We start from the raw sequence: 288,358 nt of genomic DNA, 5'->3' as shown, positions 1-288,358 counted from the left end.
AATTTTCACCAAGATAGTGGCTAATAGATTAAAGGTCATCTTACCTGACTATATAAAGCCAGATCAAACTGGCTTTATATATAAGAGAAATATTGTTGATAATATAAGACGGCTTTTAAATATTATTTCTCAGTGTAAAACTAACCGACAAGAGGCCCTGCTTCTTTCACTAGATGCCACCAAGGCATTTGACAGCGTAAAGGTCCCATATTTGAAAATGGTAATAAATAATATGGGGTTTGGCGCTAAATTTCAGAATTCAATCCATGCCTTATATAACAACCCTTCGGCCAAACTACTGATTAATGGTTATTCCTCAGAATCAATCTCACTACAGAGGGGGACAAGGCAGGGCTGCCCTCTGTCCCCGCTCTTCTTTGCTCTAGCTATTGAGCCCTTGGTGGAGGCTCATCCACTCAAATTCTTCAATTAATGGCATAACCATAGAACATACTGCCCACAAAATAACAGTCAGTTAGGCACTCGGAGAAGACTCTCGGGGACGTATTAGATGAGCCCCACTCTGAACGTGGCAGCCCCTTTGCTGCCAGGGAGCATGAGGGTCAAGAGGGAACAGGGCACCGTGCTGAGGATAAGGGGAATGCGCCCTCAGAAGGGACCTCTTCTTCAGTTGGTGAGCAGGTATCCTTTCGTGCCAAGGAACCATCCCTGGGCAGGGAGAGAGGGGGAGTCTTGGTAGTCGGTGATTCGATCCTTATGCAAGTAGTCAGCTGGGTGGCAAATCCGCGTACTGACCGTATGGTGACTTGCCTGCCTGATGCAAAGATAGCAGACATTACACGTGTTGTAGTTAGGCTGATAGTGCTGGGGAGGAGCCAGTGGTCATGGTGCATGTTGGCACCAACGATGTGGGGAAATGCAGTTGTGAGGTCCTGGAGGAGAAATTTAGGCTGCTAGGCAGGAGACTTAAGGCCAGGACCTCTAAGGTAGCCTTCTTAGAAGTGCTACCTGTTCCATGTGCACGGCAGGAGAGACAGGCACAAATTAGAAGTCTCAATGTGTGGATGAGATGATGGTCTAGGGAGGAAGGGTTTAAATTTGTTAGGCACTGGGATGCTTTCTGGAACAAGTGGGAGCTGTACAAAAGAGACAGTCTCCACTTGTCCCCAGATGAAACCAAGCTGCAGGTGCTTAAAATCAAAAAGGTGGCAGAGCAGTTTTTAAACTAAATCTTGGGGGAAAGCTGACAGGAGATGAAATGTCTCTGGTTCAGGAGGACTCATCTCAAAGAGATAAAGGGTTAGCTGTTACTTTTCTACCAGGTAATGGATCAGAGTTGTCCACTGAGATGGTGACAAACAGTATGGAGTGTCTGCCAAAGTCTTGAGGCAGCAGGAGGAAGGTTGTGAGCCTAACTTGCCTGGGAAATTATAGATGTTGTATACAAATGCTAGAAGTGTTCGAAGTAAAATTGGTGTGTTGGAATGTTTAGTGTTGGGGGAAAACAGACACATTGTGGGAATTTCACAAACTTGGTGGAATGAGGAGAATCAGTGGGACACGGTGATTCCTGGATATAAGTTATATCGGAAGGATAGGGAGGGAAGAGTTGGAGGTGAGATGGCTCTGTATGTCAGAGTGGGTATACAATCTAGTAAGACTGACGTCAAAGAATTAGATTCCCTTCTCAAAATTGAGAGCCCAAAAGGAAATTTAACTATGGGAGTTATCACTCACCAAATCAAAAGATAGAGGATGATTATAATATGATGGAAGGATTAAAGATAGCAGCTAAACATAAAAAATGTGGCGTAATAGGTGATTTTAACTACCCGCAGATTGATTGGGTCAATATGTGTTCCGGTTGAGAGAAAGAGATTGATTTTCCAGATGCTCTCAATGACTGTGCTATGGAACAAATGGTCACAGAACCTACTAGGGGTGGGGCGTTCCTGGATTTGGTTCTAAGTAATGCCCAAGACTTTGTGAGAGATGTAAAAGTGATCGCACCGCTTGGGAGCAGTGACCATAACGTTATTGATTTCACCATTTGTATAAATAGGGAGTTGCCCCAAAAGACCAGCACAACCATGTTTAATTTTAAAAGGGATAAATTCTCTGAGATGACGAGGCATGTGAAGCGGAAACTGAAAGGAAAGGTAAAAACCCTTGGGGAAGCTTGGAGGCTATTTAAAACTACAATCCTAGAAGCTCAGATAAAATATATACCACAAGTTAGGAAAGGCAAAAACAGGTATAAGAAAAGGCCTGCATGGTTAACAAACAAAGCTGTAAAAGGTAAGAAGGACTCCTTTAAGCGGTGGAAAGCTAATCCAAGTGAGATTAATAAAAGGGAACACAGGCTGTGGCAAATCAAATGCAAGACTGTGATCAGGCAGGTAAAAAGGGACTATGAGAAGCATATTGCAAAAACATAAAGACCAACAATAAAAATTTCTTCAAATATATTAGAAGCAGGAAACCAGCCAGGGAGGCAGTGGGGCCCTTGGATGACCAAGGGATCAAAGGATTACTGAAGGAGGATAGGGAAATGGCTGAGAAGCTGAATGCATTTTTTGCCTCCGTCTTCACTGTGGAAGAAAAGAAATTTTGCCTGCTCCAGAACCACTAATTTTGGAAAGGGGTGTTGAAAGACCTGAGTCAGATTCAGGTGACAAGAGAGGAAGCCCTACAACTGATTGACGAATTAAAAACTAATAAGTCACCAGGTCAGGATGGCATACATCCAAGAGTTCTGAAAGAAATCAAAGTTGAACTTGTGTATCTCCTGACAAAAATATGTAATCTTTCATTGAAATCTGCCTCCGTTCCTGAGGACTGGAAAGTAGCAAATGTCACCCCCATCTTTAAAAAGGGTTCCAGAGGAGATATGGGAAATTACAGGCCAGTCAGTCTGACATCGATACCAGGAAAGTTGGTAGAAAGCATTATCAAGGACAGTATGAGTAGGCACATTGATGAACACAAGTCATTGAGGAATACTCAGCATGGGTTCTGTAAGGGAAGATCTTGCCTCACTAACCTGTTAAAGTTCTTTGAGGGGGTTAACAAACATGTGGACAAAGGGGACCCAATAGATGTTGTTTACCTTGACTTCCAGAAAGTTTTTGATAATCAAAGGTTCCTTAGTAAGCTCAAGAGTCATGGAGTAAAAGGACAGGTCCTCTTGAGGATCAAAAACTGGCTAATTAATAGGAACCAGAAAGTGAGTATAAATGAGCAGTCTTAACAGTGGAGGACGGTAAGCAGTGGGGTGCCACAGGGCTCAGTATTGGGTCCCATGCTCTTTAACTTGTTCATTAATGATCTGGAGTTGGGAGTAAGCAGTGAAGTGGCCAAGTTTGCAGATGACACTAAATTTTTCAGGGTGGTGAGAACCAGAGAGGATTGTGAGGAACTCCGAAGGGATCAGTTGAGGCTGGGTGTGTGGGTGTCAATGTGGCAGATGAGGTTCAATGTGGCCAAGTGCAAAGTAATGCACATTGGGGCCAAGAATCCCAACTACAAATACAAGTTGATGGGTTGTGAACTGGGAGAGACTGACCAAGAGAGAGATCTTGGGATCGTGGTAGATAACTCACTGAAAATGTCTAGACAGTGTGTGATTGCAATAAAAAAGGCCAACGTCATGCTGGGAATTATTAGGAAGGGAACTGAAAACAAATCAGCCAGTATCATAATGCCCCGGTATAAATCGATGGTGCGGTCTTATTTGGAATACTGTGTACAATTCTGGTCACCACACCTCAAAAAGGATATTATAGCATTTGAAAAAGTCCAGAAAAGGGCAACTAGAATGATTAAAGATTTGGAACACTTTCCCTATGAAGAAAGGTTAAAACGCTTGGGGCTCTTTAGCTTGGAGAAACGTCGACTGCGGGGTGACATGATAGAGGTTTACAATGCATGGGATGGAGAAAGTAGAGAAAGAAGTACTTTTCTCCCTTTCTCACAATACAGGAACTCGTAGGCATTCAATGAAATTGCTGAGCAGTCAGGTTAGAATGGATAAAATGAAGTACTTCTTCATCCAAAGGGTGATTAACATGTGGAATTCACTGCCACAGGTGGTGGTGGCGGCTACAAGCATAGTCAGCTTCAAGAGGGGTTTGGATAAAAATATGGAGCAGAGGTCCATCAGTGGCTATTAGCCACAGTATGTATGTGTGTATATATATATATATGTGTGTGTGTGTGTGTGTGTGTATACACACACACACACACACATATATTGGCCACTATGTGACACAGAGTGTTGGACTGGATGGGCCATTGGCCTGATCCAACATGGCTTCTCTTATGTTCTTATGTTCTTAGTTCTACAAACTGACGACATTGTATTTGCTTAACCGACCCTTTAGAGTCCTTAACACAGACACAGGCAGTTTTGCAACAATTCAGCACTATTTCGGGATTATCCTTCAGCCAAGCTAAGGTGGACATTTACCCGATAAACCTACCAAAATCACAAGTAGATATAGTCTTTTCCCTTTTATTGGATATCCAAAAGATGGAAATACTTAGGTGTAAGCATTCCTGCAGCTTTTACACAACTACTAAGTGAAAAATTTTTAACCCTGCAAAAGGAAATCAGGAACTCTATAAAACAATGGAATGCCATGACATTAACTTGGATGGATAGATTAAAACTTATTAAACACTTTATCCTCCCGAAATATCTCCTACCTGTTTCGAACCTTACCAGTTGAAATCCCTAGAAAATATATAGACACATGGCAAATAGAACTTACTCAGTTTTTATGAGCCAAAAAGCATCCCTGTATCAATCAAAGAATCCTTATCAAATCAACTCATCATGGGGGCTTAGGGGTGCCCAATCTTCTTCACTATTATTAGGCAGCTAACCTAGCTTCCCTTTTAAGAGCTCTTATTTCACCTTTGCTCCCATGGGTTCAGCTGGAGCAACAACGTATCACACCATTTAATTTGTTTGATTTCATATGGAATCATCAGAAGGCTAACAGTAACGAAAATAGAATTAGATGTTCTTACATGCATACAGCCTTTAAGATTTGGAACAAACATAGGAAACCTCTTGTTCCAAATCTATCCACTCTCTCATCATATATGAATCAGGAATGGCCCCCTAAGGATACTGCAGAGATTTTGACTATTTGTTATATGGCTGGCCTGACCCATGTAATAGATATTTTTGAAAAAGGGAAACTATTGGAAAAGGGCAAATTAGAAACCAGGATTGGGTATAAACTGTCATGGCTTCACTATTTCCAAAGTATAAGTTTTTTTTCAACTCCCCAAATACAGCAAGCCATACTCAGACCTTTAACAGACTTTGAAAAGTCTGAATTGCCATTTAAAGATTCTAAGCTTATTTCTAGATTATGCAATGTTTTAATTAACACAAAGCAGAAACCTCCATTGAAATACCAACTTCAATGGCAAGCCAACTGCAACAGAAACCTTACTACCATAGATTGGAAAGACATCTGGTCATTCCCATCCTATACCTCCAAAATCCTTCCTATTAGACTACAGTCTTACAAATTGATTATGAGATGGTACTTACCCTCAAATGTGCTCCACCACATTAATAGAGAGATAAGCTCAACCTGTTTAAAACAATGTGGAGAAAAGCGTGACTATTTTCATTCTTGGTGGTCATGCAATGTCATACAAACTTACTGGAAACAAATAGCCTATCACATCTCTATTATTACAAATACACACTTGTCTTTGCAGCCTGAAGTTTTCATTCTGAGGAAATGGAGGGATCCTGCAAGAGACAAAGTCAACTCAGAAAGAATACACATATTAGTTTCAGCAGCACGTACCACATTAGCTGCACATTGGATACATAAATTTCTACCAATGATTCTGGAATGGCAGCAACGCCTTTGGGAATATTTTGTTATGTCAGAGATCTCTGTGCAATCACAAACCGCTATAACAGAAAATTATGAAAAAAAATTCATTGCTGTTTAGTACCCTTTAATAAGCTACCTGACTGACCAAGACATTCTTCCTAGTAGAATAATTTACAGCAAGATGCTATATTCTTAATTTTAAGAGTTGATATTAACAACTTTTGAGATTGGTAACTTTAAAATACCCACTGAACTGTACTTATGGTTTTTCTTTTCCTTATACATAACTGTTTTTCTGATTGAATATTTTACCTGTAACTGTTTTGGAAAATCTAAAGCAAAATAAAGGAAAATTTTCTTTAAAAAAAAAAGAAGAAGAAGAGCTTCCAGGTCAGACAGTGGTATTTCCACACATCTCCTAAATTGCTACCTAGCCACAGTGGTTAACTGGCTAAAAGCGAACAAATTGAAACTAAACCCTGAAAAGACAAAAGTAATGCTGGTTGGGAAAGAGGAGGTCTTGAAGGACATTGTGCTCCCCACTTTTGATGGAGTTCAGCTGACCCTTGCAGACTCAGTGAAAAGCCTTCGGGTCATACTGGATCCAGCTTTATTACTAGAGAAACCAATTAATGAAGCTGCAAAAAAAGGGGGGGGGGTTTCTGCCAACTCAGCCTAGCCTGAAGATGATGAAGATGATGGCTGATCTTGCCACCTGGATCCATGCCACAGTAATGTCGAGAGTATTATAATGTGTTGTATAATCAACCCAGAAACAACTAGTCCAGAGTGCCACAGCTCTGCTATTAACTGGACCTGGACAGAGCATGAATATTACTCCCATTCTGTAGATGCTCCATTGGCTGTCCATCTGTTACTGGGCTCAGTTTAAAGTACTGGCTATCACCTACAAAGCTTTTCATGGCCTTGGCACCTCTTCTTTACCTCTCTCCCTATATTCTACTACATCAACTGTGCTCAAGTCAGCAGGGGCTTCTGCAAGTGTCAGCCTGCAAATGGGCAGAATGAACAATGGTTCATACATGTGCTTTCTCTATTGCAGTTCCCGCCTGTGGAAAAATTTGCCCAAAGAAGTCAGGAAAGCTCCCACTCTCTTGGCTTTCAGCAAACTGCAAAACTGAACTATTAAAGAGGGCTTCTCTGCACAGGTAATAAGGTTGCACTGTTCAAAATAGTTTTACAAACTTGCTTAAATAAATTCTTAGGGACTGCGATCTATATAGCAGTGTATTGCTAATTGTAAGTAGGATCCTATTTATGCAACTTCTGTACTGCTTAATGTGTCATGTAAATACTTACGCTACTCTTCAGTTCTTTCTGGTGGTTCCAGACTTCTAAAATCCTAATGTACTAGTTACTGAATGTCCCATTTTTGTACTGACTCCATTGTACTGACTTGCCTTGAGTCCCCATGAGAAAGGCAGGCAGTCAATTAAATAAACATTGAATGGTGTCATCTATGTTTCTAGAATGTTTAATATTTAACATCCAATAGTATTTGGACTGCAAGAAGATCAAATCAGTCAGTCCTAAGGGAAATCAACCCAGACTGTTCCCTGGAAGGTCAGATGCTGAAGCTGAAGCTCAGATACTTTGGCCACCAAATGAGAAGGGAGCACTCATTGGAGAAGATCCTGATTCTGGGAAAGACAAAAGGCAAAAGAAGAAGGGGACGGCAAATGATGAGATGACTGGACAGCGTTACTGATATAACAAACACAAATTTGAGCAGACTTCAGAGGATGGTAGAAGACAGGAGGGCCTGGCGTGACTTTGTCCATGGACACAGTCGGACTTGACTGTGCAACTGAACAACAAAAGTATTTGAAAGTTAATGGGTTTTTTAAAAAACTGACTGCATTGGCAAATAGTTATTAGTTCACATTGGCAAATATTAGTTATTAGTGCACATTAATATTTGATAGCTAACAGCTAAGCTATATTTATTTATGAATGTATTTCCTTCATTTATATCCCACCTTTCTCTGTAGGAGGGACTCAAAGCAGCTTACATTGCTCTTCTCCATTTTATCTTCACAATTTCTGTGAGGCGGATGAGGCTGGTTGAGCTGACCCAAGGTCACCTAGCAAGCTTCTATGTCATATTGGGGTCTGATCCTGAGTCTTGCAGCTCCTAGTATAGTACTCAAAGCACAGCATTATCCTGTTGTTTAATATATAATGCTGTTATTGTTACCAGAAATGCTGGCTGTCTTTCCTTTAGATGGAATAATTAGCAAGAGGGAGACTTAGATAGAGCTATTTTTGGAGCAGGATTCTCACACCAATAATATGAAGCTTCAGTATCAGATTTAAACTGTTTACTAGAAAAGTATGCAAAAAATACAATCACACGCACAAGCAGTACAATCAAGAGACTAGGAAAATAGTGGTGAGGAATAGCGATTTTTAGGGATTGTTGATAAGGGCAATATTTACCTGTCTCGATGTGCAGAAGTCCATATAGAGAAAAATGGAGATAGGGACATGCACGACCAGTGTGACATGTCCAAGAGATCAAATTACAGAGAGTAATGGGGGTACAGACTGTATGTGGTGCCTACAGAATGCACACTGTGGTTGGGTTTGCTCTCAGTTTATATAGAATTTGGATGGGTGGAGACCCTCCCAGAGCTATGATGACTCTTAATGATCATTGATGGGTCTTTCCCATCAGTTCAAGATTCCCAGTTCAAGACAAAAGGTGGGAATTACCCTTAATGTTTGTCAGGAAAGGCCATGATGGGCTTAATAGAATTAAAGTTGGAAGGGACCTCCAGGGTCATCTAGTCCAACCCCCTCACAAATACCTCCCCCTAAATTCACAGGATCTTCATTGCTGTCAGATGGTCGTCCAGCCTCTGTTAAAAAACCTCCAAGGAAGGAGAGTTAGGTATTAATTTGGTTTCAATTCTCTGAGGAGGAGTCAGGAATGAAACACAAGATTTGTGCAATATGGCCTGCATTAGCATAAAGGTAAGACAAAAGATGCTGAGTTGGAACATTCATAAATAAATATAGAAAAGATTATCCATTAGTTGCTAGCCAGAGATTTAGACACAGGAGATACCTTCTTGCTGAGGGGGTGGGGGGATGCAGGAGTTTGCCTGAAGGGTGTCTGTGTTGTAACCTTATGCATTCAGAACAAGCCTATACATGTCCCCTGGCCTTTGCAGAGAGTGTCTTCACTTGGCCTGTTTCTGACAAGGAAGTTCCAGTTCAAGTCAGGAGAATGGGGACCCAACTGCTTTAAGATAGGCAGCACTTCCTGGCTACATTATATAAAATAATATGAAGACATCAAAACAAAGTGATCAAGAGATGCCCACACGAGATGTCCATAAGTTTTAAAGCATTAATTTTTAAAGTTTAAAATGTCGCTTTAAAATGCAATGTTTAAAATTTGCTTCAAAATTTGTGCATGCATGTAGGGGATGGGCAATTCAGCATATTGTTGCTATCCTTGCTGCATGGTCTTCTAACCACTAGAGGGTATCTCTAATTCAATACAGTCTAATCTGGTTAAACCCCATATCCTAACTATTTTTTGTGAATTTACCAGCTGTTTCATATTAGTGCAAGAGCACTGTATAACTTGAAAGTGCAATTGCCCTCAGGTGCCATTCGTCCTGAGGCTAATGAACGAAGTGTGAAGTAGTTTACGTTTCTTGAAGCAAGCAGTTGTTTTTAGCTTGCCTACTTATAAGCACAGCGGGTGAGCATCAATTTTCAGTGCTACTGGAAGCTTGACGCAGCTGTTTCAAGTTACATTTCATGCACTGGTAATTATCTGTTTTGTTTGTTCCAGAAATGGCTGCATTCCTTTCACTCCTTTGAATCAGTTTTTTCTTCCTTTGAATCAATGAGCCCCACCCCCATTTTACTTTCATTGCATACAAAAATGTTACTGTTCTGGGTGGGGATGGGGTCGGGGGGAAAACTGCCTAGTGAAAATATGAAGGAATAGATTGCAAAACAACTTCTGATACTTGAGACACTTAGACACCCAACAGTGCCTTGCTTTATACATGTGTGATGATAATTTCAACTCAGGAACCATCACCATATGGACTCAGGCTGTTACAGTTACAGAGTGACCTCAGAGCTTGTTTTGTATTTGTGCGAGCCTTTTGAAATCCTAAGAATTATAACTTCTGTTTTTTTTATGTTTCATGATTCAGTGGCCAAGGCGGTGAGCCTTAAATGATCAAACAATGCCCTAGATATTTCCCCCCCAGTATGGTTTCAAGGTCAGCTTCATGGTTTGAATGGACTAATGATATTGAAAATTGCAAAGCCAGGTGCCCCCAACATTGTGCCTATAGGTGCCATGGTACCCATTGATACCTTTCCTAATACCCATCAAGTGTTTTCAGAAAGTAGACAAGGCCAGATGGGTTTTTGCCTAGCAAGGCTTCTGATTGGCTCCTGGAAATTTGATTGGCATGCATATTTTTTAAAATGTTCCTTCAGCAGCAGCTGCCACCACGGAACTAAGATCTTCACTGACTTGAAGGTAAGCTGTGGCAGCCATATTAAAACTGGCTCTGTCACCCATGGCAGCCATTTTGTGATGGCCATTTTGTGACTGAGCTCAGTACCCTGTGTCAGAACCTCAAAGGTGTCCACAGTCTTAAAATGGTTGCAGACTCCTGCACTTCACTATCAACATCACTGTACCCAGTTGACTAAAAAAGGAATAAACCCATAAGAGAAGACTGATTTTAGATGCCAAACTTTCTAAGTCTGGTTCCCGAAAATGAAATTTCTTACAAAGAATAAATAAATAACAATATACAAATGGGTAAAACTTCATCAAATAAGCTTCTGTAATAAGCTGATCATGTCAAAGTTCTGACTGACCTTTGGAACTGTGGCAGATACAATCTCTTCTAGATTCCCTCTTGTATCTCCTTCTTTGATCCTTGATTCATTGAGGGGCTTGGGATAATAAAGCAGACTGACAGACAGATGGAAGAAAACTCACAATTAATACAACAATGGTTATCTTCCTGTCTGCTCTGTGTCTGTGATGGTGGCAAAATGCTTGTACTTAGGGCTTTTTCCTCTGGGGAAACATGGTGGAATGGAGTTCTGAAATTTCTTTGTGGAAACAAAATTCTCAAAACATTTGTAAAAGTTCATGAGGGGCACACATGTGTTTCTCCTTCATTTCCCTCTTGAGAGTTCTGACACTTCTTTTTCCAGAAAAAAAGCCCTGCTTGTACTTTTTTGACAACAAAGCCATCCAGGTGAGCTATTCTAAATGTTGAAGAGGGCTTTATACTGATGTAAATTCAGAAATTACAAGGCTGTTGCTTGTATGAGTTATGTCTTCAAACCACTAGTTTATTAGTTCAGTCTTAGAATAACCTGCTACATCCATACTTGAACCTTGCCCATCCTGTCTGGTTACATTGCGCTGAGGAAAGCTGCCTGGCTGGGTCCAGGGAGAAGAGAATGCTTCACTAAAGGAGACATCAGTGCTGATTCCCTTGAAAGAAATGGACATGAAATCCTTCATGAAGAAGCTATCCTTGGATCCAAAAAAATCTGAATAACTATTGCCCAACAGCAAATCTGGGGGTTTTTTTAGGACAAGGTGCTCAAGCAGAGGGTCATGCAGCTCCAGGGCCTGCTGGGTGAGACAGAAAGGTTTATTTCAGTCCACATTCCAGCCTGCTTTTAGGACAGAACTGGTTGTTCAGATTAACAGTTGTCACCTGAGGAATCTAAAGGAGCACAAGCTTGTTAGCTCTCTTGGAACTATTAGTAATATTTTATTTCACTGACCACAGTACCCTTCTGGATCGATTGTTTGAGAAGGGCATTGGTGGCACTCCATGTCAGTGGTTCTTATCCTACAAGTCTGAATGGTGGTACTGGAGAAAGTGGTACTGGGAAACAGATTCTATGTGCCATAGAATACCATTGAATTCTGTTATTCCCATACTGTTCAGCATATACTTTTTTATTTTCTTCATTTAAGAAACAATTTTTATAGTTATTCATTCAGTTTCAATATAATATTCTATCACAAACCAGTGTATATATAAAAAAGCCATTGAAATTGGGTTCCATTTAACAGCCTGACAACTGAAAAAGAATAGAATTGAAACGCCTTGAATTATCTAGAAGGGGCGTCTGTATGAAGGCTGTAAAGATTTCCTTGTCCCTCCTTTGGACAAGATTTTTGCACATGAATTGACTGCGTTATGGGCCTTAATTTTTTGGAGGGTTGTAAGAGAAAAAGGTTGATCCTGTGATTATATACACTGGCTTGTGATAGAATGTTATGTTGAAACTGAATGTATTAACTCTATAACCATAAAAAATTGTTTCTTAGTGGTTTTCTATATCAGTCCAATTGGGGATTGGCAACCCTACCAAGGAGGGACAAAGAGTTCATACCCGGCCCCAAAAGGCGACCAGCCGAAGCCTGCTCTGCATACAGGGCAGGAGGGTGGGTCAAGCATGCAAGTAGAAAGAGGAAGGGCAGGGGGCGGATTTGGGCTTAAATTCTTGCTAGCTCCACCCCTCTGCCATGATGTTAGATATCACATGTCTTCTGCCTCTTCCTCCTTCCAGGAAGGCACAGCGACCACTGCCCACTACCTCTGCGCAGGCTCCATGGTCAGAAAGGGGCCAGATTAGTGTCAAGGATTCAGTGCCACCCCACTTCCTCTCACACAAATAATGGCTTCACTTCAATATTTTATGGAATTGTTTAATTATCTTATATGTTGTAAGCTGTTCTGAGCCCACTTGCAGGGTAGGGCAGTATATAAATCTCTAAAATAAAAATTATTTCTTGGTTATGTAAAGGACTAAAATTCTACTGTTTCTGAGCTCCCAGATTTAAAAAATCAGAACATCAGAACATTATCTTAGTACTTTTATAACAGTTGTTCTTCATCGCCTCCTGCTCAAAACTCCATCAAGAGCTGAAATTGAGACAATTGTTTGTTTGTTCATTCCTTCTTGTGTTGGTCCCACTCATACATCATATATGCAGATTTCACAAGCAAAGCTTCAGAACCAAGACAACCCTTCTGTGACACGAGGGAAAATATGTCCTTGTCCAATGAAATTGTATTTGAGATACAGCACTTAATGGAACTACTCTGCTTTGAGTGATTTTGAGGTGATACTATTTCTATATAGTATCAGGCAGGGGTCGTTTTGTAGAAAAATAGGTGGTGGAGCTCATTATAGGCTTCCCAATCCCCAGGTCCCAGAGGGGGATTCCCTGTTTTTACAGGCTTCTCCGCACCCCCATCTATTATTCCCTATGGAGAATGATTCCCATAGGGAATAATAGGGAATTGATCCGTGGGTATTGGGGGCTCTGGGGGGGCTGTTTTTTGAGGTAGAGGCACCAGATTTTCAGTATAGCATCTAGTGCCTCTCCCCAAAATCCCCCCCAAGTTTCGAAACGATTGGACCAGGGGGTTCAATTTTATGAGCCCCAAAAGAAGGTACCCCTATCCATTATTTCCTATGGAAGGAGGGCATTTAAAAAGGTGTGCTGTCCCTTTAAATGTGATGGCCAGAACTCCCTTGGAGTTCAATTATGCTTATCACACTCTTGTTCCTGGTTCCACCCCAATGTATCCTGGCTCCACCCCCGAAGTCTCCTGGCTCCACCCCCAAAGTCCCCAGATATTTCTTGAATTGGACTTGGCAACCCTAGCTCATTAGCATAACTCATTACCATATCCCCCCATCACCAAAAGCAACCCAACGCAAGAAAGGAGAACCCCGCCGAGCAAGGCCTGCTTGGGCTGGCTAGAGATCCATCCAGCCCAAGCAGGCCTCGCTCACCTGGGGCTCTTTTTGGCCACCCCCTCCCCCAGTCAAAAGGCCAGCAAGCCACCCGCTGCCCAAAATCACATAAGTGGAGAAAGGGTGGTGCAGGTTTCTTCAGGGGTTAATGAGGGCTGCTAGGGGCATGGCAAAGCTCCTGGTGGCTGGCTGGCTGCCAGCTTTCCTAATCCAGGGATTGTTATGCAGCTGCACCAACTATTCAATGGACAAGATAGGGAGGGAGGAAGAGGGGGAACCATCAGAAAAGTTCAGCAGCTGTGCTTCTGTGAGCTCCTGCTGAATCTAAGACCTGGTACCAGGGCTTTTTTGTAGAAAAAGCTTAGCAGGAACTCATTTGCATATTAAGCCACACCCCCTGGCACCAAGCCAGCCAGAACTGCATTCCTGTGTTTTCCTGCTCAAAAAAAGCCCTGAAAATGGCCCATTCATTTCCAATCCACATTGGACTATTGTGGCAGACTTAATCCCTTTTGGACAAAGGACAGTCTGGTTTGTACCAGACCACCTATTTGTCATAAAAGTTCTGAGCCGTTACCAAGTGCTTGATGGTGGTGGGACTATATTTTATAAGACTCTGGTTGGTAACAGTAGCTTTTGACATTAAAGATAGAACTTTGCCTGGAATTTGCTTAAAGTAGCTTGTCACTCTTAGAAAGGAAGCTGGCTTAGGCCCAACTCCATATACCATCAATATCTGGACATTGGGGATTTTCCTGGTCTTCAGTTTCAAGCCTTCAGTGGAAAATGAGTTCACAGGAAATTGGGTAGGGGTTAATGATCCCTTCAACTTCTTGTTACTGCACAGAACTCTGCACATACTCTGAGGACCCTGCTAGAGCCTAAGTAACATATGTTTAGTTTAGTTAGTTCAACTGTATTGGTTTTATTTGAACATCTCTGTGCTTTTGTGGCAGTGTGCATTTCCATGTTTTGTATTTCTATCCCTTTCCCTACCATCTTTTTTTCTGTCTTTTATAATAAACCTTGGTTAGATACTTCTTTTTTTGGCTTCACTTAGTTCAATTTATTTCTCTGGGATATTTCTTTTAATCTCTTCCCCATGTAACGAACTGGACAGGTACTATTCAGTTGATTATAGGGTTTCTACACTGTCATTTTGTTATTGTCTAGATGTCAGTCTAGATGTTGTCAGAAGGTACTGAGTGGTGGCATTTGGTTACCAGGGTGCTTTAATAATAATAATAATACTTTTTATTTGTATCCCGCCCTCCCCGCACAAGCAGGCTCAGGGCGGCTCACAACATATAAATGTAATACAATACAATAAAATCATACATAGCAATAAAATCATCTTAAATCAATATACAGTTACATTAAAATTAACATTAAGGTGCTAAATAGATCTTCTTAAGTTCATTGGAAAGAAAAGAAAACATACACAGCGACATTATCTTAGCTCGGTATGGGCGGAGGCTATTTTGAAGAGGTGTGTCTTACAGGCCCTGCGAAATTGGTCTAAGCCTCGCAGGGCCCGTACCTCCTCCGGGAGTTGATTCCACAATAGTGGGGCCGCAATGGAGAAGGCCCGATCTCAGGTGGTCTTTAATCTGGCCTCCCTTGGCCCAGGGATATTCAGCTGGTGCTTACCAGCTAACCTCAGTGCTCTCTGGGGCTCATACAGGGAGAGACGGTCCCTCAGGTAGGCAGGCCCTCGGCCATATAGGGCTTTAAAGGTCATGACCAGCACCTTGTAACGAACTCGGTAGACCACTGGCAGCCAGGAACCCTTTGTTTAAGGGAGTTTCCCAACCTTCCTACTGTAATAGACGTTATAGAACTATACACCACTGGTATTCTCCTCCTTCCTAAACTCCTCTCCAGGTTCCATCCCCTAAATCTCCTGGAATTTTTCCAACTCAGAGATGGCAACCCTCATTTCAGTTCTTTGCATTTCATTTAGTGCATTTGCAAAGCAATTTAGCATTAAAAGGGTATTAGATACAGAGAAGATAAAACATGAACTTTCTTTATATTAACTCAGTTGATATGAATTCTCGTCAGTGAAGAAACGGAAAATATGTCACATTTGAAGTCAAATGTCATGGTTTTGTTGATAGATTCCTGAATATTAAAACTGAGGAAAGTAGATGGACCTGAAGACAAAAACTGTGAATCAGAGGCAAAGGCCATGCATGTGCATGTGTATGGACACTACAAAACTCTCTGAAATAAAGTTGCTAGGAGTTTCAAAAGGTTACATTTTTCATTAGTTTTTAGGGGAACAAACCATGACAGTTAAATTCAAAACTGCCTAAAGTTGATAAGGTTAATGCACTGAAGGAGGACAATTCACATGTTGGACTGGATCTTAACTTCTGGTAAAGTTGGAGCAAATGTTCCCTACTTCCAAAATCCTACTACAGTCCTCTGTGGTTCCTTGTTTAAGGAACCCTGAGGAGCAGTTTCAGAACAAAGTGTAGATCTGCAAGAGGAGGAGGAGGGAATTGCTGACTCCCAGCCCCACCAATGGAAGTTATATTGGTGGAAAGGCAACCTTAGAGCCAAATCATTATCTAGAGTTGCCAGGTCCAACTCAAGAAATATCTGGGGACTTTGTGGGTGGAGCCAGGTGACTTTGTGGGTGGAGCCAGGAGCAAGGGTGTGACAAGCACAATTGGCGTTCTAGGAATCACATGCCTTTTAAATGTCTTCCCTCCATTTGGAAATAATAAAGGATGAGGCATCTTCTTTTGGGGCTCATAGAATTCGACACCCTGGGGAGTTTTTCTGAGGAGAGGCACCAGATGCTATGCTGAAAATTTGGGCTCACTACCTCAAAAAACAGGACCCCCAGAACCTCAGATACCGCCAGATCAATTCTCCATTATACTCTATGGGAATCCGTCCCCATGGGGTATAATGGACTGCCCAGCAGACATTTCCCTCCCCTCCACATTCTGCTAATCCTGAAGTAGGGGAAGGGCTTCCAAACGGGTGGATCGCCTGCCCCCAACTGGGGATTGCCAACCCTATTTATCGATACTTAAAAACAATACCTTGAGCTTCAGCTGATAAAAGACAAGGCAGAAACTATGCTACACTAGCTTGTGAGAAAATAATAATAATAATAATAATAATAATAATAATAATAATAATAATAATAATAATTTATTTATACCCCACCCTCCCCGCCAAGTAGTCATCAAGTATTTTTTGCAAAATAAAATTTAGTTAGTTTATTTATTTATTTTATTTTATTTTTATTTTGCCATATCTTGCGAACAGGCTCAGATTGGAGTACAACAAGTATTACAGACATGTTCAGAATTTCAGTATACATACAAACAGTGTTTCCTGAAAATAGATTTTAAACTGAGATAAATTATACCATAATAAAAGAACACATCCAATAGATTAATTAGTAGTCTGCAGCACAGAAGGATTCAAAGAGATAAGAGAGAACTTCTGCACAGAAACAAATGCTTCAGCATACTGTGCACACACCAACATTCAACATGTTTGATCTTCTGTCATCATATATATAAACCCCAAGATCTGTTGTAAATCCTATCACTTTAATCCCTGAAATTGCCTCTTAGTACTCACTTGAACCATGACGATCCTCACATAACCATCTCTCATTTAGCATTCTCCTGTGCTAAATCAGCCATTTCCCTGCTCACTAATTTAAACGAAAACTTATTTAATTCATTTGTAGCGTTGGAATTATTAACTATTACTATTGTTAAGTCGGACTTGACTGTGCGACTGAACAACAACAACAACAAATTATTGCTATTGATGATGATGATGATGCTATCATAATGCAAAGTGTGAGAAGATAAACTCCTACTCCAAGGTGCCAGCAATCTAAAATTTGACACAGCAGGCAACACAGGCAGGGGATATAAATGTATGTGTTAAGAACAAAAGAAGAACATACATTAATTTCAGTTGTACATGATAAGTCCAACAAGAAATATCTGGGACTTTGGGGGTGGAGCCATGAGCATTGTTGTAACAAGCATGTCTGAACTCCAAAGGGAGTTTTGGCCATCACATTTAAAGGGACTGCACACCTTTTAAATGCTTTCCCTCCCTTTGGAAGTAATGGATATAGGGAAACCTTCCTTTGGGGCTCATAGAATTGGATCCCCAGTCCAATTTTTGTGAAACTTGGGGGATGTTTTGAGGAGAGGCACCAGATGCTATGCTGAAAATCTGGTGCCTCTACCTCAAAAAATTTGGGTTCTCTGCCTCAAAAAACAGCCCCTCCCAAGAGCCTCAGATATCTACAGATAGATTCTCCATTATACCCTATGGGAACTGGTCTCCATAAGGAATAATGGAGTGCCCAGCAGACATTTCCCTCTTCCTCACCCTGCTTTCTGCTAACCTTGAAGGGGAGGAGAGAGCCTCCAAACCAGGGGATCCCCTGCCCCCAAATGGGGATTGGCAACCCTAGTACATAACTAGGTTTTGTTAAATTATGGGGAATAAATATCTGTGCCAAATACTTAATGGAAAACATTAATTTCAGAAAGAGATTTGAAAGAAATTAGAGAGAATCTATTATACAGGTATTTAAGGTTGCAGTTCCCGATTGGGAAATACCTGGAAATTATGAGGAGGATGGGGTTTGACCAGAGACAGGACTTATGGCCACCCACACATTTTCTTTTGAACATTGTTGATGTTATATTTGAACACAACTACTTCAGATTTAAATCAGATTTTTTTCTTCAAACCAGTGGAGTGGCCATGGGTTCTCCAGCAGCTCCATCCATAACAAATCTTTTTATGGAACAATTTGAAATAAAAATTTTTTATAATCCAGATGTAAATCCGTTCTTCAGACACATGGTGGCGTACTTTAGATATATTGATGACATCTTTTGCCTTGTAAGTGATGCTTCCATTGTTTCTTCTTTTGTTGTGTGGTGCAATTCCCTTCACCCTACTATCAAGTTCTCACACCAATACAGTAATGTCGTCTTAATTCTTTAAATACAACAGTGTATGTTAAAAATAATAATCAGTTCGGAGTTAGGGTATTTCGGAAACAGACTGACAAGAATGCATTATTACTTTATCGTTCCTTTTATCCTTGTCACATTAAGAAAAACCTACCTTTCAGCAAGTTTTTATGGATTAAAAGGAATTCCACATCATCTCTGGATTTTCATAAAGATAGTGTTACTTTGACTAATGTCTTTTTGTCACGTAGATACCCTAGGGAGGTTATTTCTGATGCTAAAGCTAGAGCGGCTTCTGTTTCCAGAAAATCTTTATTTGAGAAAAAGTCCCAATGTGATAAGTTTATTTGTTCTTTGACTTTTTCTCCAGGAGGAAAGCTAGTTGTACAGTCTCTCCAGAGGCATTGACACATTATTCAATCTGCTCTGGGAGATGTGCAGTTTCCCACAATTGGCTGGAAGAGGGGTTGCAATTTACAGGACACCTTAATCCATTCAGATCTTGATGCAGGGTGGGTTAGTGAAATGCACCTTCCCAAAGGTCACTTTAAATGCAGCAAATCGTGCATAGTGTGTAACTACACCATCCAAGCCAATATGGTGACCATTAATAAATTTACCTGGAAATTAAAATATTTCTCCAATTGTGAGACATCTTTAATAATTTACTATGTACAATGCTCTTGTTCTCCACCTTTGACATATATAGGGTCATCTATGTGACTGTTTAAGGTGCGCTTTTTGAAACACCTATCTTGGGTAAAATAGAAAGTTTTGGAAGCTCCTATTGTAAATCATATGACTGCTTTTAACCATGATCCTAAAGATTTGAGATTTACAAATCCATTTACAAATTGCAGTTTTCCAATCCATATGATGTCAAAGAGGTACATAAAATCCTTTTACAAAAGAAATCCTTTTTTATACATAAATTTGGGACCATTATTCTTCATGGTCTAAATGCTTCCAATCTTTCTCCATATCTTTAAAATGTGAATCCCCTTTAAGAACTAGCCAGCAGCCCAGCTGGAAAGATTTATTCTCGGGCTGTGGCTTTTCCCACAAGTGAGAACCAATAGTGCCTGCCTTGAGTAAACTTATCAGCAACATTGCTATTATAGAGTACAGAACACTGGGTAAGCCATGTCAATTTAGTTTTGATTTTTGTGTGTATACTTTAAATATATGAGGCTTTGTTGGACTGTTGGTAATAAATGTCTTTATTTAATTCCAGATTAATTGCTCTCAGTTTATGGTGTTGGCCACTCATAGAGAACTGTTGCCTAATGAAATTGACCTAAGCATATTATGAATTGAGCTGTGGGTGAGGTATTTTTTTTGTAAATGGTTGCGGTTGTGACTTTTGCGGAGTCTGTTATATCAGTTGTATATTTGTATTATTTTTATATTTAGTTCCAGAAAACTACCTTCTTTTTTGTCAGGCGAAGAATTGCATTTGAAACATGAACATTACCAGAATTGTGTCACATTCACATGTTCTTCTGGATGAGAAAATTCTGGCACCTTCCTATAATTTTCATGTATTAAGTGGTTTTCCTGAGCAGGAGGACTATACATGGAATTATTGTAGATTGATATATGTGTTCATATTATCAGTGTATGCTTTCTTCAATGTATGAGTGTTAAGTGATTTTTCTAGACATTATTAATAATAAACAATGCACAATCAGTACTTCATGTGAGTAATGTGTAATCAGTACTTCTTATGAGTAACAGTGATTTAATGCTGGTAATTTTTCACTTGTAACACGGTTTTCTCCCAGTCCCCAACTGGGGATTGACAACCCTAGTACATAACTGGGTTTTGTTAAATTATGGGGAATAAATATCTGTGCCAAAATGGAAACCATTAATTTTAAAAAGAGATTTGAAAGAATGAGAGAGAAATGGAAACCATTAATTTTAAAAAGAGATCTGAAAGAATGAGAAAGAACCCATTATACAGGTATTTAAAGTTGCAATTCCAGATTGGGAAATACCTGGAAATTATGAGCAGGGTGGAGCTTGGGGAGGGAAGGGACTTCAATTATATATATAGTGCCATAGAGTCCACCTCCCAAAGCAACCATTTTCTCCAGTTGAGCTGTTCGCTGTTGGAGATTAGTTGTTATTCCAGGAGATTGCAAGTCATCACCCAGAAGTTGGCAACCCTACTAAAGTATTCTATATGTAGTGTAATCCAATGTGATTAATAATAACAATAATAATAATAATTTTTAATTTATATTTCGCCCTCCCCGCCGAAGCAGGCTCAGGGCGGCTTACATGACATAGTACATTGTACCATGATACAACAATAAAATTCAAAGCAATTTACAATTAAAATACAATTACATAAAAACAGCATTTAAATTAATAATTTAAATTACAATATAACATAAAATGGTGCTACAATCTTAATATGCATATGAACACAGTTTTTGTAGTGATGGTGCAATGGTTCCACCTTAAAAGGCCAGTTGAAAGAGGATGGTTTTACAAGCCCGATGGAACTGATTAAGGCTCTGTAGGGCCCATACCTCCTCTCGTAGCTGGTTCCACCATTGGGGTGCTGTTACCGAGAAGGCCCGCTCCCTTGTCGCTTTTAGTTTGGCTTCCTTTGGCCCAGGGATTTTCAGCAGATTTTGTGAGCTAGATCTCAGTACTCTCTGGGGAACATATGGGGATAGACGGTCTCTAAGGTAGACAGGTCTTTGGCCATATAGGGCTTTAAAGGTAATAACCAGCATCTTGCAATGAACTCAGTACACAGCCAATAGGCAGCCAATGCAGTTCCCACAGCACAGGCTGCACATGTTCCCACCTAGGGAGTCCCATTAACAGCCTGGCTGCCGCATTCTGTATTAGCTGCAGTTTCCAAGTTCAGCACAGGGGCAGCCCCATGTAGAGGGCATTACAGTAGTCTAACCTCAAGGTGACCGTTGCATGTATCACTGTTGCCAGGTCGTCACGCTCCAGGAAGAGAGCCAGCTGCCTCGCCCGCCTAAGATGAAAAAAGACGGATTTAGCAGTGGCTGCTATCTGGGCTTCCATTGTCAGAGAAGACTCCAGTAGCACCCCCAAGCTCTTGACCCTGCGCACTGCTTCCAGTGGCGCACCATCAAAAGCTGGTAGGGGAATTTCCCCTCCCAGACCACCACGGCCCAGGCAAAGGACCTCTGTCTTCGCTGGATTTAACTTCAACCCATTCAGCCTAAGCCAGCCTGCCACGGCTTACAGCGCCAGGTCCAGATTTTTAGGGACATCGTCAGTCTGGCTGTCAATCAATAGATAGAGCTGGGTGTCATCAGCATACTGGTGACAACCCAGCCCATATCTCCGGGCAATCTGGACAAGGGGGCGCATGTAGATGTTAAATAACATTGGTGAGAGGACCGCTCCCTGAGGCACCCCACAATTAAGTAGGTGCCTCTGGGATAGTTCTCCCCCAATTGCCACCCTTTGTCCCTGAACTTCAAGGAAAGAGGAAAGCCACTGCAAGGCCAGCCCCTGAATTCCTGCGGCGGTGAGGCGGCGGGTCAGCAACTGGTGGTCGACCATATCGAACGCAGCCGATAGGTCTAACAACAGCAATACCGCCAAACCCACCTCGATCCAGATGCTGCTGGAGATCATCCATAAGGGCAACAAGCACTGTTTCTGTTCCATGGCCCGGGCGGAAGCCGGACTGGAATGGATCTAAGGTGGAAGCATCTTCCAGAAAACTCTGCAGCTGCAACGCCACTGCCCTCTCTATAATTTTGCCCAAAAAGGGCAAATTGGAGACCGGCCAGTAATGCGCCAATTCGGTCAGGTCTGATGTAGCCTTTTTCAGGAGGGGACGGACCACAGCCTCTTTAAGGGGTGTTGGAAAAAGACCCTCCGAGAGGGATCTATTTATGATGTCCCGCATAGGACATCTTAGCTCCCTCTGGCAAGCTTTAATTAGCCAGGAGGGACATGGGTCCAAATCACAGGTTGTTAGACGTACAGTAGAGAGGATTCTGTCAACTTCCTCCAAGCTGAGTGTGTCGAAGTGATCCAGGATCAAACCAGAAGACAGGCACGGAGCCTCAAGTTCACATACTGTATCTAATGTGGTGGGGAAGTCGTGGCAGAGCGACATGACCTTGTCTGCAAAAAAATTTGCAAAAGCCTCACAGCCTACCTCTAATTCCTTAACATTTGGCCTGCCTTGTGGCAGTGTTGTGAGATTCCTAATTGTCCTAAACAATTGTGCCAGGTGCAAATTTGCAGACACAATCTTAGCCGCAAAGTATATTTTCTTTGTGGCTTTGACAGCCATCTCATAGGACCTCATAAACTCTCTATAAGATGTTCTAGTCGCTTCGTCCCGAGTACACTGCCATTGCCTCTCTAACCGTCTGAGTCCTCGTTTCCGCTGGCGCAATTCCGGGTTATACCACGGGGCCAGCTTAGAGCAAGGTCGCAGAGGGCGTCGAGGTGCAATCTCATCGATGGCTCTGGAGAGTTGGCCATGCCAGGCATCAACCAGGTCATCGAGGGAATTGCCAGGGGGCGAGGGATCCCGTAGAGCCATTTGGAACCATTCCGGGTCCATCTGACTCTGCAGGCGAGCCATAATAAGCTCGCTGCCTAAATGGGTTTGGAGTGGAGTATCCACACAAGCCTTAAGGCAAAGTGGTCCAACCATGGCACCGCTTCTGCAGTTATATCATCCACCATAACCCCAGCAGCAAAGATCAAGTCTAACATGTGCCCTGCCTGGTGGGTGAGGGATGTAACAAACTGAGAGAGTCCTAGTGTCGCCGTGGATGACACTAGGTCCATCGCCTGACTAGAGGCCGGGTCATCAGCATGGACATTGAAGTCACCCAGGATCATCAGCCTTGGGTACTCCAATGCCCAGCCTGCTGCAGCCTCAATTAGGGATGGTAAGGCATTGGCTGGTGCCAAATCGCCAACCCCTCTCCAGCCTCCCACGCCAGACCAGCACATTCAATACTCTCGATCTCTGGAGCTGGGAGAGCCCTAAAGGAGTAAGCCTCTCGTATGAATAGGGCCACTCCTCCCCCCCCGCCTGCTAGTCCGCGATTGGTGAAAGACTGAGTAACCCAGGGGAGCTGTTTGTGAGAGAGCCACAGTGTCTCCCTCCCAGGTCTCAGTCACGCAAGCCAGGTCCATGTCAAGTAAAAACTCTCGGAGGACAAAGGTCTTATTGTTAATGGACCTGACATTGCATAACACCAATGATGGAGGTGAGTCATTCAACCTGGCCCCTCTACCTGTCACCCTCGGAATGGGACACAGACTGGAAGGCTGTCGAGCATAAGATTCCTTGGCAAAATGCCTGTTTAACTGCTTCAAAGGGAAAAAAATTGCAAAAATTGTAAGCTGGAAGAGGGACAGCCTAACATCGGAGGGTCCCGCAGAGCAGCTACTGTTCTCAGTGAGTGGGGCCTGGCGCAGATGTGGAGGGCTGCTGAGATGGCGGTCTGGAGTGTGGGTGTGGCTGAACAGGGCCAGGTGACGAGCAGAGCCAGACGGAGCTGAGTGGAGGTGGAGGGACCCGTTCGGCGAGTGGGTCACCGACGCGGTCGGGCACCAGGAGTGGAGCACTGACGGGGAGATTGATGGAGATGGCTGGGCTGCCTCTATTTTGGGGCTTGGGCAAGGAGAAGGACCTTGAAGCAACCGTCCTGGCGCTGACAAGCACATAGGCGGAGTGGAGGTCTATGACGAGCTGGACAAACTTACAAATATAGCTGTGGAGCCTTACTGTGTGGTGGGGGAGCACGAGGGGGGGCCTGTACCCCCCCGGGTCTGCCACGCTACACGGGGAGAATATTGGACTCAGGCTCGCTCTATATGTGTGTAGTGTACTGAGAGACGAGTCGTGGTGAAGGCATAAGTATTTAATAGCTAGCACACTACCGAACTGGTTAACACGCGGTCGGGTCCGCCAATATATACAAGCATCCCGGAACATCCCCTTTGCTGGCCAGCCCAATCCTGGCCAGTCGAACTTCCCGCCCTTGGAGCTGATTGGGGTGGCTTTCCCGCGCTGCGCAAGGCGACCCGCGGGCGGCTCGGGTTGCGCGGCGCTGTGCTGATTCCAATACTCTACACTCCTCCCCTCCTAGTTTAAACTACATAATCCTGTAGGTACGTTGGTGCCCTGCGTTCCCGGGTTGATCTCCTCGGGGTTGCTATTGGTGTGGAGCCCGACCCAGCTGCGGGTGGCTCCGTTTCTGGCGGTGGATGGTCCGGGTCGGGTAGCGGTTCTGGTACGGGTTCCGCGGCCCCGGGGACCTCGTATATGGGCTGTTCTTGAGTCGGCGGGGCCCCTTCTGGGGACTCCGTTTCCGGCAGTTCCCTGGTCCCGGCTGCCTCCGGCTCTTCGGGCAGGGTGCGGCGGCGCAGCTGATCGATGTGTCGCCGCAGTACTTGGCCCCCTGCTGTGGTCACTTCGTAGGATCGGGAGCCGGTTACTCTCAGGACCCTCCCGGCTACCCACTCCGGGCCGCTTGCGAAGTTTTTCGCGTACACCGGGTCGCCCGGAAAGAATCCCCTTACTGCCTCGCGAACCTCGGGGGACCCGCGGACCTCCGGCGCCCTGTCCGGGTGGAGCCTATCTAACCGGGTGGTCAGTTTCCTCCCCATGAGCAGCTCGGCGGGGCTGAAACCAGTTGTGGGGTTTGGGGTGATCCTGTTGTGGAACAGGAACGCGGAGAGGCGGTGGTCCCAATCCCCCTGGACAATGCGCCCTAGGGCTTCCTTGGTGGTCCGCACCATCCGCTCCGCCTGGCCGTTGGTGGCTGGATGGAAGGGAGCGGACCTTATGTGCCTTATCAGGTACCTCTCGGTGAACTCTCGGAATTCCCGGGAGGTGAAGGCCGTGCCGTTGTCCGTCACTAGGGTGTCAGGGATCCCGTGTGTGCAGAGAACCCTTCTGAGCGCCCGGACGGCTGCTGCGGTGGAGGTCGAGGTGACCGGGATCACCTCCAACCATTTTGTGTGAGCATCTACCAGTATAAAGAAGAGTTGCCCCTGATGCGGCCCCGCGAAGTCTAAATGGAGGCGGGACCACGGCCGCCCGTTTGACTCCCACCTGTGGACCGGGGCGGACGGCGGATTGGGCCTGGACTCCTGGCAGGGTTGGCACCTCCTAACCCACCCCTCTATTTCCTCGTCCATGCCTGGCCACCACACGTAACTCCGGGCCAGGGCTTTCATCCTCACGATGCCCGGGTGGGTCTCGTGGAGATCTTCCAACACCTGTCTGCGCAAGGGGGGGGGAACCACCACCCGGCTCCCCCAGAGTATGCACCCCTTGTGGGTCGATAGCTCGTCCTTCCTGGACGTGAATGGCCTGAATGCATCTTCCACCTTGCCCGCTGGCCACCCCCTTCCCACCCAGTCCCTGACCCGCGCTAGGATGCGGTCTCTGCCCGTAGCTCGAGCCACCTCTTCGGCGTGTAGTGGGCGCTCGGGGAGGGACTCTATAAGCATCACCCCGTGGGCCGGGGCGGGATCTGGGTCTGTGGCGGGCAGCGGCAGGCGGCTGAGGGCATCGGCGTGCCCCATTGCTTTCCCTGGGCGGTGGACCAACGTGTAGGTGTACGAGTTCAGGAACTGGTTCCACCGTAAAACCCTCTGTGAAAGGATTTGGGGGGTTTGCCGGTCGGGGGCTAGGAGGCCGAGGAGTGGCTTGTGGTCCGTGGCAATGGTGAAGCGCCTACCGTAGAGGTAGTCGTTGAACTTGTGGACTCCCGCCACGATCGCCAGGGCCTCTTTATCGATCTGGGCGTAGTTCCTCTCGGCTGGGGACAGAGTCCTGGAGTAATAGGCGACCGGCACTTCCCTCCCGTCCGGGAGTTGGTGCCCCAGGACCGCTCCCACCCCGTAGGGAGAGGCGTCGCAAGCCAGGATCAGGGGAAGGTTTTCATCGTAGTGATGAAGAACCGCGTTTGAGACTAAGAGGTCTTTGACCGCCTGGAACGCCGCGGCTTGGCGCTTTCCCCAGACCCATGGGGCTTGTTTATCGAGCAAACGGTGTAATGGTTCCGCCACCGCGGCTTTGTGCGGCAGGAATGAGTGGTAAAAATTCAACAATCCGAGAAAACTCTGTAGTTCTGCTTTGCATTTGGGGGCAGGGGCCTGGACAATGGCCTTGGTCTTGTCCGCGGTTGGGTGGATTCCCGCTGCGTCCACTGCGAAGCCCAGGAACTCCACTCGCGGAACACCCAACAAGCATTTTTCTTTTTTCACCTTCAGCCCCGCCGCCTGGAACCGTCTGAGGACCTCTCGCAGGCGGCGGCTGAACTCTCCTTCGGTGGGGGCGGCGATCAAAACGTCGTCGAAGAAGGGCTGGACTCCGGGGATCCCTTTAAGGAGAGAGTCCATTATGCTTTGGAAAATCCCCGGAGCCACGCTCACCCCGAACTGCAGCCGTTTAACCCTGAACGCCCCCCTGTGGGTCACGATTGTCTGTGCCTCTGCTGTCTTAGCGTCGACCGGCAGTTGCTGGTATGCCTGAGCTAAGTCCAGCTTCCCAAAAACCTTCGCCCCGGCTAGCGCTGCGAGGACATGGCTGACCACCGGGACTGGGTAGGGATTGTCCTGTAGAGCCTTGTTGATCGTGCACTTGTAATCAGCGCAGATCCTCACCTCCCCGTTGGGTTTTACGGGTGTCACTATAGGGGTCTCCCAGTCGGCGTATGTGACTGGCTCTAGGACGCCTTGGGCCGTGAGGCGGTCCAGTTCCGCCTCTATTTTCGGTTTTAGGGCGAACGGGACGCGTCTCGCCTTGAGCCTTATGGGCCGGACCGTTGGGTCGATCGGTAGGGTGATGGGCGGCCCCTTGTAGCTCCCCAGGGACCCGTCGAAGACCTCTGGGAACTCCCGGCAGACCCCGTCAAAATTGCTGGTCCGCATGTGGTCTACCCCCACTAGCTGGATTCCCAGAGGCTGGAACCAAGCCAGCCCTAGGAGTGTGGTCAGTTGGCGCTTGACCACCAGGATGTCTAGGGGTCCTCTAAAACTCCCTCGTTCCACATTCACCCGGGCCCACCCCACGATGTGTACCGGGTTTTTTTGAAAGTCCCTTAATACGAAGTCCGCTGGCCTCGTATGGAGGCGGCGGCGGGGGCATAGTCTCTTGAGGGTTTCCTCCGAAATGATCGAGATGGAGGAACCCGAGTCTACTTCCATGAGGCATGGGGCGCCCTCGATCAGGACCGACATTTTGACCTTGTCGGGGGCTGCAAGGGGCAGGTTCAGTACCTGTAGACTGGTGGAAGCCGTCGTGTAGGCATCCAAGGAGTCGTGATGCGCTGACGGTTGGCGGCGGCTGTTTTTGGCCCGGCAAGCCCGGGCGATGTGGCCCGTCTTCCCACAGCTGCGGCAGTCCAGGTGGCGGTACGGGCAGTCCCTTCGCTCGTGGGGGTCGCCGCAGCTGGCGCACCTGGAACCGGTGGTGGCGGTGGGCCTCTCCGTTGCTCGTGGCCTCGCGGGGGCCCGTGTGTCGGTTCTTTGCGGTCGTCGGAGCTGGAACGCGTCTCCCTCTGCTCGGACCTCTGGCTCTGCTTCACCCTGGTGTACTGCCTCCCCGCGTTGCTGGCCGTACGCCTTGGTGGCCCTCTCAAACGCCGTCGCCTCGTTGAAGGCTTGTTGTAGGGTGAGCTCTTCTTTTGCGAAGAGCTTCTGTTGCAGCCGTTCGTCTCGGAGGCCCCAGACGAAACGGTCCCTCAGGGCTTCGTCCCTCTTATCAAAACTGCAGTTCCCGGCGATTTGCCGAAGTGCCGCCAGGTAGACCGCCGCTGTCTCCCCCGACTTCTGGTCCCTCTTGTGGAAGAGGAATCGGCGGGCGACGATGGAGGGTTGGGGCGCAAAGTGGCCCGTGAGGAGTCTCACGATCTCCCCGTAGGATCTCTCGGTCAGCCTTTCTGGAGCGGAGAGGTTTCGTGCGATTTCGAAAGTCTCTTCCCCACAGACGCTCAGCAGGACGTCTCTCTTCCGGTCATCATCAGTGATCAAGTTCGCCCTCAGGTAGCACTCGACCCGTTCGGCGTAGGTCTCCCATCTCTCGGGGTGCTCTGGGTTGAATTCAGCAAGGTGGCCCGTCGTTACGCTAGAGTTCGCCATGGTGGCGGCGGGCTGCTCGGTCGTCGGTCTCTCGCCTTCCTCGTCTCCGGCCAGGGCTGGTTCCCCGCGGGGTGGCCTGGCCTAGCAAGATCCCATCCTCGTCGCCAGTGTAGTGTACTGAGAGACGAGTCGTGGTGAAGGCATAAGTATTTAATAGCTAGCACACTACCGAACTGGTTAACACGCGGTCGGGTCCGCCAATATATACAAGCATCCCGGAACATCCCCTTTGCTGGCCAGCCCAATCCTGGCCAGTCGAACTTCCCGCCCTTGGAGCTGATTGGGGTGGCTTTCCCGCGCTGCGCAAGGCGACCCGCGGGCGGCTCGGGTTGCGCGGCGCTGTGCTGATTCCAATACTCTACAATGTGTCACCTACATCCCGTTATTTATAAATAAATAACAGTTTTCATGCACACAATGCCCCATCTATGCCTACAGTTTCATTACAGAATTTAGATAAGCATTGGTAAGAGAGAGGTGAAAATACCAGGACAGACTCACATTTCCTCAAGAGATCCTAAAGATCTATTTCCTAAAAATCTATTCACATGAATATCAGGCTGAGATATTTTTTTTTTCATACACCATATATTTGCAGCTTTTCAAAGGTTGTGATGCAGTGTGAAGTCCAGCTCTAGACCCCGATCTGTTCACAGGAAGTAGAAATGGATCACTTTCATTTGACTGGCAGTGCTGGTGAAAGTCAGAACAGGCTGACTAAAACAACATGGTTGCCACAGTTCAAATGGTTTGTGAATGAGTCACGCCCAAATCTGTCACTTTCATCATGAGGCTCCTTCCAAGTGATCACCTTGCCTATCCTGAAAGCGAACATCCATTCTAAAGTTAGGAATGACACAGGTGGATTCTACATGCGCAAAATGAACAATGGCAAACTGCTTTTCGGCAGCTCCCCTTCAAAAACAGTTAGCATTTTAAACAAGCATAACATTGCAGCTGTTTAGAGATCATAAATAAACTGAGTTCTTGAATAAATCCCAAATAATACATTAAAAAAAATCCTGTGTTGCTAGGGTTAAACTTTGTGTTTGTGAAAAGAGCAGGGCCGGATCTTGGGGGGCAGAGGGGGGTGCTTCCCCCCGGTGCCAATGGAGGGGGGTGCCAGATTGGGTATGGAGTCCATTGTATTCTATGGGACCATGATATAGAATGACCCAAAAGGGGGCGTCATTTTTTAATTTTGCACCCCCTCAAAAAACATGTAGATCTGGTCCTGGAAAATAGACCTGTCTACAGGGGGCTGAAGATCTCATTTGTCTTTATTATGATGTGTTCAAATGAGGTCAGTTCTCTGTTGTGATCTCTCAGATTTCTGGATATGTATTAGCTACACAAAGAAATCACAAGAGGTAACATCAGGACTCTGCCATTATTTTCCTAACAGAAAAGTACAGAGACCTTGGTGTGAGCCCTTGACCTTAGCTGACAGCCTGGCGGCGCCGACAACATGCCAGCAGGGGAGTGGTGGGGGCAGACATAAAAGACAGATGGCCTAATTCATCATACACTTGAAATAAATAAAGGCTGCTCCAAGCATTACTAGAGCAGTGATGACTATACAGTCTACAAATATGGAAACCTGCCAAACCATTATAAACACAAAGGATAGGATGGTCAGTGTAAGCCTTAGTAAGAATACGCAGTACAAAAGTGTGATATACCACTACTTAAAGCAATTGCCTACTGCCTCAATGCATCTGATGTGCAGTAGCTTCATACTGGTAGAAAGATTCAGGTTTTGGTTTTTTTAACTAAACCTCAGATATGACAGTAAGAAACTGGCACAAACCATTATTTACTTGAAATATTTGTATTAGTCTTTTCTCTCAGGGTAGTGTGCATGGAGCTATCATATTTTACAATTACACCAATCATGTAAGGTAGGTTAAGGAATGCAGCTAACAATGGCAGAAATTGTGCATATACTGTTTAAGATTCCAAGAGATCCTTCAAGATATAAAAGTTAGTGAATGCTCACGCTTGGGGCAGGGGGAGGGAGGTAAAGCTGGCTAATAAGAATGATGGACATAGAAGTACCAGATGAAGTTTGGCTGGTCCAGCACACACGCAACTGGCCTAGTACAAATGCAGCCAATGGAAAATTTAGGGTTGGACCCAATGTTTGTTTTTTGTTAAGGGTGGAGACTTTCTATGATGTAAGGAGTATTCAAGTGGAGCAAAAAAATCTTGTGCTGGTGGGACATGCATCTTCCATTGGCAAAAAATTCCTTGATGTTGAGTGAAGGCTTCACTTTCAATGTAAAGGAAATCTTGAATTCAGCTGAAGGTTTTGTATGGGATATTGCACTATTTCCTTCCAAGATCTAGGCAGGCAGACAGACAGACAGATAGACAGATGATAGATAGATAGATAGATAGATAGATAGATAGATAGATAGATAGATAGATAGATAGATAGATAGATAGACAGACAGACAGATAGATACCGTTTGGTTACACATGTCATATACATATACTAGGAGTACGGCCGGTTGTGAAGAAAAATACAATGGGTTCTAGAAGGAAGTTCTGAGCGAGTGCATGCCACCCTTGCTGTCTTCCCACCCACCCAAGTGAAGGCATTGACTCTGCCCCCCTCAAGGGAAGTTGATCTCTGCCATCTAGAGAGCAGTTGTAAATCTGAGTGATCTCTAGTAATTCCCCAGGAAGAAATGGCATTGTACCTGTCTGAGGTCCTGTTTCTCCTCAAACCCCACCCTCTCCAGGCCCTACCACTTAAATCTCCAGGAATATCCTAACCTGGAGTTGGCAACCCTATCTTCTTCCCTTTATCTGCCCCCCTGACTTCAGGTTTCTATCACCTTCCCCTTCCCTGCAGCCTCTACATAGGAAAATTACAGTCTTTCTTCACAGTGGGGGGAGGGAAACCAAAACAGTTTACATCCTTATCCTCTCCTCCCCGTGCGAGATGAACAACAACCCCGTGAGGCAGGTTGGACTGAAAGTCTGTGACTGGTCAGAAATCACCCAGTCAGCTTCCACAGCCTTCACCTGGAGATTCCAAAAAAGAGCATTGTGGATAATGGAGCAGGGAATAAAGGTTACTATGAACCTCCACACAAACCAGCCTCAAAATTAATACACCTTAAATATCACTCATAACACTCAGTAAGTATATAAATTATCAAAATTTCATTGAATCAATCCAAAGGTTATAGAAGATATTAAGGAACAAGAGTCCACACCCACAGTCTTTTAAAAACAAATTAATGTCCAAGTAGTACAGATTACGGGGTGCAGACAGAAATTCAATTGGTAGAGTCTTTGAACACGGAGCACTGCTCCTAACGTATTCCAATTGAACTTCAAGAATTCTTCCACGGAGAACCATGCTCCATAAATCTTATCCTCTGTACAGCCAGGCACAGGAGATAAATGCGACACAGCAGTACTCAGTCCACGTTTTGCTGCTTCTACGAGCTTTCTAGAAGAAATTTTAACACAATTTCAGTGCTATCTCTTACAAATGTCCATTTGGTATGGTCAGTTTCTGGAATGTCCAAATGGACATTTGTAAGTGATAGCACTGAAATGGTGTTAAAAATTTCTTCTAGAAAACTCTTAGAAGTATCAGCGAAACATGGACTGAGAACTGCCGCGTCGCGTTTATCTCCTGTGCCTGGCTGTACAGAGGATGGAGCATGGTTCTCCATAGAAGAATTCTTGAAGTTCAATTGGAATACGTTAGGAGCAGTGCTCCGTGTTCGAAGACTCTACCTCTTGAATTTCTGTCTGCACCCCATAATCTATACTACTTGGACATTAATTTGTTTTTAAAAGACTGTGGGTTTGGACTCTTGTTCCTTAATATCTTCTATAACAGGGGTGGCCAACGGTAGCTCTCCAAATGTTTTTTGTCTACATCTCCCATCAGCCCCAGCCAGCATGGCCAATGGCTGGGGCTGATGGGAGTTTAAGGCAAAAAACATCTGGAGAGCTACCACTGGCCACCCCTGTTCTATAACCTTTGGATTGTTTAAATTAAATTTTGATAATTTATATAATTACTGAGTGTTATGAGTGATATTTAAGGTGTATTAATTTTGAGACTGGTTTGTGTGGAGGTTCGTGGTAACCTTTATTCCCTGCTTCACCTGGAGATTGGGAACAGTGGTTCTCCAGGAGGAAAGGCCTCCCTCAGAGGCCTGTAGTGATACCTGAGAAATTTCTCACCAACCTTGAAATGTATCACTAAAGGCCTCTGGGTGAGTGCCCCCCCCCAGCCTTGCTGACTTCCCACCCACCCAAGTGAAGGCATTGACTCCCCCCCGCCCACCCGGGAAAGGGGGCAGCCTTCTCGATTCCAGCTGCAGAACACCACTTTTCCTCTGAGTTTCCCCTGATCTTCAGAAATATAATGTAAGGGCAGGAAGTGACTTTCTGTGAGCTTTATTTCACTTGTTTCTTGATACAAGCTCATATATGCACTAATTGGAAATTGTCAAAGAATGCTTATTTCATTATTTAGCTTATCATTATAGAATACTTGTATTGAACTCATGTTTGGAAAATTTCAATACAGAACTGAAAGTGTAGATTCATGTATTTCAAATTATTGGAATGAAAGTAAAGAAACAATGTTTTATTAAAAATAATTACTGTAGTATAACTCTGCAACAAACTTCAGAGGATACTTTGTGACAGCCTCTACATCATATACCAGGAAATGTAAAAATGGCAGCTTTGAATTCTCAAGAAGTATGTATCATATTATGTGGTATGGTGGGTAGCTAAAGAGCTTAAGCTGCCATTCTAAGGGCACTTTTCTGAAAGTGAGCTCCACTGAATAGCATGGAGCTTACTTCTCAGTAGACCTACTCAGAATTGTTCACACAGATATAACTCAGTTAACTAATGAATACAAAGCCTGGGTCATAGATGCAGACTCCATGCTGTGCTCAACTGTGGTTATAATCCTGTGCAGTTGTTCTTGGGATTTACTTTTAGCAAAAAACATTATTTAAGTTTGTGTTGTGTATACAAGTACAACCAATTCTCCTTGTGATTCAGAGCAATGGGCAAATCAGTCTATTGGAATTTCCATGGTTTATAAATGAACATTGTTAGTCATGGCAAACCAGCATTAGAAGTTAAGAGCAACAGAACTGGGTTTGATTTCCCACTCCTTCACAGTGGGAGAACTGGGTTTGATTCCCCACTTCTTCACATGAAGCCTGCTGGGTGACCTTGGGCCAGTCACAATTCTCTCACTCTCTCAGCCCTCCGACATCATAAGGCGCCTGTTGTGGGGAGAGGAAGAAAAGGCAATTGTAAACCCTTTGAGACTTCTTAGGGGAGGAGCAATGCGCACGCGCTAAGACTCGGACGCCTCGTCCCCACTCTCCCTAAGAAAACAAAGATACAAGCTGTAAAACAACGTAATTAAAAGCGGGAGTCATCGAAACTGGCTGCGAGACGTCTAACATAAGGAGGAGCAGAGTGAAAAGATAAGTGGCTTAAAGATAAGCAAGCTTAAATAAGCAATAATATCAAAGAAAAGGAGGGGAGGTTGAGGAAGCTGAGATAACATGGCGGTCACTGTGAAAAGCCTCTCAGAGCAATTAGCACAGTTCCAGACTTTAATGCTTGAATCTCAAGCTAAAGTACATGCAACGTTGGCTGACTTAACAACACAGATGCAGAGCTTAGGCACAGAACTTAAGTCAGTCGCTGCCATTGCGACAGAAGCAAAGGCTCTTTCACTGCAAAATAAAGGGGAAATTGACCTTTTGAAAAAACAATCCACAGAACTTTCAGACCGAAGCAGGAGGAAGAATGTTATCTTCTTTGGCATTTCAGAAGAAGTTAAGTCTTGCGATTTAGAGCAAACACTGGTGGATTTGTTATTAGACCAGGGCATGGAGATACAACTAGAAGAAGTAGAACGTGCTCACAGACTTCAAACAAGAAGGCAGGGCGGGGCGCCCCGCCCAGTTATAATGAAACTAGCAAGAGAGAAACTGCAGCAAAGAGTCCTCAAAACACTTAAAAAAGCCAAAGACTTAACTTTTAAAGGCAGAAAAGTTTATGTGAAAGAAGACTTTTGTAAAGAAACATTACACCAAAGGTCTCAAATGAAACCCTATGCACAGAAACTTAACCAAAGCGGCATTAAATTTAGCTGGGCATATCCAGCGTCTTTAGTTATCTACCAGGAGGGAAGAAGACTTTGTGCACGGCACCCTGAAGAGGCACGGGAGCTATTAAAGACATTGGGAGCAGATGAGAGGAGCAGTGAACCAATGCCTATGGAGGAACCTCACCAACCCCAGTCACAGGAGCAGGACCCAGAAGAAGGAGCATCCACTCGATCGGAGAAAAGGATAAGACTGTCTCGAGACTGAGACATATTAAGGGAAGTATCCAAATAAAAACAAAATGGTTAAATAAGTAGTAACATAACCCGGGAGGGGGGGGAGTGCGCTTGCTCAAGGTGTAGAGAAGGGATGAGTGATCATCCTCAGTCTATGGCTCTACACAAAGGGGGGGGAGAGATGGGGAAGGGGAGGGAAGAGGTATTTGGGAATGGGAAGGGGTACAAAAGCAAACTAGGTATTCAGCCAGGGGTACAAAAGAATGGTAGTTTTCGATCTAAATATGGATAAAACATTAAGGATGCTGACACTGAATGTCAATGGCTTGGGATCAGACTTAAAGAGATACAAGCTCTCTAGATTCCTTAAACAACAGAATATAGACATAATTTGGCTCCAGGAAACTCATAAATCTAAAAGAGATAAGAGACCCTTGATTAGTGACCCAAATTGGGAAATTTTGGCAGAGGCACGAGGATCAAATAAAGCAAGGGGGGTAGCAATCCTAACTCATAAAAGGTATGATATAAGAACAATAGAGGTGATAAGAGATGCTGAAGGGAGATTTGTCATGGTTAAGTGTTTGATTGAAAATAGGTTAACATCATTGATAAATATATATGCTCCAAATACAGGACAGAAAACCTTTTTATTAAAAGTTTTAAAAAAAGCTAGTAAATTTATTGAAGGGGAGGTGATATTAGCGGGGGACTTTAATAAGGATGTTAATAAGGATAAAATAATAAATTGGAGACAATGGAACTTTATTGAAGTATATAAAGCCCTTAAACTGGTACCTGAACCCACATACTTCTCAGGGAGATATAAAACGACTTCATGTTTAGATTATGTATTAATTAATAGAACATGCAATTGGGAAATTAAAAAAGTTATTACCCACCCAATATGGATATCGGATCATGCCCCGATAAGTGTAGAATTTAAAACAACACATAAGCAAACTAAAAGAATATGGAGATACAATAATATGGTTATGGTTAAGGATAAGGATAAAAAACATATTATGGAACAAACGAAGCTATTCTTTCAAGAGAATAGAGGTACAGTGGGAACAAATATCTTATGGGATGCAGCTAAGGCGGTGATCAGAGGGCAATGTATTATGAAAGAAAAGGAGATAAAGAAAAAATGGTATGCAGACAGAGAAGGCAGGCTTCAAGAATTAGGTAAACTGCAAAAAGACCAAGCTCAGAAGTTTTGCCCCATTAGACACAAGTTAATTAGGGATTTACAGAAAAAACTAGATGATCTAGACTCTATGGCATTATGGAGGAAACAGGTCATGGTAAAAAATGAATACCAGAGAAATACTCTTAACTCAGCTAAGAGACTAGCAAATTTTCTAAAAAATAAGAAACAAAGGCAAAGTGTGACAAGTATCAGAGTGGATAAAAAGCTAACACAGAATTCAGAGGAAATAAAAGCAGCATTTGAGACTTTTTATAAAGATTTATATGGAGAAAAAGGAGTGAAAGATTTTGAAGAAGAGATAGGAGTAAGGTTGACAGATACAGAGCAGAGAGGATTAGAGGACAATATAACAAGACAAGAGATTGAAAGAGTGATAGATAGTTTAAAGGTAGGAAAATCTCCTGGACTGGATGGATTTTCAGCAGAATTTTATAAGGAAATGAGAGAAATATTAGTACCAGAATTGCAAGAAGTATTTAATAATATACTTAAAGGGGGCATAGCTCCAGACACATGGAGAAAGGCAGAAATCACAGTGATTTTAAAACCCCAAAAGGATCCTCAAGAAGTAGGATCATACAGACCAATTAGCCTATTGAATCAGGATTATAAAATCTTTGCCAAAGTAATGGCCAATAGGCTTAAAAATATTATACAAAAAGTTATAAAAGAAGATCAATATGGTTTTGTAGAAGGTAGGAACATTGCACATCCAATCCGAAACATAATAAATGTTTTGAGCCATAACAAGTCCGGGAAATTGGCGTTATTGAAGCTAGATGTCTATAAAGCCTTCGATACATTGTCACATAATTTTTTGTGGACAGTTATGGATAAATATGGGATAAGTCAATCAACAATAAGGGTATTTAAGGAGATATATAGAGAAGGTACAGCTGTAGTTAGACTTAATGGAGAACACACGGCACAATTCGCAATCCAGAGGGGAGTTAGGCAGGGATGCCCGATCTCCCCCTTTTTCTTCATAATGGCAATGGAACAGTTAGCCCAACGTCTCAGAAATTCGGGGAGAATTGAAGGATGTCATTTAGGCAAGGAAGAAATTAAGTTGAACTTGTTTGCAGACGATCTGATTATAGTCATAGTTAATCCCAAAGAAGCAGTAAAGGAGATACAGATTTGTCATGGGTGCTGGGGACCCTGCAGAGGAAGTTGAGTCTGACGAGGAAACTGTGCCCCTGCCACCTGCACCAGTGCCCCTGCCTCCTGCTGGAGAAGATCCCAGCCCCCCTGCCTCGCCCTCTCGGGTGGCTCGTGTGCGTGACCGCCTCCGGCAGGACCTCAGGGATCGGAGGAGGGCGGCACGCTCACAAGCAAGACGCTCCCTGAGCCCTGAGTTCTGAGAGGATTCTGGCCCTCCTAAGAGCAAGGATGCTTGAGTTATGACAGGATCCTGGCTGCCTCCCTGAGCCAGCAATTAGCCCAAACGGGCAACAGCCAGCAGAGGGCTATATAGCTGTGGGCTTTGGGAGGAGGCTTTGTGGAAGCAACTAGTCATCTCCCTGACATCCTAGCATCCACTCCGGCTTGACTTTGGTTCCTGACTCCCTGACTTTGGCTTTTGACTTCTGGACTCCCTGACCTCGGCTTCTGGACCCCGGACCTGCGATACTTGTACACTGATTTGGATTTGGCGCCTCAGACCCTCCTGCTTACTGGCTACAGACCTCGGACTGCCTCTGGACTTTGCCTGACCCAGCCCCAGCCGTGACAGATTGCTTCCACCCGACAACCACCCACTCCACAGGATGGATGCTGAAGCAAGTGAAACCACAGAACTACTGGCTGCGCTCCAAGCCCAGGTACAGCAGCTAACACAGGCAGTAGTGCACTTGCAGCAACAACCTGCGGCCAGTGCTCCAGCCAAGTGCCCAGTTTCCCCACCTGACAGATTTGGGGGTGCCGTGGAAGAATTTCCTGCCTTCCTAGCACAGTGTCGGCTGTACTTTGAACTGAGAGCACGGGACTTCCTCAATGACAAGACAAAGGTGTGTTTCATCATCAGTCTGTTAAAGGGGCAGGCGGCCAAATGGGCCACACCCTTGCTGGTCGCATCCTCTCCCCTACTAACTAATTACCAAGGGTTTGAGGCCCACCTGTCTGCTGCTTTCTCTAGCCCAGTCCAAGCAGCCACAGCCAACCGGAAGATCAGGGCACTGAAACAAGGCAAATCCTCGGTGGCTCAGTATGCCACCGAATTCAAGCTCCTGGCCCAAGACTTGGCGTGGAATGAGGCTGCCCAGATGGACCAGTTTACCGAGGGGTTGGCAGAGGAGGTCCTGGATGAACTGGCCAGGGTGGAGCCACCACCCACGCTTCAACAACTTATCACCCTCTGCCTCCGCATCGATGGCCGCCTGGAAAGTCGCCGCCAAGCCAAGACCAGAGGGCGCCAGCTCCCTGCGCCGTGCCACTTGGCTCCTCGCCCATCCTCAGCTCGTACCAGCGCCGAGGACGAGCCTATGCGGCTTGGAGCTGCTCGACCCTGCCTGACCCCAGAGGAAAAGGCCAGACGCCGCACACAGAATCTGTGCCTCTACTGCGGCACGGCAGGCCACTATGCCTCTGGCTGCCCTGCTAAGCATCAGATACCCGGGCCTTCACCGCCACCGCCGCCAAAAGGGCAGCCCCAGGCGTAAGTGGACCCCCCAGCCTGGGGCGACTAGCTGGGTCCTCCGAACAGCGGGCTGATACCCCGGGCCCGTTCCTGCTACCAGTCAAACTCCGTCTGCCTGACGAACGCTGGCTGTTCGTGTATGCCATGCTGGACTCGGGAGCAGCCCACTGTTTTATAGATGCCGCCTTTGTAAAACAGCACCAGATCCCGGTGCAGACAAAAGAGACTCCGTCGCTGGTGGAGGCTATTGACGGGCGCCTCCTCCGTTCTGGGCCTGTCACCCAGGAGACCTGTCCCATCACCTTCCACGTCCAGCAGCACCAAGAACAGCTGCAGTTTAATGTCGCCCGCATGCCTCGCTTCCCACTGATTCTGGGCCTTTCCTGGCTGAAGCTGCACAACCCCATCGTGGACTGGGCCCAGCAGGAACTACGTTTCCAAGACCCATGCCCCCATCTGACTCCTCCCACCACTCTGGCAGCTGGCATCCCGAGTGGTGGTCCTCAGCTCCCTCAGAAGTATGCGGATTTCGCCGATGTCTTCGAAGAGACGGGAGCGGATCAGCTTCCCCCTCACCGGCCCTATGACTGTGCCATTGACTTGGTACCTGGGGCACCACTCCCGGTGGGGCGTCTGTACCCAATGTCGGAGCCTGAGTTGGCCGCTCTGCGAGACTTCCTAGATAAGAACCTGAAACGCGGCTTCATCCGACCCTCAACCTCTTCCCTGTCTGCTCCAGTCCTCTTCGTGAAGAAGAAAAGTGGGGAGCTCCGGCTGTGCAATGATTACCGGGCCCTGAACAAGATCACCATCCGCGACCGGTACCCTCTACCACTGATCCCTGAACTCTTGGATCGCTTAAAGGGGGCCCAAATCTATACCAAGCTGGACCTCCGTGGAGCGTACAATTTGGTGCGCATACGACCTGGAGACGAATGGAAGACCGCATTTGGGACCCGGTACGGGCAGTACGAGCACCTGGTGATGCCCTTCGGATTGACCAACGCCCCCGCTGTCTTCCAGAGGTTCATGAACGACATATTCCGGGACCTGCTCGACCGCTTCGCAATCATATATCTAGATGACATCCTAATTTACTCCCGCAATCCTGCCCAGCACGCCGAGCACGTCCGCCAGGTCCTGCAGCGCCTACGAACCCATGGCCTCTACGCCAAGCTGGAGAAGTGCGACTTCGACCTGCGCTCAGTCGAGTTCCTCGGTCACATTGTTTCCCCGCAAGGGATCCTCATGGACCCGAAAAAAGTAGAAGCGGTCCTGACCTGGCAGGCTCCTCAGAATCGCAAAGACCTGCAGCGATTCCTTGGTTTTGCCAACTACTATCGGCAATTCATCCCAGCCTATGCCTCCCTGACAACACCCCTGACTCAACTACTCCACCCCAAAGAACCCTTCTGCTGGTCCCCAGAGGCCGATAACGCCTTCTCCACCCTGAAGACCCGTTTTGCCACCGGGCCACTCCTGAGATACCCTGACCCCCAGCTTCCCTTTACGGTGGAAGCTGATGCCTCCAACGTGGCCCTGGGAGCAGTGCTGTCCCAGCGCGAGGAGCCGTCTCAGCCACTCCAGCCCTGCGCCTATTACTCGCGCCAGCTCACGGCTGCGGAAAGGAACTATACCATCTGGGAGAGGGAGTTGCTCGCGATCAAGGCGGCTTTTGAGGTTTGGAGGCACTACCTCGAAGGGGCTCGCCACCCTGTTCAAGTGCTCACTGACCACCGGAACCTAGAGCACCTCCAGACCACCCGCCGTCTCAACCAGCGCCAGATCCGGTGGTCCCTATTCTTCTCTCGCTTTGACTTCCGGATCTCCTACATCCCCCATACCCAGAACCGGAAAGCAGACGCGCTGTCCCGGAAACCGGAATACGCCCCTGCTTCAACTGAGGCCACGCCCGCTGCTCCCATCCTGCCGCCCTCAGTATTTGCAGCCACCTCCACTTCACCCACACTCGTGGAGGACATTCGTGCTAGCCAGGCCAACGATCCCTGGGTCCAGCAACACCTCCAGGCACTCCAAGACGACTCAGCAGGCGAGTTCACGACTCGAGGCGGTCTCTTGCTACACCGCGAACGCCTCTATGTGCCGCCCGGGCCCTTGCGGGCAGAAGTGCTACGCCTGACTCATGACTCGTTACCCGCCGGGCACTTTGGACAGCATAAGACCACCCACTTGCTGACGCGAGAATTCTGGTGGCCACGAGTGCGCTCCGATGTTGCCCGCTATGTCAGCTCCTGTGATGTCTGTCGGCGGGCCAAAGACGTCCCGGCCAAACCCTCGGGGTTGTTACAGCCCTTGCCCACACCCTCAGAACCCTGGGACACCATCTCGATGGACTTCATTACAGAACTCCCACGATCCAAAGGTCAGACTTGCATCTTGGTGGTCGTCGACCTATTTACCAAGATGGCCCACTTCATTCCGTGTCCGAAACTTCCCACAGCTCAGGAGACAGCCCAGCTCTACCTGCAACACATCTTTCGTCTGCACGGACTCCCAGCCCACCTGATCTCAGACCGGGGCCCCCAGTTCTCCTCTCGGTTCTGGCAAGCCCTCCATTCCAGCCTGGGTACTCGAGTGCACCTGTCCTCAGCCTACCACCCACAGACTGATGGTCAGACAGAGCGCACCAATGCCACGCTAGAGCAATATCTCCGCTGTTACACCTGCTACCAGCAGGACGACTGGACCAGTCTGTTGCCGCTAGCGGAGTTTGCATACAACAACGCGGTCCACTCGTCCACCCAAATGACCCCGTTTGCTGCAACCTACGGGTACCACCCTCGGTTCTTCCCGGCGATCCTGCCACCCACGAATGTCCCCGCCGTCGAGGCCTACCTGCAAGAACTCCGCGCCAGCCAAGACTTGCTCCGGGAGCAGCTACAGCGGGCCAAGGAAGCCTATAAACTGGCTGCGGACCGGAAGAGGCAGGAAGGCCCCCCAATCCAGCCAGGGGATCAGGTGTGGCTCTCAACTCGCTACCTGCGCCGGCCTGGTCGGTCTCACAAGCTGGATGCGCGGTTCATTGGACCCTACCCCGTCACGGACCAAATAAACCCCGTCGCCTTCAGGCTCCAGTTGCCACCCCACCTCCGCATTCACCCTGTGTTCCATCGCTCCCTCCTTGTTCCAGCTGCACCCCCTGACCCAGCTCGGCCTCCTTGCCCACCGCCGCCACCACCGGTGTTGGTGGATGACGAGGAAGAATATGAGGTGCGCCAGATCCTGGACTCCCGGTACCATCGTGGAGGCCTCCAATACCTGGTGGACTGGGAGGGATATGGCCCAGAAGACCGGTCTTGGGAGCCCGAGGACAATCTTCATGCCCCGGACTTGGTGCACCGGTTCCACAACGACCACCCCGACCTTCCAGGTCCCTCGACGGAGGGGGGCCCTGGGGGGGGGGATAGTGTCATGGGTGCTGGGGACCCTGCAGAGGAAGTTGAGTCTGACGAGGAAACTGTGCCCCTGCCACCTGCACCAGTGCCCCTGCCTCCTGCTGGAGAAGATCCCAGCCCCCCTGCCTCGCCCTCTCGGGTGGCTCGTGTGCGTGACCGCCTCCGGCAGGACCTCAGGGATCGGAGGAGGGCGGCACGCTCACAAGCAAGACGCTCCCTGAGCCCTGAGTTCTGAGAGGATTCTGGCCCTCCTAAGAGCAAGGATGCTTGAGTTATGACAGGATCCTGGCTGCCTCCCTGAGCCAGCAATTAGCCCAAACGGGCAACAGCCAGCAGAGGGCTATATAGCTGTGGGCTTTGGGAGGAGGCTTTGTGGAAGCAACTAGTCATCTCCCTGACATCCTAGCATCCACTCCGGCTTGACTTTGGTTCCTGACTCCCTGACTTTGGCTTTTGACTTCTGGACTCCCTGACCTCGGCTTCTGGACCCCGGACCTGCGATACTTGTACACTGATTTGGATTTGGCGCCTCAGACCCTCCTGCTTACTGGCTACAGACCTCGGACTGCCTCTGGACTTTGCCTGACCCAGCCCCAGCCGTGACACAGATTATATTAGAGGACTTTGAATCAAACTCAGGACTAAAAATTAATATGGCAAAATCAGAAATAATGTACATTAATGTAAAAAAAGAGGAAAGGAAAGAGATTCATGAACGAACGGGGATAGGACTAGGGGTCAAGAAAATCAGATATTTAGGAATAGACTTAGTCAAAAATGTTAAAAAGTTGGTAGAAAAGAATTATAACAGAATATGGAGTACGATAGTAAAAGATATGAAGAGATGGGGCAAGAAGATGTTAAACATAACAACCAAGATTAATATAGCGAAAATGTTTTGGACTTCGAAACTACTGTACTTATTCCAAACGATACCTTTAGAAATTACAAAACAAAAACTCGATAGTTGGAACGCGAAAATAAAAGAATGGATATTCGGTAGCAAAAAAAGTAGAGTTTCAAGGCATTTCATATATGCGCATAATACAAACATGGGTTGGGGGGCCCCAGATCTGAGGAGTTATTATGAGTCATTTCAATTAAAAGCATTAATGGAAATAGGAGAGGAAAGGGAGAGGAAGTGGGTAAGAGTAGAGAATGAGGCAAATAATGGAATAGGGAATTTAGGGGTTTTCACTGGACGCAAGATCAAAGTTAACATATTAGAAACAGGACCGAGGAAAACAGCACTAATGATTTGGAGAAAATGGCAATTAAAATGGTTAAAGGGAACATCTAAACAAACCCCATTAGAGGCCTTGGATGAAAAGAATGACGATAAAGGATGGTGGAGACTACTCAGTAAAAAAGGGTATAACAAGCTACAAGATATGTTAGTTGGGCAGACACTCAAACCATTGCAAACGCTATACGATGAAATAGGTAGGAAATATTGGCTGAAAATAACAGGATTATATAACAGAATTAGGAAGACAATAGAAGACAGATTGGTGACTGAAGGAGAACCAATGGAGGAGTTGTTAAAAGGGATGATAAAAACAAAGAAAGGGACAGTAGGAAGGATATATAGGAAAATGACGACGGATAAGGAGGAGATAAAAAATTTAGTTAAAAAAAAATGGAGCTCTGAAACTAACTTAGCAGATAATGTATTTGACAGTCTCAAGAAAGGTATACATCAGCTCAAAACGCATAAATTTAGAGAACTGGAGCTAAAGTTCCTCACAAAATGGTACAGAACACCAGCAGCATTAGCCAATATGTTCCAGGGTTTGAATTCCAACTGTTGGCACTGTGGAAAGAAAAAAGGATGGTATTCCCACATGTGGTGGGAATGCTCAGAAGTTAAACCCTTTTGGGAAAAGGTAATAGAGCATATCCATAATTTTTTTGCCATAAGACCAACGATAGATCTAGATTTAATGTTCGGGAGCATACTAAATAAATACGGAATCAATAAAGAAGGGCTGGATCTATTCAAAGCAATGGTGCTAGCTGGCAAGGCTGTAATAGCCTTTGGCTGGAAGGATAAAACCAAATGGACGGAGCAAAACTGGCATAATTATTTATTTGAATACGTTCAGTCGGACATTATAGCCATGCTTAATCGTGATGAACAATGGGGGTCAAAAACAAAAAGGATAAAGGAGAAATGGTATCCATATTTAAAGTGGTCACTAGAAGGTCAACGGCGGGACATTCGGTGGAAGCTTCTTAATTTGTGCCCCTGGCTAGAAAGTTGAGCACGCAAGGGAGGGAGGGAGGGATTAGGGAAGAAAAATAGATTGATGAATGTGATAGGAAATCAAATCCTATGTACTAAAACATTCTCATCCCTACCGTCAGGGCAGGAAAGCTCGGAAGTGACAAGAATATGAAGGTGAAAGAGAAAATGGACTTAATAAGGCCTAGAAGGAGAAGACTAAAGAACGACGGTACTATTTGGAAGCAAGAAGACCTCAATATGGACTGATATAAGAACATTTAAATTAAAAGGACCGAGCAAGAATACCTTGTAAAGGGAGATAGAGATTCAGATGTATACTCTGTATGAGAAAAAGGATAAGCTCAATGTAAATGACTAAAACAATAAATATATTCATATATAAAAAAAAAAAACTTCTTAGGGTAGAGAAAAGCGAGGGGAGGGACGGTGGCTCAGATGCAGAGCATCTGCTTGGGAAGCAGAAGGTCCCAGGTTCAATCCCTGGTATCTCCACTAAAAAAGGGATCAGGCAAATAGGCGTGAAAAACCTCAGCTTGAGACCCTGGGGAGCCACTGCCAGTCTGAGTAGACAATACTGACTTTGATGGACTGAGGGTCTGATTCAGTATAAGACAGCTTCATATGTACATATGTTCATATATGAGGTATAAAAGCCAATTTTTCTTATTTTTTCCTTATATTGTTTAATTCTAATGGATATTGCTATAATTTAATGAAATTATATCTCTACTTTTGGAAAATTTATTTTTAGGCACAGTCAAAAAATACATTACTTTTCTGTAAACTAACCAAACATCACCTTTCCTTTGTGTGTGTGTATGTATGATCACAGTACAGTAAACTGTAATTTAAGAAGGTATGCATATTTAAATGATCATGTCTGTTCCTTTCAAAAGTAACTACTGCAAACTCCTGAAAACTATAAAAACCATAAGTCAAATTAACATCAACAACAGACTTGTGACCATCCTCAACTAGTTTTTATTATTATTGTTTTTTTCCCAACTCAACAGCACCTGTGTTTTCAGAGGTTTCACCACTCAGCCAGTATTAGTAGCTGTTTGAAAGATATTTGGAAAGCAGACAGAGATGTAGTATGTCCCTAATGAAGCAGTAACTCAATGGATAGTGTATTTCTGGAGGATTATCTTCAGCCTTGGACATGTTGTAAGACATGAGGCTGAAGGCCAAGTACTTTCAACCCCCTGCAAATGCAATAATCCATCAGAAATGCCTTGCCTGGCGTGTACCATTTTATTGTGGTCTGTGGAGCAAGAATAATTTTAAAGGGTGATGGGAAAACCAAGCCTGTTGCTATGCTTTATGGGGATTATCAGTATTCAGCTAGGAAGCCTGGCTTGTTCTCACATCTCTAAAGATATTGTATTTCTTAAATCAAGTTTTTTAAAAAGTCAGGCGAGACTTTTAGGAGAGGGCAATAAAACTTTTACAAGCTTTGCAATCTACAAATCATAATGATTGATACATATATGACAGAGTTGTGTTCGTTGGATGCATTTCTACCTTTCATCCCTGCTGAGGAACCGCCTTAATTAGTTCCTCTACAGTTGCTTTGGGAGCCCCACCCTATTTAAAAATACTTCCTGTATGTGTCAGTGAATGTCTTGGTAATTTCCTATGATATTACATGGTAGTTGATCTTCAGAATTATCAACTGCTAGCTCTCCCAGATATAACTTTCAATTTGAAGAAGGATATTGTTTATATGTCAAGAAACAAATCTCACACACACACACACACATATATTCACAGCTGTTGTCATCTGATTAGTATCCACTTTGTTTGGATATAATATCTGATAGGGTTGCCATTCCTCAATTTGGAGGAGAGGACCCCCTGGTTTGGAGGCCTTCCCCCTGCTTCAGAGTTAGCAGAAAGCAGTGTGTGTGTGTGTGTGTGTGTGTGTGTGTGTGATGCCACTGGGCACTCCATGATATCCTATGGAGACGGTCCCTATAGCATAGGGTATAATGGAGAATCAATCTGTGGGTATCTGGGGCTCAGAAGGGCTGGTTTTTTAGGTAGAGGCACCAGATTTTTAGCATAGCATCTGGTGCCTCTCCCCAAGTTTCAAAAAGATTGTACCAGGGAGTCCAGTTCCTTTATTATTTACAACGGAGGTCACATTTAAAAGGAGTGTGATCCTTTTAAATGTGACAGCCAGAACTCCCATTGGAGTTCAATTGTGCTGGTCACAGCCCTGCTTCTGGCTCTGCCCCCCAAAATCTCCAGATATTTCCTGACAGATCTGTCAATCCTATCTAGATATATAATTTGTATTATTGGATATAATTCTTTAGAATTAAAAAGGAAGGAAAGAAAGAAGGAAAGAAAGAAGGAAGGAAAGAAAGAAGGAAAGAAAGAAGGAAAGAAAGAAAGAGAAAGAAAGAAAGAAAGAAAGAAAGAAAGAAAGAAAGAAAGAAAGAAAGAAAGAAAGAAAGAAAGAAAGAAAGAAAGAAAGAAAGAAAGAAAGAAAGAAAGAAAGAAAGAAAGAAAGAAAGAAAGCTTCTAAACTGATTTAGAACACACTAAACCCAAAACACCTGGATAATAAGATTTTTACATTTAAAAAGCATGGCTGCTTTCAAAGCAGATGCATATAGCAACAGAAGAAGAACCATCTGTTTCAAGTTTTTCCAAGTGACTCAGAAACCGCGTACCAGCAGGCAGGTGTTTCACAGGAAAAAATAAGACATTTTTGTTTTCTTTTGATCTTTCAAATGACATGCTGAAGATGTGATCTATATGCCCACCTCTATTGCAAAGGTATTATTTAGTCTATTTTGTCACTGTGTGGCTGCAAACAGCAGCCTGTAATAGATGGGACTTTTTGTTGTTGTTTGGGTGTGTTAACCTTTCCAGAAAGAGTTTATCCCTTGTGCTCTGGAATTATGTCATGAAATACTCAACTGTTGAAATTCAGCATGAGGATTATCAGATTCATGTTTTGTTAACCTGTAGCGGTTCCAGGCTCCCGCTGGCACACTAGCAGTCCAAGGCTCTTGTTGCAAAGTTTTTGAAGCATTAGCACTTAGTCCCAGGAATGAAATAAGGAACATTTTACCATCAAGTCTGTGCTGTATGCCAGTACCTGTGAAAGAATTCTTGTGTGCATTATTTCCCACCCTCTTACCAATCTCTTTAGTGTATGCAAAAGTAATACCAGATGAATCAGCAGCAATGGAAGCAATTAAACTACAATCCCAGAAACAAATAACCTCAAAGCTTCAACAAAAGCTTGAACTGTGCACCTAGACTCCCAAACAACCCTCCTCCCTCTGATTTACATGTCCTAAAGTGAAGTTTTTAATGGTAAGCAACAATCACCTTGAACTAAGAGAATGTTATTAATATCACTTAGTGTTCTTGACTATGCTGTTGTTTGCTGATTATTTTTACTGTTTATTATTTCTGCTTTTTTATAAATGATATATTTATGTTTTCAATGGCTGTAGATTTGTAAGATATCTTGGGCACAAACTTTAGTGTAAAGAGTGGAACAGAATCTTTTAAAATAAATGAAAGAATCATTCCTCCTCTATGGTCACCAACTGATACAGAAATTTAAAATTAAATTGAAATTTAAAATGCTGATATTTTCATGCATCATAAACTTGAAACTCACATAATTAGAACTGCCTTTCTGATTTTCATGTGTTACCTCAACAGGAACAGAATGGCTAGAGAGCTTCTTAGGTGGCATGCATGAATTCAGCGTTATTAATGCTCCTTTCTGTCCCAGTCCAATATTTAGATAGTTATGGCGACTATGAAAGCTTTGGCAAACATTTCCTTGTTTGCCACAACACCCAGGAATGCTGTGTTTAACCTATGTATTTTGTAATGAAGTAATCTCTTGTCACTTATACACACAAGAATGTATCTTGTTTCTCCAATGGCCATCAAATTAAAAAAAAATAACAATGGATGTCATTTAATTGTTTAAATAGCTGGAAATGATGTGTAAAACCCATTCTCATAATTGTATGCATGTATAAATTTATGTTTTATAACCAATAATAGTATTTTATCAAAATGTAGCAGTTTTATTATAAGTAGTGTTATATATCTAATTCATACATTTGTTTATATACTTTTTAATGCAATTTCTATCCTGCCCTCCCCCATGAGCAGCCTCAGGGCGGGTTACAGCCATAAATAAAACTATAGATATAAAAACATTATAAGCCCCATTTAAATCTAATACCAGTTTAAATACTAAAACATTTAAAACATGATGGCAACCCAGATAATTTCATATGCCCAAAGTGCATACTGTGCAAGTGCCAGGGGGCAATAATTGAACAGGTGGGCCAAATTGCCATCAGGGACACAGCAATGCCATAAGGCTCAGCATAGGCAAGCTTGAGCAGGGGAGGCTGATATAATTAGACATCTGCTGCCCCAACCTAAGGCCTGGCAGAACAACTTATTTTTGCAGGCCATGCAGAATTGTAATAGATTCTGCAGGGCCCTGATCTCAAGTGGGAGCATGTTTTACCAGGCTGGGGCCAGAGCTGAAAAGGCTCTGACCCTGGTTGAGGTTAGACAGATGTATTTCTTTGGGCCAGGATACAGTTGAGTATTTATTTGGGCCAGGGATTACCAGAAGCTGATGTTCAGATGAGCGTAAAAGCTCTTTGGGGGACATATGGGGAGAGGTGGTCCTGCAGATACATCACAGTGATATTTTCTGTGATATTCCATTTCCTGTCTGTATTTTCTATTAAAATAAATTACAGGAATATGAGATAAACAAATGTAATCATGGCATAATGTTAACATGAAATTATAGTAAAAGGAGAGCCAACAATGACTATACATATTATACACACAGTGTACGTGTTGAGATACACAAGAAAACGCTGTGAATAATTCAGGACCGGATCTACATGGTTTTTTGAAGGGGGGAATTAAAAAATGACTGGAAACCATGCCCTATTCATTTTTAAACTCTCTTCCTTCCCGTTGAAATTGTGTTTTTGTTTATGGATTTCAATGGCTTCCCTGTGTAATCTAACACGGTAATTGGATGTGTTGGCCAGTATTACAGTTTTGGAATAAGATACTGTGTTCTGTTCGAGTTAGGCTATGAATAGGGCTTGGTTTCCAGTCCTGAAAAACACAAAATGCTCTACATTTTACAACAGCACTACAAATAAGATTAGAATTTCAATAGCCAATCCATTTACAAAAGAACCTCCTCAGGAAGTCTCCTCCATTAGCATGTCATAGTCTGGGAAGCTCCTACAAGATAATGACTCAGCCCTACCCCACCTTCCTGAGTAGATATAAATTACCTGTCTACCATCTTCTTCTCACTTTGACCCAGAGAGAATTCCAGTTTGCTGGATTATACCTCTGAGGATGGCAGTCACAGTTGCTGGCGAAACATCAGGTCTCACAATGCCAAGACCACAGCCATATAGCCCGGAAAATCTACAACTACTAATGAATTCTGGCCGTGAAGGCCTTCAGCAATATAATAAATTTGCAAAGACAGAGATAACTTTCCTTACTGGAAAGGTACATTTATTGGGGGAGGCTGTCAAAGGAGTTGCAAAATGTCTGCATTTAGGTAATTAAGAACAGTTTTAAAGAATCTTTTACCTGCTTTAAAGAAAAAAATCTCTTTAATTAGCTTTAAAATTTGCTCCTTACTTCCTTTGAAGCCATGCTCACAATGGCCCTTTCTGCACTAACAGTTTAATCCTCCCTTTCTCCGCATTCTGAAGTAATCTTCCAATTTATTTATTTATTTTATCAGATTTATATCCTGCCCTCCCCTGACAGGCTCAGGGTGGCTAACAACAGCAAATTAAACCACACAAAACATTAAAAACAAATTACACAATAAGATCAATCATACAGATCAATCATTAAAACCAAGATGTGTGTTTTTGATTACTCTGATGTTCTTGATTCAGTTATAATGATTAAGTTATAATTATTCAGTTCAGTTATAATGATTTAGCCTTTAGTTCTGCCTTGCCTCACAGTTTCTTACAGTTTCCACATTTGTTTTGTAGAATGCATGCCAGCTCCACCTCCACTCTGCTGTTGCCATGATGTTCTCAAAACCTGTTTTGACCCGGACCTTTCTCCAGATCTGAATCTAGGTCCTAATTATAGAACTTTCTCTCCGGGTTTTTCAAACTCCTCCCTAAAGCTATTGCCAGTGCACTGATTCTGGAAGTTGCTAGGCAACTAATTAGCCACAGAATGAATGACCTGCAGCAGTTCCTGCCAAAACGCTTTCCTTCTTCCATCCTCTTAGTGCCAACACACCCACCTCCTCAAAGGAATAACCAGCATTGTGATTGGGGTGGGGGGAGGGGGAGGATAGAAATACAGATGAAAAGAAGGACAGTCTGGAAGACAGCCATAAAAGTTTACAAAGGAAATTCAATTTCCACTTTCTTCCTTATGTTTTCTGTTAACAATGAACAGCAGTGTTCCTCTTCCTCTTTATAATCTGATCCGTGCCCGTATTGTTGGGAACCAGAGTTGGGAGGACATGAGGGACAATAAAGAGAACCATTATGCAAATACTGAATTAAAACTCCACAAAAGGTGCAAACCAAAATTTTAAAAGAAGAACAAATTATGCAGAACTAGATAATATGGATTTGTAGCAGGTGGATTCCCTCTCATGGATTGCTGCCTTGATGTGGCAAGAGGGCTTGCGCGGTTCAGTGATGCTGTGGACTATGCCATGCAGGGTCACCAAGATGGACAGGCCACAGCTAAGAACCCAGACAAAATGTGATCCCCTGGAGAAGGAAATGGCAAACCACTCCAGTATCCTTGCCAAGAAAACCCCATGGACAGTAACAAAAGGCTAAAAGATATGGTGCTGAAAGATGAGCCCCTCAGGTCAGAAGGTGCCCAATATGCTACTGGGGAAGAGTGGAGGGCAAGTCCCAGTAACCACAGAAAGAGTGAAGCAGCTGGGCCAAAGCCAAAAGGACACTCAGCTGTGGATGTGTCTGATGGTGAAAGGAAAGTCCGATGCTGCAAAGAACAATACTGCATTGGAACGTGGAATGCACGATCTATGAATCAAGGTAATCTGGATGTAGTCAAATAAGAGATGGAAAGACTGAACATCGACATCTTGGGAATCAGTGAATTAAAATGGATGGGAATGGGTGAATTTAACTCAGAGGATCACTACATCTATTATTGTGGGCAAGAGTCCCGTAGAAGAAATGGTGTGGCCTTTATAGTTAACAAAAGATTGAGGAAGGCAGTAATGGGATACAATCTCAAAAATGACAGAATGATCTCAGTTCATATCCAAGGCAAACCATTCACTATCAAAGTAATCCAAGTCTATGCCCCAACCACTAATCAGAAGAGGCTGAAGTGGACCAGTTCTATGAAGATCTACAACACCTTCTAGAATTAACATCAAAAAAAGATGTCCTCCTCATCATAGGGGACTGGAATGCCCAAGTAGGAAGTCAAAAGCTAACCAGAACAACTGACAAGTTTGGCCTTGGAGAACAAAATGAAGCCGGGCAAAGGCTAATAAAGTTTTGTCAAGAGAACAAACTGGTCATAGCAAATGCCCTCTTCCAACAACCTAAAAGGCAACTCTACACATGGACATCTCCTGATGGGCAACACAGAAATCAGATTGATTATAAAGTCTGCAGTCAAAGATGGAGAAGCTCCTTACAGTCAGCAAAAACAAGACTTGGAGCTGACTGCGGCTCAGATCATGAGCTACTAATTGCAAAATTCAGACTTAAACTGAAGAAAACTGGGGAAGCCATTAGACCATTCAGGTTTGACCTTGATCACATCCCTTATGAATATACAGTGGAAGTGAAGAATAGGTTTAAGGAACTAGAGTTGCTAGACAGAGTGCCTGAAGACCTATGGACAGGGGTTCGTGACACTGTACAGAAGGCAGCAATCAGCACCATCCCAAAGAAAAAGAAATGCAAGAAAGCAAAGTGGCTGTCTGATGAGGCTTTACAAATTGCTGAAGAAAGAAGGAAAGTAAAAGGCAAAGGTGAAAAGGAAATATTCACCCAACTGAATGCAAATTTTCAGAGAATAGGAAGGAGAGATAAGGAGGCCTTCCTGAAGGAACAATGCAAAGTAATAGAGGAAAATAATAGGATGGGAAGGACAAGAGATCTCTTCAAGAAAATTGGGAAATCAAGGGAACGTTTCATGCAAAGATGGCCATGATAAAGAACAAAAACAGTAGGGACCTAACAGAAGCAGAAGAGATCAGGAAGAGGTGGCAAGAATACACAGAAGAATTATACAAGAAGGATCTCAATGTCCTTAACAACCATGACAGTGAAATCGCTGACCATGAGCCAGACATCCTGGAGTGTGAAGTCAAATGGGCCTTAGAAAGCATTACTAACAACAAAACGAGTGGAGATGACAGTATCCCAGTTGAGCTATTCAAAGTCCTAAAAGATGATGCTGTTAAAGTGTTGACATATTATGTCAACAAATTTGGAAAATGCAACAGTGGCCACAGGATTGGAAAAGGTCAGTTTATATTCCAATCCCAAAGAAGGATAATGCCAAGGAATGTTCAAACTATCGCACCATTGCACTCATTTCACATGCCAGCAAGGTCATGTTAAAGATCCTACAAGCTAGGCTTCAGCAGTATGTAGATCAGGAACTACCAGAAGTTCAAGCTGGGTTTCAGAGAGGTAGAGGAACTCGATCAAATTGCCAACATTTGCTGGATTATGGAGAAAGCACGGGAGTATCAGAAAAACGTCTATTTCTGTTTCATTGACTACGCTAAAGCCTTTGATTGTGTGGATCACAACAAACTGTGGCAGGTCCTTAAAGAGATGGGAGTACCGGACCCCCTCACATGTCTCCTGAGAAACCTGTATAAGGGTCAAGAAGCAACTGTCAGAATGGGATATGGAACAACTGATTAGTTTAGAATAGGAAAAAGAGTTCAACTAGGATGTATATTGCTACCCTGCTTATTTAATTTATATGCAGAGTACATTATGTGGAATGCTGGCTTGGATGAAGCAGAAGCCGGAATTAAGATTGCTGGGAAAAACATCAACAACCTCAGATATGCAGATGACACCACTCTAATGGCAGAAAGTGAAGAGAATGTAAAGAACCTCTTGCTGAGGGTGAAAGAGGAGAGCACAAAAGTAGCCTTAAAACTCAACATAAAAAAAACCTAAGATCATGGCATCCGGTGCCATCACACCTTGGCAAATAGAAGGGGAAGACATGGAAGTAGTGACAGACTTCACATTTCTGGTATCCAAGATCACTGCAGATGGTGACTGTAGCCATGAAATTAAAAGATGTTTGCTCCTTGGGCAGTGGTGTAGGGAGGGGGGGCGGGTCGCCCCAGGTCTGGGGGGCCCCTTGGCAATGCCAAGGGGCCCCTCAGAAGCCGGCTGCCTGGCGTCCCCGCCGCTGCCACTCACGTTGCTACCGAGATCCTGGAGCGCCACGTTCATGCTGGCGATCATAGGCGAGGAGAGGAGCTGGGCGCCGCCGCCGCCTAGCGCCGGAGGCAGCCGGGGCCGAGGTGGGCGGCTGCCGGGGCCATGCTACGCTGCTCCAACAGGGGGGCTCTCTCCGCCCGCCTGCGAGCCCAAGGGCCTGCCCTGTGCGCCACGAGGAGGCGCCGCCAGTTGCTAGGGCGAACTGGTCCTTGCCTCCGGCGAGGCAGCCGAGGGAGCGCGCTGCTGCGCTCCACACGGCGCGCAAGGGGCCTGCGCTGCTGCCGGCCGCTGAGGTCATAGAGCGGGAGCCGGGGAGGGGGTGGCCGTGGCGCCGGTGCCTCCCGACCGCAGAGCCGGTCTCTCTGGCCCCGCCGGCGCAGCCAGCCGGTAGATCTGCCATTGCGCAAGTCTGCCGGGATTTTGGTCTGGAACCTTCATCGTTGCAGGTGTTTAAAACATATATATGGTATGTTGGCTCTTTCACACACATTGCGTGGCTCTTAAAGCCCCCCCCCATCGGCCAGCTCGGAGAACACATTTAAAGTTGAAGTTGCTTTTTTTCCACCTCCACCTCCATCACTTCCTGTTTCCAGCAGGGCTCCCTCGCAAGTGGTGGCCATCCTGCGGAAGTGACATCACCGGAAGTGACATCATATCCTGTTTCTGGCGGTGTGCACACACATAGGGGGGCCCACATAAATCTTGGGCCCCAGGCCCCCAAAGCCCTAGCTACGCCCCTGTCCTTGGGAGAACAGCTATGGCGAACCTGGGCAGTATAATAAAAAGTAGAGACATCACCCTGCCAACAAAAGTCTGTATAGTCAAAGCAGTGGTATTCCCAGTGGTAATGTATGGCTGTGAGAGCTGGACCATAAGGAAGGCCGAATGCAGAAGAATAGATGCTTTTGAGATGTCGTGCTGGAGAAGAATCTTGAGAGTCCCTTGGACTGCAAGAAGATCAAATCAGTCAGTCCTAAGGGAAATCAACCCTGACTGTTGCCTGGAAGGTCAGATGCTGAAGCTGAAGCTCAAATACTTTGGCCACCAAATGAGAAGGGAGCACTCACTGGAGAACATCCTGATGCTGGGAAAGACAGAAGGCAAAAGAAGAAGGGGACGGCAAAAGATGAAATGGCTGGACAGCGTTACTGATGTAACAAACACAAATTTGAGCAGACTTCGGAGGATAGTGGAAAACAGGAGGGCCTGGTGTGACTTTGTCCATGGGGTTGCAAAGAACAACAAAAGCAGGTGGATTAAGTGCTCAAAAAACCTGGATCAAATCTGAGTATAGAAAGGGCTAAACACAGGGTTGTATCCTACCACTGTGCACAGCTAAAGATGGTACATTCTGTTGGTGCAAGGTGATTTTGCTGATGGCAACACTCTCTCACATTGATGCAATGTGCTTTGTGTTGATGGAATGTGCCTTGCACCAATGAAAGAATTTCACGGTGTTATCCTAAGCAGAATTACTTCTTTCTAAATTAAGGGAAATCAATGGCCTTTGAAGGGATTAATTCAGTTTAGGATGGCACTGTTAACTCCCTTAAGTAAAGCAATTTAAACTAGAAAATAGCTGTATGTTAAATTGGCCCAAAATGAATTAAAAATTAATTTCAAAAATATGTCAAATTATAATTTGTTAAGCAAAGTTCTTGAATTTGCAGGCATTTTTTAAAGGGGGAGGGGGAGCAGAGGTTTGGAGTCTGTTTTATTTTCGTTTTTATTGGAAATGTTTTTATCTATTATTGTATATCTACTTGAATTACAAAAAAAGTTGGGGTGTACATGTTTTATTAAATATAAAATACCAGCAATATGTAATGGATCTCTGTCCCTGGCCCTTGTTGGCTTTAGCACTGAAAATAAGCCTAGCTATGGTCAAAAAGCCCAGTAGAATATGTAGTGTGGGAGAATCAGAAGATGGGGAAAGTGTTAAGCATTTGCTTTCTGCCTCCTAAATACTTTCCTGCAAGTGTCCTTTGTCCTCATATGACATTAACTAGGGAACATGTGTTTGAGAAATATGCTTACCAACATAGATGAAGTTATAAAATCTCAATTTCCCCCTTCTCTTTATGTGGGAGGCTTGAGTCACACTGGATTGCTGCAGGGACAGGCAGCCATAGTGATGTAGGGCCAAAAGGGGTACTGGACCAGAGAAGAGACTGGAGCTTCCTCCTGGTTTCCAGCTAAAGGTGAGGTTTGGGCCTCCAGGTATTCTGCTTCAGGCAGATGTCAGCATTCACAGTGTTAACACAGGCAGATAGCTGGAGCTGGTTATTGAAGGTAGAATGCCAGAGTTTAATAAATGGAGCCCATAATTACATGAGAGTAGTCTGGTGAGGCCAAGGACAGTTTTCCAGAAAGCAAGATACAGAAGTAGGCCAGTGTCTAAGGGCAGGGCCGGATCTAGGGGGGGGGCAGAGGGGGGTGCTTGCCCCAGGGCACCGACTGAGGGGGCCCCCCAAATTGTATTCTATGGAACCATAAGATAGAATGGCCCATAAGAGGGTATCATTTTTTAATTTTGCCCTCCCTCAAAAAACATGTCGATCCAGTCCTGTCTAAGGGAACATACTGAAGCCAAGCTGAAGAGTTCCTCCCCATACTTTTATACGCTTTGAGCCCTATAGCATGCCAGCAACAGCTGCTTCATGTCTCCTCTGGTGATGTTTCTCCTTCCTTTGCAACGGATTGCTGGTGGTGAGCTCAGAAGCATCCTGACTTCCGTCCCCTCTACACCTGCATTGACTTTGCTCTTGAGGATCTGGGGATCCTGGAGGAGACAGGGTAGCTGACTGGCTGTGAACTGTCAGCTTTGGGTGAGGGATGAAACATACACATCATATAGATTTCCAGCTGTGATTCCTCGTCTGATTGCTCAGCTGCAGCTGGCTGGTAGCTGATAGGCATGGAATCTAGCTGTTCATTATCAGAGGAGTCAGAGCTGTCTCCAGGGCCAGGCTGTTTCATGACACCAGGTCCCTCATGCCTCCAATGTGGAGATAGAAGGTTGTGCTCTTGTGCTCACTTGGGTCCTCCTCCTCTCTTGATAGCAATACTCCCTCTAAGCTGTGGAGTCTTGTGAGCAAAAATTCTACTTTGTGAGCTACTAGCATTAAAATTGTGAGCTACTGCATAAATTACCTTGCTCTGGAGCCTTTTCCTGAGCTAAGACAAAAATATGTGAGCTGGAGGCTAAAAAACTGTAAGCTAGCTCACACTGACTCAACTTAAAGGCAACACTGCTTCAGTGCTCCCTGCTTTTCCCTTCTGGCCCTCTCTTTATGCTGGCTCTGATACAGGAACAGCCCAAACACCTTCATCGCCTGAGGCTGAAAGGGTTTAAATAAGCCCTCACCAGTGTTCCCTGTAAGCTGAATTAGTGTGAGCTAGCTCACAGTTTTGTAGCCCACAGCTCACTCATTTTTGTCTTAGCTCACGAAAAATGGTCCCAGAGCAAACTAATTTTATGCAGTAGCTCACAACTTTAATGCCAGTAGCTCACAAAATAGAATTTTTGCTAACATGACTCCACAGCTTAGAGGTGTTATGTCCTGCATTCTAATCCCTATGTACAGCACAGCGCACGCTACAGAGGCGACCAGTGGAACCCCACTGGTCCCCGAATGTAGCTCGCTAATATGCTAATCAAGATCTGTGGCGGAAAGTTTAACTGACCAGGATTGGACCTGGCCTCACGGAGGGTTGTTCCGGGGCATGTATATAATCGGGACCCGGCCCACCATTCTCTCTCTTGTGATGTACCCGCTAATAAAGTATGTTGCCTTCAACACGTCTTGTCACTGAGTACATTACACTGGCCTTGGCCCGGCAAGCCCGCGCTATGTGGCCCACCTTCCCGCAGTTCCTGCAGTCCATGTTGCTATAGGGGCAGTCCCATCTCTTGTGGGGGTCGCCACAGCTAGCACACTTGCTGTTGGTTGGTCTCTCTGTGGCTCATTGCCGTGTGGGGGCTCTCGGGCCCATTCCTTGTTGGTGGCGGAGCTGGAAGGCCTCTTCGTCCTCTGGGTCGCCGAGCGCCATCTCTTCCTGGTGGACTTCTCCTCGCGGGTTGTTGTATGCTTTGATGGTTCTTTCAAACGCGGTTGCTTTGTTGAAAGCTTGTTGAAGTGTGAGTTCCTCCTTTGCGAAGAGCTTTTGCTGCAGCCTTTCGTCTCGGAGGCCCCATACGAAGTGGTCTCTCAAGGCTTCCTCCCGCTTGTCAAAACCGCAATTCCCTGCAATCTGGCGGAGAGCGGCCAGGTAGATGGCAGCCGTTTCTCCAGGCCCTTGATCTCTCTTGTGGAAGAGGAATCGGCGGGCGATGATGGAAGGCTGGGGCAAGAAATGCCCGGTGAGGAGTCTGACGATCTCCCCGTACATTCTCTTGGTGAGCTTCGCAGGGGCCAAGAGACCTCTGGCGATCTCGAAGGTGGCCTCCCCGCAGACGCTCAGGAGTACGTCCCTCATGCGGCTGTTGTCGGTAATCATGTTTGCACGTAGATAGCATTCAACCCTCTCCGTGTAGGTCTCCCACCTCTCGGAGTTGGCGGGGTCGAACTCAGCAAGATGGCCCGTCGTTACACTCGGGTTCGCCATGGTGGCGGCCGGCACTTCTGTCTCTTGCGGCTTCGTGCCTTCCTCGTCTCCAGCCAGGTCAGCGACTTCCCACTTGGGGAGTCACCTAGCTAGATCCCACCTTCGTCGCCAGTGTAATGTACTCAGTGACGAGACGTGTTGAAGGCAACATACTTTATTAGCGGGTACATCACATGAGAGAGAATGGCGGGCCGGGTCCTGATTATATACATGCCCCGGAACAACCCTCCATGAGGCCAGGTCCAATCCTGGTCAGTTAAATTTCCTGCCACAGATCTTGATTGGTGGTGCGTATTAGCAAGCTATGTTCGGGGACCAGTGGGGTTCCACTGGTCGCCTCTGTAGCATGCGCTGTGCTGTACATAGGGATTAGAATGCAGGACATAACAGAGGGAACATTGGCCCTCACTGCCTTTCCATGCTCCATCCACTATTGCTTGGGACAATCAGCCCTTGGAGGCTTTCTCCACTTCCAAAGGAAGAACATGAAGTTAGGGTTCTGAAAGGACACACCTCCCCAAACTGCTGTGAACAGATTTTCACTCAAAATTTAACTCAATTTTTTTGAGAACTTATTTCTCTTACAGCAAAAACATATTGTTTTCTGAGTTATGCTGCAGTTTGTATTTGAAAGAATCAAAGGGTTGCTGGGTCTGCATTGGAAAATACCTGGAGACTTTGGGGCTGGAGCTGGGAGAGGGTGAGGTTTGGGGAGGGGAGGGATCTCATCATGGCACAATGCCATAGAGTCCACCCTTCAAAGCAGCCATTTTCTTCAGGGGAGCTGATTTCTGCCAGCTGGAGATCAATTGTAAAAGCAGGAGATCTCCAGGCCCCACCTGGAGTCTGGCAGCCCTAAGAAATCATGACCTACAGAGATAATAGTGAAATACATAAGGAGGATGTAAGACCACACTCAGGAAAGAAAGGGAAATAATGCTTAGTTTAAATCCAATACTTGTATTGTGTTAGGTTATTGTATAATAAAAAAATCTTTGCTTTCTAGAGAAAAAGCAAAATTCACACCTTGAGAGTAAGATTCATGAAATAATAACAATATAAGATTTGTAAAACATATATACATATTACAAATATGCATATTTGCAAAACACATATGAATAAAAGATAATTCTTTGCAGTAGCACAAACATACCTATTACCCAGTTACATTAAAAACAAATTTTATACAAAATGTGGATCCATTCTCATGTACATAACTGTGGGATATTAAAATTAATTTATTCAAATTAATCCGGCAATAGGATTTGATTAGGCTTCATTTGATTTCCCTTCTTTCCAATTTTAACATGTGCTGTTATCATAATAATGTGAGGAGCATCCCATCTCATGCAGGCAGAACAGTGCTCATATAAATAATTTTTATCATCTTCCACTGTAAAGTGCTGTTCCCCCAACCAAAACTTCCTTCCAGAATTTACTGGAAGTAGATTAATACAGATATAGGGAAAAGATAGTGGCAAAAAAGAAAGCAATGGGCAATTAGTTTTGGAAAACGGTATTCGTCATTAGAAAATGTTCTTTAGTGGCTGAAACCGTATGTTAACAACATTCTTTAAAATATTTTTTAAAATAAGTTTTAAAATTTTTAATGAAGTCATATTTACAATTCCTGGAATAGTTTACTCAGTACCTTTCATTTTGTTTCAGCAGTAACTGTAGTGGTGAACATTTGCTGTTTCTGAATCGAGAATGGAGCATTAAACTAGCCACTCATGACATAAGATAGTATTTTGGGATAAAAGAATGTGTATAACTATCCAAGGTATGATCAATTGAGTACTTCAGACATATAAATTTACAGTATGTGGACCAAGGATTATGCTGTCACCAACTGTTGGTAGGGGGTAAATTGGTAATTTCCACTCACTATACATGCAAAAGGCAATATTACTTTAGTGAATATTGTTCTGAATCAAGAAGAGGCTATTATAACATGTTCCCAAGATGACTCAGCATCTCTGTTGGGCAGCTTCACATATCACATGATAATCTGGACAAATGTGGAATCTGTAGATGAATGCTTGATAGCTTGGTATCCACAAAACAGCCTTTAACACCCTTGTAAATCAAGACCTGCTCAAATCCTGATGACATGTAACCATGATTTAGGATTTAATTTCCTTCCATTTTTACTGTTTCCCAACTGCTGCTTCTTAGAAGTGCTCATTTACTTTTAATGCATGTATAGTTGCCAAAAAATCAACAGGTTCATTTTTCTGGCTGTCTGAGTGGCTTGTATCTGATAAGCATACATGCCTTTCTAGAAAAAATAGCAGGCAAACCAGTTTCTGTACAAAGGGTGATTCCAGTTACATATGTCCTAAACTCAAGTGCTCTAAACTCCAGTTATGCTCTAAACTCATGGTGTTGCCTACACAGTCACTGTATTATTCTGCTCATATCTTAATATGTACATCTATTTATTTTCTTTTTACCCAAGGGTACTGGATTTCAATTTATTGGGATCATTGTACAGGGGAGTGAAACACAAGGCAAAGTATGATACAGGTGGGTAGCTGTGTTGGGCTGAAGCAACAGATTAAAGTTAAGAGTCCACTGGCACTTTAAGACACACAAAATTTTATTCAAGGTAAGAGTTTTCATGTAAATACACACTACTTCAGAAAGGTAGTTTTTTTTTTTGTCAAGAACAGCTCAGGCATGCTTCCTGAAGAAGAGGAAAATGTTTGTCTGAAAAGGTAAATAAATTCAGTTAGAGCCAGTTACTAAAACAGGTCTGTCTGAAATGACAGAAAAATCCCTTTAGTAGCTAGTTACTATAATGAAATAAATAGGCTGCCTGAAAAGGGCCATAATTAAATGGAAGGAAACCATTCAAGCTTATAAACAGAAGCTGAACAGCAAATAAGCATCTAAAATGATGAAGCTACTTATATCTTGCGGATGTATTACATCTGCATAGCTTGCGGATGTAATTTCTGCACCTCTGGCTATTATTTTTGAGAATTCTTGGAGAACAGGAGAGGTGCTGGAAGATTGGTGGTGGGCGAATGTTGTCCCCATCTTCAAAAAGGGGAAAAAAGACGATCTGGGTAATTACCGACCCGTTAGCTTGATGTCTATACCTGGAAAAGTGTTAGAACAAATAATCAAATAGTCGGTCCATGGAACATTTAGAAAGAATGGATGTGATTACTAAGAGCCAGCATGGTTTTTTCAAGAACAAGTCATTTCAGACTAACCTGATCTCTTTTTTTGAGAAAGTGACTACTTTGCAGGATCAGGGGAATGCTGTAGAGTAGACATCCTTTATCTTGATTTCAGTAAGGCTTTTGATAACGTTCTACATACTATCCTTGTTGACAAGTTGGTAAAATGTGGTTTGGATCCTGTTACCGTTAGGTAGATTTGTAACTGGTTGACAGATCACACCTAAAGAGTGCTTGTGAATGGTTCCTCATCCTCTTGGAGAGGAGAGACAAGTGGAGTACTTTAAGGATCTGTCCTGGGACCTGTTTTGTTCAACATCTTTATCGATGATTTGGATGAAGGAATAGAGGGAATGCTTATTAAATTTGCAGATGATATTAAATTGGGAGGGGTTGCAAACACAGAAGAAGACAGAAACAGGATACAGGATGACCTTGACAGGCTGGAAAACTGGGCTAAAACCAATAAAATGAATTTTAACAGGGATAAATGTAAAGTTCTGCATTTCGGTAGGGAAAATCCAATGCATGGATATAGGATGGGGTAGACTTGTCTTAGCAGTAGTGTGTGTGAAAAGGATCTAGGGGTCTTAGTGGATCATACGCTGAACATGAGTCAACTGTGTGATGTGGTGGCTAAAAAGGCAAATGCAAGTTTGGGCTGTATCAACAGAAGTATAGTGTCCAGACCACATGATGTGATGGTATCGCTTTACTCTGCTCTGGTAAGACCTCACCTGGAGTGTTGTGTTCAGTTTTGGGCACCACATTTTAAGAAGGTTATAGACAAGCTAGAACAGGTCCAGAGGAGGGCAACGAAGATGGTGAGGGGTCTGGAGACCAAGTCCTATGAGGAAAGGTTGAAGGAGCTGGGAATGTTTAACCTGGAGAGGAGGCAGCTGAGAGGTGATATGTGAAGTACTTGAAGGGCTGTCATATAGAGGATGGTGTGGAATTGTTTTCTGTGGCCCCGGAAGGTAGGACCAGAACCAATGGGTTGAAATTAAATCAAAAGAGTTTCCGGCTCAATATTAGGAAGAACTTCCTGACCGTTAGAGTGATTCCTCAGTGAAACAGGCTTCCTCGGGAGGTGGTGGGTTCTCCTTCCTTGGAGGTTTTTAAACAGAGACTAGATGGCCATCTGACAGCAATGAAGATCCTGTGAATTTAGGGGGAGATGTTTGTGAGTTTCCTGCATTGTGCAGGGGGTTGAACTAGATGACCCTAGAGGTACCTTCCAACTCTATGATGCTATCTTCATTATGTTATATGCTAATTTGCTGTTCAGTTTCTGTCTATAAGTTTGAATGTTTTCTTCCATTTCATTGTATCTGAAGAAATGTGTGTGCACACAAAAGTTCATACCTTGAATAAAGCTTTGTTGGTCTTAAAGGTGCCACTGGACTCAAACATTGTTCTATTACAAGGGAAAGTATATTAGTCCAAGTTTTAAAAAATTTGTGAAGGGCAAAGGCTTGTTCTTAATGTTAGGTCATTTTGTCTTCAGTTGAGAGATCTCAGGTAACAAATGTGGATAAAGTTCTTTTTAAAAGCCCGATGAAGAAGAGCTACTTGCTGTTTGATTCTGCATTTTTTAGAGTTTCCAGAAAGAAGGCATTACTCTCCACTACTTCCTTCATTCCCCTGCTTTACCACCTTTGTTAATACATAGTTTTTGGAAATATGTAAATATCGTTCTGAGTTGTTTTGCATTGCTGTGATTCATTAAGAAGAAGTGACTGCTCCTAGGGTAATTTACTTAATTACACAGAGCAGATTCTGGTCCAAGAATTCCATTTATTTATACACGCAGATATGCATACTTTAAATACCTAAACAAATACATTCAGACTTTAATAAAAATGGAAATAATTTGTATGTGTACCCAGGTTAGCATTTAAGCACTGATAAAGTATGCTACTTTGTCATATAAAACAGATGATTTAGAATTAGACACTTAAATTCACAAACTTTCAGTATGACAAGCAGTAAAGATTTATATTGGTAAATAAGGAATGACGGGTACAAGTGGTTCTGCTCATATTTCAACACAGACAAGCTGAGAATAGCAGAGTTGTGAAAGCTGCCATATTTCTGCATATAGGAGGGTATGTTCTATGTAGGGAAGAAGGACCATGAGTTCGTCATATAACAAATATTTTGAAGTTGTTCATTGTCATCATAGTTAAATGTTGAAATACAAACGTATGAATTTACAGTGGACTCCTGTTGTTATGAGTAACAACAGGGTGCTACTCATTTACTTCTGTGTATTTGCTGTGTTCACTGTTAGTGGGCATGTTATGTATATTTGCTGTGTTAGTAAGCCTGAATTTTAAGCAGGCTTTTATTTCTCTCCAGGATCCTGATGTAGAGTTGCCAAGTCCAATTCAAGAAATATCTGGGGACTTTGGGGGTGGAGCCAGGAGCAAGGGTGTGACAAGTATGATTGAACTCCAAAGGGAGTTCTGCTCATCACATTTCAAGGGACCGCACACCTTTTCAATGCCTTCCCTCCATTGGAAGTAATGAAGAATAGGGGCACCTTCTTTGGGGGCTCATAGAATTGGATCTCCTGGTCCATTGAAACTTGGAGGGTATTTTGGGGGGAGGTGTAAAAGGAACTGGCTTACTTCCAAATTTGGTGCCTCTACCTCAAAAAACAGCCCAGATACCTGTGGATCAAATTTTCCATTATCTCCTATGGGAATCTGTCTCCATAGGGAATAATGGAGTGCCCAGCAGACATTCCCCCCCCCCGCTTTCTGATGACCCTGAAGCAGGGGGAGGGCCTCCAAACCCTGCCTTCACCTGGGGATTTATACAAAAAACAAACAACTTGTCTGTGATATAAATAGGCTACCAGACTTTTAAATAATTTTAAAATATATTTACATGCTTCAGACTTAATCAATGTATTTGACACAAAAGTCTACATTGACAACTATAAGATACAATTAAATTCTTATAAACAGAGCCCATAGTGATTTACTAATACAGCGAACAAGTAACTAGTTACAATAATATAATAGACGCGTTTCGTGTTCCCATTTCATCAGTATTATAATATCTTCCACTTGTGCTGTATATTACAAGGGAGTAAGCCAGTTCCTTTTACTAGAAGCATGAGCAAAGCCTTCAACTCCATTTCTGGCCAAAACACTCTCCATACATACTGGATACAAACACTGAGGCTTCATGAAGGAACCACCTTGAAATATAAATAACAAAACTCTACTACAGGTTGCTATGAACTAATACGGTGCATTTCAAGGACCTAGGAATGAAACCAAAACTTTATCTCCAAACAATTTAGCTATTACAGGGAACATGCACACTTAAAATTCACCCATTGTTGCAATATACTTTTCTATATGGAGCAAGCCACTTATATATCTGGTTCCAAACCTTCACTTCTACATACGCCATAATGCTCTTCAGTTGCAAGCTAGACTGTGCTCTAGATATCAGATCTGTAAAATGAGAGCCAATTTGGTGTAGTAGTTAAGTGTGCAAACTCTTATCTGGGAGAACTGGGTTGATTCCCCACTCCTTCATATGCACCTGCTGATGTGACCTTGGGTCAGCCAAAAGTTCTCTCAGAGCTGTTCTGTTCAATAGCAGTTCTGGGATAACTCTCACAGCCCCACCTACCTCTCAGGGTATTTATTGTGAGGAGGAGAAGGGAAAGGAGATTGTAAGCTGCTTTGAGACTTCAGGTAGTAAAGGGTGGGGTATAAATGCAATCTCTTCTTCTCTAACACTAACTCCCAAGCAGATGTTAGTTCTGCAATTACATTTTTATTTACGCAGGACAGTAAGCCATCTGTTATTTCACTTTCCTTTAAATGTGTCAGCATTAATTAGCACAGAAATCTGCCTTATACCGAGTCACAGCACTGATCAATCAGCATTGTCTACTCACTCCAACTGACAAGAGCTCTTCAGGTCAGAGGCTATTGACATCACCTACTACCTGATCCTTTTAATGATAACAGGGATGGTGCCTGGGACTTTCTGCTGTACAAAGCAGGTGTCCTACCACTGAGGCATTGTAACTGCATAAACTTGCTTTGTATTAAAACAAAGTCTGAAGATAGTTGAGACTTTAACAGTTAATTTGCGTATTGACTGAAGATGCCTTATGTGGAAAATTTCAATGGTATTTTATTTTTATTTATTTATTTACGTTGTATTTATATCCTGCCTGTTCTATACAGACTCAAGGTGGCTAACAGCATAAAATAAACAGTAAACAAAAGCAATATTAAAACAATAAAACAATCAGGTAAATGGCAATGGTGGTACTTCAGGCGGCTCATGTAATATTTTCTTTCTCATGCACCCAGATCCTAGGCAGTTAGTACTAGTGCGATGGATCCAGATGTGGTGGCAGCCCTCTCCCATTAGATGGTATTTTTTGAAGTACAGTACTCTCCCTTTAGAAGAGTGACAACCATACTCTAAGCCCTGGATGCTGGTGCAATGTGCTGTATGTATAAAGTGCTATCTTCTTGTAGCAAGCACCCTTTTTTTAGCGCTCCCATTACTGAACTGTCACTATGTATGTGTATACTATGTATGCTTGTGTCCCATCATCTAAGATGTGGGCCTCCTACCTGGGGTTTATATAGTATTTAGAAGCTGTGATTGGCTGTACAGATAGTATTCTAAGATGTACTGTGACTCTGAGGTATGTCAGGAGTCATATACAGACAAGTCATATACAGACAATGAATTCACTGGGAATGTCTATACTTAAGGAGTTTCTCCTGGTGTAATGCTATGTTTATGTCAGCAGAAGCAAGAACCAAGGGCACTTAGGATACCAACTGAGCTTCACTTCTCTACTGGCATTCCCCCAGTGCCACTCATTCCTGGCCCATTATGCTTACACACTTACAGCAGTGCATATACTAGCATGTCAGTGCTGTGTCACCATTTCTTTCAGTTCTGCCAGTGTTAGCATTAAATATGAAGAAGACTGCAGATTTATACCCCGCCCTTCTCCCTGAATCAGAGACTCAGAGTTGCTTACAATCTCCTATATCTTCTCCCCCCACAACAGACACCCTGTGAGGTGTGTGGGGCTGAGAGGGCTCTCACAGCAGCTGCCCTTTCAGGGACAACTCCTGAGATAGTTATGGCTGACCCAAGGCCATTCCAGCAGGTGCATGTGGAAGAGTGGGGATTCAAACCTGGTTCTCCCAGATAACAGTCCGCACACTTAACCACTATACCAGACTGGCTCTCCATATGTATGTGTGAATTTAAAATATTTTCTTGTCCCCTTCCTGCAGTTCTTGCATGTGGTAAAATCATTTAGACTTAACCCAAGTGGGTGAGAATTGTGTGAAATTGGAATTTTCCAGTTACTCAAAGTGGCTATTATATATTTACATTCACTGTACATATTTTTTGTACAGGTGCAAATGTGTAAATACATGATATGCAGTGCAGTTGGAGAATCACATTTCACTAAAGAACAGCCATTTAAGATCTGAGAATAAATTTAGGTCTAAAGCACATGTTGGCTTATAATACAGAAAGCACAAGGTAGGACGCTGATTCTTTATTTCAAGCCCCCTTCCTGTTTTTGGCTAGAACCTATCCACTCCCTCTTTTACCACCTTCTGGTACTACAGCTAACATTTATAAGCTAATGAATCTAAGTGCTTTAGCAGTATGCTATGTAGAGTCCTCTTCATCCCACAAACCACTGTGGATGAATTGGTTCCAGTGTGAAACTGAGAGCAATATGATTTGGAGATGGTATTATCTTGCTCAAAATAATGGTGGGATATGTTACTAGCAATTCCCTATCCCCTGGGATGTGGAACTCTGTGAGTGGAGTAGGAATAGAGATTTCCAGTACAATGCTGGCAATGCACTCTGGGGAAGATGGCTAGCTTCTTTCCCCTCCAGCTATTTACCTGAAGTTAATCTCTTTCCCTAGAAAACTTCTAGGGAACTTCAGTTTCATGAGATCTTGTAATCCTTGGCTTGGTGATATGATTGCTCAAACAAAATCATATAATATTTTTAAAAATGGTACATTTCCATTTACATAGAAACCTTTGGGAGAGGGGGAGTCATGCTAATATAAATGGATATCCTGTTTTATTGATCTGAGAGTGTTCTTCATAGTTTCCCACCTTTTCTTCAGTCCAGGTTAACACACACAATACTTAACCATGATTCAGCCTAAACATGAAAAAACTGTTATTTAAAAACAATTCCTTGTCTTGTACTTTTTCCATTGAAACCTACCTGCTGCAGTTTGCCTTGCCATCTGCTTAGTTACTTTCCCAGAGACTGGGTTTGTCCTGTTGAAGAGCACTGATTTTTTTAAATTTTGCTTTCTAACTTCTTGTTTTAGCCTTCAAAAGAGCAAATTTTGAAATTACAGTAGTTTGCTGCAGAGTCCAATAAATACTTTAGATAGCAATGCTATATATAGCACTCATGGGTTTTGTGTATGTATCTCATAGCAGCTTCAGATCTGTAGTGCTGCGACATATGCATCATAACACATTCCTTTGCAAACTTGTGTAATATAGCTGCATAGGATGTTTGAGATTGCTAACTGCTGCCACAGAAGAACCATATTAACACACACAACATTAATGGTGCCTTTTACATACACTGAAGCTTTTATTTTATTTAGAAGGGAAAAATTGTTCCAATAAAAATGAATAAATTTGTCAGTCAGTAAGACATTACCTGCAATAAACATGGAGTTCTTTACAACCATTAAGAAGATTCTGAATGTTACAAAGGTGACATTCTCAGTTAATTTGCATCGTGGACTAGGTATCTTTTTATGTTCTATTCCAGTCCTGTAAATTTTGTACGTCTCTTCACTATACATTCAAACTTCTTGAAGTATAGATAGGACATAACAACCCATATGTCTGTACAGTAAATACAAATATGCATGCTTATAGTATATAGTACTGTTTATTAAACATATATATTGATATTATACAGGATATGAAAACTTGGCAGAACTCAGCAAACAAAGCAGAGTTGTCTTCTTTATATGCTTCCTTGTATGGTTTCTGTATGTGGAAAATACTTACCTGTCACAAGTAATTCACCAATAACCATATATTGCAGAACAAATCAATATTTTTGTGGGATTTGTGCTGGGATTGCCAACAACCTGGAAGCAAAAAAATTCGTGGCAACTGACTGGCGAAGTAATATAATCTGGTAAACAACAACACATTAAACCTCTAATAAAGGGACACAGCACTCTTTCCCCAGGCACTTGTCAACCACGACTTGTGCCCGCTTGTGACTTTCCAGTGTCTCTGCATGTAGCAAAGTACACGCAAAGGCAATTATGTAGCAACGTACATGCAGGCTTCACACTTTCTTAGTTAGAAATGCTTTCCGTCGAAGAAGCGTATGGAATGAAAAGGTTCTTCAGGCATCTAGCTTCAACACCGGGCTTCAAGAGCTATGTCGTCGGCAAGGGGCACAGTGTGCGGCAGTTAAAATAGAGATGGGTATCGTAGAATACAGCAACTATCGTTAAAGACATAAAAAACCCACTTCCCGCCAAAAGGGGGAGGGGAGAACACCGCCTTCGTAGCGTGAGACCCCACGTGATCCAACCTGTGTCCAATCCGGGACGCAGTGCCAAGGATAGCCAAGTGCACGTGTGCGCTAGAGGCTGCAAATGCCAAAACTTCTACAAGGGGGAGGGGATGAGGAAGGAACGAAAACAGATCGTTGCGCCTCCTAAAGGCTACGCGGGGTATAACCCTCCCTCGAATTTCTGCCTTTCCTCTTCTGGCGGCGATTTAAAAAACAAGCAAACGGGCCAGCCTTTCCCCCCATCCCCACTAGGCAATACTGCGTAGGCTCGTTTCCTCTTAGCGTCCCGGTCTCCCGTCAACGAAATCCCCGAGGTGACTGAGGCTCCCGCGGGCTCCCGGCGCAGGAGGGGGCACCTCCTCGCCCCATTGGCTCCGCTGCGCCGGGCATCGCCATAAATGCTTCTCCCCAGGCGCTTGCTGCCCCCTCAGCGGAGGCGCCGTCCAGAAGGGCGAGTGAACGAGCGCGCGCCAGTGGCATTTGCCGCCGCCTGCTCGAGCTGCTGCGGGGCAGGCGCTCCAGTCGGGGGTCAGGCGGCCGGCCGCGCTCTTGCTCCGGGCTGATTCCGAGAGAGCCTCGGGTGCTGCCGGCTGACCCTTGCTCTGCCTTGCATGGTCCCGGCGGCTGCCATGAACCAGGCCCCAGACCCCAATGGCCCCGAGCAGCCTGACAGGGATGCCCGCAGCTCGGCCCACCTCCAGTCAGGCGGCAGCAGCGGTCCCGCCCGGGGGATGCCGGCGACACCCAGCCTGCCCCAACTCATCCAAAAGTAAGAGCCGCGAGGCGAAGTCGGGGGTGGGGGAGGGAGGAGAGGCGAGAGGCGGGGGTGAGGCTTCGCAGTCCTCTCCGGTCTGTTTCTCTTTACCCCCTCCTGTTGAACTCCTGCAGAGACAGGGAAGTGCCAGAGATTTCTGCTTGTAAAATCTTTTCCGCTTGGATTAATTCGAAACTGTGGTCTGGCTCAAGCCAGCAGAGACAAACGGGGGATCCATAGACATGTGGCTGGGCCGCTTGCACCAAATCAGAAGCGATAAGGTTGCTCACCTTTCGGACTTTCCGTTAGCTGTGACGCATGGTGGGCAGCCTGAAAAGTTAAATCTTGTTTCTAAAAATTTAGGTTGCGCTGAGTTGTTCTCTCTCTTGAATAGGAAGTTTAGTTCACCACACAAATACAAACATTATGGCGCTCCTGTACCCCCCTTTATCTATGTTTATGATGTAGAATTTGGAGTTTATTATTTTTTCCGCTTTTTAAATGTGATTGCGTAAAGACCTGACATTGACTGGCGGCAGATATGCTGGAATATATATTATTAGATATAACTGGCAATACCAAAAGAAGAACATTTACGCTGTCTTAAAGTTGCCCGTCTTTTACCAGTCAGTAAATGCACTAAAACGGTAAGGACATAATTACAAGTATAGTTACACTAACAGTTCTATGGACACTTTTATTTACCAGACATAAAAGAGGGAAGATTGATGAACATGCATCCTGTTGTTTATATTTTCAAATTAAAGAAACGTCTGAAGATTAATTGAATGAATTGTATTTATTAGGTGAAACATGAATTCCACATAATAAGCATCTGGATTTAATTAATATATATATACATATCCCATTACTCAACCTGCCAAAATTCCTGTGGCATTTAATAATATATAGTATATTATATTCCGTGCATGCTGTACTGAATGTTTTTACAGATATGTTTTTACTATCTAGTATGCTATTAAAAATTCTGGCTACTTTGGTTGCTATTCAAGAAACTTGAAAATTGTAAAATTAACAGATTGCTATGTCATTGTTTGACTTGCGGAGAGCAAAAATAGGATGAAGTAGGAAAGTTTACGGTATGGTAAAAACCATCCTTTTCCTGAGCTTTCTAAGGAAGTTTTTTTTTGTGTTCAGTTATCAAATTTTATGAGAAACAAAATCTCTGCTATGTGTTACAAAGTAATACTAGCCTGTTTGTTTAACTAGGGACTTGTAAAGCTCTCTCACAGAAACTGTTTAATCCCTTTAAGTTGGTAATATTTGGAAACAATGGATAGGTCTTTTTTGTAAAGTGTGTTTTTTGTAAATAATTTAATATTGAGATTTTAAAAGAAGTTGCCAGTGTTCAAAGACAATAAGTAGCAAGAGGTATAGTAATAGAAATCATGGAAGTAGTTTTAAGAAAATATTAATATGCTTGACATATTTTGACAGTTATGTAGTGTGGGTTTTTTAAAAAGTCTGTGAATTTTGTATTGAATTTAAAAACAACAACACCCCCATCCATTCTCATCCTAAGCCGTTGAGCTGTAGAACAAGGATAATTTTTATTTATTTTGCTTATATAGGAAGGTTTAAATATTCCTAAGAATCCTGCAAGGAATCCTTTCTTTTGATGTGTGGCCAGTACTAAATGGAAGTAAGTCCCACTGTGCCATTCTTTTATAAAGTAGTGTTCAGGCTCAAGTTGTGAAAGTAGGTAGAGCTAGGCCTTCAGAATATGTTACTGCAAATTGTATGTAGAAATTATCAATCATTTTTCAATTTTATAATCAATTTAATGGAGGCACATATTCACATTATTTGTAATTATTTTAAGTATTCTAAAATGTAGATGTAATGGTATAGTAGAAAGCAATCTATGAAAAAAGTATTTTTAGCACATGTTGAAAAAGCACATTTTAAAACGAAAATCTGCGATAATATCTGCCTTCAAAAATTTGATTTAAAAGACATAGTATATTCCAGTCTTTTTCCATCATGGCAACATGGTGTAAAATAGCGAATGTCAAACACTCCCATTTATGGCAGTGCAACATGATCGCGGTATTTGTAATGGCACTGCATATTTTAATCTCTTCTTCCATGTTGAAATAATATGCTTCAACACTAAGTATAGTAAATAGAAAGTAATAACAAGTTCCATTTTGTTGTTGAACTCATTATTTAATAAGGCGTTTGGAAAATACGGATAGATATTGATTGGAATAGAAATCATGAAAAATGTTTAAGAAATTTTAACTATGCACTAATAAATTCATACGTCCATTACAGGAAAGCACTGCAGAGAGGCAGTCTTCAGGTTATTGAGACAATTTATTGGTAGTTGTATTTCTACATGTAAAATAATTGCTAGATCACAAAAGACAGATTTTTTTTTTTGCTTGTAGGGAATTCTCTTTCTTCCCTATGATTTTGTTTTCCTGCATTTATTTGTAAATTTTTGCCACAGGAAGTGGACAGTGTTTAAAAAGGATAGTTTTGAATAAATCAATGCTCCATAAAGATTACTGAATCTAACTTTAGCAGAGATTATCATTTAATTGGTCTAGTTTCCTATTGGACTAGCAAATATTCTGTTTTATATTATTCTGGGCAGTATTAAATTTTGTCAGGCAAGTTTTGAAATCACAGGTACAGAAAGATTAAAGTTTCAGGCATGATATAATGTGCTATGGGGAGGTGTCTTTTTAGTCAGTGAAAAAAAGTTCTGTATTTAGAAGGGGGAGATCCAAATTCAGATCACAGCCGTGAATTTCACTGGATGGTTGTGAGCTTGCCAGCATCCCTGAGACTGATGTGACTGTTGCAAAGATTAATGGTGTGGGAACTACTATAGAAACCGTCAATAATAATTTTCAAACTGCACTAAGCATTTGTGAACATATATATATTTGTGAATATATATATATACTTTTAACTCTATTCTGCTTTCCCTAGTGAGTCAAACACTTTGTATGTTTTTATATTTCAGTGTATCTGATGTAAAAGATGTGCTAATGATAGTGCTTATTATATCCACTCATCCGTCATTTGAATGGGAATGCAGAAAAGCTGCTGCTGCCTGAACCTGAGATTTCTATGTGGGACATCTGATTTTCTGTAGATTGGGGAGCGGAAAAGCAGGTGAAAGTCTGGCTTGGGGAAAACCACAACTGCTTGTAGAATGACAAATGTGACTGACATATGGGTATGGTTAGGTAATGATATCGCAGATATTATGTTGAATCTGGCTGGGTGGGCGAAGCCCAAGGAGGCTTCATCCCCCAAGAAGCTGTGGTTTGGAAAGTGAAGAGGGAGATTGATAATGCTGAGGGTTAATGATCTAAACTAACATTCCATTGGTTTCCAAAGTAGAAATACTGTCGAGGGCAAATAGGCAGTTATTTGAGTTGCATCTGAAGGGATTAAATGAGATCATTACAGATGCCGCACTCCAGTGCACATTCAATTTTCAGAATGGATAGATTAAACACAGAAGGAAAAAAGAAAAATTAAGTACGGTATTACATTGTTCCTCATATTCTTATTAACATTATTTGTGTACCTAACTTTCTACTTTTCATCCACAATACATATAAATCAGTGTGCCTAAACAGTGTTACTTCAGGTACTGAAAGATTAACATTTCAGATAAGATATACCAGTGGAAATCATTAGAATTTAGGGTAGATTCAAATATAACTAGCATTTTTGTTAGATATTTTTGCCCATAGTTGTTGTTCGGAAAGTATACATAAGGAAGCGGATTATATGCAAGCAGATTATACGCAAAAATTTTATCTGATGCTCAAAACTGCTTATAGAAACAAATGTGTTAATGTTTATATCTTTTACAATGTAAGAATATAAACTTCTCCAAAAATGCAACTTTCCAATGAAATGTGAATTGTAACTTTCGAATAGAATTTTTCATGAGGTGTATTCATCATATTAATTTTTGAAGTCTTGGAGTAAGATCTTGAAACATTGGCAGAAGGACAATGCTAAATCTCAAAGCATGGGAAATCTCCTGAGAATAGAAAGAGCCTAGATAATTTATGTTTTATTGTTAGTTCCAGTCATTATCCGATTTGAGATGGCCCTGTAGAACGTGGTGATTTTTTTTTTAGGTTGTAAAAAGGAAATAACCACTGATCTCCGGATTACATGGGTTGCATTTGCTACAGTGCCTGTAGTTTTCATTATATATATTTTTCTCAGTAGAAATCTGTGAATCATATTTCAGGGCAAGACAAGATTAAGCAAGTAACTAATGGTTTGTGGACCATATAGCAATAGATCCGTCTTTCCCAAATTGACTGAGTGTAGGCTTTTCTAATTGGGAATTTAATATTGCTGTTTTCAACACTGGGGATAACTCAGAAATATTTCCTTGTGTTGAAACACTGAGATTAAAACACTGAGATTACCTTGTAAAATGAGTGCATTGATAGGATCAATTCTTCACATGATGCAAAGCAATTATGGAAGTTTCCTGTTAAGTAGGTTTAACAAGGTAGGTGAAGTGTGTGTGTGAAGTGCTGTAAGGTTGCTTCCAATATACAGTGACGCTATGAATTAAAGCCCTTCTAAATGGCCCATTGCTAACAGTCATTCTCAGGTCTTGCAAACTGAGGGCTGTGGCTTCCTTGATGGAATCAATCCATCCTCATATTAGGTCTTCCTTTTTTCCTGCGCTCTTCAACTTTGCCTTTTCTAGTGACTCTTGTCTTCTCATGAGGTGACCGAAGTACAATTACTTCAGTTTAGTCATTTTAGCTTCTATAGAGAGTTCAGGCTTGATTTTAATCTAGAACCCACTAGCATTTATTTTTGGTATCTATAAAATTCATCTCCAACACCACAGTTCAAAGGAATTAACTTGCTTCCTGTCAGCTTTCTTCAACTTTCACACTCCTACATAGTAATGGGAATTACTGTGGCATGAATTAAATTGATCTTGGTCGCCAGGGATATATCTTTATATTTAAGGTTATTTTCTAACTTCTTCATGGTTGTTCTTCCTAGTTTCAATCTCCTTCTGATTTCTTGGGTGCAAATATACCTAAATCAGTATTCAATTATGCCTTCTTTAAATTTATTATACCAAATATGTTAGGGGTTTGGGGGAAATAAATGCTTTAAACATTTGAGAATTAGAGAGATATCCTGAAATTCTTTTCACTTGTCATTTTAAGCAAATGTAATTATTTTAATTTCTTTTAAATGTTTTGAGTCTTGACAGTTTCTCTGATTAGTACCTTCATCTGATTGCAGCTAGGCATGTAATTTCTTCTACGAATTAGTTGTTTTAGTTTAATCTTTCCATTGGCCTTTGTTTCAAGATATTTGCTGTAATAATGCCATCTTTCTATTCACTTTTCATGCCCTTTTACAAACTTCATGGGGAAGCTATTTCTGAGCGAAAACAAGCCTGTTTCTTATATCCGCTTTTTGGCAGCATACTGATGCTCAGCATTACAGATGCTTTGAGTACGTTACTGGAAATGATGTTAGGCATCAAGACATGCTGCATTGTAAAAACAATAAATATGTTTGATAGGTTTGTAGTGCATTGTTTTGTTACTGCATTAATATTATTCTGTGTTGATGGAAACTATTGCTGTGTACATAATAATTCTCAGCGATGAGGTCTCTATTCTTTTCTGTGAATATATTTTTGTGGGTGGTAGCAGGGTATTAAAATGCCTTCAATGAGTAAATATATAACAGTATTGTCCCTCACACAATTATTTATTGGTATTTAATTTTAGTCCTCCTGTTTGTACATAAAAACTTAATCCTCTGTGCACTTACTTGAATAAGTTCTGCTGAGTTCACTGGACGTACTCATCACAACTAAATGTGTTTTATATTGCAAATAGGTTGGGTTTGATTCAGAGTTCGGCTCACAGAACATCCTCTTCATCCCCCTTTGTACAATTCTATTCCTAAGGCCTTGGGGGTATGGGCTTATGAATAGCATGTGGGTGAAATGAGGGTCTGCACCAGGGGTCTCCAACCTTTCTGAGCCCTCAGGCACATTGGAATTCTGACATGGTCTAGTAGGTACAGCAGCAAAATGGGTGCCACAAAATGGCTGCTGCAGGAGACAGAACCAGCCACAAAATGATTGCTACAGCTTAACCTCAGTAACACAGTATAGATCAAGGGTGTCAAAGATGTCTGGCCCACATGGGACTTAAATTCCACCCTCAGGCCCATAAATACAGGGGGGGCAGGCCCATCCTTTCAAAACCCCGTCCAACTTTATGGCCCCTCCATTGGAAGGCCCCCATTCTGTACCCTTTGCTCACCACCACTCTGAACAAGTAGTATCATTGCTGCTAATCTCTTTCATTCTTTTTAAAAATTAAACTTAAAAAAAAACAACGATACACAGCAAGTGCAGTCAGATATTCACAAAATCATAACCCTTTAAATCCCCCTTCCCCCCAGACAGAAATCTAGAATAACACATCTATACCATTATCCTAGGATCAGATTCAGACAGGCAAAGTTCAAGAAGTAGCTATAAAATAATCTGCATAAAAAGCTGCAAAATAAACTTCCTGCATAGAGAATACATACTGACAAGTTCAAAAGAGGTTCAGTTTATAGAATGCATGGAATGTGAACTAACTTCCCAAAAAAGGAGGGTAAGGGGGGAAACAAACAAAAATATACACAATAAAGACAAGCTTTTCTCTGTCCTCTTCCCTAACACTGTGCAGAGCAAAGTGGGGGGAGAGAGTCACGAGGTCTCTGTCTATCTGAGAGAGGGGCACATAAGGAAGGGGTGGGGGAGCAGAGCTGCTGTGACTGCCTAGGTGAATGGGGGTTAGCATGTGAAACTCAAAGCAGCTTACAGTACCAAAAAAACAGGGCCACCAAACCAGGTGTCCCCCACCCCCTCAAACATGGGCCCCACCAAACATGAAATCCTGGCTAGAGCCCTGTCCCCCCCCCCCCCCGCAACTTCATTCTTTTGCTTCCTTTTCAGGGCTGCTACTGCAGCCACACCAGTTGGCCTTTGGTGGTTTCTTGCTTCCTGCCTGCCTGCCTTCCCCCCCTCTCAGCTTCTTCTCAGGGGCTGCTCCTGTCTCTTTTTGGGGGGGAGGGGAGGAAAGAGAGAGAAAACAGCTTCAAGACCAACAATACCAGGTATAAGCTTTGTATACAAACACACTTCTCTTCCTCCCTTCCTTCCTTCTCGGGTTTCTTTCTTTTTAGAGGTTGCTAAAGCATTGCTAAAGTGATCAACTTCAATCCTACTTTTTGAGGGTGGCTTCCATTTTCACTCCCCCTTCACCAAAAAACCCTTTCCTGATGCATTTTGCAAAAAAGGGGAGGAGAGTTCCAATCCAGTGGACAAGGAAGTTTTCAGTGGCTTTTAGGAGGCTTTTGATGTCTGTGGATTTATTGATGCAAAAAAAATGGGGAGAAAGTGGAGGAGAGAGAGATTTCTCTGAGTTTGTTTCTTGCTCTTTGGCCATACAATTTCCCTGATCACTTTGCACCCACTGAATTCTGTGCAATTGGAATAATATTTTGGAGAGGTTGTGGTTTGGGGAAGGTTTGGTGTGCTTGTGTTGCTTGGTTGGGGAGGGGGATAGGAAGCTTTTTTCTTGGCGATTGTATGCCTACAGCAGGAAAGTGCTGATTTTCCCGGCAAAGGTAAAACCTTTGAAGTTGCAGTGGCACAAAGACAGTTTTGGAGGAGTTTGAATTGCTTTCACTTTGCAAGCTGCAAGATTTCTTTTTTGGGGATGGGGACAAGCTGGAGGAAGGAGGCTATCTTTCTCTCAGCAAGGAGCCACAATGTGGAAGGCTGAAACTTTGGAGAAGGTAGTAACTGTAGAGAGGTGCTGATGCTGGAGAAGAAAACTATTTATTATTGGAAGCATCACTTCTACAATAGTCAGAAGGGACCACCATGGTCATCCTTCCCATTCTCTCTTTCCACACACCTCTATGCAGAGGTGTTCTCTTGCTCAATATCTATAGTTTTCTTAATGTAAATCCTACAAATGGCTTTGTTTCTTCTCCAGAAATGGGCAGGGGAGGCTAAATAAACAAGCTATTCTCCCACAGTTGATGCTCATATGTGGATTTGAGGGCGATCTGGTTGTGACATCTGTCACCCCATTGATCACCAGGGTTAATTAAATGCTCATATGTGAAAAATGGAAAATTCTTAAATTGACATGTATCAAGTTTTGGTTGACTGAAAGAGAAGAAAAGCTGTTTTAAATACGCTTGTGCTACGTTTCTGTAAAAGGAAATCAGGTAGATACAGAGAAATAAAATTCTCTCCTGCTTCCTTCTCTGTATCAGTTCTTAGTTCTTGTGGTCCCTTCTTACATGGCCAGGAAAATGCTGATCACCACTTTGGAGTCAGGGAGCAATTTGGATGGGTTTTTTTTTTTTTTTGTCTTCTGGGACATAGAGCAGAGGTCACTGGGAAGGGGGGGGGAGATACTTGTGAATTTCTTGTATTGTGCAGGGAGTTGGACTAGATAACCCTGGAGGTCCCTTTTGACTCTGCTTCTGTGATTTCTTGGGGTTACTGCTGCTTCTTGTCTTATTACCAAGGCTGGTATTTTCATGCCTACTACCCCTCTGCATATCACTCCTAATCTAATCAAGCTGCTGTTATTCATCTGCTATTGCCATTAAGCATCTGAAATCACCTTTATCAAGTTTATATCTCCAGTACCTGCCGTTGCATTTTATGGTGCACATGGCTGGGCCCAACTAAGTGACATCTATATTAGATTCAGCCATTGTAACAAATGAGTTCGACATCTCTGGTGTAGACCTTATGCTGTGGTGGCAGTTGCTGCCAGAGAAATGTTTTAAAAAGTCTGTACAGCCAATCATATTTCCAATAGTTAATCTGAAGCCTTGCTGGGCAAAAGCCCTACCTGACCCCACCCACTCCCTAAAACAGGGGTGACAACGGTAGCTCTCCAGATGTTTTTTGCTTACAACTCCCATCAGCCCCAGCCTTTGGCCATGCTGGCTGGGGCTGATGGGAGTTGTAGGCAAAAAATATCTGGAGAGCTACCGTTCAATCAATCAATCAATCACCTTTTATTTATATCCCGCCCTCCCCGCCGAAGCGGGCTCAGGGTGGCTAACAACAAAATTCAATAAACATTATACAACAACATTTTAAACTACAATTAATTAAAATCTATTAAAATTTTAAAACAGTAAAATTAATATTTTGTGCTATTACCTAGATGGCGAATTTACATTAGCAGTTCTAATCAGTGAAGGCCATTTGGAACAAGATGGTCTTGCAGGCCCTGCGGAATTGTTCAAAGTCCCGCAGGGCCCACATTTCTTCTGGAGGTTGGTTCCATAACTTTGGGGCCATAACAGAGAAAGCCCGGGTACGGGTACTTTGAAGCTTTACCTCTTTTGGCCCGGGGATAGTCAGCAGGTTCTTCCCTGCTGACCTCAGTGCTCTCTGGGGTTCATGTGGGGAGAGACGGTCCCTAAGGTAGGCAGGTCCTCGGCCATATAGGGCTTTAAAGGTGACATCCAGCACTTTGTAACGAATCCGGTAAGTAACTGGTAGCCAGTGCAGTTCACGCAGCCCCAGCTGGATGTGCTCCCACTTTGGGAGCCCCAGCAGTAATCTAGCGGCCGCGTTCTGCACTAGCTGCAGCTTCTGGGTTCGGCACAGAGGCAGCCCCATGTAGAGGGCATTACAGTAATCTAATCTCGAGGTGACCGTTGCATGGATCACTGTTGCCAGGTCCCGACGCTCTAGGAAGGGAGCCAGCTGCCTCGCCCGCCTCAGGTGAAAAAAGGCTGACTTGGCAGTGGCTGCTATCTGGGCCTCCATTGATAACGAAGGCTCCAGTAGAACTCCCAGGCTCCTGACCCGGCGCGCCGCTTTTAGCGGCACCCCGTCAAAAACCGGGAGAGGTATTTCTCCTCCCAGAGCACCCCGACCCAAGCAAAGGACCTCTGTCTTCGCTGGATTCAGTTTCAGCCCACTCAGTCTTAACCAAGTTGCCACAGCCTGCAGTGCCAGGTTCAAATTCTCTGGGACGCATCCAGGCCGGCCGTCCATTAGCAAATAGAGCTGGGTGTCATCTGCATATTGGTGACACCCAAGCCCATACCTCCTGGCAATCTGGGCAAGGGGGCGCATATAGATATTAAATAGCATCGGCGATAGAACTGCTCCCTGAGGCACCCCACAGTGAAGTGTGCGTCTCTGAGAGAGCTCCCCCCCGATTGCCACCCTTTGTCCCCGATCCTCGAGGAAGGAGGCAAGCCATTGTAGGGCCAACCCCCCGACCCCGACATCGGCGAGGCAGTGGGTCAGTAGCCAGTGGTCGACTGTGTCGAACGCGGCCGACAGATCTAACAACATCAGCACCGCCACACTGCCTCGATCCAGATGCCGCTGGAGGTCATCCGCTAAGGCGACCAGCACTGTTTCCGTCCCATGGCCTGGGCGAAAGCCGGACTGGCAAGGGTCTAGGACCGTTGGCCACCCCTGCACTAAAAGTTCAGTTCTGTTAAGTTTATTGCATTGAGTCAAAGGCTGTTACAAACAAGGACCATTTATGCACTCACAGTTTACTGCTGATTTTAACTGAAGTTGAGTTGGTAGGGCTTTACTTTGAATACCTGCACTCCTCTCTTATTTCTCTCTCTGATTTTGTATTGGGAATCGCAGAATATACTGCATACAAATGAGAAAACCTGGATAGTGTCATTGTTCTGATATTTCCTGGGTGGGTTTTTTTTTTGTGTGTGTGCGTGAAGTGTAATTGCTCTTTCCTTAGTGGTCAGCTTCTCACTTGGGCTGGGTTGCCATCAATATGCAGATGACACCCAGCTCTATCTGCTAATGGACGGCCAGCCCACCTCTGCCCCGGGGAACCTGGATCGGGCTTTACAGGCTGTAGCAACGTGGCTCAGACTGAGTGGGCTGAAGCTGAACCCAGCGAAGACAGAGGTCCTTTGTGTGGGTCGCGGCACCCGAGGAGGGGAAATAGCTCTCCCAACCTTCGACGGCGCACCATTGAAATCAGCGCGCCAGGTAAAGAGTTTGGGCATTTTACTGGAGCCTTCATTATCAATGGAGGCCCAGATAGAAGCCACTGCCAAGTCAGCATTCTTCCATCTGAAGCGGGCAAGGCAGTTGGCCCCCGTCCTGGAGCGTCGCGACCTCGCAACAGTCACCATGCAACAGTCACCTCAAGATTGGACTACTGTAATGCCCTCTACTTGGGGCTACCTTTGTGCCGGACCCAGAAGTTGCAGCTGGTGCAGAACGCGTCGGCCAGGCTATTATTGGGGCTCTCGAAACGGGAGCACATACGGCCGGGGCTGTGCGGACTGCACTGGCTGCCAATTACATACCGAGTCCAGTACAAAGTGTTGGTTATTACCTTTAAAGCCTTATATGGCCGAGGACCAGCCTACCTAAGGGACCGTCTCTTCCCATATGAACCCCAGAGGGCAATGAGGTCAGTTGGAAAAAATAAAATGACTATCCCTGGGCCGAGAGAAGTCAAGCTCCAAAACACCAGAGCACGGGCCTTCTCAGCTGCGGCCCCTGCACTGTTGAACCAGCTTCCGGAGGAAGTGCGGGCCCTACGGAACCTGGACCAGTTCCGCAGGGCCTGCAAGACCGTCCTTTTTAAACAAGCGTACACTGATACTGACTGCTGAATTGCTGTGAATAAAGGAACTGCCATCTATATTACTATGGAACTATTTAAACTGGCAGAACCAGTGCCAGAATATCTTTATTGCTGCCAGATATATTTAATTTAACTTAAATTATGTATTTTAACTCTATTAACTGGTTTTTATATGTTTTATTTAATTGTTAAATTTAGAGTTTTATTATCAATGTAAATGCATAAAATGTTGTTAGCCACCCTGAGCCGCCTAGGCGGGGAGGGCGGGATACAAATAAAATCTATTATTATTATTATTATTATTGGCATGTTTTAAATAGGAGATTATTCAATCTGTATTTTGGTTAGCCATCTTGGCAGAACTTCATTGGTGCACAAGCGCCAATATTGCTTAGGTTTCCCATCTTTTAAATTTTGAGGTTTTTTACAAGCAGATTCAGTCTAGCACAAGGTTGTTCAACTCATTTGTTATGAGGGCTGAATCTCACATAAATGAGGTCTTGTTGGACTGGGCCATATAATGCCAGGTAGCAAAGATATAAACTTTATAAAGGGCACAGACAATTAAAGATTTTTTAAAACATGATTAAAACATTAGCACTTGTTGGTTTTAAAGGTGCTTTCTTTGTATCTCTCCCATGGGATCCATGGAACTGAGCAAAGGAAGCTCTGGCTCTTTCCTTCCTTCCCCAAAGGACCAGGAGGGGGAGGAGCCCCAGCCAATAGAAAGAAGAGAGGCTTGACTCAGTAGCTCTGCTGTGTGATTTAGAGAGCCTGGCAAAGCAAGCTCTTCCTCCTACCTTCCTCCCCAAAGGAGGAGCCTCAGCCAATGGAGAAAATAGAGGCTTTGATCTGTAGCTCCTGTGCGATTGAGCAAGTCTGGCAAAGCAAGCTGTGATGCAGAAGGAAGCAAGAGAAAGGGAGAAGGAAGCAGACTGCCACCAGTTGCTTGGGGGACAGATTCGCCTCCTCAGGCCACAGATTTGACACCCCTGATCTAAACTGTTTCAAGCTGGCAGTAGGAATAAGCCTACGCTAGGAGTGTGCACTCGGGTCTACACAAATTGAAAATATACCCAAAAAACACCTTTTGATATTTTTGGGTCTGTTTTGACATCCCAAATGTATCTGGGATTTTGTGGGAGAACTGAAAAAAATTCTTGGAAAAATCCCAGATATGTTTGGGAATTACTGGCAAACCCGGAACAAACAGCTGAGGGGCTGGAGTAGATTGCTCCCACCTCTCAGCTTTTTGGGCTTTTTGCTGAAGTCCCTTTTAATGAGGTGTTAAGACAGTCTGCAAAACAGCTGGGGGGCACTCTCCCCCAACTCAGTTGGGTTTCTCTTGGGCTGTTTTGAGCAAACTGCTGTAAAGAATCCTAGATGAACCTGCAGGGAGAGTTCTTCCTGCCAGTTCAGCTGCTTTGTGGGTTCTCTTGGGTTCTCTTGGTTTAAATGGGGCTGCCCAGAAGAGCCCCAGCTGAGCCTGTGGGGAGAAGTCTCCCTCAGGATCAGCCCCTGTATGAGCTTTGTGAGCTAAACTGGGTTACTCAGCAGAGCCGCAGCTGACCTTTGAGGAGGGTTCTCCACACAGAGTCAGCTGCTTTGTGTGCTGTTGGTCAGATTGATTTAAACCAGGCTGTCCAGCTGAACTGTTCTCCCTGCAGAATCAGCTTTGTGAGCTCTTTGGAGCAGTCTTGTTTAAAGGGAATGCCCCAAAAGAGCCCCAGCTGAGCTACCTCTCTGCTGCTGTTTGCAGTTTTGTTGCTGCTTTTTTTCCTCTTTAGTTATCAGTTCAGGTCAGTTAGACCCCCCCCAAAATTCAGGATTTCTGAAAAATCCCGGATCCAAATAGTTTACCAAAATCCTGAAATCCTGATTTTTTTTTAAGTCCAGCAGACTGGAACTGAAATAATGAGAAACAAAATTGCACACCCCTAGTCACAGCAAGAAGGCTGCACAGGCCAAATCCAAAATGGCTGCTTCAGCTGAACTTAACAATGAGATTGCTCTCTCTAATACGACCACAGATGATCCACTGATTGTGGCCCTCTGAAGAGAAATCTTCAAGGACACCAGAGACATTAAAGAAGTAAGGAGGGACTGCTCTCTGTAAGATCTGAGCTCACTGAACTGAAATCTCCTCAGAAGCAGGCAGCTGTACAACGAACAAATGCAGAGAGCAGGATCTCAGACCTAGGCTGCAGCAGTCAGATGACAGGCTAGGTGCAATCTGGCTGTGACTCTATTTTATCTGGTGTTATTTTTTCCAGAGAGGTTTGTCCAAACATGCCACCCTTAACCTGCCTCAATGCGTGCTCACTCCATGGTTGATTGTTCAGATTATTGTTGTGCAGTAACTGTAGGGTGAGTGGGTGGCACCCTTTTTTGTCTTTCATGCATGCATATGAGCATGTAGCTGAAGCACCTTTTTGACAGCTATGTGATCCCTCCGCCAAGTACTGTGGCTTTTCTCAGCCTCCTTTGCTGTTCTTCTCTTCATTGGAATATATGGCAGGGTGGAGTGTAAGTATCATGCAGATTTACATGAGAGTAGCCCTGTTGAGTTCAGTACATTTACTCTTGTGTCAACCATGGGATGTTGTCAAAGAGCAACTCTGAAGCTGAAAATAAAATGAGAGCCTAACTGGGTGCTATTTCCATGTCTTTCCGACCCTGAGAAACAGGAGAGAGGGGTTTTTGGGGGAACACCTCCCCCAGTGGTTCCTGATCCTGACAGAGTGTTGGGGTGCAGAAGTACACAAGCAGTGATTCAAAACCCTGAGATGAATACCCATGTATGCACACATTGCTGACTGATCAAAAAGAGAGACAGAGAGGCAAAAATGGAAGGGAAGGTTCAGATGTCCCAAATGGTTTGACTCTGCAACAAGGGAATTTAGACATCTGGAAATATGGGGTGAAAGTGCTGACATGTGGAAAGACTGGACTTTTCCCAGTGTCCAATAACTCTGATTTGAAGATGGGCCAGAATGGGGTGCCAGTGACTGGGGAATGGGAGGCAGATGTTGCTGTCTGATAATGCACTTTAAATCCAGAAGGGAAAAGGAATGACATTGGATCATCAAAAATTGCTCATCTGACTGCAGCTCTAGAAGACTTTTCTGTTTCTACATCTGATTGCATGCAACAACTTTAATCCAAGGAAAAAGCTTTAAAATCCAAACTCATAGACCTAGAAAGTAGAAACTACTGTAATGATCTTTGCCTAGTGGGAGTCAGAGAATGCCTAGAAGGGACAGTTCATATATTTCAAGCAATTGAGAGTTTCTTAAGCTTTTCACACACTTATAATTTTTGAGATGAAAGGTTTTTGTTTCAGAATTTCCTAAACACTCCAGTTTACTTTCTTGAGCTTAACTGTATCTTTCGGTTTCCAGAAAGCAGGGATACACAACCTAGTTCCCAAATTCCTTCACTAAATACGCTGCCAGTACACTTTCTTGAGTTTTCAAAAGGCAATCTCTAAATACACCATATTACAGATCACTGCATTCTTTGAACTATCTCAATTTTTAAGTGGGTAGGGAATTTCTTATCACACTAGAGAATCTATCCTTTATTTTCGCCCAAATGGGAGTCTTCACTGATCTACTGACTCCTATTGTCAAGCTTCCCAGTTATCTGCCGGTGTTAAACGGCTCTCAGTCAGGGATAAACAGAAACCCTGTCAGAGCCCATCTCTTCTAATTCAGAGATAGACTCAGGCTGATTCCACATTAGCCTTTCCCCCGGTGCTGTGTTTCCCCCGGGGCAGATGTTGGTTTCCACATATCTTGACCCAGGGCAGCAGTTTGACCCGCCTCCAAAGCGGTATCGCCCGCATTTAGGAGATCCTCAAAAAGCAAGAAGTTTATTTTTGATGTGGTTTCGGGGCTTGAAAATTATGTGCGGAACTCACGCCAATGCGCTGTCAAACTTCTTGCATCAGTAGAACACACCCACATAACTCCACGCCCATGATTCCTCCCAGTTATTTCGTCATACTTCCTTAATTTTACTCCCTTTGAAAATTATCCAATATTTTCCTGAAATAGTAATTTTTTAAAAATAAATCACATTTCGCATTACAACGCGAATAACATATAACGATGCAACGTGATTTTCTTTTACTGAATACATCCCTTGCTTCCACCCACCCCCATTCTTTATGGTATTCCACGTGATTTTGATAATGTGTTATTGCATTGTGATTACTTCCCCCCTCTGATTAAATCACTCCTGACTATTATAAATTTTTTTTCAAATAAGATTGTTACAACGCAACTAAATAAACAGCGATGTTACACAAACTACTTTAAAGATGCGCGATTGCCACCTTTATCGATCCCCCCCCCATGGCCTCAAACGGGAATGGGAATTTGATTATGTTTATAGGTTTATATTTTTGTTAGGTTGGGGAAACTTTCTCCCTTAACCCCTCAGCATAAATCTCCCCCCCCCCCCACCTTCATGCATCTATTTGTAATTTGTTATAGCTTTTAATAGAAAACTGTGTGCTTAACATTCAGCGTGTGTGGATAAAAATGGTGGATCGCCGACTCAGATTTCCTGGGGCTTAGATAACCTGCCAATGGCAGGGCGAAAGGAAAACACATGACTTTGGCAGTATTATGCCTCTGGCATTACGTTGTAATGCAAACAAAGATGATCGCGTTGTAACACGAACACGCATGCATGTTTAAAAATAAAGGGAAACATATGAGGGAGGGGAAAATTGCTATGATTGTGGGGGAGACTCTGGGAGCAGCAGTAATGTGGAAACAGAACACACAGAACAGACTGGGAATTGAATCTGGGAGAAATCCTCTAGTGCGGAATTGGGAAATCACACCCACATGGAACAACCACGGAGCAAAAGGGAGGCAAACTCCAAATGCGGAATCAGCCTCAGACTGAATTCTCCTCAGCATTCATTTCTGAAGTCTCTCTCTGCTTAACTCCAGGTTAACCAATAATTCCTTTGAGTAGCCTGTTACTTAAGGCTCTCTGGGGTGTTAACCCTTTACAGTCCATTACCTGTTTCCACAGCACTTATGATTATTTAAAGGACAGTTTGTAGCACCATGCTTGAAGAAACACACACGCCTCAATGAGAACATAACGGACTTGTTGAAGAATGACTGGGAGAGGCTTATTGTTCTGGGAATTCCACTAAGGCTCAAGGGGTTGGCAGTTTTATTGAATAAAAATCTTTGCATGGAAGTCCTTGACTTTAAATCACACACCAAAGGGAGATACATTTTTCTTTTCGTTTAATGTGATCAATTTATATTTGTATTAGGCAATATTTAATGGCCAAATGTAGACAGTCCTTCCTTTTTTTCACTCTGTCATATCAACACTCAGAGAATCTGGGGTTATCCTGTGATCTAATGTGAAGAACTACAGTATAATAATGGACCTTCTTTTAGACAAAACAGTTGTTTTCATGCTACAAGCTGATCCAGATCTGCCCTGTAAGGCCATATGCATGATAAAAGTTTACATGTTGTATCATCTCTACTCTACTCCTTAGATAGAGATTATACATTTATTTCCCACATACATAAAATTAACTGGATTTTCTTATCAGTGGCTCCCCAGTTTTTATACTAGTTGAATGTTGTATTGGGATTTGTGTGATTTCTGATTATTCCCCTGTTTAATTGATAATCTGGAAGAAGCTGATCTAAAATCTCCTCTCTGGAGGCTGAACACATCTTTTCTCTGTGAGGAAGCCTTTCAAAAGAAAATGGAGATTTAGATTAAGGATTTCTTATTTACTAATATCACACAGGAAATTATCTGGTCCATTTTTTGGGAAGCTCTCAAAGCATACATGGGAGGTTTCATTATTGGTTATGCTTCCTACAGAAAAACACCAATGTAATGAAGTAATGAATATAGTAGAAAACAAATTAAAAGATGCCACAACTGCGTATAATACCAATTCCACTGAAAATTATAGCACTATCCTGAAATTCAGATATGGAATAAACAAATTGCTCTCATTGTAAACTGAGTTTATGCTGGATTATATTAGGCAAAATTAGTGGGAATTGGGAGAAAAAGCTGGCAAATTGCTGGCTTTCTGCCGCAAGCTCCCCTTATGGAGCTCATTGTGTGCGTGGGGCACAATGATGTCATCAGAAGTGACATCATCATGCAGGGTGGCAGCGGACAGAGCAACGGGCGGTGCACAAAGTGCTGCCATGCTGCTGCTTTCCCTCTGCACTAAGCTCTTTGGAGGCTTCTAAGGAAGCCTTCGAAGAGCACAATGGTTTAGCGTCGCCTGGCTGCTTTTGGGTTGAAAGTGGCCGATCTGCTTTCAAGGCAGTCTTGGAGGAGTGCTCTGTGTGGGTAAGGGGGTGCCTGGTGGTGCCCATAGGTGGGGTAGTACCCCAGGTCGCTGCCTACCCCACTGACTCCCACGTGCCGGCCCTGGAAACAGCTGAGTGGCAAAGAGCAACCCCTGTTAAAAGTGATGGCAATCCCTTTCAATGGGATTTGTGGGGCCGCAAGCCTCCTGGTTCAGTTTGATTTGTGCCTATCCCTACTGATATCCTACTAAATTTTATCAGGTTGGTCTCACTGAGAATGATCTTGTTGGAGCCACCAGAAGCCTGGAGCTAACCACCTTCACACCCTTTGGAATTGCATTGCTCTAAAAGTGCACATTTCTGGGAAGAGGTTATATCCAGGATAAATCTCACATTAGCTGCTAATTTAGACTTCACAGTCCATAATCTAATTTTAGGATATATTCCAAATCTGTGGGCACTCTTGAAATATTACATATTTTGGATCCAGAGGGCAGCTTTAGTTGCTAAGCAAATCACTTTACAATGCTAGAAATCTCAAGTATCTCCCTTTATAGATCTCCAGGTCAATGATAAGCTTGGCTTTTGTACAAAAGAGAGAATAGCATATAACAGGTGAGAAGCTCCCAGAACCTTCACTTCCATTTGCCATGAATTCTTGTACATATTCAAGTAATGATACCTCCTCACCTTTATTCCCTGTTTAATTGAATCCATAATGTGTAGCTTACTTACTTTGCTAACCAGAACTCCTGCCCTACTTTTTTTCTTTTTTCTCTTTCCTTCTCTGATAACAGGACACATTAGGGGAGGGTGTGGGTGATACAAGACTTGTTTGCTATGGCTGGGTGGGTGCCTGTCAGCAGAACCGCTCTCAGCACCTGCCAGACCAGGCCAGCCCTCTCCACTTTGCTGTAGCAGGGGCGGGTCAGGGTCAGTAGTCCAAATTACTTGGAAGCCCAAGGAGGCTCCACCTCACCACGCCCTTGGGTGCTCTACTCCATTGCCATCCCTGCACACTCACTCTCGTGTGGGGCAACCTAAGCAGTGCTGAAGGAGGATGGATGGCCTCATCTGTCTTAGCACAGCAGCAGCTGCTTCTTGGAGAGGAGGGGTAGTGGGCTGGGTGTCCTTCCTCGGTAAAGAAAAGGGGGTGGTCATGGTGATGCCAGGGCTTGGCATGACATGTGGCTGGAAGGGATCATAGAGAGTTGGTGTGAGGCATGTGGAGAGAGGGAGGGGGCTGCTTCCTTTCCCCCCTCCTGTCTTTGAGTATCTGTTGGGGGGGGGGAGGAAGAGGAGGGAACTCTCCCCACCATTTTCAAAAGAGTCATTGTCTTTGGCTCCCTCCTGGTTTTCCCCCATCTCCAAGGTGCCTCTTATTTGGTTGAGGCAGGGAAGTTGGTTCACATGCACAGAAAAGCCCACCATACCTGGATCATCTTTGCAACAGCTGCTGCCAGGTATGCAAGGGCCCCTCTAGAGGGGGAGAGAGAAGAAGGGTTGCACTCCAACTGTTGTTCCTGCCTACACTTGATCTCCAGAGTAGGGACAAGTCTGGGCTTTTTAAACCCCCCCCCCTTAGGGTCCCCCTACTGAAAATTTCCAAGCTAGGGCCTGCTGGATGGCCAGTTTCAGAAGGTTGTGTTGTGGGATGCTCTGCCCCATGACCTTTGTTCTAGTGAGTCCTTCAAGGTTCCTATGCTCTTAAATGTCTACATGAAACTGCTGGGTAAGGCCATCTGGAGGTAAGTGCTGGGTTGTTACCAGTATGACATTTAGCTCTGTCTTGCTCTGATCCCAGGGAGTAGAAACACTGAATTGGTACATGATGGCAGTTTTGGATTGGATGCAGACTAATAAATTGATGCTTAATCTCAACCAGATGAAAGTGCTACGGATGGATGGAACAGGTGACAGACACCTGGGATTTAAGGTGTCTGTCACCTGTTTTGGATTGGGTTGCACTCCCCTAGAAGGAACAGATCCATAGCCTGGGGTGCCTCTTGGACCCAAGTCTAGTGCTTTTAAACCAGGTTGTAGCTGTAGCCAGAAGTGCCTTTTACCTGTGTGGTGGGGTATAAAATCCAGTCTCTTCCTCCTCCTTTCTCCTCCTCTGGCTTCTAGCTCGTTTCTTGCCTTCTGAGCACAGTTCAAGGTTCTGGTCTTGACCTTCCAAGCCCTGTATGGTTTGGGACAAACACACCTGAAAGACTGCCTACTCCCTTATAATCCTGCCCGACCACAATGGTTATTTTAAGAGGCCTTGCTTTAAATGGCCCTGCCTTCTGAGGTTAATCAGGTGGGAACCTGGGAGAGGGCCTTCTTGGTTACAGCACCAAAACTCTAGAACTCTCTCCCCAAGGAGAATGATCTGTCGCTTCTGTTGCTATGTTCTGCCAGTGATGATAATTTGTTAACCATCAAAACAAGCTCATGTCTTTCCTGACTATATGACTACTTAATCTGCTATTAAAGGTAAAGGTAGTCCCCTGTGCAAGCACCAGTAGTTTCTGACTCTGGTGACATTGCTTTCACAACATTTTCATGGCAGACTTTTTACGGGGTGGTTTGCCATTGCCTTCCCCAGTCATCTACACTTTTCCCCCAGCAAGCTGGGTACTCATTTTACCGATCTCAGAAAAATGGAAGGCTGAGTCATCCTGGAGCCACCTACTTTAACCCAGCTTCTGCTGGGATCGAACTCAGGTCGTGAGCAGGGAGCCCAGACTGCAGTACTGCAGGTTTATCTGCTATTACTTCAGTATAATTAGAAAAGAGCAAGAGTCCAGTAGCACCTTAAAGACTAACAAAATTTGTGGCAGGGTATGAGCTTTTGAGTCATTGCTCACTTTTTCAGTATGATGTCTGTTTGTATCTGTGTAAGTTTCTTCATAAGGTTGATAGATTTCCATTCTGTACTGCTAAATATGGTGCCTTTCATAGATCAAGATGGGTAGCCTTGTTAGTCATTGCAGCAATAGAACATAAGAGAAGCCATGTTGGATCAGGCCAATGGCCCATCCAGTCCAACACTCTGTCACACAGTGGCCAAAAAATTATACACACACACACACACACACACACACTGTGGCTAATAGCCACTGATGGACCTCTGCTCCATATTTTTATCTAACCCCTTCTTGAAGGTGGCCATGCTTGTGGCCGCCACTACCTCCTGTGGCAGTGAATTCCACATGTTAATCACCCTTTGGGTGAAGAACGACTTCCTTTTATCCGTTTTAACCTGTCTGCTCAGCAAAAGAGCAGAAAAGAGCAAGAGTCCAGTAGCACCTTAGAGACTAATAAAATTTGTCAGCGTAGGAGCTTTTGTGAGTCACTGCTCTATTCTGTGTACTATGTTAGCAACTCTGAAACAATTGTACTCCTTCAGATTGATTAGAATCCATTTTAGCAGGATGCTTACCACTTTCAAATTTTTGGAAAATCTTGGCTTTCATTTTGTTTCAAAAAGGAAATAATTCTACTTGTTGCAAGGTCACCTTGAACATACATTATTGGTACTGTTTTGAGGTTCTGATGCTTGAAGAAGAATTGCAGATTTATACCCCGCCCTTCTCTCTAAATACCAGAGACTCAGAGCGGCTTACAATATCTTCTCCCCCCCACAACAGACACCCTGTGGGATGGGTGGGGCTGAGAGGACTTTCACAGCAGCTGCCCTTTCAAGGACTACCTCTGTGATAGCTATGGCTAACCCAAGGCCATTCCAGCAGGTGCAAGTGGAGGAGCGGGGAATCAAACCCGGTTCTCCCAGATAAGAGTCCACGCACTTAACCACTACACCAGACTGGCTCTCAAACTTGCCCTTGCTGTAGCAAAGTTAAATACTCAACATGACAAATATTTGTGAATACAGATAATAAAGAATGTACATACAGATCTCTAAAAAACTTTTAAACATTTACCAAAGACTGCAGTGGATTCTGACAAGGACACTCACAGCAGCACCACTCTATGCAGAGTTAGAAAACTACAGTTCTGCTTTGGATGGCACTGCCAATTACTAAAATTTCAAGGCTCTATGACATTCCTCTTCCATCTCAATGTTGTGTAGTTTGGAGTGTGTATTTTGGACTAATGGTGATGGTAAACTGTTTCGTAATGCACAGAGTTTGTCTGATTTATTTATTCAGGTATTTATATCCTGGCTTTGCTCATGGTTCAATTTGATTAACTGTTTCTGCTTCAAAGTATTTTAACATGAGCTGCACTTGGTATACTTACTTTGCATCCTGTGAACTTTTAGATAGAGTTTTGGTTTTTAATTTGTGACAAAATAAAGACCTAGTTTTTACAACATCTCTTTTACTAGATTTTGATTAGCACATTAGCTTAACAAAATTATGAGGAAAAGTCTACCTTCCATCTCTTTCAGCCTGAACAAAGAGAAATAACTTTTTATTGACTGTATCTGAATTTAAAATCCCTTCAGCTTTTTTGTAGGAAACTGAAGCTCTTTCATAAATCAGTTAAGGTCCATTTCTGTATTTCATGTCACATGAAGGCAATGTGAAAGTAGATACCTTCAACTATATATCAAGTGCCTGAAAGAAGAAAAACTGCAGTTGTCAATGACCTTTTTAAATCAAGATTTAAATTATCCTCTAAATCAGGAAAACTTGATTCTACCAGTGAGAATTCATGAAAATCCATATTAATGATAGAAGAGTTTAGAAGATCATTTATATCTGTTTTGGGGTGTGCAGTTTACAAATTATTGTACTTGTATAGTCAGAACATATTCTTTATTAAGTTTTTATGTATTATATATAACAGTTTTTAAAGATATATCTGGCTTTATGGTATCTTTTTTGATGAAGAAAGATGTCCTAGTAAAATAAAAAAGATCAGTTACTGTCATCAGCCCAGCTTTCAAGTCGTCTTGCGCTTCATTTGTTGCAAGAGTATCTTAATCGAAGGTCATCACTCTCCTAGCAGGAATGTGATGTTACTGATGCCTGCTCTAGTGATAGACTGTTCAGTGTTGGAAGTGTCGTTTGAAGGGAAACAGAACAGATTTATCTCTAGGTTATACATAGCATCATGCCCAGTAGATTTGTCAGCATATGCTGAACACTTTTATGGGAAATTATTTTGAAAACACTTTGAGGCTTCCTAAAATTGTACAAATGAAATAACTGTAGTAATTAAATTAGAATGGTAAAGCAATTTCATTTGGAGCCAAAAGATTTGTGACTGGATGTCTGTTTGCTGTGGCTTCATAATGTCACTGTAATGACAGAAAGATAGAATTAGTTGGATTTTGTAGAATGTAGTATGTGTATATGGCAGGATGAAGTAGTCACAACATTAATCAGACTTCCATACAGGGCTGGAATCTAAGGAATTGCTTAAACACATAGATGTGTTAGTGTAGAAATTTAAAAAAAAACTTTTTTCTTTGAATAGTAGACTGACATGTCAAGTCTGAGCTGTGAAACTGGGACCCAGTGACAAATGTGAGATCTACCTGTTTTCTGTCACCATCACCTAATGGACTATTAGTGCAAACCTAAGTAGAATTCTACCCTTCGAAGCCTGTTGACTTCAGGAATAGAATGCTGACTATTTTGTATCAATACAAGGACGGTTTCTTGCAGCTCTTCACAAGCATTCATAGTAGTATCCTTCCAGCCATTCAGTCATTTCAGAAAACACACGTGCCCATAAATTCAGTTGAATTAAATGAAATGTTCTCAAAATAGGTTTAGTTTTCCACTCTTAAGACTAGAGTTTCTAAAAGTACAGTAGAATTTCCCTTATTAATAGAATCTGATTATTTGGAGACCTTGTATAATAGAATTCATTTGCTGGATCTGGCATAAATGAGACCGTGTCAGGCCAGGCCGGGTCATGTGTGTACCTATTTAAGATTATGTAGCAGAGATATAAATTTTATAATGGATACAGACAAACATGGCTAAAGATTTTTTTTTAAATTAAAACATGCTTAAAATATTAGCACTTGTTGGTTTTAAAGATGCTTTTTTTGTATTTCTCCCATGAAATCGAGGGAACTGGCCAAAGAAAGCTCTGACTCTTTCCCTCCCTCCCCAGGGGACCAGGAGGGGGGAGGAGTCTCAACCAATGGAGAAAATCAAGGTTTTGCTCTGTAGCTCCTGTGCAATTGAGCAAGCCTTGCAAAGTATGTTGAGATGCAGAAGGAAGCAAGATATAGGGAGAAGGAAGCAGATAAGAGCCAGTTCCTTGAGGGGCCTGATAGGAGCCCTCCAGGGACCTGATTCGGTTGCTGGGCTGCATGTTGGACACCCCTGTACTGTATACATTATGTATCTTCATATTACCCTGAACCCTTTAAAACATAACCTCTGTGTTTGAATGTGGTTAGCTAAATGTTCTAAATTTGAATGAACTACTGAGCTTAAATTGCATAGAAGATAGTGTTTTCCTTAATATATAAAAATAAATGCCTGCATTTGAAAACCTGAAATGAACAGTCTGGGATTCATGTGGCATGCTGAGCTGGAAACAAAAGCTTATCACTTTCCCACTCCTATCTTAGAAACACCGTAGTGTTCTTGATGCTTGGGTTAGGGTATGCAGAGGTGGAGAATTACTGCTGGTGTTGTCATCCTTTTGTGATAATGGAGAAACTATTTTGATCCAAGCTTCTTGGTTTGGTTTACAAATAAATATGTTTCTGTTTTCCACTCCCATCTACTGTGAATAATGAGATATATCACAGAATGTCAATATTTGATTAAAATGTCTCTCCATTTTAACATACATAACATTTGTATAGTTCTACATATTATTTTTCTCATATCTTTTTAATTACAAAATTGAAAAGAGATTTTCTCAGTCTAACTAATAACTAAAGTTTGAACTCTAAGCTTTGCTTCTTATGTTGCACCCTGTCTACGGCTGAGAATGTCATTCTCTGCAAACCATGTTCCCCTTGCGCTAGGCATTTTTGGCTCATTAAAAGATGCTGGTCTTACATTAGTGGAAATGCCTAATACTGGAGGAATTTGCTTTAGTGGAGGACCACCCCCTTGCAATCAAAATGGTTACAGTGCAAGCAGAAGCCTAACCTTTTAAATATCTTGTAACTTCAGAAAGTTCTACAGTTGCATGGGTTTTGAGATTGATTGACCTATAACAGCTAGCTGGAGCATTCTTCTGATGAACAGGGTATACAGATTTAACTGTGGCTACAGGAGTTATTAATAGAACGTGCTGCATTTCCTTCATATAAACATATGATGAGCACTTTGCTGAGGAAAAAAAAACTGCTGTGCCTTTCAGTATTTAGGGCCAGTTCATCACCCAGCTAAAATTAAAAAGTGAAGTCAGACAGTTCTTGTGTTCTATTTTTAATCTGCTTTAGCATATGAATGTGAGTGTGAAATCTTTCTTTAGGGTTCTATTAATTCAATTACCCACTTATTCAAAACATTCTGTTCTCGTGTTACTTCACTGTAGCATACTGAGGAGACATTAAAAAATAGTTTGCATTCAAGTACTTCTTTAGTTTTCTGGTAATATTTTTGTTGGTAGCTTCAGCATTTATGTTTAATAATGATAATCAATAATTTCAGTCAACTAGTGTTGCACTGCTTTGGGCGCCATTTTGTTTGGGAGTGAAGCAGAGTAAAATATTTTGAAGTACAAGAAGGACCTTTTAATGGATTCCCTCCAACATCAGCTTTGTTCAATACCAGCTTTGCCACAGCAGTTCTGCCCCCAGCCCTCCCAACCCCAGCTGTGGCGATGTTAAAGGCACTCCCCCATCCTGCCTGAACCCACCATTTCTGGGAGACATGCTGGGCTGATGGTAGCAAAAGTTGGGGGGGGGGGTGGTGGGAGGGATGGGAGCTGTGCCAGGCTTGGACTCTAGAGGGAGTACTCCTACTGCTGCTTGGTTACAGTGGCGCACCCTCAACACTGTTAGCAGCTCATACAGAGAAGGGCTATCTGCATATGTGCAGACAATAATTATCTGCTTGGGGGATTTACACCTTCTCTACCCCCACCTTAATTTTTAGATTTTTCTGTAAACCTGGAAGGTCTCCTAAGTTTATAGAAAAATCTTCCTTCTGTGTAAGTGGGTGCATCTGTGGATTTAAGTATCTGCAGACAGGCGCTTGCATGATTCCTTCCTTCCTAGTCCTTTCGTCTTGGCAAAACTGAGCAATCTGATTGGTTGGGACTGTGGTGCATCAACCTTTGGCCCATCAAACTATCAATCAAGAGTACTTGCATGCCATTGGTTGAGTCTGCTTCTCTCTTGTGCCTGAGTGGCTGTTGCTAGCCAGCAAAGCTGATTCTTTCAGTAAAAGTCAACCAACCTTAGTTCTGGCAGTTACTGGCTTCTCCTACTCTCCTATTGGTTGAGCTGCCTGTCTCACTGATTCACAGAGGAGAGAAGGATTGGCTGAGGGAGGGAGGAGGAAGGCTTCCCATGTTTGGTTGAGGACTCCTCTCTATCCTCCTCTGGAAAGGGGGGGAAATGGCATCCTGTGCCAACAGACTGGATACACACACACACACAGATGGAGGGAAAGTGAGACAGAGAGAGATATTGAAGTCCTGTGTTTAAGACCAACAATGTTATCACAGACAGACAGTTGGTCTGAAAGGTATCACTAAAGGCCTCTGAGGCAGAACTCAATGGGGCAATTCTTGACTATAGCTGCCAGTTCCAGATTGGTTGGAAATTCCTGGAGATTCTGTGGTGGAGTTTGAGGAGGGTGGTATAGGAGTTAAGGCTTCAGAGCAGAGTCTGCCAGACCCAGGTTCTTGCTGTGGAAGCTGACTGGGTGATTTCAGACCAGTCACAGATTTTCAGCCTAACCTGCCTCACAGGGTTATTATTCAGATTAAAGGAGGGAGAGGAGTTTTATGTAAGCTACTTTGGTCCCCCCTACACTGTAGAGAAAGACTCATTTTCCTATGTAGAGGCTGCAGAGAAGGAGAAGGCAATGGAAAGCTGAAGTCAGCATGGCAGATAAAGGGAAGGAGATAGGGTTGCCAACTCCAGGTTAGGAAATTCCTAGAGATTTAAGAGGTGGGACCTGGAGGGGGTGGGGTTTGAGGAGGGATGGGGCCTCAGACAGGTACAATAACATTTCCTTCTTGGGAACCACTGTTGCCAATCTCCAGGTGAGGTTACAACAGTTGTCCAGATGGTCCCCTTGAGGTGGGAGGGGGAGTGAATGCCTTCACTTGGATGGGTGGGACAACAGCAAGTGTGGGAGGGCACTCATGCAGAACTTCTTTCTAGAGCCTGTAGTTTTGTGGATGGATTTTAGAAGGTTTTGGATAGAATCTTAAAGTTTAGAAGGGGCTGTATGGACCATCTAGTACAATTCTTTGTTCAGTGCAGGAAGTCTGAAGTTAGAGCATCCTTGACAGATGGCTTTTGCTTGAAGATCTCCAAAGAGGAAGAGGCCCATCCCATGCTCACATAATTGGTTCTACTGTTGGACTACTCTTACTATTACATTTCAGTTGAACATCAGGAGATGTTTTCTCCTGTAATTTAACCTCATTAGACCTAGTCTTGCCTCTGGAACAGCAGAGAACAGGACTTTGCCCTCTTCCATGTGACAGCCCAGATATTTGAAGAACATGATCGTGTCTCCTCTCAGTCTTGCTGGCTCATGTTTAACTTGTGATAGCACTTGGATTAGCACTTGCATTTGGATTAGATAGCACTCGCTTCTGATTTGTACCTTTTTCACTAGTGAGGTATACATATTTACAAATGTTAATAAGAAAGGTCTGGTAAGGATCTAAGAAGCCAGGAATAACTAGCTGTGGCATAAATTGCAGAGGGCATCTATACTCCCTGACCTCGAGTCAGAGCAGAGCTATACCTGATTGTGGAGTTTGTACAGAAATATTTTAGAATGTGGTTGGTTACCTTATTAAGCACTTGTGACTATTGTAGAAGCATATAATGAGCCATAGAGCTGAATCTAATTTTCCTAGTTAGTTTACATTTAACTTAATTTGCCAGCATTTCTTGTACATAAGCAGGCTGTGGATAAGGAATGAGTTGCTCATATTTACTGGCCTCATATATATTTCACTCCCTCCTAGGAAGTTGAATGGACATATATAGGGCTGTCTTCCTTACATTCTCAGAAGAATCCTGTGACAAATGTTAGGCTGTGAGACAGCAGTTTGCACAGGTAGGGATTTCACTGGGACAAATTCCATATTGTGGGCATACACTAGTTCTTACTTTCTCCATGATGCAATGTAAATAGTCTTTTTATTGTCTCTATATGGTACCAAAAATATTGTTTGAAAAACATACATGTGTGGTCGAAATAATTGGTCTTTCCAAATACTGTGTATTTGTAGAAAGTGCTGATTTCCAGTGGGCTTTGGAACCCTTCAATGAGAAGCCATTGTGGGGTTAAGGAAAAGCTCATGTTACCAGTCTTAAATGTACATAGTGTCTTTTAAAAATAGTTATTATACAAAGAGGTCATGGAATAAAATGTTTTTAATATGCCCAACAATGCTTTTCTAAATTGAGAATAAAATGTAATGAGGCTAATAGACTATCATATTATACTGGCTAAAGTAGATTGCAGTTATGTACTGTTAAAATTCATTTGCTGACACCATTGTTAATGAACTGTGGATGTCTGCACAGCACTCAAAATAAAAAATGAGCTTTTTGGAGGTGGTCAGATTTCTAGTAAAGCGATTAAAAGGGATTTAGAGTAATTCAGTTAAGGGAGCTTGCTGGGATACCCAAATGAAATAATAATGAACTGTTTAGTAGCCACAGACATATGTTTTAAAATATCGTACTGGGTTTCAGAATAGGTTCATGTAGATAGCTGGATTAAATTACTAAAATCTTAGAAACTTGCCTTAAAACAGTTCATATTTTACTTGAATGCTGTAGGTTTTGTATACATACTAGCAGGATTAGTTTTCAGTTTAGTGGTTAAAAACATTCTTTCTACTTTTTGGTATGCTGGAGGCTCATAGCCCATTCAAATCCGTGTGTGAATTTCCACCTACTTTTCTTTCATATTCTCCTTTCTCCATGTGTTGCCCTGCTGTATTCTTCCTTCAGTTGCCTTTTTTCTGGGTTCTCTGTCCCATTCAGTATTAGAAGCATTGCTGCCAAAAGCGCAGTATAATATAGATGAGGTTCAAAGCATGTATTGAAAGTATTGGTCAGTAATTTTTAGCAGTTATTCTTTACTAAAGCTGTCATAACATACCTATCTTTCTACTGTGATATCTGAGCCTCTTAATATGTCATGTTAAGCTGTAATGTCTACAGTTTTGGCAATATTCCAAGGAAAACTTATTTTAGAAAGTGCACTGAAAATTGTTATTTTTTATTAATGAAAAAGCTGGAAGACTGAGGGCATGATCCTGCCAAAAGTAAAGTCTCATTCATTTAAGGGGAATAGATAAGTACAAGTAGGAACCTGCGAGGAGTTGTGGAAGGCATCTCACTTCTTCTCTCCTCTTTCTCTTTCCTGAAAGCCCCATAGCCTCTCCCCTTTTCCTGCTTCCTCCTCTCCTTCTAGGGCAGCAGTGGCCAGGAGTCACATTTGGCTCTTTCACACATATTGTGTGACTTTCAGAGATCAAGGAGGAACTTAATGCAGGCTTACTCTCAAGTAAGCATGCTTAGCATCAGAACCTTGTGTGAAGTGGGGAAGAGGAAATAGGCAGGCTTGCAAGCTCTTCTCCACCACAGTGGCCAACCAGGGACATAGAATGGGGAACAAGAACATAAGAGCCGAGGGAACTACTAGAAGGAGGGATGGAATTTAAGTGGGCAGTTTCATAGCTCTTATAGGAGCTGTATTTACTAACCTTGGTGTCAGGAAGAAGAAGAAGACTGCAGATTTATACCCCGCCCTTCTCTCTGAATCAAAGAGTCAGAGCGGCTTACAATCTCCTATATCTTCTCCCTGCAAACAGACACCCTGTGAGGTGGGTGGGGCTGAGAGGGTTCTTGCAGCAGCTTCCCTTTCAAGGACAACTCCTGTGGTAGCTATGGCTAACCCAAGGCCATTCCAGCAGATGCAAGTGGAGGAGTGGGGAATCAAACCCGGTTCTCCCAGATAAGAGTCCGCACATTTAATTGTTACACCAAACAAGACAAAGAGAGAGGCATAAAGATGCAAAAGGAGGTCAGTGATTTATATGGGACATGAGTGTTTCCTTCTCCCACTGGTGCTAAAAAATAATTCCCTAACCTTTCCCAGTACTGGTTTTATGGGGACTGTTATTCCCAGCTGTTGTGGTCCTGTGTACACATATGTATTTTATCTTTCTGTGCAAAGGAAGTATTAAGAGTTTTAGTAAAGATGTTTGTGCAATATTTATGTCTTGCAGTTCTCAAACATCTGATGTTTATTTTCTGTGGTTCTTATGGTAAGCAAGTTTGGCCACCCCTGTTCTAGGTGGGATACATAAACCAGGAAAGAATTGTGCAGGAGAACACAACACTATCAAGAATGCAACTCTATATAACGAATTAAACTATACCAACATCAATAACAAAATATAAAAGGATTACTGAAGAAGATAGGGAAATGACTGAGAAACTGAATGCATTTTTTTTGCCTCCGTCTTCACTGTGGAAGACGAGAAGTATTTGCCTGCTCCAGAACCACTAATTTTGGAAGGGGTGTTGAAAGACCTGAGTCAGATTCAGGTGACAAGAGAGGAGGTCCTACAACTGATAGACGAATTAAAAACTAATAAGTCACCAGGTCCGGATAGCATACATCCAATAGTTCTGAAAGAACTCAAAGGTGAACTTGTGGATCTTCTGACAAAATATGTAATCTTTGATTGAAATCTGCCTCTGTTCCTGAGGACTGGAAGGTAGCAAATGTCATCCCCATCTTTAAAAAGGGTTCCAGAGAAGATCCGGGAAATTACAGGCCAGTCAGTCTGACTTCAATACCGGGAAAGTAGGTAGAAACCATTATCAAGGACAGAATGAGTACCACATTGATGAACACGGATTATTGAGGAAGATTCAACATGGGTTCTGTAAGGAAATATCTTGCCTCACTAACCTGTTACAGTTCTTTGAGGGGGTGAACAAACATGTGGACAAAGGAGACCCAATAGATGTTGTTTACCTTGACTTCCAGAAAGCTTTTGATAAAGTTCCTCATCAAAGGCTCCTTAGAAAGCTTGAGAGTCATGCAGTAAAAGGACAGGTCCTCTTGTGGATCAAAAACTGGCTAATTAATAGGAAGCAAAGAGTGAGTATAAATGGGCAGTCTTTGCAGTGGAGGACAGTAAGCAGTGGGGTAACGCAGGGGTCAGTACTGGGCCCCATGCTCTTTAACTTGTTCATAAATGATTTGGAGTTGGGAGTGAGCAGTGAAGTGGCCAAGTTTGCAGATGACATTAAATTATTCAGAGTGGTGAGAACAAGAGAGGATTGTGAGGCACTCCAAAGGGATCTGTTGAGGCTGGGTATGACATTTCATTCTGGGGAATTGAATATAGTATGGTTTATACGACTGTCTTTTGAAGGATATTTTTATATTATTTAGGGTCTCAACTTTGATAAAGTTCCAAGCGAAACAAGCAAGGAGTTGACAGCTTGTTAGATGGGACTTTTAAGTCTCCCAAGCCTTCCCTGGATGGGACACTAAAGTTGTATGAGTGCTTGACTTTAGGACTACTCTGCAAAGAAACAGCCACATTGAGAGACTTCAGGCCAATTCTGCACTAGACTTTTAATCCCGGTTCAGCCCTGTCCCTAAACTGACATTCTACATTTGGATCATGGAATCATAGAAACCAACTCTATGCGTTTATGATTCTATGATTCTGGTATAGAAAATCAGTTTATGGACAGGGCTGAACTAGGATTAAAGGTCTAGTCTTGGCATCGGAAGAGGTTTTTCCCTAATACAAAACCTACTCTCCTTGACTGGCTCCTGAGGGTAAATTAATAGATTTATTATGGATAAATTATTAGATTCTCTGACCCAAGGTGAAACAGACCCTTATACCTCAAAATTTGTGTCTGTTTGGTTTCCATTCCTTGAATTTCTAGCTCATAAGCCAGAATTTGCATCAATCCTGGAAGCTGTCGACATTATTTACTAACTTTCTTATATATTTAAAATCTTATAGATGAAGTGTTGAAGTTGCCAGGTATTTTCTTTTATTTTTTCTGAATATTTTGATCCTATCTCAATCTCTGGTTATTTCTAATTGTATCAGACTTATATATATATATAAAATATTATTTGTGTGTGTGTGTATATATATGTATTTATGTATGTATTCATATTTCTTTCATAAATATTGGTTTATTTTAAAAAAGAAGAGGAGGTTTTTCCCTTTCCTTCTGGCATTCTGGCTTGAAGAAAATGGATTTTTTTGTCATTGTATTTCTATGAGATTTTTTGTATAAGATTCTTCTTATATTTAATTGATATATTTAATGAAATTATTTATGATTTGTTACTGATATGTGTATAGTTTAATTTGTTATAGATTGTCGCGTTTTTGATGGTGTTCCTCCAGATGAGGGCTGGAGATCTGGAATCAAAACAGATTTCCCAGCCACAGAGATCAGTTTCCCACAGGTTGCCAGCATAAGGTTAAGAGATTTCTGGAGATTTGTAGATGGAGCCTTGGAAAGGTGAGGTTTAGGGAATGAAGTGCCCTCAGCAGGCTATATAATGCCATGGAGTCTACCCTCCAAAGCTGCAATTTTCTATGAATTTCCGTTTACAGGTCCAGCCACCAAATTTTGGACATCCCAACTTTGCTAATAGAAAATGATAATGTGCTTAAAGCTATTTAATTGGAATCAGTGGCACCTAAAAAAGCTTAACTTAGTCTGGACCATTATTAATAGCATTTTTAACATTACTGAAATTGTAGTAGTTTTGCAGTGATGCTAATTTTAAACAAAGCAAAATGATCTTGCCTTTGTTAATAAATCCCTTTTAAGACTAATTGATTCAGGGAGAATCAAATGTTTTAAACTCTGTATCTCATGGATTTCAATGAGAAAGAAAGGACTTTCAAGCAACCTTGTCTCCTGTTAATACCATGACCGTCTTCCATGAAAGAAATGCTCAACCTTGGTGGGATGGATTCATGGAATTCTGTGGAATTCTTAATATTGTTTTAGGCTGTGAAACTGTTGGTTACTCATTTTAAGAGTTCAAGGGCTGACGTATGTCACTGTTAAGGTGCATGCCAGTCATAGGAAGGTTAGATCCGTAATGACACAACCTCTGCAGCCTTGCTTGAGGTAGTTACCACCTCCTTTCTTCACTCTTCTTGTCTAAGAGTACCCAAGAGGCAGCGAAGAATCTTAACAGCAATTGATCTTGCTTCCTTCTAGCAGTTGGGCAAATGGACATCTGCCTCCTACCCATTCTCCATAAAGGGAAACCATCTCCTCTCAGCTTGAAATTTGATAAGTGTGTTGCTTCCATCCAAGGAAAGAGTCAGTGGGCATTTTCGCACTGACCTTAATCGGCAGCGACGCCCCTCTTCACCGCGCAGGATCTGTGTGGATTTCGCACTAATTGCCGCGGAGCACCCGGAAGAGCCGCAAAGTCCCGCGGCTTTTGCGGCGCAAATGGAAACTGGTTTTTGGCGGTTTCCATTTGCACCGCAAAAGCCGCGGGACTCTGCGACTCTTCCGGGTGCTCCGCGGCAATTGGTGTGAAATCCGCACAGATCCTGCGCGGTGAAGAGGGGCGTCGCTGCCGATTAAGGTCAGTGCGAAAACGCCCAGTGTCTTTTGTATTACAACCAGGGCTTTTTTTGTAGCAGGAACTCCTTTGCTTATTAGGCCACACACCCCTGATAGAGCTTACAGTAGGCCCTGTAGATAGATCCAAGTGGGCAGCCGTGTTGGTCTGAAGCAATAGAACAAAGCAGTAGACAATTGGCACCTTTAAGACCAACTAAGTTTCATTCGGAATGTAAGCTTTTGTATGCTCTAAGCAGACTTCATCAGACAGAATTGGAATGGCAAGCCATCCTTAAATATAGAGAAAGTTGGAATGTAGAGTCATGGGAATGTTTTAGCAGATTAAAAGAATCACAAATTGAGGTCTGTGTTCATTAGTTAGTGTTGTTAACTGGGCTGAAACAACAGTAGAGGGTGATAAAAAGCAGATTGATGTCATAGGTGTGAAGTGCCATAAATTGGGTATCATTCTGGCTTCGTTAGTTGTGGGTTTAAATGGCAGCCATTAGTATATCTCAGGAGTTTATAACATCTTTATAGTTTGCCACTAGAAAAAAAAGAATACATTAAAATATAATGGAAGATGGGTTAGTATATGTAATAAGATAAATAGTCAATATCCCAAAAAACCAAAATATTCTGATACACTGTTCTAAAAGAGAAATACATTGGAATTCTGTGGCTATACTCAGTGAGAGTTGGTTTAGCATATGTAATGAGATAAAAAACCAGTCAGTAGGCCCTGTACTTAAGAGCCCTGTAAAGTCTTGGGGGATTGGCTACATCAGGGGTATGTGGTCTAATATGCAAAAAAAAAGCCCTGATTACAACAATCACATTCTGCACCACAGACTGAAATAAAATCGAGTTTTTCTTTTGATGAACCTGAATAGGATTGGAAAATGGGATGTGTGAGGTGTGTCCCATTAGTCAAGTTTGATGTGTGACAGCAGAATACAAACTAACTCTATATTGATGGTAGTCAACATAGCTAGATTTCTCTCATGTGTAAATTATCCCTCAGTAATAACTCAATTATATTTTTGTTGTGTCCTAGGCTTAAATGGGAGAACTGTTACTTTTGGAGGGAACTGTTACTTTTGGAGGGAAGCTGAACAAGCCAAAGCTTGTACTCCACACCAGGGTTCCAGAGAAGGCCTAAGCGTGCCCAATCAGGGGAAGGATTGAAACATAAGTAGCCAATCAACATCTAGGCTCATACTGTACCCTGATAGGCCCTTAGGGCCCTGTAAATAGCCAATCCATGTAGATAGTTAAGGACCAATCAGAAGGGGGCAAGAATTGTATAAAAGAGCGGGAAGTTTGAATAGAGCTCAGTCTGTGTGTGTGTTCCTGAAGTAAAGCTTGCTGAAATCACTCTCCGACTCTGGTCTCTTACTGCGCCAACCCCAGTACTTTACACTGGTGACGAGGATGGGATGCCAGTAAGAACCAGCAACAGAACCAGGAACACGGAAAGGTGGCTAAATCCAAGCCATCTGGGTCCACACCTCCGCTCTGCGCACACCCCAGCTCGCAAGCCGCCCAGACACGCTGCCAAGAATGGAGGCTCCAGCCAACCTCCTACAGCCCTTTAGCATCGATGGCCCCGAGCTGTGGGACTCGTGGGTCGAAGGCTTCCAGTCATACTTGACCTTCCGGAAGATTACAGAGACTACCATGCAGAGAGCTCTGCTTATCAGTACGTGTGGCACGGAGACCGTGGACTTAGCCAGGGCTCTTCTCCAACCCAGGAAGCTCTCAGAGACGCCGGTGGACGACATCATCAGCGCTCTGGAGAAGTATTTCCAGCCCCAGCCAACCAAGCTCACCTGGCACTGGGCCTTCCGACAAAGGACACAGAAGGCAGGTGAAACCACGATGGCGTTCTTGACAAGCCTGCGCCGGGTGGCAAGCCGATGCAGTTTCGCAGAACTCAACAAAGCCCTTCTCGACCAGTTTGTATGGGGCTTGAGGGACGAAAAACTAGTACAGAAACTCCTGTCCCTCTCCGAGTGCGACCTAACAAAGGCAATCGATGTGGCCACCAGCTGGGAGAAGGGCAGATCAGCAGAGCCATGGCTGACAAGACAGGCTGCGGCACACCAGATCAACCCTGAACCATCTACAGAGGACTCAGACGAGGACAAAGCTCTACAACCCGGCTATCGTTCAGCAGGAAGGAAGACCACCCATGTCCTACAGGGCATGAGACACAAGACACTACCTGCATGTGCAAGTTGCGGGGGCCAGCACGAGCGGAAGACCTGCCGATTCCGGAATGCCACCTGTCGACTCTGCAACAAGGAAGGCCACATCGCCTGCGCCTGCAGATCCAAATCCCAAGCACGCGTCCCGCAAAGATCTGCGCACTCCGAAGGCCAGCCAGACTTCGAGACCGACGCTCTCCACGCCCACCCATACCCGGTACAGTACCTACCCTCGCCAGTCAGGCCCTCCAAAATCCGGGTCAATGTAGGGATCGGGGGGGTGCCCTGCCAAATGGAGGTGGACTCTGGGTCAGCATCATCTATTATAGTGGCAGAGACATTTTTTAAAATTCCCACCAGGCTGAGGCCTCGTCTCAGGGACCCGGGGTTTACCTTAGTGGACTTCCAGAAGAATAAGGTGCCTATCTTGGGAGTGGGCCCGGTCCCAGTCCAATACAAGGGGTTCAAGGGCCAGCTACAAGTGCTAGTGGTCAAGAACCACCTTACAAACCTTTTGGGTCTCGACTGGTTCAAGCCCCTGGGAATAGAGATCAGGGGGGTCAATAAGACTGTCGGAGTGGACTTTAACAAGGTTTGCGAAGAGTTCCCGGCCGTTTTCGATGGCACCTTGGGCTGCTACACGGGTCCCCCGGTTACACTACACCTCGACCCCACAGTGCGGCCTATTAGGCTTAAAGCGCGGTGAGTTCCATTCGCGCTCAAGCCTAAAATTGAGGAGGAACTGGATAAACTGATTGCACAGGGAATACTAGAGCCTGTCACCCACGCAACCTGGGGAACTCCCATCGTGACTCCAGTCAAGCCCAGTGGGGAGGTGTGGATTTGTGCAGACTATAAGTGCACCCTCAACAAGGCTCTTCAGGCCCACGCATACCTTGTGCCCATCGTCAGCCACGTTTTAGCCACCCTAGCCGGCGCAAAATTTTTTTGCAAGTTGGACTTGGCCCAAGCTTACCAACAGCTGCCGGTGGATGAGGCCACGGCCAACGCCCAAACAATTGTGACCCACCGGGGGGCCTTTAGAGTAAAGCGGTTGCAATTTGGCGTGAGTGTGGCTCCGGGGTTGTTCCAGGAACTCATGGACTCTCTATTAAAAGGACTTCCCGGAGTCACTCCATTCTTCGATGATGTGCTGATCGCTGCAGCCTCGCCTGAAGAATTCGCTGCCCGCCTTAGAGGAGTCCTACAACGTTTTGAAACAGCCGGCCTCAAGGTCAAACGGGAGAAGTGCCTCCTGGGCGTGGGTCGGGTGGAATTCCTGGGGTTCTCCATCGATGCCCAGGGGGTCCACCCCTCCGACGCCAAGCTGCGTGCCATCAGAGATGCTCCAGCGCCCACCAACAAGCAAGAACTCCAGGCCTTCCTCGGCCTCCTAAACTTTTATCATGCTTTTCTCCCCCACAAGGCAGCGGTGGCCGAACCCCTGCACCGACTTCTAGACAAGAACCGACCCTGGGCGTGGGGCCGCCAGCACGCTAAAGCCTTCCAAGATATCAAGGGCCTCCTGATGTCCAACTCCGTCCTTGCCCATTTCGACGAGACCCTGCCCTTGGTCCTTGCATGCGACGCATCCCGTTATGGCGTGGGGGCAGTTCTGGGCCACCGACTCCCTGATGGGACCGAAGTCCCTATCGCGTACTACTCGCGGACCCTCTCGTCAGCGGAGCGGAACTACGCCCAAATCGACAAAGAAGGGTTGGCAGTTGTGGCCGGCGTCAAAAAATTTCATGATTACATCTACGGCCGGCCCTTTACCCTCTATACGGACCACAAACCCCTCTTGGGCCTCTTTGCATCGGACCGGCAGACCCCTCAGGTGTTGTCCCCACGGGTTCTCCGTTGGTCCATTTTTCTAGCCGGCTACACCTACACCCTAGTGCATCGCCCGGGCAAGGCAATGGGCCATGCTGACGCCCTGAGCCGCTTGCCCTTGCCTGACGTGGATCCCGATCCAGCCCCGGCTCATCAGATCCTACTGGTGGACATGCTTCCGGACAGGCCATTGCTCGCCCGCGACGTTGCTGCCCGCTCCGCTCGTGATCCAGTCCTCTCCTGTGTCTTTGACTGGGTGGGGAGGGGGTGGCCCAAGGGCTCGACTGGGCCGGAATTTACTCCGTTTGCAGCCCGGAAAGACGAACTATCCACCCACAAAGGCTGCCTACTATGGGGCAACAGAGTCGTCATCCCCAAACCCTTGCAAGACCAAGTGCTGAGAGCCCTGCACGAGGCACACCCGGGCATAGTCCGCATGAAGGCTCTCGCACGGAGCTATGTCTGGTGGCCCGGCCTCGATGCAGAAATTGAGGCTTGGGTTAAAAGGTGCCCGACATGCCAGGTGTCAAGGCCTGACCCCCCACGTGGCCCAGTGCAATCATGGGAATCCACCAAAACCCCCTGGTCAAGACTGCATATGGACTTTGCTGGCCCCTTCCATGGGCGGACTCTACTCATACTAGTGGATTCATACTCCAAGTGGTTGGAGGTGGTCCAGGTGCCCTCGCCATCGTCGCAGGTGACCATCACGGCTCTGAGGGCCATCTTTGCAACCCACGGGTTGCCGGAGACCATCGTCACCGACAACGGCACAGCATTCACGTCCGCAGTGTTCCAGGACTTCTTGGCCAAGAACCTCATCAGGCACATTCGCTCTGCCCCGTTTCATCCAGCCACCAACGGCCAGGCAGAGCGGATGGTGCGCACGGCAAAGGAGGCCTTGAACCGTCTGGGCCCCTCAGACTGGCCAAAAGACATGGCATGTTTCCTAATGGCCTACCGGACCACACCTACCGCCTCCACAGGTCGCAGTCCAGCAGAACTCCTCATGGGCCGCCGCATCTGCACCCTGCTGGACAAGCTGCACCCTGACCGAGCCCCAGACAGGCGACCGGCGCCGGAACACCTTAAAGCCCCCAGAGGGTTCTACCCAGGTGAGACAGTGTGGGCACGGAACTATGCCACCACTGGCCCCGCCTGGCTCCCTGGAAAGGTGGACCACGTCACCGGACCGGTCTCCTATGCAGTGACCTTGGAGGGTGGACATCTCCTGAGGCGACACATTGCCTGCCTGCCGGGGAGCCAAGGTCAGAAGCTCCAGATCCGGACAACATAAGTCCCCGAGAGCCTGACACAGAACAGGGTTCCGTAGAGCCCGCTTCTGCCCAGCAGGAGTAGACCCCCGACCGCGCAGCTGAACCCAGGTCTCCCGGGGCCGCCGTCCCAGATGTCTCCAGCTCTGCAACCGCGGAACCACCAACCGAGTCGGAATGCCCAGTCCCCTCGGAGCTCCGACGCTCGACACGAGACCGCCGCCCTCCAGCATATCTCCAGGACTATGTCACCTGATAGCTGGAACTATGGGGGGAGGGGTGTTGTGTCCTAGGCTTAAATGGGAGAACTGTTACTTTTGGAGGGAACTGTTACTTTTGGAGGGAAGCTGAACAAGCCAAAGCTTGTACTCCACACCAGGGTTCCAGAGAAGGCCTAAGCGTGCCCAATCAGGGGAAGGATTGAAACATAAGTAGCCAATCAACATCTAGGCTCATACTGTACCCTGATAGGCCCTTAGGGCCCTGTAAATAGCCAATCCATGTAGATAGTTAAGGACCAATCAGAAGGGGGCAAGAATTGTATAAAAGAGCGGGAAGTTTGAATAGAGCTCAGTCTGTGTGTGTGTTCCTGAAGTAAAGTTTGCTGAAATCACTCTCCGACTCTGGTCTCTTACTGCGCCAACCCCAGTACTTTACAATTTTCTTGCACAGTAAGTATTTAAAGCTTTGAAACTGATTTTCTCTGTTTTAATGGAACGTATTAGAACATTTCACCTTCCACAATAGCAAAAAGTACCCTATAACACTTTACTGAAACCTGTGATACGTAAAACAAAACAATTGTGCTTATTTTTTTAAAGATGGTGCTTATTTTGTCCACTTGATACATATAAACTTGTCATAATGTCTAAAAATATTTGTTTTACATTACTGACCATTTGCTTTTAAATTAGGGATTCAAAATACAAGACAGGGGAACACAATGAAAGAAGCCTTCCAAGTGCAAACACAAAAGAAACAGTCCTAAAGCATGCTACAGTCAAAATTATGCATAGAAATATATTTAATGTAAATAACATTATTATAAGCACAAACAAATAAATATTACAAATTGCAAGAGTCCCAAAGGCTAGATAACCTTTTCTGCAGGTATTGTGTTTGTAGAAGGAGCTCTATATTTAAAACAATGTCCTTGAAGTGTTGGCAAGCCAGCCTTCTATGAGAATCAAAGTTTCAGAGTTCCATATACATAAAATGAAGTCTCAGTGTCTACAACGCGATTTCCAGATGTCTAACGTGTTTCAAGGACATGGCCCTTCATCAGGTAAGTTTGTTCCAGTCCAGGACAACTCTTCAAATCAAAATCTATCACACTCATACAATCTATTTCTTGTATTTCTCCCTATTAATTTTTTTTTAAAACCAGCAACACAGCTTCACATAACTGAGCTTCAAAGTCTTGGGGAGTATACCTCTTAAATTAGGCATGTCGTGCCTTTATTAGAAAGTGAAATGGAATGTTCAAAAAATCCTGCCATTCAAATATCTATCTTTAAGGATAAGTTATTTCAAATCATAAATCTTAAAAATTTCAATTGTATGTGGCAGCAAATTTGAACCTATGGTTCAGATACCATTGGTAGTTTACAGTTAATATTATTTCTAACAGTTGGTACATTTGGAAGAGGGCAAAGATTCTTTATATCAGTAATTCCTGTTTAGCATACCATCCATTGGTTATAGATAATTTAGTTTGTACATGGGAGTGGACTGTAACGTTTGCTGAAATTTCACATTGTTATTGCATGTATAATGAATTAGTGCAACATGTTTGAGGATGCTTCTAAGAAGAACATTTTAATATCAAAATTAAACTGTGTATGTGTGGGTAATATATATATAAAATTGGAATATTAAAATATGGATGGGGTGTAATGACTCATATAGTATGTATTTATTATAGAAACTAGGCCTCATTTTGGGCAGGAGCTCACGAGAGTGGAGTTCTGGAACCTCTAAATTTTATTGTGCTCTTTCTCTCTCCCCCCCCCTCCAACCCTCCCCCTTGCTTCTGGGCTCCATTGTTCAAACATCCTGTGAGAATTTTTCTGAACTCTAAGATTTAACAAACTTTCTAGTATTCCTCCCCCCCCCCCCCGGCAAAAAAAATGGGAAAATAACCAAATCTTCATCATGCCATTGTGGTCACATAGGAGAAAGTAATTCAAAAAGCATAGTAGGAGTAAGGACAGTTATAATCCAAGAAGCATTTTAAAGTAGATGCTGAGCTGATATGATTTAGTATACCTTCTCGTGATGTCAGGGGTGTGTGGCACATGTAAACGAGTTATGCTAATAAGCTCCGGCACCTCTTTTTCTACAAAATGACCCCTGATGGAAACTTATGTGTGGTTTTCTGTGTTTATTGTATTGAGTTTATTTCAGCTATGTTTAGCTGCTTGACTTCTCTTTCATCACTTACCGTATTTTTTGGACCATAAGACGCACTCCCCCCCCAAAAAAAAGTGGGGGGGAAGTGTGTGCGTCTTATGGAGCAAAGGGGCACTAGGACATACCTTCCTCCGGGGGGGGGCGATCCTCTGCCTCCACCTCCGATCCCGGCGCTTCCCCCGCACCTGCCTGGCTGCAGCTCTGCTTCCAGCAAGTGCTGGGATCGCTCCACACTGCCCCCACCGCAAACCCAGAGCTTCGCGAGCGCTGGCTGCAGAGGGGGCAGCGTGCTTCCTTCGTGCCTGTCTGCCTGGCTCCAGCTCTGATGCTTAAAGCAAGCGCCAGGATTGCTCCCTCTGCCCTCCGATCCCGGCACTTGCTTTAAGCATCAGAGCTGGAGCCAGGCAGACAGGCACGGAGGAAGCACCCGCCCCCTCCGCAAACCCAGCGCTTCGTGAGTGCCGGCTGTGGAGGGGGCAGCGTGCTTCCTCCGTGCCTGTCTGCCTGGCTCCAGCTCTGATGCTTAAAGCAAGCGCCGGGATTGGAGGGTGGAGGGAGTGATCCTGGTGCTTGCTTTAAGCATCAAAGCTGGAGCCAGACAGACATGCACGGAGGAAGCACGCTGCCCCCTCTGCAGCTGGCACTCGCGAAACGCTGGGTTTGCGGAGGGGGCAGCGTGGAGCGATCCCAGTGCTTGCTGGAAGCAGAGCTGGAGCCAGGCAGGCGCGGGGGAAACGCCGGGATCGGAGGCGGAGGCAGCGGATCGCCCCCCAGGAGGAAGGTGTGTCCTATGGTCCGGAGCGCCTTATGGACCGAAAAATACGGTACGTTAGTAACCAGTGTCTGTCTGATCTTATGTCTCTCACTATGACTTCATTGAAATGTCAAGCAAAATGAATTGGATCCAAAGAACTAAGAGAAAAGCTCAGGAAATTCTTGTCCTCATTTCTCCCATGTTGCCTAAAAAACAAAAAGCTCAGGGAATTATTGTTCTTGTTTCCATCCTGTGTTGCCTAAAAAACTGATTCTGAACAATGTGGAATGCAGTGCGTGGAGTTGTATCTCAAGTGAGTAATAAGCTGAAATCACAAACATTTCTCTGCTCCTGCATGTACAGGATTGTAAGGGCTGTACTTGAAACACAACTTTCAAAAATTTATTTCAAAATTTTGTCATGTTACGTATTTGGAAAAAGTGAAATGCTTTTTAGGACTGTGAAGTTTCCCCCCTCAAAAGAAGGAATATTTCATGGGGTTTTCCCTTAGTGCCTCCCAAATTTCCCAATTGCAAAAGGTCCTTTAATCCCCGCTCCGTGCCTTTATATCTCTAAGTCTGGTGCCAGTGGTGTAGTATATCTCTAAGTTTGGTGCAGTTTGGTGTAGTGGTTAAGTGCGCAGACTCTTATCTGGGAGAGCCAGGTTTGATTTCCCACTCCTCCACTTGCACCTGCTGAGATGGCCTTGGGTCAGCCATAGCTTTCATAGAAGCTGTCCTTGAAAGGGCAGCTGCTGTAAAAGCACTCTCAGCTCCACCTACCTCACAGGGTGTTTGTTGTGGGGGGGGGGGGAAGGTAGAGGAGATTGTGACCACTCTGAGATTCAGAGTATAGGGCGGGATATAAATCCAAAATCATCATCATCATCATCTTCTAAAATGGATGCTGCTTAGTGACTAAGACTGAAATCCTGTATAGACTGACCTGATCATAAGCCCCATTTGATCTAGTAGGGCTTATTTCAAGCACACATGCATAAGATTGGGCTGTGTTAGTAACAAATCCTGCTTCTTTAGAAGAACCAATGTAAATCATAATTTTTAAAAATCTAAATGAGCATTTAACGATCTCTGGTTAAAACACAGTAATACCTGTTAGCATCTTGTATTCATTTTCTTAAATGTTTGTTTTCAGTCTGATCTTGGGTTGTTTATGCTAAAGCTATTGCTAGCTAAGTGAGTTGCTTGAAGCATTTTTAAAATATGCTGTTTCTAAAGAGGGTGAATGGTAAGAGAAAGTTCCATATATGAAATGAAAATGGAGGGGTATCTCTGCATACCTGGGTGTAAATATGTGTTCATGCAGTGGCAGTTACTCAGGATTAAGCACTGCTTTGAATTACTATTAGCTCCATCTGTTTTAAATTTTAAAAGGAACTCCAGACTGAGTCACATCCACATTATTTGGTTCATGACAAATATGGTTTAGTTTATTAAAGTATAGCTTAAGCCAGGTATACCTCTAGTAGCATTTGTTCAGAGTCGGGCAAGTGTGTCACTAGTAGCATTTGTTCTTGCTCAGAGTTGGGCATGTGTCATGTCTGTTTAATTCTTTTTCTGCTACTTTACCTCTTCATATTAAAAAGTGAGCATGGGGTAGGTACATGTGTGATTTCCAGACATCATAAAATGCTTACATTTAATATGTGGTTTTCGGCACTGGTGAGAGAAAATCTATCCTAACCACCAGGCTATGCTGATTTCCTTCTTTAAGCAGCCAAGGAATTTCTCATTTTCCGTTGTCCATTAAAGAACAGAGAGCTTGCCTTTCTTTTCCTCATTAAACAGGGAATTTAAAAGAAGTGAAAGAAACTGTATGTCTTATAATACCAGCAGTATGGAAAGCATAAAAAAAACATGATCTTCAACACCTTGAGGATTCTCGACTGTTTTATTTTCTGTTTGGGTTGGATCCTTTGATGCCATTCTGTTTTGGGTTGGATCCTTTGATGCCATTCTGTTTTGCTGGTTGGATCCTTTGATGCCATTCTGTTTTGCTGGTTGAATGGCACTTCCATTGCAGAGATAGAATAGGCTTTTTGCGGGGGGGGGGGTGATTTTTACTGTATGGACCTAACGTATTTGCTTCAGTGTCATCTCCCAATGGTCTCCAGTGACAGCTAGATATCCATATCTCTCTGTATCCCATGCCATCTTGTTGAGGTGCCTGGAGGCAGAAGTAGGCATCAGGAATTGCGTGCTTAGAATGGTTCAGCTAATTCTTCATAGGCCGGACCCAGAGAATTTTATTTATTTGGTTTCCAGCCCTCCTTCTCCTGCACAGCGGGGTTCAGGACAGGTAACAACTGTGGTTAAAACAATAAATAAAATATCAATTAAAATCCATGCCAATACAATTAATAATCAAACAGATGGCACATAAGATACAATTTGCAGCTCTCAAGGGAAGGATCATGCATTATGCATGTCAGTAAGTATTATAGCTGATATTGACAGAGTCAGTGACTAGAAAGGAGGAAGAGGCCAATCTAAAAGCTATTGTTGCCTCAGCTGTACTCCTGGTGGAACAACTCGGTTTTATAGGCCCCACAGAACTGAATTAGGTCCTGTAGGCCTCGATCTCATCGGGAAGAGTGTTCCACCAGACTGGGGCTAAAACTGAGAAGGCCCTAGATTGAGTTGTGGACAAATTAATTTATTTCAGGTTGGGAACCACCCAGAGATAGTTCTCCATTAAGCACAGTGCTCTTTGGGGGACATACCAGAAGAGACAGTTCTAAAGAAATGTTGGTCCCAGACCGTGTAGGGCTTTGAAGGTCAAAACTGCAATCTTGAATCTGATCTGGTATTCAACTTGGAGCCAGTGCGGTTGGCAGAGCACTGGTTATATATGGGCTAGGGTTGCCAGCCCCCAGGTCCAAGAGGGGATTCCCCCACTTTGGGGTTTTTATCCACTGCCGCCCAGTTGGCTGGTGGGGGAAACCCTATCACCAAACAGGAACATTGCTGTGTAGTGGCTCTGATGTGATGATGTTACTTCCAGATGATGTCATCACATCAGGGACATTGCATGGCAACAGTCTGGTCTTTTGGGCAAACTCTATGGTTTTGAAGGAAAAAAAATTTGGAGTTTTGCTCAGTTGCTGATGCAATTATGTCACTTCTGGGTGACATCCTTGTGTTGGGGATGCTGCATACAACATTCTGCCCACCCCCAGAATGCCCCCCAATCATGATGCTCCAGAATGCCCCCCAACCCTCTGCCGTGATGACAAGGGGACCTGGCAACCCTAATATGCACTCTAGATGGTATTCCTGTGAGGAGATATCTCATTCCACTGCATTCTGGACCAGCTGTAACTTCTGGGTCAGCCTCAAGGATAGCCCTCCATAGAGCGAGTTATAGTTAATATGGAGTGACCAGTGCATAGATCACTGTGGGTAAATCAGGGGGAGAGAGGAAGGGGATCAGTTGCTTGGCGTAGATGAAAAAAGGCAGTCTGGCAACATTTGTGACCTGAGCCTCCATTGATGGAGGCATCTAGGATCACATCCTGGCTCCCCATGCTTGACACTGGTATTAATAATACATTGTCAAGTGTCGAGAGCTGGCTCCTCAACCTCAGGTCTCCCTGATTCAGGCACAGGACCCTATGGATTCCATCATGCTCTTTAATCTTTATGTAAAGCCCTTAGGACACATCATTAGTAGTTTTGGGATTCACTGTCACCAGTTTGCTGACAATATTCAGCTATATGGGTGAGAAAAGCAGTGGCCTTTGTACTAGTACTCTGTCATGGCCTAGCCCATGCCCAGTTTCATAGTGGGAATGAAAATTGCTATGATCATTTAACTAGAAGATGTTTGCTGATTTTATCTGTTACTTATTTGCTTATTACCTCTTATTTATTGTATTTTAACCACTGCATGTTTTATTATGATGTACACTGCCCCGAGCCCTTTGGGAAAGGGCAGTCTGTAAATTTTAACAACTACCATCCTGTTGCTGCTGCTGTTTCTGCTGCAGTCCTAAACTGCTGCCTGGCTGCTGTGGTTAAATGGCTAAGAGTGAACAAGTGGAAGCTAACCCTTGGAGGAAAAAGACAGAAGTAATGCCGGCTGGGAAGGTGTAGGTCTTGAAGGACATTATGCTTCCCACTTTTGAAGGGGTTAAGGTGACCCTTTCTGATCTATTTAAAAGTCTTGGGGTTCTACTTGACCCAACATTATTGCTGGAGAAGTGAGTTTATGCAGTTGCAAAAAAGGCATTATTCCAACTCAACCTAGCTTGAAAAATGGTCCCTTACCTTGAGAAAGATTATCTCACCATCTGGATACATGCCACAGTGACATTGCGACTAGATTACTGACTCAATTGATTTTAATATTTTAAAGAAAAAAGTCTTAAATGTTTGGTTGCATTTGCAATCCAAGCATCCTTATAGTGTTTGCCCAGTATGCATTCTTCATTTCCCCAATTTTTCTGGTCCATGTGCTTCATGTGCAGCAGCAAAATCAGGGAAATAACTCTTCCCCAGTGTAGTTTTCATGTGAAAACACATCTTTGGGGGAAGGCAGAAATGCTTCTTCCCCCTGTGGCACCATTTAGAGCTCATTTGGTCTTTCCTCCACAGCTGCTGTGTAGCTGTGGGGAACACAAGCTGGGTCTGGGGGAATATGGACCACACTCTTTTAAAACCATTTTGGTCCTCAGGATTAACAAGAGAAACTTAATCCTCCAGCAAACTGCTACATGGTATTGCATAAGAAATGCAGGCTAAAGTGCTCACATCTCTGTTGGTCTCACAGCATTATTGTTCACAGTGTAGTTTATTATGTTCATTTAAAAGTTATGGTTTTCCAAAAAAAACCTAAAACCATCCAAAAAAGTTATGGTATTCCTGTCTCTGTGTGCAAAACTCTTCCCCTGCCCTCCACCGCAAGTATCCTAAAGTTTGCCCCTGTAGTATTCTTGACGTAACAGAACCTAGAACGGTTTGCTTGCATAGGCCAGTAGAAAATCACACTGATTTTATAAGTACCCCTGTCTTTATGAAAATAACTTGTGAAGGACTGGTGGATTACCTAAGGACCCTGTGCTGAACACTGCAAAATCTCATACAGAACCCAAGACTGATATCACAAAGTCAAAATACAGGAATAATTAAGGCTATTGAAGTTTTACATTGTTAATACTCTGAACAATTATTTGGTTTTGGTGGATGGCTCTCTGAAAGTTGTGCAGCTGTTAAGCAGATGGCAACACCATCAGATTAAATTTCCTTTGGAGGCAGAAGAGGGCAATTTTAGATTGGTACAACATGCCACAAGTCCCACATCTGTAATCTTTAATGAATAAATCATAATTGACATTCTCTTTTATTTGTGCAAGCACTGCAGCTGTAGGAATAATTTCTTATTCAACTTAGTTCATACCAGAATTTGTGATACCAGATGTTCCTATTGTTTTCAAGAACTGTCCGCTCAATTGATTTTAATATTTCAAAGAAAAAAGTCTTAAATGTTTGATCACATTTGCAATCCAAGCATCCTTATAGTGTTTGCCCAGTATGCATTCTTTATTCCCACTTACACCTGAGCAGACCACGATTTGGATCTTCAAAAATGTTCTGGAAAATTAAGGGTGTTGTCACACTCATATAATGTAATGTTTAGAGCAGGGGTGTCAAATTCATTTGTTATGAGAGCCAGATCTGACATGAATGAGACCTTGTCGGGCTGGGCCATGTGTGTCATAAAATGCAATGCCAGGTAGTGGAGATATAAACTTTAGAAAGAACACAGAAAAACACAATTAAAAGTTTTTTTTTAAATGTAAAACAAGCTTAAAAGATTAGCACTCTTGCAATATTTTGTTTATTCAATAGTTTCTGATAACTGACACTTCTTGCTCTGAATTATTTTATCAAAATCTGGAGACAGTGTCTGTGCTGTAGAAAACTTGAGTATGCTGTTCAGGTGTTGTTCAGGTGTGTGTCTGTAAATTTCAAACCTACTTTTGATTTATTGACTTCATTATGGAAATCTCATTGTCAATGCTTTGAGCCTAAGACCAGGAGGAAACATGAAATGGCTGGGCATTGTGAGCTTTTGTACATAAGCTGCTTCCTGTGTTGGTCAGCCAATGGAGAAAATAGAGGCTTTTCTCTGTAGCTCCTGTGTGATTCAGCAAGTCTGGCAAAGTGAGCTGTGATGCAGAAGGAAGCAAGAGAGAGAAGGAAGCAGATGACAGTGAGTTGTTCGCGGGCCTGATTGGAGCTTTCTGGGGCTTGATTTGGCCCTTTGGGTCGCATGTTTGACACTCCTAGTTTCGAGGATTCTGGGAGAACCAGGACTGAATTCCTACTCTGCCTTGAAAGCTCATTGAATGTCCTTGGGCCATTCAAACACTCAACCTAACTAACATCACAGGGTTGTGAAAATAAAATGAAGAATGGAAAGATGTAAGCTACTTTGGATCCCCATTGGGGAAAGCAACTGAAGTAACGATGTAGAAGATGGTTAAAATGATTAATGAGATTTTTTTCTGCTGTTTCAATGGGGGGAAGAGGGGAAAAGCAATCGCATAAACTTACTAGACAAACAGTTATACTTTTTGAGCTGTCTGTCACGTGTTAGATCAGGTGACTACAGACCACAATAGGCATCAAATTCTACCTACCTGAGCACTAAAGAGCTCTGTTGCTGTCTTTGTACAGACTCACAGGAAAGATATGGAGGCCATTACATCCATTTCCCAGATGTTTATGTAGCTAAAGTGAACAGAATTTTTACTAATTTCCTAAGCAGTTAGATCACTTGTTACAGAAGTCTTTAAACCAAAGGTTGCTTGCCAAATAAATGAAAAGTTGGTTTATTTACCACTGTGGAAAAAATCAAATCTGTCAAAAGTCGTGCCAGAACTTGGAGTGATTCTGTTTTATTTGGCAGAGACTTGCACCATTCCCACTTGGAGGAGAATATGAACACTGTATGGAAGGACGGTCTTCTTTTATGGCTCTGGTGGTAGGAAATTGGCTGAAGTTTTCTGTAGCCTCCACAAAGAGGCACTCTGTTCCTCCAGTTTTCCTGTCTCAGTGGTGACAGCAGATGGTTCTGACCCCTATTTCTCCCTTTTTCATTTTGAAAATACTAGCTCTTTCTAGTATTGTTAGCTACAAATGTCTCTTCTCAAATGTCATTTTCTTATATGCTGTTTCTTGGAATTTCAGTTCCATTTCTGAAATGCTACTGCTTCTACCATGTTGCGGAATTTATCTGAAGGACCATCTTCTTCTGTATGTCCCTGTGGACCAACTACAGTCATCAGACAGCCATTTGTTGTCTGTCGCGCCACTTAGGGTGGCCTGTATGGCATTGACCAGGACCCAGGCCTTTTCCATCTTTGGCTCCAGCTTTGTGGCTCCCTGAAGAAGTGAGTCTTCCTCCTTGGGGATTTTCAGGAGGTACTGCAAGGCCTGCCTGTTTGCTAGAGCTTTTGAAGGGGGTTGAATAGCAAGTTTCTTTTAAGGGATGGAGAGATTTGAGGCTTATTATTTATGTTTTTGGTATTAACTGGGGATATTTAAATGGCTATTGTAACCAACCTTGAACCAAGAAGAAGGCAGGATATAAACAGTTTAATAAATAAATAATACCCATCAGTGCCTTTTTAAAAAATCAAATTATTTTTTCCCAACCAGGGGTTTCCTCTCAAATTTGTAGAAAGATCTATCTTGTCTGTCCATGACCGTAGCCTCTGAATTTAAGTATCCACAGATTTGGCAATTAGATATATTTCAACCTGATCAATATTATAGCAAATTGTGTTTCTTTTGCAAGGCTAGTCCAGATCAATCCAGACCAGAGAAAGGAATGAGCTGGTAGGTTGTCTAAGATAGGACACAAAGGTATGGTAGGGAAAATGGGATAGAGCTTTGGTAAGAAGGCGAAGATTCCCTGACTAGGCTGCTGTGAAGAGAGACTGGCTGGCTGGCAGAATGATCCTCAACAGGGGAAGGAGAAGTTATGGGGAAATGGGTAAAAAGACATAATAAAAAAAGACTTAATAGATTAAAATTGGGCAAGGGAAATCAAATGCAAGACTGTGATCAGGCAGGTAAAAAGGGACTATGAGGAGCATATTGCAAAAAACATAAAGACCAACAATAAAAATTTCTTCAAATATATTAGAATCAGGAAACCAGCCAGGGAGGCAGTGGGGCCCTTGGATAACCAAGGGGTCAAAGGATTACTGAAGGAGGATAGGGAAATGGCTGAGAAGCTGAATGCATTTTTTTCCTCCGTCTCCACTGTGGAAGACGAGAAGTGTTTGCCTGCTCCAGAACCACTAATTTTGGAAGGGGTGTTGAAAGACCTGAGTCAGATTGAGGTGACAAGAGAGGAGGTCCTACAACTGATAGACAAATTAAAAACTAATAAGTCACCAGGTCCGGATAGCATACATCCAATAGTTCTGAAAGAACTCAAAGGTGAACTTGTGGATCTTCTGACAAAAATATGTAATCTTTGATTGAAATCTGCCTCTGTTCCTGAGGACTGGAAGGTAGCAAATGTCACCCCCATCTTTAAAAAAGGTTCCAGAGGAGATCTGGGAAATTACAGGCCAGTCAGTCTGACTTCAATACCGGGAAAGCTGGTAGAAACCATTATCAAGGACAGAATGAGTAGGCACATTGATGAACATGAGTTATTGAGGAAGACTCAGCATGGGTTCTGTAAGGGAAGATCTTGCCTCACTAACCTGTTACATTTCTTTGAGGGGGTGAACAAACATGTGGACAAAGGAGACCCAATAGATGTTGTTTACCTTTGACTTCCAGAAAGCTTTTGATAAAGTTCCTCATCAAAGGCTCTTTAGTGAGCTCGAGAGTCATGGAGTAAAAAGACAGGTCCTCTTGTGGATCAAAAACTGGCTAGTTAATAGCTCTTTAACTTAGCTAATTAATGCTCTTTAACTTGTTCATAAATGATTTGGAGTTGGGAGTGAGCAGTGAAGTGGCCAAGTTTGCAGATGACACTAAATTGTTCAGTGTGGTGAGAACCAGAGAGGATTGTGAGGCACTCCAAAGGGATCTGTTGAGGCTGGATGAGTGGGTGTCAATGTGGCAGATGAGGTTCAGTGTGGCCAAGTGCAAAGTAATGCACATTGGGGCCAAGAATCCCAGCTACAAATACAAGTTGATGAGGTGTAAACTGGCAGAGCCTGACCAAGAGAGAGATCTTGGGGTCGTGGTAGATAATTCATTGAAAGTGTTAAGACAGTGTGTGATTGCAATAAAAAAGGCCAACACCATGCTGGGAATTATTAGGAAGGGAATTGAAAACAAATCAGCCAGTATCATAATGCCCCTGTATAAATCGTGCGGTCCCATTTGAAATGCTGTGTGCAATTCTGGTCACTGCACCTCAAAACGGATATTATAGCATTGGAAAAAGTCCAGAAAAGGGCAACTAGAATGATTAAAGGTTTGGAACACTTTCCCTATGAAGAAAGGTTGAAAACTTGGGGCTCTTTAACTTGGAGAAACGCTGACTGCTGGGTGACATGATAGAGGTTTACAAGATAATGCATGGGATGGAGAAAGTGGAGAAAGAAGTACTATATATATGTGTGTGTGTGTGTGTATCTATATCTGTATGTCTGTCTATAAAATTTTTGGCCACTGTGTGACACATAGTGTTGGACTGGATGGGCCACTGGCCTGATCCAACATGGCTTCTCTTATGTCCTTATGAAATAAAATGTAAGATCATGAGCTATGTTCTGCTGGTCTTGAAGATGAGAGGTTTCATGTTGTCACAATACAGGATGGCTGGATAAGATCATCTGTGAAGTTTCAGTGGAATGGTATGCCGTTTTTATGGGTCTAGAACACCTGGGCTTCAGTGGTGAAGCCTAGCCATTGGTCAAATGTAGTAATTGTGAGCTTACTGGACTAAGGAGGTAAAAGTGGGATACTGATTAGTGTACTCAGAGCTGCACTTTGGTGAAAGTGAAAACATGAGTCACTGCTGGAACAAGGGTCAGGATCAGTGTTCCCTCTAAGCTGGATTAGTGTGAGCTAGTTCACCGTTTTTTAGCCCCTAGCTCACACATTTTTTGTCTTAGCTCAGGAAAAATGGCCCCAGAACAACCTAATTTATGCAGTAGCTCATAACTTTAATGCCAGTAGCTCACAAAGTAGAATTTTTGCTCACAAGACTTCACAGCAAAGAGGGAGCATTGGTCAGGATCCAGGCTGTGATTGACTGACAGAGCTGGCAAATGAGGAAAGGGATACCTGAATATGTATACAAGAAGACCACCTTGGGACAGATGTTAATTTTTGGTTTAAACAGGGTGATGATGCTTAGGAGATGAGCAAACAGCCTTCCCTGGCAGATAATTGGCAAATAAATTATGTTGCCTGGAGTTTCATTTGCAAATGAAATACTAATGGCTTTGTTTTTTGTTGCAAACCTAGGACACTGTATATGAGCCAAAAAATATGAGTTCAGAGGGTTTTCAAATCATCTTCCATGCTGCCTTCAAGACGTCAAAGGGCCTTTGGTGTATAATGGTATATAATGGCATGGCAATATCAATTTAATCCATTTTGACATGCTAAATTAACATAAGGAGACAATCTAGATCTAAAAATCAGGAAAAACTTTTTAAATTGAAGGCTTGAATTGACAGGGGGATTTTATATTAGACCAATTAATAGATTATGAGGATTAGTTTTTGTCATTTTCTCAGCTGAGTTCTAGATATTACTTGTCACTTTCTGTAGAATGTCAATATTTACAATTGCATTTGTTGGTATCTATATATGGCCCTGCAGCATTAAGTATCTCAGAGACCCCTTTGCTCCTGGAAATTCTAATTGAATCAAGGCAGAAAACAAAACCTACAACATTTGTTTAGAAATATTTGATGTTGATTAATATGATATCAACAGTCTAAAAAAAATCATGGAATAAGGAGCTAGATTGCCCTATTTTGCCAAAGCAGCAGGATATGGCAAAGTTGATTCCTGCTATCTCAGCTATCTGCTGATCTATTGGAGAGTAACCAGTGATCAACAAAATGGACCCTCCATGCCCTTACTCCCACTATAAAACTTGTATTACAACACTGGAAAAGTAAAAGCCCACCTCCACTGAATCAATGGATTGAAGACCTTAGAACTCTCAATATTTGAACAATATTGGTTAAAAATAGCTGGACTATATAAGGCAGTAAAAATGATTAGCGAAAATGAAGAACTCTGGATAGATGCACCAATGGAAGTAATATACAAAGAAATGACAAAGCAGAAAAAGGGTTTGGTAGGGAAAATACATAGAAAGATGATAATAAATAAGGATAAAATAACAGAATACTTACAAAGGAGATGGAGCCATGAAAGTCAAATACAATATTGGTTGAAAATAGCTGGACTCTCTCTCTCTCTCTCGGCTTGACTTTGCGAACGAAGATTTAAGAGGGGTGCAGTAGTCCACGTCTGCTGCAGGCTTGCTGGTGGCTGACAAGACCAATGCGGGACAGGCAGATCCGGCCACAGTGGCTGCAGGGAAAAGTCTGATTTGGGGTTGGTGCTGTAGCAGTGCGATTCTTCCTCAATCTCCTTTTGTCCTCAAGACCAGCTATGCGTGCGTTCTCAAAGGAAGAAACAGCCTGGTGGATGGTGTGCCTCCATGCTTTGCGATCTGAGGCTAGGTCAGACCACTGGTGATGGTTGATGCGACAGGTGCCAAGGGATTTCTTCAAGGAGTCCTTGTACCTCTTCTTTGGTGCCCCTCTATTTCGATGGCCGGTGGAAAGTTCGCCATACAGAGCAATCTTGGGAAGGCGGTGGTTTTCCATCCTAGAAATATGCCCTGCCCAGCGCAGCTGCGTCTTCAACAGCAGTGCCTCGATGCTTGTAACCTCCGCCCTCTTGAGGACTTCAGTGTTGGTCACAAAGTCACTCCAGTGGATGTTGAGGATGGTGCGAAGGCAGCGCTGATGAAAGCGCTCAAGGAGTCGCAGGTGGTGACGGTATAAAACCCACGATTCGGAGCTGTAGATGAGGGTTGTCATCACAACCGCTTTGTAAACATTGATCTTTGTGCCTTTTTTCAGATGCTTGTTGCTCCACACTCTTTTGTGCAGTCGGCCAAAGGCACGGTTTGCCTTTGCCAGCCTGTTGTCAATCTCCTTGTCGATCTTGGCATCTGAGGAGATGATGCACCCCAGGTAGCTGGACTGTCTTCAGAACTGATTCACCCACAGTGATGCAGGGAGGGTGATAATCTTCCTGGGGTGCAGGCTGGTGGAGAACTTCTGTCTTCTTCAGACTAACTTCTAGGCCGAATAGCTTGGCAGCCTCTGCAAAGCAGGACATCATATGCTGCAGAGCTGATACCGTGTGGGAGACGAGTGCAGCATCATCAGCAAACAGTAGCTCTCGGATAAGTTTTTCCATTGTCTTGGAGTGAGCCTTTAGTCGCCTCAAGTTGAACAGGCTGCCATCAGTGCGATAGCAGATGTAGACACCATCGTCATCATCTAGATCTACTGCGGCTCTTTGAAGCATCATGCTAAAGAAGATCGTAAAGAGAGTTGGCACGAGAACGCAGCCTTGCTTTACACCTGGGCCAATTGGGAAGGGCTCCGAGAGGTCATTGCAGTGTCTGACTTGGCCTCGCTGGTCTTCATGTAGCTGGATGATCATGCAGAGGAACCTTGGGGGACATCCTAAACGTTCCAAGATTTGCCACAGGCCTTTCCTGCTAATGGTATCAAAACCTTTGGTAAGGTCGACAAAAGTCACATATAGACCCTTGTTCTGTTCCCTGCATTTCTCTTGGAGCTGCCTGAGAACAAATACCATGTCGGTGGTGCTCCTGTTAACTCTGAAGCCGCACTGGCTCTCTGGGAGGAGTTCTTCTGCAATGGTTGGCACCAGTCTGTTCAGGAGTATTCTGGCAAGGATTTTGCCTGCGATGGAGAGCAGGGTTATCCCCAGGTAGTTGGAGCAGTCTGACTTTTCCCCTTTGTTCTTGTGTAGAGTGATGATGATTGCATCGCGAAAGTCCTGTGGTAGTTTGCCTTGTTCCCAGCAGGTGACAAGTACTTTGTGAAGTGTGCTATGTAGTACTGTGCCCCCATGCTTCCAGATCTCTGGTGGGATTCCATCAACTCCCGCTGCCTTGCCACTTTTCAGTTGCTTGATGGCTTTAACAGTCTCTTCTAGGGTGGGGATCTCATCCAACTCTGTTTTCACTGGTTGAAGTGGGGTGAGGTGGACTGCTGAATCTTGAACTACGCGGTTGGCACTGAAGAGAACCTGAAAATACTCCGACCACCGGTTCAGTATGGATGCCTTGTCTGTGAGGAGCACTTGGCCATCTGCACTACGCAAGGGACTCTGAGCCTGATATGATGGGCCATATACTGCCTTCAGGGCTTCGTAGAACCCTCTTAAATCACCAGTGTCTGCACACAGCTGGGTTCTCTCAGCAAGCTTGGTCCACCACTCGTTCTGAATGTCTCGAAGCTTGCGCTGGAGGTTGCTACATGCAGCGCGAAAGATTGCTTTTTTCCTGGGACAGGAGGGCTGAGCAAGATGTGCTTGATAGGCAGATCTCTTTTTCGCTAGTAATTCTTGGATCTCTTGATTGTTCTCGTCAAACCAGTCCTTGTTCTTCCTTGTGGAGAACCCGAGGACTTCTTCAGAGATCAACAGGATGGTAGTTTTTAGGTGTTCCCAGAGTGCTTCTGGAGAAGGGTCTGTGGGGCAACTGGGGTCCTCAATTCTTGACTGGAGTTTTGCCTGGAAGGCAGCTTTAACTTCGGCTGCCAACCTGAAGCTTCCTCCGAGGGATACCTCCTCTCCTGGGTGTGGGTTTAAAGTGAAGACAGAGATTGCAGCGTACAAGACGATGATCCGTATGACATTCCGCACTGGGCATTACTCGGGTGTGTAAGACATCTCGAAGGTCTCTCTGGCGCACCAGAATGTAGTCGATAAGGTGCCAGTGCTTGGACTGTGGGTGCATCCAGGTTGTCTTCAGGCTGTTCTTCTGCTGAAACATAGTGTTGGTGATGGTGAGCTGGTGCTCCGTGCAGACTATATAAGGCAGTAAAAATGATTAGCGAAAATGAAGAACTCTGGATAGATGCACCAATGGAAGTAATATACAAAGAAATGACAAAGCAGAAAAAGGGTTTGGTAGGGAAAATACACAGAAAGATGATAATAAATAAGGATAAAATAACAGAATACTTACAAAGGAGATGGAGCCATGAAAGTCAAATACCAGAGAGGATGGCGGATAAAATTGTGAAAGGAATAGAATAAATCAAAGTAACCAAATTTAAAGAACTTGAATATAAATTCCTTACAAAATGGTATAAGACACCAGCACAGCTAGCTAACATGATTCCAGGGTTTAGTCCGTTATGCTGGCACAGTAAAGTCTCTAAAGGTTGGTATGCACACATGTGGTGGGAATGTTCGGAAGTAAAGACCTTTTGGAAGGAAATTATCGAAATTATTAGAAAAGTATGCAATATAACACTAACTATAGATTTTAATCTAATGTTAAGTACAATAGGAGGCCCGATAATGGATAGGAGTATTCAAAATTTAATTAAGGCTATGATACTGGCGGGAAAGGCGGTTATAGCTTTGGGTTGGAAAGACAAAAGTAAATGGACAGTAGAAATCTGGCACAACTACTTGTTTGAATTTATACAGTCAGACATCATGGCATCAGTGGACAAAGAGACAACATGGGAAGGGAAATCTAATGAAATTAAGACCAGATGGAAGACCTACCTAGATTGGATATTGAAAGAAGGAAGAAAAGACATTCAGTGGAAGATTAAGACTTTGTGCCCATGGCTGGAGTGAAAAGACTAAGAGTAAAGGGAGGGAGGAAGGGAGAGATCGAAATGTAAATAGCTACAAATATTTGTTGTAACAGACTAAATAGAATAATAATAATAATAAAAATTTATTCCAGATAAAATTATTTATCACACTGAGGAACAAAAACTGTTCAGGGAGAATCAGCTTGGCTTTTACCCTATCCTCATCAACCTTTTGGAGTTTGTTGAGCAGGAAAATTGATTTTTTTAATGGAGTGGGGAAAAAACCCGATCTAAGCCCAGAATCAGAGGAGCAATTCTACTCCATGTTTGCAGACCACCAGTGACTTCAGTTATGCTGAGATTGTCGTGGCTTCTTGGCCTTAGATGGGGTTATTTGCCAATATTGAATTGCTGAGCAGGATTCTCTGCAGAATGCCTGGTGATAGGATTGGGATTTCCATTTCAGCCAAGCTATACAGTTCTCTTTATATCAACAATGTCCCTTTTAATGCCCAGGATATAGCTGTTTTTCCAGGGGTTTGTGGGAAAAGGTTTGTCTTCGAAGAGGTTACAGCTCTACCAGATTCCATTACAGCAAGTCCTTAATGGTTTTCGTAGAACTGAGTGTATCTGAGATAACTGTGGAAATGTGTGCAGCTGCTTTCTGAGTTACGAGTGTCTATTTTTGACATCGAAACTCTTTAATGAGCCTGGCTTTTGTCAGGTCAAGTGGTGGCAACACAGAACCTTATCACTTTTTCTTTGTTGACAGCATATCATTATCCATGATGGGGTCATAGGGGGATGAATAGATAGCTGTGGTATTTAAACACCTAAATAGTGCCATAGCTGTTGTTTTTCTATTTTTAATTTTACTCAACCATGACTTCTGTCAAGTTCCATCTAAGCCGCAGTTAAGTGGGATGGGGGATTGTTTGAAAGTATCTTTAGAAGCTTTGAAAAAAATAAAAAAGGTATATTTTAGTTACTTATTAATAGAGCATTAAAGGTGAAGACAAAACTGAGTATATAAGGTAAAATTCAGAAGAGCGCCATATGTAGAGGAATGTTTGCAAATCTGTATCTTACATATTACAGAACATGGGAAAATATATATTATTTTTGTTTTTGTAATTAATGGAATACAGGTGCTTGCTGTAGAAACATACTCGATGTAGTATGTTTCTACAGCAAGCACCTGTATTCCATTAATGAAAACAATTTACAGTATTTGTATGCAATTCTTATATTTTCCAAAAGCTGTGCATACTAAAACACTGGTACTGAAACTCTAAATTCCCATGATTAAAACTCTGTACTGTACATCAAAAATATAATTCATAATAGTTAAATTGGATAAATAACTGGTTGTGTGCTTAATTTAACTAGTGGCTTTAAACAAACTTAGTAAATGTATTCAGTGTATCAGAGTTTAATTGTTAATATTAGGGTATCTGTTGTACACTTCTGTATGTATGATCAGGCCTCAGATTCAGTGGCAGCTCACAGGAGCCAGCTCCTGAACCTTTCTGAGAGTTCCACCTTCTCCTGAGAGTTCCACCTCCTTGTCCATTGAATAGTATGTGCAGCTGCATACCAATCTTTGGATGAGCTCCACCACCTATTTTTCTACAAAACAACCCCTATGCATGATTATGAGCAGAATAAAAGCACAAGCAACAGCTAGTGCTCTGAGTCATCATAACTGTTTTATATATTTAAAACAGGGCAACAAATCAAATCAGTTTGCTGAAATGTATGAGAAAGGAAGCGTTAAGAGTTCCAAATGACTGTGTTAAATTTTGCTTGTTGAACAGAGCTGTCTACATTGGGGGCAAAAAAAGACATACCTTTCGTTATGTTAAAAAAAAAACTTTGCAAAAATGTTGGGTTTTATTCTGGGTTCATGATATAGTTCTGGTTTCAGAAAATTGGAGATACGAGGACTAGGTAGAAATGATATGTTTCTTTACTGGTCAACTTTTATTAATCTGAATCAGGCCATATATTGTTTAAGTACATTGTTTTTAGGGAGCCTATGAAAGTGGTTACAGGATTATGTCATGTGGTGTTCTGCACTTACAGAAAATGTTCTCTCATGAATGAGTGTTTGGAGTTGATTTGTGAGTGCAATGGAATTCACAGAAGAATTTTTTGCTGAAGTTTCCCTTTGCTGATGTTTCCTTTGCCAACTACAGTCCAATGTGTTCTGAAAAGCCACTTACCAGAGTTTGGAGACCCTGGGAAATGGGATGAGAGCTGAAGCACTAAAGTGGATTGGTTGAACATTGGCCTCTTTCTTCCATGAGTTATTGTGCGAAAACAGCACGAGGTACTGTTTCTACTGATTCCTCTTTTCCACCGAAGCCTCCACAAGAAATTCAACATTTCCTGATCCTCAGAAGTTTTTAGTGGGCATAAGAGGCAGCAGTGGAAAGGAGGAAATGATAAAGATATGTTCTGTGAGCTCTGCCTACCTTCATTTTCATCAGATTGAAACCTGTTTCATACTGTTCTGAAGATAGGGTTGTCAGGTCCCCTCAGTTCTTGGGGGATCCTCTGGTTTCTGGCACTCTCCCCGGCACTGGTCAACTGGCCAGTGGGGGAGAGTTACTGTCCCAGACACAATGTGCCTATGTCACCCAGAAGTGATGTAGGCACATAGGTGATGTCAGGGGGCACTGTTCTGGCTTTGGGGCAAAACTCTATGGTAGAATTGGCTTCAAATAATAGAGTTTTCCCCCAAAACCAGAGCATTGCACCCGACGTGGCTGACATGCCTACGTCACCCAAAGGAACTCCCATAGGGGATGTAGGCATGACGTCTCCCAGAGTGTCCCAGTAATTCCCCTGCCAGCTTGCCATTTGGACCTGGCAACCCTGTCTCAAGATAAGATAGCTTATTATGGGAGTTTCTTTGCCTTTCAGCATTTAAAACATTTTAAAGCATTTTATCCTCAGCTGAAAGTCTCCCTAAATTTCAAATTTACACCCTGATCCCAAGAGGTAGTTACTTGTACGTAGATCATAGCTTTAGAAAACAGTAACAGTACAATCCTAAGAACACTTCTCTGCAAGTAAGCCCCAGTCAATAGATCTGAGTAGGATTCTTAGTAGATCTCATCTATAGTTACCCTGCTTTGCATACTTATTTGAAAGTAAATTGCATTAAATTTGCAAGAATGCATAGGCATGAACTGTTTAGTTATGTTTAGGGTTGCAGGCTTAGCTATAAATCTTAAATTTGTTGAAAATAAATAAATAAATAAATAAATATATATATATATATATATATATATATATATATATATATATATATATATATATATATATATATATATATATATATATATATATATATATACATACATACACACACACACACACACACAATTAGGAATCAACTTTGATAGCTATACAGTGCCATTTCAGACAGAGTTACATTCCTCTAAACCCATTGACTGCATGATGGGATTACGTAGGCACTAATCTTTTGTGTACTAATGATATTTCCTGTAGCAAATATATAAAGTATAGAATGAAAATTAATTTGTACAACTGGGAACATGCAAGAACGTGCAGGAGACATCTAATTTTCCTCTCCCCGAATATTTCCCCTACTATTTCATTTTTTGAAATCCCCCATAGTCTCTCCCCTCTTCTGGTTTCCTTCTCTTCTTTTTGGGTTGCCAACCTCCAGGTGGGGCCTAGAAGTCTCCTAAAATCACAACAGATCTCTCAAATACATAGATCAGTACCCTTTAGGGTTGCCAGATCCAAGTTGGAAAATTCCTGGAGATTTGGGGTTGAAGCAGTGGGAAGGGCAAGGTTTGGGGAGGTAAGTGGCCTCAGCAGGGTAGAATGCCACAGAGGCCACTCCTCCACATGCACCCAGTGATCCCTGCTTCAAGTCCAGAAGATGGCAGAAGATTCCCCACTCTATCACATGGAGCTGCTGGTGTGACTTTGGGTCAGTCACAAGTTCTCTCAGAGCTGTTTCTCAAGAACAGTTTTTAAAGGAGCTCTCTCAGCCCCACCTACCTCACAGGGTTTCTGTTGCAGGGAAGGGAAGGAAAAGGAGATTGTAAACCATCTAAGACTCCGAGTGAAGGGTGGGGTATAAATCCAATCTCCTCCTCCTCCTCCACTTCCCTTCCCCCTTCTCCACCCAGTATATTTTTTTTAAAAAAAGTTTTCACATTTTCCTGCAAACCAGGGGCCTTTTAAAAGTTTGTGGAAAGACTATCTTGCCTGTTCACAGCTCCAGTCTTCAGATCTAAATATCCAGTGATTTGGCCAGTTTCACTGTTAGAATGTAAGATATTTGACCCTAAACTTCTATGTTCGTGCATCTAGAAAACCTGGACTTCACCAGTTTCCCAGAGGTGTGCACTAAGATGTTTGAAGATAAGTTTACATACTTATTTTTATCCTTTGTGTTGAAGAAATTACTGATCTAGCATTGACTTGATACATTGACCTTATACACAGTTAAAAGAAAATTACAAGCTTTTCAGAACAGTGGAAATAGGACAGTTTTACCATTTGGATTTTCATAGCTCAAAATCATTGGCCTTCCTATCAACCCATAAGCTTTGGAAGATCTCACCAAAATGTTTAGCGATACAGATTAAACAGCATATGTGAGAGCAATTAACTTCAGTTTTCCACCATGACTGAAATCTCTTAAGCATACTACGTTTTAACCCCACTCTGAAGGAGTGGTAAGGAGGATAGGGAAAGAGGATAGGGAAATGGCTGAGAAGCTGAATGCATTTTTTGCCTCCCTCTTCACTGTGGAAGATGAGAAGTGTTTGCCCGCTCCAGAACCACTAATTTTGGAAGGGGTGTTGAAAGACCTGAGTCAGATTGAGGTGACAAGAGAGGAGGTCCTACAACTGTGAACGAATTAAAAAATAATAAGTCACCAGGTCCGGGTGGCATACATCCAAGAGAACTCAAAGTTGAACTTGTGGATCTCCTGACAAAAATATGTAATTTTTTATTGAAATCTGCCTCTGTTCCTGAGTACTGGAAGGTAGCAAATGTCACCCCCATCTTTAAAAAGGGTTCCAGAGGAGATCTGGGAAATTATAGGCCAGTCAGTCTGACTTCAGTATGTAGTTGGTAGAAAGCATTATCAAGGACAGAATGAGTAGGCACATTGATGAACACAAGTTACTGAGGAAGACTCAGCATGGGTTCTATAAGGGAAGATCTTGTCTCACTAACCTGTTACATTTCTTTGAGGGGGTGAACAAGCATGTGGACAAAGGGGACCCAACAGATGATGTGTTTACCTTGACTTCCAGAAAGCTTTTGATAAAGTTTCTCATCAAAGGCTCCTTAGTAAGCTCGAGAGTCATGGAGTAAAAGGACAGGTCCTCTTGTGGATCAAAAACTGGCTAATTAATAGGAAGCAGAGAGTGAGTATAAATGGGCAGTCTTCGCAATGGAAGATGGTAAGCAGTGGGGTGCCGCAGGGCTCAGTACTGGGTCCCATGCTCTTTAATTTGTTCATTAATGATCTGGAGTTGGGAGTGAGCAGTGAAGTGGCCAAGTTTACAGATGACACTAAATTGTTCAGGGTGGTGAGAACCAGAGAGGATTGTGAGGCACTCCAAAGGGATCTGTTGAGGCTGGGTGAGTGGACGTCAATGTGGCATATGAGGTTCAGTGTCGCCAAGTGCAAAGTAATGCACATTGGAGCCAAGAATCCCAGCTACAAATACAAGTTGATGGGTTGTGAACTGGCAGAGCCTGACCAAGAGAGAGATCTTGGGGTCGTGGTAGATAACTCACTGAAAATGTCTAGACAGTGTGCGATTGCAATACAAAAGGCCAATGTCATGGTGGGAATTATTAGGAAGGGAATTGAAAACAAATCAGCCAGTATCATAATGCCCCTGTATAAATCGATGGTGCGGTCTCATTTGGAGTACTGTGTGCAATTCTGGTCACTGCACCGCAAAAAGGATATTATAGCATTGGAAAAAGTGCAGAAAAGGGCAACTGGAATGATTAAAGATTTGGAACACTTTCCCTATGAAGAAAGGTTAAAACGCTTGGGGCTCTTTAGCTTGGAGAAATGTCGACTGCGGGGTGACATGATAGAGGTTTACAAGATTATGCATGGGATTGAGATAGTAGAGAAAAGTCCTTTTCTCCCTTTCTCACATACAAGAACTCGTGGTCATTCGATGAAATTGCTGAGCAGTTGGGTTAAAACAGATAAAAGGAAGTACTTCTTCACCAAAAGGGTGATTAACATGTGGAATTCACTGCCACAGGAGGTGGTGGCGGCTACAAGCATAGGCAGCTTCAAGATGGAATTGGATAAAAATATGGAGCAGAGGTTCATCAGTGGCTGTTAGCCACAGTGTGTGTGTATACAATATATATATATATATATATATATATATATATATATATATATATATATATATATATATATATATATATATATATATATATAGGCCACTGTGTGATACAGAGTGTTGGACTGGATGGACCATTGGCCTGATCCAACATGGCTTATCTTATGTTCTTATGATTCCTAAGTACCTCATTAATATAGTGTAGTTTGTTGTGTGGAAAACTGTTGTAGGATCAAATAAGATCAATATGAATATGTTTCTTTTACCCAGTTGTATTTGGACATCAACCACCAGAGTAACAAAAGCTGTCTCCAGGGCAGGTTTAAAACCAGACAGAAATGAGTCATGCATATATATGAAATCAGGAAACCCCAAAGTTATTCCACCACCATTCTCTCTAGTAGTCGCTACTATTTTTGCTCAACTCAGGTGAATTAGGTAGGGCTTTATTTATAAGTGTGTTGGGAGAAACAATAGGGAAACTTATTTACATTACAGATAAATTTGATGGTTATTTTATATAGCCACCATTTTTTTACTTTCACAAAGTATTTGAGGGTTATGCTAAATCCTGAAGTCTAACCAAGTACATTAATGAAGTTCTGTTATATATAGTTCTTTATAATTCTATAGTTTATTGTTAAAATATTGAAATTATTATTTATTAGACAGTTAAATTAAGATACTATTCCCATTTAGATTCTGAGATCACATTATAATTTAAAGAAAACACAGGTGCAGAGAACATAAATAAGATTGTACATGTGCTACTCATTCTGTATCACGTTCTGGTTAATTATACAGTTGTAATTGAATATAGTCAAACCAGGTTCATGTTTATGGATAGCAATGAGTGATATTTCATTTGAGATTCCTTGATGAGTTTCCCATATCACCCATTTAACTGTCTTTCCCAAAAGCTGCTTGCTTCAATCTGTACCTGCCAAAAGATGCAAACTTTTGGTGGCTAAGTGACAAATTATATTAATGTTTTTATTTCATTAATGCAAGCTATGTCTTTTCTTTCCTGCTATGAAATAATGTATAATATTTTTCTTTAAACAGACATTCCTTTAGTGGATATTATTTTTAGAAGCAGTAATAGTAATGGGGATTTTACAGAAAGGGGCATCAGGTTAGTGATAAATGTCATAGGAAATGGGCATCGGATTCCAAAATGCTTTAAGCTCAAACTGGAAAGTGGAGCCCATCTGTGTGGTAATAACAAAACATCAGTATTTTGAGGATACAGTTTGTCATGAGTAAAAGGTTTTTGGGAGGATCGGGGGGGGGGGTCCCTATATCAATCATCAGGTTTTTGCTGTTTAGAATTACTGGTTCAGAAGAACTGAGAAGAAAAGGGGAATTTTGGAACACTTAAATTGTGGCAGTTTATGTTCTGTTTAGTCTGTGGTTATCCAATCTCTTATAGCATTCTGTGTTTCAGACTTCTCAAAGTATTTTATCTGTAGTTGTTACAAATCTTCAGTTTTAAAATATGTACTTTCAAAACAATTAAAATATGCAAATTAAAACTAATGATACTTATTGTAAGTACTATTCTGTTAAAATAAGGAGTTTGATCCCACAACAAATTTCTGTGGACAGAAAGAATTTCCATCTATAGCATGTGACTTCCTTGACTCCCCTTTCTTGAGTCAGCCCCAACTGCCTCTTGAGGTGTTGCTTCTGGTAGACAGGGAGCCTTCAGAAGCAGTATAAGAGGTGAGTCAGAAGTCTGCTGCAAGAGAGGGGAACTGACATAAATCCATGGTAATATTCCATGGGATCCATCCCACACTAAATCCTTATTCACATGATGAACAATTACCAAAAGGAAAAATAACTTATTTACAGGCTGAGGGTAATAAAATTTAAATGCTACATATTTATAGTTCAGTCTATTGCTGACTAGATTATCAGTGAACCCAGTTATCACATTCTAAAAAAGTGTTGCTCGCACTTAGCATTGAACTTCTTGAGCAACTTCTCCCTGGAGCTTCCTCCAACTGTGGCATTTTTCAGACAGCAGCTGCCTTTCAGATTTTTGTGGGTGTCTTGGTGGTTGGTTACAATGATAGTTCTGTTGGTATGAGCAGTTCACACTCCTCCCCCCTTGTGCTTCTGTCTGTTCCCCTTCACATTGAGGACTGATTTCCTGCTTCACCCCCAGTTTTTTGTGTGTGCATGTGCTGAATTGGTGCAGTGTTTCAGCAGCCTCAAGGGGACTGTACAATTCCTATTAAAGTACATTTCCTGCCCATCACACGCCATCATGCTTCCAGGACAAACCTGCCCTGGAATACATGGGAAGAGTGTGATCCTCTTACATGAGAATAGCCCCATTGGTTTCAGTATGTGTACTGTGGTGTAAGGTGAGGGGTGGGGATGGAATATAGGGCCTTCAGAGTAGCTAGAATATTGCTTCTCCCCTCTCCCCTTGCTGAGGCTTATGATTTAATATGTATATATTCTTCAGTCTCTCTCTGCATTGTTCTGGTAAACATCTCAAGAGCCAGTTTTTAAGGAACTGGAGTTGCAGAATCCTCCATCCCCGAAGAACGCCTTGAAGATTGACTCACAATTGAGTGCATATTTTTGCCTTATAATCAGTTTCTCTCAGCTTGATTGCATGGGCAAACTTGATGGAGATCAAAGCAGCACCCTTCCAACCGGCTGGCATTTTCTCTTTTCATTTTTTTTGAAGGGGGGGGGGAGATTCTGCAGTGATCAGACAGTTCAACTTTAGTTAGCTTTCTGTATAAGCAGATTTGCAGGATCTGGTGTCAGGCTTCCCAGTGGGACTAACTCCAGCACTGAAATGTTTCAGTAAAAAGATAAAGGTAGTCTGTGCAAGCACCAGTCGTTTCTGACTCTGGGGTGACGTCGCATCACAACGTTTTTACGGCAGACTTTTTAATGGGGGGTTTGCCATTGCCTTCCCCAGTCATTTACATGCAAATATATATTTTTAAAAATTTGTAATCCAAACCTGCCCTTTGGGCAGCAATCCACAAGGTAGAAAAAATGTTCAGATTCCAAGCAAGAGGGTATCTTGCAGATTCATTCCTCAATGGAAAAAAAAAGTATGGGAAAAACTAGTTTGGGAAATAATGGGGGGGGGGGACTGAGAAAAAACTGGGACAGCATGGTGATCTTAATGAAGTTGTTTAGACACACAAGAAAAGAAACCTGGTAGCATTGGGGAATAAAAGTGGAACATTTAGACATTCTAGAAAATGCCTGCGTTACATGTTGTTTGAGGCACATTTTATACAAACAAGTCAAAGAAAAGCAAGGAAAGGTCCTCTGTGCCTCCCAAAAGTTCATCCAGTGGCCCAGTCCTTAGTCTACTCCTTACTTCACTCTGGAGCATGTTGATGGAGCCCCAGTGAATGAAGTTTTAGATTGATACTTTTTATTTAGTATCTTGGCCTCTCCTGCTGACCAAGACCTCACTGTGAGTCTGCAGCAGACCATGCTGTTTCTCGTTTAGGTACTTCATACAAGCGGCATGTGCAATGTAAACTGTTTTTTTAAATTCTTCTGTCTTTTGAAAGTATAAACTGCACCCTCTCTTGATATATAGTTCTGTATCCTCTTAAAAAACTTTGCTACCATGCCTGGTTTTTTTACTGAAGCAGGTGTGTCCTGAGTTATGGAAATAACTGATAATTCTTTTAGGGGTTTTTGTTATTCCTAAATGCTTTTTTGCAATATAAAATCAGATAACACTTGCAAGATTCAACTAACATAGTCTTGTGTCTCCAATGACAGGGAATTCAACCGGAAAACTAAAAGGTTCAGCAAATTAAGATAAAATAAGTTAAATTGTATACATGAAATTATGTAATTAAAATACCAATTTTATGGAAATTATATCTCTGTTGGACCCATTTCAGAACCAAATAATATATTAGAAAAAGATTACTCTCTGGAGGTCTATGATAAAAAGGGTATAGAATTTGATGTCGTTCAGCTGTGTCAGTAATTTTATATGCTCTTAGGAATTGTTCCATCTTTCTTCAAGGAGTGTGATACATAGTCAGGACATAGACTGGTGTTATGCATATATTACTAAGCCAAGTCACGCACAGTGAAATCAATAAACAAGTGTTGAAGTTGCATGTTTCTATTGCATGTGCCTTGTCCGCATGCTGTGCTTAGGGTTACATCTTATTTCGGTCACTCGTCAGCTCCCAGCTTGTAATAAAATATAAATCTCCACACAAGTGATACTCTGGAGGTTAAAAAGAAACTATACTGCTTTGAAAAGCACAAGTTTGGTTTACTTTATTAAACTCGTCAACAAAGGTTTGTTGCACCCACTGGTAATTCTTACATAGTAAAAAGAACAATCAAAGTTTCACTTCTTACAAAATCTCTTGAGGATATAGCTGCAGAATGAATGTGAGTTTTTTCTCCTCAAAATAACTGAATAGAAACTCAAGAACAAGAAAGAGATTTTTCATTAGAAAAAGTAGCTTACCATATTTCTTACATCTGGAAATGTAGTGTGCCCCCATAAGAAATCAACATACACTTCAAAATACAGGATTTTGTGTTTGTGTGTGTATACATATGTATTCCTGTGTGTCCCGTCTTTGCACTGAGGAGAGTCCGTTATTACCAAGTTCCCCTTCCAACAGGGAAGTAGATGGTAAATTCAGAACAGCTGTCTTCTTTGATAAATGTGCCTCTGTGGAATAACACTGGCTGTGACATATCTGCTATCCCTTCCCGATAATCTGAAAATCTGCTATGCTAGATAGTTTTGCCTCAGGCCCCCCACTTTGGAATGCTGTGTTTCACTCCTTGGTATGCCAGCCCTTACACAATGAGTTTGGGTGGGTTACAACTGCTAAGTCAAGACTATTGAAAGGCTATCCCATCAGGCTAGAAAGTAATACATTCACTGATTCTGTTTCTAAGAGGGAGAAAATGGAATAAACAAAAATGAATTCTGTGTGACATGAGCAAAAATGTTCCATTAAAAAAAGCAGAACAAACCCCTAACTCCTGGAATTTGATACTGACATGTATTTTGTTATATAGTCATTTTTAGCTAAATGCCTGTATTAAATCATTCTCTTGTGACTGTGATCATCTCACCGCTTTGTTTTCATTCTTCCTCTGGTTATATGCTTTCCACTCCAAAATAAGACTCATGTTTTTATTTTTTGCTGTCAAGTCATAGCTGACTTATGGTGACCCCCATAGGGCTTTTAAGCCAATAGATGTTCAGAATGCTTTGCCACTTCTCCTTCATGACCTTGGTGTTCCTTGGTGGTCTCTCATCCAAATACTAACTAGGGCTAATCTTGTTAAGCTTCTGAGATCTGAAGAGATTGGGCTAGCCTGGGCTAGACAAATCAGGATAAAACTCATAGTGCTTATGTTTTAAAGCTGTTGACTGTTCATCCTATTGCTGTTCCTCTTTTTCCTACTTCCTATATATTGTGTCTGTTACTCTTTGGCAAGTATTGGGGTCTGGTTGCTTGTTTAAGCAAGTTTTTTGCATGATTTAAATCAATTACCACTTGCACATTTTCATGGCTGTATTCTTTGCTTTGGGGGAGGGTTTGTTCAAGAGCTTAACTTGTTGCCATTATGTTTGTTGTTGCACTTGTTCATTTCTTTTATATGTTTCATTTGGGAAGCCTTCTCCCCATCCCGACCTGATGGGGTGATATGGCTGAATTTGCCAGGCATGTGATAGCAAGCAACCAGGAAGAGAATTATTACCTTCCTCCATTACATCTGGCACTTTGATGCTGTTTCTGGCAGCATCTGAGAGCTGAGCTTGACATTCTGTTTTACACGAGTTCACCATGGGAACTGACACCCATACTACAACTGTGAGTTCCTGGTGACAACTCCATTTAGAAGCATCCCAGGTGCCCAATTTGGATAGAGACCTCAGTGTGGGGGAGGAGGGTTTCTGCTCACCTCCAGAGCTGGTTTCCTGGCCTGAAACAGCCCTGGTGTGTGTGTGTGGGGGGGGGTATTTTTCCCCAAAAGGATCTCCATATGCACTAAATACTTGCATGTGCAGCCCCCCATAGAACCAATAGTGCCCCCCCAGCATAATTAAAACCAAAGCTAAAACACATGCAAAAACCTAAATCCACAATGAATATATTGGGCAGGAAGGGAGGGATCACTGAAGGAATGCCAAATGAGATTTAAAAAGTCTTCATCCACTGGTGTGAATCAGTGGGACACGGTGATTCCTGGATATAAGTTATATTGGAAGGATAGGGAGAGATTGAGTTTCTATATGCTCTCAATGACTGTGCTATGGAGCAGATGGTCCCAGAACCTACCAAGGGTGGGGCGATCCTGGATTTGGTCCTAAGTATTGCCCAAGACTTGGTGAGAGATCCCCACATGTTCCCCAGAGAGTACTGAGATCGGGAACTCAAAATCTTCTAGTTATCCCTGGGCCAAAAGAAGCCCGCTTAAAATCTACCAGGGACCAGGCCTTTTCTGTTATGGCCCCTTCTTGGTGGAACCAACTGCCGGAAGAGGTGAGGGCCCTGTGGGACCTTGCCCAGTTCCAAAGGGCCTGTAAGACAACCCTCTTCCGGCTGGCCTATGACTAGCTGGTACAAGAAACCAAGTGTAGTTATACTAGATGTCTGCTGTCCCTAATGTTTTAAATGGTGTAAATGTCTTTAAATTTTAAATGTATTAATTATTTTAACTGTTTTTATGCTTAAATTTTATTTATGTGAAATTTTATGTTGTGAGCCGCCCTGAGCCACTTGTTGGGAAGGGTGGGATATAAATCATAAATAAATAAATAAATAAATAAATGTGATCTCACTGCTTGAGAGTTGCCCCAAAAGACCAGCACAACCACGTTTAACTTTAAAAGAGGTAAATTCTCTGAGATGAGGAGGCATGTGAAGAGGAAACTGAAAGGAAAGGTAAATACAGTTAAAACCCTTGGGGAAGCTTGGAGGCTATTTAAAACTACAATCCTAGAAGCTCAGATAAAATATATACCACAAGTTAGGAAAGGCACAAACAGGTATAAGAAAAGCCCTGGGAAAGGGAAATGGGAATTAAAGATTGAAGTTATCATTAACAATATTTTGTAATCCAGTCTGCATGTTGACAAATCTTTCAAATAAAATACCACTGATATATTGTTATTCATTTTACACCATATCTTTCTGATCTATAAAAAAAATTATAAAGATTGTAAATCATTACTTAGATTATCTATCTAACCATATTGGTTTACCTTTTCACGTTTTAATGTACATCATAGTAGATAAAAAAAGAATAAGAGTTCACACCAGTATGATTTAAGTGTCTAACCACGTATGTAGCTTCTCCCAGTACTTCTTTGCTTCTTCCTTAGATTTACCAGCCAACAACTGGGATAGATAGTCTGTCTCCAACATTTCCAAGATTTTCCCCATCAAGTCTATTCTCTTGGGGATTTCCTGAAGTTTCCATTTCTGTGCCAAAAGAATTCTAGTTGCTGTATTAATATGTGCTATTAAATGTCTCATCTCTTTTGTATAATTTCTGGGAAATACGTTCAATAAAAATAGTTCTGGCTTAAATGGAATCTGTGTCTTCAAAATTTTCTGTAGGAGTTCGTGGACCATCTTCCAATATTTTCCCACCACCTCACAGGTCCACCACATATGGTAAAACAACCCCACTTGCTTCAAACATTTTCAACATTTATTAGACATATTAGAATACATTTTAGACAATTTCTGAGGAGTCACATACCACCTATAAAACATTTTATACAGATTCTCTTTGAAGGCCACTGATTTAGTTAGTTTAATATTAGATTTCCATAGTGTCTCGCATTCATCTAATGTAATATTACGTCCCACATTCTTGGCCCATTGAACCATGCAATCCTTTATGATCTCGTCTTGCATTTTCACCTGCAATAGATATGAATACAGTTTTGAGATCAATTTCTCTTGAGAACCCAAAATTTTTTTGTCAAATGGGTATTGTTCCATATTTACACCCATTATCTTGTATTTGGCATATCTAGATTCTTTTGTAATCTCATACACCAACCTATTCTAATATCAGTATCCTCTTGCTCTTCCTTTGTTTTCAGAAGATTATCCTTCTTCAGCAATTCCTCATACCTATGTCTGGTTTGGTTGTAAAAGATTTGGTGGAGTGAATGCCTCCACTGGGGATACCCATTTTCTGATAAATTCTTGGTTTTATCCAAGTATGGTACAAAGATTTCCGGAACCAATGATTCTTAATATAAGAATGTTGTTCCAGTATTTGGTACCAGAGAAACGCATGCCACCCCAGTGTGAGATCATGTCCTTCTAGTAATAACTGTCTCCTGTCATTCAACAAGGCCCAATCTCTCATCCATGACAACACTATAATATAATTGTCAGTCCGGGAGACCTAGACCAGCTCTTAATTTGGAATCTTGTCGTGTTTTCAATTTGATTCTTGGTTATTTCTTTGTCCAAATGAATGCAGATACCAATTTATTCAGTTCTTGAAAAAAATGCATTCGTTAACAGCACCGGTATGGTTTGGAATAAAAATAGTAGTCTTGGTAGGTTATTATTATTATTATTCATTTTTATCGTGGCTATTCTTCCCATTAATTATATATATAAATCTTGCCATTTTTCCAAATCTTTTTAAATTTCTTTAAGAAGTTTGTCATAATTGTCTGTCTTTAGATTGCTGGATTTGTTTGAGATATGTATGCCCAAGTATTTCACTTTTTTCTCATAAGAGAAACTCGATTTTTGCTGCATAAGATTGATTAGTTCTGTTGTCATGTTTTTAGTTAAAAATTTAGTCTTAACGTAATTTATCTTTAAACCAGCCCAGTGGCCAAATTGATTAATTTTGCTTGTCATAAAGTCAATTGAATCTAGTGGTTGCTCTAGTATAAAGACCAGGTCGTCTGCAAATGCCCTCAGTTTATATTGTTCACCCTTGATCGACACACCTTTATTATTCAGCTTGTCTCTTATTTGGTTATTTAATATTTCTAAACATAAAATAAAAATATGTGGTGAAAGTGGGCATCCTTGCCTTGTACCTTTCTGAATAATAATAATAAGAAGAAGACATTGGATTTATATCCCGCCCTCCACTCAAGAGTCTCAGAGCGGCTCACAATCTCCTTTATCTTCTTCCCCCACAACAGACACCCTGTGAGGTGGGTGGGGCTGAGAGGGCTCTCACAGCAGCTGCCCTTTCAAGGACAACCTCTGCCAGAGCTATGGCTGACCCAAGGCCATGCCAGCAGGTGCAAGTGGAGGAGTGGGGAATCAAACCTGGTTCTCCCAGATATGAGTCCGCACACTTAACCACTAAACCAAATAGGGATTGATTTTGATAATTCACCCTCACCATAGCTGTTGGAGAGGAGTATATTGACTATTGTCCTTAAAAAGTTCTCATCACAGTCCATACCCTTCAATTGTTGTATCATAAATTGCCGCCGGACATTGTCAAACGCCCTGCATCCAAGCATATTAATGCCAGTTGTTTCTCTGGATGGTTCTCATAATATTCAATTATAGTACATATTGTTCTCACATTGTCTTTGAGATATCTTCTAGGTAGAAATCCTGCCTGATCTTGATGTATGATTACTGACAAAACTTTTTTTAAACGTTGTGCCAATATTGAGGCAAAAATTTTGTAATCCACATTCAGAAGATAGATTGGTCTAATTTTTTTTTTATCTTTTAAGTCAGTACCCTCTTTTGGGATCAAGGATATTATTGCTTCTTGCCAGGAGTTTGGAATTTCCACTTCTTTTTGGGTCATTTCCATTAGGTGTTTAAATGGAATCGATAAACAATCTTTAAAGGCTTTATAGTATTCAGCAGGGAGGCCATCTAGTGCTGGGGATTTAACATTCTTTTGGGCTGCTATTGCCTTATCGTTATTGGTTTGTTTAAAATTTTCTGTTGATCTTCTGTAAATTTATTCAAATTATTCTTTTTGAGATATTCTTCTAAATCTTCATCTCTAATTTGCTTGGTTTTAGATAGCTTTTTATAAAATTGTTCCTCGATTTGGCCTATTTCCTGCCTTTGAAACTTTTCTTTGTTGTTTTCATCTCTCACCACTGTTATTATTCTTTTAGAACTTTCCTTTCTCAATTTATATGCCAGCCATCTTCCTGGTTTGTTGACAGATTAGAAGTAATTTTGCCTAGCAAATCTTAACTTTTTCTCCACATCTTCTACCAGCAATAAATTAAGTTGATGTTGTATTTTTTTAATCCTTTTTTGAAACTCTTGCTTAGTAGGTTGAGTCTTTAAATTCTTCTCAGCTTTTTCTCCTTGGGTTTTTGAAAATGTTCAGCTTTCTCTTTTCTTTTCTTGGCATTAAATCTAATTGCAAGCCCTCTGAAATATGCTTTAGCTGTGTCCCAAACCACTTGAATCTTCACATCTTGGGTTATATTCTGTTTAAAAAATAGTTCCATTTCTGTTTTAGTCTCTTGAAGGAAGTTTTTATCTTTTAAGATTTGTGTATTTAACCTCCAGGACCTTTTTCACTCGGGATCCTCTTTTTCACTCGGGATCCTCGGGATCCTCTAAATTTTATAGTTATTGGGTTGTGATCTGATATCACTCTTGGTTGGATTTCAGCTTCAAGTAGATCTTTAATCAAATCTGTGGACATCCAGCACATATCAATTCTTGACTAGTAGAATAGTATGTGAAGTCTCTCGATTTTGGATATCTTTTTCACCATGCATCAACTAGGCCCAGTTCTTCGGCCATTTTCAAAAAGCTTGTAGGAAGCTGTGACCCTTTAGTTTTGATATATTTGTGTGCTTTTTTGTCCAACTGTCTTGTCAAAGACCGCATTAAAGTCTCCAGTTACACAACATTCTGGATATTCTCAATTGGCCAACGTAAGATGCAAATCTTTGAAAAAATGTTATTGATGTTAATTTGGTGCATATATATTTACCAATAGGATTTTTTTTACTTTCTATAGTGATTTACACTAATAAATTCTTCCATCTTCTGAGGCAAATCGTAATTGTGGATTAAATTTATCTTTTGCTTATATTGCCACGCCTCTCTTCTTCTTGTTCAGGTTAGTCGCTACAAATACATTTCCAAATTTTTTATTTTCCAGAAGGTTTTGATCTTTTGACAATATGTGAGTTTCTTGCAAACAAATTATGTCCACCTCCAGTTTAGCTAAATATTTGAAAATCTTCCTCCTTTTTATGGGGGAGTTCATTTACATTAATAGAGACTAATAATGCCATTATGGGTTTTTCTTATAACTATCCTTTTTATCTTTTTTTGGTCTGAGATCTCGTTGAGTATTTCTTTGCTCCACTTGAGTCTTCTTCCTTTGAGGTTCCTTCTTCTTCCTCTTCCTTCTTTTTCCTCCCCTCTTTCTTTTGATTTTTCTCCAAAAATTTTCAGCTTTAAAAATTGAATTAATCCTATATCTATTGTCTTCATACGTGAAAAGCAAACCTTCTGGCATTAGCCAAGCATATGGTATCTTTCTTTCTCCTAAAAAGTTTGTCAAGGCTTGGTATTCTCTTCTTTTCTGTCTCACTGGCCATGGAACCTCTCTTAAAATATTCACCATGTTCCCTGCAATCACCACTGTCTTATCTCTTACTTGCCTCAAAATATTATCTCTGGTCCTCTTCTTTGTAAGCTTCAAATGGATTTCGCTAGGCCATTTATTCCTCCTTGTGAAACTTGATGGAACCCACTTGACTTGATCAATTTCCTCTTCTACCTTTTCTAGTGGCATTTGTAAAATTTTTGCAAGGGATTGGCTTAACATTTTCTGCAAGTCTTTGGATTTTTCCTCTGGCACATTTTGAACATTTTGAGCATGTAGGCTGCTCTGTCAATTTCTAATTGAAGATATCTGGTATCATATACTTTCTGATCTTTTTATAACTGTTGGATCCTTTGAGTATTGTCTGTCACTTGTCCATCTAAAGCCTTTAAAACTGTATTAGTCTCTTCTGTATGTTTTCTATTTTCCTGTAGTTCTTGTTTGATCTCTGTCATCTGTTCTCCTACCTGGTGAGTTAATTGTGCTATGGCTGTTAGGAGAGTATTTTGCATTTCTTTCATATCTCCCTGCAAAGTTGAAGATGAGGATGAAGATGAAGATGATGTGGTTGTAAATCTCCCTGGACCAAGTGCTGAAGTGGGCGAAGGGATCGTTAGTTTCCCCTCTCTTTTTTTTATGCCCTTAAATGCAGCAGCCATTTTGTTATCAGGTTTCTCTGTCATTTTCCCTCTTTCAACAAAGCAATTTAAATGTTTACACTTCCTCAAATTATTATGGAACAGAGTGTTCCTATTTTACCAGCTCAAACAGCAGAAGTGTTAAATTGTTTGGGAACAGTGCCTTCCAGCTTGCTACAACAATTTCAGAGGCCCCCAAATAATGATTAGAAAAATAATAAACAAAACAGTGTTACACTAACAATAACAGCCACTTAAAAGCAACAAATGCCACATACTACCAAACCAGACAGTTTATATTCTCAAATCAAGCCCAGTAGTTCTGTCAGATCAAATTCTGTAATGTCAAGTCCTATATTAATTCAACCACTCAATGCAGCATAGAGTTAAATGATATGGAGTTTAAATTGTAATCCAAAACAGCATAGAATTTAAATTGTAATCCAGGAGAACCAAGCCCAGTCTACACATACTTCTCTGGGTTAAAACAAACAAACAAACAAACCAGAAAAGAAAAGGTTAAAAACAAGAATATATTGTAATCCAGCCATCCAGCAAGGGAAGCAAAAAAAAAGAGAGAAAACCCAAAAAGAAAAAAAATGCCAGCATCCAAGTTCCAAAAGTAATCCAACCGTATAGTTGAAAATCCTACTCCATTATCAGATATAATAAAAAAATAAAAACAAAGGAAAAACCCATATATTCCATATGATCCATCAGAAATGAGAAAAAAAGAAAGAAAAGAGCCAAAAATAAGTTTAAATAATCCCACAGTGACTCCTCCTTTTAATCCATTACTCACAGCATGCTGATTGCATATTTAAGACCAACAAAGTTTTATTCAATATGCTTTCTTCATTTTCATCTCCAAAGGAGATGAAATAATTAAGCCAACAGAGCCTCACAGTCAAAAAAAGATTTATTCAGCATGTATAACTTCCATCCTTCTGGAATTAGATTTCAAGTGTCTCTGTGATTTACACACAGGAAAATCCCCCGTGGCCACCAAACTGCACCATCAGATGCAAACACAGTTCCATACAGTTCTATACAGCTCTGTGGCATGAGAGAGATCAATTCAAATTGGATTAGAACCAATAATAACAGGTCTTCTAAGACGAAACTGGTGTGAACTGAAGAAAATATTTTTGGAACAAAGTTATCAAGAGCTAAAAGTTCAGGCAGTGTCTTTTGGAAGCCTCGATGAGGAGAAAGAGAGAGCTGGGTGATTCCTGCCCCCCTTTTCTCCTTTAAAGTTGCCTCCTTTCAGCCTTTCAAACTCAGAGTCTTGCCACTCCAAGTATATAAAAGGTGGGGGGAAAACACTTATGACAGTCGCTTTAAGTCGGATCATGCAGAATGAAGAAAAATGAAGTTAAGAAGCAGAAAAGAAGGTCCAGTGTTCAACCCCGATGCCATTTAAAAATGGTAATCAGGACGGCGAGGTTTTGCAGCGATGGTAGGATCAGGTGGTGGCCGCTGCTGCCCTTCCCAATCCACACCTTCGAGCCGCCTGCCTGCTCGGACCCTCCCAGGGTCTCAGACTTGAGCCCCCCAAACCTGGGGGGCTCTTCCATTGTCCGATTAGGGAGCAATCCCCGGAGCTAGCCAGGATAGCTCACTATCTTGGGTCGCCGAAACCAGAAGTCATGAGGATCTTAATATAGACCAGGAGTGTCCAAACTTGCTTAACGTAAGAGCCACCTAGAATATGAGCCAGATGTTTGAGAGCTGCAAGACATGGAGGGAGGGAGGGAGGGAGGGAGGAAGGAAGGAAGGAAGGAAGGAAGGAAGGAAGGAAGGAAGGAAGGAAGGAAGGAAGGAAGGAAGGAAATAGCAAAGATACGACTGGCAAACTAGGGATGGAAATCCTCCTTACTGTTACACAGGGCTGTTTTTGCACAGGAACGCAGTTTCGGCTGGCTTGGTGTCGGGGTGTGACCTAATATGCAAATGAGTTTCTACAAAAAAGCCCTGTGTGAAACAACGGTGATGTCAGGGTGTGTATCCTAATATGCAAATGAATTCTGCTGGGCTTTTTCTACATAAAAAGCCCTGCTGTTACAGAGTTGTCAGAAATACCAGCCTAAAGGTCATTTGCTCCAAATGGCATTTTTGCATCTAAAAGATATACAGTGTGGTAAGAGTTTGCCAGTTAGGTGTAGTGTGGGGGGGGGGGGGGGCATGTTCATAAGGATTTTCCAATAGCAATGATTAATGTGGGAAAAGCTACAATGATCACCTCCAAGCTAGCTCAGTTACAATTTGTGGATGCAAATAGTATATTCAGATCAATCTTGTGGCCCAGAGTTTAAAACAAAATCTGTGTTGCACAAATGTCTAATTCTGGGGTGGCCAAACTTGCTTAATGTAAGAGGCACATAAAATAAACATCAGATGTTTGAGAGCTTCAAGACATGACCACATATTACACACACACCGTTATTATAGCTCTTAACAATTTCTTTGAACAGAAAGATAAAATACATGCTAGAAGGAGACTTTTTAAAAAACAAAAGCTGGAAATAACAGTCCCGTACACTCAACATTAAATGATTTCTCCAAACCATTGGCTGGCTTGGCTTGGAGGGATTTAAAGAAAGAAATGCCTTCTCCAGGCCGGCTGATAGACAGTGGAGGCTTGGAGATCCATACAATATGTGTGAAAGAGCCACATGTGGCTCCCAAGCTGAAGTTTGGCCACCCCTGATATAGACCATTTATAATACAAAGCCCTTCATGGCCATGGTCTGAAGACTGTCTCCCATGCTCTGCGACAGTAGCTTTTGCTAATTAGATCAGGGCCTTCTGTTAATGTAACTCTGCAAATGTGCAAAATCATCAACTGACCATGCAGGTGCATTCTCTGTTAATCCCCTCACTTTATGGAATTGTCTGCCTCATGATAATGAGATTAGAAAGACTGTCAGTGTCCCATCTTTTAACAAACTATGCAAAACTGAAGTATTCAAGAGAGCTTTTTAATTCAAGCTATACTGTAACAAAGTGGTTCAGAATTATGCTTTGTAAAAAAGGTTAGGGACTGTGTACTGTTGCTGTAAGTAGGATCCGACTATGCAATTTCTACATCATTTAATGTATCAAGTTGATGTGCTTAAGCTAGCACCAGCCCAAGGGCGCATGGAGCCCCAGGCAGGTGCCCCCCACTGCCGACCCCCACAGCACTGCAACCCCCCGGGCTGTGGTCGTGCTGGGGGAGGTGGGGAGGCAAACCGATGGGCCAGAAAGGGAAGGAGGTGGTGGATGGGCGTGGCGGAAGAGGAGGAGGCAGGTGCACTGCAGCTGGCAGGACTCAGGCATGGGGGGAAGGAGGCAAAGGGAAAGGAAGGGAAAGGAGTGGTGGGTGGCGGAGGAGGCAGGCACACTGTGGCTGGGACAGGAAGGGAAGGAGGAGGAGGGTGGCGTGTGGTCAGAGGAGGAGGCAGGCACATCGCAACCGGCAGGGCCCAGGTGCCGGGGGGGGGGGGAAGCGAAGGGATGGAAAGGGAAAGGAGGGGCAGGCAGTGGCAATGGCAGGTGGGTGCGCGGGCAGTGGAGGCAGGCAAACTAGGTGCTTGACTGGGGCACTGGGGGGGGGAAGCCCAATTTGGCGCCCCCACCCTCCTGGCACCCTTGGCAACCGCCTCGTTTGCCTAGTGGGTGAGCCGGCCCTGGCTTAAGCTTTATTATCAGTTTTCATTCAGCTCTGCTTCAGATTTCTGCAATCCAAATAATGGTGCATTGTTTATCTTATGTCCCATCCTGTTGATTATATTTGACTTACCCAGTGTAGTGTGCCTTGAGACTCAGTGAGAAAGGTGGGCTATAAATAATGTAAATAGATGAATAAAAATAAAGATCAGTTATCTAATTATCTCACTATCGAAAATTACTGAACTTTGGTGGAATCAAAACAAACCTATGTACATCAAAAGCAGCATATTTTTTATATTTTAGTTGTAAGGTCTGGGATACATAGTCATTGAGGAAGTCTGATGGTATATCATTGTCTCACATAAACATACTTCTTGATTACATCATATGCATAGTGCTTAAGAGCAGGAATTTTTTTTGAGCAGGAATGCACAGGAACACAGTTCTGGCTGGCTTGGCATTGGGGTGTGGCCTAATATGCAAATAGATTCCTGCTGGGCTTTTTTGCAGAAAAAAGTTTAAGAGTCTTTGCTACTATTCCAAGAAATTTTTATTTGCAGTTTGAATATTGTCTGTCAGTGGGAAGAACTAAATTTCTAACTGTAGCTTCATTGAACAGCCTCATGTTAAATATGGACATGTTACAGAATTCAAGATGATTCAGCTGATCCCTCACAAACTGCTCCAGTTTTACTAATTTGAAAACTGGCACAATGTGGCTGTGTAGATCTATGTATTCTATTAGTTTGCTATCAATAAGATGAATGCTATGAAATGTTCATTTGTTTTTGGAGCATTATATTTCATACTTGTGCCAGAAACTGCATGTGGCACTTCTTATCAGGGGTATCAAACATACAATCTGGAACTGGCCCCTGCAGGGTTCCTGTCTGTCCCACAAACAACTGGCTCTTGTTTGCTTCCTGCATCGCAGCTCATATTTTCCTAATTATCTCCTCTCATGCCTAAGAGAGAAAGAAAGCCAAGCTCCCCTTCCCTCAATTGACTGAGTGCTTCTCCCCCCCCCCCTCCTTTGGGGAGGAAGGGAGGGGAGCAAAACAGCCAGAGAGAGAGAGGAGTCCTATGGCACCTTTAGATCAACAGTTTTATTCCAGGTATAGCTTTTGTGTGCAAGCACACTTTTTCAGAGAGGCAGAGAGAGGTAGGGGGAGTGCAGTGCACTTTAAATGAGAGTACCTTTGTAGAGGGTTCAGAAATGTCAGTTAGTTCAAAATGCAGCAGCCATGTTGCTGTCAGGGACAGGTGCTGAAGAGCTGTCTATCTATTACCGCACACAATTCAAAGGCCCTTAAACATCTTAGGATCAATTTACCTGAAGGACCACCACCTGTTATACCTCAGTGCCAGCTCTTCAGCTTATGTATTTTTCTCAAGCACTCCACTTGCAGGCTTCATCCACACAGGTGAGGCAGGCAGTAGCTAGAGATGTGGTATTTTGGGAGGTGGCACCCTGCCTAAGGAATGCTTTCCTTTGACATTCTGGTGCCTATATTACTAACTTTTAGGTATCAGGCTAGTATATTTTTGTTCACCGAGATTTTGAACAGAATTTTATCTCCTTGCCCTGTCTGTTAACTGGTTTTATGCTGTTTGCTTTTGTGATTTCTGGTTTTACAATTTTTTTCTTAATAATAAGCTTTTCAGATTTGGGTCTTTCCCCTATGGTTCTGATCTTAATTTTATGACTTGTTTTTATAGAATACTGAAGCTTGCTGCTGCTTTAGTGTATTGTGTCTTAAAACATCCTGTTAACTGCCTTGGACAGATGCTGGATAGTATGGAATAAATAAAATATTAGTTCATAATGGCACTGTGAGCATCTGCCATGCTGTCAGAGTTGTGAGGGACCAACAGACCTTTCAGAGCTCTTCATAGGAGCCTTGACAAGCCTGAGACTAGAGAGAGGGAGGGGTATCAACACCTTAGATCTTTCTCCTCTTTTTCTCTTGCCCGTCCCTGTTGCCAGTTAGCTGGCAGGAGGACTACCATGTCCTCAAGGGCTGAGTTCCTGGCCCTTATAATAAAGACTCCCTGTGGTATGCCTGCTCCTTTCTGCCTCCCTAGGGATTTCCCCACTCTCCTGAGTTGATTGATAGGACTCATTGTCAATTAGGTGTAACTCAGTACTTGATTGCATACTGTTTGGGAGGATCTATCAATTCTATCAATTCTCGCAGCAGCAGAAGAGTTGGATTTAAACCCCACCCTTCACTTGAGGGCTCCTTCCCTTCCTCACCCCACAGCAGACACCCTGTGAGGTAGGTGGGGATGAGAGAGCTCTTTTGAAAGAACCCCCTGCACAATGCTGTCAATTCACAAATACCTCCCCCCACACATTCAGGATCACTGGCCAAAATGGCCTGGAGAAAATTGCTTCCTGACCCAAAGTGGCAATCAGCATTTCCCTGGGCATGTAAGAACTAAGCCATGAGAACTAAGCAGTGATGCAACCTTTCCTGCCCTTCCTCTCATGGTCTGCCTAAGTTCACAGAATCAGCATTACTGTCAGATGGCCATCTAGTCTCTGTTTAAAAGCCTCCAAAGAATGAGAGCTCACCACCTCCCCAGGAAGCCTGTTCCACTGAGCTGTCAGGAAATTCTTCCTAATGTTCAACTGGAAACTCTTTTTGATTTAATTTCAACCCACTTATTGTGGTCCAACCTTCTGAGACAATAGAAAACGACTCCACTGCATCATCTATATGACAGCCCTTCAGGTACTTTGAAGATGGTTATCATATCATATCACACACACACACACACACACACACACACACACCAAAGCATCTCCTCTCCAGGCTAAACATATCGAGTTTTTTCAACCCATCCTCATAGGACTTGATCTCAGCTTTATTTCAGATCTTTATTTTATTTCTTATTTGGAAGAGTAGATTGTAATGTAACATAATGAATAGTAGAATGTAATGTAATTTGGAATGGTAGTCTGGAATGTATTTATCTGGTCTTGGGTCAGGGGACATACTCTATACAGCCAAATGACTCTCTTCAAAGAAGAAGTTATAAGATTGCTTCCATGCATGAGAGGAGATGGAGGGACCATAGTGGCAGGATCTCAGTTAATTAATCTCAGCATTCTGCATTTATGTACTTGTTTATTATCTTTGGTTTTTGTCTCAACCTCCACACAAGTGGGCTTGGGGTGGATTATAGTCACAATAGTAACAAAAAAATTAATTAAATAAAATCATAGTATTGTTAAAATAGCAAAACAGACATCAAATTGGGTTTGCCTCAGCGGTGGTGCTTAGTCTGAGCTGATCAGGAGTCAGCATTCTCAGCATTATCATCATTATCAGCATCATTATAATTATAATCAGCATTATTATTATCATCACCTACCCATCAATCTCCAATTTTGACATATTTATTTTTTCCACTGTGTTCCCAAATTAAACCCAAACAAATGGTAACCATATAAACTAAGCTTGTTATTCCTGTTTGGTCCTTGAATCTATTAAAACATCATTATGCTGTATCCTAATTTACTGCTTGCCCTCTACTGTATGGACTGGTAATGTATGGACTGGTAATTTCCATTTCCTTGTACCTGAAAAGGGGTGTGTTTGCTGATGAAAACTTATACCATGAATAAAAAATTGTTGGTCTTAAAGGTGTACTGGACTCAAACTTTATTCTGCCATCCTGCTATTTTTGGTTCAAATCAGAAAAGATCCTAGAAAAGCTGTGAATTGATCTCCATTGCAGATAATCCCACCAGTTTGGATGTTGCTTACATTGCAGGGAGAGGAGGTTCCTCTTTCTTTCTATTCTGTTGTCGTAAGCTCATCTGGCTCCCAAGAACTTTTTTTGCCTAGTAGGGGAACTAATAGGTTATCTGAGATTCTCTGCATGTAGCTTCCAATAAAGCAGTTATCTGTTCTGGAGACTGTGTGAGATCAAAAAAGGCACTCTAGGAAAGGGTTAAATCCTCCTGCGCCCATACTCCTATTGGACTGCTATTTAATAATTTTTAAAATTGCATTCAGATGTTTTCCAGTGTCTTGCCTAATCTGACCCATCCTTGCTGCTGCTTCATCCTTTGAAACAGTAAGAAGGGTGGAAGGTGTCAGATTCAGGACAGATGGGGAAGAAGGAGATAAGGCGTGTGGTGAGGAAGTTGGTGAGTTGGGGAATTTCTGTGTGTCCGTATGTTTTTTGTGGCAGAAAGGGAAGAGTCAAATAGTTGTCCAAACTCTCCTCCATTACGTACACACACAAAAAGTGTGTTTATATGTACTGCATAATGCGCCATCATTTGTATATGTACATATATGTTTATGGCACATTTGTATGTATTTGTGTGCAGGCATCAACAAGTCATGTTGTGGAGGGAGGCCATCTCTTTTCCTCCTCCATTCCACTGTATCATTTTCTAAACATTTTTCTTTGCTAACAGTACTCAAAATAATTCTCAAAGTGCCTAGTAGAAAAGAAATGTTGTACTTATTGTTTTATTAGCCTAAAGACCCTCCTGTTGAAGGATTTATACCAGGCTCCCTCTAGCATCCCCAGTTACACAGTATCTGTAAATGAAAGATCATGTGATCCAGATGAGGTAAATAGCTGCTGTTGACAGATATGTGGGTCAATGCCCTGGCTTGATATCGCAGCAGTCTCCATGGGATTACTTCTGCTGTTCTCAGATCACTAGATTATAAAGAATGAGGATTGACAAATGAGTCTTTGTATTAAAGTTATTTGGACAAATGGTCATTTGCGCTGTAGCCTTGAGTCCTGAAGATGAAGTTATATGAGTAATCATATACTAATCAGTGCAACTACGCTGGTTATGGTTTTGAGTGACTGCTGGTCTCACTGAAATCGATAGCATGGCTTCTGTATATGGGCTGCAGACATGCAAAGAAAAACATAAGTGGCCCAAACAGATTTAAAGAAATTATTGGGGTGGGGCTGTTTCACCCAATTTGCAAAGACAGACATTAGGCTTGTTACCAAGACCAGCTCACTCAATGGGGATCTACAGAGAATCATGGCTCCATTGTGAGTGTGTTTCTCTAATACATGTATTTGTAAGCATGTGTTTTGTCACTTTCTCACACAATATTAAGGATATATTTGCATATGTGCATATAGTGAGTCTAATAAAATTAGGATATTGAAAAAAAAGTCTTAATATGGGAAGTGGATAGCTTTTCACTGGGAGCCATTAGCTGTCTTAACAAGTGAAGTGCTACAGCTTAACAAGCATGTTTTTTATTCCTTCGCTCACATTAAAGATTGTAATGTTGGGAATGAGAACATGTTATTTATGTTTGCACATTGATAGCCTTGCACAAAGTATCAAATTAACCTCTGCAATACCTTTAATCTCAGGGGATGATTTTTGGTTATATATTTATTCGTCTCTGGACTCAGTCTGTTTGCTGGTTCTTGTCTTTTGCTAAAACCTGTGGGTTTTAGAGTGACAACTGTTAAGAAACAAGTGAATTCCCTTTTGTATCTATTTTCTGTGAACAATTTGCTGCTCCGGGTTATTTATATCCTGTAATATTTGCCAAATACATGATGTAATTTCCTCAGTTGTGGCCAGTGAGCTTGAGTTTCAGAAATAGCATGAATGAAATACAGACTTCACACACCTAAATGCTGTCTTGCTTCCTATCCCACCTGTTTTCCATAGATGTCCACTGAGTTGGGTCAGCTCACATCTTAATGACTAGGTAGCCTACCTCTCCATTTTTAGGTGGAACAGGTTCCTTGAAATGCAAAGTATCTTAATATTAGCTTCCCTAAATTGCTGTAGGTATGTTTTAAATGTATTACATGTAATGGTTATGCATTTTAGGAATCTAAGAATCCTGTTGCTTGAATAAGGGAAAGCTATTTTAAATCCAATCTGTTATAAAAACAATAATTTTATGGTTTATTGGCCTGTGGCATGTGCACAGTAGGTTAAGCTAATTGATATCATCGGGCTTCCCGTGAAACTTCTGAGATTGACAGCCACAGCTTGATAACGATGACAGATGGAAATCTGCTGTGTCTGCAAGCAATCGCACCCAACAGAGTTTCAAGGCTGCAACATTGTGAAACCCATTCATGGAGCAAAGCCAAATCTGCTATTCCTCGATCAACTGAGGTTCAGAAAAATTAGTCATTTTTAGTAAAAAGGTACTTATCAAAATATAGAATTATTTCATCAAACAACATGATTATTTAGATTTGTTTGCTTTAGGGACTACAATGTTTCACTTTATGCTGCTTTGCTTGTGCCTGGATTCCCCTGTGTAGGAATTGCCTACTTTTCCTCCTAGTTCTGCCTGGACATCTGTCATTGGGCTAATCCCTTCCTTACCAGCTTCCTGAGGTTAATGGCTTGATTCCAATTTCCAAGGAAAAGATGCACCACTTTCCCTGATGGAGCTATACTGTGTTGTGTTGCTATACTTCAGTGCTTGTCCAACAGCTTGTATTTTTCCTTTTAAGTGTTCCTTGTATCAATTAGTAAGGTGTCATAACATATGAATTTCTTAGTTATATTAATATTAATTATTTGGTTTTACAGTTTAATTACTTTCTATTGAAACAGTTTGTTCCCACTTACAATCCTGTGGTCCCACTATATTTGTTGAGTCAGCTTAATTGATATTCTGTGCTTTCCCAGCAGAGAAATTAATAGAAACAATGCATATCTTTAAGGTGCAGAAAGTACATGAATTACTTCCTGGTTACTTGTTTGGCCCATGTGTTTGGTACATGGCCCATGTGTTCCCTGTTAGTACAGATGTTCTTCATGGGTACTTGCATCCTGAGGTAGAGTGCCTGTAAGTGCTATGTTACCAGAGCTGGGAGGTGGTGTCTCCTAATATTGGGAGGGAATATTAGCTCTTAAGGAGACTTTGGCTTGCAAGAGGTGGTAACAGAGGTCTTTATACCAATTGTCTACCAGGATTGTTCCTTTGAGAACTCTCAAAATTAACTAAACTGTTGCTTAACCAAGGGAGGTTGTTTTATTAATAGAAAATAATAAATCCACAGATACAGAAAATAGATTCACACTGGAAACAAACACACAAGCTTAACAGAGAATACAGGGGCGAGAGGGATATAGCAGGGATTTTGGGGAAATATAGTTACCATTCAGAGGCCCAGAAATCCATGAAGCAGAAGATACAAATATGGAAAGTGGCCCAAAGAGATTGGGGGTGCAAGTCTGTAGCAGGATAAGATAAGACACACCCACAATGGGAACTGCTAGTCTAGATATGGGCTAAAATGTTAGGCATGCTGATGTACCTGCCAATTAAAACAATGTACTGATGATTAGGCTACCAGAAAAAGACAAAATAGGTTGCCATAATTACATCTGTGTGAGAGGACAGGTTTCTGGGTGTAAACATGAACTGTAAATGTCTCTTGGTGTAATTTGTCCAAGAAGGGAAGAATGTTAATGTTTGCTGATGATCCTAGATGGCTGGAGGGAAAAGGCTGCCCAGTGGTGGGGATGACCCAACAGCTAGGATGATTGGATTAGGAAGGGAAGACTCAAAGGTGTTGTACTTCTGTGAGAAGGAGGAATTTTACATTTCCTGTGGGCTCCACAATAGATAGAAACAGGCCTCAGATTCAGTGGGAGGTCTTGAACCTTACTGAGAGTTCCACCTCCTTGTCCATTGAATAGTATGTGCAGATGCATAACAATCCCTGGATGAGCTCCACCACCTATTTTTCTACACCTGGATAGAAACGACCCCTGGATAGAAATACCTCTTTTGTTTTAGATGCGGGGGGGGGGACCTAAAGCCTGGAGATGCCCCAGAATCACCTCCCAAAATAACTAAGTACACACTTGTCCTTTTCCTGCCAGAACCATTTTGTTTAGTCCTATTTCATCTTGGTTGTACTTTGGGCCTTTTTTTTAAAGCAGGAATGCACAGGAACGCAGCTCCAGCTGGGTTGGCATCAGGGGATGCCGTCTACAAAAAAGTCCTATGTGAAACAATGGTGATGTCAGGGGTGTGTGGGTTTATACGCGAATGAGTTCCTGCTGGGCTTTTTTCTACAGAAAAAGGAGTGGTTGTACTGTACACTTCAAAACCTCACTCTGGCCTACTCCTGGGCCAAACAAGGCTGGCACTTGTTCTGTGAAAGAACTGGGGGTGAAGGATTATGAGGAACATCTTTTTCCCAGTGTGCCCTTTGCAAGGTACATCGGGGGTTTACAGCTGTGAGTAGGCAACTATTAGCTTTGTGTTCTTCCTGTCTTATTCTTGGCTGTTCGTTCCATGTATTCCCTTTTTATACAGTGATTTCCCCCAGAATTCCTATCACCAAAATCCTCATTTGGATATACAACATGTGGCCAGACTGCCATACTGCCAATCCTTTGAGACAATCTGTCAGATTGCTTTTCATGCACTATGATTGGCAGCAGAGTCAGTCAGAATTTGTAATGGAGGAAAAACAAAGAGGCTTGCAGTGTAAGTTGTTTTAAAACACTGATATACTTTCTGGCCAATTAATTATTTTTCTTGACCATTGAGTTCACTAGAAATAGTTTCATTTATATTCACTAGAAATAGTTTCATTTATATTACTCCATCCTTGGGGAAAGAATCAAGATCTGATGAGGTTTAAGATGTAGGAGTCCTGTTTTTCTCCTGATATGCAGAGATGTAATCCTCTCCCCACTGAGGAAAGAAACTGAGAAAAAATCCTCTACATTTTAAGTGGGAGAGCTGGAAAATGCCATGACGTTAGGCTTATATATATATAAGATATTATGTAAATTTACCTAATAGTTCAGTTTTATATGCTGATGGTGTGCTGTATGTTGTGAAAGCAGTAGAATATGTTTAGGCTCGATAAGAAATTAGATACTGAATGTGTTTTGGCTTTTCTTCAAATTTCTGTTTTTTCCCTATAGAACAAATCCCTTTAAAAGCCATGGCTTTGAAATTTCTGGGAACTTTACATCTCTGCTGATATGCCCCTTTCCCTGTCCAGTCCTGGGCTGCTCAATGGCCCATCTACCACTGTACTGATGTTAAACTGATACTGAGTACCCATCACTAGTATAACATTTTTGACACCAGCATACAATAGCTATGCCTGTATAGGGGACAAATTCATTAGGATGGTGTATCTTGGTTATGCCAGTGTCAAGCCAGTGTATTTTATGTATTTATTTAATTCATTTGGAGTATGTCTTTCTCACTGTATTTCTCAGTGAGAATCAAAGTGGATTAATATATATTTTTTAAAAAACAACAATTTGGTCAAACAGTATAAAACATCTAATAATGCAATAGGACCAGGATTACAGTGCCAACAATGCAAACAAATAAATATAAACATGCCTGAGGCATGAATATATCATAATGCAGGAAGTAGATTGATTACAAATGCAAAAGCAAGGTGATATACACAATAAACGTTGCAAAAGACTATAACTCTGTTCAGACAGACAGACAACAGAGCCTTCCTGACCTTCTCAGTGATGGAGAATGTACATAAACTGTCAGTTGCCAGTCATAACCATTTGAATTGTGGCACCTTCAGAAGGCTTTGCCTATGTGAATGAACCTGCCACAGCAGAGCAGAGCCGAAAAGGCAATCCTGCAGATATGGGGGTCCATGGCCACTAACAAATTCAGAGCACATTTCCTGATACCTACTTCTGTCTCCAAATGTCTCAACAAGATTGCATGGTCCACAGTATTGGCTATGAATAAGATTGCTAATAAATTCAGTAAAAGTTAATGGACTTTTGACTTTACATTCAGACAGAGGTCACCTATGATGACCACATCTTGGCCTGAAGCCAGTCTGTAAGGTGCCTACAGCTGATAAATGATCCAGGAACACCTGGAACTTTTTCTCCTAATGCTCTCTATTGTCTTTCCTAATAAGGGCAAATTAGAGCGCGAGCAAATGGAAATATATGAATAGTGGTTGATTTATAATGGATATCAGGGACTCCTTGAGGTGATTTTTACATGATTTCAGTAGATTCTGACGCAGCATAAAATTGGGCAGTTTTGGAGGTGTGTCATGGGTAGAGGGAGGTACTAGTCTTTCTGAGCCTTTTCAACCATGGGGACACTTCCAATGCTGGCATTACACAACTGAAAACCTGGACATAAGTTTCAAATATCACATACAAACCACTGTCAGTGAAAATTGTCCCTGTAGCTTAGTACAGTTCAAATAGGACTGCAGCCAATCACAGCTGCCCTAAACACTATATAAACGCAGCCAGGACAACTAAAGCTCCAGTGATAAGGCGTGGGATTATGTATAACTGACAGAATGCTATGAACACTTAAAACATGCTTGGCTGTAATGACTTTGAGAACCCATAGTAAGTGCACTTTGCACAGAAATTGAGCTCTGAGCCCTAACAAAGGAAATAATAAGTTTGAATCAAAAAGCACCTTTAAGATCAACACAGTTTTATTCAGGCTGTGAGCTTTCGTGTGCATGCACACTCATGCACACAAAAGCTTACAGCCTGAATATAATTTTTTGGTCTTAAAGATGCTATTGGACTCTAACTTTGACACATTGCTTCAGACCAACATGGCTACACACCTGGATCTATCATCAAAAAAGAAAACAAACATTGTATAATAATTCTGTACTCAGAATCCTTACAGGTGTACCATCTCAGGACACAAATGTACAGTCAGTGCTGTCACTCTGCTACTCCACATGATCTCCTGCTGCGAACCCCATTTTTGGAGCACTCCTGAATCCTAGGACCGTAGGACAACATAGGTTCTGATGGTCTCCACCTTTGAAATCAAACCAGAATCCAAGATCAGCCCCTCCCCTTCATTTCTCTTCTTGCCTAAGACCCAAGCCTGATGCAATGCATTTCCTGTATTCCTTTACCCAGGGCATTTTTTGCAGCAGGAACTCCCTTGCATATTAGGCCACACACTCCTGATGTAGCCAATCTTCCAAGAGTTTATAGTAGGCCCTGTAATAAAAGCCCTGTAAGCTCTTATACATAAGAGGGGTATGGCACAATATGCAAAGGATTTCCTGCTACAAAAAAAGCCCTGCCTTTACCAAACTCCTTCTCCATCCTACCATTTTCAACATTTGATCCTTTTAGGGGTAACTCCTGTACCTTTTTGGAAAGGTTTTTTTCATTGGAATAGCTTGAGGAAGGACAAATCTATCATAAATATAAGGGCTTCCACTGGGGAATCTTTTTTATTCACTTATTGATTGCCTCGTTCCTACTTGTTTGATTTATATGCTGAATAAAGACTTAAAAGCCTGTTATTGTCTCTGCACCCCCACACAATTTCAACTGAGGTAATGAGCTGGATTTTACATTGTGTAAAAGTCTAGAAGATCCTATGTCCAGGGCCTTGAGGGTGTGTATGAAGGCCACTGTTGTGTGGTACTTATTCTCACCAGGCAACAACTCTTCCAGCTGGGTATGAAATGGCAATCTACCTGACATAGGAGAATTCCCCAAGTCATGACAGCAACAATACTCCCTCTAAGCTGTGGAATCTTGTGAGCAAAAATTCTATTTTTGAGCTAGTTAGTGGCATTAAAATTGTGAGCTACTGTATAAACCAGTATAAACTTGCTCTGGGGCCATTTTTCCTGAGCTAAGACAAAAATGTATGAGCCAGAGGCTAAAAAACTCTAAGCTAGCTCACACTAACTCAGCTTAGAGGAAACACTGGCTACAACCATTTATCCTTCTACCTCATACCAACTCTGTGCTCTAATCCTCCCTTTCTCTACAGTTGCTAGCAGTGTTTTCAGTGCAGGGTGTGTGTGCTTGAAGATCTAATGGCAGTATAACAGCATGCTTTCAATGTGATGCCATGTTGCTGTAATCCCAGCCGTGCATGTAGCAGACACAGAGAATACAACTACAGTTGGGGTGACAATCAATCACTCTGCTCTGATCCGTGAAACAATTGACCATCACTCATGATACCTATTGTCTTGTATGAGAGCCCGGTCAGACAGTACAGACCCTATTCTGCTGCCATTTCCTACAGGGGATGGATAATAATTAGCTCAGTGGTTATACTGTGTTAATGATCTTTGGGCTTTTTGTAGATAACAGTCCAACAGAGGTGGACTCCAGTCACAGTACTGTACATCTGCTAAGCTTTAAAATATGTGAGAAATTACTAAAACACAATGTATAATTGATATAATAACTATTTTTGTTGTCTTGCAAGCTCCTATTTTCTGAAGAATAAAGATAACTTGTTGCGTTGTGATTTTCTTAAAATTGTACATTTAGGTCTACATCAACTTGCAAGCTTTTTTGAGAATAAAGCACCTTGTATTGTGAATCTCTTGAAATTGTGTATATGTATGCATTTTGTCAGTGTATGATTATATTGTTTTTGTACAGTAATCAAGACAACACAAATAGTATTTACATCAATTATAGTTTTATTATTGATTATACATGGTGCTTTAGTATTTGTCATATCTTCCTACACCATGGTCCTCCTATGTTACCTAAGCATTAAAATATGAGCAGTGGCTGCAGTGACTGATCCACCTGTGCTGCTGTGGGGTTGCCAGTTCTCTTGTTCCAGCCTAACTGTAGCACCATTGCTAGGGACAATTGTATGAACAGCACAGTTGTTATATCATGTGCATGTTATGATAAGACCAGCAATATTGTTTCTAAAGACAGAAGAGTCTTGCAGGAACAAGATAGTGGTCAACCTCAATGACCACTTCCCTGACCTGAAGCCAGTATGAGTCCTCCTTTAATAAATCTGTGGATTGCTTCAGAGCTGTATCTTAATAGCCCTCTAGATGTGACCCCTCTGTGTATTGCCTGAGCTCATGAGGGGGAGAGTAGACATGAGTGTGCTAGCTCTGCCCTCCAGGCAGTGTATGAGGGGCTTATGCGAAGAGGGCTTATTTGATTCAGGTTTGATAGGGATTTGACTGAGGTTTGAAATACTAGCATATCTTTGAGATATACTGGCCTAGGTCTTAATCACCCTGCTAAGCCATTTAGACATGGGGCTAAAGATTGTATTATTAGAATTTCAGGCTTTCAGAAATTGTTCCATATGAGAATTTTTTTTTGTTCTCAGTTCTTCTCTCAGTTATGCTGTTAGATTTTTGTGCAGAAATTTGCTTTATGCATTTATGCCCTGTGTATTTTATCTTTTTAATTAAATCATATTTGAATCGAATATTCATTTGATGACTTCTTCACTGTGACTGTGGTAGTGCTTTCAAATTAGATAAACCTTATACTAGGAATGTTAAGATATCTGTCAGAGTCCCTGTTAACTGATCTTGCAGATGCATAGACAGTAGCTAAGATGAAATGATTTGTTGTTACTATAAATAGAAGAGTCCCTACACTAGCAAGTATCCTAGTTGTGTATAATTATACAGGTCAAGAAGTCTGTGTATGTCTGTGTAGCAGGAGCATTCTTTCCCTGAAGGCAAGTATTAGTTTCACATCACAGATTAAATATTTTAGTTCTTTTAGCTCATTTGCATTAAGCAAGTGAATCTGTTATAACCATTCTGTGACTCAGCTGTTGTCTGTTATCTTTGATGTCTGCAGATCTGTGTCTAACTTAACAGAGCGTGAAGATATGCTTATTTAGCTCATTTTCTCATATTGAAAGATTATATATTCTGAATGGGGTATATCAGTTTTTTAACACCAGCATATCTGCCTTCCTTTTCAGAACAAGTCTGCTACAGTCAATTTGAACACTAAGCAAATTATTACAGTATATAAAAGTATGTAACACTTATATGCAATTAGAGTGTAAAAGTAAGGCCCCATGATACTCACAGGGGATCTCACTCACAAGGCTCCCCTGCAGCAATCAGATCCACCACTTTCCCCTCTGCTCTCGGTGACACATCTGGAACTTCTCCAGGTGGGTTCACTGAGGCTTATTTCTCCTCTTCCCTCTCTCAGAGGCTCATCTGGAGCTGCTCCAGGCAGGCTCACCAAGGTTTCCTTCACCCCCTTCCCTTTCTTGGTGGTTCATCCAGAACTGCTGTGGGGGCACTTGGTGAGACTTCCTTCCCTTCAGACTGTGTATGGGCTGGGAGCGGCAGCTGGCATGCTCCACATCCGGGCCTGGAGAAGCAGCTGGCATCCTCTTCTACTTCTGCTGGGCCCACCATGGCTCAGTTGGAGCAACTGCCAGCATGCTCCACTGCTGCTGCCAGGCCCAGAGCAGCTGTAGACAAGCCACAGTGGTTGCATCTGAGCATCTGTCTGCAGGGCTCCTGAGCTGTGCTACTGCCACTGCTGAACCCAAGATGGCTTCCCTGTCTCAGTGTTGACTGGTGATGTAAGTGTGTTCTCTGGACCTGGGCAGAGAATGCTACTTTAATTTTGGTGGGATTTAAGCTCTCCATGTATTTTTTTTAATTTTCAGGATTTTTTTTTTTGCACGATTGGGAAATGCCTTAAATGTGCAGGAAAATCTTTTTAGCTTTCCCATGGCCCCAATTCATGGATTTAAGTAGCCGCAGATGGCAGCCACAGGTGGCTAAAAGTATATAATTATAAATGCAGATTGACTAACCCTAGGTGATGTTTCAAGCTATCAGAAATGTTAACATTGGGTAGAATCCAAAGATGCCTTCTGTTTATGGAAGGACTCCTTCTATTAACAGAAGGACAGTACTAGATCATGAAGTTAAGGGTGGCTTTGGGTATGTTTATTACATCACAGTTTATTCTTTTTTGACACCAAAGACGTGTGTAGTAAAAGGACTGCTCTCCTGAATGTGCCATTGGACAAAATCCCCTTGATACATATGGCCACCAAATAAAATAAAAAACATCACTTAAACATATCTAATTCCCCTTGATACATATGGACACCAAATAAAATAAAAAACATCACTTAAACATATCTAATTCCCCTTGATACATATGGACACCAAATAAAATAAAAAACATCACTTAAACATATCTAATTCTCAACTTGGCCTCATCTGTGCATACTTAAATGTGGAAACTGAAGCCACACGTTTGCCGGAGGGGCAGGGTATAAATCAGTGGAAAAAAATAAACAAACTAGAGCTTTCTGCAAACCTTGGGAAAGGCTTAGGCATATAGAAAAATCTGAAATCTTAAAAGAAATACATTGGATGGTTAAAGCCCCCCCCCTTTAGAAGTAGTACCTGTAGCTTTGAAACAAATGCCCTCAGTGACTGTTGTTAGGTAATCACAACAGTGTTGCCAACGTTCCAGGTTTGATTTTTGTTAGTAAAAGGCAGGGCACGGCCCTTTCCAGGGCTGTTTTGGTCTTTGAGGCAGGATGCATCAGCTCTTGGCCTGGCAACAACCACTTGGTGACTTGGTATCACCTTACTTGTATTACTTACTCAGTTCTGGCTGCTTGCTACTGTTCAGTGGTAGTTACTATACAGTTGTAGCCACTGTACAAAAGTCAGTGAAGTATAGTGGTTAGAGCAGGGGTGTCAAACATGCAGCCCAGGGAATGAATCAGAGGACTCCTATCAGGCCCCCAAGCAATTGGCTGTTGTCTGCTTCCTTCTCCTTCTCTCTTGCTTCCTTCTGCCTCACAGCTTGCTTTGCCAGGCTTGCTTGATCGCACAGGAGCTACAGAGCAAAATCTCTTTTTTTCTCTGTTGGCTGAGGCTTCTCCATTGAGGAGGAAGGGGGGAGGAATAGCTTGCTTTGCCAGGTGTCTCAATCCCACAGCAGGGCCAAGCCTCTCTTCCTTCTGTTTGCTGCTTGAAGGGCACTTGGTGTTATTAGTCAACTGATCAAAGCCACCAAGTATTACACCGTCTTTCAGTTTGCAAAAATATATTATAAGGATTGTGCACAACACATGATAGACAGTACAATAATGATAAAGGCCAGCAGTGCTAGGGCCTTTTAAAGTAACAGAAAACCCCAAGGGGCCAAAAAAACCCTGTCTCCAAATGAAAAGATTTAAGTCCAAACTTGGAAATAGTCCAACTGAAATTCACAAGGTGGGTGCTCCTGAGAAGTGTAGCTTCAATGCAGCCGCTTTCTTAAAAAGATGTCTCTCTAGATTTTGATGACGTTTCAATTCTTTCTTCAGTTTGATGGCTTAATTATTTAGGAACCCTGTTCTACATTCTCTAATCACAGCTTCTCATTTCAGTGTGAACATCGGGCTCTTTCCTGGATATTTGATGATATGGGGTTTGCCAGGAGGAAGGAAAGAAGAAATAGTGTAGAGAGGGAGATACAGGAGATAATAAGGTTCACCTCTGGAAATTGTTGTGGGTTTTCCACTACATAACTGGGCCCCAGCCTGGTGCCAGCATCATGGAGCTAAGCCTAACCTGGCTTAGCCCAGTGGCTGGAACCTTGCAGAATTTTCCCAGGAAGAGGCTACCAATGGAGGAAAGGATGGAAGGAAAAGAGATACTATAGGGTTTTTCAGGAAAGGAAAAGAGGAATTAGAAGAGAAGAGGAAAATAAGGTGCCCCCCCCCACAAGTCCTCGTGGGTACTCTGCTTGTAATATATCTAAGTCTGAACTTTACCATAGCTGGATCTAGGAACAGAAAGGTGTCCAAACCTTTCTGTCCCTAGATCCAGGTTTGCAGAAAAAACTGAAATGTGAAAACCAACAACATCGGGGGAATAAAACTTTCCCCCAAATAATGGTTTTAAGGAAAAAAATGCCCACTGAGCTCGATGGTGAACATAGTGGCCGTAAGAGCCCTGGAAAAGATCCCCTCCCTGGCAGGTCCCCATGAAGGAAGATTCGCTGCGGACAGGCTTTCAGATGACCACTGGAAGCTCATCTACATGGCAGCCACCATGCATCTAGGCTTGGCCCAGCAGCCATTGCACAATTGAGCCTGTCCTGACAGCACCCACTGCACAACTCAACCAGACTTTTCCCAGGGAAAGACTTTGAGGGGGAGAGAGGAGGGAAAATTGAAGACAAGGGGGCAGATAAATGTACATTAGTTGGTGGATGGGAAGGAGAGAAGAAAGCTGGAAAAAGGTAGAGGCTATGGGGGGCTCTGCCAGGGAAGGGGAAAATGAAGTAGTAGAGGAACGGAGGATACAGGGGGGAATGAGAAGCAGGTCTCTTGCTTGTAAATAATAATTATCATTCCAAGTAGGCTAAAGATTTTGTTTAAAAACAGAATACTACCAATAGAGCAAATAAAAAGAGACTTACGAATATGTATGCAAAAGAATTTCAGTATTTGGCAGCAAATGTAGAATATGTCCAAGAATGTGAAAGTTATAACTTTGTAAGAGCTTGGAAGGTGTGGGAGGCACATAGTTGAATGGGCAGTGAAATTCTACAAATTATTGGATACATTACACAAATTACTTGCCTCTTCTTCGTGTATTGCTGTTTTGATATATGTTGTCATCAACCTTAAGTAACCTCTCCTGTTTCTAAGTTTATACTTTTCTATTGCAGTATGATAAAGTTAGGTTCATCTGATGCTTTAAAACATTTTGTATAATAAAAATTTTACACTAAGTAATCTTGTTGTCTAAGAGCCAGAGTGCTTTATAGACTTCTTGGATAAATAAAGGTTTTGCCCCCATTTTCAGCTGAGGAAGAACTATATAAACAAATAGATCAGCAGCAAAAACGGATGATAATGTTGATAGAACAAGCATGTCTGCATCACACTGATGGATTTTGTACTTGTACAGAAGCCAATATTAGAAAAGTTTAGATCTACAAAAAAAAGTGACACCCCCCCCCCCCCGGTCAGTACAGCTACACTGAGTATGCCCAAAGGGGAAGAGTTGCAGTTCTCCTGCTCAGTTCCTTTTCATCTACCTCATGGTAGACATCTTTGATAGCTTCTCTTTGAACTTTTCTTTGATACTGGGCTACTTTATCAGAATTCTTAGTCATTTGGGGGATTTCCCCCTGGGGTTTTGCCCATTTCTTCTTTCACCTTGTTGGACAGCTATGACCACTGCCTTGTGAGGACCATAATACAGTTGCCTGTAAGATCTGCCTAAAATTTACATGGCAAGCCAAGCACAACAGGTAGTCCTGCTTCTGTGTCCTCCTGTGGGAGCAAATGTCAAGAGACTGGCTTGCCAAACAGTCCCTTGTCTTTTCAGAAACATTGCTTTAGGCTTGAAACCTACAAAAATCATACAAGTTTCTCTTCTGACTACAGTTTCAGAGAGCAAGATAAGGAAAGAAGGGAGTCAACAGGGGTGCTGGTGAAGTCACTAGGATCTAGACATTGCAAGGGCATGAACCCAGGGAGAGAGTTTCACCTACACATTCCATCTCATTAGTGCAAGGGCCTATAGGTGGGAGAAAGTGCCTTGCTTAATTAGGCCCCGTGCAGCTGCAGACAGCAACCCTATTGAAGGCTCCTGAATCATCACCCTACTTCTGCCTCTCATGATCATCTTGCCTCCAGTCAAGGTTCAACCTCCCATGAAGGCATCTAAGATCACCACTTCTACAGTGTGCAGCACTGGCCCTGGTGGCAGTCTTCTCATCCATCTGATGTTAGAACAGCTGCATTCTACAGAGCCAGAGAAACCCCAGTCCTCAGGCCCTCCTCATGCTCTTTGGAGGCTCAGAACCTCTAACTCTGAGGGCGATCTTGACCCAACTTCTTCCCTAGGATAAGACCTTTCTGACCACCTGTGTATGTCACATTCCAAAGATGGCAAGCTCCATGTCAGGCAAGTCCTGGTGCTAGCTGCTGCCCTAAAAATCGAAGTAGAGATCAAGCCTCACTCACATTAAAGGTACCCTGAACTCTGACACCACTCACTGGTAGCTCTTCCACCAATTCAGTGGCTCCTTGAGATTTATTTAATTTATTTATTAGGTTTTTAGTTGCCACTCACCCGATGGGTCTCATGGCAACTTACAAGATTAAAATCAATAAAGTAAAAAACACATAAAAACAAATACATATAAAGCATTAACATTAAAATATTAAAACATCCCCATACCACTATTAAAACAGCCCAAAAAGGCCAACCTAAAAAATTCAGCTTTTCATGCCCTGTGGAAACGAAGCAAGTCTGGCAGGGCACAGGTGTCATCCGAGAGTGCATTCCGCTGGAGCCACAACTGAGAAGGCCCTTCCCCTGGTAACAGCTGACTGAGCTATCCTGGGGCCAGGCACCTGCAAGAATCCTTAGATGATGACAGAAGAGTGTGGGGGGGTTGTAATGGGAGAGGTGGTCCTGTAGGTGTGAGGGTCCCAGATTACAGAAGACTCATGGGACAAGCCGTCTTTTAATCCTCTGGACTCTTGGGAAATGAACAACCTCTACAGACTGGGGAATGTGCTTTCCTCTCTACACCTTCCCACCAACTCAGTTATAGTTTCACTCACCTGAGGAAAACTCAACAGGCTTCCAACTTTGTCCCCATGGAATGACCTCTTAGGTACTCAGAGCATCCTCTCTGGTATCTGAGCCACAACCAAGCAGCCACATGCTTAATGAAAACATCTCTGGGGTGCAGATGTTAATCTTCCTCCTCCTGTTCAGTCTCCCAGATAAAATTCAAGGCTCAGAATTGGCCCCTTGCCCATCCAAGTAGCAGAATGGGCACCAGTTTGGTATAGTGGTTACATGCACAGAGTAATATAGGAGAACAGAGTTTGATTCCGCACTCCTCAGCATGCATCTGCTGGGTGACCTTGGGTCAGCCACAGTTCTCATAGAGCTATTCTCTCAAGAACAGTTCTCTGAGAGTTCTTTCAGCCCCACCTACCTCACAGGTTGTTTATTGTGGGGCGTGGAAGGGAAGGAGATTGTAAGTCACTCTGAGTTTCTTGAGTGAATGATGGGGTATAAATCCAGTCTCCTCCTCCTCAAAATCTGTAGCCTTATCATGGAGTTGAGGTTTACATTTTCTGGACACCCTTAACAACAGTGGGTTTCAGAGGATGGAATTTGTGCCCCCACAGAAGGAGCATTAGTCCTGCCAGCAGGATTCAAGGGATGGATCAGGGAGCTTGTAACTAAACTAGGGACAAGTTCAATTGAATTATGTTAGGGGATTTCTGTTGTCTGCTGGCCCAGGCAGCACTCTCCTCATGATGAAGTAAGCATTACCAAAGGAATTAAGGTTGAAGGGGGTACACCAGTCTCTGCTAAGGTTAGAATCCCTTCCATCCCCATAACAGGAGAGATGGAAGTGGATTACCATACCTTGACTATTTGGAGAGTTTGAGAGTTAACGGGTTCAGGAGGAAGAAAGGGGGAGAGAAGGGGTGAGTAGCTACAGATCTGTTTGCTATATAGAAGGGAGCTTCTTAGCCAGTCACCCTTAAGTTCTTTGCTTCTATGACCCATGTACCCTTGAATTTCTTACAAGAAGAGTAGGATAAAAATGGGAGAAGTCTGGGGAGAGTTGCTGTTTAGAAGAAGACACTTCTAGATCAGTAGAGAAAAAGTATGGGTTGGAGCCAAACTAAATTAACAATTTTTGCCTATTCCTCCTTTCTGCTGCATACTCCCATGTCATTCCTGACAGTCCTCTGTCCCCCAGAACATAAGAACATAAGAGAAGCCATGTTGGATCAGGCCAACGGCCCATCCAGTCCAACACTCTGTGTCACACAGTGGCAAAAAATTTTATATATACACAAACACTGTGGCTAATAGCCACTGATGGACCTGTGCTCCATATTTTTATCTAAACCCCTCTTGAAGGCGGCTATACTTGTGGCCGCCACCACCTCCTGTGGCAGTGAATTCCACATGTTAATCACCCTTTGGGTGAAGAAGTACTTCCTTTTATCCGTTTTAGCCTGTCTGCTTAGCAATTTCATTGAATGCCCACAAGTTCTTGTATTGTGGGAAAGGGAGAAAAGTACTTCTTTCTCTACTTTCTCCATCCCATGCATTATCTTGTAAACCTCTATCATGTCACCCCTCAGTCGACGTTTCTCCAAGCTAAAGAGCCCCAAGCGTTTCAACCTTTCTTCATAGGGAAAGTGCTCCAGCCCTTTAATAATTCTAGTTGCCCTTTTCTGCACTTTCTCCAATGCTATAATATCCTTTTTGAGGTGCGGCGACCAGAACTGCACACAGTACTCCAAATGAGACCGCACCATCAATTTATACAGGGGCATTACGATACTGGCTGATTTGTTTTCAGTTCCCTTCCTAATAATTCCCAGCATGGCGTTGGACTTTTTTATTGCAAACGCACACTGTCTAGACATTTTCAGTAAGTTATCTACCATGACCCCAAGATCTCTCTCTTGGTCATTCTCTGCCAGTTCACACCCCATCAACTTGTATTTGTAGCTGGGATTCTTGGCCCCAATGTGCATTACTTTGCACTTGACCACATTGAACCGCATCTGCCACATTGACGCCCACTCACCCAGCCTCAACAGATCCCTTTGGAGTTCCTCACAATCCTCGCTGGTTCTCATCACCCTGAACAATTTAGTGTCATCCGCAAACTTGGCCACTTCACTGCTCACTCCCAACTCTAAATCATTTATGAACAAATTAAAGAGCATGGGACCCAGTACCGAGCCCTGCGGCACCCCACTGCTTACCGTCCTCCACTGCGAAGACTGCCCATTTATACTCACTCTCAGCTTCCTATTACTCAGCCAGTTTTTGATCCACAAGAGGACCTGTCCTTTTACTCCATGACTCTCAAGCTTTCTAAGAAGCCTTTGATGAGGAACTTTATCAAAAGCTTTCTGGAAGTCAAGGTAAACAACATCTATCGGGTCTCCTTTGTCCACATGTTTGTTCACCTCCTCAAAGAAATGTAACAGGTTAGTGAGGCAAGATCTTCCCTTACAGAACCCATGCTGAGTCTTCCTCAATAACCCGTGTTCATCAATGTGCCTATTCATTCTGTCCTTGATAATGGTTTCTACCAACTTTCCCGGTATTGAAGTCAGACTGACTGGCCTGTAATTTCCCAGATCTCCTCTGGAACCCTTTTTAAAGGTGGGGGTGACATTTGCTACCTTCCAGTCCTCAGGAATGGAGGCAGATTTCAATGAAAAATTACAGATTTTTGTTAGAAGATCCACAAGTTCAACTTTGAGTTCTTTCAGAACTCTCGGACGTATGCCATCCGGACCCGGTGACTTATTAGTTTTTAATTTGTCTATCAGTTGTAGGACCTTCTCTTTTGTCACCTCAATCTGACTCAGGTCTTTCAACACCCCTTCCAAAATTAGTGGTTCTGGGGCGGGCAAAAAGTTCTTGTCTTTCACAGTGAAGACGGAGGCAAAAAATTCATTTAGCTTCTCAGCCATTTCCCTATCCTCCTTCAGTAATCCTTTTACCCCATGGTCATCCAAGGGCCCCACTGCCTCCCTGGCTGGTTTCCTACTTCTAATATATTTGAAGAAATTTTTATTGTTGGTCTTTATGTTTTTTGCAATATGCTCCTCATAGTCCCTTTTTGCCTGCCTGATCGCAGTCTTGCATTTGATTTGCCACAGGCTGTGTTCCCTTTTACTAATCTCACTTGGACTGGTTTTCCACCACTTAAAGGAGTCCTTTTTACCTCTTACAGCTTCCATTACTTTGTTTGTTAACCACGCAGGCCTTTTCTTATGCCTGTTTGTGTCTTTCCTAACTTGTGGTATGTATTTTATCTGAGCTTCTAGGATTATAGTTTTAAATAGTGTCCAAGCTTCCCCAAGGGTTTTGACCGTATGTACCTTTCCTTTCAGTTTCCTCCTCACATGCCTCCCAGGAGCAGCAATGGGCTGTAGTGGAAGAGGAGAGGCAGGAAAGTGCTTTTCTGCCAATGGAAAATTTAGTCTGGATCCAGCTTTGTATGTAGGGAGCTTAAGGCTTTTTGTGGGGGAGGGGGGAAAGTAGATTTCAGTTAAAAATTATAAGTCTCTTCCTAATGGTAAGAGTAGCTCAGCCAAATTTGCAATGGAAAATAGTTCTCTCTTGCTTCATCTTCAGACAGTGGATGATTAGCCCCTTTTCAAGAATGCTCTAGCTTTGAAATTCCTACTTTATGCAGAGGACTGGATTGTGTGGCCTATAAAGCCCCTTTCAAGTTTTGTGTTTATGCTATAGAGAAAAATTGTAATAACATGGGTAGTAATGATGTCTAGTAATATGAAAGGGCATGTGGTATTTAAAACCATGGAAAGTAATGTAGGAACAGGCCTCGGATTCAGCGGGAGCTCACAGGAGCACAGCTCTGGAACCTTTATGAAAGTTCCACCTCCTCCTTCCCACCTTGTCCATTGAATAGTAGGTTCAGCTGCATAACAATCCCTAGATGAGCTCCAACACCTATTTTTCTTCAGAACGACCCCTCGGTAAGAACAATATAGAATTGACAGAGAGTAGCAATGGGACCACCACTGAAGGAACTCCAGTGGAGAAAAGGAAGGCCAAAGAGATCTTCCTATTTGAAATATTCTATGAGTGATCCTGACCTGGATGCCCATGGTTGCCTGATTGTGACAGATCTTGGAAGCTAAGCAGGGTTGGTCTTGGTTAGTATCTGGATGGGAGACCACCAAGAAAGTTCAGGGTCGGCACACAGAGGCAGGCAATGGCAAACCACCTCTGAATGTCTCCTGCTTCAAAAACCCTATGGGGTCATCATAAACTGGCTGCAACTTGATGGTACTTTCTACCACCATGATTATTCTAGTAGACAGAATAACTATTTGAGAAGAGTCATGAGATCATAGCGTTGAGTCATAGATCATAGTGTTGACCACAGAGCTCCTCACCACCAGTCCAAAGATCTCATACTACATGTCCTCTATACTGGCTTCAATACAATTAATAAGGGTGAGTTGGCAATTCTAGAAGTAGTATTATGAATGCAAAGAGTGGAGGTTTCTTCCCAATGGATCTTTTCCAACTGAAAGAAATATTCCTTATTTTAATTACTTGCATTCTTTCTGTGAAATTTAAAACTCATCAGGAATGGTGAGAAAGCTCCGGAAAATTGCCCAGAACTGAGAAGGCAAATAAAGGACTGAATACAACAGGGTTTTCCATTGTTGAAAAAGAGAGGAGGATCCTCTTTGATCACTGAAGAGGGCTATGGTAGGGATCATGAGACCTGCAGAGATAAAAACCATTTAGACTGGTGAATGGCTGAGAAGAAGAGAATGAGAGAGGCAAGGGTAGTTCTCTCTTGCTTCCTCTTCAGACAGGATGATTAACCCCTTTTCAAGAATGCCCTAGCTTTGAAATTCCTGCTTTATGCAGAGGACTGGATTGTGTGGCCTATAAAACATATGCAGGTTGCCACGAGGAGGGAAAGAGTGCCTATAAAGTATGTGCAGGTTGCCACGAGGAGGGAAAGAGTGCAAGGAGGAAGAAGAGTTGGTTTTTATACCCTGCTTTTCTCTACCTTAAGAGTCTTAAAGCAGCTTACAATCACTTTCCCTTCCTCTACCCACAACAGGCACCTTGTGAGGTAGGTGGGGCTGAGAGAGTTCTGAGAGAACTGTGACTGGCTCAAAGTCACCTAGCAGGCTTCAGATGGTGGAGTGGGGAATCAAACTTGGCTCTCCAGATTAGCATCCATCACTCTTAACCACTATACCATGTTGGCTCTTCAAATCTTTGATGGTTCTCTACCATGCAAGGTGGTACAACACATCTGGGCCATAGGTTTCCTAGACAGAGGCTGCTGTGGGGGGATGCTGCAAACAGAGGATCAGATAAGTGTAGTTTGCCTTTTGGGTTGGAAGGAGAGAAGGAAGCAGGAAAAAGGGAGAGGAACCTTTAGGGAAAAGAAAAAAAGAAATAGTGAGGGAGGGGAAAATGAGATACATCCCACAAGTTCATGAAGGTTCCCACTTGTTTGGGTAAAACAATTTTATTATTCTGTAATATATTGTAAATATTCATAAAACAAGCTAATACGAAATTAATACATTACATTTTCCTCCTCCCCGCTTTCCATGACCCCTGCCGGTGTTTTTAACTAAAATATCTAACTACAGGGTAGTTTTATCCATTATAGATCTTCATATTAAAAAATCTTATAACAAATTACAAAAAGATGAGACAAATAAGTATATAAAGAGAAAAAAGAAAAGCCATATAACATAATTATAATCCATCTTCATTCTTATCTTTTATCCCTTTTCCAAAGAAAATAGAAAACAAAAAAAGAAATGTTCTTTTAGTATTTTAGTCCATTCTTCCACAAAACTTCAACTGTTATCAAAAATCACTAAATGTCCCTTTACCTTCTAGTATTTTTCAACATATCTTTGAAATTTCTTCCATTCCATTTTAAACTTCTCCAAGTCATAGTCTTTTAAGATTCTTGTAAGTTTGTCCATTTCACTCCATGACATAACTTTTAAAATCCAATCCCATTTTTCTGGTATTTTATCCTGCTTCCATAACTGTGCATATAATGTCCTTGCAGCTGAAAGCAGATACCACACAATTGTTCTATCTCGTTTCGGAAAAATTTTCCATTTGTAATCCCAACAAAAAAATGTCTGGAGACCTCTTAATATCATAACCTAAAATTCTTGACACTTCTTTATGACGGTTCCCACTTGTAATGTTATAATTTGAAACCACTGAATTAGTGGAATTATCAGCTGCAGGTTCAGAGTGAACATAAGGAAGCACTGTTTCACATAATACATATTTCTCAAGGAATCCACTACCACACAATATGGCGATGACCATTAGCTCAAATGTTTTAAAACAGTATATTTGTGTTTGATAGATCATGTTATGGTTACTCGTTATCAGTAATGTAATTAACACTGCTATTCAATGGCTACTAGGCACTAAGGACTATAGGAGACAGCTATTGCTTTCATATCCGAATTGCTGGTTTCCTGGGGGTATTGGTTTGCTTGTACTAGAAATGGGCTAGATTAAACCTTGGCTCTTTTTACTTTCATGAAAAATTAAACAATTTCTATATTTTTCAGCTGTGAATGTCACAGTATTTTACAGGCAGCCTCCCTTTCCTGCATGTGATTTTTCTGTATTAATTTCATGCCGCTGTGAATCCAGAGGCATTTGTGGTGGTAACAGAACAATGGCATGGCAGTTTCCCCTTCACTAGGCCCGATGGCACAGCCCAGGCACCATGTCAGGCATGGTGAGAAAGTGTGTGTGTGGGGGGGGGAGATGGAATCCCCCTCCCACAACTCTCGTGGACCTGTTCGTAATGTTATAACAATTAGCCTACTAAAATGAAATATGTGTGCTAGTAGATAGTTTATTTATTTAATTTATGTCCCACCTTTCTCCCCAATGGAGACCCAGAGCAGCTTACATCATTCTCTCCTCCTTCTCCTCACAACAACCATGTGAGGTAGCTTAGGATGAGAGTATAACTGACCCAAGGTCACACTGTAAGCTTCAATTGCATGAGTGGGGATTCAAACCCAGGTTTCTGACACTCTTTGGTAACTTTTAATGAGCTGTTTTATGTTTTGTAAGTGCCTTAGATATTATTCAGAGTTCTGAAAATAAAATATAAGTATTTCTTGAGAATATTGCTGCTCACAGTACCCTTTTGTATCTATACTAAGGTCACAAACACTCTCAGAATTGCTTCTGATAAACAATGCATTTATTTTAAGTAAATTTTACACTCTGTCAAATATTCTGGTATGCAACCTCTTCTTGCTGTGAATGGTTTTCTTTATGAGTCAAACAGAGGAATTTTGTTTTTTCATTTCTTCATGAATTGGAACTTGTGTGTTTGTTTCTCTTCTTTCCTTGAAATGCACACTATATTAGAGTGCACTGGTAATATATGGAAACAATTGAATGAAAATCAACACTAAGTAAATGGTAAATATTTAATGGTCAGTGCAAGGATTTTCTAACTGGCATTTGATTGATATGCTGTTGCCATATAATCTTAAAATGTTGAAATATTATACCTCCTTCTTTGGAAGCCAGAAATTTCTTTGTGTGGGAGGCCAGACTATCAGAAGGGATATTGAAGAGATGAGAAGAGCTTTGGCCAACTAGGATAAAGATATTACAGACTTGCTAAAACAATAAAGAACATATTCATTTTCTTCTCTGTCTTAAAGATCTTATTTTGTATGAATTCTAGCATGCATTCTCCCCACCCCCAATCCTATTTAGCATTGCCTTAGTCAGATATCACCATCTAGTGGCAACTTGTTATTAATATACACTTTTGTAAACAGAATGTGCTTTGTACTTACTTGCCTCTCATTAGCATTTTTTCTTTGTGATATATGTTTGCTTTTCTTTCTTAGCAGCATAGCCATGTGACAAATAAAAACACATCTCAGTGTACACTATCTGAATGCCTCCAATGAGTGAAAAGTAAAATTACAGGGTTTTTTTAAAAAAAAGGGAACAAATTTTAACCAGGTTTTTAAGTTGGGTCAGCAAGGGTTGTTTTGTAGAAAAATAGGTGGTGGAGCTCATCCAGGGATTGTTATGCAGCTGCACCTACTATTCAATGGACAAGGTGGAAAGGAGGAGGTGGAACTTTCAGAAAGGTTCAGGAACTGTGCTCCTGTGAGCTCCCATTGAATCCGAGGCCTGTGGGTCAGGATGTTATCCTTCAGGCCAACATAAGAAATTATTCAAACTGCAGATGATAAAAATTGCCACTTCACTGATGACAGTTGCTGATTACCAATTCAGTTATCAATGCAGCTTCTCTAGTATTCTTACCATTTTCTTTGAAGTCGATGCTCTAATAATTTACTGCCATTTCTCAGTTTTTCAGAATTTCCTTTTTGTTACTTTCAAAAAACAAATTCTGTACTGCTGATCATCCACCCTTGATCCACTTCCTGTGCTTCCACATGTAGTTGTGCAGTGTCTCTGCTATTACCAGTATAGATTGCTATCAGTAATTAGGCACGGTCAACACAGGTTTGGGAATTCAGGAGGATAGGTATACTAATATTAATTTTTTAAAAAGCAGTGTAGACATGCATATCAATCCTGTAGCCTTCATGGAAACTAAGTAAATTAAGGGAGAAAAGCAAGCTACAGAACAGCGTTGCAGAGATTCCTTGTCAGTATTTGTCAGTTTTCTTTGCGGCGGGGGCGGGGGGGATTAGGTGAACACTCATACAACTAACAATGCCTGTTTGTATGTGTCTCTCAAGTACAGATAGCACCGTCACCTCTACATCTCAGACTGTGCTCCTAAGGTTTTTACGCTGTTATGTCCTGCATTCTAATCCCTATGTACAGCACAGTGCACGCTACAGAGGCGATCAGTGGAACCCCACTGGTCCCCGGATGTAGCTCGCTAATATGCACCGCCAATCAAGATCTGTGGCGGGAAGTTTAACTGACCAGGATTGGACCTGGCCTCACGGAGGGTTGTTCCAGGGCATGTATATAATCGGGACCCGGTCCGCCATTCTCTCTCTTGTGATGTACCATCTAATAAAGTATGTCATCGAGTACATTACATATGCCTAAAGTGCTCATGCTAGAGCCATCAGCTAGAGTGAACCTGTCTTGAGATATGTAGATACATTCCTATTCTTTTTAAAATAATCAAATTATTGTTGGCACCGTGTTAGAAAAAGGAGAAGGGTTCTCTATGTACTACTTCCTGGCCCATCACAAACTTAAAACTTTTACCTTGAGTCCATCCAATCTCATTTATTTATTTGCCTGATGGTTTGCATTATTTCTTAGCTGCCTTTCCAGAAATTTGCTTGAGGTGACTCATAACTAGATATTTAAAACAATTTTTTAAAACCACATAAAATTCACACACTAACAAGAAGGAGGGCTTATAAGAGCTAGTGAGGGAGCACCAAACAAACAAAAAAAGTCTTCAGCCACCTGCAGAAGATAGTGATAAAGGGAAACAGATGAAGCTTCCTGGGAAAGAATTCCAAAGTTTTAGTAGCAGGACCTAGGAAGTGCTTTTAAAGGCTGCCACTCATCTAGCTTCAAATGGCAGGGACATCTAAAGCAGGGCCTCAGTTGATAGGTAGGTTCGTATGAGAATATGGGGAGGAGATATTACACTGCACTACAAATCACCCCATCTCAAAAAAATGTTATTAAACAGATGGAGCATAACAACAAGGTATCAGTTAATTACTCATAGCACTTCACAATTAAGAAGTATACATTTACACATCTATCTCCAATGTGGACATATTTATTTGCTTCAGTTTTCCCCTGGAATTAAATCCAAACAATGGTGACCTTATGAACTTAGTTTATTCCTGTTTGGATCTGATAAAACATTTTCATTATGCTAATTTGTATGCTAATTTGCTGTTCAACCTCTGACTTATATGTATGGACTGGTAAATTCCAGTTCATTGTATCTGAAGAAGTGTGCGTGCTTGTCTTAAAGGTTAATAAAACTGTGCTTGTCTTAAAGGTGACACTGGACTCAATCTTTGTTCTACTGCTTCAGCCCAACATAGATTCCCCCCTGGATCAGAAAATAATTCTACATGACCACCCCCCGCCCCCCGAATGATGATAGGAGTTGCAGTGCAAAAAATGAAGGGAATTGGAACATCCTGAACCAGGTTATCTTTACAATAGAAAAATATAATAAGAGAACTTTAAAGCAATATGTCTGGTATCTCTAATACTCATATCCCTATACTCACTGAGGAAGGTTGCTGGGTGACACACTACCTCACACACTTGTGAGATAAAATGGAGGACAGGAGAACAATGCAGCTTTGGGGGAAAAGGCTGGATATGGTATATGTTATAAATCTAATTTTAATGATACTTTTAAAATTGCATAATTTCTCATATAGCATAGAAGCTTTTACAAAGGGCTATTAGGTCTTCTGCCAGCACAATATTAGGTCTTCTGCCAGCACAATAATAATGAGCTGGGAGTTGTAACTTATTTTCTCCCTCAGTGGGGGAAGTCATTCAGGCTGGTTAGGTTGTGTCTCCTCTTGCTGTAGGCAGAGCTATGTAAATTTCTACAAGGCTATTACTGGATCAAATTGAGGCTGTCTCAATTTGGATAGCCCTGCAACTCCAGCAGGATGCTTGAGCCTAGCTCTGGTTCCCTTTAATATGGAAGACACTATGCAATTCTGTGCTAGAGCTCAGGCTGCCAATATAGAGGTCATAATCGCTGGCTATAACACTGGAAGGTGGATCCTCTGTCAAAATCCAGTTTGGGGAAGGAGCACTGGACAAGGTACTAGTTGAAACCAAGGAAAAAAGAAGGCCATGCCTTCCACATTATTATTCAAGGACACTAGAAGTAACCCCTTCCACTCCTTTTGGAATTACAAAAACACCATGCAAAGTTGAGAGTCCCAAGATTTCAGAAGCTCCCACACTTCAGATACTGACCCAAATCTCAGCAGTCTCCTCCTAACAAATAGAATAGGAACCACACAATAAAAAAACTTATTGTCTGACTATATGGTAGGTCGTGGACTCCAGAGTTTTGCCCACAGCTGGGAAAGAGTCCACAGCTGATTGGTGGGTCCTTTTAATTATCAAACAGGGGTTCAAAATATAATTTTTCTGTCCTCCCCCACATCACTTTTATTCTGTTGCCAGTTCCTAATGGAGCAAAGGCATCACCTACTGTTGCAAGGTATACAACACTTGTTGCATGTTAGAGCAGTGGAATAGGTTCTCCCAAATCCGCAATTCCAAGGGGTTTATTCAGTCCTGTTTGTAGTCCCAAAAAGATTCCAGGATTGGAGAGTTACCCTGAATTTAAGAGAGCTACATCTCTGGGCAAGGAAGTGCAAATTGTAAGTGGAATTTCTTTACTCCATTTTGCAAAATTTACAGCAGAATGATTACATGACATCCCTAGATCTTCAAGAAGCTTACCTATATATTCTAGTTCATCCCTCTTGCAGGCAATTTCTGCAGTTTTCCTTTCAGGGCTGACATTTCCCATACAAGACCTTGCCACTTGGACTTTCATAATTCATGAGGGTTTTCACCAAGGTCCTGATGGTTCAAATAGCTTGCCTGGATCAACAAGGGATCCATCCTTACCCCATCTGGATGACATCCTTCTCAGAGACAGGGGACCACAAAAAGTATTCAAGAACATTGAGTTTACCATACAACTCCTTCAGGCATATGGCTCCCTGATCAATGTCCAAAAGGGCCACCAGACCAGGCCATGCACTGTGAGGGGGCAGGTATGGCTCTCCCCAGGCTGGCTGGCAGCCTCAATGTCTTGCTGGAGGATGAGCCGTTGGGGCTGGAGGGTGCTGCTGCTGTTGAGGGGGGGACCTGGGCTGGGTGCTCAAATGCCTGGAGGCTGATGCTCCATCAAGTGCCATTCTGACACTCTTCTACCAGAAGAAATTGCAGCAGCCAAGAGGAGGACCTTCCAGGTGTGCCTCAAGAGCAGGCAGGTTGCCGCTGGGTTAGGGGTACTGCAAAATCAAAAGGGGTGGGGACTGTGCTCTCCCCCCACCCCCTGCTACGGACCTGACCTCACTCAATCCAGAGATATTATTTATTTTAGGGGCCAGGATTCAGACATGACTAGCTAAAATCTTTCTCCTTGTAGAAAAGCAGACAAAACTAAGGGAATCTTTAGAACAAATTCAAAGAAAAAGGTTAAGGAAACTAATGCACCTGTAAACAGTATTCAAGCTCATGATCTTGACCATAGATCTTGATCCTTGGGCCTGTTTCCACACAAGGCCATTACAATGAACTCTACTACCATATCAAAGGGACATAAGTAGAAAAAAATCACAAGTTAAGCTAAGCACTACTCTCAATAAGTCTTTATGGTGGTGGACATCTCAACAAAATCTGTCAGAATTAGTTATCTTCCTTCAGGCTACTTACCTCATGGTGGCTACAGACACCAGCATAAGGGGTTGGGATGCACACTGCTTGGGGCAAATTGTCTAGGGCAAATGGAGCCAGTCAGAAAGAGTGGACAGAATAAGCTGGCTGGAACTTTGGGTGATCAAACTAGCACTGATAGCCTTTTATGATCTCCTGGAAAGAGACTGTGCTGGTACGTACAGACAATATGACAGCCAAGACACATCATTCAGCAGGGAGGCATCAGATTGATTTTGCTCTCTAGGAAGGCCAGCCTTCTGTTCAAGTGAGCAGAAAGTTGAACTGAGAGCAGAACATCTACAGGGTCTAGACCCTTCAGGCTGAATGACTGAGCAGGAAAGACTTGGATCTGGGAGAATGGCTTCTGAACAAGGAGGTATTCCATTTAATCAGACTCCTATTTGGAAATTCAATCTTAGACTTATTTGCAACACCAAACAGCAATCAAATAACCAGCTTTCTAACCAGATTCCACCATCCTATGGCAGAGGGTGAAGATGCACCAACTCATCTGTAACCCCAAGGTATGTTGTATGTCTTCCCTTCCTATAAGCAGTAGCGTTCTGAACAGAATATCAAGAGAGGGAGTGGATGTGATACTCATAGCCCCCTTCTGTCCCAGAAGGCCTTGGTTTTCCAAACTAGTGAGGATGTCAGTGTCCTCAACATGGAAATTGCCAAACAGACAAGATCTACCAAGTACGAGGCCCAATTCACCATCGAGATCCTCTCTGGCTCCACTTGATGGCCTGGAGATTGAGCAGGAGGATTGATAACAATCTGGTCTTCCTGGGCAAGTGGTTGTTATTATGGCTCAGACTAGAAGACCTGCAACCAGATGTATTTATAATCATACATGGTTGACATTTAAGAAGTGGGCTAACAACAAGAAGATCAACTGAAATCTACCTACAAAGACATTATTTTTTTAATACATGAAGGCTAGAAACAGGGGTTGGGGCATGATACTTTAAAAAGTCAGGTGCGTCCTTAAAGGAACTATGCAACTGGCTTCCTGGAAGGATTTCCAGGTTAGAGGCCTTGTTTGTCAGGAAAGAGGTGTGCCTTTTTTACAAGGATTTGGTTGTACCGTGGATTATGTGCCGAAAATAAATTCTGTTATCATTGTTAATCAGCAGTAGGTACTCTCTTTCTTTGCCCAAAACCATCTCATCCCAAGGAGTGGGTATGGCACAAACTTGACAAGCACTCCTGTTTTCTGAAGAGAATAGCTCAGATTAGACTCACAGATGCCTTATTCATGTCTCATAGCTTGCAGGCCTAGGGTAAACAGGTGTCTAAATCTACCATTGCGGTAAGGATCAAACTGTGTATCTGTAAGGCATATGAAGTGCTAGGTCTAAGACCTCCAAGGATCATTACAGCACATTGCACCAGATCAACAGCAATGTCAGTAGTATTTTCCACCAGGGCTGCAGTGGAAGAAATCTGCAGAACTGCAACTTGATTCACCTTTTTTACCTTTCTGAGACACTATAAGATAGATCAACTCAATTCTGTGGATGTATCATTTAGCAGTAAGGGTTTGCAACAAGTGGTAGAATAATTTTTTTTTTTGGGGGGGGGGGCAGGTCAGCTAGCTGGCCTTTAAAATCAGCCTCATGCTGAATCTAGCCAAACATATTTCCATTGATTTTAATGCAGTTCTGGCTGCAGCCACTAGGAGCACAGGGAAGTCTGAGCACAGTAAAAGACATTACTATTTACTAGACTTCTCTTTCTCAGATACTGAAGCAAATTTCCTAACAGATCATACTAAGCCCATCAGCCAAGACAGCTCTGAAGCAAAACAAGACAGTATGCTGATGACTGCAACAGTAATTGCCATCCTTTTTCAAGTGAAGAGTGGGATATAAATCCAATCTCTTCTTCTCTATGGCAGAGATTTTCTGCCAGGCTTTTGGTTGATGGCAACAATGGTTTCTGGTACCCTTCCACCCTCACCCTTTTGTATATTCTGTTTGAGTTCCCTCCCTACTGCCTAGAAGAAGATATTGGATTTATATCCCGCCCTCCACTCTGAAGAGTCTCAGAGCGGCTCACAATCTCCTTTACCTTCCTTCCCCACAACAGACACCCTGTGAGGTGGGTGGGGCTGGAGAGGGCTCTCACAGCAGTTGCCCTTTCAAGGACAACCTCTGCCAGAGCTATGGCTGACCCAAGGCCATGCTAGCAGGTGCAAGTGGAGGAGTGGGGAATCAAACACGGTTCTCCCAGATAAGAGTCCGCACACTTAACCACTACACCAGACTGGCTCTCATAGAAGAGACTTGATGGCTGAACGTAATTGATTTGTTTTAAACTTACTTCTGGAAAAAGATCTGACTTTGGAGGAGTTGTTTGCAAGCATATGTGGATGTGAGGGACAGTTGGCTTAAGAAGTAATTTGAAGCTTAGGTTGAAGTGCTCGGAACAAATTTATATGAGATCCAACTAGACTCTTGAATCCTAGTGGGCATTGTATATTGGATTATAAAACATAATGTGATTGTTGGTTGAAGGAAGAATACCTGTGCCAATTTCCAAAGTGGATTATAAATCTCTGATGGTGGATGCTATGGATATAACCCTTTAATTTTGCTTTTATTTTATTTTTTATTCATGGTTTGAATAATTTTGGCTTTGGATTTATTTTTCTACTTCTCTTTTTATTCACGAAATTTGGAATCTTCCTTATTTTTGCTATTATTATTTTTGGGGGAGTGCTTGGTCCAACTTGTGTTTTTTTATTTTTCTCTTGGGTTATTTGTTTAATTTTTATCTCACCTGTGGATTATAAATAGGGCATTCAGCCCTGGATTACAAATTTATACCTTGAAGCAATCAGATGATCCTGTAGTGACTTGGATTTCAATTTAGTTATCATTGGCAGAAGACCTGTTATAGTGAATTGTTTTTGTTTTAGTCAGTTGTATTGTTTTGGCTAAGTGGTACTAAGGGTGTTGTACTAAAAAGCCTTGTTTATCACTAGTTTTATTATTGTTTTGGGTATGGCAAATTGTTGATAGAAACAAGAATGCTGTTTTCCTTTTAAAATTATTTCATAATAACGGCACTGCCTGGCAGAGATTAGTTTATCTGTCATAAACAGGAATACTGAGTTCCAAAATAAACCCTGAAGAGGCAGCATACAGACCTGGTGGCTGTGAGTGCATTTACTTTAATAAGAATGGAAAATAAAGCTGCAATTGGCTTTAAAGAAACAGTAAAAAAAAAAAGAAAATCAAGAAGGAAAACCACCAATACCTTCACCCAGCTCCGCATCTGGGCCAGGGAAATTTATGACCATGCAGCATGATATGAAAGAGATGCAAAATACTCTATTAACTGCCATAGCACAGCTGACTAGTAAAGTAGATGATATTGGAGAACAGATGGCAGAAATCAAACAAGAGCTTTTGGAGAACAGCAAACAGACAGCAGAGACCAATAAAGCTTTAAAAGTATTAGATGCCCAGATGACAGATAATACACAAAAGGTGGAATAACTGGGGAAAGAACAGAATATACATGATTCCAGACTCTTGCAGTTGGAAATAGACAGAGCTGCCTATATACTGAGGTTCCAAAACATACCAGAAGAGAAAACTGTAGATTTGCAGAAAATACTTGGCTGAAATTCTACAGGTGACGCCTTAAAGGGTGGAAGAAGAGTTTGATCAAGTTAGACGAGTGCCATCAAGCTTCACAAGATGGAACAAACTACCCAGTGAAGTCCACTTGAAGCTTGCAAGAAAGAGGACCAGAGATGACATTTTGAAGCAAGCAAGAGACAAACCTATGATGATAGCTGGAAATATGGTGAAAATTTTAAGAGAGATACCATGGCCGGTGAGACAAAAGAGGAGAGAATACCAAGCTTTTAACAGGTTTCCTGAGAGAAAGAGAAATACTCTAAACATGGCTAATGTCGGAAGACCTTCTTTTTACTTATCAAGAGAATAGGTATAGGATAAACTCCATTTTCAAAGCCCAGAATTTTCTGGATCTCTCTCGGCTTGACTTCGCGAACGAAGATTTAAGAAAGGTGCAGTAGTCTACGTCTGCTGCATGCTCGCTGGTGGCTGACAAGACCAATGCGGGGCAGGTCCGGCCGCAGTGGCTGCAGGGAAAAGTCTGATTTGGGGTTGGTGCTGTAGCAGCACGATTCTTCCTCAATCTCCTTTTGTCCTCAAGACCAGCTATGCGTGCGTTCTCGAAGGAAGAAACAGCCTGGTGGATGGTGTGCCTCCATGCTTCGTGATCTGAGGCTAGGTCAGACCACAGTGATCCACGCAACTGTCACCTCGAGGTTGGACTACTGTAATGCCCGCTACATGGGGCTGCCCCTGTACCGAACCCGGAAACTGCAGCTAGTGCAAAATGCAGCGGCCAGGCTACTACTGGGACTGCCTCGGTGTGAACATGTGCAGTCTGGGCTGCGAGAGTTGCACTGGCTGCCAATTGTTTACCGGGTTCGTTACAAGGTGCTGGTCATTACCTTTAAAGCCCTATATGGTCAAGGACCTGCCTACCTTAGGGACCGCCTCTCTCCATATGTTCCCCAGAGAGCACTGCGATCAAGCTCAAAAAACCTGCTTGAAATCCCTGGACCAAAAGAAACTAAATTAAAAGCTACCAGAGAACAGGCGTTCTCTACAAAGGCTCCCCAATGGTGGAATCAATTGCCGGAAGAGGTGCGGGCGCTACGGGATATTAACCAGTTCTGTAGGGCCTGCAAAACTGCCCTCTTCCAGCTAGCTTTTTAAGACAGAACTCCTGATAAGATCAGGAATACCGAGCCATCCTATATGCCATCTGATTGTATTATAACGTCTTACTGTTTTATTGGTTTTATTGTTAATTGTTTATTGTTTAATTATTAATTAAGTAATTATATTATTTATTATTTATTGTTTATCTGTATCATGGTTTTACCATGTCGTGTTAGCCGCTCTGAGCCTGCCTAGGCGGGGGGGGGGGCGGGGTATAAATAAAAGTTTATTATTATTATTATTATTATTATTATTATTATTATTATTATCATCATTATTATTATTATTATTATTATTATTATTATTATTATTATTATTATTAATGCAACAGGTACCAAGGGATTTCTTCAAGGAGTCCTTGAACCTCTTCTTTGGTGCCCCTCTATTTCGATGGCCGGTGGAAAGTTCGCCATACAGGGCAATCTTGGGAAGGCGGTGGTTTTCCATCCTGGAGATATGCCCTGCCCAGCGCAGCTGCATCTTCAACAGCAATGCCTCGATGCATGTAACCTCCGCCCGCTTAAGGACTTCAGTGTTGGTCACAAAGTCACTCCAGTGGATGTTGAGGATGGTGCGAAGGCAGCGCTGATGAAAGCGCTCAAGGAGTCGCAGATGATGACGGTATAATACCCACGATTCGGAGCCGTAGATGAGGGTTGTCATCACAACCGCTTTGTAAACATTGATCTTTGTGCCCTTTTTCAGATGCTTGTTGCTCCACACTCTTTTATGCAGTCAGCCAAATGCACAGTTTGCCTTTGCCAGTCTATTATCAATCTCCTTGTCGATCTTGGCGTCTGAGAAGATGATGCACCCCAGGTAGCTGAACTGCCGGACTGTCTTCAAAATTGATTCACCCAAAGTGATGCAAGGAGGGTGATAATCTTCCTGGGGTGCAGGCTGGTGGAGAACTTCTGTCTTCTTCAGACTAACTTCTAGGCCGAATAGCTTGGCAGCCTCTGCAAAGCAGAATGTCATATGCTGCAGAGCTGATACCGAGTGGGTGACAAGTGCAGCATCATCAGCAAACAGTAGCTCTCGGATAAGTTTTTCCATTGTCTTGGAGTGGGCCTTTAGTCGCCTCAAGTTGAACAGGCTGCCATCGGTGCCATAGCGCATGTAAACACCATCGTCATCATTTAAATCTACTGCGGCTCTTTGAAGCATCATGCTAAAGAAGATCGTAAAGAGAGTTGGTGCGAGAACACAGCCTTGCTTTACACCTGTGCCTATTGGGAAGGGCTCCGAGAGATCGTTGCAGTGTCTGACTTGGCCTCGCTGGTCTTCATGTAGCTGGATGACCATACTGAGGAACCTTGGGGGACATTCTAAACGTTCCAAGATTTGCCACAGGCCTTTCCTGCTAATGGTATCAAAAGCTTTGGTAAGGTTGACAAAAGTCACATATAGACCCTTGTTCTGTTCCCTGCATTTCTCTTGGAGCTGCCTGAGAACAAATACCATGTCGGTGGTGCTCCTGTTAGCTCTAAAGCCACACTGGCTCTCTGGGAGGAGTTCTTCTGCAATGGTGGGCACCAGTCTGTTCAGGAGTATTCTAGCAAGGATTTTGCCTGCGATGGAGAGCAGGGTTATTCCCCGGTAGTTGGAGCAATCTGACTTTCCCCCTTTGTTCTTATGTAGAGTAATGATGATTGCATCGCGAAAGTCCTGTGGTAGTTTGCCTTGTTCCCAGCAGGTGACAAGTACTTTGTGAAGTGTGCTATGTAGTACTATGCCCCCATGCTTCCAGATCTCTGGTGGGATTCCACCAACTCCCGCTGCCTTGTCATTTTTCATTTGCTTGATGGCTTTAACAGTCTCTTCTAGGGTGGGGATCTCATCCAACTCTGTTTTCACTGGTTGAAGTGGGGTGAGGTGGATTGCTGAATCTTGAACTACGCGATTGGCACTGAAGAGAACCTGAAAATACTCCGACCACCGGTTCAGTATGAATGCCTTGTCTGTGAGGAGCACTTGGCTATCTGCACTACGCAAGGGACTCTGAGCCTGATATGATGGACCATATACTGCCTTCAGGGCTTCGTAGAACCCCCTTAAATCACCAGTGTCTGCACACAGCTGGGTTCTCTCTGCAAGCTTGGTCCACCACTCATTCTGAATGCCTCGAAGCTTGCGCTGGAGGTTGCTACATACAGCGCGAAAGGTTGCTTTTTCGACCGCAAGTAAGGATGCCCGTTGACCGCGGCTAGCCAACTTGGGGGGGGAGACAAGCTTTGTTTAGGCCACCTTTTCTAGGTCCCTCTCCATACGGAGCAAGCAGTGCTGTCCCTAAATAAGGCTGCTTGGTTATTCAGGGTGCTGCCGAAAAATGCTTTCGTCTCCGAGTCAGCATCAGGCGACCAATACCCTGAACCACCTACATGCAGGATCGGGACTGCGGCTTCCAGTGGCATCTTCCACCTGCCATTTCGCCCCTTGCCCATCGCTGCAGGACTTGGTATGTTGTGGGTTGTGGATGTGGATACCTTTCAGGCCTGCGCAGAGGAATTTTTAGGTGCAGTGTGCGCAGTACTGGCTCCACCCTTTCACCATGGGGTCATCTGCCATGGCCCAGTAAGCCGGGACACCGGCAGCGAGTCCTCCAGGTGGTAGATGTTACATTAACGAGCTCTGTCTGCCTGGGCTTGATGCTAGAGTTTTCCTTCTCTTGGCTGGCGAGGTTGGGGAGCCCAGCCTGCCCATCCGGTTATACCGCCGGACATTCGGTCACACCATGACGTGGCAAACTCTATGAAAATGGGGGGGACCAGCGAGAAGGTGTTGCCACGGATGCAGTAATGTAGGAGAGGCATTGCAGTGACCATCTGCCAGGCATAGCCAGACAGTGACCATGCAGCGTTCACTACACCGGGAGAGGAGAGGCGATGTATTGCGCATGCACTTTCTCTGGGGGGGCAGGACACCCAGGAGGGAGCCCATCCCCACCCCCCCAGATTTCTGGATAGAGTGAAGGAAAAAGAGGGGAAGGAAAAGAAGGATGATGAAGAGGAAGAAGAAAGCTCTGGTGAAGAGAATCCAAATGAGCCACAGAGATACCCGACAAGACAGCAGACTAAAAAAGATAGTGATAAGAAAAATCCATAATGGCTTCAATAATTTCTATTTATGTGAATGGACTCAGTTCTCCTGTTAAAAGGAGGAAGACCTTTATATATTTGTCAAAATTGGAAATGGATACAATTTGTTTACAAGAAACCCATATTTTAACTAAAGACCAACATCTTTTGAAAAATAAGAAACTTGGTAGCTTATTCACAGCAACAGATATGAATAAAAAGAAAAGGGGAGTGGCAATATATATTAAGGATAAATTCAATCCACAATTGCAGTACGCCTCTGAAGATGGAAGAACCCTATTAGTGGAAATTGCAGTGGACAATAAAAAAATCCTATTGGCAAATATTTATGCCCCAAACAATCAACAAGAGAAATTTTTTTTAAGATTTACACCTCAAACTATCAAATTTGGAATATGTGGAATACTGTTTAATAGAATTTTTAATGCAGTTTCTGATAGACAACTGGACAGAAAAATACATAAACAGATTAAAAGTAAAAGTCTTCAATTGTCAATAAGTTTTTGGAAGCTAGCAGAAGAATTGTATTTGGTTAACTTATGGAGAACAAGATACCCAAATTCGAAAGACTTTATCTATTACTCTCCTAGTCACCAAACATGGTCAAAAATTGATATGTGTTGGCTCTCTACAAATTTGGTCAAAGATTTAGTTGAGACAGAAATTCAAACAAGAGTCATATCAGATCATAGTCCTGTAATGATAAAGTTCAAAGGTACACGAATGAGAAGATCATGGAGGTTAAATACCTCAATTCTGAAAGATAAAGATTTTCTCAAGGAATCTAAGGTTGAAATGGAATCCTTTTTCAAACAGAACATAACACAAGATGTAAAGATGCAAGTCGTTTGGGATACTGCTAAAGCATACTTTAGGGGCCTCGCAATTAGACATAGTACCGAGAAAAAGAAAGAAAGAACTGAAAAATTTCAAAAACTAATGTCACAAGCTGGAGAAGTTGAAAAGAGCTTACAAGAACAACTGACTAGACAGGAGTTCCAAAATAAGGTGAAAGAAACACAACACCAATTGAACTTGTTACTCATAGAGGAGATGGAGACAAAATTGAGATATGTCAGACAAAATTATTTTGAGCATGCCAATAAGCTTGGAAGGTGGTTGGCCTATAGGATGAGAAAAGAGAACGCCAAAAGAATAATACTGGTCTTGAAAGATGAGAATAATAAAGAGAAAGTTCAAAAACAGGAGATATGTCAAATCGTGGAACAATTCTATAAAAAAATATATCAAGATAAACAAGTGTCAGCGAAGGGGCATTGAAGTTTCAAGAAGGAACAGATTTGGCTTTGTTCAAAACAAAGTTTCCATTTATTGATTACAGCAATGCTATTCTCTACGCAGGTTCATTGATACTAATAACGAGAGGGGTGCAAGCATGAGCATTTATGGATACACATCAAAGCATAGGGGTTTTAAATCACTTCTCATAATAAAACTGGGGCCCTTCCGCTGAAAGTAAGCAGTTCACATATCTGTTATCTCCCACATACATAGTCTGGCTCTCCTCCCCTGCTGTGGCCTTGCTTGGCTCTGCTAGGCGCCTGGGAACTAGCTAGATGTTTTGCACTTCAAAGACCTTTGGCACCTTAGTTCCCCCTCCCGGCCATCCTTCACATTCTCCTGCAATACTATGGTTATTAAGGCAAGGGGTTGTAGGGTTAGTTAGCAGTAAATAAACATTTCAGGCCATAAAGCAAACTTCAAGGCATACAAGCTGACAACAAGTTCACAAGACAGATTTAGAGGATTACATTAACCAAACTAATCTTAACGAAGTTACAGAAGAACAGCAAAAAATTTTAAATGAACCAATAACAATAAGGGAACTTGGAAACGTAATGGCATCTCAAAAGAATGGTAAAGCCCCGGGTCTGGATGGACTGCCTGCGGAATTCTACAAAGCTTATGAGGAGTCTTTACTGTAACCATTTAAGTGTCTCCTTGAAAAAATTCAGGATGAAGGCCAAATACCAGCTTTTTGGCAAGAAGTTACAATATCCTTAATTCCAAAAGAAGATGCGGATTTGAAAGACATAAAAAATTATCGTCGAATCTCTCTTCTAAATGTGGATTATAAAACCTTTGCGGCAATATTGGCACAACGTCTGTTCTACAGTCTACAATACATCAAGACCAGGCTGGATTCCTTCCTAGAAGATACTTGAAAGATAATGTCAGAACAATTTGTAATATCTTGGAATATTATGAGACTCACCCAGAGAAACAATTTGCATTAATTTGCTTGGATGCTGAGAAGACCTTCGATAATGTTTGTTAGCAATTTTATGTTACAGCAACTGAAAGGTATGGAATGTGGTGAAAATTTTTTGAAAGCAGTAGAAGCAATATACTCTCTTTAGAGAGCAAGGGTGACAGTGAATGGTGAATTAACAGAAGCAATTAATATTCAAAAGGATACAAGACAAGGCTGTCCATTGTCACCACTACTTTTTATTCTGTCTTTAGAGATATTGAATATCCAGATAAGAGAAGACATGTTGTCAAGGGAGCAGTGATAAAAGGTGAACAATACAAACTCAGAACTTTTGCAGATGATCTAGTTTTTATACTAGAGCAACCAATAGACTCAATAGATTGTCTTATAAACAAGATCACTCAATTTGGTTACTGGGCAGGACTGAAGATCAATTACCACAAAACAAAATTTTTGCCAAAGAATATGATGATGGAACAAATCCAATCTCCAGCAAAAATCAGGGGTTTTGTATGAGAAAAGAATCAAATATCTATGTGTACTTATCTCAAATAAGTGCAGCAGTTTAAAAATGGACAATTATGATAAACTACTTAAAGAAATTTAAAAAGATTTGGAAAAATTGCATGATTTGAATTTATCCCTAATGGGAAGAATAGCCTCAATAAAGATGACTATCCTTCCAACGTTATTATTTTTATTTCAAACTATTCCAGTATTTTTAAATAGTGAGTTTTTTCAAGAATTGAATAAGATGGTCTCTAAGTATATTTGGCAAGACAAAAAACCTAGAATCAAACTAAAGATATTGCAAGACTAAACTGAGAGCAGGTATGGGCTTTCCAGACTGGCTATTGTATTACAAAGCTTCTGTCCTCTTGTGGGTAAGAGACTGGATGCTATTGAATGACAAGAGGCAACTGCTGTTAGAGGGGCATGATCTCACTCTGGGCTGGCATATGTATATATGGTATCAAAGACTTGAAGGACATTCCTATTTTAAGAACAATTGGTTTCGGAAATCTTTGTATCATACATGGTCATGCTTAAAAATGAGAATTTACCAAAAAAATCCAAGATGGGTATCTTCAGTGGAACTCATCTCCATTTACTCATCCAAATCTTTTAAAACCTAATCAGAGTTATAGATATGATGAACTGTTGGGAAAAGACAATCAACTGAAAACCAGAGAGGAGTTGGAAAACGTGGACATTAGAATGAATTGGTGGTTGAGAATGTAAGTGAAATCTAGGTATGTCAAAGACAAGATGATAGGCTTTAACACAGAACAATACCCATTTGATAAAATTTTCCTAGGACCTCAAGAAAAGCTGGTCTCTAAGTTATATGTATATCTACTACAGATGAAGACGCAAGATGAAGTTGTAAAAGATTGTATGGTTCAATGGGCGAAAAATTTGGGTCATAACATTACATTAGAAGAATGGGAGATAGTGTGGAGGTATTAAATTAACTAGGTCAGTAACTTTTAAAGAAAACTTGTATAAGATGTTTTATAGATGGTACTTGACTCCACAGAAATTGTGTAAGATCTATACTAATATGTCTAACAAAAGTTGGAAATGTGCTAAACAAGTTGGTTCTTTTTATCATATGTGGTGGACATGTGAGATGGTGAAGGACTACTGGAAAATGGCTCATGAATTACTACAGAAGATTATGAAGACACAGATTCAATTCAAACCAGAACTATTTTTATTGAATATATTTCCTGAGGACTATTCCAAAGAAATGAGACATTTATTAGCACATTTCAATACAGCAGCCAGGAGTCTCTTGGCGCAGAGATGGAAATCTCAGGAAATCCCCATGAGAATGGACTTGGTGGGAAAAATTCTAGAAACAGCAGAACTGGACTTTTTATCCCAGCTGTTGGCTGGGAAATCTAAGGAAGAAGCAAGAAAATATTGGTTGAAATTTTATGCCTGGCTAGATACTCAAGACTCTTAAGATTCTCTGGTGTGAACTTATATCTCCTTTTTTCCTGTATTCTGTATTATAAAATTGATCTTATTGAAAATGTCAAATTTAATAAATACTTTAACAAAAAGATTTATAATACAAAATGTCAAAATGTTGATGATGAATAGTTTAGAGATTATATGTGACAATTTATGTATTTTAAGAAAGTATTGCAGATGTAGACTTGTATTCGTAATCTTTATTTCTTATCCCTTCTTATTCCCTATTCCTTATTCTTTGAAACTAATAAAACTTTTAAAATCTAAAAAAAAGAGAATGATATGTATGGAAATATAAATAAATAATTTTTTTAAAATGATGTCTTCGTGAGAATGCCATACAAGAAGTTCCCAACCAGAGAATCAGTGACCTTTTGAGTTGCACCAAGCATCTCATCAAATGCATGTATTCCTTTCTGGCATAACCAGGAAGCCCACAGATATGTATGTAACAGGAGAGAGACTGTAATGAAGAAATAATTTAGAAAATCTATCAGGAATCTCCTTTTGTGAATACAAAAGAATTAACAGCAATGTATGTCCCTGCTTCTTCTATACTCTCATTTTCTTCTTCTGAGGTGGCTCTTGCTGAGAGGAACAAAGATGTCCATCATTGGTGTTAAATTGCATACATTTCCATGTAACATAATTTGGACGCATATAGAGACCCCACACACGGTATAGCAGTAGATCACTACTGCCCCGCAGGCAGAATATTCACACAATTTGAATGCTAGGGTATTCTTACAAAATCTCATTGAGAACAGAAGCCTGAATTACACACAACAAATGAACACTATATTTGGGGGAGAAAGAACTTTGGTCTGAAATGGTCAGACCATATTGTTCTGTAACAGTGTAAAAACAATCTATTTAAATACAATTTGTATAGTGCTACATACCCTTTGTACTATGCATGTTATTTTCACTGTTCTCTGATCTGGGTAGAGCTTGAAAATTTGAAAAGATATCATAATTTGATGGATTGGAGAGGAAAACTACTTCCAGTGCATATTTTATTTCAACCATATTTGGTATAGCGCTGAAATCAGCAGAATTTTAGTCTGAGATTTCAGGCACAATGTAACAGGAACTGAATATCTATATAGCTATATAATTGTTTAATATTGGCTAGGAATACCTGCATCTAAATTTGATATGTCTTTCAGTTCTTTTATAGCAACACTAATTTAAAAATCTTTTTTAAAAGGTTGGTGGGATATTTTTATCATTTCCCATTATTAACCACATTTTAAAAAAATAGAATCTTGGAAGTTGCCACTTGAAACATACTCTAATGTCTCCTTAAGAATTCGTAATTTTGAATCTTTTTTTAAACTAAGATCCTCTAAAGAACCATAATGTCTTCTACTAGAATCATAGAATCACAGAGTTGACCCCCCCAGGGTCATTTAGCCAACCCCTCTGCACAATGCAGGAAAATCACAAATATCATCCCCTGCCCTGCTTCTCATGATCTGCCTAAGTTCACAGAATCAGCATTGCTGTCAGATGGCCATCTAGCCTCTGTTTAAAAACCTCCAAAGAAGGAGAGCCCACCACCTCCTGATGAAGTTTGTTTCACTGAGGAACTGCTCTACCTGTCAGGAAGTTCTTCCTAAGGTTTAGCTGAATACTCTTCTGATTTAATTTCAATCTGTTGTTTCTGGTCTGACCTTCTAGGGCAACAGAAAACAACTCTGCACTATCCTCTATATTCGTGGCCCCCAACCTTTTTGGCACCAGAGACTGGTTTTGTGGAAGACAAATTTTTCATGGACCAGTGTGTGGGGGGGCAGCACTGAGGGTTTTGCCACCCCAGACTGCCCCCCTGCCCGTGCCACATCCATGCCCCCCAAGGAGGTCTTTAAATGCCGGGGGGGGGAGACTGGGGCTGTTTCTGCCTCCCTCTCCCATTTAAAGACCCCCCACTAATCAGTTGATTGGTGGAGGTCTATAAATGAGGGGTAGGCTAAGGTCACAGCAGTGCTGCCCCTTCTGTCATGCTGTGCCCTTCTGGAGCAAGTCCATGCCACCTCTTTAGTTGGGACTGGTGTGCATTGCTCTGCGGCCGGGTTGCTAGCAAGCCACGGACCGGTACTGGTCCACAGACCGGTGGTTGGGGATCCCTGCTCTATATGATAGCCCTTCAAGTACTTGAAGATGGTTATTGTATCACTTCTCAGTCTTCTCCTCTCCAGGCTAAACATACCCAGCCTTTCCTCATAGGACTTGGTCTCCAGACACCTCACCATCTTTGTTGTCCTCCTCTGGACATGATCTAGCTTGTTTATATCTTTCTTAAATTAAAAACTGAACAGAATACTCTAGGTGAGGTCTAACCAGAACAGAGTAAAGTGATGCCTTTACTATATACCATCTGGAGACTATATTTCTGTTTACAGCCCTGAATCACATTTGCCTTTTTAGCTACTACATTACACTGCTGACTCATTTTCAATGTATGGTCCACTAAGACCTGTAGATCCTTTTTGCGCCTACTACTGCCAAGACAAGTCTCCCCCATATAATTATGCATTCAGTTTTTCCTACCTAAATGCAGAAATAAGTATCGGGTGGAGTTTCTGTATGGATGCTATATTCATAGCCACATCACATTTTCTCTTTTGAGAGACAGATCAAAGGGAAATCTCTTTTGACCAGACTCAGAAACATAAGCCTTGGGTCCCCCACCAATCATGCTTAGAATGCACACAGTATTGTGTGGAAGCTCCCTTTAAGTGTGCAAGTTTTGTCCAGGTTTGGAAGAAGCCTGTGTCTCTGATCTTTTCCAGCTATATACATAGAAGAATGCACACAGTAAAACCTTCACTCAAATATGTGGACTTCTTTTTTTAATATGGACCATATTTTCAAACTCATATTCTCTTTGCATCTCTTAATTGCCAGGTACTTATTAACAAACAAAATATTCTTTAGCTAAAATTGTTTCACAACTGTGTTGTTAAGAGTGTTTGAGAAAGCATGATCTTGGTAATAAAATGCATTTACAGTGCCACTGTTGTATTACTTCAGCAATAAGACCAAATAAAATAATCACATAAATTTCTTTCTGAATTCTGATTAAACAGACCAATTCATTGATGCCCCACATGTCATTTGCTTGAGTTTCAGTTCTAGAATATACCAATTAGATTAAAATACTAATTAAAATGTCAGCATTTTTGGTAATATTAGAGTTATAATTTTTATCTGGAAATACAGATTATAACTCTAAGTCTAAAAAACAAGTTAGTAAATTGTTGCATTACATGATATTGTTGTGTTAATAGATCTTGGATTGCCAAGGTATATAGGATGCCAAAGCTAGTGTGATATAGTGGCTAGACTAAGATCTAGGAGACCCAGGTTCAAATATTGATACCTTTCAAGCAGGGAAAGTTCATTTTCTGAGGCTTCTTGGTCAGAGATCATCAGCATTTCAAGAAAAAATGAACCACAAGTGGTCTCTTCAGTGCTAGGAATTAAGCAGAATTTTGATTGAAGTGGGACTTACATCTTTGCTTAAATCCATCTTTTATTAAAACATCCCATGCTTGAGTTTATAAACTGTGTTTTAAAAAAAGTAAATTCTATACTGTGGTGACTAGAATTCTGTGACAGAAAGCCAGCAAAATCTGTAAAAAGCACAGAACAAGTGGTATGGCAAGTATAAGGGGGGATTAATAGTTAGGGGACAATACTCAATTTCAGCTCTTCGAAATCCTGGTTCAAGCCATCCCACAGATGCCTCACACCCTTCTTTATATTTTGAGACCTTGCACTGTCCATCCATCTGGCTCTTCACTTGGAAGTTTCCAAAAATGCTGTCCATTGAAGTCTATGCCTATAAGGGGTAAATATAGCCCATGTTCTCACATGCACCCTTGATGCCTCCATTGCAGTATTTGTCTACTCAGGAAATTTGAAGGAGCCAGGAATGCTCAAGAAAAAAAAATTCCTAAAGAGAAATGTTCCATATGTAATTTGGGAATTTTGCCTTTACTGTTTTATTCATTATCATTTGGTTCATTGCCATCCAAAGTTTTATTTCACTATGTTTTTTCACACTGCAGATGGTCTTAATGATTTTTTCTTACACCCGTGCAATTTAAGAAGTGTCTATGAATCCCCTTGAGCTAGGGTTTGTGCAGACACCCTATTACACAAACAGCTGGGCATGCATGTAGACAGATGGTTGACCATCTATATGGATCAAGTGTGGGTGTTGAGCTAGAGCACAATTCCCATCTGAAAACAGTGAAATGGCTCCTGGTCCTGATATTACATATCAAGTATAGAGGGGCTGTACCATCACAAATTCATCTCTCCACTGGATTAACTTTCAGAAGTCAAATAAGGCAGGAACACTTAAACGGCTACATTTTGGTCATTTAATTATGGATCTGAAGGAAATGGAAAGGTACATTGTATTGAAAGATAGCTTTTTGTATTATGGTAATCAGTACTTCCCAAAAAGAGAGAGAAAAATATATATCTTATGGTTTGAGCCTCATTTAAATTTCAAACTTAAAGAAGACATTCCACAAGAATAAGGCTTGCCAAAATTCACTGAAATGCTGATCTTTGCATTAGTTTCTCCCCAAGGTGCTGAGTGAAATAAAAAGGTTGGATGACCAGCTGATTTTAGTTTAGAATATGGAACAAATCTACTACTGAACTATTAAAAGTTTTGTTTGTCCCAGGCTTAACATACTGTTGAACAGTCTGCAGGTTAGTAGGAGAAATCACATTAACTTGGTTTGCATTACTTTGTCGTCAGTCCATTTTGACTGGTGGGAGACAAACATTTAGTCTCTGTATAAAGAACTATGTACAAGGTTGACCCACGCCGTCAATTGATTTCCACTGGAAGACTGAAGGGATTCGGTGAATTCAGACGCTTGTCATATGCAGAGCTTGGTGAGGACCAGTTTTGTTGTTGGACTTAAAAAACTAGATGATGTTGGCTAAGCTAGTTATAGCATATGTATTTCCCAGGCTTTTAGAGAGCTTTATGCAGATTTTGAACAAAATAAATAAATAAATTTCTGGCATTTATTTTCAATAGCAATAGAATATAGGTTAGTATTTTTAGGACTGTTGATAGAATACGCCTAGAGTGTTTTCAAGATTTTTCAATATCTTCCTTGTGGCACCTTCAACAGCGTTTTCTACAGTGGAGTTTTAGTCTGTTTTCCATTGCTGAAGTTGTGACTGTAGAAACACCCAAGACCTTCTATTAAGTACTCTCTGTTTTAATAACATCCCCAAGCCTGTTCCTGTATAGATATAACTTCTTTATGAGACGAAAGCCCTAAATCATGTGGTTTGTTTCTGTTTTAAAGAAGAGAACCTGATAAGTCGTAACTAACAATCGGCTAGACATCAATCTCAATGTAAATCTGTTAACATTATAGAAGTGTGCCTACTGATGAATAAATTTGTGTAGTTATTTCTAACAAACTGGATTTGCTTCTATTTTAAATATACATTTGTTATTAAAATCTAAGGTGCAAAACACTGTAAAATGAAAAATTGCATTTATAGTACAGAACACTTCTATCTATATTGACATAAACTTGCTTAAGGTTAGAAGGACTTTTTCCCAGGAGCATTAACAGAAAAGTCAAATGGCCCGCATAAAATTAGCTGTTAAAGAAGCTGTCTGATTGGTGCAATGATATACATCACCTTACAAAGAAGGAAATCTATTTGATTCACTTGAGTAATTCATAGTAAATGTGCTTATGTATGGTGTGTTTTTATTGGCAAAAAAATGCTAGTTCTAAATCTTTAAACTGAAGAGAGACCAGAGGAAAAAATAAAGTACAGGCATGGTTTACCTCTAAAAATTGATTTCAATTCCAATAAAATCTTAGTGGCTAGAAAATTGTATAAGCCAGTTTTTCAAAGCATGTCTATTTAAACACTTTTTCTTCCCTATTTTATTGAGCTAGAATTATAGCCTAAATTTTATGCTGCAGTACTTCCAAATCAATCAGTATTTTTTTTAATCAGAGAGTCAATAATATTTATGATTACTGGTTACCCGCTTCTAAAGGGAGCATATAGTTCAGTGTTTTTTATACACAGTTATTGGGTATGGAGAGCGTCCTAGTAATATGAATAAGTTGGGAATACAAGCATGTGTATGAGTGGACTTGCAATACAGATCAATGAAATTTGATAACACTTTTTAATGGACTATTTAATTAACAAAGAGCAAAATAAATCATCCAGTGCATGTTTTTAAAGTTTATAATTTAATTTATTTCTGTATCATGATCCCTTTTGTTATACAAAATCTGCCCATTAAATTGGAATCCCCTCATTGTCAGGATTCCATGGATTATGTCTGTGTTGTGGCGCTTATCATGCGAGGAGGCTGAGAACATATGGCATAAACATCAAGTGATATTGTTTGCCATTTACACTCAGTGTGTGTAATGCAGTAAGAATGGCACCCAGAGCCATGTGATCTTTCTTTCAGTTCTGCATGCAGTTGGGTGGGTTGGGTTTTGTTTGTTTGTGTAAGTTGTGGCCTTGAAAAAGGAAGCTTGTAAATAGTGTGTAGAAAGTAGGTAGAAAATGAATGAAATTCTATGAGAGTGTTTAGCACCAGAAATGTCTCCACTGTCCTTTTTCATGAGCAGAGCTGTCTGTTTCTGGCATTCTAGTATGTTAAAAAAAGGTAAGGTTCAATTATGTCAGCTGGTCTCATGGAAATGAAACTGATTTTTGGTGTCTCTGTAATGTTGCTGGTATTTTAATTAAAAACAAAAGTGCTAGATTCAAACAATAATTTTATTATTATGTTTTTGTCTTAATAAATTGTATGTTGTTATTCTGTGAGATTTTTGAAATCATTGAAGGACTTTAGTTCTTTATACAGTTCACCACATAACATATTTATTAATATTGCAAGCATATTTTACTGCTTTTTTATATACTTTGAATGTAATTGTATTACACCAGGGCGTGTATACATTGTAATGAGGATTTTAATACAAAAAAGTGACTAACATTATATATATTTGGCCATTGGGACTCTTGCTGTCCAATGATAGTGAAATTAATCCAAACATTCGCATGTACATCAAATGAACATAGAGAGAAGTTTATGCTCTTAAAACTGAATATTTTATGTATTCACATGTATATTTTTATATATTTATGCATTTGTAAATAGTGTTCCTTAAAATATAGACTGTCATACATATAAATCTGATTTTATTTCAGTGGGACAAATCTGCATATCCATATACTTTATTGCCACTATGTTAAAAAAAAGTATTAGTAAAAACAAATGTGCTTTCCCATTTAATATTGAATTAACAAGAACATAATGATCTATATGTACCTCAGGATAGAATGGAGTGTTGGTGTTTCGCTCCCTCCCCTCTCCAAACACAATCAATTTTTGTGAGAGAGAGTGAGGTACAAATAATAGCAACTTGCTGTTTTGTCTTTCTACAGCTGCCTCATGCAGCTCTTTGGAATTTTGAACAAAAGTGGTTCAGCCTTTCAATGTAACTCACACAGCAATCAATTTCATCAAGAACTGCATATGCTAGTGGTCTAGTATTGCAATACTTTTGTCCTGTAGCAGAATAGTAAGGGGCCTTTATAGGGAGCATTTTTTACCTCTCCACCCCACACTGAATGACAGAATTTAGCAGGAGAGAACTAGAGTTAAGCTCTGACCCTTAACTCTAATTTCATATATACACTTCCAGATACTATAGGCTTTTAGGTGTTCTGTATCCTTTGCAGCTGAAAATGTTTTGGAATGAAGGAAAAAGCATTATGAAGGTGTAGTGCATGATAATCACTATTAGGGGGAATAATGCTATCAAGCAAATACTTATCTATACATATCTGTAAATTATCCATAGAATGTCATCTTTCATTTTTATCCATTCTCGGGTATTAACGTCAAACACAGTTTTTTCCAGCATTCCCCGGAATCCTTTAGTTCATTTTCAGAACATTAAAAAGTAGAAGTATTATATGTATATAATTTTAAACAGAATTTGAAAGTCATGAGATTTTTAAAATTTGTAGTTAAGCTAAACTTAAAATTAAACTATACTATCTGAGAGAGAGAGAGAGAGAGAGAGAGAGAGAGAGAGAGAGTGAGTTTAGGCACTACAGAGAATAAGATCTACAACTGGGGTGACTCCAGCTATATCGCCACAGTTCATACCCAGAGGTGTCTTTGGATAACATCAAAGAGATAAATCGGGGTGGGGAGAGTCTGCCTTCTGTTTTCATTTACAGTACACAGTGCTTTAATCCTTAATTGTTGAAGTCAGGATCAGGGAGAGATGAATTACATTGTTTACACTTTCAGAAAAGCATATAGGAATAGAATGAGTGTGATAAACTAAAAGGGATGTTGAATATTTTTCTAAGTCTATGGAATAAGGCAGAGTTTAAACTGAAAACAGAGAACTAATATTCAACTAACTAGAATAGAATGTCCTCAAAGTGGAGCAGCAAAATCAGGAAAATAGCTCTGCCCCGGCACAGTTTTCGAATGGGAAAATGGTTTGAAGGGCAGTCAGGAACCCTTCTGCCACCCTCCCAGTTGCACCATTCTGAGCTTGTTTGGGCTGTCCTTAAAAAAAAAAGCCATTCCCCACAGATACGGTATGGCTGCAGAGAATATGAATTGAGACCAGGGAACTTAGGCCTAAGTCTTTAAGATAACATTTAGTTTGGACCTTGTGTGGACTTTCAGGAGAGTGGAGGAATCTGATTATGGCATATCTATGCAGCTTTGGGCATTCTCTGCTAAAATAAATGGGGGGCTTTAGCAGGCAAAGAATCAGTGCACACATCAGATATACCACCCCTTTCAGTGATTGCTTGACTGAGGCATTGTAGCCAGAAGTCATTTTTGTTAAAGTAATGTGTTGCATTTTTTATTCTTATTTGAGGCCTGATCTGGGATATGGCAAGGACAATACATTTTTTGTATTCTTTTAATTTCATATGGTGAGAGGTACTTGAATGATCATGGGGACCCCCCCCCCCTCTTTTTGATATATTGTTATCATGCACTTTGCTGTTGGTGTTCTTGATTCAGTTGCTAGTTTTACGACATTTTATGCTATTTTAACATTGTCTCTGTGTTATGTTTTATTTATATGCAGTTGATGCAAGAATTACTATTGTGTTAATTTAGTACAAAATCAGCATAAGGAAACACAGTGGCAGAAAAATAAAGATTAATGGATTTAATTTTCACAAGGAAAAGGTGAAAATAAAACAGAGGTTTTTGAGTTGGAGTAGTGTTGTATGAAATTTTGTCATATTCAGATAAATGGGTCCTTACAAGCCCAGACAGACAGAATGATTTGTAGTAAAATTTTCTGAAGAAATAAGAGACCATGAAATGCATAATCCATAATCATTTATAATTCAGATGTAGTCAATAAAAATTTATAATAATTGAAGACAATGCAATTGTCCTAGTTTGGTAGACTATAGATGCTTGTAATTGCTGAAGAATTTATTTATCTACTTTATTTATTATTTGTGTTTTTTCCCCAGTGGAGACCCAAAACAGGTTACATTGTTCTCTTGTCCTCCATTTTATGCTTACAACATCCCTATGTGGTAGGTTAGTTGAGACTGTGTAACTGGTCACCCAGCAAGCTTCCATGGCAGAGTGGAGATTTGAACATGGATTTTGCAGATCCTAGTCCATCAATTTAACCACAAGATTCCCAAAACCTAGTTAATTGCTTAATTTAGAATAATATCAGATCATTTGATGAATTTTAATTTCAGTTCTGTTCTGGAGTCTGCATCTGAAGGTTTTTGTTTGTTTGTTTTTAAATTTCCAAATGGCAACTTTTAGTTCAACAATATGTTTTCTCATGAGTTTCTAAATATTGCCTTTTTAAGTGTTACATTTGGGTTCTTTTATTCTTTTTTGAAGGGACTAATATGTTTGCCATATGTAAAGAGTAGAAGGGCAGGGTTGCTGCATGATGGCATATATTACTTTGCAAGCTGAGCAAGGGAATGAGTCCAAAATGGAGTGGCAGATGTCATAGTACTGCTTGAGTGGATATGGAGACAGAGGTGATATCTGGGTTGGTTGTAGAAACCAAAGCTTGAAGGCTCACAGTACTGTTATGATTTCCTAGCAGTGGCCACTGAGGACATTTGTTTTTAAGGCTACTGGTGCTGCTTCAGTTATTTTAGAGGGCTTTAACACTAATTGTTTTAAAAATCAGTTTTTCCTGCAGACTTGCAGCTTTACTTGGGTTTGTAGAAAGATTTCTCTTGTCTGTCCATGCCCCAGTCTCTGGATGGGCCGTGTTGAGAGTTAGATATTTTGATAATTAACTTTAATCTCCAGTCCAAGCATAAGCCAAGTGAAATACACTGCTGGTACACTGGAAACTATATCAGAGCCATACACTTGCAAGGGAACAAACTTTGCAAAGAGAAGGAAAAAATGAAATGCTGCCAATTTTTAAAGTGGTGTGTTGAATAGATAGCATGCTGTTAAAATCATTGGTATGCCCATGGTAGTTATTAAGATGGCTATCTGCATTAGCTTGTTATTTATATACAAGTGGTTTGTGCAATGTTAATCTCCTAATCCTGATAATGGAACCTGTTTCCCATCTACCTCTTAGAGCCTGACATTCTCCTCTGCATAAATAAAAGCATAATAAAGGTTTAAGCCATTTCTTGTATGGGAGGCTGATTCCCTTAAAATTCTTGGAAAATCCTTAACGTTCCTGTTAACAATGACACAAAACAATAGGTTTAAGTAATCAGTTAACTCCTTACTTTTTTAAATTTAGAGGCCTTCTATTTCTGTTTGCATTCACAATTTTTAACATAGTAATTTCACATTATGAGAAAGTTGTTTTGTCTGGAGTGTTATTGTGTTGTGTAATGTAACTGTATTGTGTTGTGTAACTACACCTATGTGTATGTTTTGAAACATACAGTCCAATGTTGCAATAGCTAATTTCTTCTTTTCTGTTCCATCAGCCATAACGTGTTTAAGGGACCAGAGGATCTTTTGCTGTACTTGCTATCCCTATTATCTGCTGTGTAATTTTGCAAAATGGTACTGCAAAACATCTAATTTTCTATTTTATAATCTGTAGTGTTTAGTACCTCAAGTTTCCAAGTCTGTGTTAGGCAGCAAACATCCTCAGGGAAGGGATATTTTAGGGTAATTTACTATGAATAAGTGTGAGGCCCAAAACTGCTTAGAGCTATGTGATGGCTCTGTACCACAAATGACCTGGCAAAAAAAAGAGTGGAAGCACTATACTGCCACTGATATGTAGTTGTCTCATCATCCATCCTTGAAAATTTTAAAAGATCGCATGAAGTTGAACAGAAAGAGAAGTAAAAGGAGTAGGACAGGACCTGAGTTAGAGATGTGAAGATCTGGAAAATTTCAGGGAAGAGCCTATTGGACACATGAATTTGTCTTATATTAGCCCAATGCAAACATCCCATCCATGTGGGCATTCAATATGCAGAGAGGGAGATCAGATATAAGCCCCTGACCCCACTTCACCGCTTCTCTATGCTATTGCCAAGTGGTCTACATGGGGAAATATGCAGAGGAATCCCCTGAGTGTATGCCCCCCTCCCTGTGATCATAATTGCTCTTTTGGGAATGTTGCTGATCATAGGAATAGGGTGTGTGCATGGGTACTTGCCCCCCTTTTTATCCTTGTGCAGACCACTTGGCCATCATATGGATATGGGGCACGGCCAGTGCTCTTATGCCTGCTCTTCATCCTAGGCTTGCCGGTCCCCCACTCTGTGCAGGGGATCCCCTGGTTTTGCAGGCTCCTTCCTGCCGCTCATGACCAAACATGTTAATTTATATGCTGACCATGTGGCACTTAGTTCCCCTAATTTTATTTTCACTTTCTCTCCAAAGATGGCAAGCTAAAAATCAGAGTGTATAAAACCTTATAAGGAAGGGTTTTTTTATTTATCTAAAAAAGGAAGCCAGTATCTATTACTAGAGTTGCCAGGTCCAACTCAGGAACTATCTGGGGACTTTGGAGGTGGAGCCAGGAGACTTTAGGAGAGGCATCAGGAGCAATGTTGTGACAAGCATGATTGAACTGTGATGGAGTTCTTGCCATCACATTCCTTTTAAATGCCTTCCTTCTATTGGAAATAATTGAGGATGAGGGCACTTTCTTTTGGAGCTCATAAAATTGGACCCCCTGGTCCAATCTTTTTAAAACTTGGGGGATGGGTTTGAAGAGAGGCGCCAGATGCTATGCTGAAAATTTGGTGCCTCTAAAAAAATCCAGAAAACACCCCACCAAAGAACCCCAGATACTCATGGATTGACTCTCCATTATACCCTATGAGAAAATGGTCTGCATAGGGTATAACAGAATGCCCAGTGGACATTCCCCCTCCCTCCCATTTTCTGATAAAGTGTAGGAGGGCCTTCAAACCTGGGAATCCCCTGTCCCCAACTGAACAGGGGATTTGCTGTTTCCTAAATTCATGTTTTATAATTCAAAACCAGTGCAGTTGTTATGAGAAGTCCCAGAAGTGAATCAAAACTGTAAAAAATTATTCTAATTAGGTGTGAACAGTTTATGGATTAACATTTTATTCATTTTACTCATTTTTTGTGCTTTACCATATGCTTGAAAACTGTTCTGAAATGGTCAACCAAAAGGTTCTATGTCCATCTTCCATGTGTATCTTTGGTTTTAAAGTGATTTTATCAATAATTATATCTGTATTAGTGCTAAAAACTAATGACAAGAATACTTGTTATACAGTTAAAACAAAACAATGGATGCAACCCACAATGCAGGTGGAAATGCGCTTTTACTTTCTTAAAGTATGCAGGCCAGCAGGTGTCTATGTGGTACAGCTGAATGCAGTGCTTCCTAAATTGTAATTTGATATTTTTGATTTTTTTAAAAAATCACTTAGTTTTCTATTTGTTTTGGCTTTGAGTCAGTAATCAACAAGTTACTTAAGGGTTCCAATGGAATAGTTTCTACTTAGCATTTTCATCACCTTCCAGATGAGATCACTTTACTAATCCAGAAATCTAGAACATGTACTATAAACAAATATAGTATGTTAGTGTTAGTACTTAGTACGTTAGTAGTAACAGAGATGCCTTAACTAAGATTGACTAATATGTTGAGATTGTGTAGTATGTATTAATGATGTACATCTGTGATTCTCCAAAACATATTTCATTTTTCAGTAAATCTATTTTTAATTTGATACCTTTTTTATATCTGTGATGATAACTAGTGGCATAAAATAACATCCATGTTGGAGGAGGGGGAAGTGAAAATGGTTTATAAATATTTTTGAAGCCCTAAAAACAGAACAACAAAATTATATATAGAAAATATATATTCCCTGAGAACAGGTTTTATTTATTTTAAATAATGTACTTCTCCTATTACACACAATCAAGCCTCTGGAATTTTTTCTCCATATCTCAGTTGTTTTCTTTGTAGTCCAAACTGAATGCAATATGAGATTTTTCATTCCAATGTTGTAGAAAGAATTTTGTACAATTACTGGGGGGGAGGTGAATAGGATTTTCCTTCACCCAAATTTCTTATTCATTTACAAGTTGAAAATTGTTGTGTGGTGCATTTTCCTTTTACAGGACTTATATGCTATTTAGATAGGTGTTGCATTCAAAGATTCTGATCCATGTAGTATTTCCGATACATGTGCAAATACCTCAGTATTTCCTCAACATTTCAAATTCCTCCGTCTCTATAAGAACCCCTGTTGATTTCCACTTCTCTCCCTGTTGCTTCTAATCTTCCTTCTTGCCCACCCCCTTGTTTACCCACCTGCCTGGTCTTCCGTCTCCCCAGTTCCTTGCTTGCACCCCCACCCACTCTTTTCTTTCCTCTCTGTTGCCCACTCTCTTTATTCATTTTACAGCCCCCATGATGTTTCCTTTGTTTCTTATTTTTGCTCCACCATTCTTCAGATGCCATTTGAGGTTGCTTTAGAAATCCCAATTACCATCCCAAACCCTTTTTCTTTTCCTGACTTCTGCACATGCATAGACATCACTGTTAGTTAGCTCCAAAAACATTATGTCCTAGAGGTCCAGCCCATTCAGGCATTTTACACAACAGATCAGTTGCATCAGTCTCACTATCTCTGGCTAAGGTGCGACCCTGGGCTCAGGAGCAATCAGACACATCTCATCATCTTCTCAGCTTCCATGGAATGCATAGACTGAGAAATGTCTTTTTATTTGGGTTTTATCTTCGCCCCCAACCTTTTGTCTTTGTCCATAATGTATTTGGTAGTGTCAGTAATCTGCCAGTGTTTCCTGTTAACATCTTAGTTCTAAATTGTGATTCTCCTGCCTATAGGTCAGAAGCTACTTGCCTTTCTGACTTCACCTGACTAATTTAATCACCCTATCCATCCTCATTTCTTCTCCCCTCACCTTTTCTGCACTGACCTATTAGCACCCATTCGTCATACGTAGACCCATCACCCATGTTTCCTGAGACCCTTTGTTTGTCTCAGCAAAACCATCTTTTCTCCCTTACATACATTGTTTTGCAACTTCATAATCCAAACTTACATTGTTCCAAGGGACATCCTGACCACCTATGCCCTGAGATTACATTTTTGCCTACTTAAGGACACACTTTGGACTTGCTCAGTGTGTGTGTCTTGGTGCCTTCAGACTTGCACCCTTAGATTCTTGGGTACTTTTCTTGGTAGGACGCTGCTCATTCTACTGCTCTTCTTTGCAGACTTCAACTCTCCAGAACAGGTAGCTATAATCTTCCTCCCACCAACTTCACCCCTATCCACTTCGCTAACTACTGTTTTATGGTGTTCTCTCTCTCTCTCTCTCTCTCTGTCTCTCTCTCTCTCTCTGAACATACATCAGACAATAATTCATCCTGTATAAAAATTAACAGAAACATATATTCAAATTTGTTTGCTTAATATTTATTTTTACTTATATTCTGTTCTACCAACTTTTTAAAGTGTTGTTCTGAGATAATATTTTCCCTATAATGTACCAGCTTCCAGGAGGATAATGAAAAATAGCCCAAGAAAATAAATGACGTATTAGAATGTGATTGCCTTTTTCTCACTGCTTTTATCCAACAATGCAAATACCTGTATCTCTAGCCATTTGATGTTACCTAGGCTAAGTTCTACTTTTAATACTTTTTTCAAGTTAATGTGGGTTAGTTGTGAACATGTAATTGACAAAACAGGTTTTCAGCAAATCATTGTGAACAGATTTATTTATTTATTTGGTTCACTTATATTCCGCCCTATCCTAGATGGTCTCAGGGCGGATCACATACAGATAAAATCAAATAGATACAGTACAATAAAACTACTAAGTCAATAAAATCAATAAATACAGTTAAAACAATGACATAGCCTAATACAGTATGACATAGGCGGCGGGCTCATAATATGGGTTAGGATAGAGTTAGTGACCCAAATACCAAAGTTCCAACCACTGTGGGGGAGGATAGCCAATGGTATAGGCAATAGGGCAGGGGGTGTCCACCCGCCTCAGCCGAACGCCTGGTGGAACAGCTCCACCTTACAGGCTCTCCGGAAAGGTAACAAATCTGGTAGGGCCCATATCTCCACCAGGAGCTGATTCCACCGGGATGGGCCCTGGCCCTGGTTGAGGCAAGACAGACGTCCCTTGGGCCAGGGATAACAAGATGTTGATTGGCAGATCATAGCTGCCTTTGGGGCTCAAATGGGGAGAAGTGGTCCCTCAGGTATGTTGGTCCCAGGCCACGTAAGACTTTGAATGTCAGTACTAGAACCCTGAAGTGGATCCGGTACTCAACTGGCAAACAGTGCAATGTGCGCAGCATTGGTCGACTGCTAGCCCATACAGGCAATCCAGTCAGAAGACGTGCTGCCACGCCTTGCACTCGTTGGAGTTTCCGGATCAGTCTCAGGGGGTAAGCCTGTGTAGAGCGACTTACATAGTCCAACCTGGAAGTGACCATTGCATGGATCACTGTAGCTAGGTCCTGGGGTGTCAGATAGAGCACCAGCTGTTTGACCTGCCGAAGATGATGAAAGGCGGATCATGCAACTGCAGTGACCTGGGCCTCCATGGAAAGGGAGGCATCCAGTATCACCCCCAGACTCCTCATCTGCTGAAATGGCACCAAAGGGGCATCATCTAGGGTGGGAAGTCGGATGCCCGATCCTAATCCCCTCCGACCCAGGTACAGGACCTCCATCTTAGTTGGATTGAGCTTAAGCCGGCTTAACTTCAGCCATCCAGCCATGGCTTCTGAGGTCCCAGCAGGTGGTCTGAGGCGGTGTCTGGCTAGCCATCCATCAACAGATAGAGCTGGGCGTCATCTGCATATTGGTGACAACCCAGCCCTAAACCTCGGACAATCTGGGCAAGGGGGCGCATATAGATGTTAAACATAATTGGTGAGAGAATAGCAGAAAGGTCTGCTCACCAATTGCCACCCTTTGTCCCCTACCGCAGAGAAAGGACAGCCACTGCAAGGCTACCCCTTGAACTCCAATGTCAGCAAGGCGGTGGGTCATTAGATCATAATCAACTGTGTCAAACGCTGCTGAGAGATCTAACTGCAACAGCAGCGCTGATCCGCATTGATCTTAGGTCATCTGTGAGGGCAACCAGGGCAATCTCCGCCCCATGACCAGGACGGAAGCAGAACTGGAAGGGATCAAGGGTTGAGGTATCCTCCAGGTAAGCTTGAAACTGCTCTGCCACCGCTTTCTCAATTACCTTACCCAGGAATGGTAAATTTGAGACTGGGCGGTAATTGGCCAGGACCATCAGGTCCAAAGCCGGCTTTTTCAAAAGTGGACGGACCACTGCCTCTTTAAGTTTAGCCGGAAAAGTCCCTGTTTCCAAGGATAGATTAATAATATCGGCTAAAGGGCCCTGGGTCTGTTCGTGCAACTCATCAGGATAGTTTATTCCATGATCCTTTGATTTGGTGCCTGTCTTAAGGTCCCTGGTTTCCCTGCCCACCAGTGTATGTTCCCCAGTGTGGAACAAGAACTTTCTTACCACCTTACACATTCTTGATGGTGCCTCTGTCTGTCAGTTCCGACAAACTCCTTTTAAGGCATACTGACCAGAAATGACTGGGGAACATCATCAGATCCTGAGGAATCTCCTGGACAAACCTAATACCATCTGGGGAAAGCCTGCATTGAGACTGGCATCAGTTGAGAAACTGGAGAATCTCTGTAAAATTATGGAGGAGGGGTATAAATTTTTATTCCAGCATCCACAAGCGACTGAGGTCATCCCAATCCAGACAAAGTGCAGGCTCACATCCACCGCTGCTGGAAAGGGAGAAATGTTAACTGGACCTGTTGGGTTGAAAAGTGTACTCTCAAGAGCACTAAGCCTTAGAGTGGCTAATTTCACAGCTGCTGTGGGCCACTATAGATTGTTTTTATGGAACAGAATGGCCTAATACATTGATTTCCTCCCAAAGGATAAGAAAGTTGTATCGGAAGTTTTGTATGTTGAAGGCTAAAGTTGGAGAAACAACAGATCAACACATCCAGATGTGTAACTGACTCCTATAGTAGTGCTGTGGGTTCTGGCATAGTATTAAGAAGACACTCATAGTAAAGCTCTTCAATAGTCCCCATGGCTACAAGGGCCAGAACAGAGGATCTGTTTGAAGGGGAGATGGTCTCTTTTAGTGCACAAACAGATTCTGTCCTAGGTCAAATCCATAAAAGCAAACTCACAGCAAATTGCTGGGTATCACACCCTCAACAAGGCCCTCTTTTAAATATATTTCCCAAGGCACTTATACCACTATTGGGAAGGTTGGTCTTACATGTACCAGTCTGTCCATCACCAACATCACCCTTGAAGAAAGCATAATAAACAGAGGGGGAAATAGTTTTTGTGTGACCATGTGACCAACCTGCTATGGGATATTGCCTGCCCAGATTGGGGCAAGCACCTTACCTTTTGAATAGGTTATCCAGTTACATTGATAATTGGGTCACAATAATCCAGGATAAATGGGTACTATCCAATAAAAATTGGTTAGTTTTTGGAGTTCAGTTCATTTCCTGGTTACCAGTTGCTTCCTAATTCTCATACAGTATCACCTTCTTTGTTGTCTGGTCCAATTTATCAACATTTGTGAGACATTAATCTATTGGCATGGACTCAAGGAATGAAGCGGCTGTGAGAAAAGTAATGCTGCAGTCAATCTTTTGCTGTTCAGCTAACACCCACCTCTTTGGTAAGTGAATTTGCCATTCTTCTATGTGGGACTGCACAGAAGCCATGACAATGAAAAGAGGGTTACTTTTAACTGTAACTTTTCATTGTGTGGCTCTCTGTGCACACACACACATCACTCTTTCCTTTCCTGTTGTGGGTTGCTTGGCCTGAGAACCAAGAAAAGAGAACTGAGGCAGAAGCACTTTCCCCACTTCCATCATATGCCTGTTTGGGTGGGGAAACTCTGGTGCAAGACAGAGGGGAGGGGCAGCACTTCTGATATACTGAATCTTCTAGAAAGCTTTGAAAGGCTAACCAGCACAGTCCCATGTGTGCCTGCACAGAAGACCACTTAATGAACAACTGTAGTAAGCCAAATATGCTTCTATTGTAGAAGCTGTTTCTGAAAGGGTGCTCCTTGTAGACATAAAGGTGATGCGTTCAGAGTTTTTCTGAAGCGCTTTCTACTCCAGGAAGGTGGAAGAAACGCAGGGATGCTCTTTGGGAAGCGATACTTTGTCAAAGAGGCAAATGGGTTCAAAGAAGCCCATGCTGGGCATCACTGGAATAGAGAATGCTTTAGTAATACTTCTGGATGACACTTAACTTCAGATTGATAGGGGGATATGGTTGTCCATCTTTTGACTCATTCTAGGTGATCACCAGTTAAACAACTAGTACACTGCCCATAAAGTTTGGTATACCTATTCTTGTATTCTAAACATGCCCTCATTTTGAGAGGTCCATTGCCTTTTTTATCCATTGTAATGGCTGTCCTCCAGACCAGAGGAAGCACAGAAAGCTCCTTCTCGTGTTTTTTCATAAATTAGGTAAAGCCGTATTGTTTCAATAAGCCTTCCCGGGGGTGGGGTGAGGTGGAATGTATTTTTTTTTTTTGCTGTTTAATGTCTTCTCTTTTTATGATCAGGTTGGAAGCTGCTTTGAATGTTAGATGGAAGTGGGCTAGACTTTTTAAATAAATAAATCATTTAAGCTTCACAGGAGAAAAAGCCATTAGTCTTCTTCTCTCTGGCTGTTAATTCCTGCCTCAACTCTTAGTGGCATGGGCAGAGTAGTTAAAATGGGGGTGATTGTTAATTTAGAAGAAAGGTCAGGAGCCTCATAGAGAAGTGCTGCGGGGAGAGAAAGAGTTGAATCTGACTGTACCCTGGAAAATCTAGACCTGGCATTACAAGCCGTGGCTTCTTGGCTCAGACTGAGTCGGCTGAAATTGAATCCGACGAAGACGGAGGTTCTCTACCTGGGTCGGGGCGGTCAGGGGAGAGAGATCCAGCTGCCGGCCCTTGACGGGTCACCACTGATACCGGTCCCTAAGGTCAAGAGCTTAGGCGTGCTTCTTGAGTCCTCCCTTACAATGGAGGCTCAGGTGGCAGCCACTGTTAGATCTGCCTTCTTTCACCTTCGGCAAGCGTGGCAGCTGGCCCCTTACCTGGAGCGCAACGACTTAGTGATGGTAATCCATGCTATGGTCACCTCAAGAATAGATCACTGTAATGCTCTCTACATGGGGCTACCCTTGACGCTAACCCGGAGACTGCAATTAGTGCAGAACGCTGCGGCACAGCTGTTAACGGGGCTACCGCAACGGGAGCACATTCAGCCAGTGCTGAGAGAGCTGCACTGGTTGCCTGTTGTGTTCCGAGTTCGCTTCAAGGTGTTGGTATTAACCTTTAAAGCCCTCTATGGTCAGGGACCTGCCTATCTACGGGACCGCCTTTCCCCATATATCCCCCAGAGAGCACTGCGATCAGGGACAAAAAATCTGTTGTCTGCCCCTGGCCCAAAAGAAGCCAGGCTATGTACAACAAGATCCAGGGCTTTTTCGGTGGCAGCACCAGAACTTTGGAACACCCTCCCAGAAGCTATAAGGGCCCTGCGGGATTTGTCTGCGTTCCGCAGGGCCTGTAAGATCAAATTGTTTAAACAGGCTTTTGCGGTTTGATCGAAAAAGGGCTGCCACCGGACATCCTACAGAATGCTGGCGATCATAGTCGAGAAGTCACTCCACCTATACTGGACTGAAATAGCGCTATAGAATGGTTTTAAAGTTGATATATGTAAATTATGGTTTTATATGTTTTATTGGATTGATTGTTTTTATAATGTTGTGAGCCGCCCTGAGTCTGCTCGCGGAGAGGGCGGGATATAAATGCGAAGTAATAAATAAATAAAATAAATAAATTGAAGAGTACAAAACCGAGGCTGCTTATGGGATGTCTCGGTGACATTCTGTTTCCTCAGTGATATTGAATAATGCTGCATAAAACAAATCCAAATGTTACGCCAGTGGGCCATTAACCTCTTGCCTTCTGTTCTGCTCCGATTAGCTAAAAATTGGTCCTGAGATGGAGCTTTGGTTTCTAAAATGTTGACCCTAGGGGAAAGAGCAGCCCTCTCAGATTAACTGGCTTATTTATTTATGATGCAGAAAGCATTCAGGACTTACTATGACAACATTTCAGAAAGGATGAATGACTTTACTGTATCTTTCAGGTGCCCCCATCCATGTGTCTAACAGATAGTTGGGTGCTTTCCAAATCTACTGCAGCTGTTGTACTGTTTTGAGATTTGTCTGTTATTGTATTGTCTTTTATGTGATTAAATCAAATGGTCAAAAACATTATTTGATTGCATCTCTAAAATAAGAAGGATTTGCTAATCCAAATATACCTTTCATGTTAAAATGTATCAGTACATGTTACTGAACTATACTGCATAAAGAACAGTTGGTATGATTAGCAGACAACGGATGTAGAGTATAAAACAGTAGTTGCAATTGTTACAATAGCTGCATAACAACGTATCATAGCAGATGCCAGCCATACAATCTACTTTTCACAATATATAATTAGGCATGAGTGTGCCTAATTCCCTAGTAAGTATGTTGATGTGTTTTGGGATGTGTTTCCAGTCACAGTACATATGCCAGAACAGTAGAGTTTAGTGCTTAATGGAATAGATCCTGAAAAACTGAGCACTCTCAAATGTGAGATGAAGAGAGAAGGTCTGAGTTTTTGCAGGAATCAACTGCTGTGTATGAAACTGTACATTTTGCATGTTTGGGTTTTTTTGTATCTGCCTTTGCAAGAAATTGAAACAATTCTCTTAAAATTTAAGAAATGCTAAGCATGGAAAGAGCAGAAAGGAAGTGAAGGAAAAGCATTTCAACATATGTGATTTTGACCATGTTCCACTAACAGAGTTGTGTAGCTTCATAAGGGATTCTTTGTGAACAATCAAGTTAGAATTTTCATTTTCCTGAAACCAAATGAATGCTCCCACCCCTTTGCAGATAGTTAATATGCTGGTTGTGAAAAATTCATTTTTCCTCAATTATATAGATTTCTAATGTGACAGTATTAAAATGAAACATTTTGAATATACTTCAAAAATGTTTTGCAGATTTCACAAGTTTAAATTTTGGGGATACTACCACCTTTTTAAAAAATAAATAAATAATGGGCACCATTCTTTCCACTACATTCTTTATCTCCATTCCTCTCTCCCACCATTTTTAGAAGCAAAATTCTTGTTATGCAACAGCATGAAAAAGAATAATGAGGCTACTATAGATCCTAGTGGCTGCACACAGTATTGTTGATGTGGAGCCTTTCAAGATAAAGGCAGTATCTCTGGATAAATGTTTGACAATCTTATTTTAATAGGTTAGATTCTTAACTGAAAATATTGTGTGATAGCAGACAACATTCAGTTAAAGGAAAATCTTAATTAAAAATTAATTTATTTTTAACAATCCATGTATGAATTTTTGGCTGAGGAGCCCTGTTATTTATTTCAGCTGAGGAGCCCTGTTATTTATGCCAGTAATAGTGAAAACAAGGAACAAGCATTTGATTTATGCTTATTATTTATGGTGCAGATCAACGAAGATAGCTAGTAGTGTAAAATCCAACAGATAATGCTGCAGAAGAGCAGCTGCAGTCATTCCTAGGTAATTCCTCTGTCTCTAACTAGCTTAATCTAAACAATAGGATGCATTGCTTGTAGACTTAAACTTGCAAGTGCCACATTATAAATTATGTAACTTCCTTGGAATGACAAAAAAATGGTCATTTATATGTTCCAACAGTTACTCAGCTGACATGCTATCGCTGTCTATTTTTCCTACAAAATATGTCCTTTTCATAGTTTAACTGAAAGAAATGTGTAAATGTTCTATTTTGATTTATATAGCTTGCCTAATGTGGAAACATGAAGTTAACTGTGAAAACTGTGAAATAAATGGATAAAGAGTGAAAGTATGTCACCATGGATCTAAATATATTCCCTAAATGGGCATTTGGGATATTTAAATTATTTTTTTGTCGCAGGGTGTATTACTTTACATTACATTGAACCTCTTTCACTACATTGTCACCCACTCACAAAATTTTGAGAGATACTTTGGGAGCAGCCCACAATTGGTGTTGCCAACTTCACCACTGCTAACCCCTAACTCCAGATCATTTATGGACTGAATTACATAGCACTAATCCCTGTGGAACTCCACTGTTTACTTGCGAAGTTTATTCAGGAAACTTTGGTTAAGAACATTGTCAAAAGCTTTTCAGAAATCCTAATATAAAATATACATTAGATTATCCTTGTCTAGGATTGGTGAGGCAGGACTTTCCTTTACCGAAGCTATGCTATGCTATGCTGATTCTGTGTGCTCAATAATTCTTTATTAACTATTTCTATCAATTTAATAGGCTAAAAACCTGTAATTTCCTAGACCTCCCATGGATCCTGTATAAAATTCAGTGTTATGTTTATAGATTCTAGTCTGCTAGAAGGGAGATTGATTTTAGTGGCATTTTTATTTTTTTTAGGAGACCAACAGTGTCAGATTTGAGTTCACGTATGTCATCTGGACCTAATAACATTAGCTTTAAATTTATCCATCAGCTCCAGAACTTCATCCTTCATTGAATCTCTTTGACACAGTCCTTCTAATATCCTTCCTGAAAATGAAAACTCCAGCACAAATAACCAAACCACATTTTTCACAGTGAATATCATTCAGGTTTTTTGCAAGAAGTCATTCAGTTTCTTTGCAATTCCCCCACCTTCTTTAAGAAATCCTATTACCTGTTTATCATCCACAGACATACCAGCTCCATACATGGTTTCCAGCTCTTGAAATATCTTTTAAAAAATGTTTGGCTTAATCTTTTAAACATTATTTAAAAAAAAAGAATTTATAAGCCCCTGTGTAAAAGAGTGTGGTCTAACTCTTTGGTAAGTGGTTTCTGACAGCACCATTGTGTGCAGCATTTTAAAAAATGCTAGTGATTATCAGATGCTGTGGAAATACATAGTGCTATAATGTACAGGAATGCAGTTTCGCAATCCTTTCCAAAGTAATTCAGTACATATACAGAATGTCACAGAAGTGAGTACACCCCCTCACATTTTGTAAATATTTAAGTATATCTTTTCATGTGACAGCACTGAAGAAATGACACTTGGCTACAATGTAAAATAGTAAGTCTACAGCTTGTATAACAGTGCTGTCCCCTCAGAATTATGCAACACACAGCCATTAATGTCTAAACTGCTGGCAACAAAAGTGAGTACACCCCTAAGTGATAATGTCCAAATGGGCCCAAAGTGTCAATATTTTGTGTGGCCACCATTATTTTCCAGCACTGCCTTATCTCTCTTGGGCATAGAGTTCACCAGAGCTTCACAGGTTGCCACTGGAGTCCTCTTCCACTCCTCCATGATTACATTATGTAGCTGGTGAATGTTATAGACCTTGCACACCTCCACCTGTTTCAGGATGCCTCACAGATGCTCAATAGGGTTTAGGTCTGGAGACATGCTTGGCCAGTCCATCACCATTACCCTCAGCTTCTTTAGCAAGGCAGTGGTCGTTTTGGGGTGTGTTTGGGGTTGTTATCATGTTGGAATACAGCCCTGTGGCCCAGTCTCTGAAGGGAGGGGATCATGCTCTGCTTCAGTATGTCACAATACATGTTGGCATTCATGGTTCCCTCAATGAACTGTAGCTCCCCAGTGCTAGCAGCACTCATGCAGCCCCAGACCATGACATTCCCACCACCTTGCTTGACTGTAGGCAAGACACACTTGTCTTTGTACTCCTCACCTGGTTGTCGCCACACACGCTTGACACCATCTGAACCAAATGAGTTTATCTTAGTCTCATCAGACCACAGGACATGGTTCCAGAAATCCATGTCCTTATGACGCTGAGCATGGGCACTCAACTTCTTTGACCATGAGGCCTGTTCTGAGTGGAACCTGTCCTGTTAAACCGCTGTATGGTCTTGGCTCAGTTTCAGGGTCTTGGCAATCTTCTTATAGCCTAGGCCATCTTTGTGTAGAGCAACAATTCATTTTTTCAGATCCTCAGAGAGTTCATTGCCATGAGGTGCCATGTGGAACTTCCAGTGACCAGTATGAAGGAGTGAGAGCGATAACCTGTTCCCCCTTCACACCTGATACCTTGTACGACTAACGAGTCACATGACACCAGGGAGGGAAAATGGCTACTTGGGCCCCAGTTGGACATTATCACTTAGGGGTGTACTCACTTTTGTTGCCAGCAGTTTAGACATTAATGGCTGTGTGTTGCGTAATTTTGAGGGGACAGCACATTTACACTGTTATACAAGCTGTAGACTCGCTATTTTGCATTGTAGCCAAGTGTCATTTCTTCAGTGCTGTCACATGCAAAGATATACTTAAATATTTACAAAATGTGAGGGTGTACTCACTTCTGTGACATACTGTATATCCTTATATACAACAGTGTGGTGTAGTGGTTAAGAATAGCAGACTCTAATCTGGATAAGATTCCCCGCTCCTCCACATGAAGCCTGCTAGGACTGCATTGGGCCAGTCACAGTTCTCTTAGAATTCTCTCTGCCCCACCTACCTCACAAGGTGCCTGTTGTGAGGAGAGGAGAAGAAGGTGATTGTAAGCTGCTTTGAGTAGAGAAAAGTGGAGTATAAAAGCACACCATTCTTCATCTATTGCCCTTATGGATGGAAAGGTAACTGGCAGTAAATAATAATGACTACTGCTTATACTGATTAAGGTTAGATAAACTAGTCCATTTGCTATTTGCCCTGCTGCCAGTTGTTAAGTAAAGACCTTGAAGCAAACCTCACTGAAATCAATAAAGTCCTATCCCTGACCTTCAGATGGTTTTTTGGCGTGATCCCAAATAAGCATGAGACCACTTTTTAAGGTTTGAAACACTTATCTGCCTGTAGTCTCATAACTGAAATGATTGTGATTCCAGATACATTAGAGGAGAGACTGGGTTAACAGTATGCCATAAATTATTTCCCTTCCTTTCAAGGCTTTAGCAAGGGATAGCATCTTACCACTTAGTCATGATTTGGTGACAAGGGCCGACTATTAAATATGAATTCACACTAAAATGATTGCCTGTTGTTTTGCAGTGCTGCCAAGCTTTTGGACAAGAATCTATTCTCTGTCAGCACTCCGAATCCACTGCTTCCTTCTCCTGCGAGTCTTCAGCTTGCTCAGCTACAAGCCCAGCTTACCCTGCACAGGCTAAAATTGGCTCAGACAGCAGTCACCAACAACACAGCAGCTGCAACTGTCCTGAATCAAGTTCTCTCTAAAGTGGCAATGTCCCAGCCACTGTTCAACCAATTAAGACATCCTTCCATGTTTAACTCTCCTCAGGGGCATGCTGGAGGGTCTGGGATAACCAATACTAGATTTCCACCTGGTGGAATTCATTTTTCAACACAGAACCCCACTTTGACAGCTCCAGGAGGAACTCTGGGACCCATAGGTAATTTGCAAAATCAAAACCCAAGTGCTGTGGTCATAAACCCTTTTGGGGGTGTAATACCTCAGACACCTGGACAGCAGGCAATGGTTATGGGACTAAATAAGACTGGTGTCTCCTCTGCTACAAGTGGCTTTTATGACTACGGTAAACAAGTATTTCCCTCTGAAGCTGAACAATGCAACCAGCATGGTTTTGTGACAAGTGGATCTCATTCAGTTCCAACATCTTCTGGAGGGGGAACCTATGATGGTCAGCCAGGATTTCAGAAAGAGTTTTACATACCCAACTCTAAAGGCCAGCATACAACTGCGGCACAGTCTTTGAATTTTTCTGCTGACACACATAATTCTCATCAGATTTTAAATCAAAAAGGAGGAGGAGGTCCTGTTCAACATGAAACAGAAACAAATAATCAGTGGGAAAGTCCTTCTTTCTCTAGCCACAGTAAGACTGACATATTGCCCAATGCCAACATGTGGCCATCAACAAGTGTCCCATATGAAATAAGGAACGATCTTTACAATCCTGAAGAACCAACGCCTGACACAAAGTTTAGTGCTGGTGCTGGGCTCACTTTCAGCAGAACCAATGGCAGTAAACAAAATTTCAACAGCTCCCGAATGAGACAAAAACAGGAAGTAGCTCCAACTATACCAGATTTGTCAGAAAGACCTCTTCAGTCTCATGAGCTAAATGATTTTCATGTTGCACCTCCTTGCTACCCCCATATCTGTACACTATGTGATAAGAAGGTATATGATCTGAAGGTAAGTGTATTTAGACATACTTGTGCCGCCTTCCAGTACATGGAAGCATTCTTCAGTAAAATGATTCTGTTGTGTTACTGGCAGCAGTTGTGTTTCTAATAAGACCATACTGGATTTACCTATTGGTGTGATCAGTTTTTACTTGTGGTTTTTACTTTGTTCCTGACAACTCTTAATACTTTCTGAAAATCATTTTGGCTTCCTTCCTCCGTCACAGTAAGGATGCTGCTAAATAATAAAAAAAAATATTCATCTAGTTCTTTCACAGCAATTACTTTAGACTTATCTGCTTCAGCTAAAATATATCTTCCCTGCTTTAAAAAAGCAAAAGCATTGCAGCGGGAAACGTCCTTAATACAATTATGTTCTGCTTATGTTTTTAAATTACAAATGTGTTTTTAAATTACAAAAGAACCCCGCAGCAGATAACACTGTGAGACCAGCCCTAGTCCTAAGGGGGTCTGGTGCCCCCAGGCCGGGTCCCTTCCCCCCTAGTCTTTCTTTGCGTGTGCATAGTGTGCGCATGACCTGATGACGCCACCAGAAGTGTTGTCATCGGGCTACACGAGCATCACACGCAGCCCCCCCGCCTTCCCCTGCTTCAAGGGGAGCCAGCTGGGCGGGTGGCCCGCAGCTGCAGGAAGGCGGACAAAGGGAGGTAGCAGCAGATGAGGGGAGGCAGTGGCCTGTGGCGGGGGGCGTGGGAAGGATACAAGTGACAGCAGGGGAGGTGGGGGTGGAGAGGCGAGTGGGGGCAGGGAGGCGTGCAGCAGCAGGCATGGGGAGGTGGCAGTGGGCGAGGGGAGGCGGCGAGTGGTGGCAGGGGAGGTGGGGAGGCGGTAGCAGCGAGCATAGAGAGGTGGACGGGGTGGGGAGGCAGCAGGTGCTGGAAGAGGGAGCGCCTCATGGCGCTCCTAGGCCAAGTGGTGCCTGAGGCGGCCACCTACTTGGCTTACTCCCACGTGCCGGCCCTGTGTGAGACACTGGGTACGTTCACACAGCAACTGGTTGCATAGAGATTTTGTTATTTACACAGTAAAAATTCAATTACAAAGAATGTTATTTAAGAACATAAGAGAAGCCATGTTAGATCAGGCCAACGGCCCATCAAGTCCAACACTCTGTGTCACACAGTGGCAAAAAATTTTATATACACACATACACTGTGGCTAATAGCCACTGATGGACCTGTGCTCCATATTTTTATCTAAACCCTTCTTGAAGGTGGCTTTAGTGTGCAGATGTGATTCCCTGATCTTCCACAAACCTCAGTCTCTGCCAGGGATCCAGAAAGTGCCTGGGTACTGCTGCTGTGCTCCTCCAGAGGTATTGCTGTGGCTATTAAAAGCAGTTTCAACAGCCTTCTGCCAGGAACTATGTGCATCAATGCCTTGTTCCATAGTGGGATACCATTTTCTGCATGGTTTAATACTTATGCTTTGTTTCAGATTTCTGAGATCCTAGTCCTGTTATATTGCTTGTCAGATATCTAGTCCTATCGATTTCATGGACTTATGCTGAGTAATCTACCTTGAACCTCAGTGAGAAATGCAGCTGATAAATAACAGAAATAAATTGCAGAGACCAACTTTCAACTAGGCAATGAATTTCCAAGGTTTTCAGCTTCTCAGCATCAGTAGCATCAGTGGACAAAGCAAACCAGCAGGGTTGGAGTATTTCTAGGCCCTACCTGTGGCCCTTATGTATGGTATAGGATCTTCCATGAAAATATGATATACTATTAATACAATTCATTATAAGTAGATTTATTGTGCTTGTTTTATTCTGATTTTATTACGTGATATTTTTCTCAATACTTTCATCTAGGACTGGGATCAGCACGTTAAAGGAAATCTTCACACTCAGAAGTCCTTGGCTTTTTCTGAGAAGTAAGTATTAACAAGTTATATCAGAACAGGTTTTGTTGCTTATAATAATGTAACTAATCTCATTTTAGTATTTTCTATATATTTATGTAGCAATCTACCTATCATACATCTCAAGGGCCTTAATTAGTTATAATACATGGATGTTGTTTCTAACAATGCCATAGGAATCTTATGCAAATTAACTTAAGTGGATTTGTGAGTGTGAAAGAATGGTGCACATCTGTAACAGATACACATGCATGGCAAATGTGATATCAAGTTCTAGCTTCAGCTGTTCATATCTCTGCTACCTGAGATCCATTGTGCTCTCTGGATACAATTTTCTGTCAGTAGGTCTAGCTCTGTAGACACAGGACCTACCAATAGCCCCAGATGGAAGCATTGTACCCACTGCCTGAAAGTATGTGACAGGAAATTACATAACAGCATGTGGCAGAAAGAGAAACCAGAATTATGACTTCACCATTAAGGGAGGGTTGCATGCAGCAAGTGCACACCTAGAATTGGTCAGCTAGCTGGTAGGTTGGAAGTGGCTGTAGGAAGAGGCTGAAGGCAAAGAGAGTTTTCACGTTTGCTCAGAATGCTTTAGGAGCAACTGGTGAATGTGGATGGTGGCTGAGCCAGACTGAGTTGCATGATGGGAAAACAGACAGCAAGAGGGAGAGCTTTTAGAGGAAAAGAGTGTCCCTGAATCTTACTGTGCTTTAAAAAAAATCTGTCCGTGATTGAATTACCATCCTGCTACCCTTCTGAGTGTGTGTGGGGAAAAAGACAGGCATCATGGCATCTTTTCTCTCCATTCATCCATAGGAGCAGGTCCTTCCATAAAGCAACAAAAAAGCAGCTCTGTAGGAGCTCATGACCTCAGCAGGGGGGGCTCCATGACCCTTCTGAGGATCACAGTCCATGGGTAGAAGACCATAGCTGTAATACAGCTGTACAGTCTCATGTGTGGTGTTATTCTGATTTGTGGAAGAAGGAAAATAGCATTTGAGTCTAAATACAATTCCCATCTGAAAAAAACACTTGATTTGACCTATATTTTTAACACTCTACCATTCTTTCAAGCCTAGGTTTTTTGTATGTTTAGTGGTTACGGGCCGGAGGCTTTAGTCAAACTGACAGTGAAAGTACCCTACAACCTAAAAAGTGTCCTAAAAAGCACTAGTATAAACCTTTCTGTATACTTTCCCGTTTTGTGACAGTGAGCTGGTTGAACTTCCCATCATAAGCACTTCAGCCTGTTCAGGAAACCTCAAAATTATCTCTTAACTGAGTATTAGATCAAGATCTATTTGAGTTTTTCTTGCTGTGTTACTCAATTTCAATCCATTTTTTTTTTTAGTTCTGATAACCGGTGTGTGTTAAATTCAGCAGAAGGAATGTTGCATTCTTCTTCTTCTTCAAATAACACTTCTGTGTTTAATCTTTCTGGTACTGAAGGTAAATTAAAGAAATAGATTTTTTAAAAAAATTGGGTTTAATTGGGTTTATGTATCAATGGCGCTTGTGAGTACAAGACATAATAGCTGTACATTGTCCGTTAATCTTTTCATGTTGGAAGTTAAAGGAAATTTCTAATTATTTGAAGTGATCCCATCAAGTATCCAGCCTGTCCATTGTTTTCTGGGTCTTGAAAAAGCAAAAGGCACAACTTTGTTCCAGTGCTTGGCTCCAAGCCAGAGTACCACCCTTAAATTCCTTATGAGCTCTGGCCTTGCTGGGTTTTAAGAACTTGGTTGGATTATTATCCCTGGGAATTCTTCCATGTCCTTATTTTGTTTTATTTTCATTTATAGTCCACCTTTCTCACTAGGACTGATGGTGTGTGTGTGTGAGTTAAATGCCATCAAGTCATTTCCAATTTATGGTGACCTTATGAATTTAATGTCCTCCAAAACTGCTTATTTTTAACAGCCTTACTTGGCTCTTGTGAACTGAGGGCTGTGGCTTCCTTTATGGAGTCAATCCGTCTCATGTTGGGTTTTCCTCTCTTCCTGCTACCTTCAGCTTTTCCTATTGTTATTGTCTGGGACTCTTGTTTTCTCATAATGTGACCAAAGTACAATAGCCTCAGTTTGCTCGTTTTAACTTTTAGGGAGAGTTTAGGCTTAACTTGATCTAGAACCCACTTCTTTTGTCTTTTTTGGAAGTCCATTGTATCCATAAAACTTTCTTCTAACACAAAATTTCAAATTAATCAGCTTTCTTGATTGTCCAACTTCCACACTCATACATAGTAATGGGGAATCCTGTGGTATGAATTAATTTTATCTTGTTATACTCCCTACAAGAAATTAGAAGACCCCTCCATCGCAAGAGACCATCCACACCAAATCCTGAGCCACACACAAATGTAGGTACAGCCTTCCTGCCCTACATAAAATCTGTCACCGACCGCATTGGCAAAATTCTCAAACGCCACAATGTTGACACAGTCTTCAAACCCACACAACAGATCCGCCACTTGCTGCGCTCGGCCAAAGATATGAGAGATCCACTTTCAACCCCTGGAGTCTACAAAATACCCTGCTCCTGTGGTGCCGTCTACATTGGCACTACCCAACGTAGTATCAACACCCGCCTCACCGAACACAAGAGACACTGTCGCTTGTTTCAGCCAGAAAAATCAGCTGTAGCTGAACATGCACTTCAAGAAGGAGACCACGTCATCCACTTTGAAAGAACTGAAGTCCTTTCTACGGCCTCATATTATCATACCCGCCTGAACAGAGAAGCTATTGAGATTTACAAACACCAGTACAACTTTAACAGAAAGGAAGAAGGCATTTCCATCCACCAATCTTGGTATCCAGCTCTGCAAAACACCCTACTTAGTATAAATTGCAGAAATTCACAGAACAACCAGCACATTCCACAGAACAATCAGCACAGTCAACAACCATCTTCCTTTTCTTCACACCCCTTCCAACCCTCCCAGCAATTAACACACAACAATGGTCACATTCAACAGCCAGTTTCCTTATCACTACCCTTCCAGGAAGCCCCACCAAACAATGGGCACATCCACAAACCTATTGCCCTTTCACCACATCCCCTCCAGCCTAGAAATAGCAGCTCTCCAGCAGCCCTGGCCTCACTCAATGCACAGCAGCCAAGAAGGTCAGAAGGCCTGCTCCGGCTGCAACGCCACTGAGGATGTTCTCCGCAGCCGAGAACGAAACGTCTGGAAGAAAAACTTTCTCCAGTAGAACACGGCACTTGAGCCCAAAAGATTCTACAAACCCTAATGATGTTACCAGCCGTGAAAACCTGAAATCTTTGATAATTTTATCTTGGTTGCCAGTACTTAAGAATTTTTTCTGCCTCCTTCATGGCTGCTCTTCCCATCTCAATCTCCTTCTGATTTCTTGGTTGCAGTCTCTCTTTTGGTTAATGATGGAGCCAAGGAATAAAAAATCTTGAACAATGTTGGTTTTTCATTGTTTTCTGACATTAAAGCGGTGTCAATCTGCATATCTCAAACTGTTAATGTTACTTCCACCAATTGTCACTCAGTTTGATCTAAATTTAATCCAGCTTTCCTTATTTATTTATTTTATTTATTTTTCGCATTTATATCTCGCCCTCACCGCCGAAGCAGGCTCAGGGCGGCTAACAATGATACGTTCTGCATATAGATTGGAGATATGGAGATAATATTGTAGTATTTTGAGTTTCATTTTACTTTCAAGAGAAATTAGTGCAATGGTCCAATAGTTGCTAGTTTTTTAAGTCTTCTTTTTAAAAAAATGGAATTGAGCATTCTCCGGTGGTTCCAGGAGTGAGATGGACCTTCACTGAAGAGTATAGGCTTCTCCTCCTCTGGAACAGGGTCGGTTCTTCAAACAATCCAATGGGGGGGAGTGGCCTATCCCCTGGGATCTTCCCTACTCTTACCAGCCCTGTAGCTGGTGCGGGATGTGTTCTTCATCAGCACAGCTGCAGAGATTCACCGGAGGCTCCAGTTACAGCGGGCCGCAAGACGAACAGCCAGTGGAGTGCAGACAGGCAGTTGCTGGTGTAGGGGTGGGCCCCGACAACAGCATAGAGCCGAGGTCTCCTGCGGAGCATCCCTGTCAAAACAGGGCCTCCCCCTTCCCTTTCCCTGCGCCTGTGTAAGGGTGGGAAACAGAGGAGACCTCACGTGGTCCTGTGCACCGCCGCGGGAGTGGCATTTTGCAGATGACCAAGGGGCTACAGAGCCGAAGAGATGCACCTCATGAGAAGTCCGTGTAAGTGACCTGATATCAATCGTTGCGTGCTCTGGGGCCCCTTTTGTGCCAGTAGCAGAATTTGCGCGTGGGGTGGGGGTGGGGTTACAGCCCAGAGTGAGTCCCTGTTGTTTGGCCCCAGAGAGTCTTTCTAGTCAGGGGAGGACAGAATCCTCCTCCTTGTGTGACCTTGGCAGTCTGTTTGTTCGGGTCTGGGACTCCTCCTGCAGTTGGCTGAGGGGCACCATTACTGGGGAGTAGATCAGTGCACTGGCAGATTGGGGACAGCCATTTTATGCCTTCAGGCTTCTTATGACCAGTTCTCCCTTTTCTCTTGCACTTTCGTTTTTCGGCCTTACAGCATCCCAAGATGGCTGAAGGGCTGGGGCATGCTTTTAATACAGGAGGTTCCTCCAGTGAATTTGAGGTGCCCACCTATTCAGGGTCAGGCAGGGTCCTGCTGGGGAAAATGAACCTGATTTAACTGGAGAGGATGCCAAAACCAATCTACTACAGTGGCTAAGAAGGGAACTTTTTAAAGGATCTTGGTGCTTCTCAGCCCTCTTCTCCAGCTTTAGTTCCAAAAAAGAGGAAAAAAGAGGGGACAGACTCACACCCTAAGAAGGGCGTTGGTCCTAGGAGCTGACTACCCTGTTGCTAGCTCTTTGGAGGATGAGGACTCCTGTTCTTCCAGTCAGTCATCTGAAAAGGAGGAAGGGGAGTTGTCTGAGGAGGAAGAAGCCCCTACCGTACAATCTAGGCTCTTTGCTTTGGAATACTATTCTAAACCTTTACCAAAAGTGCTCAGAGAGTTATATTTTGAGGCAACACCCAAAGAGAAGGAGGATTTGGACCCAAACCTCCCACCTGGATCTGCGAAGATGATGCCTAAGATAGATGTTTCCCAGATGGGGGTCCCCTTACTAGCTGCCTTCTTCAGCATCATTAAGGCAGAGTGGGAGCATCCTACTAAACCTAAAGCCAGTTCACAACCGTTCTCTAAGTTGTATGGCTTGATTCCAGAAGCGACTAAGCGCCTTAAGCTTCCTGCAGTTGATGATCCAGTGAACAGCTTGTTGTCAAGCTCAGTACTACCAATGGATTCTGATGGTCTGCCTAAGGATGCCTGTAACAGAAGGATGGAGCAAGCCCTACAAAAGGATTTTGAGGCATCAGCCTGGTCTGTGCGGGCTTCCACCATGACATCTCTTTTTGCACGGGCAGTTCATTGCTGGGCATCTTATCTAACGGCACCAGACGGTGGGGCTCCCAAGGAAGTCAAAGATGAACTGAAGAAAATGTCTTTGGCAACAGCTTTCATCGCAGATACAACCTTGGATGCCATACAACTCTTTGTTAGATCAGTGGCATGCAGCGTAGCAACCCATCAGAATTTATGGTTGTGCAGCTGGGACATGGGTGCAGCAGCTCAGGTCAAAGTGGTAGCGGTCTCTTTTAAGGGGACAAAACTTTTTGGTGATGGCCTGGAACACTTCTGCATTGAGGATAAAGACAAAAATAAGGTAGTACCATCTGAGAGAAGGGATAGGAAGCTGAAGAGATGCTACCAACCTTTTCGAGACTATAAAAATCCACTCTACCCTCCAACTCCAAAACTTTCAAGGGAAAATGGCAACCCAGAGACAGGGACTTCAAACCTTTCTCAGGCAAGACAGAATCAGGATCTAAATGAAACCCCCAGAAAAGGGGTTCTCAATGACTACTACAGAAACCCAAAAGCAAGTGGCATTGGGGGATGTCTGCTCCATTTTGCAAACCCATGGAAACATTCAGTAAAGGATTGGTGGATGGTGGAGACCGTGTCAAAGGGTTATGCCCTAGAACTGGACTCCTTCCCACCTCACAGATTTCAACAAGTACCAAAGAAGCAAGATCCCTTAACCCACCAACAGATGCTTTCAGCCATACAACATCTCTTGGACATAGGGGCAATAGAGAAAGTACCCTCTTTCCAGCGAGGTTTGGGGATACTCTATTCTCTTTCTAGTTCCAAAGAAGAATGGCAATGTTCGAGCCATTCTGGACTTAAAATGGCTGGTCAAGTTTGTCCAATCAAAGAAGTTTTGGATGGAGACTCTACGATCCATTCTCCAAGCCATTCAAGCCCAGGAATACCTTACATCCATAGATCTTTCAGAAGCGTATTTGCATATTCCGATCAGAGAGTTACAGAACGTTCTTGAGATCTGTGTGCAACCAAAAACATTATCAGTACAGAGCTCTACCTTTTGAACTGAAGTCCTCTCCTCAAGTGTTCATGAAGGTCCTGGGAGCCTTGGTGGCACATCTTCATCTGCAGGGGGTTATGCTTTACTGGTAGCTAGACGACATTCTAGTGAGAGCCCAGTCCTACCCTCAGGCCCTGGAGTTGACAAACATGACTGTATTGACATTGCAGAGGCATGGGTTTGTAGTAAACCTGGACAAGAGCAATCTGATTCCTTCAAAGAGAATAGTGCATCTGGGGGTCCAAAAAGACACCCAGCTGGACAGAGTGTTCCTGACAGAGGAAAGACAGATCAAACTACAGAGGCTGTGTGAGGTTCTATCACGACAAAAAGTGCAGGTGATGCAATTGGCACAACTGTTGGCCATTATGATATCCAGCCAGGATGTGTTACACTGGGCCAGGTTACATGCTTGGCCGTTACAACAGTTCTTATAGCTCTTCCAACATGTCATTGGTCAAAAGGTGTCCATACACATGTATTTTTGTACTGCTCTTTCAATATGCCTATCCATGCTTTAAATTTCTCTTCTTATTCATAGGGTCTTATGGAACAGGTCTATTGTTCTTCCTTTTTTGTTCTATTTCTTTACACTGGTTACTACAATATAATAGTTCTTTGTCTCTATTTATCAGTTACAGGTATTCTGCATTTAGTCTTTTGATTTTGTTTCTGTCACCTTTTACTTTTGCTTTTCGTCTACCTCTAGCAATTTTCAGGTCGTTTTCGCACTCACCTCCAGCCGGCGCGACCCCCCTCTTCACCGCGCAGGATCTGCGCGGATTTCGCACTAAATGCCGCGGAGCAGCCTTTTGCGCCGGAAACTCCCGTCGCAAAAGCCGCGCAAACGCCAAACTGCTTTTTGGCGATTTACGTTTGAGCGGCTTTTGCGACGGGAGTTTCCGGCGCAAAAGGCTGCTCCGCAGCATTTAGTGCGAAATCCGCGCAGATCCTGCGCGGTGAAGAGGGGGGTCGCGCCGGCTGGAGGTGAGTGCGAAAACGACCTAAGAGTTTCCTCAGTCATCCATTGAGGGTTTTCTTTTGACTACAAGAATAGTCATTTTGAATTCTTTAATTATCTCTCTGGTTTCAACCCATAGTTATTCTGGTTCATGTTCACTTAAACTTAGGAAAGCAAATCTGTTCTTTATGCGGTCTTTAAACTCTTCAGGGATGTTGTTTAGATTGCATTTGACAATACGAATGTGTTGGTATTTTTCTTCAGCTTTATTCTAATTTTCCATATTATTAATAGTTCATAATCTGTAGCACAATTGGCCTCTGGTCTTGTTTCAGCAGAGAGAACATGTGTTTTGCATTCCAGTTGTCTGTGATGATCAGTACTGGTTTTTTATGCGTATGATCAGTTTCTTCCTTTACACTTGCATAACACCTTTCAATTTTTTTCCTCATCAGCCGCTGTAGCTGGTACATTAACTTGAATGATGGTTATATTCATGGAATAGTCTTTCCATGAAATCTGATTTTATTTGGTCAGATTTTGCATTGTATCCCCTGATTGTGTGCACTACATCTTGCCTTGCTATTAGAGCAGTTCTGTTGCTTCTGTGTTTTATCATTCCTTGAGCAAAATGCTTTGTAATTTTCTGACTGAAAATGTCCTAATCCAGTCCACTTTAGTTTGCTCACTCCCAGGATTGCAGCTCTTGTTTTATGATTTCATACTTTGATTCATACCTTTCTTCATACTTTTCATACTCCATGTTCCTATTACATGTATTGAACAGCTTTGGACTCTCCTTTTGCATCCATTCGCATTAGCCACTGAATGTTCTTTCATCTTTAGTCCAGTTGTCATTAACAATAGTGCTACTCATACTTGTCCTCAGCTCTTTCCCAGTAGCTGATTGAGTGCTCTTTGGAACTGGAGGTTTCATTTTCCCAGCACTATATCTTTTTTTCATTTTGAATTGTTTCATTAGAGGATTTTTGAGTACTTCTGTTCAGTACTTCTGCTCAGTACTGACCAGGGTTAGTTGAAGTGTCACTGCCATTCTATATGAAAGATCCTCCACCAGCATCACCATCCATTACTGCTGTTGCCCAATATCTGCTAACCTTCAAGGATTCCTCTTCCCCCATCACCATTGCAATTGTCTGTTCTCTTCTGCTGATGTGGCCACTGATCCCTGAATGTGGGTGATGCATCTTAGTCTGGAGTCCCAGCTGTGACCATTCTGCCATGAATGACTCTTCTAGGAATTTAGACCCCTTACAGTATTGCTCTCAGCTTCACTGATGCACACAAACCCTCTCACCACATTGTGTCCAAGATGGGGCAAGCAGATGCACACAAGACTGATGCACACAAACCCTCTCACCACATTGTGTCCAAAATGGGACAAGGCAGATTACCATTAAGATTTTTTTTAACTTTCAATTAGTAAGCTGCTTACAAAATATGCTATAATGCAATCAGCAAAGATTTCTAGTAAGGCAAAATAATGCAGTGGGTGGGGACTGCAGAATGGGAAAATTAACTGTTTTCTGCTTGTTACTGATGTTTCAGGCTGCTTGGTATTATATGCTACTGATACTATATGAGCTCTCGGCCCAGCAGAAAAAAAGACCATGATTGATACTTTATTATATATTTATAATAATAACAATAAAATTTTATTTATATCCCGCCCTCCCCGCCTAGGCAAGCTCAGGGCGGCTAACAACATATTCATACAATAGTTATACAAAAACTTTTAAAAGCAACATTATCTTAAAATCTGATTTATTTAATCTGATGTTGATATTTAATCTGATGCTTTGGTTGTAACTCACTGAGTTAGGATGTGAAAGGTCTTGTTTCTTTACTTGAGGTAAAATCACCCATTCCTCTTGCCTATGAGGGACTTCCGTAGTCAAATATACTGGGTGAGATGGAATGTCTCAGTAATTTTGCAAGAATGTGGTGAGGTTTATATTCTCAAGATTTCAACAGAGAGTAGAAAAAAATTCAGTTACCAAAGTCAGTAGTGCATTTTCAGTGTATGTGTATCTACATTTTCAGTGTATGTATATCTACAGTTTATACATTTTTAGGTTTCCATTGAATGTGTGCCATTCCTTCTTTAGATTATTCTTTAAATGCTGGTTCATCATACAATTCTGCATCTTCATTTGGCCAGTCAAGTTCTACATTCTCTTCTGTACCTCCTGGAGTAAATGTAAGTTATGTTGCACAGTGAGTATATTCTTTGCCTTACTGTACTTTTGGGCTGGAAGCTCACCTAGGCTTACTGAAAAGTTGCTCCAGAGCAGAGAAGAACCAGCATAGGAACCTGTACCTTTAAAGAGACAATGTTGCCACTGTGATAGCTAATTGGTGGTTCAGTGTAGGCCATTGGCCATTGGCTTAGTCAGCTCCCTGCCTCTTGTGGGAAAAGAAATTCCTGCAAGGGAGCAGGGTGGCCAGAAAGCATGTGTGGCCTGTCACACTATCTTTGAAATCAGTTTGGAGCGATCCAGTGAAGATAGCACCTTCCACAGTTACCTTCCATAGCCTTTCAAGAGAACGTGCTAGCAGTAGGAGGAGGGACATGTACTGAAAACCTTTTTCTTTGATGTTGTGAGTGCTCTCAGTGCTCTCCCAGAGCTGCAACAGATTATCAGCTGTAGATTATCAGCTCTTACAGAACAAAAGAATGGTTCAACTATCAGTTCTTAACATCATTTGCTTTTACTGCGTGAAAATGATATAATTAACACCCTTGAAAACATCCAGTATTTCCAGTTAAACATTGTAGTACAGTTATTTCTAAATGATGGTCTACATGTAATGTGAGTCTGGGCCCGTACTCCATATATGTTCTTGCTGTCTCATCCAGTGACATATGGAAAACAAATAGAGCTAGTTTGTTGTGTGATAGAGAACAGAAAGGAGCACAGTCAAAGGACGAAACCTGGTGTTGAAATTGACACAACTTTTTTTGGAAACTGATAGACAGCTGGAAAGCCCCATTTTCTATATTGTGGAGCATTAGGGATTCTCTGCTGTGATTAGCCACTTGGAAAATGGGAAGGAGTCACACAGTCTCATAATATGGGGAAACATGTTGAGTGCACAGAATGCACAGTAAAACCCACTGACACTGGCATTGCAATTGTAAGTGGTGATCATTGTGTGTGCGTGTGTGTGCACGTGTGCCTATGCAAAGTCAGTGCAACTCCACCACACTTTGCAGAGGGCTGCAAATTTGTTAGGGGAGGAGTCCTTTGGCAGAAAATCTGAAGAGCTTTTTTAGTTTTGTGCCACTAAATTTAAAAGGGGTGTGTGTGTACTTTTGCCAGTGACCGAGCACAGCTGCATAGTAAAGCGTAGTGACACTAATTTCATTCCCTTCCTTGCAAATTTGTCTAGTTGTCTCTTTGTGATTCTCTAATTTGATCTTGGACACTAGTTATAATCTTGGCAGTTTTTAAAAACCCTGTTCTGTGAAGATTGCAATCTTCCTCCAAATGGATAGATCCCAAGTGATTCTTGTTGAGCAGTTCTCAGAAGGTCCATGTGGCTCAGTCACCAATTTAATGTTAGACTTCTAGGCACTGCCAAAATGCCACTCCCTCCCCCCCCAACACACAAAAAAAATGTTCACTGAAGCACTAAAGGGAAAAATGCTTTCAAAGCTTTCAGCTTCCTATCCCAGTGTCTGTCTGTCTTTACATATCATGTCAATTTAATTCCATGCTACCTTCCCCCTTTATTTTGTTTTCAGGCAGCACTGATTTTTTTTTTCACTGGGGATGCTGCCATTTGCCTCTTGTCCAATCCCCCTTTCAAGTAAATACCAGCAGGCAACAAAACCTCACACAGTTCTTTTTAACCCCCCCCCGCCCCCCGTTTTAATTTTTTTCAGCAATCTAAGACTACAATAGTCTTATATTGCTAAACTCATGCCACTTGTCAAAAGTAATTAAATATTGAAAAACAAGAGGGAAATGGAACTTGTACACTGATGAAGGGGGGAGGATAGCAGAAGGTGCAGAGTGGGCAGAACGACCTCTGTGTGGGTTGGGAGTAACCTTCGAGGGGTGGCAAAAGGCAAGGGAAATATCCGAGGGAATCTGCTTTTAAATTATCTTTGGCTTGGAAGTAAAACAAGGGGAGAATTGGCACAAAAGAACTCTCAGGGAACCCGGGAAAACAGCAACCAGAAAACAAACTGAAAGCTGAAGGGAGGAAATTCAATGCAGAATAATAAAGAAAAGCCAATGGACATGTACTGTGAAAGCAAGGGAAAACACCTATACATAATAGGCCTTAGTTTAAAAAGAGGGAGGAATAATTCTTCCTTTAGACAGAAGACTTTGATGGCTCTGTATAAGAGTGTCAGTTGAGCATGGTTTTTAATTTGTCTTTTAGTTAGGGTTTGGGGTCAGTTTAGGCAAGAAAGATTGTTTTAGTGAGTCAAATAAGCAACCAGTTAAGGGTCCAACTTCTCTAACCGGTGTACAGGTTCTGTAGATGGGAGCTCTGTGTGCCAAATGAGCATTCTTAAATTTGGAGATCTTGTTCCCAAATACGAGATATACCTTACATACTACCAATCCTTTAGTCAAAACTTGACTTCCCCTTATTAGCTGATTGTGTAGTTGAGGTTTAAACAATCCATATGAGAGGACTTAGTGAGGGATTAGACTGGAAGAAGACTTGAATTTAAGTGAATTCTAGGAGGCAGTTGCCTTGGAGTCCTCTCCCCTTCCCCACCCTCAAAGCAACATCTTTTACATGTAGTTTGTAAGATGTGTACCACAAAATTGGCTTCATACAGATTTCCCCAGACCAAATTGGAGTTTCTGTCAGAAAAAAATAGCAGCATTTGCAGAACTTCTATGATCTATCATCAGACAAATCTAAATCAGGGTCAGAAATCTTTTTGAGCCTGTGGGCACCTTTGAAATCCTGACACAGCCACAAAATGACTGTAGTAGGAGCTGGAGCCACAGACACAGAAGAAATCCAAGTGCAAGGGAGAAGAGATGTAATCAAAAATACACTGTGAAAGAAGGGTGAGAGAGAATAAAACAAGCACTATGGTGGCAGCTGCCACTGAAACAATGTTATTTTTATTTGCATAGCCAATCTTCAGTGGCCAGTCAGCAGCCCTTCTGAGTAAGACCCCCACCTGGCTCCACTCACTTTCTAAAAATTCTTGGTGGGCACCAAAAAAGGTGCCAGCAAGCACAATGGCACCACAGGGACTATGTTTGGAATCCCTCTTTGGGCAGTTCTAGCCCACTTGCATGGGGCTGAGCAGTCTACTTGTAGTAAACATTTTAAGAGCATGGCAGAGGGGGATGTTGGAGCTGCTAGGGATGAAATGACAGACAGTTAGAGTGAGTGTGGCGGCGTGCTCATGATGAAGCGCCTAGAACTTCTTATAGAACGCTTATGAAAGTCTATGAGAAGGCTATGAAGTCTGCTAAGAAAAATTTCTATGCAGCCTCCATAGAGTCTGTGAAGTTGCGCTCAGCTCAGTTATTTAGAGCGATTCGGTCCTTAAAAGCTCTGCCACTGAGCAACCCAAAAGATAGGGAATTGGATATTGGTTGTGAGGCTTTTGTGACATATTTCGCAGATAAAATCTTGTGACATATTTCGCAGATAAAATCTTGACTCTCCACTAGGATCCCCCAGCCACATTTAATACAGTATATGAACTGGAAGCCCCCTGGCCTTCTTCTGTCCTATATTGGACCACTTCAGTCGACTCATATTGGAGGATGTGCACAGGATCCTGGCTGCAGTGAAGCCCACCTGGATCTCTGCCCATCCTGGCTTGTGAAAGCTTGCCGGGATGGTATCAGGGACTCTCTGGGTGATATTGTCAAATTGTCCCTGGCAACAGCGACATTCCAAGAGAAACTAAAGGAAGCAGTGATTCGTCTGCTTTAAAAAAAACCCATCTCTAGACCCTAGGTTATTAGCCAACTACTGCCCAGTTTCGAATTTACTGTTCCTGGGAAAGGTAGTTGAGAAAGCGATGATGGAGCAGTTGCAGATCTTCCTGGATTAAACATCCAACGTGGACCCTTTTCAGTTTGGTTTCTGCCTGGACCATGGGACAGAGATGGTATTAGTAGCCCTCACCGGCAACCTAAGAAGGCACCTGGACCAAGGTGGGTTGGTGCTGCTGATTCTTCTTGATTTATCGGCAGTGTTTGACGCCGTCAATCATGATCTTTTGACCCAACGCCTTGCTTTCGCCGGAGTACAGGGAGTGGCCTTACAGTGATTTTCCTTCTTTCTCTGGGAACAGGAACAAAGGGTGATGCTTGGCAAGCAGACTTCCTTGCGGCACCCACTTATATGTGGAGTGCTGCAGGGAGCTATCCTCTCGCCATTATTATTTAACATCTATATGCACCTCCTTGCACAGATTGCCCAAAGTTTTGGACTGGGTTGTCACCAGTATGCTGATGACATCCAACTCTACCTGTTAATGGGTGGTAGACTGTCCTCTGCCCCTGATCATATGTCCGAGGCGTTAGGAGCCGGAGCTGGATGGTTACAGCAGAGCTGACTGAAGTTAAATCCAGCTAAAACGGAGATCCTGTGCCTGAGTTGAGGGGGTGGGTTTGTGCATCCAGCTCCTAGCTTGGATGGTGCTGTTTTGGTGCCAGCCCAACAGGTGAAGAGCTTGGGAGTGATTCTGGATGCCTCCTTTTCTATGGAGGCCCAGGTCACGACGGTTGCCAGGTCTGCCTTTTTCTATCTACGGCAGATCAGGCAACTAGCACCATATCTATCCCCCCAAGATTTAGCTACAGCGATCCATGCAATAGTCACTTCCAGGCCAGACTACTGTAACTCACTCTATGCTGGCTTGCCCTTGAGGCTGATCTGGAAACTGCAGCGGGTGCAGAGTGCAGCAGCTTGCCTGCTGACTGAATCACTTGTACGGGTGAGCATATGGCCTGCAGTCTGCAGTGGCTGCCTATAGAGAACCGGGTCCATTTCAAAGTCTTAGTTTTGACTTTTAAACAACAAGACAGCCTTTATTGGCATATATAAGAATATAAAATAGAGGGTCAGCCAGATTACATATTAAAAGAATTTGTAATCCATACAGAATAAAATTAGGATTACAAAATAAAACAAAGTAGCATGCCACTTTTAAAGCCTTGCGTGGTCTGGGACCAAGATACCTGCGGGACCATCTCTCCCCATATATAACCCGGAGGTTACTTCATTTGGCCTCCCAAGATCTTTTTACCATCCCCAGTCCAAGATATGCCTGTCTTGCCTCTACCAGGGCCAGGGCTTTTTCAGTCCTGGCCCCGACCTGGTGGAATCAGCTCCCTATGGAGATCCGGGCCCTACCTGGCTTGTTAGCCTTTTGTAGGGCCTGTAAAACGGAGCTGTTCCGCCAGGCTTTTGGATGAGGCAGCGGGCGTCCATTTGTTAGATCGGTTGGCTTCCCCTGCTGTACCATTATCAGTGTCAAAAAATTATGCTATTAATATAGCATTGCTATTTTATCATTATTTGAACTGTTGTTACTGATGGGGGCCAGTGCGTTATGTAACATCATAATATATGGTATGTAAAGTGATGATTAGCTTCTGAGCTTAATGCTGTAACTGATTTTATTATGATTTTAGGTGTTTTAATTATTTGTTTTATAATCATATATTTGATGTACTCCACTCTGAGCTGCCATGGGGGACTGGGCGGAATATAAATAAACTAATAATAAAATGTCCCATTTTTATTAAAATGAATGGACTTCCACCTGATCCCAAAGAAACCATCTTTAGACCAGGATTATTTCGCCAGCTTGTTTTTTTATAGGATATACAATATAAACACAACCCTCAGGTTATTGTGACAAAATAACTATGTAATGTCAAATATGCAAGTACAAATATGAATATAAAGTCCCTTATGAAAATCCGGTCTCTTCTCGTTACTCAAAAATCAGTGGGAAGTCCAATAATATCTTGCTCTCAAAGAAACTTGCAAACGGACATCTTCATGCAGTAAGAAGAATAAATCCCATATTCCTGTATCCACTGTGCAGTTATCTCAAGCATGGAATAGAAATTCCCTGGACAGGTTGTCAACTTCTGCCACACCTGTTTCAATTCCTTTATCAACAAGGGATATTTCACAGTATCAAACAATAATGAATATAAACATTAAGACTGAATTCATAAGGACACTAAGTCTCCAAATACGTTGTCTCTATAGCAGCTCACGACTCACACTCACCCTTGAGCTAGTGGTGAGCATGAGCCACTATAGAGGCAAAATATTTGGAGACTTACAATGCAATCCTAAGGAGAGTTACTCCGTTCTAAGCCCGTTGAAATGAATAGGCTTAGATTGGAGTAACTCTCCTTAGGATTGCACTGTTAGTGTCTCTATGAATTCAGTCTTAAGATTTTGATATGCATTATTGTTTGATACTGTGAAATAAACCTCAGTTGAGATAATTGTACAGTGGATACAGGGATATGGAATTTATTCTTCTCATTGCATGAAGATGTCCATTTGCAAGTTTTTTTGAGAGCAAGATATTATTGGACTTCCCATTTTTGAGTAACAAGAAGAGACCGGATTTTCATAAGGGACTTTATGCATATTTGACATTACTTAGCTATTTTGTCACTATAACCTGAGGGTTATGTTTATATTGTATATTCTAGAGTGACTTCTCTCTTGGTATCTTTGTGAATTTGCAGTCTATTTTATAGAAGGCAAACAAGTATGAGGCAATCTTAATGTATTTTAGTTGTGCTTTTATCCTGGTTGTGAAACTAACACAGCTTTAGTAATTCTGGTGGATGATCTACATCAAGAAATAGCAGAGGGAACTTTTCCCTTTTAATATTTTTGACCTTTCAGCATTTTGGTACAGTAAAATATATAATTATGTTAACCTGTATTGAACAGCTAGCACAGATGTTAGTTCTGTCTACTAAATAGTTGTGTTCTTTTCTGCCAGAACACTTGCAGTATGTTATTGATAATGCTAGTCCAGCCCTCTGAGGGAAGAGATGTATGGTGTTATACAGGACTTGGTTTTATTGATCTTATTGTTTTTTAATATCTGCATGAAGCTACTAGGATAGACCATCTAGAACTTTGGAGTTGGGTATGTCATAAGTATGGCGATGACAATAGAGCTGTATTTCAGTAACTAAGCAATTGTTCCAGTTCAGTGGGTGGTATTACCACTCCATTCACCTTATTCCAGTACAAGCAGACTCTTCAGCCAGAGAAGGGCTCTTTGTACAAGATGAAGACTACATTGTTTGTTTGAGGTACCCCTCCCCCAAGCAAATTAAAAAGAGTAAAACTGAATACAGATTAAGGCAGAGGTTGATAAATGATTCCAGTACTATAGAGGAACTGCTTCTATCTGTAATAGGGAAAATGGTATTCTCTCTGTCTGATTGGATTAGAAGGCCTGCAATGCTTTGCACATTTACCTGTCAGTAAGCTCCTTTAAATAATGTGGGATTACATCTAAGTAAACTTGCATAGACTTGTGCTGTGACACTGTATAGGACACTGTATAGACAGGTGCCAGCACTAAGTAGAGAACACCCTTTTATCAGTGTGCAGTTCCGCAGGGCCTGCAAGACTCCTCTTCTGGCTGGCATTCAATTGACTGGTATTTAAGAGAAGTGGAAGAAGGCCGCCACCACCAGAATAGTATTAACTAAATATTCTGTTTTAACTGTTTTAATCATTGCATATTTATTTTATTACTGAATGTGTAATTTTAATACTTATTAATTTGTGTGTGGGATTTTATGTTGTGAGCCACCCTGAGCCTGCTTCGGCAGGGAGGGCGGGATATAAATCAAATAAATAAATTAATAAAAGTGTTGTCTGATGTTAGGGGTTCTTTCTGGAAAAGAAAGATCTTGCCTTGTTGATCCACACTTTTGTAACTGCTAATTACTGTGATGTACTTTACATGGAACTGCCCTTAAGGGTTAGGTAAGGTTACATGGAGCTGTCCTCATAAGCTTTAGCCAGTGCAGAATGCTCATGCTGTTGACCACTTGGTAGGGAGTTGAAGGCAGGAATGCTTTCAATACATTTTGCAGCAGCTGCACTGGTTCCGCTAGTTTATGGGCTCAATCCAGAATTCTGTTTCTTACCTTTAAGACATTCTTGGGCATGCATGACCCACTAACTTTATCCTCTACCTGTGTTCCACAGGGCACTCTTTATTCTTTGTGCTCGCATATGAGGTGAGGACATTTTGGCAAGGAGTGGGGCTTCCGCAGCAGTTTTTCCAAGGCTGTAGAATGATTTTCACAGTGAAGTTTTAAGTTTTTCTGGTCATGTAGCTTTTCTTACGGCTTTTGTTGCATCTGTTGTATTAATTTAAATGAATTTGTTGTATAGCTATTTTTACTAGTTCTTTTAAATTCGGTATTGTTCTCTTTAAACAATCTGTATATGTTATTATTGCAGTGGCCTTTGGCTATCAGTGGTGAATAATTGTGACTTGATTTGAGTAGTTTTGTTGTTGTTATTGTTGGAAAAGCTTTAGAGAGACAGAGTGTAAATGTTTTAAATAAATATTACCATGAATGATCAGATACATGGTGATTATTATTTTGTGTAATTATTATTAGTAATTATTATGTAGTAATTATTAGTTTGTGACCTTCTGGAAAGTATCCCCACAGTCTGTCTTTAAGTAGCCTGTTGACAGTAGATAGGCTTGTTAAAGTGTTGTTTATAGGCTGCATACAGGCGTTGTAGCATATAAATTATTATACCTTTGCATGATAGTATTTACTTTCAGCTGATATAGAGCTGAATCCTGTAGAGGGTATACTTAGCTCCATGCACAGTCATAAACAAAGTATTCAAGTGATTACAAGTGTTAGCCTTGTGTCCCCACTGGAGATAGTTTGCCGTCAGGGAATGCAGAGCTAGAACAGGTAGCTGTGATTTATCATGGTACGTTATTCAAGTGGCAAATAGGAATGCATAAATAAATCTGTTTGACTGGCTGACAGTAAGGGGTCTCCAGGTTAGCCAAGATATGTACACATTTCTTTCTTTTTAAATTATAAATCTACAAAACTACAAAAATTAAAAATTCTACACTGTGGTTACAGAGTTCATTTTCATTCTCTCCATTATATGTTACAATTAATATTGCTATCATGTGTCAAATTAACACTCCTGTTTTCCAAATAGAAATACTGTTGTTACACCAAGTCTACTGTCTCCTTTTTTGGTGATTCTGCAGGGAAATGCTTATTCTAAAAGTCAATAAAAAGGATTCCATCACTGAACAAAAAGACAGTGTCTTTTCTTCCTTAAATATACAGTATTTTTTGCACCATAAGACTCACTTTCCCCCCCCAAAAAAGTGGAGGGAAAAGTGTGTGCGTCTTAAGGAGCGAATACTGCAAAAAATTCACACAAATGCCTCTAAATTCACACAAACGGCTCTAAAAACTAGGTGCGTCTTATGCTCAGGTGCGTCTTATGGAGCGAAAAATACGGTACTTGTTTCAGTATTGAGATGTTATCCATTAACATTACCAGCCAATTCCTTCACATCTGCTTCTCAAAGTCTGGTGGCTATATAGCTTCCAGTTCTTCATAATTAACATTCTTGCAGCAGCAAATAAATGTGATAAATAAATACTATATATTTTTAGATATGTGGGCTTCATTATAGTCCAGGTGAACCATAAATGGAGTAAGCTTAAATCTGTCTTTATAATATCGTTTATCCCTTTCTGAATCATGGTCTAGTACATTTTTTTACAGTATTACAATTCTACCACATATACAGATAGGTTCCTCTATATGTCTGACATCTTCAGCACAGTTCTGTATCACTTGAAACATTTTAGCTGCCTTTTTGCCTCACTTGCACTATGCATGTCCATCAGGAATTCTTTTTATTCTGCTTTCCCTTTGCTTTCACCATACATGTCAGTTGGGTGCTTTTCATTCAGCATTGCTTTTCCTCCCCTCAGCTCTCAGTTTGCTTTCAGTTATCTGTTTACCCAGCTCTTTGGAGAGTCGTTTTGTGGTGATTTCCTCCCTTGCTCTGCTTCCACGCCTAAGGTAATTCAAAAGCATATGGATTCCATCAGATTTTTTTCACCCACCACTCCTCCACCACATTTCTCCCAGTCATTTTCTTGCTGGACGTGTTTTTTGACATAGGAGATTCTTCAATCTGTATTTACTCTCAGATAGCCATCTTATAACAAAACATTAGTGGTTTTCTCCCCTTCATCACTGTACAAGTTGCACCATTGTTTAGGTTTTCCATCTTTTAATTTTTAAAATAAGCTTGCTTAGTCTAGCAATACGAGTTTTTTTTTTAATCATGAATCTTGAATCATTGAAGAAAAAGAGTGGAAGGGAATGCTTTAAAGGTTTGGCTAGAGGTAGCATGTGCTGTCAGGCTCCTCATTTAGGAAGTGGCACTCCTTGCTGTAGAAACATGTTCATGTTTCAAAGTTAAAACAGAGGTTTCCCCCCCCCCCCGCAAAGGATTGCCTGTCTGCCCAGTGGCCCTTTCCATGCCACTTTTCCTCTGATCGGGGCATTTGCACACATGATTTCTTTTCCCCTCACCTTTTTATACTTTGGACTCCAGGATCCTTCCATGTTGGCCCCTCCCCCACAGCATTACCAGCTGGCCTTGCTGTGCCTACCCCTTGTCTTGGTTTTCTAGCTTTCCACTCCCTCCTTCACTAGTCCTTCCATTAGATCCCACCTTTTGCACATTGGACCATAGGATCCTCACCTTCTGCACCTCTGGGCACTCAGCCCCCTGACTTAGCATTATCAACTGGCCTTGTATGCCTAACCCTTGGCTTGGTTTTCCAAAATGGTACAAAACAGTGTAGTTGAAAGGAAAGATATTAATGGATATAACTTGAAAAATATGATATATATTATAAACCATCGTCCTGACTGTACATTCCTTCATGCTGACCAATAATTTGGGGACTTTTCAGCAAACAAATTACTTTTATTTTCTCATTTCATTTGTAGTCTGCCTTTCTCGCTGAGACTCAAGGCAGATCACATAGTTGTGATGAGGCGGCCACTTTTATTTACTACCTCACTAAAATGATCACCCTGACATTGCTTCAGTTGTCAAATATTTCCCTTCAGCAAATGGAATGGTAAAAGGTAAAGCCAGTCCCCTGTACAAGCACTTAGTTGTTACCAATCCATGGGGTGATGTCACATCATGACGTTTTCATGGCAGACTTTTACGGGGTGGTTTGCCATTGCCTTCCCCTGTCATCTACACAAAAAACATGGTAGGCATAGGTAAAGATTTAAACAGTTTTTGGTTTATTTGAACATACCGGCAGCGAAGGAAATCAGTATTTACATCGGATCCTGGTATGTGGAATAGGTAGACAAAAATTTAAATCTTAACTGCGTCTGAGGTTGCTGACTTCACAAGAGATTTCAAGCTGTTTGGCTTTCACTAAAAGTATTATGGAAGTTAAAAGGCTTATTCTTCGAGGTTACTTGTTCTAGATTTCTTGTTAAACGTCACACTTTATAAATGCACAGTCTTGAGAATGTCCTCTGCTTTGTCCCTTTGCTACAGATTGTCTCACCACTAGACTCATGCTAAACAGGGTTGCCTGTCACCCTCTTCTCAACATGTAGCTGCAATTCCCCAATCAGAGTGAGTTTGTTGCTGTCAATCATGTCAGCTAACTCACTCTCTTCCCAGCAGCACTGCCTCAAAGCATGCATATGCCTGCTGTCCATCACAGTAGTTTAAAACAATGTTATAAGGGCAGTATAATACAATTTACAATAAAGTATAGAAGGACAATATAGTACTGCCATGAAACCAGATTGCAAAATTAAGACTAATACACTGTATAGAATATGCAGTGAACAATTCAGTGAACTGCCTGAAATTTCACAAGTTCTACAGACCTATCCCCATTAAAGAAGTAACCTCCTGACAGATGTTTTACACATTATGCAAAACAATAATAGTGTGGGAGCCTTCCTGACATGTTTCCTTTAGAGAAGTGTACAGATTTATAACATCAGATTATACATTTCAGCTCTCACAAAGGAAATGTGCCCCAGGTCGAGTAGTGCACATCTGTAATCTTCCAGAAGGAAGCTGCACGGAGAATGATGTCATCAATCTTGGACTTCCATTTGGAAAAGTCACTAATTATATCCTGATGAAATCTACCAATCAGGTATTTTCAGTCTGTTAAGAAAAACATGAACATGTGCAAGTTATTGTTGAGAACTGTGTATACATAAGCTGTGGTGGTTATTGCAAAATGACTATGCATAATGAATTCATTTGTCCTTTCAAAATAGTGGTCTGTTCTTTTAAAAATAAAAATAAATTGAAGACTAGCTAATTTAACGGCCCATTTTGGTTTATTGTTGCTCCAGCTCCAACATATTTTGTTTTTCAAAAGGGTGGCAACCATGCTAGACTTTAAGGAACTCTCTGGTTCAATCATATTTCAAGGTCATGAGTGTGCCAGTGACAAAAAGAACAAACTGCATCCCTTTAGGTCCATAGGCCACACAAGCACCATAGTATTAGACCTGGAGGTTCAAAGTCAATTCGACTTTGTCCAGTAGATCAGAAGAATGTCAAAGAAGAATGCACTCATCTGACAGAGAGAAGGGAGAATAATCAGGAAAGAGAGATTTATGGGAGATCAGATCAGCTTTTCTTTATCAGAGTGATTTCCCCCTTCTCATGCTAAACAGGGTTGCCAGGATAATCATCACCAGGTGATTCAGTCTGAACTCCTCCTAGCCTGTCAAAGAAATATTAGTTAGGTTTTCCTAAATGCTAAAATTGTTTATTTGCTATACCCTACCTTTCTACTAAAATGCCACTCAGGAGGGCTTACAAGAAACATACTAAAAGATAAAGCAACTTAGCCCTTTCCGCCACAAAGCCCCATAAGCAGAAACATAACAGCAGTTGCTCATAAATTAGCACGAAAATATTGACACAGTAATTACTAATTCTTCCCTCTTTTAAGGTGTATATCTGGAAGACCACAGAGAGGTGGTAAAGCCTTTGTTTAAAATACCATATTTAGATTTGGCTGTCAGTCAGTCTTTTTGGAAAGATGATACAGCCTGTGATGGCAGAACAAATTCAGGCATACCTGAATTATACATTTTCCCTAGGCCCATTTCAGTATGGCTTTAGGAGTGGTTATGGAAAAGAGTCAGTTGTAGTAGCACTGATGGATAGTCTAGATTTACAAGCAGGTAGAAGAAATTCTTCTCAGTTGATTCGGTTTGATTTGTCAGCAGCCATTGACATGGTTGAGCATTGTGTACTACTGGATCATTTGAAGCATAGTTTTAGGGGCTCAGATGTAGCCCTCCACTCTGATTATAGTCATTTTTGTCTCCAAAGAAACGGAGTTATCAGCAAGATTGAGTCACCCCTCCCTCACCCTATGATTTGACCTGCAGGCTCCACAGACCTGACTATGCTAATCAGTGTTTATATAATTGAAATATGTTTTAAATACAGCTTCTCTTGAAAACAATCCAGAGAATTGGTGCAATTTAACCTGTAAAGAACCTGATACACGTAACACTGGTTTTGAAATAAATTCATTAATTGCCTGTTTGCTTCTGGATTCTATTTAAGGTGCTAATCCTTAACATTTTAAAGCTCTTTGCAGGCTTGGATCTACACACTTAAAGAACAACTTAGGTCAGCCTAAGGTACAACTAGTTGTGGTCTCTCTTGTATAAGTTCACACAATTACAGGAAGGGCTCAGACTTTTTCACTGGTTGCTCCTCTCTTCTGGGAGGAATCTGTGGACTTCCTCTGTAGTGTCTTCTTTTCAGAAGATGCCTTTTTTTGTTTCAGAAGTTTTTTTCATTTTAATATGATATATTCTTACTGTCCTTGATATGTGTAATGATTATTTTGCAGTTTTTTGTTTGATGACTCTTTTAATTGATTTTTATAAGCTACCTGAACAAGGTGGAAAGCATGAGATATAAATTATTTCAAAATAAATATAACAACTGGGCATTGAGGTGATTTTAGAACATTTAGCTTCTCTCATCCTGCATGACAAGATGAACCCACAAAATTCCTTCTTTTACACAACAGTTAAATGGCTCTCTGTTCTCATATGTATTTAAATTATACCAGATTATGGATCTTTTTGTTAACAGACATACATGTGTATTAACTGATGACTAATGCATAAGTGTACTAGAGATTTTGTTCCCATTTTATTCTAAGAAGGCTGACATTATTAAAATACTATGGAACTATCATTTTAATTACATTACCCTGTTTTATGACATTATCTTAAATACAAGATCATCTGAAAATTATTTCTGTTTTATAAAGGCTTTTCTAGAAATGGCATACACAGAGGCAGCTCAAGCCATGGTTCAGTTCTACAAAGAGAAACCTGCAGTAATTAATGATGACAAGTTGCTCATTAGAATGTCTAAAAGATACAAAGAACTTCAGTTGAAGGTATAGTATAATGATTGTTCTGTCTTCCTGTGAATCTCTGTGTTAGCTGTTAAATACCCTTCATCTGTATTTCTATTTCAAATAAGACTTTGTCAGTGTTTTCTGGCTAATTGGTTCTGTAATCGAGTATTTATGAATGTCATCTAATCTATGTATTGTTCACAGGAAGGAAATATTTCCTGATCAGGTTGATAAAAACATCAAAAAGACAACAAATTATACTCATGAAGTGAGTTTAGACTCATGAAACCTGATGCCAGAATATGCTTTTTAGCACTCTTTGATTGCTTATTAGGGATGTGCAATTGTATCTTGCTCACCCAATGCAATAGTTGATATTTCTTGGATTAGATTGGCAGTATCAAATATTGTATAAGGCTTTCCTGATATTTCATTATGCTAATTTTTGTCCCGATAAATATTGGAAGTATCCAGAATCTGGTCAGAAGGCCTTTCACTGTTTACAATCACAGTTGATTCCTCTTTAAAGGAAGATGGATTGCTAAAATAGGTAAAGGGAATGCTAAATAATAGATGGCAGACTTGTCCTCTGGACTTTAAAGGGGCATTATTTTCAATGGCCAAAGTGGCAGCCTGCCATACTGTGTGTTGCTCCTCCCCTTTACAGACAGAAGGAGTGGTGAGGGAGGAGGGATAGCCATTGGAGATAATGTCCATTTAAATTTTAAAGTGGCACTGTTTTCAGTGGGAAGCAGACCTGACTTCCAGATTTGGATTGAAAATGATGGGTGGTAGACTTGGCCTACTGGCCATAATTTAGAGCAGGGGTGGCCAACGGTAGCTCTCCAGATGTTTTTTGCCTACAACTCCCATCAGCCCCAGCCAGCGTGGCCAATGGCTGGGGCTGATGGGAGTTGTAGGCCAAAAACATCTGGAGAGCTACCTTTGGCCACCCCTGATTTAGAGTGTCCCCTCATCTGTTCATTGACAAACTGTGTTTCAAAGTTTAAAAGGCTATTATTTTCAATGGCCTCCGAAGTTTGAAAGCTAGATTTTCCAATTGAAAATAAAGGGGAAAGGGCAGATTCACTACAGGATAGTTGGGACCTTTCCCCTCTCTCCCTCTATCCGCTATAAGTTGTTCACTCTGTTTTTATAGGATCAGGGGTGGTCAAACTTGCTTAATATAACAGCCACATAGAAAAAAATGTCAGATGTTTGAGAGCTGTAAGACATGAACAAGTATTACACACACATCTTTATTAAAACTCTTAATACTTTCTTTGCACCGAAAGATAAAATACATATGTATGCACTTTGAAACATGACCATGCTAGAATGAGATTTAAAAAAAAAAAAAACCCAAAAGCTGGGAATAACAGCCCCCATAAAACCAACACAGGCAAAGGTTAGGGAATAGTTGGCTACCTGTGGGTCAGCACTCAGAGGCTGACTGAGGTCCCAATGATGTGCATGCTTACTTGAGAGTAAGCCTGCATTGTTTCTCCTTGATATGTGTGAAAGAGCGATATGTGGCTCTCAAGCTGCAGTTTGTCAACCCATGTTATAGATAGTACAGATTAGTAGTCTTCAGCCTTTCTAGATTTGGATCCTGACTTTAACCTCAAGTGGCAGCATTGGACACATTGACCTTGTAAGCATGTGTAATGTGTACAGTCATATGTCAAGAAGAGGGGGTTAGATTCATGACCTCTCCAGTGTTAAGACCAGGGCTATGATCAGCAGATCTAGAGAAGTAGGAGAAGACAGAATCCTAATACCTACAAGTGATGCGACAAAAAAGTAAGAATTATGAGGAAATATCCACTAGAGATTTCCAGCAGAGAGCTAGTGTGGTGTAGTGGTTAAGAGCAGTGGATTGTAATTTGGAGATCTATGTTTGATTCTCCACTCCTCCATATGAAGCCAGCTGGGTGACCTTGGGTCAGGCACAGTTCTCTCAGAACTCTCAGCCCCACCTACCTCACAGGTGCCTGTTGTGGGGAGAGGGAGGGAAGGTGATTGTACACCGCTTTGAGACTCCTTCCGGTAGTGAGGAGTGGGGTTTAAAAACCAGATCTTCTTCATCATCACTGAGTATCTCTGTTATAGTTATGCTGTTCTTCTCAGTATGTGTGCAGAGAGAGGCAGGAGGCATGGCACCTATGTTTGTCTGCACATGTGCAGTAATAGCACATCCTTTCAGTGGGGCTCCACAGTTCATTTGATGAGTGAGGTCTGTTGGTTGAAGAGGTCCAGAAGATTCACTGGTCCAGGAGATGTTATTGTCATTATGCTGCAATATTTTTTCTACATTGTTCTCTCACCTTGTCTCAGACCTTACTTGTAGTAACTTTTAAAAACTTAAAATGCAGTTTCAGCACAAAGTTGTCCAGTATGAATGTTTAAAGAACTCTTCAGATTTCCCAGGGCTAATGCCTCTTTAAAAGTTATATTGCTTCCCTTCTCCTTCATTAATTCAGCTGCTTCTCATATGTTCATTAATCAATTGTAAATTACCCTGAGTGGTGTTTATTTAAGCACTATCTTTTTATGTACAGCTAACTAAAGCCACCTCATCTTTTTGTTTTCTTTTTAATGATCATAATTTTATAATTGCGCTATTGACATCATGAATGATAACATAAACAATTGTGTGTATTGACTTTGGCTGGCTACAAAGTGAAATCAGTACTTTGGAGTATCTCTTTCTTTTCCAGCTAGAAGTGGGAAGTACGAACTGGGAAAATGGTGGTTTTTATTGGTTCATGGTTCATTTGATTACCCAAATCGGTGGTTTGTGTTGGTTCATGGTTCATTTGATTTCCTGAACCAATTCATGGTTTATTTGGTTCAGGAGGTGGAAGAACAGCCCCCCCCCCCAATGAGCTAAAGATGCCAGACTCCCAGGAAGTCTTCAGCAGGTTCTGCTCCACCAGTCCTCCAAGTATGGGGAAGTTTGGATGTGGGATGTCAAGGTTATGGCCCCCTAAAGCAGGTGCCCCCAGGAAAGCTCAGCACTAGCAGCAGGTTCAGTCCCTGAAGCCACAGCAAAGAACACCTTCCCAGCCAGGAGACATGTTTTAAAAATTGTCCCACTGTGTGGTGAAAAAAGAAGTCCCTCAAAGTCTCCCCTAAATTAGCCATAAGCAAATGACAACTGAACTAACTCTTCTCCATTTTAGATAGCTTTGAAATGTGATGTATATTTCTGATTATAAACCTTGTGTATTTTTATTTGGCTTAGAAACCAGGTAAAAATGTAGCAGCAATAATCCAGGACATCCACTCACAGAGGGAAAGGGATATGTTGCGGGAGGCAGACAGGTAAGTCAGAGTAATATTACCAGTTGCTGCCCTGTCTTTGTGATTGAAGTAAGCTGCATTAATTCTTGTGAACTGTCTTAAGGTATGCTACTGTGGCTCTAAGACAAACAGCTTCTATTTTCACTTTCATAGTCTGAAATCCACTTTTAGTGCTGAAAGCCAAAGGTGAAATTGAACATCCCAAAAAACCAGGTTTCGTTAACCTTTAATTCATTTTGAATTTCCATTTTTATGACCTACAGTCAATACAGTAAATAAACTAGTAATGATTTCATTCTTTCCCATATGTTATATATTTATTTTTATCTCACCCCAGAAGCTCAGCACAGGTACATCTCCCCTGTTTATCTTCACAACTTTGTGACGTAAATTACGCTAAAGTGTGGCCTGTAATATTCATGGTAGAATGGGGATTTGAGCCCCACTTTCCCTGCATCTGCTAATTTTCATTTATTTAGTAAATTGATTAAATTTCTTTGACCAAAACAAATTTCCAGAGTGGTTTAAAGTACACAGTAAAAAGAAAATAACATATGATCAGAAAAAAACAAAGCTATTCCAAAAGCAAAATTACTTTTTCAGGAATGTCACCATAAAATAAATAATAAGTTAAAAATATCAATAGCCGCAGAAAACTTTAAACAGTGCTAGTGCTAGGGTGCCAGCAGGCTCACATCGCCCCAGGCAAGGTACCCCCTGACTTCACCCACCCACTGCCGTGCTGCCTGGCCCCCCCTGTTGGGAAGGGCCGGGTGGTTCTTCTCCAGCCTCCTTCCCTCCCTTTGCAGTGGTGGGAGGAAGCTGCTCCAGTCGCTGACAGAAGTTGGGCAAGGCAGGAAAGAGGTGGAGCGGCAGCAGGAAGGAGCCAAAAGCTCCTTCCCTCTGACCTGCCTCTTGCCTTGCCAGCCAGCTGCTTTTATTTGCAGCTTCCCCAGAACAACTGGAGAAGCTGCACTGGCAGCTCAGCGGTCTGCGGGGAGAAGGTAGAGGCAGGAGGGGGTGCCCAGTGCCCTTGTAGGCCAGGTGGCACCCAGAGGGGGTCACCTATCTGGCCTACTCGGACGCGCCAGGCCTGTAAACAAAGGCCCTCTGGAACTAATAGAAGCTTTTGGACCACAGCAGTTGCATCTTATTTTATACACTGCAGTGATTCTTTGAGAGTTGGTGTGTTGACGGTTGAACAGAAGAGTGGACAATCTGAACAAATAGCATCCATTCGCATATATACCACCAGAGTTTGGCTATGTAAATACAGATAATCAACCTTAGCGTTAATATAATAACCATAATAGCTACAAGTATAGAATTTCATCTGCTTGGTCTTGGTCAGTCATATGAGGATTTTTTTTCTATCCTGATATATAGGTATGAGATCTTACTATAGACTAAGAGATCCTCCTTTTTTGGTTGTGCATTTATGAATGCATAAATTTGTGTACGTGATACAAAGCAGTGTGTTTTTTAAGTATTTCAATTCTGTCATAATATTGGCAAAAGACCTTTTCAGCAATAAGGCTGGGAGAGTGAAAGTGCATAGGAAACCAGGATCACCGTGGTAGACTCTGGTCATTACTTATAAGTGTTTGGAAGACAGCATATGTACATGTAGTTATATATACATAAGGTCGGTTCTGATCTTCCATCAAATGTAGATAGGTGGTGATTGATATTGCTACTACAATCTGACTTCCCTCACTCTTTTTCACTCTCTCTACATATTACGTAATCTGTAAAGGACCGTACATTTATGAAACATGTTATTTCTTCTAGAATGATACAGAAAAAAATACAAATGTTTTATGACACTTTATAGACTTAACTGGCTCATTTAAGAAGTGCTTGCAAGTCACAGCCTGGTTTTTCTTCCAGCTGTAGATATGGTCCTGAAAGGCCCCGATCTCGCAGCCCAATAAGCCGTTCTCTTTCTCCAAGATCCCGCACACCAAGCTTTACTTCCTGCAGTTCACCCCATAGTCCTTTGACAACAAACCGAACAGACTGGGGAAATGGAAGAGAGCTATGGGATCAGTCTCCTTATTCAAGACGGGAGGAAGAAAGAGATGTAATTCCCTGGAGAGAAAATGGGGAAGAGAAGAGAGAGAGAACTGACACGTGGGTGCATGAGAGAAAACAACATTATATACGACATGCAGATAAACTAGACTTGGAAGAACAAGCTGAAATAATCAGGGGGCACAGAGAAAAATACCCACAAGGGGGGTCACCCAGTGCAAAAGGAGTCCACCCTTTGCCTGGATATAAGAACAGAGATGAAAACTATTACAGAAAACCAAGTAAGCAAAAATCTGATAAATATCAAAAGCAAACGGTGGATACAGCTTCAAAGTCTAAAAGAAAAGAAGAAGCCAGGTCAAGAGAACACAAACATTCTCACTGTGAAGATGCAGTAAAGGGAGGAATACCAGAAGCAAAGCCTGACTGTCTCAGGCCAAGAGAAAAATCCAGGGAAATTAATAAAGAACTAGAGGAAGAGGTACCAAGTGCAGCTCAAAAAGCTGATGTGGGGAAAGAAAAAGAAACTGAGACTGAGGTAATGAGTAATTTTGTTTGCTGTTGGGAACAGAATACTAGGAATGGTGCATTAGCAACTTCATGTCTGTCTTCTGACCTGTGTGTGCATGTGCACATGTGTATGTATACCTGTCTTTCCATGAGAGGCTTCATTCAGGCATCACTAACGTGAATGAGAATTAGTCAGGAAGTTCTAAGAATTTTCCATTCTTTCTCTCTTCTCTAAAAATGTGGCACAGAAATTAAATATTTTCTGATTCAAAAACAACCACAGTTTACTATGAATGCAAGTCAGATGAAACAACAGCTTTTTGGGGTGTATGTGTGTGTTATTTTGCCTGTAAATTACCATTGTGCCAGGATTAAACTGTGGTTTAGATTCTGTTTTGGAGGTAAGAGAACAAATCAGTTACTCACTTCACCTGATTCCACTTACACAACAAATGGTGGCTAGTTCCAATTCTAGCAGGGGATGCGGAAGATGGGAGACTGCTAGCCCAAGGATCCTCTGGTTCCCTGGCATCATTAACACTGAAGTTTTTTCATTGTACCTGAATGCAGCAAAATTGCAAAGAGAAGATGAAGCCAGTCTCACTCATGGCTGAGAAAGGCCCTGTGGATTCACCTTTTTATGTTACTACACCTGTCTTTACTGATAGACAGTTTCTCTTTTAGGTTGGAAAAGAAGATTGTGTTACAGAGAACGTGTTTTCCACAAATAAGCAGGTGAAAGAAATAGAAGATCCTATGGAATGCTCAGGAAAAGAGAAAGTGAGTTTATGTATTAATGGAGGATGATCTCTATTATAGAATTATTTTTTGTTTGCTTGTTTGAAAAATTACTGTCCTACAGTCAAAGTAACATAATTAAAAATGAATCAAATCAGTAACACAGAGCCTGAACATGTAGTACGAAATCAACAAGAAGACCACAAATTGAAAGTCACTATATTTACATTTTAAAAAAACCAACTGCTGATTTTTTTGTAAGGATGGTTAACCTTCTGTGGTCATGAAATTCCACAATAAAAAAGCCATGCCTACAGTAAACTTCCTGTTGTCAGAAACACAAAGGTGCTCCATTGGCTCTGCAAAACTCAAGTTGTTTAGGGTTTTAAAAGTAATTAATAACATATTTAGTTAGGTCTAGAAAGAAATACAATGAATGTGTTTTTCAGTGAAATGTTACATTCCTATTAAAGGGCATTTTTAAGCATCTTCTGAAGAAAATTACTCCATCTTGTTCTTTGCTTCTCTGGGCAGATCCTCAGAGACTCTTTTTTTAGTTGCTCTTTACACACAGATTGCACTGAATACATAATACTTGGCACAGGCAATCAAAAATTAGACATCCTTGAGAAGATGAGATGGCTTTGTAAATCACATCCAAAAATAGAACAGCCTTTTACTTTCGAACAGAAGCAAAACAAAGATATTTGAAGGAAAACTTTATTGAAATAGTACATTTTAAAAATTAGTTTCAAAACTTGCTTTGAAATATTTCAGATTAATTGAATAACTTCACCCATTCCAGCTCTGAAGAAACATACACCAATGTCCTTGGAAGTTTTCCAGTATCATATCTTTAGTGTCATGAGCTGATCATCAGATGTGAACGCTATCAGTGTCTGTAGAGCAAGAAACTGATCTCCTGAGTAAGAACAGTATCTGTCCTTAGTACCTTTCGAGGACACTAAAAAAAAAAAACCCAATCGACCAACAGCTGAGAGACAAATAGGTTGAGCTTTTATATTTATACTGGGATGTTAAAAGCAAATATGTGCCACAGATTATGCTTTGAACAGATGTAGATGTTTTTTTCTCAGAGAAAAGGTTGCTCTGCTGCTAGAAAGCATCCTGAACATGATAACATTTTAATATTAATTGCCTAATGATCCCTAGCATCTCTGCCAATTTATGAGCATAATGGGCAAAAGATGGGACTCAGAACTGTGTGGACTCCCCATTAAGATGATACTTCATGAAGAATAATTAGTGCTGCTAATGAAGATGACAGGGCTAAAGAGTTGTCTAGACAGTGTGTGATTGCAATAAATTCCCATGCTGGGAATTATTAGGAAAGGAATTGAAACAAATCAGCCAGTATCATAATGCCCCTGTATAAATCGATGGTGTGGTCTCATTTGGAATACTTTGTACAATTCTGGTCACCGCACCTCAAAAAGGATATTATAGCATTGGAAAAAGTCCAGAGAAGGGCAACTAGAATGATTAAAGGTTTGGAACATTTTCCCTATGAAGAAAAGTTAAAACGCTTTGGGCTTTTTAGCTTGGAGAAACACTGTGGGGTGACATGATAGAGGTTTACAAGATTATGCATGGGATGGAGAAAGTAGAGAAAGAAGTACTTTCTCACAATACAAGAACTTGTGGGCATTCAATGAAATTGCTGAGCAGCAGGGTTAGAACGGATAAAAGGAAGTACTTCTTCACTCAAAGGGTGATTAACATGTGGAATTCACTGCCACAGGAGGTGGTGGCAGCTACAAGCATAGCCAGCTTCAAGAGGGGTTTGTATAAAAATATGGAGCAGAGATCCATCAGTGGCTATTAACCACAGCATATTATTGGAATTGTCTGGAGCAGTGATGCTCCGTATTCTTGGTGTTTGGCGGGGGCAAAGTGAAAGAGCTTCTAGCCCCACTTGTGAACTTCCTTTTTTTTGGCCACTGTGTGACACAGAGTGTTGGACTGGATGGGCCATTGGCCTGATCCAATGTGGCTTCTCTTATGTTCTTAAGCCCTTGTAATAGGAAAGGAATATTCAACTGTTTACTGACCAGCTTTAAACATACTGTACCAGCAAATAGTTTATTAGGATGGCAGTTACTTAATGTGACAGTACAGCACAGCAGTTACAATATAATAAGGAGATAGGACATGAGTACATGTACACTAGAGAAACTGTCAAATTTTCCATCCCTGATGATGACTCAGATGTACCTGTTCAATTTTTCTTCTTTTTGTGAACTGAAGCTATGTCGTGCTATTTTCTGTTCCTTCATGCTGATTTTTCTCCTTAAAATTAATACGATATGTTTTGATGTCATTTTCACATCAGTTATGTATAAATGGCCTTTAAATGATATAAAAGAAATAAATGATAAATATCAAAAATGTACAGAACGTAAAGGCTCACAACAAGAACTCATTAAAGCAACAAGAAGGGGAAATTTTATTTATTTAAATGTTTCTCTCCTGCACTGTGTGTCTCAAAAAGCTTCTACAGTGAAGTCCACAAATTACAGTTCAGAACACAGACACAACAAACAGCTTATTACCCACAACTTAACTTTTTATTATTAAGAGCCAGTTATCAGGAAAAACAGGTGTCAGCCTTTTCCCAATACAGAAATTCCTGTAGAGCAGGGGTAGCCAAACTGTGGCTCAGAAACCACATGTGGCTCTTTTACACATATTGTGTAGCTCTCAAAGCCCTCACTTCCCTGTTGGATGGCTTGGAGAAGGCATCTGTCTCTTTAAATCACTTCTCCAAGCCAGCTGGCAGGTTGGAGTTGCTTTCTTTCCACCTATCCTTTCCTCCCCACATCTATTTGCCTGCCTGTCTTTTGTGGTTCTCAAACATCTGGTGTTCATGTATTGCGGCTCTCAAACATCTGATGTTTATTCTTTGTGGCTCTTACATTAAGCAACTTTTTTTTGAAGTTTTGATAAGATTTAATCACAAGGTTTTTTGAAGTTATGAGAGATTACCATATTAAGCCTTTATTCAATCCATCACCCTCCCATACTTCCAGAAACTGGTTCCTTTGCTCAGTGATAAGGATTCTAAGATTACTCTAGCAATTGCAAAATTTGTCTCAGTCCTTTTTGCCCTTGCATTAATAAAAAGAAAACAAGTGTCTTCTGTTGCTTGAGATTTGTGAATCAATGAGCTTCTAAGGGCACGAAAGGAAAGATAGATCTGGCTATCAAATCCAAGGGATCAGCTTCTGAAGCGAGCCCAAACAAACTGGTGGGAAAGCATTCCTCTGCTTCCCATATGGAAGATTTGAAGATGTATAGCGATCAGATGATGCACATGGCCCAATCGGTCAAAATCAAGATCATCACCTTTGAGCATTAGCTGAAGGATAAGATATTGGCTTGGCTATATTCTAATACCCTGGCCTTGTTGGTCTTCACTGTTCTTGAGGGTTTGGAAGACATCACCCAAGAGGTGTACCCACAGACATCACCCAAGAGGTGCACTCACAGCACCCACAGAGTTGAACATCTCTATCGCATTAAGAAAGACCCTTTAAACTATTTTTCTATTCACCCGCCACTTTCTTCACTTTTAACGGAAGAAATGTAGCCCAGGGGCCAACAAACATACTATTCAGCACTCTCAGATAAAGAGGGTTTAAAGCTGCAATTTGGGATCTTGTCTTATTTTAGTTGCCAAGATTTCCATTGCAAGGATAAAAATAATGGTGGTAATGGACAACCTTGTCTCGTTCCCTTTTCAATTTGAAATCCATCTGTTAATATTTCAGTAATTAAAACTTTTGCTTTTTGTTTGGCATAAATTCCACATATCCTATTTCAAATTTAGGTCCACAATCAAAACATTGTAAAACTCTTTGTAGAATTCAGGAAAGATTGCCAAATACCTTTTGGCATCTAGGAAGATAAAATACAGCTTTCTGTCTCTTTTTCTCTACAAATTCAGTTTCGCCAATTGCAAATGAGGCATTGTCTTTCATATACCTCTTAGGTAGAAAGCTGGTCTGGCCAGGATATATAATTTTTCCTATACGTTTTTGTAAACCTTCTGTCACTATTGATGTGAAAAGTTTCTAATCTACATTTAATGAGATTGGTCTATGAAACTGGGGTAGCATTGGATCATTGCCCTCCTTATAAATCAGGGGTGGCCAAACTGCAGCTTGGAAGCCACATGTGGCTCTTTCACACATTATGTGCCTCCCAGAGCACTGATCCATTGGTCTGCTGTGTGTGAAGAGATGAAGGAAAGGGAAATAGGCAGGCTTGCAATGTCTTCACCACCACCACAAAGGTCGCCTATAGATCTAGAGCAGGGAAAGAGAGTGCAAGAGCTGAGGGAGCCACAGGAAGGAGAGATGGAATTAAAGAGGGTGCCACAGGGTTCCCCCTTAGTTTCATAGCTGTGTTTAGTAACCTTGGGGTCAAGGCAAAGAGAGATGCATAATGATGCAAACAGTGGTCAGTGATTTCTATGGTAAATGTGTGTTTCTTTCTCTCACTGGTGCCAAAAAATAATTCCTTAACCTTTCCCTATTCTGGTCTTATGCGGATTGTTACTGCCAGCTTTTTTTATATAAAAAAACCCTTGCCTTCTAGCATGGTTGTGTTATAAAGTGCATACATTTGTATTTTATCTTTCTGTCCGAAGAAAGTATTAAGAGTTTTAATAAAGATAAGTGTGTAATATTTGTTCATATCTTGTGGCTCTCAAACATCTGAAGTTTGTTCTATGTGGCTCTTACATTAAGCAAGTTTGGCCACCTCTGTTATAAATCAAGGCTATGTGCACCTCTTGCCATATCTAACGTAGTGTCTTGTCTTCACTTATTTTTTTATTACCTTTTGAAGTGGCAACATTATTTCTTCTTGCAAGAGTTTGTAATACATTGCTGCTAACTCATCTAGGTCTGGAGCTTTATCTTCATTTTTGTTATTGCTTGTGAGATTTCTTGTACTGTAATATTTTGATTCAAAATTCTCATAATATTTCTCTTTTGCATTGTTTGGAGCATAAAGTGAAATTAGTGTACTGATCTTGCCTTCAGGAAATCTAATTTTCAACATACAATATTTTTCCCTTCTGGATCAATTAGTTCTTCTGTGATGTTAATTCACTGGTTTAGTATATAAACTGTTATTCCCTTTTTCTTTTCATTAGCAGATGACAGGATTGAAAGTAGATGGAGAGAAATTTAAATTGAAATGTTATGCTGATTATGATGTTATGTCAATTTCTAATCAATTTCAATCAACATCAGAATGATGTTATGACAATTACTAATCTTAAACATGTTATAGAACAGATAACAGAATTAGGCTCCTCCTCTGGATCTTAAAATAAACAAGAAAAAAACAAAAATAATTTCTAAATTTTTAACAAAACAAGAAGAAAATATTAAGAAAATTACAAGATAAGATTTAATCACAAATCCAGTTAAATATCTAAGTATAAATATAACTGGGCAGGAAACGGAAAGGAAAGGTCCCCTGTGCAAGCACCAGTCATTTTTTACTCTGGGGTGACGTCGCATCACGATGTTTTCACGGCAGACTTTTTTATGGGGTGGTTTGCCATTGCCTTCCCCAGTCATCTACACTTCCCTCCACCCCAGCAAGCTAGGTACTTATTTTACCGATCTTGGAAAGATGGAAGGCTGAGTCAACCTTGAGCCAGCTACCTGAATCCAGCTTCTGCTGAAATCGAACTCAGGTCGTGAGCAGAGAGTTCAGACCTCAGTACTGCAGCTTTACCACTCTCACCACGGGGCTCCGTAAACTGGGCAGAGTGAAATATTATTCAAAGATATGGAGAGATGGTCAAAACTAAAATGATCTTGGTTGGGAAGAATTTCTGCAATTAAAATGAATGAACTGCCAAAAATAAGCTTCCTATTCCAGATTATACTAGTCATTGTCATTATATAAAAGACAGGCAAAAGAAAATAAATACATTCATATGAAATGGTAAGAAGCCAAGAACCAGTGTTGCAAGATTTAAAAAAAAGAGAGGAGGCTTAGGGGTACTATACTACCAAGCAGCATGCTTAGTCTGGATTCAGACTGGATTACAAACCCAAATGATAGATTACTGAAATTAGAAAATTCAGACCAGATAGAAGAAACTGCACAATCATCTTTGGGTAAAGAAAAGGACGTGAATCCAAAAGAAACCTCATGCAATTAGAGACTTAAGGTCTGGGATTCTCTGAAAATAAGGATTAGTCCACTGACTTCACCAGTCATGTCGCAGATAGATGCATTCTATGATAAATATGAGAGAAAAATTGATGATTTTATAACCTAAAGGTGGCAAACAGTAAAAGAAGTAGGAGAGAAAATACAATGGCTGGTATATCTTCAACTAACTTCAAGACTAAAAGAAACTGTTCATGCCTATAGAGGACCAATAACAGATTTAATTGCTTTTGATAAATAATTACTCAGTGGAAGGGCCATCTACTAGGACAAATTTACAAACGTTTACTTTAATATGATACTGAAGCTGAACAAATTAAAATGTGTATGCTGAAATGGACTCAAAATCTTGGATGAGAAATAACATCTCAACAATGAGAAAACTTATAGATGAGATTTATAAAATTCACTGCTAGCCAAACACTGAGAGATAACTGGTATAAGATGTTCTTTTGATGGTACATAAATCCTGATGCTGGGAAAGACAGAAGGCAAAAGAAGAAGGGGACGGCAAAAGATGAGATGGCTGGACAGCGTTACTGATGTAACAAACACAAATTTGAGCAGGCTTTGGAGGATGGTGGAAGACAGGAGGGCCTGGCGTGACTTTGTCCATGAGGTCGCAAAGAGTCGGACTCGACTGTGCGACTAAACAACAACAAACTCCTAAAGATATTTAAAATATGGACAAGGCCTATATTGGATTTTGCTGAAAGTGCAAAGAGGCAGAAGGTACTTTTTACCATATACAAAAAGGCAAGAAATTCTGGAAAGATATATATGCAGGGATTCAGAAAGTTTTAAAAAATCAGTTTTGAAATGAAACCAGACACTATGCTATTGGGAATTTTACCAGATAAAACTGAAAGAATACTTCATAAATTGTTCAGTTACATGCTGACGGCAGCCAGAATAATATGGGCAACCAAATGAAAAGCCGAGGAGTGTCCAAACAATGCAAACTGGAGAGATAAAATGGCAGAATATGCCATTATGGCCAAACTAACTAATTATAAATAGAAGACTAACTAATTATAAATAGAAGAATTTGAAAAAAAAATTGGGAAATTGCTATGCTTACTGTAAGTAAAGATGAAAAATGAATCATTTGTATTAGTTATTAGCTATTGAAGTGCTTTTGGTATTTCAAAAGCACTTCAATTGGTTATTATTTTGGTTATTAGTATAAAGTTAGCATGTATTAATATAATTTGTATTAATATAATTTGAATTGTTACAGATAATATTATAATGGCATAAATATAGGTATTTTTCAAACAATGTTATACTTTATGAAGTAATTATACATTTAAGATTACAGAAGTTGTCTTTGATGTACATGTGAACTTTATCATTATCATTTTACATTTTTGGAAATTCTTTTAAAAATATTCTCAGATCTGAATTTAACTATGGAAGCCATGATAATGCTGAGATGTATTAGAATATAGAAATAATGAATGTTAAAAGTAGTAACATGATAACAAATGGTAGCAAGCATAGAAATTGTTGAATATTGGATATCTTAAACGCTTATGTTTTATACTTACTCTCGGGGCTTTCTTTGTAGAAAAAGGCCTGCAGGAACTCATTTGCATATTAGGCCACACCCCATGACATCACATAGGGCTTTTTGTAGAAAAAGCTCAGCAGGACAGCATTTGCATATTAGGCCACACCACCTGGCACCAAGCCAGCCAAAACTGCATTCCTGCTCAAAAAAAGCCCTGCTTACTCTGATGTTATTTGTCCTTATGATGCACAAATAACAGATAAATGTGATGTTTATAACTCCCCCCCTTCCTTTTTTCTTTTCTGTATCCCTATCTCAATTGTTATAATAATTTTTAAAAATGATAAACCAAGAGAGTCACAAGCGCAATGATGTGGGCAGAAAGATCTATGCTTCTTCCTTCCTGGGGTTTAAAATAACAAATTATGAGGTCATGATGGCTGGTTATCAGCTTTGGAGAGGGGGAGGGAACATATGTTGTCCTTTGTGGAACTTCTCCCAGGTGACAAGAAGTCATTGGCCAAGGCGCTACAGCTGGAAGCTGTTTATTGAAGCAACAGATCAGCGTGAGCAGGCATTCAGCTGCAGCAGCTGCTTGAGCCATGACAAGTGCTATTGCATTAAGAAGACATGCCTGGCTGAGATTTACTACCCTCCCTAATAATACCAGACAAAAGGTGGATGATCTACCTTTTGAAGGGCCATATTTGTTCTCCTTGAAGACTAATGAGACTCTAATCATGAACAAACAGACTGCTAAGTCTTTGAGAGACCCTCCGTCTGAAATAACGCAGTAGAAGCGGAAACTCTATTCTCATCACCCATGGCATCCTTATCAAAGGGAATATAGATACCCTAGTGCTCCTGGAGTTCAGTATCCTGTTTCAACCTTACACACCTCTGCAAGGATATAAGAAGCACAGGGGCCAACAGGCAAAAGTCTGCAAGTCAGGCTGCTCCCTCTCGAGAGCCTTCCAGCTTCAGTAGCTCATCTAACTAGACTCAGACAGGTTCAGGCACAGGCTGTCTTAGTTCTATGAGAACTGGAGGACTACTACCTCAGATGAATGGGAACTGGCTACAAGTTAGGATTTAGAAACCTTTCACCTGTTCTCCTGACCTGGGTTGGTTCTGAAAGTGCTATACATATGTTTGTACAGAAGGGAACCATTGAAGAAGTGCCTAGCTCACAGTCACTTGTGGTGTTTTACTAGAATGTTCATAGTGGATAAGAAGGATGGAGGAGTCAGGTCAATCCTAGACCCTGGAAATTTAACTATCTTTTCAGGTTTCAAAGTTTGGTATGGTTTCTGTGACTTCAGTTTTACACTTACTAAAGTTCAATTCATGGTTCATAGACATTAACCTAAAGGATGCTTATTTCCACATTTCTATTTACAGGGAGCATCACAAGTTCCTCCTTCTTCTTGACAATCTATGTTCATATACACTGCTCTCCCTTTCAGTGTGGCAACTGCTCCCAGAGTATTATTGAAGTGCATGACCCCAGTGGTTGTTTACCTTCACATTCAAGAGTACAATATATTTCCCCACCTTGATGATTGGCTGGTAGTGGCAGAAACTGGTAAACAATTGTGGCAACATTGTTTTCTGATTATGGAGCTGTGCCAACGATTGGGTTTCATAGTTAACTGGAAATGCCTTCCCAGAAAGTCCAGCTTATAGGCACTGTGATATATTTGGTTCCATTCTGCCTTCAGACAGAATGGAATCCATCACTGCTATGGTGAACCAGTTGTTAGCCAACAGTTTTCAATCAGTGCAGAATATTCTCTGTCTGGCCTCCACCACTACAGTGTTGCCATTAGCTAAGCTACACATGAGACCATTACAATTCTGGTTTCTAGGAGTTTTTAAGCCTGAATCACACTCACTCTGGCAGACGTTTTCTGTCCCTAGACAGGTTCTGTGCCATTTGACTTGGTGGATGCCCCCCCCCCCCTCATGAATCTAACACAGGGAATATCCTTCGGGTTACCTCGGTACAAGATAGTACTTACCACCAATGCCTCACTAGTGGGCTGGGGGACTCATTGTGAAGACTTATTTGTCTGAGGCACCTGATCTAGGATGGAGAAAATATATCTCATTAATTTTCTTGAGCAAACGGCAGTGCTTAATTTCCTTATCAGCTTTGCAGATATTCTATGGAATCATTCTATCTTACTATGAACAGACAACTTGGCCACCATATTTTTCAGCAGCAAACATATGTTATTTTGTTAATATTAACATATAATAACATATTATATGTTAATATTTGTTATATTCCCCTACAGAGAGACCTGATTGGTATAAAGTAGGTTTTTCACCACAACATAGACCATCTCAAGCTGGGAAATTGTTCCAGTGGCTTGAAATTTCCCCTGGAGGTTTCTAAGATTTTGTTAAATTTGCATAAACCTTTGACCTAGATATCCTATAATACTAAATGTAAGTGATTCACTCTTTGTTGTATAGAAAGGGGCATAACACTATCTTGCACTCCACTGCAATATGTTTTTAAATATGTTTTATATATAAAGAATAAAGATTTAGTATTTTCTTATATAAAGGTGCACTTGGCAGCAATTTCTTGTTTTCACACTGCTGTGGATGGGAGGTTGATTTTTTTCCTCACCCATTGACAAAGAGCTTTCTTAAATGGTTGTCTGATATGTGCCCTCCCAGGGACCATGTTATCCCTCAGTGGTCTTTAACATTAGTGTTAACTCAGCTGTTCAGCAGATCCTTTGAGCCACTGGCAACCTGGTCTCTGGCTCATCTATCAGCGAAGGTATATTTTCTGGTGGCAGTGACATCTGCCTGATGGGTCAGTGAATTGATTTCAGTATGGGTTGATCTTGCATTTTTTAATTTTTTCCCTGAATGGATAGTACTCCCACCCAGCCTTGTGTTTCCAAGGTACTTTCTAAGTTCCATCTCTCTCAGGAGATAATCTTAACCATTTTTTCTCCTTCTCAGAGTTGGAGGCTGAGAAGCAGCTACATTCTTTGGTTGTTAGGTGGGCATTGCTTTTTTATCTGAAGTGGATTGCAGAGATGGTTCCTTATTTATAGGTTTCTCAGGACCTAACAAGGGGAAGAGGACATCCTCTCAGACTTTGTCTGGGTGGTGGTAGATAACTCACTGAAAATGTTGAGACAGTGTGCAATTGCAATAAAAAAGCCCAAGCCATGCTGGGAATTATTAGGAAGGGAATTGAAAATAAATCAGCCAGTATCATAATGCCCCTGTATAAATCGATGGTGCGGTCCCATTTGGAATACTGTATACAGTTCTGGTCACCACACCTCAAAAAGGATATTATAGCATTGGAAAAAGTCCAGAAAAGGGCAACTAGAATGATTAAAGGTTTGGAACACTTTCCCTATGAAGAAAGGTTAAAACGCTTGGGGCTCTTTAGCTTGGAGAAACGTCAACTGTGGGGTGACATGATAGAGGTTTACAAGATTATGCATGGGATGGAGAAAGTAGAGAAAGAAGTACTTTTCTCCCTTTCTCACAATACAAGAACTCGTGGGCATTCAATGAAATTGCTGAGCAGACAGGCTAAAATGGATAAAAAGAAGTACTTCTTCACCCAAAGGGTGATTAACGTGGAATTCACTGTCACAGGAGGTGGTGGCGGCTACAAGCATAGCCAGCTTTTAAGAGGGGATTGGATAAAAATATGGAGCAGAGGTCCATCAGTTTCTATTAGCCACAGTGTGTGTGTGTGTATATATGTGTTTATATGTATGTAGGGGTGTGTGTGTGTATGTGTATATATACACATATTTTTGCTGCTGAAAAACAGCAAAAATATTATATGTTAATTTGTTAATATTTTAACAAATGTTAATTTGTTAATATATATATCGCACACATATATTGGCCACTGTGTGACACAGAGTGTTGGACTGGATGGGTCATTGGCCTGATCCAACATGGCTTCTCTTGTGTTCTTATGTTTTTATGTCTAGGTGGATCATGTCTACTGTCAGGCATTGTTATGATTCAGCAAAGACTCCATTTCCTTTCAGAGTTCATGCACATTCTGGGAGAACCGGGTTTGATTCCCCACTCCCCCACTTGCAGCTGCTGGAATGGCCTTGGGTTAGCCATAGCTATCGCAGGAGTTGTCCTTGAAAGGGCAGCTGTTGTGAGAGCCCTCTCATCCCCACCCACCTCACAGGGTGTCTGTTGTGGGGGGAGAAGATATAGAAGATTGTAAACCGCTCTGAGTCTGATTCAGAGAGAAGGGTGGGATATAAATCTGCAGTCATCTTCTTCTTTCTTGGGTCAGCCATAGCTCTCATAGGAGTTGTCCTTGAAAGGGCAGTTGCTGCAAGACCTCTCTCAGCCCCAGATACCTCACAAGGTGTCTGTTGGGGGTGGGGGGGAGGTAAAAGGAGATTGTGACCGCTCTGTGACTATGAGTATAGGGCAGGATATAAATCCAATATCTTGTTCTCCTCCTGCTTTCTGCAATGGAGTACCACTTTCTGAAATTTGCCGAGCAGCCACCTGGTTGTCAAAGGACACTTTCATTTGACATAGTGCCTTGGATATTTACATAGGTGAGAAGCCCAACTGGGGAATGCAGTGGTTCAGTCTTTATTTCAGTAAGTAAACATGCCTCATCACCTAGTTGTAGCTTGCTAGAATCTTCATGTGGGATTGCACAGAAGATTGGCAATGAAAACAGGATTCTTACCTGTAACTGTTTTTATCAAATATCTTCTGTGCAGGTACACATACTCCCACTTCTGCCCTGCTGCATGCTCTTTGGTGGTGTATGAGGTAGGGGCACTGCTGCATGGGACCATGTTGTTCATGGGCGGAGCCAAGTTTGTTCTGGCTCACAGCACCTCTTGGAGGCTTTTTTGTTATAAAATCTACTGATTGGCAGGCCTGCTTATGCACAGTTTCCATGTGTGCCTGCTCAGAAGATACTCAGTAAATAAGAGTTACTAGTAAGAGCAATCATGCTATACTAGTGCTGTACTTCTGAACAAATTTGTGTGTGTGAAAATTGTGTGTGAAAATCCTTTAGTAGGATTATAGCATAATTCAGTAAAAAAAGAATTGTTTATGTGTCCCTTCCAAATACATCAAAAGCTTTGTTATCCAGTACTCAGAGAATGGGGTTACCAGTTAATCAAATGTCCTAGATATTCAGGCTTTTTGCTTTGCCCCACCCTCTACACAGAGGAATCTGCAGCAACCAAATCTCATCCCATTGGGAACACCATGGTGATAGCCTCCATGCCTGGTGAGACCTGTCTTCTTCTCAAGCTATGGAGCTGTCCTAGGCAGCAGGCAGAGAAGCAGAAGCCCTCTAGCACAGCTGACTTCCAACAGTTTGAAGTAGGCTGATGGAAAAGGTGGAACCTAAGGATGACAAGAACAGTTGGAGGCATCAGTCTGTATAGGTGGGAGTAAAATATGCATTCACCCAAAGACTTGTGGGTATGGTGGTGAAGGGGCAAAGAGTTTGCCTTCTGGGCAATGCTGGTAAATTTAGCATTGTAAATAATAGAGTGATTGATGAAAAGGGGGGGGGGGTTGTATTGATTACATCCATTTATTGACATATTTTCAGTGGGATTTACATCTTTGTTTCAGGAACAGGGCTGGGAGAGTGGAAGTGAGATGGAAGCTGAGACATGGTATCCAACTAATATGGAAGAGCTAGTAACGGTAGATGAAGTGGGAGAAGATGACCTTATAATGGAACCTGATATAACTGAACTAGAAGAAATAGTCACAGTTGAGTCCAAACACCAAGAATGCTCAGAACCTGGTCCCTTAGCTACAGTGGAGATGACAGTTGAGCCCAGCTTATTGAATAAATGTGAAGAGAAATCTAATGTGATGGAAGCAAACTTTGGGTCAGCAGAGGAAACTCCAGGGATTCTCAGTGACTTAAAGGGTGATGATGTAGTTACTAAAGCATCAAATCTAAATCTGGACACTGAGCAGAAGCCAGCTGAATTGCATGAAGGCAGACCTCTTAGCGATTCTGATTACAATGATAAACGAAAAATAAATGAAAGCACTGACGTTCATTTAAAGCTGGAAGAACCTTGCGTAAGTTCTGATCCTCCAAAAGAAGAACTCTTACAGCAGAGTGACACATTCATAAATGATCATAAAGAGATGGAATGCCTAGAAAACGAGAGTGAGAAAGCTGTGGAAAAGCTGGACAAAAACTCTCAAGAGGAAACAAGCTATGGAAATCAGGAGCATCAAAAGACTGAGGGTAACTATATTTCACTCCCTGTTTTGTTAAAATAGATTTGTTTTAGTTTTATATCTGTGCAATATATATATTTAATTTTTAATATGCTATCAGCAAAAATAAGCACTGCTCAAAGCATTATAATTTTCTTATTAAAAAACTAAGTGGAAAACCAGCACTGCCAAGTTTAAGCCATTTAAGGCTCTTATTCAAATAGTGTCAAGGAAATAAGATATATATCTAGTAAGCTTTCTGGAAGAGACATCTGTTATGATGGTCACTTCTGGGTCATACAAGTTGAACTGAACTGTTTGACTTCTCAGCTTACATTACTTAGAATTGTTAATGAGAATAACAGGTCATCAAAAAAATCTTTTATGTCTGGCTCTTGCTTGTGCAGAGTAAAATAAAAAATATTCCTCAGATGTTTTTTCAAAACCTTGTTTACCATCAAATTGCTTTCTGGGGTGTTAGATTTCACTTTTTCATGTTAGTGCAGAATTTCATGTTAGTGCATAGTTGTATATACCATGTTTCATCAATATATCAAATTCTTAAGAAGGCCAAATCTGTGGGCTTAAATCCAGAGACTGGAGGCATGAATAGACGAGGAAAGGCCCATATTTGCAGAAACATCTAAAATCTTTTTTAAAAATACATTGGGGGGTTTACCCAATGTAAACCTTTATGGCCGAGGACCTGCCTATATGGCCGAGGACCTGCCTACCTAAAGGACCGCCTCTCCCCATATGTGCCCCAGAGAGCACTGAGGTCTAGTTCTCAGAACTTACTAACAATCCCTGGGCCAAGAGAAGTTAGGTTGAAGGCTACTAGGGAGCAGGCCTTCTCGGTGATAGCCCCTCGTTGGTGGAACGACCTTCCAGAAATGGTGCGAGCCCTGCGGGACCTGAACCAATTCCGCAGGGCTTGCAAAACATTTCTTTTTCAGTTGGCTTTCGCGATAGAACCTGATTAACGAACGAGCAGATACCCAGCCATCTTGTGTACATCATGTTTACAGCACTTTAGCACCTATTTTATATGTTTTATCTATTTTAAATAACTTATTTGTAAGTGATATCTAAATTGTTATGTTGTTTTATGCGAATCATGGGACTCCCATGTCTGTTATGTTGTTTTATGTGAATCATGGGACTCCCATGTCTGTTAGCCGCCCTGAGCCCGCCTGGCGGGGAGGGCGGGATATAAAAATAAAATATTATTATTATTATTATTATTATTACCCTCCATAATAGATGCAGTATCTATAATTTTAAGAAAGGAATGCCTCTTAGTGGCCATTGTGGGGGGTACTAGGCAACCCCTGCCCCCCTTCAACCTTTGGTTTCTGCCAGTGAAAAGCAAGAAAAAGTGGGGAAGGCCTTTTCCAGAGCTGTTTTGGCCTTCAAGGCAGAATGCAGTGGGGGCAGGCTCACCAGTAACTATCAGGAGACTTTCTACCATCCAACTTGCATGACTCACCTAAACCTAGCTGCTTGCTACTGTTCAACAGCAGCCACCCCACAAAAGCCAGTGCAGTGTAATGGTTAAGACTTTCAGACTAGGATCTGGGAGACCCAGGTTTATGGACATATTGACATATGAAGCTGCCTTATACTGAATCAGACCCTTGGTCCATCAAAGTCAGTATTGTCTACTCAGACTGGCAGCGGCTCTCCAGGGTCTCGAGGTTTTTCACATCTATTTGCCTGGACCCTTTTGTGGAGATGCCAGGGATTGAACCTGGGACCTTCTGCTTACCAAGCAGATGCTCTACCACTGAGCCACCGTCCCTCCCCTATTTGGATTGCCAGTCTACTGTTGAAGCTCATCTTGGGCTAGTTACACATTCTCAGCCTAACTTACCTCACAGAATTGTTATGAGGATAAAAAGGAGGACAGAAGAATGATGTAAGCTGCTTTGGGTCACTATTGAGAAGAAAGATGGGGTGTAATGAAGTAAATAAACATAGCTAAAGATGAGAGACAGATAAAAGGTAGGTTGGTTGGTGGGAAAGAAAGAAGGAAGCAGGGAAAGGGGAGGATGTGGGGGTTGCCAGGAAAGAGGAAGGAGGAAATAGTGAGGGGAGATGAATATAGGGTAAAGTCAGGTGCCTCACAAGTCTTTGCAGGTTTCTCACCATGCATTTGATCCTAGAGGCCAGCTCTATGCAACTGGGCCATAGTTCTCCTGGGAAGAGGCTGCCAGGGGGAAGAAAAGATGAAGACAAAGGATAGATAATAGGTGGGCTGGTTGGTGGGAAGAAAAGAAAGAAGCAAGAAAATGAGAGACTATATTGATTTTGCCACAGACATCAGTGGCATGGTGCATCTTGGTTCTTCCTGCATGTGGCATATCAGTTGACTGGCCAGTCACAACTCACCATAACAGGTAAAAGGTAAAGGTAATCCCCTGTGCAAGCACCAGTTGTTTCCGACTCTGGGGTGACATCAGTACACACATATATATTGGCATCACACATCACAGAGCTACATAAAGGATACGTACAAGTTACTCATTAAACTATAATTAGGAGTGTGCTCCTTAGAAAAATAAAAACAGAGACATTCCTTGGTTCTTCTGGTGTTCCTTGGAAGTTTTCTCACAATGCCTTGTTTGGGAGTAATGTCAATGTTAAAAGAGATTCTGCTGGGCCAAACAGTGCTTTCATAACATTCTTTCCTTTTATTTGTTAGTTTCTTTGACTGATGGTCTTAAGATAAAACAAGACAGTAAATACAAAACAAATTCCTGACATGTGTATGTGCAACATCTCCACTAGATAATTCCACCTTTTAAACATTATTAAAATATTTCCCTTGTTCATTGTTCAGGTTATCATCCTCTAAAGTTTGACTACTTTTCCAGTCTTCCAATAAAGGACAAAGTAATGTGAAAGGCTAATACTGAAACTTTTCAGGACTGGAAAGGTCTTTAAACTGATTCACCTATGATAAAGTGCTCATATCCCATATGTTCTCCCATAACTGTGATGTCCATCTGAATATTTGTCCATATCTTCACAGCCTTCAACTGTTGTCCCAGTGTCTCCTATGTACTAATGTTCATCTTATTGTTTTGGGTATCCATATCTGCAGATGGAACGTCAACCTCTAGAGTTGTTTTCACAGCGAAAACCAGTTAGCAGCCTTGTTGACCCCTATTTAGTATTATTAGTGTCTTTTGAATTTTCTGCAGATGTTAGGGAGATTTTTTTTAAGTAATAGATGAAGGATTCACCCATTTGTATTTCTGGATAAACAAATACACACAAAACCGCTCATTTCTATATATTTCAAGTTTCTTCACGAAAATACACAATCATGATGCAGGCATTAAAAGAAATGTGGCTTGGAAAAAATCCAGAGACATGGTCCACTTTTTTGTGAAAAGACATCCCCCCCCCCCACACACACACACAGTTTTTCTGATGGGAAAAGATGGGAAGTTTGGGAGCACACTCCCAAGAAGGTCCTATGAATTTTACTAAAAAATGAAAAATTTGTAGAATACTTTTAAATGATAGTTTTACTCTTACAAAACATATAGCATGCAGTTTTTCCAATGGAAAAACTTGGAAAATTTGTGGGAAGCACTGAAAATACTTCCTTTGAAAAATACATTCTCTATATTATGTATGGGCAAGTAATTTTTTTAATATAAGGTTTTATTCACTCAGATGTATAGCATAAGAAGTCTGAGGACTTTGATTTCCTTCCCCCCCCCCATAGAAATACTGGAATATTTTGAAAACTAAAAAAAAACCTCCTATAAAAATGTAAATATATACAAACACACACACATAGACATAGAGCTGCTGTTTGTAGGTGTTTCTTACTTTAGTATTGGGCATCTTTGCAATTTTGCTTGTAGAAAATGAATAATAATAATAATAATAATAATAATAATAAATTTTTATTTATATCCCACCCTCCCCGCCTAGGCGGCTCAGGGCGGCTAACAACAATTCAACATTAACATAAATAGATAAAACATTGAATTTAACAATTAAAGTTAAACATATAAAAACCAGTTAGTTAAGTTAAAATACATAGTTTAAGTTACATTATATATATCTGGCAGCAATAAAACTGTTCTGCCGCTGGTTCTGCCAGTTTAGATAATATTATAGATGGCGGTTCTTCGTTCCTAGCGGCTCAGCAGTCGATATCGTTATAAAATGAAGGGTTTTTAATTATTCCACATGTGTATGCCAGTTACCACAATGTATATGAGTTAACTAAATTATACATAATGCATTCATGTTGCTACATGAGCAGATTGGGTTTAGGTTTACAGGGCTCTTTTTCTAGCAGGAGCTCCTCTGCATATTAGGCCATGTCCCCCTGATGTAGCCAATCCTCCAAGAGCTTAGAGGGCTGTTACTATAAGGCCTACTGTAAGCTCCAAGAGGATTGGCTACATCAGGGAGGTGTGGCCAAATATGCAGAGGAACTCCTGCTAGAAAAAGAGCCCCAATTGCATATATTTCAGTGTGTCCCCCCAAAACAGCCCCCTTACTTTCAAAATGTCCTGGTTCATATCTAAAGAGATATAAAATTTCTAGATAATAATGTGTTGGCCAATCTGTGGGATTTTTTAAAATGTAAAAACTGGATGTGCATATTTAGTCCTTAATTCATATGGTGTTAACAATGTTCATTATTCATATATTTGTGCATATGCATATTTGTTGCTATTTTTTCAGTATTACAGGCTTTCCATACGATGCAGGTCTAGATAGGAATGTTCATAGATGCCACCTTGTGGTGAAATTGTGAGAAACAATTTTCAAGGTACTCAGTTCAGAGGAGGTAAAGAGCATGTTCAAAAGTGAAAGGAATGTCTTGATACCCACCTGAATCTCTATGAGACAAAGATAAGGAATTTTTTCACAGACAAATAGTAATAAGTATGATAACAACCTCATCTAGAAAACAGTTAGGATTATTCCTTCATGTCACTAACACTACTTGAATTCAGTATGTTCCTTTGCTTCCAAAGCAAATTGTAGGTATCAGGAAGTGAAAACTCCTGACTTCCCAGAGGCAGAATCAAAAAGAACACATTTTTCACCATCATGGGAACAAGAAGATGTATTTACAGAGCTTAGCATCCCACTAGGTATGTATAATTACAAGAGACCCAGCCTTTTTGCAATAACTTGTCTAGTAGTACAGTATCTCTTTCAGAATACTTAGAGGGCTTACTAGTTCATCAGAACTATATTTGCTACATAAAAACTAAGGTAACTGTCACAGGATCTGTCAAGACTGGAAAATTATGGGTACCTGGTTACAGGGATATCAAAAAGTTGATGCGGTCTAAGTAATAGACACAGCAACATAACTGAGATAAGGTGTAACTTTTTGGGAAAAACTGTGCTGTGGAATGGGAATTGGATTGTGTTAGTACAACTGAGGGAGGAGGGAAGGTGGCATAGTATAGCCCAATCTCATCAGATCGCAAAAGCTAAGCAGAATTGTTGCTGGGAAGGAAGACCACCAAGGAATACCCTGCAAAGGAAGACAATGGCAAGCCACTGCTGCTTCTCATTTGCCTTGAAAGCCCTTTGCTGGGGTTACCATAAATTGCAAATTCATTACACTTTTACACATACACACAATACAACTGATGAGAGTTAGGATTTTGCTTTGTGGACAGTCTGAGGTCAGTTTATGAAGATTCTAAAGAGTTGTAGGATGGTATTTTTCCTACCATTGCCACTGATGAGAGGAGAGTCATACTGGTTAATAGAATTTTCTCTTTATTTTTTTCATCACGCCTTCAGGATGGTAAGCCATTGGTGGTAAGTAGGCCTAAAGGAATTAGGGAATGGGCCTGGTTGTTCTGGAATGTTCTAGCCATGGGGGGGGGGGGTAGGAAGGGAGAATAGGCAGAATTGTTTAAGAGAACATTAAGGCAATTGAAAGTTGTAGGTCTGGAGGTCACAGGTCACTTTATGGAAAAATTGGAACAGAAAGAATTTGGAGGCTGTGGCAAGTTTAAAAGTGAAAAGAGTTTGTGTTGCATGTGGAAGAAGGAGGCAAGCATACAGAATTAACATCACATGTACTAAATTATTTGGGCAGCTGTTCTGGATAAGGATATTGAGAAGTGGAATGGAGGCCAGTAATGATGGACCAGATGGAGTGAGGACCAGAATTTCAGATAAAGGGGTAGATTTTTGCTGTGTTGTATGATGGGGAAATCATCATAACTCGGCAACAGTGTGAATATGTAGAAAACTGGCAGGAAAGAGTCAAAAACAAAACTAAGTATTTGTGTTTAGCTGACAGGAAAATGGTGATATTGTCAGTAACCTCAGCTTGCAAAAAAAGAAAGAGAAAGAGAGCTTTGCAGGAAATGGGGAAAATCCATCTTGATATAGTGGCTGTAAGACATCATAGACAGATGTATAGGCAAGCCTTGATGGAAAGTACAGATTTAGAATAAAGAGATATAGAGCCTTGCCTCTCTTTATAACACCTCCCCAACCCCCTCCCTTTTTGCTGTGAATGTAAAAATACCAGCTTAACGGATATAGGCTACAATGCATCAAATAAAGTGAGCTCTGACTCACAAGGTGATATTTCATTCATATCTCTACATCAGCTTTGATGAGAAAACATCAACGTGTAGGCATTGGAAGCACTCCTCAGAAAAAAAAATTGTCTCTTCAAAGGTAAATTATGTTAAAGCTATCACTGATGGCCTTGTAATAATTGTAATTCAAAATCTTTTTATAGGAGTGGAATTTGTTGTGCCCAGAACAGGGTTTTACTGCAAACTTTGTGGACTTTTCTACACAAATGAGGAAATAGCAAAGACTCGTCATTGCAGAAGTACTGTCCACTACAGAAATCTTCAGGTAATTAATTGTGAATTCATATAAATTAGAAGCTTTGGACCAATCCACAGTGCATGTAGGACATTTATACAGTGGTATGTAGAACAGAACCTTGGGCTGCAGAACCTCTCCCCATTGCATGTAGGGGGCACACAAGGCACTTATTTCATGTGTTAGCCACTTCATTTTTTGTGGTAGATAGACTGACAATGTTCTAAGCAGTCAATCGGATTAGAAGGGTGTAACTCTATTTAGGATGAAACCAATGTCAACAAAATGAAATTAAAGCTCTTATAGGTGTGAACACGAACCGGTCGACATACTTATGCACACCCTTGGCTTCTCTCACGTCCCAGTGAATATAAACCTTGATGCAAAACATCCTGTCTTAATCAAGCTCCAGTTTACTGCAGTATCCAAATAACCATCTTCAGGAACTGGAGTTGTATACCACATAAACTGGAATTCTAAACTGGGATTAAATTGCAGTTGTGTTTAACTCAATTTCATAGAGGCACCTACATTCACAGTTCACTGCAGTTTGATCAAAGTTTTCATCAAGCTCTTCATGCAGAAAGGAAAGAGCAGTGGGCATATGTGATCACAGTGACGTTTGTGTCAGATTGGAGTTTAACTGTAGCTTGTGCCATCTGAATGTGCAGCCTGCGTGAAGTATTTTTATACAGTTGCATGCAAGAATGAGCCATGGACTGTACATCTCCTTCTGCATTGTATCTGACTCAAGGCATTCTCTTCATAGCCCATCCACCTGGTTTTTGTGAAAGATCATGCCCTAAGTCATACAAAATTATGAGAGAGGGGGGAAACCTCAGGACACATCATTCCTATGCTCTAGCTGCACTGTGCGTATAGATTGCCTGTTAAAATGCCCTATGAACATATAAAGCTTCTAAAGGTACTGTTTTGTACCATTTTAAACGGCCTTGTTTGTGTGCACTCATAGACTTGCCAGATAGTTATGAGATTGTTGTCCATTTCATGCCTCTGTATTTTGTGCTATTACAAATCAAGCCTTCCATTAAATCTTAGAAATAGTCAAAAGCATCTGGAACCAAATGAGATTTGCTCAAATTCCTTAGTTGTGCATGTGAAACATCGAGCAGAGATTAACTATCATTCAAGCTTGGCCTTCCTCTAGAAGATGAAATTCACACTGCAAATTAATACAGAGTGCTGCACGCAGCACAGAAGCAGGTCACGCATAAGCCTAAGTGAAAGCAGAGATGGTAACAGGTGAAAGGGGCTTGCCTTCAGGATTCTTTTTCTCCCTCTAGGGCAGCATTCTAAAGTACTAATCCAAGACCATAGCAGTTTTATATAGCTGGAAAAATATGCATTTGCTCACTAAAGGTCTACATGTGTTAATGGTTTTAGTGAAGCTGAGCAACAGATGAATCTCTTTTAAGAGTGTGAAGTTATTGGCATTTCTTTGGCAGGGATTCACTGGAAGAAGTATATACAGTTGTCAGCTTTTTTCTGTATAGGAGGAGTTTTGTGTGTCCATGTGCATGCATTCTGAGTGTTTAATTTTTAATTAGGTGCACAGTTGGCTAGAAGCTCTAGCATGTGATCCCCAGGCACGATTCCCTTTGTGGCTATGCAGTGTGTGCCAAGAACACATCCCTACTGTGCCCAAAATAACTTCAACACTAAAGGCTGCTAGCTCTCAATTGGTTTGCCTTCAGTCTGACCACCTCATTTGCACTGTACAGTGACCATCATGTATGTTGCTGTGGGTAGATAAAATTGCACTGGCATGTGTATATATATGTGTGCTTGCTCAAAAACATATTTGTTGTGAGCACACATTCTACTTGTATATGTCAATATAAAACATTTTGTGTCATGCAGAGTGAGGAAGCCTTTAGTTCAGCAACCTTCTCTCTTCTCATGGAAGAATATGAACAATAGAATGTCTTCTTTGTCCTAATAAGTTTTGCTTACTTTTGTGATTATGTGACCAAACACATGATTTACTGTTTTGTCTATATGTTTTCGTGTTTCTCATCAATATTATTCTAACTAAATGTTCACATGGAATAGTCCTGCCACTATTTCATATTGTATGAGAGATTTTATTTATTTAAGAGTATTTGTAGACTAAACTGTATCAAACTGATTGTGCTCCCTTTTTATACCTCCTAGAGGAGGAGAATGTGAATAAGACATATATGTCCAGAATGCTATCTTACTTAACATTTTCATTAATTATCAAGCTTTTTCTGAATAGTAACCTCATTGGTTCCATTTCTTCCTCCTTAGACAGCCCTAATAAAGATGCTAACCATTTTGATTCTCTTAGGAAAATTTTAAAATATTATATCAAAATCGTGTCTTTTCTGTCTAAGGAACTGTTTACTTCTGTCCCACTGGAGTAACAAACATTTGCAGCTGAGACTTGAAGATATAGAGTACTGTATAGCAGGCAATTTGATTTTCAAACATTGTAAAAAAAAAATTATTTCATTAACCACAGAAGTACCTATCCCAACTTGCGGAAGAGAATCTGAAGATGACTGAAAAGGAGAGCAGTTTGACACAGGATGACACGGGAATTGTGCCTCATTTTGAGAAGAAAAAACTATGACCTTGGTTCATTTGAAATGACTCCTGATCATTTATTGCTGATCCCCATGATGCTCCTTTCTGCTTGTACACTTTTGAAGGAGTAAAAGCACAAAGAAGAGCTTGTTCTATGCATCAGTTCTCAGAGTGCCATTCATATACAGCGCCTGAAATGAAATGAAACAATAGCAACACATCCGTAACCAGCAGAGCTCAGCTTTCTCATGTTTTGATAGCTCTCACTTTAAATCAGAGTTCTCAGGGATTCTCAACAGTGTTAGCTGTGGTGTGACTTCAGGCAGATTGTTCACAGAAGATTATCTGGAGGAAATGACCTGAATGAAAGTATTGTAACATTACCTTATGAAGCAGCAAACCATACTTCTCGTAATCATATCCCAAGTCATTGCTGTTACTACCGGTACTTTCTGACAACAATAATATAGGTGCCTTGCATGAAGTAATCATGGTCCTTGCATCCAAAGGGGCTTACAGTCTAAATCCACATCAGAGAGAATACAGGTAGTTGTCCCTCCATCTCCAGGGTTCGTACACATTTCAGAAAACCTGACTCTTCATTTTTCAACTTCTGTCAACTGTTCTAATCAGCTTTTCTGAAGTTTTGTTCTTCCTAATTTTAGTCATCAAACAGATGCTTAATTTTGTTTTAATTAGGGCTGTCACCCAATTAAAGAAACTGTAGTTTATTAATCATATGAGTTCTAGTATTTTAAATCTCCATACACTTGCACATAAAACAATTGTCCTGAAGAAAAAGTATTTCTGTTTCAGATTCATGTGCTTGTTGCACTATCTTAGAAAAAGCATTCCTTCTTGCATGCCTGAGGAGGAATGTGCTTGTCTAAGATGGCGTCTATCATCCAGAGTTTTTGTACTAAAAATAGTAAGTTTTCTTTTTTAAACTGCCTAATAATTGAGTGCACCTTTATTTTAAAATATTTTTCTGCTTAGTCTTACCAATTCATCAAACAAATGTTACAGCCCTAGTTTGAACAGACTTTAAATGTCATTCCCATTAATTTCTATGTTTATTATACAGGTGCCTAATATTGTATTATTATATTTGTGTTTCCACAATTAGTGTTTTATATAATCAAGAGTTCCATTGAAATACATCTTATTGAGTTAGTTTGCTCCATTGAAGCTTGGAGTGGTTAAATGCATAGCTCTCATGAAACTGTTAAGTTACATCACAGGTTGATTTTTTAAAAAAAAAATCAACCAGGCACAATCTAGTTTGCTTAACCATACCCTGAAGCCAGAGCTTAAAGGGAGAATATGTATATTCATCTCATTGTTTGAATTGTTCTTGAAGGAAATTTGAAATGTTTTAGGGAAAATATAGAAGGATTGCTCCCATAATTCACTGTCTCTTAAGTTTACCAGATAACTTTGCTTACACTTGGAGCTTCAGACTTCTCACAAAGTGGACCTTGGTTTTTATTGGAATTATTGTCTTTCTCTATGAGCAGATTAACACAGAACGGCCCACCTGCCAAGATTTCCCAATTTGTCCTCATGCCATAATTATTTTCATGTTGGGGGAAGGGGTCACTTTCTCTGTATATATGTGATGCCCTCTGGGGGCAAGGGAACATCATACCAGGGGTCCATGGGGTCTTGACAGCACCAGCTCACTCATTGCTTCTTTGCCTGGAGATAAATCTTCTTCCACTCTGGCTTCTTCTTCCCCCTTTCCTCCTGGCTGTTTGGCTTTCCTTTTCTGCTCCTGTGCCTTATCCCTCCAGCTAGCCTCTTCCCATTTCCCAATCCTTGGCAGCTTTACAGCTGGTCCTTTAGCTAAGCTCCATTCTCTGTCCCCTGCTCTCCACAGCCACACCCTGCCATAACACAGAGCCATTGTTCTCCCATCGAGGCTTTCTTACTGCCTCCACGCCTTTTGAGCTTCCTTGGGGCATACTGCCAAAGCTGCCCTGTTGCTGAGGCTACCATGACTGCATCCTCCTGGCCCTTCCCTGGTGAGTCTGGCTGCTAGATCCAGGGATGTATCCTACCCTGTTGGGTGGATTGTTGGCAGGTAGCCCACCACAATGTCCTAAGCATGTGCTGTTACTTGGGCATGTACCATTTCATTAAATGGTATAAACCTTCACTTTATTGTCATTGGAGATGGGGGCCAAGCAGAACATTTGCAGTCATGCACTTCAGAACTTTTTGAGATCCTGATCATTGACTTCACGGGTAAGAGACAGAAAGACATCTCAAATACTTACTATTACATTTTTCTATCCTGCCATTCCTCCATAGAGCTCAGAGTAATGTACGTGGTTCTTATAATGCAGACCAGCATTCCACACTGCAAAACATACCACTCCTTTGTTGGAATTTGTATTTATTTTTAACTGAAGAACAAAGATTTAGCTCTTCACATAAATACTAGGAAATTATTAAGTGACATTGTTTTAAAACCACCCCCTACTGAAATTTTGTTAGAATAAAGCATATTATCATGTCTGCACAGTCTGTGGATGTGATCAGAGCAGCAGTTTGGCCCACCATAGCCACTCTTTCCCTCTGGATTAATTGGGTGCAGTCACAAGTGCACATCTGGCCCCCATGCCCCACTTGTCCTTACCGCTAAAATGACTCCCATACAGATTAAATAGCCACTGGCATATTTGGGTGGCTTCCTTGGTGAAACGCTTCTTCGGTGGGTTTTCAGTTGTTTGATCACCCCAGCACACCATGGAAATGCACAAGCAGTGTGATTGTTCCATTTTGTTTCTGGGGTGTCCTTTTCCCCCCCAAACCCCACTCTGAGGTGCTCCCATACAACCAGCCAGAAGTGCGTGTGTGCTTGTCTGCTGCTGCATACCACACAGCAGGAATTTGGAAAAGAAGCCAGCCACAGGTCTGTGTTTGCCATGTGTTAGTGATGATGAAGAGAGATTGAATTTATACCCCACCCTTCAGTCAGAGTTTCAGAGTGGCTTACAATTTCTCCTCCCCCCCTCCCCACAATAGATACCCTTGTTGTAAAGTAGGTGGAGCTGAGCGAGCACTCCAAAAGCTGCTCTTGAGCAGAACAGCTCTGAGAAAGTTATGATTGACCCAGGGTCACTCCAGCAGGTGCATGTGGAAAAGTGGGGAATCAAACCCTGTTCTCCCAGATAAGAGTCCATGCACTTAACCGCTACACCAAACTGGCTCTCAATGTGGACAACTAACAGCTGTACCATGATGCCAGCTTAGGAGGTGCTGTCTATCAACATATACCACCCCAAACTCACACAACTTATTAAAATCAAGATCCTGCTGCGACACCCTGTCTGTCTGATCACACCCTGTGATACTGCAGTCTGCTGTGTGTTGCGGCCTGCCAAATATTTGACAACCTGCAAGTTCTGGAGACTTTAGCAAGCAGTAGAGACAGGAGATTTATGGGCCTCTGGTAAGCTGTCATAAATGGGGGGTGGGCTGTGTTCAGCTTGGTGAATCAGTAAGAGTAAACCATCTTTTTACATTTAAAAACATTTCCAAAGAGTTGCATATGAAATCCACATATCTGAATGCAGTTTGCATTTTCAATAGATCTTTGTCCAAGTAAATACAAGTAAATACAAAGTTAGAATACTAGCCCGTCACTGCTTTACAGGACTTCACACTGCTTCACATATTACAGAGAAGATGGGCCCCTTTGTTTCTAGAGTTGTCAACTGCCCAGAGAGGGAGAAAATCCTGCCCCTTTAATAGAGGCTTATTGTGTGAAAATGGGCAGTGGAAGCTTTTCATGGAAGGGGAGTAAGTAACATCACCTGGTAAGCAACATCTCATTGAGCCTCTGTTGAAGGGAAGAAACACTTTTTCTCCAGATTTTCCCTACTTGTTTTAGCTGCATGTGGTTTGATTGCATCTTTTTAGAATGTTAGGACATTTGTACATCTGAAGACATCCAGTAAATGTGCTCTGAGAGTAGGATCAGCTGTTGTTTTTGAGAGCATATTTACTGCTTGCTTTCAGAAATATGAATACAGAAAATATGTAGTTGATCATGTGCACTCCTTTCTTTTGTTCTTATTTCTGAATTGGTTTAGTGCAAACTTGATCATTTCCAAGGAAAAATGTAGATCCTTCTGGAAAATCACACACACAGGTTGGGTTTTTTTTTTTTTTTTTAAGGCTCTGCATCTTTTGTAACAAAAATAGGTCACCTTCCTTGATTTCTTGAAGCAAAATCTAAAGACTGAGATATTACTCCCCCTCCCTTCACAAATATAATTTATACTTATCAATATGTATGTATAGCAGAGGGCAGACTGAAGTGTATCCAAAATACTATTTATTATTTTTGTGTAAAAAGCTTCCTTATTTATAAAACAATTACAACATATTTCAATTATTATTATTATTATTTTTAGAACGTAGTATTTTCTTATATGTCTCAACCCAGTACTCATAATGGGGGTTAATACTGCATGTACTTTGTCAAGGCAAAACCAAAGATTCTAAGCTTTGCCCCATAAAACTTGACAGATTTTGCTACCAGCCTGCACATTTGTATTTAGTATAAGGCTGATGATTTTCAGGGTTTTTCTATCTCTATTAAGTCTGTGATTTGTTGATATATACTTGAACAGGACCAGATGTTGCTATTTATTAAGCTCACAAAATTTTGTTTATTGGCTTGTAAACATTTGGAATATGTAGAATTTAAGTTAATTAGGAAGCACCACAAATTGCTCTACGTACCTGAGATTTCAAATAGTATATGTTAAAATGGATGAATAATTGTAATAAAGGAAATGTTAATGATCATGAAAAAATTGGTCATTTTTTTTCTTATCAGTGTAATAATATCTTTCAGCTGGTCTTATAAGTTTTGTAGACACTAAGAGTGCATTCACACACACTAAATAACGTGTTTTGCAACTGGTTTTTTTCTGTGTAAGAATAGCAAAATCCATTTGCCAACAGGCGCCATGTGAAAGCACCCTAAACTTAAGCATGTCTCAGAGATCAGAAGTGAGCAAAAGGATCACATGCTTTCTGTCTCTCCCCTGTTCTATGCACAGAGACAGATTCAGGTTCCAAAATATTGAAAGCTTCTTTTGTTTAAAGAAATGGCCAGTGCTAGCCTTATAAAGGGTTCTGACTCTGCTTCGCATGAGATGGATCCAATATATTGCAAGTCAGAAGAAAGGCCTATGTTTCTCTGCCAGACAGCTGATCGACTATATCCAGTTCAGTGCCTTCACGAGGGTAGCTCCAGGATGGAGCCAAACTCTTGGCTGCAATCACATGCAGTAAATAATCCACTTTCGATGCTCATTCCAATTGGATTTTGCCAGTTCACATAGTAAAATTCAGTTGGAAAGTGCACTGAAAGTGGATAATTTAGTGTGTGTGACTGCAGCCCTTGAGACTGTGAGATTGCTCTCTGTATCTTTATTTATCACTATTTCACCACGGGTTAGTTTCTATATGTGATGTTTTTGGCAAAATAGGGTTGTGGCTGCTCATTTGTGAGAAAAAAACTATCAGAAATCAAATTGGCTGTATGACAGCACTCTATATCATGGGGAAAAGGTCTAGGCTTCCCAAAATCAGTTAATATGTTGAGGATAGGAAAAATACCATAGACTTTGCAGTTGTCTCCAGGGATGTAAATTTTCGGTTATTTTTACAAGAACCTCACACAACTTTGCTGTGGGACTTTAAAAGAAATTAGCCAGTTATGCAAATACAAGATAACAAGTAGTTATGGGAATGAGGGTTGAGTCTAGTAGTATCTACAGGTTAAATAAAGTTCCATTATGGGTACAAACAAGAAATGATTAACTGAAATGGATTTCCTGAAATATTACATATAGGTAAGGAGGGGTAAGTTGCCAGGAAGAGCTAATTGGAGTCAAAATGTCTAAATAACTGAGCAATAAATACAGCTAAGTTTGGGATAACACATTAGGTAACGTGTAAATTGCAATAAATTGGTATACAGATAATAAAGCAGTTAATAATGGATATAGTTCACACACAGCCCAATCCAGACATAAGTGGCGGCCGGCTGTGGCATACCTGCCACGCTGCTAGTAGACTTCCTAAGAACTTCTGCACGCTGGAGCATTGGGAGGGGAGAGGCGTAGCTTGCCATGAGGGAGATGGTCGCCATGGCAACACCGCTGGCATAGGCACACAAGAGAGGTGGAGGCAGCCGGCGGCGAGGGCTAGCCCACCCACCCCCAATTGGCCAGTCCTGGCGCATGCGCTGTGGCTCATGACAGTCAGGGATGGGGAGAGGTGGCCTCAGAAAGGCTGATAGCCATCCCCAACCCACCCCCAAACAGAGAATGGAGCCAATGATGGGCAGACCATCAAAGGCAAAGGAGGGACGTCCCACCAACAAGGGGAGGAAACAGGAGTGAGGCTGCGCATGCTCACACGAGAAGCCTGGCTTGGTGGCAAGGCGGGAGTGGTGGGGAGACAGGCCCGCATGGGACCACGGAGAAGCCGTCAATCCCCTCACACCCTCCTGCTGTCAGAGACTCTGCCAATGGCAGGCAGACAAGCAGGAAGTACCAAGTGCAGGAGTTCGCTGTCATAGACAGTGGCTGGAATGTGTGTCTGGAAGTGACCAGCCCAGCAGCAGACACCCCCCCCAGAGACCCCCTGTGTTGTCCTGACACCCCCTGCCATGTGCACAGAACATCTCCCCCCTGGGGTCACAGAACTCAAGAGTGCAGGTGCATCAGCCGCAGAACTCTTGAGTCCACTTCATCAGCCCCCCCCTTAGTGCCCTGCACACAACAGCCCTGTGAGGTCGGGTAGGCTGTCAGCCCGGGAAGGCTGAGAGGCGGCACTCCCCCTCCCCTGTCCAGCCACGCGGGGGGCAGTGTGGCGGCTCATACACCATTCCCCCCCCAAAACCAAGTCTGTCCACCCTCCCAGGCATTCCCTTGGAGAGGCCATTGACACGGTGGGGTGTGTGTGTGCCCAGGGAACGTGCAGCAGATGCCAAGCAGGAGAGACAACAGAGGGCACAGCTCAGACTATTTTTCCAGAACAGAGTGCAACAGTCTCCCTGGTCCATGCTGGGCAGTCTCGTCATGGGTGGGGCTCCATCCAGAGCGGCGGGCAGAAATAGCTGAGAGAGTGGGAGGGCGGTGGAGCGACACATGCGGAAGCCTCTGTGTTGGAGTCTCACCTGCAAAATGGAGAGATCAAGAGCACCTGCAGGGGCGGTGGTTGGAAAAGCAGGCTGCGTTTCAGCCAGGCACTCTCTTAAAGGGACAGTCTTTGACCCACCTCCCCGCAACGGGGCAGCTGCCACACACACACACACACACTGTGCCCTGCTGCCAGGGGTTGGGAACACAGCAGAAGCCAGACCAAGGGAAGGGAGCAGGCAGCATCACAGGGGAGTGGGGTCAGCAAATGCCCCCTGCCTGGGTCCACTGCCTTGTTCAAGTGCCAGAGACAGTTGCACACCAAGCAGGCAAGAACGAGGGGAGGGGGAGGCTGTGGGGGGGACAGTGGAACTTACCCAGGCATGGACGACAGTCCTCGCATGCAGAGCCTCTGGGAGCCCGGAACCTGTGGAGACCTGGAAACAAGACCAGTTAGCCTCAGGGGAGGGACCTCTCTCTCCCCCTTGCAAGTCAAAGATACTGTCAAAGCAACCACACAGTGCAAAACCCATCACCAACGTGCCTGCCTGTCCCTCACTCTAAGTCTGTATGACCGGGAACTCGCCGGCAGAGCATCCCACCACGCGCGCCTCTTCCTAACAACTGAGTTGTGTGAGGCCAGAGCGGAAGTATTTCTAGGAGGGGGGAGACCGCGATTGCATGCTGGGGAGGAGGCTCATCAGCCCGAGGCACGAGGGGATTGGCGAGGCAATCACGCCACTCCCTAAAGCTCCCTAAAGCAGCGGCGGAGGCGACCTTTGTTTTTGGTTTCAATGAATGCCTATGGGACATGCCGCTGTTTTTGCAGGCGTAACGTTGCACCTCTCGGGGGGGGGGTGTCATGGGCCAAACTGCTCAGGAAGCCGCCTAAGCCTGGCTGCACCCCCAACTCCACCCCCTCCTCCGCCTGAATGCCATGCTCAACCTCACTTCCGCCCATGCTCGGGCACAGTCCTCAGGCACCGCTGCCCTCGGGCGGAGCAGCATTGGGTGGCCCCCTGCCCATGTAACCCCTCCACTGTGGCAACGCCGGTCGTATGTCGGCACAAACCCTTCCTGTGCCCATGTAGTGGCTCGTCTGCTCCCAAAAGACTTTCCGCCCCCTGGATTGTGCTGACAATCACTTTTCCTCAGATGTGGAAAATTAAAATGTTTGCCATAGGAGAGGATGATAGTACATACATTCTAGGATATTTTTTGGATATTGTAAAACAGTGGAACGTTAAGCTTATCGGTCTTCATAATGTGGCTGATCTATACAGTAGAGAACAAGAAAAAAGTCTGCATCAGCTATTACCAGAATTAGCTAAATTTATCAGTATAGGCCTTACCAGACCTGTTTCCTCCACCTCAGAAAAGTCATTTCCTCACTTCAAATTCATATCCTACAAATGAGTGCAAGTACATTTTGAGGCAATTCAGAACAGTGCCCATAGCCATGACCCCAAAGAAAACTCACACATATGTCACCTAGGATTTTATGTACCTTACTTTCTTAGAACATTGCTTAGAAACTCCACCTTAAAAACACAGACGTTCAGAACAAATCATTACTCAAAATCACATAATTAAGTTTATGGGAAATGACTGCATTCCTGTGCGTGGTTAATTTCTGCTCTTTAGGTTCAACTTGCAAAACACGTTTGGCTTTAACAAATAATCTTCAGACAGCTGAAATACAACTTTAACTTTTAATGAACTATGCAAACTGTTTCTTTATTTACATTTTTTAAAATTACAATACAATCAAATATTCTCCCAATCCCTTGTTATAACTTCTGCTCCCACAAGCATAATCTCCTGCCATATCCCACCTTCTCAATTTCCCTTCACCTCCCCACCCCAATAGTTGCCTTGTGTTGGTATGATGCAATTATTCAGAATCTCTCCAGCCATGCATTACCAAATGAAGGTATCTGTGATGTCATAATGTTGTAAATTTCAGCATAATGTTACCTTATAAATAAGGCAGAAACAAGACACCTGTAAATGAATGTCCAGGGAAACTTTTAAAAATGTTCCACTAAAGGTTTTTCTGTTTTGACTTTTACTGTCAAATTTGTGATCATTTGTTTGTCCTATGCACATGATATGTATATTTGCAGATCTTAAAGTCACTATTCTAAAAGTGAATTTCATAAACAACACAGTAGCAGATGGCTGAGATACCACTATATCCAGTGGCCAACTCCCACCTTTTCCTGCTTTTGGCCCAGCCAAGGGGCATTGTTGGGAGTAGGGGGGGGGGGTTCCCCCTAAATTTCTAGAGAATTTCTCTCTAAATACCCCGTGGCCCCACCTACATAGGTAGTGATAATGGAGGCCTCTCTCTGTGGTATCACTGGCTCCTCCCTGTGATGTCACTGGATCCCAGTTCTTCTAAGGAACTAGCATAGCAATGCCTCTGGTCCAGCCCCAGCCTCCCCCCCCTGAGAAATTGGAAAGTCTACACCCCTGAATTGATCCACACTTAATCCTGTGTCAGGCAGTTTTGACTCAAAACCAAGATAGATCAACACCATTTATCAATATCAAATTCCATGTCCCATAGCTCCAATGGCTGACCAGAAAAATGTTAGGTGTGTATTGTAAACTGAGTTCAGTCAACTCATAAGTAAGCAGCAACAGTTTATTCAAGAAGAAACAGTAACAAACAGCACAGGCAGCAATCCCTCCAGTTGGTCTCTTCAGGATCCTTCATTTGCATTTCCTGTAAGAAATGCCTTGCATCCTAATTGGCCAGATCTAAGCACCAGTCGTTTTCGACTTGCATAGGGGACTACCTTTACCTTTGTAAGAGAATCTGGAGCTTGCAGCCTGCAGTATAGCTGCAAGGCTGCTTTTGCTCTGTTTGCCTCCCTGGGAGGGAGGAGTCAGAGTTCAGCCTGTTTGGGCGCACAATGTTGGGGGCAGGGTTTAGCCGTGTTAACGGCTAGCTCTACAGTCCCTCTTCTCACTGCTTCGTCGATCGGGGAGCTTGTCGTTGCGTTGCTTGCATCAGCGTCGGTCCGGACAGAAGAGGGCACAGGAGGTGTTTTACGGTGGCAGCAGCATTCGGTGGCGTTCGGGGCTTTGGAGCACTCTTGGGCTGAGTCTTTGCTGGGCGTGATCGGTTGCTGGCTCTGGCCTTGCTTGCCTCTGCTGGCCGCCATTGTGGGCTGAGTGGCTGTGGGGCTGATGTGGTTTGCTGGGGGCTCTGGCTGGTGGACGTTACTTGGGAGTGTGGGTGGTCTGCCTCCCCCCCCTTTATTTATTTTTTTAAGGAAGACTGCCTTGGTGGGTTGAAGGGGGGCCATTGTGTGTCCCTTTTAATCCTGTCACTGGGGAGAGGACTGGTGATGGCCATTTTAAGCCCTTCTTTGAGGGAAGCTAGGCATCTAGAGCATTTGTGGACAGCCATTTTAAGTCTCTTTCCTATTGAAAGGGGCAGCGGCCATTTTGGAAAGCAGCAGTGAGGTATTGCTTTTCTTGAGGCTTGTGAATTAGAGCTTCAGCTAATTCTGTGGCAAAATGGCTGGGCGTAAAGGCTCAGGTAAACCTAAAGGTAAGAAGCCTGCGCCCAGACCATCTAAAGTGCCTGCTAGGAGGCCACCAACCCCATCATCTTCTTCGGAGGATGAGGGTGAAGTAGCAGTTGATTCTAATATATTAAGCAGGTTGAGGGCCCTGGAACAGGCATCGGGTGTCCCTTCTCCAAGTGGGGGGGAGGGATTAGGACAATCCAAGAAGGCGAGGCAGGCTAACATCCTCACCAGGCTGTATATTCTTGAGGGCAGGTCTGGTGGAGTTGTGCCTGGCAGGGATGTCAGTTCCTACGGTCCTGATGCGGGTTCGGTGGTGGCGGCGGGGACGTCCGGCGTCGGTCTGCCGTTGGTTCCTGCTGGATTTGGAGGTAGGTTTTGTGATAACTTGCAAGTTGGGTCCGGGCAGCTTTGGCTATGGGGGGCATGGAGGCCTGCCTTGGCGGCCGGGCAGGGTACTTCGGGAGTGTCATCAGGGGTGCCTGCTTCTTCTGGGGCGGGATTATCGCAAAATTGGGCGTGGCCAGGTGGGCATGGTGTGTCTTGGGTGTGGCCAGGTGCAGGGCAAATGAACTTGGCAGGTCCCATTATGGGGGCATCTTCTCCTTATGGGATGGTGCCTTTTGCAGCCTTGCCGTTTGGGGAGGTCGCTTTGCCGCTTGGGGATCATTTGCTCCCTGCCACCAGGGAGAAAATTTTAAAAGGGGAATACGTGGACATTTTTTCTCTTCTCTATCGTGAGTTAGAGGAAAAGGACAAGGAAGAATTAGATGAGAAGGAGAAAGAGAAGTTAAAAAAGCGAAAGGTGGACAGGACCTGGGCTAATTGGCTTCCTGGGTTCTGTATTTATGCTGGGGTGATTGCCAGGGCGCAGCCTTGGCGGGTGGCATCCTTGTTCCAGTACCTGGACATAATTTATAAAGGCTATACGGCCTTTACTGGACCAACCTGGTTACAATATGACCAGGAATTTAGAATGAGGGCTGCTCTATATCCATCTCTTCAGTGGGATCAGATCCATCAGCAGCTTTGGCTGCAGGTGATGTCCCCAGCTAGGCCTAATTTGGGTGACTGCTCTGATAGTGGTCACTTGGTAAGTAGGTCATCCACATCTGCTTCCGCTTCATCAGGCTCTCCCCGTGGTACGGCGGGGCAGGCGGTTCAACCCCGCTTGCTCTGCTGGGAATTTGGATTCCTTGGGGTGTGCAATAGGAAAGCGTGCCAGTTTAAGCACGAGTGTCCTATGTGTAGGGGACCCCACTCATTTGATAACTGCCCTAAAATCCGAGGGCATAAGAATTCAAAGAAGCCCGGGGGGAGCAGAGGAGCCTTTCCAGCTAAGAAAGGGACCCAGCCTGATAAGGGTGGGACCTCTTGAACAGTGGCTGGCTAGGTACCCTAGAAGGGTTGATAGTTTGTATTTGTTAGAAGGTTTTAAGTTCGGTTTCAGGATCCCTTTTCAGGGGTCTCGAGTTCAGTTTATGTCAGGAAACTTTAAATCTGTTCAGGGTTTGGAACAGGTCATGAGGGACAAGATTGCCAAGGA

At 42.0% G+C, this 288,358-nt stretch overlaps 1 protein-coding gene across 1 annotated transcript; it reads left to right on the top strand.

Annotated features, from left to right (window-relative positions):
• Nucleotides 1-69,759: 69,759 nt before the first annotated feature.
• On the top strand, nucleotides 69,760-276,252 carry RBM20 (RNA binding motif protein 20). Its single transcript, XM_060241688.1, has 14 exons — nucleotides 69,760-70,272; nucleotides 219,178-220,306; nucleotides 222,134-222,195; nucleotides 223,541-223,638; nucleotides 231,749-231,840; nucleotides 243,725-243,868; nucleotides 246,029-246,160; nucleotides 249,369-249,448; nucleotides 251,324-252,006; nucleotides 252,666-252,751; nucleotides 266,073-266,709; nucleotides 271,694-271,813; nucleotides 273,439-273,560; nucleotides 276,037-276,252. The coding sequence occupies exons 1-14, from the start codon at nucleotides 70,115-70,117 to the stop codon at nucleotides 276,145-276,147; spliced, it is 3,654 nt and encodes a 1,217-aa protein (XP_060097671.1). The 5' UTR covers nucleotides 69,760-70,114; the 3' UTR covers nucleotides 276,148-276,252.
• Nucleotides 276,253-288,358: the final 12,106 nt, after the last annotated feature.

Source organism: Heteronotia binoei, chromosome 6 (genome assembly GCF_032191835.1).
Source record: "Heteronotia binoei isolate CCM8104 ecotype False Entrance Well chromosome 6, APGP_CSIRO_Hbin_v1, whole genome shotgun sequence".
In the NCBI taxonomy this organism is placed as follows: domain Eukaryota; kingdom Metazoa; phylum Chordata; class Lepidosauria; order Squamata; family Gekkonidae; genus Heteronotia; species Heteronotia binoei.
This window is presented reverse-complemented; position numbering and strand designations above follow the sequence as displayed.

Bases quoted from the DNA above. Each gene is read 5' to 3' on its own strand.
- RBM20 (XM_060241688.1), top strand. From the start codon at position 70,115: ATGGTCCCGGCGGCTGCCATGAACCAGGCCCCAGACCCCAATGGCCCC. The intron at 222,196-223,540 runs GTAAGTATTAAC...TTTTTTTTTTAG, and splicing joins TCCTTGGCTTTTTCTGAGAA to TTCTGATAACCGGTGTGTGT. The intron at 271,814-273,438 runs GTATGTATAATT...ATCTTTTTATAG, and splicing joins AGAGCTTAGCATCCCACTAG to GAGTGGAATTTGTTGTGCCC.